At 49.3% G+C, this 279,405-nt stretch overlaps 2 protein-coding genes and 2 long non-coding RNA genes across 5 annotated transcripts; all 4 read left to right on the top strand.

Moving 5' to 3' along the window:
- Positions 1-633: 633 nt before the first annotated feature.
- On the top strand, positions 634-6,272 carry LOC132206694 (uncharacterized). Its single transcript, XR_009443099.1, has 2 exons — positions 634-732; positions 2,111-6,272. It is a non-coding gene; the product is annotated as an uncharacterized LOC132206694 (long non-coding RNA).
- Positions 6,273-35,841: 29,569 nt separating this feature from the next.
- Positions 35,842-154,258, top strand: LOC125448406 (phospholipase A2 inhibitor and Ly6/PLAUR domain-containing protein-like). Of its 2 annotated transcripts, XM_059641402.1 has the most exons (12): positions 35,842-35,920; positions 38,311-38,433; positions 42,356-42,493; positions 100,238-100,378; positions 143,216-143,332; positions 146,315-146,452; positions 147,661-147,804; positions 149,521-149,688; positions 150,812-150,874; positions 151,811-151,873; positions 152,505-152,659; positions 153,366-154,258. In XM_059641402.1, the coding sequence occupies exons 1-12, from the start codon at positions 35,872-35,874 to the stop codon at positions 153,501-153,503; spliced, it is 1,437 nt and encodes a 478-aa protein (XP_059497385.1). In that variant the 5' UTR covers positions 35,842-35,871; the 3' UTR covers positions 153,504-154,258. The 2 variants fall into 2 exon arrangements, with proteins under 2 accessions (XP_059497385.1, XP_048379668.2); XM_048523711.2 differs by lacking the exons at positions 35,842-35,920; positions 38,311-38,433; positions 42,356-42,493; positions 100,238-100,378 and adding an exon at positions 137,792-138,085 and having other exon boundaries at positions 152,505-152,591; positions 153,366-153,499.
- Positions 154,259-173,475: 19,217 nt separating this feature from the next.
- LOC125448407 (uncharacterized) lies at positions 173,476-202,203 on the top strand. The gene is made up of 9 exons (XM_059641306.1): positions 173,476-173,939; positions 185,078-185,194; positions 185,851-185,988; positions 190,683-190,811; positions 190,912-191,217; positions 194,943-195,059; positions 195,783-195,920; positions 198,543-198,677; positions 200,999-202,203. Exons 1-9 carry the CDS (start codon positions 173,885-173,887, stop codon positions 201,256-201,258), a joined length of 1,395 nt encoding a protein of 464 aa, XP_059497289.1. The 5' UTR covers positions 173,476-173,884; the 3' UTR covers positions 201,259-202,203.
- A 19,838-nt stretch (positions 202,204-222,041) lies between these two features.
- LOC125448414 (uncharacterized) lies at positions 222,042-230,150 on the top strand. Its single transcript, XR_007246713.1, has 3 exons — positions 222,042-222,143; positions 227,650-227,673; positions 230,045-230,150. It is a non-coding gene; the product is annotated as an uncharacterized LOC125448414 (long non-coding RNA).
- Positions 230,151-279,405: the final 49,255 nt, after the last annotated feature.

Genomic DNA, 279,405 nt, shown 5'->3' with positions numbered 1-279,405 from the left:
ACAGAGAGAGGAGAGAGAGGAGGCACAGAGAGAGAGAGAGGCACAGAGAGAGAGAGAGAGAGAGAGAGGCACAGAGAGAGAGAGAGAGAGAGGCACAGAGAGAGAGAGAGAGAGAGAGAGAGGCACAGAGAGAGAGAGAGAGAGAGAGAGAGGCAGAGAGAGAGAGAGTGGCACAGAGAGAGAGAGAGGCACAGAGAGAGAGAGAGAGAGAGAGAGAGAGAGGCACAGAGAGAGAGAGAGGCACAGAGAGAGAGAGAGAGGCACGCACGCACACAGAGACATGCACACACCCACACATGCACACGCCGACACACGGCGAATGAGAAGGGGAGAGAGAGACGGAGACGGAGAAATGTTGGGCCAGGGTTCCCAGGAAGGTCCTTTTCCTGCTCCCTTCCGCATCCTGGGTGGTGAGGGTCTGTTCCATCCGGACCGGTTTAATGTCCGAGTCAGTTGTCTGGCAGGGCGGCCCTCCCTCACCACTGACCATGTTTGTGTGTGCTTGTGTTCTGATCGATGTCCTGGGGTTTGGCAGACACCGAGCGAGGAGTGAGAATGCGCTGACCATGGGGGCTGAGATCTGTGGTGCCTCCCGGCAATATGACCACGTTCCCTTCTCGATTTCCAGTTTGTGTTCCTGTCTAGGTTCTGAAAACAGAAGACAAAGAGATGGAAAGCATTCCTATTCACACAACCTACTTTGAGACTGGCACAGAGGATGATAATCGAATGGTAAGTATGATGAAGAGGGACTCTGTTTGGCCAGCTTTTAGTACAGAGATAGTGAAAGAACTCACTTTGATCATGACAGTGAAGAACGTTGATAGAGGTTAAATGTGGCAGTTTTAACCAGGGATCTGCAGGCGAGGGGAGATTTAGATGAATCTGTGAAGTCCGATGGTGGTGGGGTTGGAGAGGATTAGGAGTGATTCTGAAATGGCACATTTTACTGTCATTCCGTTAAATGCAGATACTTGCTCTGTCCCTGATAGTGAATGGTTGATCGCAGGTTGTAGGGCTTCCAGAGGCAGGGGATGTAGGGGCTGGAGGAGGTGACAGAGACAGGGAAGAGGGGATGGAGGAGGTGATGGAGACAGGGAGGGGTGTTGTAGTGTCTGTCGGAGGTGACAGAGACAGGGAGCGGGGGGATGGAGGTTCTGGAGGAGGTGACGGAGACAGGGAGGTGTGTGGAGGAGGTGACGGCGACGGGGAGGGGGTGGATTTACGTTCTGGAGGAGGTGACGGAGACGGGGGAGGGGGGATATAGGGGATGGAGGAGGTGACAGAGACATGGAGGGGGGGTGTAGGGTCTGTAGGAGGTGATGGAGACAGGGAGCGGGGGGATGGAGAAGGTGACGGAGACGAGGGAGGGGTGATGTAGGGGATGGAGGAGGTGACGGAGACGGGGGAGGGGGTGATGTAGGGGATGGAGGAGGTAATGGAGACAGGGAGGGGTGGATGGAGGGCCAGGTGGCGGTGATGGAGACAGGGAGGGGGGCGATGGAGGGGGATGGACGAGGTGATGGAGACAGGGATGGGTGGTGGAGGGAGGTGCCTGAGACAAGGAGGGGGGATGTAGGGGCCGGTGGAGTTGACGGAGATAGGGGAGAGGGGGATGTAGGGCCAGGGCGGAGGTGACGGAGACAGGGAGGGGAGATGTAGGGAATGGAAGAGGTGACGGAGACAGGGAGTGGGGGGGGATGTAGGGAACGGAGGAGGTGACGGATATAGGGAGGGGGGATAGAGGAGATGTCGGAGACGGGGAGGCGGGTGGAGGAGGTGATGGAGACGGGGAGGGGGTGGATTTAGGTTCTGGAGGAGGGTGACAGAGACGGGGAGGGGGGATGTAGGGAACGGAGGAGGTGACTGATATAGGGAGGGGGGATAGAGGACGGTGACGGAGACGGGGGTGGGGGGGGGTGAGCTTACAGCCGTTCTGATGACGATGCTGTGGTGATGAGAGGAAGCTGCTTTGGAATGGGGTGAGGGGCGGAGGTGGTAAGGGAGGATGGTGAGGAATTGGGTATTGCCTGTCTTCATCTCGAGAGTTATCCCCAATCCATCCCTTTTCTCTCGCCCCCCCCCTACCCCACCCCCACCCCCTGCGTAGACCCTGTCCCAGTATTACGACGAGCCAGAAATGATCACCAACCTGAAGTCTGCTAATGTCGCTGTGCCCCCCTGGGGACTACCTGGAGCAGGAGAACCCCATTTACAACGACTTCGCGTACCCCGAGCCTGAGGAGCATCGCAAGAGCCAGGAGTTTGTGTCGAAGGGAATGTATGTGTAGGCCGCAGGCCTCTCCAGGCCAAGACCACTCCACTTCCCCCCACTGCTCCCATCAACAACCGCACCCCCCCCCCTGCCAATCCATTCCAACCTCGCTATTTGCCTTAACACTAACAGTCTCTATTCCTGAATAAAATTAACCTGTTCTGGGGGCTGGTAGGGTTAATTAATCCCTGCCATTTTTTTTAGGAACTTGTCACACTCGCCTCGGGGCATGCATAGTTGGTGGGCAACTGCTAAACTGAGATTAAACATTATGTTTTTTATGCCCTTCGGCAAAATACTACACCGCAACCTCCACCCCTTTCAAACCCATACCCTGCCCCCTCCCCTCGGGTGCCCCCACCCAATCGCAGACACTGAGCCTCAGGCCCTAATTTACGGCCTAATGGTCGCACTGTACACTACTGAGCCCGAGTCTGGGCTATGGGGGTGGGCTCTGTGCTTGTGGGGTTTTGGTGTGGAAATAAACGGGGGGATGGTTTTGTGTCAGGGCTAAACCCCTCTCAGTCCCTGTTCTCCCCCCAACTCCTGTACTGCTTATTTCTCCCAGGAAGGCTGGTCATATCAGATCTTGCCCAAAACACATTACTTCAGGAAGCTCAATAGCTGGTCAACACTATGGGTGACTCCAGTTCGCTTAACCTTCGCCGTAACCTCACAGCTGCTCCCAGTCTCCTTAATCGCTCTTCCAATGTCTCTCAATCCCTCTCTGAGCCTACCTTCCCTCACTCTCAGCTCATACGCTCAGCCCCACCTTTGATTGAGGAGGTGGGGTTTGGAAGAGAGAGGCTACACTTTGACTCCTGCCCTCTCTGAAGCTACAGCTGACTTATAGGCCAACAGGGTGACAACGGGCTATTGCGAGGGTCCTCGGGGTGGGCTGAGGGCAGAATGGGGCATTGGTGAGGTCAGAGGGCATGTGGATAGGGTGGGGGGTGGAATTGAGTTGCAGGGAGGAGGATGCGAGCGATTGTGGGGCACTGATGGGGCCTAGCAATTGGGAAGACAACCAACAGCCCCCCCTACTCCCATACCCAAGGGGTGAGGGGAACCCGTTAGCTGGAAGTGCCAGTGGGCTCTCCAACCGTGATATGCATCACAGGGCAGCCCTGTCTGGTCGTTTCTCTCCCTCTCGCTCTCTCTCCCCCTCCCTCCCTCGCACTCCCGTGCTCTCTCTCTTTCTCTCTGTTCACCTCAACTGAGCTCTGGGGATTTGTAAAGGAAATGGAATTGATATCTGACTCTTTAACACTGTCTGAGCTCAGAGGAGCCCTCAGTTTTAATGAGAACTGACAGTTTAATTTTCCTGAAGTCTGATACTGTTTAAGTGCCACCAGGATAGGCTTCAAGTATATTTAAGATCCGGAAGCGATTTTTAAACATCTGGGACAGAAACTCCCTCATTTTCTTATGTGGAATTTAAACTTAATCCAATTTAAATTTCATTATCATCCTGCAGAATGATTTTTTTTCGTTGTTTAATTTAAAATCTGCTTTGCATTTTTAAAATCCACTTTTGTGAGGAGACCCTGGAACTGATGTCCTTTCGTTCAGAGCTCCTCATTCATCCAAAATCTCCCTGTTCTTTTTTTCCCTGTTAAAATGTAATTACAAGAGAAACTTAAAAGATCACGGGCCTCATGAAACATGAACGGGTTATATCAGAAACAACAGGACAAGAACATGAATGGGGGACAGAAATCTGTGTTTAAATTCTCTTTTGGATATCCAGCGGAGAAATCCGCATTAGAACTAATGCAGGGGGAAAGCAGCTAGCCTGTTTGTCATCTGTGCAGGGTCTTTTTTGAGAGACGTCTCCTGTTAGTCTCTCGTTTTACCCCCCACTCTGCTTTTTTTAAACCCCCCACATCCCTACAATTATTTCCCCCTTTTTTTTAAACTGAAAAGTTCCTGTTGACTCCGTTCCCTGTCAGTCCCAGATCACAACACGCTTCATCGACAATATAAGTGTTCCTCCTCTTCTTTTTCCTTGGCTCCTTGGTCTTTTCCTGATTCTCTCTAAACCATGTCCCTCTAGTGAGTAACCCCTCCCAGCCCTGGGAGCAGTGTCTCCCTCATCGACTTGAGAGAACCCCCTCCCCTGCCCCCACCACTGTGATTCGGTCTTCCTCCTTCCAAAGGGGAATGATCTCAGTTTCCCTGTGCATGAGCCCTGCTCCCTCAGCGCTGGGACTATTCTAATAAATTTCTGAAGCTTCCCCGAGTGCTTGATCTCCTTCCTAATGAGTCTGGGCTGCCTCTCTGAGTGTTGCAAGGAAATCCTGTTTTTCAACCCTGCTCTAGGTTTCCTGATTGCTTGTAAATATTCTCTCTTCAGTTTAGCAGGCAGAAACAATAACTGCTGAGGCAAACGAGACACTGCTGCATTACTACGGCGTTAACTTCACTACAGTGTTAGCAATTTTTTCTGTTTGTATACAAACTGACTGATTTAATACAGAAGGTTTGAGGATGATGGCAATTCCTTGGACTGTACTTTCGAAACCTCGGGAGCTTGTGGCCATCTGAGGCTAGAATCTTGTTCGTAGACTGTGAGTGGTTGCAGGTTTGTGGTGCGAGGCTAAATTTACTGCCCACAAAGTATTTCTGAACAAAACTGGTTTTGGGAGTTCCTGGTTTGGCTTTCTGAATGTGAAAAAGCACTGTTTCTTTTCTTCCCCCCACTTTCTCTTGGTGAGAAAGCCGCACACTTTTTTAAAGGCCAGGCCTCCTCACTCACTGTTACCAATTTGCACACAGCGAGATCCCATGTGCAGCAGATTGCTGGCAACTCACTCCACTAACACAAAGAACAGAAGTTGACCCCTGGAGAGTGGGACGAACTACATCTTCCCCACCCCAGCTTCTGACCCTCTGACAGTGTGGCGCTCCCTCAGCACTGACCCTCTGACAGTGCCCACTCCCTCGGCACTGACCCTCCGACAGTGCACGCTCCCTCAGCATTGACCCTCCGACAATGCCCACTCCCTCAGCACTGACCCTCTGACAGTGCCCACTCCCTCAGCACTGACCCTCCAACAGTGCCCACTCCCTCAGCCTGAGCTCTGCTTCCAAGCATTTGAGAAGATATTCCCATTGTCTCTCTGAAATCTATGAAGCCCTTGAGCCTGATGGTTAATATTTTGCAAGGAAATAACACTAACTGATTGACGTATTGGTCAATGACTCATATTTCTAAACATTGTCCTTTGTGGAAAATAAAATGAACCTTGGAGCTGATTTGACCCAGTCACACTCCTCAATGCCAGTAGAGTAATGCTGCCATCTGGTGGTGACCGCTATGGACACCATTCCCCTTTGGAGTGAATTCGTGAATTCCTTTTGTCGTACTGTGTAGCAGTCAAATGTACAAAGCTGCTTTACAGGAGTGTTCTTAAGGCATCACTTGGGAATGAAACTCGTAAGGAGAATGTCAGATGGATGACTTGGTGAGAGATGCAAGCTGTAGGAGCAGCTTTGACAGTGAAGTGGATATGGGGTCGTGCTGAATGCTGCCCAGTGAGTTGCACAGAGACCTGTAATTTTCCATACAGCCGCTTCATGAAATCCAGAAATGTCACTGCTGCTTTTTATAGTTTTTACTCTGGCACATTTAACTGAATTACGATCCTGCCAGAGACACTACAACATGTGAATACTTCACGTTCTGTGATGCAGTTTATTGTGATTTCTGTAATTAATCAAAGTGAAACACTATGTGGGATTAAAATGCCTTTGAATTCTGCTGCTGATTGTCATCCTAACAAAATATGTGTGTGTGCGCGCGCAAACTGTGATGAAATTCAAGATTTAACACTATTGCTGTAAAGATGTGCCAGGATTAATGGCGGTAGTTCTGAATAAAATTACTAACACTGTCAAAGTCCCGGTCCGGCTAACTCTGCAGGAAATGTTTTGTATATCTTGGCTGAGTTTTAAGTTATCTTTTTGTATGCAATAAACTTTTTTTGTATTTGTAGGAAGTGTGGGGTTTTACTTGGGAATTGCAGTGCATGACATGGCCAGCTGGGGACAGGAGGAGACCATGCCAAATGATTGTAAAATACACAATGCCTTTCCTAGACTTGGCAAGAATTTGCCAGATTCCAGTTGAATCACACCCATCCTCTCATAGTGTGCCAAATCACTTTTTTAAAACCATGATTCATCATTTACTTTGCAGCAACAAGACTGTAGCCACTTTGAGACAGCAAGATGTCCCAAGTCTTGTGGAACACAATTTGACGCTGTGCTGTGTGACAAAGAAAGGTTTCAGGCAAAGAGGCCACACAGAGAGAGAGAGAGAGAGATGTGATGGAGTTTCGGGAGGGAATGCCAGAGCTCAGGACCCTGGCGAGCTGAAGATATGGGCCCCAAGATATGGGAACCGTTGGGGGTGGGTGATGCTCAAGCTGCTGAGAGTAGAGGAGGTTAGGGAGACAGGGAGGGTGTGTAGGGTTTGCAGGAGATGGTGAAAATTCCTGAGGTTACAGAGCTGGTGAGTTCGGAGGCAGTGGGAGGGGTGTGGATTTGGACAGAAGGTTGTGAATTCTGAAATAGAGGTGACCCTGAACAGGGAGCTTGGTGTCTGAGAACAGAGCAGTCATGAGTAAATGGGCCTTTGATAGGTGTTTGAATCTAGGATGCTGACTGGGAAAAGGGATCTCTTTGACCTTGCGTGGACTGATCAGTTTGGAATAGATTTTGCTCTCCTAGTTTTGAGCAAAGAAAATGATTCTTTTTCAGAGACAGCTTACCCTTCAGCTGGTGAATATCGCCTTGCACGCTGCAGGGGATGGTTAGGAGAAAGTGTGAGGAAGGTTGACCAGAATGATCCTAGGCATCAGGATTTTTAATTCATCAGGAGAATCACATGAGCCATAACAGCACAAACGGATCCATTTCCCCAACTTGCCCATGCCGACCAGGTACCCTAAATTAATTTAGTCCCATTTGCTAGCGTTTGGCACACATCCTTCTCAACCCTTTAAATACCCATCCAGAAGCCTTTTAAATGCTGTAACTGTACCAGCCCCCACCACTTCCTCTGGCAGCTCATTCCATACACGCACCACCCTCTGTGTGAAAAAGTTACCCCTCAGGTCCCTTTTCAATCTCTCCCCTCTCACCTTTAACCTATGCCCCTCTAGTTTTGGGCTCCCCTACCCTGGGGGAAAAGACCTTGTCTATTCACCCTATCCATGCCCCTCATGGTTTTATAAACCTGTATAAGGTCACCCCTCAGCCCCCGACACTCCAGGGAAAATAGCCCCAGCCTATCCAGCCCCTCCCTGTAGCTCAAACCCTCTGACCCTGGCAACATCCCTGTAAATCTTTTCTGAACCCTTTCAAGTTTCACACCATCCTTCCTGTAGCAGGGAGACCGGGATTGAACGCAGTATTCCAAAAGTGGCCCTAACCAATGTCCTGTACAGCCCCAACATGACCCTCCCAACTCCCTATACTCAATGCACTGACCAATAAAGGTGAGCGTACCGAACACCTTCCTCACCGCCCTGTCTACCTGCGACTCCACTTTCAAGGAACTGGTCTGGGATTGTTTTCCCTTAAAGCAGGGAAGGTTCGGGGGGGGCGGGGGTGTGGTTTGAGACGGGGCGTTTAGAGTGCCCAGGACGGTATCAATCAAGTCGATGAGAGAAACACTTCCCAGGGGCAGGAGTGTCAGTGACCAAAGGGGCATGGATTGAAGGGAATCGGGTAAAGGGCATGAGGGTGGGGGTGTTGGGGGGGGGAGGTGGTTTGCTGGTGGTAATGTGCGCTCTGACCCAGCGACTGGGGAAATATTTACGGTGCCACGCGGCTGGGTGGAACCTGGGGGTGGCCGAGGGACGTCTGTCCAATGGGATTGGTCCGTCAAACAGGCTAGCACAAACTCAATGGGCTGAATGTCAGACCCATGTGCTGGCTGATTGATTGACGGGAGGGTACTCCCTCAGCTGGGGGACTTGCGATGACAAGCCGTGCCCAGCAGAGGTCGGTAGTGAAGCCGTGTCTTGTGGCGCCCTCTGCAGAACAGGAGGAGTCATCAGAACCAAATTGTTTGGAGTTTGGGAGCATTAATTCCTGGGTTTGGGGTCCGTGGTCCCCTATATGAAGGGTTTGACTTGGTGAGCCCTGAGATATCTGGAGGGTGCCCCATGGAATGGCTAGGGGTGGAGGTGCACAAGATGGGACACAGATAACCTTCAGAGGATGCTCCTGAGATGCTGCTTGGCCTGCTGTGTTCATCCAGCCTCACATTTTATTATCTTGGATTCTCCAGCATCTGCAGTTCCCATTATCTCTGCTACAGGGCTGGCCTTGTTTTGACTCCAGGCCCACAGCAACGTGGTTGTCTCACAGGTTGGCCTCTGAAATGGCCCAGCAAGCCACTCAGCTGTACCAGTCGCCACAAAGTCTCATCAAAGAAATGAAACTGGATGGTTCACCTGGCACCAAACAGACAACGGCAGAAACAAACCTGTTGACCCTCCTTAACACCTGGGGGTTCGTGCCGGCGTCGGGAGAGCCGTCTCACAGATGAGTCAAGCAACAGCCTGATGCAGTCATACTCACAGAATCATACCTTCCAGACAATGTCCCAGACGCCACCATCACCATCCCTGGGTATGTCCTGTCCCAGTGGCAGGGCAGGCCCAGTAGAGGGGGTGGGGGGCACAGTAGGATAACAGTCTGGAGAGAATTGCTCTTGGAGACTTCAACAATGAATCCACAGCATCTCATGGCATCAAGTCAAACATGAGCAAGGAAGCGTCCTGCTGGTCGCAATATATTAGCCCACAGCTGATGAATCAGAGCTTCTTCATGTTTAACACCATTTAGACGAAGTGCTGAGGGTGGTTAAGGGTGTGGACTGAACTTCACATTGAGAACACCCTCCTTGGTGTTTGGCACTATTGCTGTGCCCAATGGGACAGGCTTCACATAGATCTAGCAACTCAATGCTGGGTAACAATGAGGCGCTGTGGGCCATCGACAGCAGCAGGATTGTACTCCAGCACAACCCGTAACCCCATGGCCCAGCATATCCCCCACTCAACCATTGCCATCAGGCCAGGGGATCAGCCCTGGTTCAATGGAGAGTGCAGGAGGGTATGCCAGGAGCAGCACCAGGCGAACCTGAGATTGAGATATCAGCCTGGTGAAGCCACCAAACAGCGAAAGCAGCAGGTGGTAGACAGAGCTAAGTGATCTCGCACCAACAGATCAGAGCTAAGCCCCACAGTCCTGCCACATCTAGTCGTGAACGGTGATGGATGATTAAACAACTCACTGGAGGGGGACGCTCCACAAATATCCTCATCCTCAGTGATGGAAGAGCCCAGCACATCAGTGCAAAAGATAAGGCTGAAACGATCTTCAGCCAGAAGTGCCGAGTGGATGATCCATCTCAGCCCCCTCCAGTGGTCCCCAGCGTCACCAGTCTTCAGACAATTCGATTCACTCCATGTGATAATGATTGGAGACACTGGATACTGCAAAGGCTATGGGCCCCGACAATGTTCCGGCAATAGTACTGAAGACTTGTTCTCCAGAACTTGCTGCTTCCCGTGCCAAGCTGTTCAACACTGGTATCTACCCGACAATGTGCAAAATTTCCCAGGTTTAACAGTAGAACAGCGGATACATGGGAGCATCATTCCCTGCAACTCCTCCTCCAAACCACTCACCTTCCTGACTTGGAATTGCTGTTCCTTCATTTTTCTGGGTCAAAATCTTGGAATTCCCTCCCCGGAGGGTCTACCCACAGCACATGGACTACAGCAGTTCAAAAAGGCAGCTCACCCCCACCCTCTCAAGCGGCAGTTAGAGAGGAGCAACTAACGCTGGGCCTGGCCACAGGAGCGATGTCAGCCAGATGGACCTCAAAGAATACGCGTTCCCTGATTGGGGCTGTTAACCTGGTCCAATCAGGGAGCCCTGGCTGACAGAGAGAAACAGGAGGGTCAGGGGCTCTGTTTACTTTGAGAGCTGGCTCTGAGGGAGCCGGGTCATTATAATGTACGGTGCATGTGCAAATAAAAGGGTGACTTGGTGAGAGGGCACCAGCCTTTGTGGAGCAACACACACAGACACACACACACAGACACACACACACAGACACAGACACACACACACACGCACACAGACAGACACACACACACGCACAGACACAGACACACACACACACACACACACACAGACACACACAGGGACACACACATAGACACACACACACAGGGACACACACACACAGACACAGACACAGACACACACACACACACACACAGACACACACACACACACACAGACACAGACACACACACAGACACACACACACACACACAGACACAGACACACACACAGACACAGACACACACACACACACACAACGTGGTCCTCGAAAGCCTTTGCTCTGATAGAGATGATAGGAACTGCAGATCCTGCACCTGAGATGCTGCTGGGCCTGCTGTGTTTCTCCAGCTCAACACTGTGAACCTCCAGCCCCACACTGTGTTCCTTCAGCCCCACACTGTGTTCCTCCAGCTCCACACTATGTTCCTCCAGCCCCACACTGTGTTCCTCCAGCCCCACACTGTGTTCCTCCAGCTCCACACTGTGTTCCTCCAGCTCCACACTGTGTTCCTCCAGCTCCACACTGTGTCCCTCCAGCCCCACACTGTGTCCCTCCAGCTCCACACTGTGTTCCTCCAGCTCCACACTGTGTCCCTCCAGCTCCACACTGTGTTCCTCCAGCCCCACACTGTGTTCCTCCAGCTCCACACTGTGTTCCTCCAGCCCCACACTGTGTTCCTCCAGCCCCACACTGTGTCCCTCCAGCTCCACACTGTGTTCCTCCAGCCCCATGCTATGTTCCTCCAGCTCCACACTGTGTTCCTCCAGCTCCACACTGTGTTCCTCCAGCCTCACACTGTGTTCCTCCTGTTCCCCACTGTGTTCCTCCAGCCTCACACTGTGTTCCTCCTGTTCCCCACTGTGTTCCTCCAGCCCCACACTGTGTTCCTCCAGCTCCACACCGTGTTCCCCCAGCCCCACACTGTGTTCTTCCAGCCCCACTGTGTTCCTCCAGCCGCACACTGTGTTCCTCCAGCTCCACACTGTGTTCCCCCAGCTCCACACTGTGTTCCTCCAGCCCCACACTGTGTTCCTCCAGCTCCATACTGTGTTCCTCCAGCTCCACACTGTGTTCCTCCAGCCCCACTCTGTGTTCCTCCAGCCCCACACTGTGTTCCTCCAGCCCCACACTGTGTTCCTCCAGCTCCGCACAGTGTTATCTCCGATTCTCCAGCATCCGCTGTCCCTCCTACCTGTTGTGAGTTTTTGACCACTCCTGACGCAGGTTGACTGCCCTGAAGTGAGGGAAGTGCCGTCTTTCAGATGAGTAATGCATTCTTAAGCACATCTTAAGTGTTAATCAGAAAGGTTACGTTTTTTATAAGAGACAAAGATGGTGGCTATTAATTGTCTGAGCACTAGCCAATAGGTGCTTCTGGGATACAAGGAAAGGGAATGAGAAGGGATAAGACTGAGACAGTCAATAAACTCTTGTCACAGGAAAGAAGAAAACGGTGTGTATCTTGATTTCAAACTCACTCATAGAACATAGAACATAGAACAGTACAGCACAGAACAGGCCCTTCAGCCCACAATGTTGTGCCGACCATTGATCCTCATGTATGCACCCTCGAATTTCTGTGACCATATGCATGTCCAGCAGTCTCTTAAATGACCCCAATGACCTTGCTTCCACAACTGCTGCTGGCAACGCATTCCATGCTCTCACAGCTCTCTGTGTAAAGAACCCGCCTCTGACATCCCCTCTATACTTTCCACCAGCCAGCTTAAAACTATGACCCCTCGTGCTAGCCATTTCTGCCCTGGGAAATAGTCTCTGGCTATCAACTCTATCTATGCCTCTCACCAACTTGTTGCCATGAAGATTGATAACAGTAGATGGCCATGTAACAGTGGAAATTGGAAGCAGAGCTTTTATCGACCATAATATAGTATTTAGAGTTACTTTGACGAACTGGCATTGGGGATACACCTTCTCGTTCATTCTTCGTGAGGCTGAATTTTATGAAGTGATATCTGGTCACCAATTACGATAGGGTGAGAAAAATAAGTTATGATCCTTGCACTGTCACTTCCTTCGAAAAACAAATTGAGGCCGTTCACTTGATTGGAAACAGAAAGCAAATACTTAAATGGAGAATGATTGAAGAATGTGAGGCTTGTGAACACATCAGGGCACTATGGGTAATTTAGCATGGCCAATCCACCCTTACCTGCACATCCCTGGGCACTATGGGTAATTTAGCATGGCCAATCCACCCTAACCTGCACATCCCTGGGCACTATGGGTAATTTAGCATGGCGAATCCACCCTAACCTGCACATCCCTGGGCACTATGGGTAATTTAGCACGGCCAATCCACCCTAACCTGCACATCCCTGGGCACTATGGGTAATTTAGCACGGTCAATCCACCCTAACCCGCACATCCCTGGGCACTATGGGTAATTTAGCACGGCCAATCCACCCTAACCTGCACATCCCTGGGCACTATGGGTAATTTAGCATGGCCAATCCACCCTAACCTGCACATCCCTGGGCACTATGGGTGCATTGGGGAAAGACCACTGTCTGAGGTCTGACTGCTGAAGGTCACTGGGGATCCATTCAGTTATCGGACCCTCCTAGTGCCTGTAAATATAGTCTTGTTGGTGGGAGAGGTATCTCTGGTTTGTCGGATAGAGTCAAAATCCAAAGTTTGTTTAAATAAAAGAGCTGTAAATCGGGAACAAAAACAGAAGTTGCAGTTTTTGGAAGGGTCACCAGGCCCGAAACGTTGACCCTGATTTCTCTCCACAGATGCTGCTGCCAGACCTGCTCAGCTTTTCCAGCAATTTCTGTTTTTGTTCCAATGTTTGTTTCTTTCCTTGATATAGAACATAGAACATAGAACAGTAATGCTGCTGTGCAGAACCCAGGCTGCATTTGTGACCATGTACATAAATAAAGAATTTTTTGTTATGAATAAAGTATATTTTGAAATGCATAAACATGAAGTAGCAGTTGAGATTTCACAGTCGCAAGGTTCTGATGAATACTGATTCCCAAATCTGGGGTCCTCTATGTTTACATGTCTCTGCACAAGACAGCAGCTTGCAGAATCAGAGGCCGATGTATCCTGACAATGTTTGACTGCCTGACCATAAGGCCTAGCGAGGGCCATTACCCCCGATAACGGATTTCCCCACATTGGTTTCTTCCGGGTGCTCCGGTTTCCTCCCACAGTCCAAAAATGTGCAGGTTCGTGTGGATTGGCCGTGCTAAATTACCCATAGTGCCCAGGGATGTGCAGGTTTGGGTCGATTGGCCGTGTTAAATTACCCATAGTGCCCAGGGATATGCAGGCCAGGGTGGATTGGCCAAGCTAAATTACCCATAGTGCCCAGGGAAGTGCAGGTTAGGTTGGATTGGCCTTGATAAATTACCCATAGTGCCCAGGAAAGTGCAGGTTCGGATCGATTGGCCGTGCTAAATTACCCATAGTGCCCAGGGATGTACAGGTTAGGGTGGATTGGCCATGCTAAATTACCCATAGTGCCCAGGGGTATGCAGGTTAGGGTGGGATTGGCCTTGCTAAATTACCCATAGTGCCCAGGGATGTACAGGTTAGGGTGGATTGGCCATGCCAAATTACCCATAGTGCCCAGGGGTATGCAGGTTAGGGTGGGATTGGCCTTGCTAAATTACCCATAGTGCCCAGGGATGTGCAGGTTAGGGTGGATTGGCCCCTGAGTTTCAGTGAGTCCCTCAGTACATAAGTCCTGGACCTTGGAATGTGCCAGTCTGCAACACTCAGTCGAGGTCAGCTCCTTATTTGAACATAGAACAGTACAGCACAGTACAGGCCCTTTGACCCACAATGTTGCGCTGACCTATTATCCTGCTAAGATCAATCTACCCTGCATACCCTACATTTTACTATCCTCCATGTGCCTATCTGAGAGCCACTTAAATGTCTCTAATGTATCTGACTCCACTACCACTGCTGGCAGCACATTTCACACACCCACCACTCTCTGTGTGAAGAAGGCCAACAATTTTCTGGCAGACCCAAGAACATCTTTCACCGAGTTTATGGTCCTCCAGGAGCAGTTGATGTTGGTCTCGGTGGGCATCCCGGGGAACGAGACGTAGAGAACTGAGTCTTGCATCGCAGAGCTGCTCGGGACGAGCCCTGACACAAACCATTGTGTCTTACTCCAGATTTCCTTTGCAAAGGCACATCCCAGCAGGAGATGTGAGACTGTCTCTGCATCCCCTTGCAGCCACATCGAGGGCAGCGAGCGGTGGTATAGATTGACCGGGTTATACTTGAATTATCTCACCACCACCACCACCAAACAAGCGATATCTCGGTGTTTGTTGGAATGTTTTGGTGAGGAGGCTTTCTGCTATATTACTTTGACAGTCTCCTCAGGGAACCATGCAACAGTATCAACCCTCACCTTTTCCCAAAGAGTCTTGAGGACGGTCCCACTCCCCGATGGACTTGAAGTCAAAGGTGTTTCTTTTTGGCAAGTTTCTCCATGAGGGTTGAGTGGCAGGGAATGGCGTAACTACTTGGAGCATTCCGCGGCAACCAGACGAGTCCCATCTTTCGCAGCATCGAGGACAGGTAGAAACATCTCCTCCAATTCAAAGACATTGCGGTACCTGACTTGCTATCTGAGGGGCAGCACGGTGGCTCAGTGGTTAGCACTGCAGCCTCAAGGCGCCAGGGACCCAGGCTCAATTCCAGCCTCAGGCGACTGTCTGTGCAGAGTTTGCACGTTCTCCCCGTGTCTGCGTGGGTTTCCTCTAGATGCTCTGGTTTCTCTCACGGTCCAAAGATGTGCATGTAGGGCCGTGCTAAATAGCCCGTAGTGTTCAGGGGCGTGTGGGCTATAGAGGGATGGGTCTGGGTGGGATTCTCCGAGGTGCGGTGTGGACTTGTTGGGCCGAAGGGCCTGCTTCCACACTGTAGGGAATCTAATCTAATCTCCGCTGAAACCTAGTCTGAAGATTTTTCATCTTTTCCTGGCAGTCAACATTTTTAATCTTGCTGACGGAAAACTCAGGGAACTGTGGAAAATTTGGGCCCTTGGGGGTACTGGGTGATTTTATTTTGCCTGTTTGCCTTTTCGTTCAAATATTTTTCTACTTGTTTCTAAGAGTAAACTTTGATAATAGCAGATGAGATTTGTGTTGAGTTCTTGATGAAAAGCCTCTTTTGTTCTGGAAAACTGTAATAAAGAAAGTGGTTTAATCATTTTGGTGATTGAATGAAAACATTTATGTTACTTGCATCCTCCATGTTTTACTATCCTCCATGTGCCTATCCGAGAGCCACTTAAATGTCTCTAATGTATCTGACTCCACTACCACTGCTGGCAGCACGTTTCACACACCCACCACTTGCTATTCTGATATATTACTTTGACAGTCTCCTCAGGGAACCATGCAACAGTATCAACCCTCACCTTTTCCCAAAGAGTCTTGAGGACGGTCCCACTCCCTGATGGACTTGAAGTCAAAGGTGTTTCTTTTTGGCAAGTTTCTCCATGAGGGTTGAGTGGCAGGGAATGGCGTAACTACTTGGAGCATTCCGCGGCAACCAGACGAGTCCCATCTTTCGCAGCATCGAGGACAGGTAGACACATCTCCTCCAGGGAGTAAAAATAAAGTCAGGATTGTCCTAATAGACTACTGGGCTGCTGTGTCATTAGAGAGAGAGAGAGAGTGTGAGAGAGACAATCGGTGGTAGGTTAACCTGCCTTATATGTTAGCTCACATGACATCTACTGCAAAAATGGCTTCTTATTGAGACTGAGAGAGATAGTAGGAACTGCAGATGCTGGAGAATCTGAAATAACAAGGCGTAGAGCTGGATGAACACAACAGGTTGTACAGGACGTTGGCGAGACCTCTTCTGGAATACTGTGTCCAGTTCTGGTCACCCAGTTACAGGAAGGATGTTATTCAATTGGAGAAGGTTTGGAAAAGATTTAGCGGGATGTTGCCGGGAATGGAAAGTTTGAGTCATAGGGATAGGCTGGGACTTTTTTCACTCAAGTGTGGGGGATCGAGTGGCGACTTTATAGAGGTTTATAAAAATCATGAGGGGCCACGTGTAGACAGGGTGAGTGATATGTGTCTTTTCCTTGGGATGGGGGAGTTCAACCTTGGGGGCGCATTTTTAAGGTAAGAAGAGAAACATTTATGAACGACATGAGGGACAGCCTTTTTACACCGCGGGTGGTTCGCATGTGGAATAAACTGCCAAAGAAAATGGTGGGTGTGCGTACAGTTACAACGTGTAAAAGACATTTGGATGAGGACAGAAATAGGAAAGGTTTGGAGGGATATGGGCCAGGAGCAGGCAGGTGGGACTAGTTTAGTTTGGGACATGGTCAGCATGGACTGGTTGGACCGAAGGGTCTGCTTCCATACTGCATGATTCTGCTTGGCTGTACGAAACATCTACAAGGCATTGTGTAAATATGTAGTGGTAACGAATCCTTGCTTATGTGCCTGGAAAAAGGTTTCCATTCTTTACAGGGAAAGATTTCCCTTCCTGAAGGGCATTAGTGAACCAGATGGATTTTTTACAGCAGGTCTGGCAGCATCTGCGGAGGAGAAAACAGAGTTAACATTTTGGGTCCAGTGACCCTTCCTCAGAACTGGTGTTGGCTGGGAAAATGTCAGTTTATATGCAGAAAATAGCGAGGTGGGTGGGGTAGGGAGTAAATGATAGGATAGAGCCCAAAGAGAGAGAAAGACAGTTGGACAGACAAAGGAATTGCTAACGTCCAACTGGCTTTCTTTCTCTTTGGGCTCGACGCTATCGTTTACTCCCTACCCCAAACACCTCGCTATTTTCTGCGTATAAACTGACATTTTCCCAGCCACCATTAGTTCTGAGGAAGGGTCACCGGACCCAAAATGTTAACTCTGTTTTCTCCTCCGCAGATGCTGCCAGACCTGCTGAGCTTTTCCAGCAACTTCTGTTTTTGTTCCTGATTTACAGCATCAGGAGTTCTTTTGGTTCTTATTTAGGATTTTTTTTACAGCAATCGTATTAGACTGTTAAATTCAAGATTTTTTCCCAGGCCCCCGGCATGACCCGAGTTTCTATATTAATAGTCTAGTGTTACGATACTGTGCCTAGTCATTTTCTGAGGATATGCCAATAGGAAATAACTGCGGCACTGGATGTGAGATGAGAGCAACAAGACTGATGGAATCAATAAACTGTCTCAAAGCAATTATAGCAAAGAAATCTGGTTTGATTAAAAAAAACATTGCTACTTGCTGGAGATTGCTGAGGCACTGGGCGTGCTGTGATGAAACAGTGAGTAAATCCGCAAGATAGGACTCTGGTGACTCACTGAGTGATCACCCATTCCTCTCCCAACCGGTAGGGCAAGGGAAAGCCCCCAACAGTATTACTACAATTCCACAGAGGACCATGAAGCACAATGAGATGTCCTGAGGCCACGAAAGGTTCACTAGAAAGACGAAACTTACCTTTTCACATGGAACAATATTGTTTTACATCACTGAAACTGGCCATTCAGCCCCACTGCCCTCTGGAAGTATTGTTGGTCCACCTGAACCTCATTCCACGCTGAAAAACACCTTCCCACTCCTTTGCTTCCATCCCCTGATAATCTGAATGAAACTGCTTTCAAACTGTCTGCCTTACCCTTGTGTGGTTACACGGTATTGTAACACTAGGCTATTAATATAGAAACTCGGGTCGTGTTCGGGGGCCTGTGAAAAAAATCAAGAAGGTTTATAGAGCCCACAATCATTGACGTGCTTCAGAATCCAACGCTGCTATCTAATGGTTGACTTGGAGTGCCATCTTCAATTAGACATTTTCTAACTAACCTGTCCAGAGACGTTATTACAAACCTTGGATGCAGGTTAGACTGGAACCCAGGCCTCCTGCCTCAGAGGTAGAAGCACTATCGCAATGCCTTCTTCATTTTTATCCTGTGTCTAAAAGCCTGTTTCGTCATCAGTGATGAAGCACCTGGTCACTTAAGCGTCTGAAGGAGAAGTGGCATTTATTACACCAACAAGACATAATTTATTGAACGTTAGCAATAGATACAAAGCATACTGGATAAGGATACATAACAACCATCGGGAGCCATAGATTCATGTGAATGACCCCATGAACTGCCTTTATGTTGTCCTTCTAAATGATTGGGGGTTTGGAAGGGGCTGCCTGAGGGGCCTTGGTGAACCTCTGCAGAGCATCTTGTAGATGGTACACACTGATGCGACTGAGCATCGGTGGGGGGGAGGGAGTGGGATGTTTGTGGATGTGGGGCCAATCGAGTCGGGGGCTGCTCTGTCCTGGATGGTGTCGAGCTTCTTGAGTGTTGTTGGAGCTGCCCCCATCCAGGGCAAGTGGGGGGTATTCCATCCCACTCCTGACTTGTGCCTTGTCGACGGTGGGACAGGATTTGCAGAGGGAGTCAGGATGGGAGTTACTCGCTGCAGGATTCCCAGACTCTCACCTGATCTTGTAGCTGCTGTGTTTATGAGGTGGGTCCCAGTTGAATTTCTGATCGATAGTTATCACAAGAATGTTGATAGTGGGTGGATCCGGTGATGGTAATACTGGAGGGGAATGGAGTTCTGAAATTAAATTGATTTGGATTGATTTTGGAAGGTTCTGTGAAGAATATTGACAGCTGTGGTCACATATTCCAACAAAGATTCCACACTCCTGCTTCCTGGGGACAGCACCTGGCTTAGAAATCCATCAATCCCTTTCGTCATTGGGGAGTTCCCTTCCTAGTCACTATCCAGGGACTCTCCACTTATTGCTTCAGACAAAACAAAACAATTATTGACATGACCAGGCAAGAAGTTCAACTCTCATCAGAACTGTTCTGCTCCTCATGCCCATCTGTTTCGGAGAGAGCCCCAAAAGAGCGTAGATGCATCAAAGTGTTGGCGTTCCAACTGGCTCTGGGTTTTCAGCCCAATTTGGGTGACGTGGCAAATTGATTCAAAATGCCCAGCATGCCCCCTGATGTGTCTTCTTGATTTCGTTGCACTGGAGCAGAACGCACAGAGCGGGTGATTTGGGCGTGAGCCAGTAAAAACAAAGATGAAGGGTGGAGAGTCTGGAGGGGGCTACAGAGATAGGGAGGGGGTGTAGGGGCTGGAGGGGGCTACAGAGATAGGGAGGGGGTGTAGGGGCTGGAGGGGGCTACAGAGATAGGGAGGGGGTGTAGGGGCTGGAGGCGGTTACAGAGATAGGGAGGGGGTGTAGGGGCTGGAGGCGGTTACAGAGATAGGGAGGGGGTGTAGGGGCTGGAGGGGGTTACAGAGATAGGGAGGGGGTGTAGGGGCTGGAGGGGGTTACAGAGATAGGGAGGGGGTGTAGGGGCTGGAGGCGGTTACAGAGATAGGGAGGGGGTGTAGCGGCTGGAGGGGGTTACAGAGATAGGGAGGGGGTGTAGGGGCTGGAGGCGGTTACAGAGATAGGGAGTGGGTGTAGGGGCTGGAGGCGGTTACAGAGATAGGGAGGGGGTGTAGCGGCTGGAGGGGGTTACAGAGATAGGGAGGGGGTGTAGGGGCTGGAGGCGGTTACAGAGATAGGGAGTGGGTGTAGGGGCTGGAGGCGGTTACAGAGATAGGGAGGGGGTGTAGCGGCTGGAGGGGGTTACAGAGATAGGGAGGGGGTGTAGGGGCTGGAGGCGGTTACAGAGATTGGTGGCTGATATTTCAAGAGCAACGACAGAAAGAGATAGAATATAAATAGTGAGCTGAAATGGGAGGGAGGGCTGAAGGATCATGGAGAGTGACGAGATGCTGTGGTGCTGCTGACTCCTGTGTAATGAATGTCAATCTCTGAGCTGCACCTTGCGAATTTACGATTGTCTGAGCAGTCACTTCCACAGAACCAAGAGAACTGAAAGATCAACTTGAGGACGACCCTGTGAGTGTGCGTGTGCGTGCGTGTGTGCGTGCGTGCGCGCGCGTGCGTGTGTGTGTGAGTGTGCGTGTGCGCGTGCGTGTGTGTGTGTGTGTGCATGTGCGTGTGTGTGCGTGTGCGCGTGCGCGCGCGCGTGCGCGCGTGCGTGTGTGTGCGCATGTGTGCGCGCGTGCGTGTGTGTGTGCGTGTGCGCGTGCGTGTGTGTGTGTGCATGTGCGTGTGTGTGCGTGCGTGTGAGTGTGCGTGTGTGTGCGTGCGTGTGTGTGTGTGTGTGCGTGTGCGTGCGTGTGCGTGTGTGTGAGTGTGTGTACGTGTGCGTGCGTGCGTGTGCATGCGTGTGTGCGTGCGTATGTGCGCGTGCGCGCGTGCGTGCGCGTGCGTGCGTGTGTGTGCGTGTGCGTGTGTGTGCGTGCGTGTGCGTGCGTGCGTGTGCATGCGTGCGTGTGCGTGTGTGTGTGTGTGTGTGCGTGTGTGCGTGTGCGTGCACGCGTGCGTGTGCGTGTGTGTGTGTGCACGCGCGCACAAGGAGAGCTTATGAACTCTTGGCAAGTAACACTGATTGTACTGCTGACCTGAAATCCATTAAGTAGGCATGGCACTCATGACCCAGTTGAACCCGTTCAGCCTGTACACAACAGTGCGAGGCTTTGTTGAAATTTCCATGTAATTGTTGGTGTATGAGCAACACACCAGGTTCTGGAAAGTCCCACAACCATTTAGCATCCCCCATTCCGCCTCCGCCACCATAAACTGTTTAAGGAAGGAATGTAGAAAGAGCAGGCCATTCAGCCCATTGGGCCCTCACATGCTCATTAGGGAAAGGAATTAATCCGATTTCGCTGTTTGTATCTTAAGGCCTCAGGAGACTTATTCCCTGCTAGTAATGTAGGGAAAGAGACAGTCATTGATAGACATGTTTAGGGATGCGATACTAGAGCTCCCGTGAACATTTGCACGGTCCACCACCGACGCTCAGTCGCAGCAGTGTGTACCATCTACAAGATGCTTGGCAGAGATTCACCAAAGATCCTCAGGCAGCACCTTCCAAACCCACGACCACTTCCATCGGGAAGGACAAGGGGCAGCAGATACATGGGAACACCAGCCCCCTGCAAGTTCCCCTCCACTGCCCATCCTGACTTGGTAACGTATCGCTGTTCCTTCAGTGTCCCTGGGTCAGAATCCTGGAATTCCCTCTCTAAGCACCTTGTGGGTCAGCCCACAGCACATGGTGGTTGAAAAAGGCAGCTCACCTTCTCAAGGCGGCAACTAGGGATGAGAAATAAATGCTGGACCCAGCCCGAAACACCCATGCCCCACAATGAATAAAAGATTGAAAAACTTCAGAGCACAAGCAGCTGGCCTAGTCGCACCTGCCGGTGGTGGGGTAATGGGGATTGAGGGATACTCAAAGGATAAAATTGGAGGAGCGCAGAGAACTTAGAGGGTTGTCGAAGCTAGAAGAGGTTACAGAGATAGGGAGGGGGTGTAGGGGCTGGAGGAGGTTACAGAGATAGGGAGGGGGTGTAGGGGCTGGAGGGGGTTACAGAGATAGGGAGGGGGTGTAGGGGCCGGAGGGGGTTACAGAGATAGGGAGGGGGTGTAGGGGCCGGAGGGGGTTACAGAGATAGGGAGGGGGTGTGGGGGCTGGAGGAGGTTACAGAGATAGGGAGGGTGTGTAGGGGCTGGAGGAGGTTACAGAGATGGGGGGGGTGTAGGGGCTGGAGGGGGTTACAGAGATAGGGAGGGTGTGTAGGGGCTGGAGGGGGTTACAGAGATAGGGAGGGGGTGTAGGGTCTGGAGGGGGTTACAGAGATAGGGAGGGGTGTAGGGGCTGGAGGGGGTTACAGAGATAGGGAGGGGGTGTAGGGGCTGGAGGGGGTTACAGAGATAGGGAGGGTGTGTAGGGGCTGGAGTGGGTTACAGAGATAGGGAGGAGGTGTAGAGGCTGGAGGGGGTTACAGAGATCACGATACCAATGGAAAATTTTGAACATATTTGATTGGGTGCAATGAAGGTGAGAACAGCCAGGGGGTGAGGAATTGCGCTAACAAGGATAGATCAGAGAGTTTGCAACTCTTCGTGGGAAATGAGCCTAAAAGGAGCTCTGATTCAAAGCTTTCAAAGATATCATTGAATTAGGTAGGTCAGGAAATCTTGTTTTTGCTCATAAAAGAATCGAGAACTGACACATTCAGAGCTTTGCAAAAGATGCAATTGTTTACCTGGTGAGGGTAATGGTGTGCACTTCCTGGAAATGTGGTGGAGGCAGGTTTCGTTGAGGAAAAAGCGAACCAACCCAAAACGTCAACTTTCCTGCTCCTCTGATTCTGTGTTCCCCCAGCTCCACTGTGTTCCTCCAGCTCCACTGTGTTCCTCCAGCTCCACACTGTGTTCCTCCAGCTCCCACACTGTGTTCCTCCAGCTCCGCACTGTGTTCCTCCAGCTCCACACTGTGTTTCTCCAGCTCCTCACTGTGTTCCCCCAGCCCCACGCTGTGTTCCTCCAGCTCCCCACTGTGTTCCTCCAGCTCCTCACTGTGTTCCTTCAGCTCCTCACTGTGTTCCTCCAGCTCCTCACTGGGTTCCCCCAGCTCCAGGCTGTGTTCCCCCATCTCCACACTGTGTTCCTCCAGCCCCACACTGTGTTCCTCCAGCCCCACACTGTGTTCCTCCAGCTCCAGACTGTGTCCGCACTCTAGTCACTGAAGTGTAGAGGAATGAGAGGCGATCTTATTGGGGCATATTGGATTCTTAAGGGATTTGACAGGATACTTCCCCTTGAGGGGGAGCCGAGGACCAGAGGGCATAGCCTCAGAATAAAAGGAAGCCAATTTAAGACTGAGAGGAGGAGGAATTTCTTCTCTCAGAGTTGTGTGTCTTTGGAACACCATGTCACAGACAGCTGTGGGGGTAGAGTTGTTGTACGTATTTAAGGTTGAAATAGATACATTCTTGATCACTCAGGGAATCAGGCGTTAGAGGGAAAGACTGCCTTTCTGTTTTACTTTAAACATGCTGCCCATTCTGCTCACCTCTACCATCTCAAAAATTTCCGTACATTTCTCACTGTTAGCAGGAGGGAGTTAGCTGGGTCTTTGGTGAGTTGCAACCTTTTGGCTGTGAGGCAGTGGGTTGTGTGTTATTAATCTATAAACATTGCTGGGGGATGGAGTTTAAAAAGAAGGAGGCTCTGCTGTAGCTGTATAGGGTCCTGGTGAGGCCACCCCTGGAGTACTGTGTGCAGTTTTGGTCTCCTGACTTGAAAAGAGATATACAAACACTGGAGGGGGTGCAGAGTGGGTTCACTCGGTTGATTCCAGAGTTGAGAGGGTTGGATTATGAGGAGAGACTGAGCAGGCTGGGATTATTCTCATTGGAATTCAGAAGAATGAGGGGAGATCTTATAGAAACATATAAGATTATGAAGGGAATAGATAAGGTGGAGGCAAGGAGGTTGTTTCTGCTAACAGGTGAGGCTAGGACTAGAGGGCATTGCCTCAAAATAAAGGGAAGCAGATGTAGGACTGAGGTCAGGAGGAACTTCTTCACCCAAAGGGTTGTGAATCTGTGGAATTCCCTGCCCAGTGAAGCGGTTGAAGCTACCTCACTGAACGTTTTTAAGGCAAGGCTAGATAAATTTTTGAACAGTAGAGGAATTAGGGATTATGGTGAGTGGGCAGGTGAGTGGAGCTGAGTCTCACAAAGATCAGCCATGATCTTATTAAATGGCAGGACAGGCTCGAGGGGCCGGATGGCCTACTCTTGCTCCTAGTTCTTATGTAATGTTCTTATATCATTCTCATTTCTTCTTCAGCGTAGGTCTGTAGCTTGGGTTGTAGCTGAGGTTGTAGGTTGGTTAGGTGAGCTGACTGATTTTCGTGCAAACATTTTGTCTCTCTTCTAGATGATATCTTCAGTGCTTCCTAGCCTCCGTTGACGCGGAACAGCATACCAGTGCTTCAACTAGACAGCTAGACAGCACCGACATTGTCACCTAGAAGGGGAACAAAAGGATCGCGCAAGCACAGGTCGGCTTGGCTAACCAACCAGAAGGGTCTAGGTCCAAAACGTCAGTCCTCCTGCTCCTCTAATGCTGCTTGGCCTGCTGTGCTCATCCAGCTCCACACCTTGTTACCTCAGATTCTCCAGCATCTGCAGTTCCTACTATTTCTGAAACAATCCCCAGTTCTGTGAAGGAGGCAACGCAGCTGTGTGTGCAGCTAAACTGAGATCCCTTCCTCCTATCCCCAGCTGGTGTGTTAAGATCCCATGCCCACTGTTGTAAGGAGAGCAAGGGTCTGTGGTGGGGCACTGAGTTCTCCCTGAAGTCCTGGGCCAATAATTAGCCCTCAACATTAAAATCTCAGCCGAGCTTGCTTTGATGGAGGGGCCATAGCTCATAAGAGCAGGAGGAGGCCGTTCGGCCTGTCCTGTCTCTGCTGGCCTTCATAGTTCTTTACGGAGTGCGAGAAACAGAGGGCCTGAAACAGTGTCACAGGTAGACATGATGGTGAAGAGGCACACTTGCCTTCTTCAGTTTGTGTATTTGAGTGCAGGAGGTGGGACGTCATGTTGTGGCTGTGCAGAACATTGGTGAGACCACCTTTGGGGTTTGTTGTAACCATTCTGGATGTCCCTACTGGAGGAAGGATGTTATTAAATTGGAAAGTATGCAAAAAAGATTTACAAGGATTTTGGAGGGGCTGGAGGGTTTGAGTTATAAGGAGAGGCTGGAAAGGCCGGGACTTTTTTTCTCTGGAGTGCAGGAGTAGATTAGGTGACTAGCACAGGTCTTTTCCTTAGGGTAGGACAATTCAAAACGAGATGGTATAGTTTGAAGGTGAGAGGAGAGAGATTTAAAAGGGACCTGAGGGGCAAATTTTTCACACAGTGGGTGGTGCATATATGAAATGGACTGCTTGAGGAAGTGGTAGATGGGGGTACAGTTCTAACATTTAAAAGACATTGGACTGGACCAGGAATAGCAAAGGTTCAGAAGGACATGGGCCAAACACAGGTAAATGGGATTTGTATAGTTTGGGAAATCTGGTCAGTATAGACGAACATAGAACATACAACATTACAACACAGTAAAGGCCCTTCGGCCCTCGATGTTGTGCCGACCTGTCATACAGATCTCAAGCCCATCTAACCTACACTATTCCATGTACGTCCATATGCTTATCCAATGACGACTTAAATGTACCTAAAGTTGGCGAATCTACTACCGTTGCAGGCAAAGCGTTCCATTCCCTTACTACTCTCTGAGTAAAGAAACTACTTCTGACATCTGTCCTATATCTTTCACCCCTCAATTTAAAGCTATGCCCCCTCGTGCTCGCCATCACCATCCTAGGAAAAAGGCTCTCCCTATCCACCCTATCTAACCCTCTGATTATTTTATATGTTTCAATTAAGTCACCTCTCAACCTTCTTCTCTCTAATGAAAACAGCCTCAAGTCCCTCAGCCTTTCCTCATAAGACCTTCCCTCCATAACAGGCAACATCCTGGTAAATCTCCTCTGCACCCTTTCCAAAGCTTCCACATCCTTCTTATAATGCAGTGACCAGAACTGTACGCAATACTCCAAGTGCGGCCACACCAGAGTTAGGATAAACACTCTGTTTCCATGCTGTATGACTGTATGACCATCTATTCACAGCATGTTCTTGCTCCAGTTCCTCTTTCTGATCACAGGAGCAGAATTAGGCCATTCGGCCCATCGAGTCAACTCAACCACGATCATGGCTTATCAACCCCATTTTCCTGCCTTCTCCCTGTAACCTTTGACCCCTAACTGGTCAAGCACTTATCCATTTCTATCTTAAATACACTCAATGACTTGGCAACCACAGTCCCCTGCGATAACGAGTTCCGCAGATTCACCACCCTCTGGCTGAAGAAATTCCTCCTCATCTCAGTTCGAAAGCATTGTCCATTCACTCTGAAGCTATGCTGTTAGGTCCTAGTCTCTGCTACAAATGGAAACATCTTCTCCACATCCAGTCTATCTCAGTATTCTGTAAGTTTCATTCAGATCTCCCCTCCCTATCCTGCAAAAATCCATCGCCCCAGGGTCCTTAACCATCCTCATATGACAAGCCCTTAATCCCGGGATTGTTCTTTTGTAAACATCCTCTGACCACCTCCAATACCTTCACATTGTTCCTTAGAAATGGGACCCAAAACTGCTCACAATAAGAGCTTAAGAATTTTCATGCCAGATCCTCACTACACAGAAATACTTTTCCTCATGTCTCTGGTCCCTTCATTTAACAATTGCCTTTGACCGGGGGACTGTATTGTAATGTTAATCTCACTTACTTAGCCAAACCAAACCAGGTTAAAGCGCTGGTTAGAATGGGTTCGATTCTCACTGTGACTAGTGGAGAAATCTGAATTCAATGGTTTCTAGAATTAGAATCCAATCTGATGGTCACTGTTGTTGAAATCCCACCTGATGCCCATCTCTGGGAGGAAATTTAGCATCCATGTGACTCCAGGCTCCTAGCTTTTGCATTAGCAAGGCCCTTGGTCTGATGGCTGTCAAATGCTGCTCCCGCATCTCATTGTAGACACGCCAGTGAAAGAGGGGCCAGGAGAGATTTACCAGGATGTTGCCAGGTATGGAAGATTTAGGACTTTATTCGCTGGAGCGTCAGAGGTTGGGAGGTGACTTTATGGAGGGCTATAAAATCATGAGAGATATAGATAAGATTAACAATATAGATAAGGTTAATGACCATTACCATGTTGCAATTTGTGGGAGCTAGCTGTGCCTTGACACTGAACTTTTCCCTTGGTTAAGGAGATTTCAAGACTAGGGGGCATATTTTTGAGGTCAGAGTAGAGAAATTTTATGAGGGGCAAATTTTTTTACCCAGAGGGTGGTTCGCATGTGGAATGAGCTTCCAGAAGAAGTGTTTTTTTGCGGGTACAGTTACAACATTTAAAAGACTCTCAGATAAGGACATGAATAGGAAAGGTTTGGAGGGATATGGGCCAGGAGCAGGCAGGTGGGATGAGTTTAACATGTTTGGCATGGACTGGTTGGACCGAAGGGTCTGTTTCCATGCTGTATGACTCTATGGATATGACCATTGCCATGTTGCAATTTATGGGAGCTCGCTGTGCCTTCATTAACTTTGAACGCTCCTACACACTGCAATGCTTCTGTAAGAGAGGGTGTAAAATTTGCCAGGTTGAACGAGGGGTCATGAAGGTGCTATGCAGCTCCAATCCTCTTCTTTTCCTGCAACACCTGCTTTCAGCTGATGCATCCTTGAGAATCTTTGCAACTTACCCTGATGTGCAGCATTCCAGAATAATTTTCTTCCTTCTCTCTGCTGTCAGAAGAAGTTGGTGAGTGAGTCAGTAAATGAATCTTTCTGGAGACAGATCAGACTGTTAGTGTTCACATAATGCAGTGCAGGCTTGTTTAACCTGTCCTTCTGGAATTGCTAATTTACAATCAATGGGGAAGTGTATAATTTATCTCTCACACAAGCCGTGGGGAAATTTCAACACAGGTTTCTTTCCCTGGTGAATGACACACTTTATGGTTGATGCAGTGTGTGAACTTGAAGCTATGGGCTAGATTTCAGAGCAAAAAGGGATCTTGGGCAATCAGATCTTTAGGCATCCCTTAACCTCCACCACATACAAATTCCTACTTGATCCCAGCTTGATCCTGCACACTCAATGGTCAACTCAGCAGAGTGATCTAGTCATCAGTTGGACCACATCTGGACAAGTTACAGCTAACAAATGGGAAAGATTTGCAAAGCAATATAACAGATGCAACTCCCTTGTCCCAGAGTTGATCTAAATGCACATCCCCTGACTCAGAAACTGTACCACAAAACCTCGCATGACAACATTTCAATTTCATGTATGGTGTGTATGTGCCAACAGAGAAAAGAAATCTCTTGAAGATGTAAATAACTCTTTGATGTCCTGTGCAGCTGTTTGTAGTAGTTGAACACAGAGGATGAGGCTCAACAAATATACAACAGCAAAGAAATCAATGTTGCAATTCAGGTCTGAATCCAGCAGTATAATTAAGGAGGTAAATTGTTGATGCTTCACACTGACACTCTGGGACCCTGCAGCGATCAGCTTCCCCTGTGCCTTTTAGGAAGATAGACTGGAAATAAATGAACAAAAAGCATCTTGTCAGTTCAATCAGACAACAGTTCACTCATGATATAACGCTGAAAACCCCAGGGCCAGGACAATGAGATATATGAGGCTCTTAAGAGTTTGATGTTTTTGTCTGAGATTATTTGTTTCTCATTTTACTGAATATAGACAGAAACACAGAGTTTTTTTCATTTATTCACAGCATGTGAGTGTTGCTGGCTAGACTAGCATTTATTGCCCTTCCCCAATTACCCAGAGGGCAGTTAAGAGTCAACCACATTGCTGTGGGTGTGGAGTCACACATGGGCCAGGCTGGGTAAGGATGGGAGATTTCCCTTGCGAAAGGAACATTAGTGAATCAGATGGGTTTTTCAAAGATTGGCATCATGAAGTTCTCACTTTGATATTTTTGCTGAATTCAAATTACACCATTGGTGGGATTTGAACCCAGATCTCCAGAACATTCCTTGGGCCTCTGGGCCTCTATAAAGTGTAGAGTCCATGACTGGGAACCATGGTCCCACTCAAAAGCGTTTGGTGGTGTATGGTCAGAACGCCTTTGCATTTGAGTGCTATCCATCAATTTTTAAAGCCAAGATGCTGAGAGAGGGATGTAGAAGATAGGAACAGAAGCGCTGTTCTGTTCCGCTTCAATGGAGGGGGTGTAGGGGCTGGAGGGGGTTACAGAGATAGGGAGGGGGTGTAGGGGCTGGAGGGGGTTACAGAGATAGGGAGGGGCTGGAGGGGGTTACAGAGATTGGGTGGGGGGGTGTAGTGGCTGGAGGGGGTTACAGAGATAGGGAGGGTGTGTAGGGGCTGGAGGAGGTTACAGAGATAGGGAGGGGGTATAGGGGCTTGAGTAGATTACAGAGATAGGGAGGGGGTGTAGGGGCTGGAGGGGGTTACAGAGATGGGGGGGCGCAAGGGCTGGAGGGGGTTACAGAGATAGGGAGTGGGTGGAAGGTCTGGAGGAGGTTACAGCGAAATGGAAGGGGAATGGAGTCTGGATGAGATTGCAGATATGGGGAGGTATTTTGGGGCTGGGGCCGTTACAGAGATAGGGAGGGGTGTAGGGGTTGAAGGAAGTTACATACCGAGGTCTCAATGGGCTGAATGGCCTCCTCTGCACTGTTGGGATTTTATAATCCTCGGAAATTAGTTCAGGCACAGTCATATTTGAAGTGTCTGCCAGAGTAGACCCAGGTAAAAGTGGTTCCCTGCAAAAGTGGAATCAATGCGTGTGAGGCCAAATTCCTTGCTGTTTGGGGTCAGACCTGGCACTTTGGAAGACGGTCATAGTTGTTGGAAGTCAGCTCCAGGGCATCTGTACAGTAGTTCCTCAGCGTAGTGTCCTTGGCCCAACCATCTTCAGCTCCTTCTTCAATGAGCTTCTGTCCATCAGAAATCAGGGCTGGGCATATTCATCAATGGTTGTGTCGTGTTCAGCACCATTCATGACCCCTCAGATACTGAAGCAACCCACGTTCACATGCAACAAGAAGTGAACAATATCCAGGTTTGTGCTGACATGTGGCAAGTAACATTAGCGCCAAACAAATGCCAGGCTATGGCTGTCATCAATAAGGCACACTGTTCCTTGGACAAAAACAAAGTCGCTGGAAAAGCTCAGCAGGTCTGGCAGCATCTGTGGAAGAGAAAAACGAGTTAATGTTTCAGGTCCTGTGACCCTTCCTCAGAACTGGACCTGAAACGTTAACTCTGTTTGCTCCTTCACAGATGCTGCCAGACCTGCTGAGCTTTTCCAGCGACTTTGTTTTTGTTCCTGATTTACAGCGTCCGCAGTTCTTTTGGTTCTGTGGTGTTACCATCACTGAATTTCCATGGCTGGGGCTACCATCGACCAGAAACTAAACTGGGCTCAGCACATTAACTCAATGGGTACAAGAATGGGTCAGAAACATTGGTTCGAACAGTTGTGGAATACTGTGTGCAGTTCTGGTCTCCCCGCTATAGGAAGGATGTGAAACTTGAAAGTGTTCAGAGAAAATTTACAAGGCTGTTGTTAGGGTTCGAGGGTTTGAGTCTCTCAGGAGAGGGTGAAAGGCGCTGGGCCTATTATCCCTGGAGGCTGAGGGGTGACCTTATCGAAATTTATACAATAATGAGGGGCATGGATAGGGTAAAGAGGAAAGATCTTTTCTCTGGGGTGAGGGAGCCCAAAACTAGAGGGGCATACGTTTAAGGTGAGAGGGGAAAGATTTAAAAGGGACCTGAGGGGTAACTTTTTCACACAGAGGGTGGTGCGTGTATGGAATGAGCTGCCAGAGGAAGTGGTGGGGGCTGGTACAGTTACAGCATTTAAAAGGCATCTGGATGGGGACATGGATTGGAAGGGTTTAGAAGGATATGGACCAAATGCTGGCAAATGGGATTGGATTTATCCAGAAGTTGGACCAAAAGTTCTGTTTCCGTGTGGTACAGCTCTATGATTCTAAGATGAAGCTGGGAATCCTGCAGTGAGTAACTCACCTCCTGCCTCCATTCAATAGCAGCAGTGTGTACCATCTACAAGATCCTCTGCAGAGATCCACCAAAGATCCTCAGGCAGCTCCTTCCAAATCCACGACCACTCTCACCTAGAAGGACAAGGGGCAGCAGATACATGGGAACACCACCCCCCTGCAAGTTCCCCTCCAAACCACTCATCATGCTGACTTAGAGATATATTGCTGTTCCTTTAGTTCGCTGGTTCAAAATCCTGGAAATCCCTCCCTTAGAATATTGAGGTCAAACCACAGCAGATGGGCTGCAGCGGTTCAAGAAGGCAGCTCACCATCACATTCTGAAGGGATCGGCTCAGGCTGGGCAGTACATGTTGAGGCCAGCACCGTCACGTCCCAAAACAAAATGAATGAAAACAAAGTCTGTGGTTTTGGGACTCAGTTTGGGCGGCTTCTATACTCTGTCAATAGGGTTATCCAAAGTCCCTCCTCAATGATATTTACTCTGCAAAGATGCACTATACATTTGGCAGGAGGACCAGCACTGCAACTTTCAATCACACAGAAATGCTTCATCATTCCAGGAAATGTTCCTTCCAAACTTAGCTCTTTAGAGGTAGATAAAATAATCCTCTGTCAATTGTTCAATAGTTACCTACTGGCAGTGCAGTATTCCTTCAAAATTGGACCTCTAACAGGACAGCACTTCATCAGCACTGACCCTCCGACAGTGCCCGCTCCCTCAGCATTGACCCTCTGACAGTGCGGCGCTCCCTCAGCACTGACCCTCCAACAGTGCCCGCTGCCTCGGAACTGACCATCCGACAGTGCAGCACTGCCTCAGAACTGACCCTCCGACAGTGCAGCGGTCCCTCAGCACTGACCCTCCAACAGTGCCCACTCCCTCACAACTGACCCTCCAACAGTGCCCGCTCCCTCAGCACTGACCCGCCAAGATTGCGGCGCTCCCTCAGCACTGACCATCTGACAGTGCCCACTCTCTCAGCACTGACCCTCCGACAATGCCCACTCCCTCAGCACTGATCTTCCGACAGTGCCCGCTCCCTCAGCTCTGACTCTCCGACAGTGCAGTCTCTGGGGGAAATAGATTTCTTTTGTTTGGCTTTTTTGTTGTTCAGACCAGCTGCCAGCTATGTGCAGTAACCAGCAACCTGCCTCAGATGAAATTTGGAAATCCCCATCCACCGTTGCTATTTTCTTGATCTCAATGTTGCAAGGAAGTTTTCTGCTGAAGAGAATGAGGAAATTGGAAGTCGTTAATTGTTCCTCTTAATTCATGTCTTTTACCGTATGTTGTCAAATTCTCCCTCTTGCAGGTCCAAATATTAATCATTACTGCTTTGCTTAACCCCTTTCCCCCACAGAAAGGCTTTGAAACAGCCTGCACACCTTCACAGGAAGAAACCACCTCCCTTGATGTAGGGATCAATGGCCAGGCTTTGGGGTGGTCGGGTGTTGTAGTCGGGATAGCTTTAAGGTAAAGTTTCGGGGTGGGGGGTGCGGTTTAGAGGAGACGTGAGGAAAAGTATTTTCACCCAGAGGCTGGTGGGAATCCAGAACTCACTGCCTCCCAGGGTAAGGGAGGCAAACAAACCCCTCTTTGAAGGCGGGTACATAGAACATAGAACATACAACATTATAGCACAGTACAGGCCCTTCGGCCCTCGATGTTGTGCCGACCTGTCATACCGATCTCAAGCCCATCTAACCTACACTATTCCATGTACGTCCATATGCTTATCCAATGACGACTTCAATGTACCTAAAGTTGGCGAATCTACTACCGTTGCAGGAAAAGCGTTCAATTCCCTTACTGCTCTCTGAGTAAAGAAACTACCTCTGACATCTGTCCTATATCTTTCACCCCTCAATTTAAAGCTCTTCCCCCTCATGCTGCCGTCACCATCCTAGGAAAAAGGCTCTCCCTATCCACCCTATCTAACCCTCTGATTATTTTATATGTTTCAATTAAGTCACCTCTCAACCTTCTTCTCTCTAATGAAAACAGCCTCAAGTCCCTCAGCCTTTCCTCATAAGACCTTCCCTCCATACCAGGCAACATCCTAGTAAATCTCCTCTGCACCCTTACCAAAGCTTCCACATCCTTCTTATAATGCGGTGACCAGAACTGTACGCAATACTCCAAGTGCGGCCGCACCAGAGTTTTGTACAGCTTCACCATAACCTCTTGGTTCCGGAACTCGATCCCTCTATTAATAAAAGCTAAAACACTGTATGCCTGTGTACTTGAGAAGCCAAGGTTTGCAAGGTCAACTGCTGGAAAATGGAAATAGATTAGCTCGGTGCTTGCATTTGAAGTGACGGACTGAGGGGCCGCTCATGTGCAGGAGACCTCTGTGACTGTATTGTGTACAGTTCTGATCACCGCATTATAAATTGTGTACAGTTCTGGTCACCGCATTATAAGAAGGATGTGGAAGCTTTGGAAAGGGTGCAGAGGAGATTTACTAGGATGTTGCCTGGTATGGAGGGAAGGTCTTATGAGGAAAGGCTGAGGGACTTGAGGCTGTTTTCATTAGAGAAGAAGGTTGAAAGGTGACTTAACTGAAACATATAAAATAATCAGAGGGTTAGATAGGGTGGATAGGGAGAGCCTTTTTCCTAGGATGGTGATGGCGAGCACGAGGGGGCATAGCTTTAAATTGAGGGGTGAAAGATATAGGACAGATGTCAGAGGTAGTTTCTTTACTCAGAGAGTAGTAAGGGAATGGAACGCTTTGCCTGCAACGGTAGTAGATTCGCCAACTTTAGGTATATTTAAGTCGTCATTGGATAAGCATATGGGCGTACATGGAATAGCGTAGGTTAGATGGGCTTCAGATCGGTATGACAGGTCGGCACAACATCGAGGGCCGAAGGGCCTGTACTGTGCTGTAATGTTCTATGTTCTATGACTCTCTGAATCCAGCCATCGCAGCCGCAAAGCAATGAAAATGATTTGCATTTGCGTGGCGCCTTTCAATGCCACACAAGATTCCAGGGCAATTCGCAGAAGGGTCTCTCTGAGGGCTAGATGACTAAAGAATTATTCAAAACAACTTCTTAAAATTAAAGTCCGTCAAGGAGAGGTTTAAGAAGGGGATTAGAAGCTGAAGGCATGGCCTGCAATGGTTGGACCGGAATGAGGCCAGGAAGACCAGAAGCAGCCAGCCCTGAAAAGGATCAATCAGGTCACTGGTCAATCCTCAGCAAATTCCTTTGGGAAGACGAGTGGAGGAGGGGAATGGGCCGTTTGAGTGATGGAGTGTGACGAGAGCAGATCAGAAAGGGGAAGGGGTTGGAATTATTGCCCTGTCCAAGCTAACAGGGGAACTGATGGGAAAAGAGGCTGGAGGGGTGGAGTGAACGAAGTAGGAGGTGAGGCTGAGGGGTACTGCGCCGCGAGAGGGCACGGCATGTGGGAGAGAAAGGTGAGGGTAGAGGGGTTGTTTTCGAAATGAGATTGGGGAAGGGAGGTGGTGGAGGTTGGATGGAGAGGGAGGGTGGAATACACCAGAGGACTGGGCAGCCTTGGGAAGGTGACGGCGAGCATGAGGGGGCATAGCTTTAAATTGAGGGGTGAAAGATATAGACAGATGTCAGAGGTGGTTTCTTTACTCAGAGAGTAGTAAGGGAATTGAACGCTTTGCCTGCAACGGTAGTAGATTCGCCAACTTTAGGTACATTCAAGACGTCATTGGATAAGCATATGGACGTACATGGAATAGTGTAGGTTAGATGGGCTTCAGATCGGTATGACAGGTCGGCACCGAACCCAGATGGGTCAGCCCTCCATCAGCATCCATGTTACTTTCCCCATTCCTTTCATTGCTATGCCTTAGAGTGTAGACCTAGTTTTGAGTGAGCTGCGTGCTGTATAGTAGGAACTAGGGCAAGTCTGTCCCCTACTTAGAGAGTGGGGGAGGGGGGGGGTGCAAAGAAAGAAGCACAGAGAGAGAGAGAGAGAGAGAGACACCCATGGCCATAATCAGTTGCTGAGGGGTAAAGCGATTGGGGTGATATATCTTGACAAGTCTCTAACCTCGGTAAAATGCTTCCATCCGCCATCATTTGGGATCTCTCTGTGCCAGCTGGGATATTTCTACACATCGGCCAGGCATGGCTAATGCAGTGGCTAGCATTGCTGCTTCACAGCACCAGGGACCCAGGTTCAATTCAACCTTCAAGTGACTTTCTGTGTGGATTTTGCATTCTCGGCTTGGGTTTCTTCCCACAGCCCAAAGATGCGCAGTTTAGGTGGATTGGCTGTGCTAAACTGTCCCATAGAGTGCAGGGAAATGAGAGTTAGGTGGATTAGTCATGAGAAATGCAGGGATATGGGGATTAGGTGGGACTTCTTTGGAGGTTCGGTACAAATTGGGTGGGCCGAACGGCCTGCTTCCACACTGCAGGGATCCCATGTCAGGTCTGACAGTCAATTGCTCCCTGAGGGATATTTCCTGATTTAATACCACCCCTGCCAAGCCTGCGATCAGAGAGTCACCTTACTTCACAGTTTGTTCAAATTGTTGGGAACTAAATGGCTAAAGAGTTGATAAATGCTGAAGGGGGATCTCTGCAACTGCTTGGGGCGGGGAGATGTCTGGTGTAACCCCACTTCTCATTCTCTGAATCCTCACTTTTCAGGGTGAAGGCCAGCTCCATTTTCCATTGCCCCAGGTGCCACCTGTGCCTGGGGTTTTACAGGGGAACCGCACCAGAATGTCACATCAACAGCAGCAGCCTGTTTGATTAAAGGGCGGGTCCTGCTCTAGTTATTTGGCTCATGTTCTGTTTGGTTGTTTTTTCATTCCATCTTCCTCTGATGTCATGAAGCCTATAAAAGTAATAACGTTTCTCTATTCCCAATAGATTCAGCAGATCCTGAAGTCCAGAGGGAGACAGTCAGCAAGATGAAGATCCTACTTGGAGCAGTGCTACTCACCATATTGGTCACACAAGGTAAACGCTGCATGCAGTCCCTGTCTGTTCTCTATATCTGTCAAATCTCTCACTGAGAGCTTTTCACATGGAAATATCCATTTCAGAGACAGTAGACTGACTGAAACAGGGAATTGGTTTCTCTGGTCGAGTTAGATCCAGTGTTTGAGCCAAGGAAAGAGAGTATTGTTACTTTTTACTTGCAGTTTCCAAATTTTCTAATGTGCAAGACTACCATGTGTTATTGCAGAGTGATATTCAGCCCCAGAACCCACACATCCCATGTGGGGATTGAGTGTCAGTGTGTGTCATTGCAGAGTGATATCCCCCGCTGTGGGGATTGTGTGTCAGTGTGTGTTATTGCAGAGTGATATCCCGCAGTGTGGGGATTGAGTGTGAGTGTGTGTTATTGCAGGGTGCGTGAGTCCATGGAGAGTTTAGCATTGCTGTATACAATTACACTGCGATGAGCCCTTTGAGATTATGTGTTTAGGTATATTATTTCTGTGGGTGTCTTTCACCAAGTGTTGAGAAATTCACTCCTGCCTCACTAGATTTGCAGATGAGTTGCATGGTTGTTTTGGGAAATGGTCTGGACGTGGTTTGATGCAGCATTAGAGTGACTGTCATGAATTTGGAAGGACAGCCAATTGATTAAAATTATTTATCTGCAGCAACCCACATTTATGTGCGTGTATGTGCAATAATCATTTGTTTTGTTGGTGGGAATGTGGATAGAGTGTACTATGTCATTCTGTGATCATCATTGATTGAACAAACATTTATTGCCTATCTGTAATTGCACCTGATGTCTAATTGAAGCTACTTTGGTGGGCAGTTAATATTCACCAATTTAAGGCCAACTAATTCAATTAATTTTGACTGTCGAACACCATGCGCAGTAACAATGTTATCGGGTAGCTCCTGGTGTTATGTTGCTCAGTCTGCACTGCGAGATGCTTTATTCTATAGCTTGTGAAAACATTGTAGGTAAATTTTGCCAAGCAGCATCAGAAGAGCAAGAAAGTTTGATCTTTCGGGTCGAGAACCTTCTTAGTCTGAAGAAGAAGGGTCACAACCCAAAACGTCAAACTTTCCTGCTCCTCTGAAGCTGCTTGGCCTGCTGCATTCATCCAGCTTCACTCCGTGTTAGGATAACAAAGCGTGGGGCTAGATGATCGCAGCAGGCCAAGCAGGATTTTAGGAGGACATGAAGGGTCTCGGCCCGAAACATCAGCTTTTGTGCTCCTGAGATACTGCTTGGCCTGCTGTGTTCATCCAGCCCCACACTTTCTTATCTTGGGTTCTCCAGCACCTGCAGTTCCCATTATCTCTGATCACACCATGTTATCTCAGATTCTCCAGCATCGGCAGTTCCTACTATCGAGGTAAATTTTGCCCCTTTTTTATGTGTTAAGAAGATGAATTACAATTGATCTGATCTCACACTGAATCCAAAACTTTGATGAAGAATTTCAAATTGCACATTTTCATTCGTTCATTTAGATCCTCGTCTTGGTCACTTTCAAATGTTTGTCTCCATTAATTCATGTGTTATTTTTGTTGGAGATCTATTTTCTTGCATTGAAAGACATCATTAGCCTCAGTTTATTGTTATTGCATCTAACTTATCTGGATGAGTGCAGTTCCAACAGCAGGCAATCAACTCAACAGTATCTTGGACAGAGCAGCCCCCGCTCGATTGGCCCCAAATCCACAAACATCCCACTCCCTCCCCCACCGACGCTCAGTCCCAGCAGTGAGCAACATCTACAAGATTAGATTAGATTCCCTACAGTGTGGAAACAGGCCTACGGCCCAACAAGTCCACACCACCCCTTGAAGCATCTCACCCAGACCCATCCCCCTATAACCCACACACCCCTGAACACTACAGGCAATTTAGCATGCCCGATCCACCGAGCCTGCACATCTTTGGACTGTGGGAGGAAACCAGAGCACCCGGAGGAAACCCACGCAGACACAGGGAGAACGTGCAAACTCCACACAGACAGTCGCCTGAGGGTGGGATCGAACCCGGGTCCCTGGTGCTGGGAGGCTGCAGTGCCAGCCGCTGAGCCACCGTGCCACCCCACAGATGCACTGCACAAACTAATCAAATATCCTTAGATCGCACCTTCCAAACCCGCGGCCACTTCCATCTAGAAGGACAAGGGCAGCCACCACTTGCGAGTTCCCCTCCGAGCCACTGAGTTTCTTGACTCAGAAATATACTGCCTTTCTGCCAGTGTCACTGTCTTTCCTTTAGTGGCGTTGTGGGTCTACCTGTAGCAGCAGTTCAAGAAGGCAGCTCATCAACACCTTTTCAAGGGGCAACTAGGGACTGGGTCTTTAGAGGCGCCCACTTCCCAGATTTGAGTTAAAATATACATTTTCATTGCTTGTTGCAGGTTACTCACTGACATGTCACAGCTGTAATAGCCTGAGAGGCAACTGTGCATTGAACACGACGATAGAGTGTAACAGGACAACCCACTCCACTTGCAGATCAATCAGTGTCAACACTTTAATTGGTAAGTACAGAGCAATCTCGAATGCTTTTCTTTCATTAGGATGACTCAGTAACAGCAACACCCATTAATCGAGCGTCTTTAATGTAAAAGAAAAGCTCAAACTGTTTTATATGATTGCAATTAACCTTATCGGTGATTTCATTCGCTATTCGTCACTAATGGCTTGGATGAGGAAAGTGAATGTACAGTGTAAATGGGAAGGAAAGTGCTGAGGACAACACAAAAAAATCTGCAAGGAGTTACAGACAAGTGAGGGGAAGTGGGCAAAATCTCGGAAGATGGAATATAATGTGGGGAAATGTGAGCTTATGCTCTTGGGCAGGAAGGATAGAGGAGCTGAATATTATTTAAATGGAGAAAGACTGTAGAAAGCTACAGAACAGAGGGACTTGGGAGTTCATGTCCATGAATTACTAAAATCTAGCTTGTAGGTTCAGCAGGTAATAAGGAAGGCAAATGGAATTACTAGTCTTTAAAGAGCATGGACCTAGGGAGGCTTTGCTGAAATGATACAACACATTTGCAGTCCACATAAAGTTTCTAGGCTAATACCAGATAGGGAAGGACTGTCTCACAAGGAGAGGTTGAGCAGGGGGGGTGACGGCCTAGCGGTATTACCGCTGGACTGTTAATACAGAGACCCAGATAACGTTCTGGGGACCTGGGTTCGAATCCTGCCACGGCAGATGGTGGAATTTGCATTCAATAAATATCTGGAATTAACATTGTAAAGATGACCACGAATCCCTTGTCAATTGTCAGGAAAAACCCATCTGGTTCACTAATGCCCTTTAGGGAAGGAAACTGCAATCTTTACCTGGTCCGGCCTACATGTGACTCCAGACCCACAGCAATGTTCGTTGACTCTTAACTCCCTAGGGGCAATAAATGCTGCTCGCCAGCGATGCCCTCATCCCATGAATGAATAAAATGTTGAGCTTGTTCTCACTAGAATTTAATAAGAATGAGGGGAAGCCTTATTGAAACAAATAAGATTCTCGAGGGGCCCTGACAGGGCAGATGCAGAGATGTTTCCCCTTGTGGGAGAGTCCAGAAGCAGAGGGCATTACCTCAGAGTAAGAGATCACACATTGAAGACAGAGATGAGGTGGAAATGCTTCTCTCAAAATGCAGTGAATCTGTGGATTTCTCTACCACAGAGGGTTGTTGAGGCTGGATCATTAAGCCTAGACAAGGGTGAGAAATATTCTTAATCGTTGAGGGAATCAAGGATTGGGGAGGAAAGGCAGGAATCGAAGTGAGCATTAGAGCAGACTTAATGGCCTGATTGTCCTAACTCTGCTCCTACAGCTTAGACAGAATTCTGACGTTGAGTCATGTGCAAAGATACATAGCAGATATCTAAGTCTCAGTAATGAGGTCATGTTTTAAGAGGCACCTCAAAAGAATGGAGAGAAGGACATTCAGAGGTGCTCAGGGAGGGGATTCCAGAGCTCAGGGCCTGGGGCAGTTGAAAGCTCAGCTGTCAGCTGGAGACCAGTGAGATTCGTAGAATGTACTAGCGAACGTATGAACAGGGAACAAGAGTAGACCACCGGCACTTCGAGCCTGCTCGGCCATTCATTAAGATCATGGCTGATCTGATTTTAAACTCAACTCTACATCTCTACATCTCCCCAATAACCTTTCACCCGCTTGGTCAGGAAGATTCCATCTACTTCTGCCTTAAGAAAGGTTAAAACATTCTTCATTCAATGCCTTTTGAAGAAGGAAAATCCAAATGCTCTGAGAGAAAGAGCGAGGGAATGGACAAGAGGTCAGAAATGCAGGGAAACACAGATCTTGGAACTTGTAAGCCTTGTAGGAGGGACAGGAATTGGGAATGTTGTAGGTACCAGAGCAGGCTGCAGAGATAGGGAGGGGGTGTAGGGGCTGGAGGAAGTTACAGAGATAGGGAAGGGGTGTAGGGGCTGGAGGAGGTTACAGAGATATGGAGGGGGTGTAGGGGCTGGAGGGGGTTACAGAGATAGGGGGGGTGTCATTGCTGGAGGAGGTTACAGAGATAGGGAAGGGGTGTAGGGGCTGGAGGAGGTTACAGAGATATGGAGGGCGTGTAAGGGCTGGAGGAGGTTACAGAGATAGGGAGGGGGTGTTGGGGCTGGAGGAGGTTACAGAGATAGGGAGGGGGTGCTGGGGCTGGAGCGAGTTACAGATATAGGAAGGGGTGTAGGAGCTGGAAGGGCTGACAGATATAGGGAACGACTTACAGTGTTACAGAGATAATGAGGGTCATAAGGGCTGGAGGTGCTGGCAGAGGTAGGGAGGGATGTGTGGTCTGGAGAAGTTCAGAATGGGGGTTTTAGGGGCTGGAGGGCTGTTTCTAAGCTGAGAGTGTTATCGGGCTGATGGAGTGTGCAGGGATATCTGATGGGAAGGTTACAGAGATAGCTGCTACGGGAGCTAACAGATAATGGGCAGTGGAGGGGGGTGGTGGGGGGAGGGTGCAGAGGTTTGTCCGGACTGGAAGGATTTTTCTTCAGACTACAATGAGTGTTGACCCATTATAGGTCTGTTGGCACACTCACAGTTCCATTCAGGATTTTGACTCAGCGAAAATGGCAGAAGGGTGGTATACTTCCAAGTCAGGATGTCGCATGGCCTCAAGGGGAATGCAGTGGGTGGCATTCCCATGCATATGCTTCCCTGCTCTTCTTGAGGTTTGATGGGTGCTGTTTGAGGGGCCCTCGTGAATTTCTGTAGCATGTCATGCCGATGGTACACACTGCTGCTACTGAGCATCGGTAGTGGAGGAAGTGGGATGTTTGTAGGTGTGGTGCCAATCAAGCGGGCGCTGCATTGTCCTGAACTTCCTGAGCGTTGTTGGAGCTGCCCCCATCCAGGGCAAGTTTGGCAGCTCCATCACGCTCCTGACCTGTCTCTTGTTGATGGCGGGACAGGCTTTGGGGAGCCAGGGGGTGAGTTCTTCCCAGCCTCTGACCTGCTCTTGTAACCACTTTATTTCTACGGCTGCTCATGTCAGTTTCTGAGCTACATTAGTTCCAAGATGTTGATATGATAAGAGTGGCATTGAATGTCAAGGGTCGATGGTTAGGCTATCTTGTTGGAGGCGAACAGTTTTCAGAGATCGGATGCATTATAGGAGCTGATGAAGGATGTAGAGATAGATTTATGTTTTTTAAATTGTGCAAAGCATAGAAACAGACCTTACAGGCATATTTGTCCATGGCAACCAGATGTCCTAAATTAATCCTGTCCCATTTCCCAGCATTTGGCCCACATCCCTCTAAACCCTTTCTATCCATGTCCCCATCCAGATGCCTTTTAAATGCTGTAACTGTACCAGCCCCCACCACTTCCTCTGGCAGCTCGTTCCACACACGCACCACCCTCTGTGTGAAAACGTTGCCCCTTTTAAATCTTACCCCTCTCACCTTAAACCTACACCCTCTGGTTTTAGATGCTCCCCACCCCAGGGAAAAGATCTTGGTTAATCACCCTCTCTGTGGCCCTGATGATTTGATGAACTTCTGTATGGTCACCCCTCTGTGCCCCTGATGATTTGATGAACTTCTGGATGGTCACCCCTCAACCTTGTGGGTGGTGCAGAGATTGTAGAATCCCCACAGTGTGGAAGCAGGCCCTTTGGCCCAACAAACCCACCCAGATCCATCCCCTCATAAACCTGCACACCCCTGAACACTACGGGACAGTTTGGCACGGCCAATACACCCTAACCTGCACGTCTGTTGGGCTGTGGGAGGAAACACGCAGACACGGGGAGAATGCGCAAACTCCACACAGACAGTCGCCCGAGTGTGGGATCGAACCTGGGTCCCTGCGGTGCTAAGCATTGTGCCACTGTGCCTCCCATAGGCTGAAGCTGTGTTTATTGACTCTGAGTGACATTGTGGCTGTAACATGATACGATTTGCTCCGTTAGGTAATGAAAACAGCACGTACCTTGTGAGTGGCTGCGGAGGGTGTTTTGGCCTTGTTACTTTCAACAGTGGACTGATCTCCCACTATGTGCACACGACCTGCTGCAGCTCCAGCCTCTGCAACAACGATGTCAAACCAGGTAGGGCACACGGACATGATGCAAGACGTCAGGAGGTGGGCTGCTGTGGAGGAGCGTGTTTACCACCACAAAACTTTGCAGGCCAAAAGCAGAAGTCAGACCCTCAAACATAACAGAAGGAGTTAATTTTTCACAGATACTCGGGTCATGAATTCGGGACGTTCCACAAATTACCACAATGGATTTTATGGAACACCAGGCAGTTTGTCTCAGTCCCTTCCGAGGTGCAGTGAATCACTCATAACATTCTTGAGTTTGGCTTTGATGAGGAACGAAAACTGGCTCCTGTTGTCGGGAAGTACCTGACAGATGAAGGTCCTGCCCACTCTGTCATATCAATGCATCGTGAACTTGCTCTGTGCACGTTCAGTTGCATTCTATCGCTTCTCACGACCACTCCCCACAAACCTCATTGAGAAGCCTGCGCCCTTATTTTATCTCTTCGGAACTTGGGGCGGCGCGGTGGCTCAGTGGTTAGCACTGCAGCCTCACAGAACCAGGGACCCAGGTTCAATTCCAGCCTCGGGCAACTGTCTGTGTGGAGTTTGCACGTTCTCCCCGTGTCTGCGTGGGTTTCCTCCGGGTGCTCCGGTTTCCTCCCACAGTCCAAAGATGTGCTGGCTAGGGTGGATCGGCCATGCTACATTGCCCGTTGTGTTCAGGGGTGTGTGGGTTACAGGGGAATGGGTCTGGGTGGGATGCTGCAAGGGGTGGTGTGGACTTGTTGGGCCGAAGGGCCTGTTTCCACACTGTAGGGGATCTAATTTAATCTGGTCAGTAATGTCCTTCTGTGTTTGCTATGATTACCTGGTCTCACCCTGCTGCAAATGGTATTGTCTCTTAACCACACTCTGGTCAATTCAAAATGGGCAATGAATGCTGGCCCAGACAGTGACACCCACTTCTGAAAATTGAGCATGTTGCCTCTTTCGCCAATCACTTTAAGCCATTTGGTTCTTGACCCTTCCACTAATTGGTTCGGTTTCTCTCGATCCATTCTGCATTATTATCAGCACCTCTCTACGAATATACAAATATGAAAATCAGGAGCAGAGCCTGGCCATTCGGCCCATTGATTCTGCCCACCATTCAATGGGAGCTTCGCTGTTTTCTCCTTCCCCACCGTTCACCCTGATAACCCACGATTCCCTTTGTCTCTGTCTCAAAAATATTCAAAGCCTACATTTCTTTCTGAGGCAGAGTTCCAACTGGTCACACAATTTCTCTATCAAACCTCTTGAACTTCTCTTTCCAAGAGAGAACAATCCCAACTTTTCCAATCCACGTGACTTTTAGTGGGCACAGTTCTGAGATCCTGCCTGTAGAGTCCAATGCTTTGTAACGTTCCGAAGTGCGGGACTGGTTCACGTTGCTGCCTGTTTGCGTTTCAGACATCGAGAACAGCACGCTGAACGGGTTGGAATGCCACGCGTGTTATGCTGTTACCGAGATCGGGTGCAATAACACAAGGGAGACAGAGAAATGCAAAGGACAACAGGACCGCTGTATCCACACATCGGGCCACAGTAGAGGGCGTAAGTTCGGGTTTTTAGTCGCCACCTCACCTCTCTTGCAGAAACAACATTATGCGGTGAATTTTATGGGACAGAAAGAGGCTGCTCAGCCCTTCCTCCATTGAAATTGACAGGTGTAGACTGATATAGATAGGTTTGGTGAGCGGGCAAAAATCTGGCAGGCAGAATGTAATGTAGATAATTCAGAAGTTGTTCTGGGGAAAATGAAGAGAAATGTAGAGTACTGTTTAAATGGAGAATGACCGTGCAATTCCAAAGTGCAGAGGGACCCATGTGTTGGAGCACCTGTGTCTCTATAGGTACAGGTAAGGCATGTAATCCAGAAGACCATGGGATGCTGTCCTTCATTGCACGAGGAACTGAACCGAATAGGAATGCCATGGTTCATTTCTGCAGGGTGATACTATGTATAGTATAACCCAGTTAGCCTCCTCTGAACCAGCCCCAATCCAGTCATATCCTTCCATCAATAAGGAGACCAACTGGGTTGTTACCTGGAATGAGGGTGTGTGCTGTTGGGAAAATGTCGGACAGACTGGGCTTGTTTCCCCTTGGGGTTAGAGCTGAATGGCCTCCTCCTGTTCCCGGGCAGTGATTGGTCATTCAGCAGTTGAGGAAGGTGATGGGGTACTTGGGTGAGATGATCTCTCTCTCTCTCTCTCTCTCCATCTCTTGGTATCAAATTGATGGCTCTTCCTTTACTCCAAACAGTGGACCCAAGGACTTTCGTGATGAAAGGCTGTGCTTCTGACTTCCTCTGTCGAAATCCTACCGCTCTTGGACTTTTCAACTACGTGCCGTCCACGGCTTTCTACTGCTGCAAGGACGGCATGTGTAACTTCGAATCACGGAACTTCACCCGATCTACCACTCCTGGCCCCACAACCACTTCCACCTCTGGCCCAACCCAAGTCAGTGCCTCCCTCAGCATTGCTCTACCCCTGGTCTTCCTCCGTCTGATGCTCTGAAACACAACCCTTCACTCTTCACCTCTCCTCGGCTGGGTAGCAGGGGTCTGTGGGTGGAACCAGGGTTCCCTAGAGGGAGGGCCATTCCCAACATGCTCAGTGCGGTCAAACCCTCTTGTCAAAAGATTTACAGTCCCCTTCGATCTCCTGCTGGGAGACCTTTCCCAGCTCATTCCCTCCCACAGCTCATTGTACAGTATCTATTCTATTGCGGTACTTGCTCTGTGGCAGTTATGCCTACGTCATGTTTGATCCCAGTGTGTGTATAGGCCATTCAGCCCATTGTATTTATGAAAGATGTTATTTAGATCAATATTATTTTGATCCTACTCTCTTCCCTCACCCTGTGCTAATCCCAAATTAATCACACTGCCCTGCATTCTCCCAATGACCATATATCAATCCCCAAACTAATCCCACTGCCCCGCTCTCTTCTCATAGCCCTGTATCAATCCCCAAACTAGTCCCACTGCCCCATGCTCTCCCCATAGCCCTGTATCAATCCCCAAACTAATCCACTGCCCCTCTCTCTCCCCATAGCCCTGTATCAATCCCCAAACTAATCCCACTGCCCCACACTCTCTCCCCATAGCCCTGTATCAATCTCCAAACTAATCCCACTGCCCCACTCTCTTCCCATAGCCCTGTATCAATCTCCAAACTAGTCCCACTGCCCCACTCTCTCCCCGTAGCCCTGTATCAATCCCCAAACTAATCCCACTGCCCCACTCTCTCCCCATAGCCCTGTATCAATCCCCAAACTAATCCCCCTACCCCACTCTCTCCCCATAGCCCTGTATCAATCCCCAAACTAATCCCACTGCCCCACTCTCTCCCCATAGCCCTGTATCAATCCCCAAACTAATCCCACTGCCCCACACTCTCCCCATAGCCCTGTATTAATCCCCAAACTAATCCCACTGCCCCACTCTCTCCATAGCACGGCATCAATCCCCAAACTAATTCCACTGCTCCACTCTCTCCCCATAGCCCTGTATCAATCCCCAAACTAATCCCACTGCCCCACTCTCTCCCCATAGCCCTGTATCAATCTCCAAACTAATCCTCCTGCCCTGTTCTCTTCCAAAGTCCTGTATCAATCTTAAACTAATCCCAACGTCCCGCTCTCTTCCCATGATCTTGTATCAATCCCAAATTTATGTTAATGCCACAGTGCATTTTACAAGTGATAATGGGAACTGCAGATGCTGGAGAATCCAAGATAATGAAATGTGGGGCTGGATGAACACAGCAGGCCCAGCAGCATCTCAGGAGCACAGTGCTCCTGAGATGCTGCTGGGCCTGCTGTGTTCATCCAGCCTCACAGTGCATTTTACAATGCAGGTTTGAAGGAAATCACAGTTGACAAATTAATTTCTCTGATATTCCCCACAGCAAATGTGGAATGGCAATTGCTGGGGTTGGGGGTGGGCGGGGGTGTACGCGTAATAGCTTTACTGTTTAATTAAACCAACCTCTGGTCACTTTCTCCCACAGCAGATAAGAATGTGGAATTGAACAGAGTTATTCACAACTCTGTAGCTCTGTCATCAGTCACTGCGTCTCTGTATCTCCCCTGTGTCACTGGGCCAACACATCCGGTTTAAATATCTGTTACACATCCAGGCAAGTGATGTCAACAAGCTCTGTTTCAATGTGTAATTCAGGGGAAGTGTTCATTCACCTGTTTTACCCAGTGGGGTGTTGGTGGGCACAGAATGGCTTTGGCCAGGGAGGCGTGACTCTCGGATATCATTGGGGATGGCTAACAGGTTATAATGTGGGTGTATACTGGGTGGGTGCATTCTAATGGGCCGTTTCCTACTTTTGTGACATCCCTCAGTGCCAGAGCCAACAACTGCCCTTTCCCTGAGATCTTTCCTGCTCTTCCTAAGAACCTCAGCCATACAGTCCACCTCTGGGGGCAATTCAGAAATGATCTAGAGGGGACACTGGCTTAATTCAGCCACACAATGGTGTTTGAGGTGAGAATGGGCCTTTGAAGAAGAACGGGAGCAGATTCACTCTGAGTGCGGGATGCGAAGGAGTAACGTAAGGGGCAGCTGAGTTCAGGGTACGCCTTTGAGGTTAAAGTGTGCGAGACAGAGATGGCAGTCTGATCGCACTGAGACATCCTCCAGAGATCTCTGCAAAGGTTCACACTCCAATTGAAAGGGATACAGGCTTTTGGTGATGGAAATGCAAGCGTTTGTAAATGCCCGATGGTCTGTAATAAATTGTGACAATAAATTTGTAAGATCTTAAACAGAGGAGTCCTTTCTGCTGATCTCATGTCTCGGGTGACCACTCCTAACCTGTTTCCCAGAAACAAATGAAACACTTTCACCAGACCAGAACCGGGATCAATCAATATAACTTCATGACAAACACATCCGATTGGGATCTCGGGGGGAGTCTGCAGAAAGTGCACAGCACTGGGAGCCTCTACAGCACTGCAATGGATGAAGTGCATAGTAAAGAGACGTTCAAAGATAAACTGGATAAACATATGAGGGGGAAGGATATGGTGATGGGGGTGGACAGTGTGGTACTCCCTCAGGATGACCCACTGACAGTGCGGCACTGATGGTCCAAGGATGTGCACATTAAGTGGATTGGCTGTGCTAAATTGCCTGTAGTATTAGCCATAGGGAATGCAGGGTTACAGGGGTAGGGTGGGCCTGGGTGGGATGCCCTTCAAAGGATCGGTGTGGACTTGATGGGCCGAATAGCCTTCTTTCACACTATAGAGTTTCTATGATTCTATTTGAATATAAATTTCTTCCCACAACCCATGGCGTGAATGAACCATTATGCTTGAATATTAAAGACTATGCTTCTGACAGGGGTCATCCCTGGGAACCCCTGCACATCTTACCCTTCGCCTCAGAATCTAGGCTATCGAATGGACAAGAATGGGACACAAAACAACTACAATGACTTGCATTTATGTAGTGCCTTGATTGTAGGACAATGCCCTGTGGCAATTCACAAGACGGATTTTTAACTTGTTTGGCCTAATCCCACTGCTGGTTTGAGAAAGCCCAGACAGAAAGGAGCTGATCGTGACTGGCAGAAGGATAACCATTTGTTGAGGGGTCGAGGTCCAACCAGATTTCAAATGCATTGATTCTTCCTCGTGCTTCCTCACATGCTGTGAGACCCAAAGCAACACCCCGACATCCACTTTGTTGTGAGAAAGGCACCCCACTCAGAGAATCCTTCAACAACGGAGGCTATTTGGCCCGTGTTGTCCCGTGCTGGCTCTTCGCCTGATTCATTCCACTTCACTGCTCTCTCTCTCTGCTTGGCCCTTAAATTGATTTCCTCCCAAGCATTTACTGATTTCCTTGTTCAAAAGCTGTCCCGCTACCGGGAAGTGCATTCCAAATCCAAGCTGTCCATTCCATGCCCTGTTCCCTCAGATCAGTTTGCCAAAGATGCCAGATTCAAGCTTCATGTAAGGAGAACAGCCTCCTTTGCAGCCCAGGTGGATTGGTCATGCTAAATTGTCCAGGGATTTGCAGGTGGGACCTGCAAGAATGGCTCCAGGGGATGAAAAATTACAGGTTTTTTTTCTTTATTGATTCACGGGACGAGGGTGTCGCTGGCCAGGCAGCATTTATTGCCCTTTCCTAATTGGCCAGCGTCAACCCCATTGCTGTGGGTCTGGAGTCACATGTAGGCCAGACCAGGTAAGGATGGCAGTTTCCGTCCCTAAAGGACATTAGTGAACCAGATGCTTTTCTCCAACAATCAGCAATGGTTTCATGGTCATCACTAAGCTCTGGATTTCAGATGTGAGTTGTGAGGTTGGAGTGGAGAAATTGGCATTGCTCCTCTTGGAGAGGAGACAACAAACCGTACAGCATGGAGGTAGGCCGTTCAGCCCATACCGACCCTCCAAACAGCTCCCCTACCCTGTCCCTGCAATTCTGCATTTCCCATGGCTATCCCACCGTAACCTGCACATCCTTGGGCACTATGGGTAATTTAGCACGGCCAATCCACCCTAACCTGCACATCCCTGGGCATTATGGGTAAGTTAGCATGGCCAATCCACCCTAACCTGCAATCCCTGGGCACTATGGGTAATTTAGAACGGCCAATCCACCCTAACCTGCACATCCCTGGGCACTATGGGTAATTTAGCACAGCCAATCCACCCTAACCTGCACATCCCTGGGCACTATGGGTAATTTAGCATGGCCAATCCACCCTTCCCTGCACATCCCTGGGCACTATGGGTAGTTTAGCACGACCAATCCACCCTAACCCGCACATCCCTGGGCACTATGGGTAATTTAGCATGGCCTATCCACCCTAACCTGCACATCCCTGGGCACTATGGGTAATTTAGCATGGCCTATCCACCCTAACCTGCATATCCCTGGGCACTATGGGTAATATACCATGGCCAATCCACCATAACGTGCACGTCCCTGGGCACTATGGGTAATTTAGCATGGCCAATCCACCCTAACCCGCACATCTTTGGACTGTGGGAGGAAACCGGAGCACCCGGAGGAAACCCACACGGACAGTCGCCTGAGGGTGGGGTCACCATGTCACTAGAGTAAGAGACCTGACAGACGCTCTCAAAACCTTCAGGGAGCTGGTTGGAGCAGGTAGGGACAAACTGCCCCCACTTGTAAAAGCATTGAAAACGAGACTTAAAAGGATTTGCAGCAGAAGTAAATGAGCCGTGAGGAAAAAGCTTTTTCATACGTGTGGTTTTGGTCTGGAATACATTGGCAATAAATGTAGAGGAGCATGTTCCAGTCGGGTATTTGACAGCGCACTGTGTAACTACTTAAATAGAAACAATGGGCAAGGTTATGCGGAAGTGCCAGAGGGTGTCATGATATTCATTTGGAGAGCCAGTGCAGATACGAAGGGCTGAGCGGCCTACTTATGATTCCTCAGAAAACAATTTTCCTGATGTCATCAATGTTTTCTTATCAAAACATCTCAAACCTGCACTGAACCTTCAACCAACAGTTACAGATTCATACAACATGGAAACAGACCCTTTGGCCCAACGCGTCCGTGCTGACCAGGTATCCTAAACTGAGCTAGTCCTGTTTGCCTGCATTTGGCCCATATCACTCTAAACCTCTCCTATTTATATACCTGTCCAGATGCCTTTTAAACATTGCAATGGTGCCAGCCTCTATCTTTTCCACACACGCGCCATCCTCTGCATGAAAATGTTACCCCTCAGATCCCTTTTCAAATCTTTCCCCTCTCACCTTAAATCTATGCCGTCTATTATGGACTTTGCCCATCCAGGGAAAAGACCTTAAGTATTCAACCTATCCATGCCCCTCATGATGTTGTAAACCTCTATAAGATCACCCCTCAGCCCCCTGTGCTCCAGGGAAAATTACCCTGGTCTATTCAGCCTCTCCCTATAGCTCAAACACTCCAGTCCTGGCAACATCTTTGCAAAAATTTTCTGAATCCTTTCAAGTTTAACAACATCCTTCCTTAGCAGGGTAACCAGGATTGAGTGCAGTATTCTAAAAGTAGTCTCATCAATGTCCTGAGATAACAAGGCGTAGCGCTGGATGAACGCAGCAGGCCAAGCAGCATCAGAGGAGCGAGCCGACTAGACCTGAAACATCAGCCTTCCAGCTCCTCTGGTGCTGCTGGCCCTGCTGTGTCCATCCAGCTCTACACCTTGTTATCTCAGATACTCCAGCATCTGCAGTTCCTACTATCTCATCAAAGTCCTGACCAGCTGCAACATGACCCTCCCAACTCCTATACTCGATGCACTGACCAATCAAGGCAAGTGTCCCAAACACCTTCCTCACCGCCCTGTCTACCTGCGACTCCACTTTCAAAGAACTATGTACCTGCCCCCTGCAAGGTCTCTTTGTTCAGCAATGGGCCAAACTGGAACCATATTCCATTACGTCACTTTGTTTCTCCCTTAGGCTGATCTGAAGCAACTGTATTCAGCCCCAAGTCGTGTTCTCTGCTCTGCCAGGGTCTCCCACCTCCCGCTTCTCCCTGGAGTTGTGCCAGTGAATCTACAGCAAAAGTTTGTTTTAACCAGCATCTTACGAACAGACGCCCTTGATAAACGGCAAATAAAAAAATTATATATATTGTACATATACCTCAAGTACCGTGAAGTTTACTGCATTGTTCTGTCCAGTTATTACAGTTCTTTAATGTATTTCCCTCAATGTAAGCACACCGGTTGTTCAATCGAATGGTCCCACAAAATATCAACAATTGATTCAATTTTAAGTCAATTTTAGCTCTAATACCGTATGGTCAGTTGAAGGTGCAAGTGAAATGTTTCGCTGCCAGAAAATTTTGTGAAAGCAAAGTTGCATTATAATTAAAGTGATTTAAGCTGTGAATAAACTATAACAGCAATGTGTCTCCACCCTGCATTGTGTTTCTTTTACTTATTGTGTGTAGTTAGATGGATAATGTGGGCCTCTTGCTCAACTGGAACCTGCTGTGCTCATCCAGCTCTACACCTTGTTATCTCAGATTCTTCAGCTTTCTCGACCCACAAATTGATGCAAGATGTTTGCGGTATCTCATGTTCTGCAAAGCAATCATGCTCTTTTTGACTCGGGGTTCATGATGAGCAACATCCTTATCAGCAACTGTTCCAGCAGGGTTACAGGAGAGACTGGGGATAATGGGAACTGCAGATGCTGGAGAATCCAAGATAACAAAATATGGAGCTGGATGAACACAGCAGGCCAAGCAGCATCTTAGGACCACAAAAGCTGACGTTTCGGGCCTAGACCCTTCATCAGAGAGGGAGATTGGGTGAGGATTCTGAAATAAATAGGGAGCGAGGGGGAGGCGGATTGAAGATGGAGAGAAAAGAAGATAGGTGGAGAGGAGAGTATAGGTGGGGAGGTAGGGAAGGGATAGGTCAATCCAGGCAGGACGGACAGGTCAAGGGAGCGGGATGAGGTTAGTAGGTAGGAAATGGAGGTGTGGCTTGAGGTGGGAAGAGGGGATAGGTGAGAGGAAGAACAGGTTAGGGAAGCGGGGATGAGCTGGGCTGGTTTTGGGATGCAGTGGGGGAAGTGGAGATTTTGAAGCTTGCGAAGCCCACATTGATACCATTGGGTTGCAGGGTTCCCAAGCGGAATATGAGTTGCTGTTCCTGCAACCTTCGGGTGGCATCATTGTGGCACTGCAGGAGGACCATGATGGGCATGTCGTCTAAGGAATGGGAGGGGTAGTTAAAATGGTTTGCGACTGGGAGGTGCAGTTGTTTATTGCGAACCGAGCAGAGGTGTTCTGCAAAGCGGTCCCCAAGCCTCCGCTTGGTTTCTCCAATGTAGAGGAAGGCGCACCGGGTACAGTGGATGCAGTATACCACATTGGCAGATGTGCAGGTGAACATCTGTTTAATATGAAAAGTCATCTTGGGGCCTGGGATGGGGGTGAGGGAGGAGGTGTGGGGGCAGGTGTAGCACTTCCTGCGGTTGCAGGGGAAGGTCCCGGGTGTGGTGGGGTTGGAGGGGAGTGTGGAGTGAACAAGGGAGTCGCGGAGAGAGTGGTCTCTCCAGAAAGCAGACAAGGGTGGGGATGGAAAAATGTCTTGGGTGGTGGGGTCGGATTGTAGATGGCGGAAGTATCAGAGGATGATGCGTTGTATCCGGAGGTTGGTGGGGTGGTATGTGATGACAAGGGGGATCCTCTTGGGGCGGTTATTGCGGGGGCGGGGTGTGAGGAATGTGTTGCGGGAAATGCTGGAGACACGGTCAAGGGCATTCTCGACCACTGTTGGGGGGGGTGGTGGGGGGGATGTTGCAGTCCTTGAAGAACGTGGACATCTGGGATGTGCGGGAGTGGAATGCTTCTTCCTGGGAGCAGGTGCGGCGGAGGCGAAGGAATTGGGAATAGGGGATGGAATTTTTGCAGCAAGGTGGGTGGGAGGAGGTGTATTCTGGGTAGCTGTGGGAGTCGGTGGGCTTGAAATGGACATCAGTTTCTAGCTGGTTGCCTGAGCTGGAGACAGAGAGGTCCAGGAAGGTGAGGGATGTGTTGGAGATGGCCCAGGTGAACTTGAGGTTGGGGTGGAAGGTGTTGGTGAAGTGGAGAGACTTTACAGGAGAGACTGCTGGTTAGTGAAGATAGCAGGTTTCTCTGTTCCCCGCATCTGTCCATAACCCAGCAGCATCGAGCTCAATGAGGCTGCAATGACAGGAGATCTTCAAATGCTGTTTCAATGGGAACAGGCCATTCCTGTAATCAGTACTATCCCTGAATTCTCAGATGCCGAGATAGACAAACATAGACCTCATCCAGAGACAGTAGTAACTGCAGATGCTGGGGAATCCGAGATAACAAAGTGTGGAGCTGGATGAACACAGCAGGCCAAGCAGCATCTTAGGAGCAGGAAAGCTAACATTCCGGGCCTAGACTCTTCATCAGAAATGGTGGAGGGGAAGGGGGGTCTGAAATGAATAGGGAGAGAGGGGGAGGCGGTTAGAAGATAGAGGGAGGAGAAGATTGGTGGAGAGCAGACAGACAGGTCAAAGAGGCGGGGTTGGAGATCCGCTGAGGTTTTTCTGGAGGGAGGGGGGGTAACTTCTTCAAGGTAGGAATCCTTAGAAGATGCTTAGCAGTGCGGTTAAAATTGTTTCAGCGATAGTAGGAACTGCCGATGCTGGAGAATCTGAGATAACAAGGTGTAGAGCTGGATGAACACAGTTGGCCAAGCAGCATCAGAGGAGCAGGAAGGCTGACTTTTCGGGCCTAGACCCCGAAATGTCAGTTTTTCTGGTCCTCTGATCCTGCTTGGCCTGCTGTGTTCATCCAGCTCCACACCTTGTTATCTTAGACAGCATCCAGATTTGGCTGAATGAACGGTAAGTAACATTCTCACATCATACATGTGCCAGACAGTGCCAGTACTCCTGATTTTTTTTAAAAAGTCATTACAGGATGAGGGCCTTGCTGGCCGGGCAGCATTCATTACCCATCCCTCATTGCCCAGAGGGCAGTTAAGGGCCAACCACATTGCTGTGGGTCTGGAGTCACATGTAGGCCCAGACCAGGTAAGGATGGCAGTTTCCTTCCTTCAAGGACATGAGTGAACCAGATGGGTTTTTCCTGACAATCGACAATGGATTCATGGTCATCGTTAGGCTCTTAATTCCAAATTATTTTTTGCACTGAATTCTAATTGCACCACCTCCTATGGCAGGATTCGAACCCAGGTCCTCAGAACTTTACCTGGGCCTCTGGCAAAGGCAGAGGGTAGGTCAGAGGCTGGGACCTCTTCGGTGAGTAACGTACCTCCTGCTTTGGCTTTCGCTCTGCAATTGGCACGAGGTTGACTGATCGCTTCCTCCAGTTGGCAATCCTTCCATCTCCTGGGGCTCCCAATGATCATGAACTAACTGTCTACTGGCTAGTTGGAATTTGCTTCCCTTCTTTGATGCTGTCCCCGAGGGGGAGAGACTAGAATTAAGGCGTTACAATATGAAAAGATGAGGCTCTTCCATTTATGATGGAAACGTGGAAGATATCTTTCTCTGGGACGTTGGTCAATCCTTGGAGCCCCGCCCCCCCGTGTTTAGATGGTGCAAAGGGAAGTTAGATTCTTGACGACCGGTGTGGGGTCGGTAGGAAAGGCAGAAGTTATCAGGTACGTGGAGCCGGGGCCAAAACCAGCCGCGACCTTATTGAGTGGTTGAACAGTACATGAAGTTGTTTAATACGCCTGCCTTCATCGCTCAGACCTTTGAGTGTAGGAGTTGGACGTCATGTTGAGGTTCTACAGGACGTTGGTGAGGCCTCTTCTGGAGCACTGTGTCCAGTTCTGGTCACCCTGTTACAGGAAGGGATATTATTGAGCTGAAGAGGGTTCAGAAAAGATTTACCAGGATGCTGGCAAGAATGGAAGGTTTGAGTTGTGAAAAAATGGCTGGACAGGCTGGGACCTTTCTCAGCGGAGTGTAAGAGCTGGGAGGGATGGCCTTATTGAGATTTATAAAATCATGAGGGGCACAGATGAAGCCAATGACATGCGTCTTTTGCCTAGGGTGGGGGAGCTCAAGAGTAAGGGCATATTGTTAAGAAGAGAGAAGAAAGATTTTAAATGGGCATGTGAGGCAACTTTTTTGCACAGAGAGTTGTTCATGTGAGATATGAATTTCCAGAGGAAGGGGTGAATGTGGGTACAGTTACAACGTTTAAAAGACATTTGGATAAGTACATGAATAGGAAATGTTTTAGAGGGATATGGGCCAGGAGCAGGCAGATGGGACTAGTTTAGTTTGGGGAAACATGGGTCTGAAGGCTAAATTTCTGTGCTGTATGAGTCTATGACTTGAAAGACTTCGGGACTTTAATAACGGTTTGTGGATTGAATGAATGAACAAAAGATAAACTGTCACCTACAGGAAGAAGCAGCTTTCTGGAATAAACTTTTCTGGAATCCGGTGCCCAGCTGTGGTCACCCTGTTATAAAGGGGGGGATGTTATGAAGCTGGAGAGGTCAGGGATAAATGTCTAACGGACAAAGACAAATGTGTTTGGAAATTGAGAGCAACGTGCCATGCCCGGGAGTCGAAACAACACGAACAAAAACTATTTGCTTGATAAACTGGTTGCTTCTTTACCACAAAGAGCAAGGAACACCCTGCGGAAGGATTTAAGGAGATAATGGGAACTGCAGATGCTGGAGAATCCGAGATAACAAAGTGTGGGGCTGGATGAACACAGCAGGACAAGCAGCATCTCAGGAGCACTAAAGCTGACGTTTCGGGCTGAGAGCCTTTTCTGATGAAGGGGCTTTTGTGCTCCTCTGATGCTGCTAGGAAGGATTTAAGGAATTGGTACCAGGAAGGCAGTGATTTTAAATGCACTGTCAATGCCAAATATAGCAATGAACAAGACTTTTGATAAGGAAGCCAGCTGCAATCTTAATTGGTCCAGGAGAATAAGCAATATTTTGGGCTGAGGGTCTCTAAAGAATCATCAATGATTGCCCTGTGGGACAGAAATTTGTGGAAGGATTGAAAACCAGAACTTCCCTTTTTACAGAGCTTTGAAAAAGAGCACTGCACAAGGATCCAGCCCTGGTCACTTCCAGAGACAGACAATCATGGCCAGATTTCTGCATGCAACAGGGAATAGCCAGTTGGTTTGTGAGGTTTAACTCGCTGATTTGAAAGGTCTTATTTGTGTTGTTACATGCAATAACGTTGAAACCATTATCTTCGTACTTGATTGTCTGTGATACTTCTTAATAAGAAGCTGAATTAAGCGTGGTGATTTACCCACAACAGAACCACCTAGAGGGGCCGAATGGTGTACTCCTGTTTCTAATGTGTATGTTCCCAAAGCCTACCTATTGTTGACAAGGCATAAACCAGGAGCGCGAGGGGACTGTGCCTGTGTCAGGTCTCGCACAAGTCTATCCAGTTGCTCCCACTCTTTCTCCCATTTTCCCACAGCAAGGATTGACCCAAATCTCCTTTTGAATGTCAATATCTGAGTCCACAGCCCCTTTCAGATAGCACTATTACAATCAAAAGTCTCAGTGTGTGAAATAAACATTCACCACATTTCATCCACTGCCTTTTCATTAATTATTTTATTGCTAATGATACTATTTCCTCCCTCACTTCAACAGTCCTTTTATTCAGGGATAAGGTTCTGAAATCTCTCCAAATTATAATTATCTCTGAAATTCACTCTCCACCCTGTCCTTAGCTTTACCAACAAATTCTTCTGAAATTTGCCCTCCAGCAAGTGTGACGCTGACTGAGTCAAAAATAACAGAACACAGTGAGACGTACAGACAATAAGTGATACAAATAGAGAGGGACAGGCAGATACTGAGATTGACGGAAATAAAGGGGAAGTGAGAGAAAGACAGATGAAGTGTGTTAGAAGCCAGATAGAGAGGTAGGGGAGACATCCAGAGATAAATGTAAATAGACAGATACATTAAGACAGGAAAGGACAGTCAGAGTGAGTGAGAGTGTGTGAGCGAGAGAGAGAGAGAGACAAAGCAAGAGAGAATTTGAGACAAGTGTGTTGAGAGTAAGACAAAGATGGATAAAAAGAATTCTGGGCAGAGACCGAGTAAGGATAAAAATGTGAAAAGACACTAAGATGGGTCATGAGAGAAGACAGAAAGGACCTGTTTAATTGGTGGATGGGAGAGGAGGATTGGTTCACTTTGGCCTGCTGTGTCCATCCAGCTCTACACCTTGTTATCTCAGATTCTCCAGCATCTGCAGTTCCTACTATCTCTGAAACAATTTTAACCGCACTGCGAAGCCCTCTGATGCTGCTTGGCCTGCTGGGTTTATCCAGCTCTGTACCTTGTTGTCTCACCTTGTTCATTGTTTGTGATGCAGTGTGAGTCCAACAGCTTTGTTGTGACTCCTGCACCAGTTGAAATTGACCACAATATCCCAGCCGGCTCAACATTGCCCCTTGCCTAGTGTGGTCACCTCTTTGAACAAACTCAGCACCAATCACATATCTGTAATGAGACCGTAGGATTTTAGTAACTTTATTGAGGGAGATCAATGGTAGAGAGAGAGAGGGAGAGAGGAACACACACACACACACACACACACAAACACACACACACACACACACAGACACAGAGGCACACACACACACACACACACACACACACACACTCACACACAGAGGCACACACACACACAGAGGCACACACACACATACACACACACACACACACACACACACACACACACACACACACAGAGGCACACACACAGAGGCACACACACACAGAGGCACACACACACACACATACACACACAGGCGCACACACACACACACACACACACACACACACACACACACACAGACACAGAGGCACACACACACACACACACACACACACACACACACACTCACACACAGAGGCACACACACACACAGAGGCACACACACACACACACACACACACACACACACACACACACACACACAGAGGCACACACACAGAGGCACACACACACAGAGGCACACACACACACATACACACACAGGCGCACACACACACACACACACACACACACACACACACAGACACAGAGGCACACACACACACACACACACACACACACACACACACACTCACACACAGAGGCACACACACACACAGAGGCACACACACACACACACACACACACTCACACACACACACACACACACACACAGACACACACACAGACACACACACACACACACACACACACACACACACACACAGTGACTAATGTGCAAAAGAGAAGGATTTTTAGGATTTCCTGGCCCAGTGATACAGAGACACCAACAGAGTTGAGAGAGAGAGAGGTTTAACAAATTACAGAGGTACAGAATGAAAGTGACTGATTGCAGGAGAGATGGCACCCCGGCAATGGCAGTTCCCGATTCGCTATTGGGAATATCTGAAACATTAATTTTTGGACTATGGCGTCCTCCAGGCCTGCCTTAAAAAATGTGGGGTACCAAGATTGGTTTGGGATTGATACAGGGCCACGGGGAGAGCATGGGACAGTGGGATTAGTTTGAGATGAATACAAGACTATGAGTACAGAGCAGGGAAGTGGGATTTGTTTGGGGTTAATGTAGGGCTATGTGGAAAGTGCAGGGCAATGGGAATAGTAGATTAATACAGGTAAATGGGGAGAGCATGAGGCAGCATGGTTCGTGTGGAATGACAGAGAGTGATGGGGAGAGACTGAGGCAATACAATTGCTCCCGGTAGAACAGGGTATGGGGAGAGAATGAGTCAGTGGGATTGATTCAGAGCAATGTGGAGAGAGCAGGACAGCGGGATCAATTCAGATTGACATAAGGCTATGGAGAGAGAGTGGCTCCGGGCAATTTGTGTGAGGTTGATCTAAAAAAAACCTGCCACAGATTCAATGGGCTGAATGGCCTCTTGCACATGCTGGGATCGAACTAATACAATCACACTGGGTGAATACCACGATAGAATAATTGCCGTCCCACTGGGTGTGGGAGGGAATGTGCTGAGAAAACAGGAGATCTGGTGGGGAATTGTAAATCTGCAAGGACCCAATCCCATTCTCCGAGTTCCTTTTCCTACATCGCATCTGTTTGGATGATGCCACCTTCCAGACCAACAATGCTGACATATCTTCCTTCACCCATAACTGCTGTTTCCCACCCATTGTGATTGACAGGGGTCTCAACCACTTTCGACCAATCACCAGTCCTTCCACCCTTGCCCATTCCCATCATCCACAGCAGTGCGACCTGTTTCCCCTTGTCCAGACTTTCCATCCCACCAGCCTCCCCATTCAAATAATCATTCTTTGCCATTTCAGGCAACTCTCGCAGAACAACACCACCGAACATATCATCCCCTCACTCGCCATCTGCATTTCGCAGGGACCGTTCCCTCCGGGACACCCTAGTCTGTTCCTTGAGCACCGACAAACACACACACACACACACACACACACACACACACACCCCGCTTACCAACAACACCTTCCCACGTAAACGCAGAAGGAGCAACACCTGCCCCTTCGCCCCCTCCCAGCTCACCATCCGAGGGCCGAAACTGTCTTTCCAGGTGAAGGTGCATTTCACGTGAACCTCCTCCAGCCTTGTGTACTGTATTTCCTACACCCAATGTGACCTACTCTATATTGGAGAAACCAAACGCAGACTGGGTGACTGCTTTGTGGAACATCTCTGGTCTGTGAGCAAGCAGGTTCCTGACCTTCCTGTAGCTGGTCATTTTAACACAGCATCCTGCTGACAGGCCCACTTCTCTACCCATGACTTGTAGCCATATTCCAGGAAGTCACAGCGAAAACTGGAGGGCAGTGTCTCACCTTCAGGCTGGGCTCTTTGCAACTTTCTGGACTTAATACTGAGTATGACACCTTCAGATTGTGAACCCACTCCCACTCCTTCCCTTTCTTTTAGCTTCACTTGTTACATTCCCTGTCACCATGTCCTCTCTCCCCTTCCCTGCTCCCCCCTCAGTGGGACTGTCTGTTCTTTTCGATCTTCCACTGAGACACACCATTGTTTTGCCGTTTTCACATTCTGATCACTTAATCTGAACTATCCCCCAGCACTCCAACCCTGCACTGCAGCATAAATGCTGCTCACTCCCAATTTCACATCAGCTCTGACCAAGACTCATCTAGACTCAAAAGGAAGGGTTCTGAGGAAGGGTCACCGGGCCCGAAACATTAACTCCCTTTGCTCCTCCACAGATGCTGCCAGACCCGCAGAGCTTTTCCAGCAACTTTTGTTTTTGTTCCTGATTTACAGCATCCGCAGTTCTTTTGGTTTTTATCTAGACTCAAAATGTTGGCTTGCTGTCTCTTCATGGATGGTGACCGACCCTCTGGGATCTCCAGTATGTTTTGTTTTCAGAAGCTAGGGAGGGCCACAGTTTTGCAGAGGTGTTTGAAATTTGCATGTTTGAGTTTGGCTTTTTTGGAATAGAAGATGGTTCAGATTCAGTGCAGAGTTATGTTTGCTCTTTTCACTGCTCCGACTCTTCCTTCCCCTTCAAAGTTAATCTAACTGCTTTGTGACTGATCAGATTTCAATCCTCATGCAGAACGTCAGTATGTTACCTTTAGATCTACAAGCGTATCTCTTGTAGATACCTCAGATCAGGGTGTTAGAGGTCCCTTGATGTTGTTTTACAAAATCTCTGGAGTATTTCCCTCCAAAATCCTTGACAATTATTATATCTGAAAGACTCTAAGGTCTATGTCAGTGTCACATCAAACAGTTTCGGAGATAGTAGGAATTGCAGATGCTGGAGAATCTGAGATAACAAGGTGTGGAACTGGATGAACACAGCAGGTCAAACAGCATCAGAGGAGCAGGAAGGCTGACATTTCTGAAGAAGGGTCTAGGCCCGAAATGTCAGCCTTCCTGTTCCTCTGATGCTGCTTGGCCTGCTGTGTTCATCCAGCTCCACACCTTGTTATCTCAGATTCTCCAGCATCTGCAGTTCCTGCTATCTCTGAAACAATTTTAACCCCATTGCGAAGCATCTTCTAAGGATTCCTACCTTGAAGAAGTTACCCTCCTCCGTCCGGAAAAACCTTAGTGGATCTCCATCCCCGCCTCTTTGACCCGTCCGTCTCCTCTCCACCTATCTTCTACTCTTTCTATCTGCCTCCCCCTCTCTCCCTATTTATTTCAGAACCCCCTTCCCCTCCCCCATTTCTGAAGAAGGGTCTAGGCCCAAAACGTCAGCTTTCCTGCTCCTCTGATGCTGCTGGGCCTGCTGTGTTCATCCAGCTCCACACCTTGTTATCTCATATCAAACAGTGTTGTTTTGGGGAGATTTCTGTGCGTGAATTTGTGATCACATTTCCTACATTATAGCGGTTATAAACCTTTGAAAAAATTCACTTTGTTGTCTCTCAAAGTTTCTGGGATGGACTACAGCTACAAACATGCTGTAGACAGAAATGACAACCTTGTTGAGCGTCAGGTCCGACCAACAGAGCTCAAGACCGTGTCGAGGCTCACCAAAGCAACAGTCAGAAAGATGAGTGAGAACTGAAAGAACTGCGAATGCTGTAAATCAGAAACGGAGACAGAAATTGCTGGAAATGCTCAGCAGGTCTGGCTGCATCTCCTAGTTCTGAGAAGGGTCACTCAACCCGAAACGCTAATTCTGATTTATCTCTGCAGATGCTGCCAGACCTGCTGAACTTTCCCAGCAATTTCTGTTTTCATACCAGGACAATGAGTTTGTTTTGTGTCCAATCATTTAATCTAAGCATTTACTTTGCTATATTTTGTCATTGAGCAGATGCCACCTATTTTCCGAAAGCAGCTACATGCATACACTCAGGTTTGGAAATCCCCAAGCATCTTTTGAGAATTTCAATCTTTCGGGAACAATTAACAGGAAGAATGAGGAAATTAAAAGTAGCTCATTGTTCATCTTGACTCACATACACCGCATCAGGTTTAAAATCAATTCCCTTGTGAAAATATTGCTTGCACATTGGCCCCTTGGCATCTGACAAGAGTTCATTGTGGATCTCAGATGTAACATTCCTGACTATTTGGTCATATGTAAAAGCATACTTACCATTTCTGAAGAGTGCTCTGACATTCCGCCAAAGGTTTCATCTGGGCATCCTTCCCCACTTGGCACCAATAATACTTACAGGAAGGATCGGTGGGGTTGACACTACCCAAGATATCTCAGTTGTCTACAGGGAGAAACAATACGTAGAAAAAAGGTGAAGGACGGGGATTCCAGAGTGATACAGGGCTCTAGGCAGTTACAGAGATAGGAAAGGTTTCAGGGGTGATGCTGAGTTGTAGATAGGGAGAAGGTTGCAGAAATTAGAGGATGTTAAGAGCGAGGGAGCGGGGGTAGGGGCTGGAGGGGGTGACAGAGATAGGGAGGGGGTGACAGAGATAGGGAGGGGTTGTAGAGGCTGGAGGGGGTTACAGAGATAGGGAGGGGGTGTAGGGGCTGGAGGAGGTTACAGAGATAGGGAGGGGGTGTAGGGGCTGGAGGGGGTTACAGAGATAGGGAGGGGGTGTAGGGGCCGGAGGGGATTACAGAGATAGGGAGGGGGTGTAGGGGCTGGAGGGGGTTACAGAGATAGGGAGGGGGTGTAGGGGCTGGAGGAGGTTACAGAGATAGGGAGGGGGTGTAGGGGCTGGAGGGGGTTACAGAGATAGGGAGGGGGTGTAAGGGCTGGAGGAGGTTACAGAGATAGGGAGGGGGTGTAGGGGCTGGAGGGGGTTACAGAGATAGGGAGGGGGTGTAGGGGCTGGAGGGAGTTACAGAGATAGGGAGGGGGTGTAGGGGCTGGAGGAGGTTACAGAGATAGGGAGGGGGTGTAGGGGCTGGAGGAGGTTACAGAGATAGGGAGGGGGTGTAGGGGCTGGAGGGGGTTACAGAGATAGGGAGGGGGTATAGATGCAGGAGGAGGCTACAGAGATAGGGAGGGATGTAGGAGCTGAAGGAGGTTACAGAGATAGGGAGGGAGTGTAGGGGCTGTAGGGGGTTACTGAGATAGGGAGGGGGTGTAGGAGCTGAAGGAGGTTACAGGGATAGGGAGGGGGTGTAGGGGCTGGAGGAGGTTACAGAGATAGGGAGGGGTGTGGGTGGTGGAGGAGGCCACAGAGATAAGGAGGGGTGTAGGGGCTGGAGGGGGTTACAGAGATAGGGAGGGGGTTAGGAGCTGGAGGGGGTTACAGAGATGGGGAGGGGGTATAGGGGCTGGAGGGGGTTACAGAGACAGGGAGGGGGTTAGGAGCTGGAGGGGTTACAGAGATATGGAGGGGGTTAGGAGCTGGAGGGGGTTGCAGAGATAGGGAGGGGGTGTAGGGGCTGGAGGGGGTTACAGAGATAGGGAGGGGGTGTAGGGGCTGGAGCGGATTAAGGAGATAGGGAGGGGGTGTAGGGGCTGGAGGGGTTTACAGAGATCGGGAGAAATTTTGGGGCTTGTCAATGTTACAGACGTAGGGAGGCTAGCGGAATGTTATGTAAGTAGTTTATATGAAACCTGTAAATGTTGTGAACTGTGAGGGAGATAGTGATATACATTAATGGACATAGACAGGCTGCACTAGGGCTGGGCCCACATCAAATTTTGCAGAAAGTAGATAAATGAGAAATTGTTCAATTTGGTTTGTAGTATAAAATAAACCATTTAATTGTACAATAGGGTTCAGGATGAGAGGGAACTTGACGTATATATCACTGAAGGAGACGGGGCAATTTGACATTGCGGATCCAAGAATCATAGAATCACAGAATTCCTACAGTGTGGAAACAGGCCCTTTGCCCCAACATGTCCACACTGACTCTCAGAGCATCCCACCCAGACCCATTCCCCTATAACTCACCTAATCTACACATCCCTGATCACTATGGGCAATTTAGCACGGCCAATCCACCCAACCCTGCACATCTTTTGACTGTGATGTACAGCATCCTGTGCTGTACAAATAGGAAATAAAATCAGGGGACCTCTCGATCTCTATGTCAACTACAGTATTCTGCCCATTCCATGTGCTGCATTTTCAGACCGATCTGTAACCAGTAAGAAGCTGCTGGAAAAATTTCAAGAATGTTTCCAGGTTGGAGTGACTTCAGTTCTCTGGGAGGGTTGGAGTTGGTGGGGCAGTTTCCGATGGAGAAGGGAAGTTGGGTAGCGCAGTTGCCCAATATCAGTCGAAGGTGAGGCTGGGTGAGTAGGAGTAAAGAAAGCAAGTCAAGAGGTGGGCAGTTGCAACTGAAGGTGAAGGGAAGGAGGGCAACCAGCATAAGGAGCATCTTTATGTTTATAAATCATCAGGATTTTTCACGATCTGGCTGTGGCAGTGGAACATAGAACACTAGAGTGCAGTACAGGCCCTTCGGCCCTCAATGTTGCGCCAACCTGTGAAATCAATCTGAAGCCCATCTAACCTATACTATTCCATTATCATCCGTGTGCTTATCCAATGACCATTTAAATGCCCTTAAAGTTGGTGAGTCTACTACTGTTGCAGGCGGGGCATTCCACGCCCTTACTACTCTCTGAGTACAGAGAGTTAGAGTCAACTGTGGCTTTCAAAAAGTATTGGATAACCACCTGAAGTGGTCAGGATTTAGAGGCCAGGAAAAAAGGGGTGAAGAAATACAGGTTAGTTTCTCAGAGACAGCATTTTGGGCTGAATGTCCTCCATCCATAATGTCACCATTCTGTGATACTACGATTTGAAAATTAAGAGCGTTTTAGGCCCAGAAACATATGAAATCAAGACCAAGGGTGATAAAATCACGGCATTGCCTGAATTGGCTTAATGTAGACCCAACACCTTGGTGGTTGATATGGGTGGTATTAAGGTTATATGGTGAAACAGCGGTTAGCACTGCTGCCTCACCAGGGGCCTGGTTTAGGTTCCACCCTTAGGCAACTGTCTGTATGGAGTTTGCACTTTCTCCCTGCGTCTGTGTGGGTTTCTTCCAAATATTCCAGTTTCCTCCCACAGCCCAAAGAGGTGCAGGTGAGGGTGGATTGGCCATGCTAAATAGCCCACAGTGTCCAGGGATGTGCAGGCTAGGTGGGTTAGCCATGCAGGATTGGGATGGGATGCTCTTTTGAGGCTCTGTGTATACTCAATGGGCTGAATGGCCTGTTTCCATACTGAAAGGGATTCTATGATTCTAATCAGCACTGATGGGTGAATGAGAAAGGTTATGATATCAGGCACCAGCGATTGTGTTGAATTCAAGTTGATGAGAGGTAGAAAGTGGGACTCTGGGAGGCCTTTGGACTCAAGTTCTCATGCACCACAATTTCCTGGATGTGTTTTTGCTCAATGATAGGAAGGGAAAGCTCCATTTATTTATGAAAAGAATAAGACCGGTGATCCCTGCCATGAAATGACTGAAACATACACACACCTCTGACACAGTTCTTGTTTCAGTACTGGTCAGTGAAGGAAATGAGCTAAAAGGACTGGCAAGCAGCATATGAAAATCCTACAAGAACTGTTTAGATATACTTATCAAGATAGGCTGAACAGTCTTGATAAGGTGGTTACAAAGAATTGCTTTCGAGTATCTGTAAGACCAAAATGATGGAGCGTCAGCATGAGTCAGTCACAAATAAATCTAATTGGGAATTAAGGGTGGCCTCTTAAACACTGAGAATTGAGATAATGTGGAACTCACTCCTGTAAGGATTGGTTCATGGGGAATAGTACTGATATATTGAAGGGAGATACATGAGGGAGGAAAAGAGTGAGTTGAAAACATTGTGAGAAAAGGCTTGTGCTGAGCAGAAATACCTTCACAGGGCAGATGGGCCAAATGGCCTGTTTCTGTGTTGTAATTCAGCATAGTTATCAAAAACAGGTTTGTCTGCAGATCGATCTTCTGCTTCAATTTCTGTAAACAGAATGTTGACATGATACCCAATTCCAACCCTCATCACCAGGAATAGATCACCCATTTGGCACACCAGCGTTATAGATTACAACATCTAAAATTTACCAAGTCACCTGGCTTGGTATCAACTGAAGCATTGTTTTCATTATAGAGAAGGGCTCGGTGGATGATGAGTCTGGAGAAAGGTGTGTAGATCGTTTGGTCATGTTGAGATCAAAAGGAAGGAGGTATTGGGGGTCTTGAAAAACATTAAGGTAGACAGGTCCCCAGGGCCTGATGGGACATATGCTAGAATACTAAGAGTGGCAAGGGAAGAAATTGTTGGGGCCTTGGGAGAAATCTTTGTATCCTCACTGGCTACCCTAGGACAGGTCCCAGAGGATCGGAGAATATCCAATGTTGCTCCTTTGCTTAAGAAGGGTGGCAAGGAAAATCTAGCTAATTGCAGGCATGTGAGTCAGTGTTAAAGAAATTATTGGAGAGGGTTCTTTGAGACAGCACTTACTCCCACTTGTGAATAAGTGGGCGTATTAGCAAGAGGCAACATGGTTTTGTGAAGGGGAGGTCATGTCTCACTAACTTAATTGAGTTTTTTGAGAAAGTGGGGAAGATGATTGATGAGGTTAGGGCAGTGGAAGTTGTCTACATAGACTTCAATAAGGCCTTTGCTAAGGCCCCTCATGGCTGCCTGATACAGAAGTTAAAGTTGTATGAGGTCAGGGGTGAGCTTGCAAGATGAATAAAAAACTGGCTCAGTCATAGAAGTTAGAAGGTAACAGTGGAAAGGTACATTTCTGAATGGAGGGCTGTACCTAGTGGCGTTCCACAGAGATCAGTGTTGGGACATTTGCTATTTGTAATATATATGCATGATTTGGAGGAAAATGTAAATGGTTTGATTAGTAAGTTTGCAGATGACACAAAGGTTGGTGGAATTGCGGATAGCGATTAGGACCATCAGAGGATATAATTATCAATTGGTGGCTTGGGCAGAGAGATGGCAGATGGAGTTTAGCGTGGCAAAATGTCAGGTAATGTATTTTGGAAAGTCTAATTCAGATGGAAAATACACAGTAAATGGCAGAGCCCTTAAGAGAACTGATAAGCAGAGGGATCTGGGTGTACAGGTACACAGGTCACTGAAAGTGGCAACGCAGGTGGAAAAGGTAGTTAACAAGGCAGATGGCACGCCTGCCTTCCTTGCTGAGGCATTGAGTTTAAAAATTGGCAGGTAATGTTGTAGCTTTATAAAACCTTAATTAGGCTGCATTTGGAATATTAATTTCAATTCTGGTTGCCAGAAGGATGAAGGGTCGAGGCCCAAAACGTCAGCTTTAGTGCTCCTGAGATGCTGCTTGGCCTGCTGTGCTCATCCAGCTCCACATTTTGTTATCTCGGATTCTCCAGCATCTGCAGTTCCCATTATCTCTCTACCAGAAGGATGTGGTAGCTTTGCAGAGGATACAGAAACAAAAAAATTACCAGGATGCTGCCTGATATAGAGGGCATTAGTTATGAAGCGATTTGGAGAAACTTGGGTTGTTCTCACTGGAACGATGGAGGTTGAGGGGTTACTTGATCGAGGTCTCCAAGATTGTGAAGGGCATGGAAACAGTGGACAGTCAGGAACTTTTTCCCAGGGTGGAAGAGTCAGTTCCAGGGAGACGTAGGTTTAAGGTGCAATGGGGCAAGGTTTAAAGGTGATGTACGAGACAAATTTTTTACACAGAGGGTGGTGGGTGCCTGGAACTCACTGCCGGGGGGAGGTATGGAAGCAGATACTATGGTGACTTTTAAACAAATACATGAATAGGATGGGAATAGAGGGATGTGGTCCCCGGAAGGGTAGGGGGATTTCGTTGTGACAGGCAGCATGTTGGTGCAGGCTTAAGGGCCGAAGGGCCTGTTCCTGTGCTGTAATTTTCTTCGTTCTTTGCTCAATTCTAGACGGCACAGCTGGGAAGAAAGCGAAGATGTTGGAAAGGCAGGGGAGGATGTTGACTGGAATCGCAGCAGGGCTGAGAGTCCTCAGTTATTACAAAGTGCAAAGAACAAAGAAACTTACAGCACAGGAACAGGCCCTTCGGCCCTCCGAGCCTGCGCTGATCGAGATCCTCTGTCCAAACCTGTCATCTATTTTCTAAGGTCTATGAAGGGTCTAGGCCCGAAACGTCAGCTTTTGTGCTCCTGAGATGCTGCTGGGTCTGCTGTGTTCATCCAGCCTCACATTTTATTATCTTAGATTCTCCAGCATCTGCAGTTCCCATTATCTCTGATCTATTTTCTAAGGGTCTGTGTCCATTTGCTCCCCGCCCATCCATGTATCTGTCCAGATACATCTTAAAAGACGCTAACGTGTCTGCGTCTACCACCTCCGTTGGCAACGCGTTCCAGGCACCCACCACCCTCTGTGTAAAGAACTTCCCATGCATATCACCCTTAAACTTGCCTCCTGCCTACTAGGGGTTATGAGTAACCCCGAGTAATTGAGTCCCCCACTCATTGTGGAGAGACTGGGGAGAAACTGAGATTGTTTTTCTCGGAACGAAGAAAGTGAAGGAGGAGATTGAATAAGGTGTTCAAAATGTTGAAGGGCTTTGACTGGGTCAATGAGGGGCAAATCTTCCCAATGGTAGCAGAGTTGGTCTCCAGAGATTGAGGCAAATTGGGGAAAGATCCAGAGAAGGGAAACGGTCAGAAATGTTGTTTCAGACACAATGGGTGTGAAGATTTGGAACACAAAGGGCATTGAATTGAAATTCCAAAGGAGTTTTTGGGGCTGGTATGTGGGAAGAAAATGCTGAGTGGGAGAATTTGGGAGCCCTTTTAAACAGACAGCACAGTCAGGATGGGCTGCCCTCTTAAGATATAAATGTATGATTCCACAGATTGGTACGCTTTACCGGACTGTTCCCATTCCGTTACAAGATTACTGAATGAATTGGGATCACCTATAAGTAGTCTTAACCCTAAAACTCCTGAACACAAACTACGCCCCCTCCCAAACCCCACTCACCCACACCTGAGATAGATCGAGGAAGAATTGCGTTCATAAAGAACTTCAGAGTATCTCAAACAGCTTTGTAGTCATTGATGTACTTGTGAAGGGTTTTCAACGTTGCATTTCAGAGAAATTAGCAGCCAGTTGGAGCTCAGCAAGATCCCACGTGCAACAATCTGCATTTAATTTAAGTATTCAATAGGCTTCAGTATTCGTTCAGGGATGAGTGTTGACCGCGGGCATTGTGGAGAAACTTGCATCAGATGTGATTCGTGCAGAAACTGACACTTCTGCTCTGTACTTTTGTTGCTAAGGGGGTTTTGATTGAAACTAGGAACCAAAATCCTGACTGCCACCCAGCCAGGATGTGAAAGATCGGTCTAGGCCCGAGACGTCAGCTTTTGTGCTCCTGAGATGCTGCTTGGCCTGCTGTGTTCATCCAGCCTCACATTTTATTAACCTGTGAAAGATCCCAATGCTTTTTAAGAGCAATCGGGCTAGTTGTCCCCAACATACCTGCCAGCAGATAGCCCTCCACCAACGTCCCTAAGCAGCCAATCTGAATCATTGTCACCTTGTCGTCTGCAAAATCCTGAGCCTATTTGCGATGATTTCATTGTGATTCAGAATGCAAAGATGGAGACAGTGAATCACTGCACGGTGTCAAAGAAAATCACAGCATTATTTGGAGGGGACAGTGAACAAATGCATTTGCCAAATGGACAGGCATGGCTCAACTATCCCAAAAAGGCCAGATCCTCTTCCTGTTTATCCCAAAATTCTGCCATTCCTTTGTAGGGCTGCCTTTCAGAGGGCTATCCTGTTTCAAAGTCTTGCCCTCGCCTGCAGAAAGCAAACTTTCTAAGCAGGGAGGAGGAGGGAAGCCTGATTTTATTTTCAATAAAATATGGCATTCATGCAATTTGCAAAAGTGCATGACTGCGTAATTTGTTATGAAAATTCACCTTGCCTCTGGTGCAGAGTGCCCCGATCAGAGGTGCCTCAATATGACTGCAATAGACCCAACGTTTGCAACAGACAGAAAACTGCTCTGTAATAGACAATAGACAATAGACAATAGGTGCTGGAGTAGGCCATTCGGCCCTTCGAGCCAGCACCACCATTCATTATGATCATGGCTCATCATCCACAATCATTATCCTGTTCCTGCCTTATCCCCATAACCCTTGATTCCACTATCTTTAAGAGCTCTATCCATCTCTTGCTTGAAAGTAGCCAGAGAGTTGGCCTCCACTGCCTTCTGGGGCAGAGCATTCTATATATCCACCACTCTCTGGGTGAAGAAGTTTTTCCTCAACTCTGTTCTAAATGGCCTACCCCCTATTTTTAAACTGTGTCCTCTGGTTCTCTCACACACACACACACACACACACACACACACACACACACACACACACACACACACACACACACACACACACACACACACACACACACACACACACACACACACACACACACACACACACTCTCTCTCTCTCTCTCACACACACACCTATCAGCGGAAACATGCTTCCTGCCTCCAGAGTGTCCAATCCCTTAATAATCTTATACGTCTCAATCAGACCCCCTCTCATCCTTCTAAACTCAAGTGTATACAAGCCCAGTCGCTCCAATCTTTCAACGTATGATAGTCCCGCCATTCCGGGAATTGATCTTGTGAACCTACACTGCACTCCCTCAATGTCCTTCCTCAAATTTGGGGACCAAAACTGCACACAATACTCCAGGTGCGGTCTCACCAGGGCCCTGTACAGCTGCAGAAGGACCTCTTTGCTCCTATACTCAATTCCTCTTGTTATGAAGGCCAGCATGCCATTAGCTTTCTTCACTGCCTGCTGTACCTGCATGCTTGCTTTCATTGACTGATGTACAAGAACACCTAGATCTCATTGTGCTTCCCCTTTACCTAACTTGACTCCGTTTAGATAGTAGTCTGCCTTCCTGTTCTTGCCACCAAAGTGTATAACCGCACATTTATCCACATTAAACTGCATCTGCCATGCATCCGTCCACTCACCTAGCCTGTCCACTAGTAATTCCACAGCGGCACTTCACCATTAATTCCAACAAGGCTGGCGTGTGCCACTAGAGATAAAGACAAGCTCTCTATTGCTTAAAGAGATCTTGACGAAAGTAAGTGGTAAGGTGGGTTGCGAGAGGGTTACACAGAGATAGTTTGGCAAGCGGGTAAAAAGTTGGCAAATGGAGTATGATGTGGGAACCTATGAAGTTTTTCATTTTGGAAGGGAGAACACCGTGTATTATTTAAATGGAAAAAAAACTGCAGAAAGCTGCAACTCAAAGCCACTTGGATCCTATGCATAAGAAACAGAAAGCTAGCACACAGCTATCAGGAAGGCTCATGGAATGTTGGCCCTTATTTCAAGGGGGTTGAACCTTGAAATAAGGGCCAACATTCCATGAGCCTTCCTGATTCCCTGCTGCCCCTGTGTGCGGGAAGCCTTACTGCAATCGTACAAGGTGCTGGTGAGAACGTATCTGGAGCACCGTAAACAGTTTCGGTCCCCTAATTAAGGAAAATCATTGTTACATTGGTAGCAGTTCATAGGAGGTTGACTAAGGTGATCTCTGGTATAGAGCAAGGGTTAAACAGGTTGGGGCTTTGCTCAATGGAATTTAGATGGATAAGAGGTGATGTTATTGAAACATATCGGATCCTTAAGGGGCCTGAGGGGGGATATGCTGAGAGGATGTGTCCCCTCATGGGAGAGGCTAGGACCAGGTGGTGTAATCTCAAACTTAAAAAGGTGCCAATTTAGGATGAGATGAGGAGGAATTTCTTCTCTCAGATGGCTGTGAGTCTTTGGGATCCTTGCCACAGAGAGCTGTGGGGGCACAGTCCTTGTGTGTATTTAAAGAGAACAACAAAGAACAAAGAAATTTACAGCACAGCAACAGGCCCTTCGGCCCTTCAAGCCTGCATCGACATGCTGCCCATCACAACTAAAACCCCCTACCCTTCCGGGACGATATCTCCACATTCCCATCCTACTTGTGTATTTGTCAACACGCGCTTGAAAAGTCACTGTTTCCGCTACCTCCCCCCGCAGCGAGTCCCACCACCACCCTCTGTGTAAAAAAAGTGCCCCGCGTGTCACCTTTAAATCTTGCCCCTCACAACTTAAACCCTTGGAACCTGGCAACTGACTCCCCCACCCTGGAAAAAATCTTCTGGCTCTCCACTCTGTCCATGCCCTTCAGCATCTTGTAGACCTCTACCAGCTTGCCCCTCAACCTCGGTCATTCCATGAAGATCAAAACAAGTTTCTCCAACCCCTCCTCATAAGCTAATGCCCTCCAGACCAGGCAACATCCTGGTAAACCTTTTCTGTACCCTCTCCAAGGCTACCACATCCTTCTGATAACGTGGCAATCAGAATTGAACACAATATTCCAAATGCAGCTTAAATAAAGTTCTGTAAAGCTGCAAGGCAGAAGTAGATTCTTGACCACTCAGGGAATTAAGAGCTACAGGGAAAGCACAGGAAAGTGGATATGAATAATGTTGGATCAACCATGATGTTACTGAATGGTACAGCTGTATTGAAGGGCTGAATGGCCTATTCCTGTTCCTCCTATTCCTTATTATCTTAAACATAGTCCAGTTTGCTCTCCTTTCAGCGGTTTGTCTCTCTCTCTGTAGCTTTGTTCCTTAACTCAAAAGATAATAAAGATTTTATTAGAGATAATGGGAACTGCAGATGCTGGAGAATTCCAAGATAATAAAATGTGAGGCTGGATGAACACAGCAGGCCAAGCAGCATCTCAGGAGCACAAAAGCTGACGTTTCGGGCCTAGACCCTTCAGATTTTATTAGTTAGCTTAATAGCTTGAGCATTTTGGTCACATTTATGAATTGTTTTAATTATCAACCTATTGATTTGATATGCTTTTTGGCATCATTTGTTGAGGGGGAAACAAGAGTTAACATTTCGAGCCCAGTGTGACTCTTGTCACAGTTCTCACTTCTCAGATGGTGCCAGACCCATTGAGTGTCTCCAGCATTCGCGCCATAGCCCTACATTCAAGGCATTACATAAATGCCACTTGTTGTTGTTTATTTCTGTTCCATCCTCGCTGAACGAAAGCCTAGATTCTGCGTTGGAGGATAATGTGGTCAGCTTGTTCCAGTTCATACCTGCGAGAGAGAGAGGAATATTTAATATTCAGGCAGAATGGTTCATTCAGGTGAAACCTGGGAGAAATAATTTGTATTCAAATGAAATATGCATCAGTTATGCACAGTCAATAAAGTGTTCCAGCATGTTGCTTCTGACTGGAAGAATCTTGATAGACAAGGATGTAAAGTCTCAGAAAGTGTCTGGGGGAATTCAAAATGTGATTGTACGTAGGTAGCTGGAATCAGGAAATAGCTGATGATAAAATAAAATGTGGGCAGACCTTTTATATTTTTGGACACAGTGGAATCTGCACCGACAAACTCTTCAGTTAAGGTGACCTTGTTGTGACGTGAAAATTTCCCATGGATTTCTTAACTCCCAAGTATGACAGGCATTCCAAAATATCTTCATGACTGTACAACTTCCCTTTCTCCCTCTAATGTTACTCAGACAATTCCACATGGGTAGAGTCAAAGAAACTGCAGATGCTGGAATCCAAGGTGGACAGACAGGAAGCTGGAAGAACACAGCGGCATCTGGAGGGAAAGAGCAGTCAATGTTTCAAGTAATGCCCTTCTTCAGGGCTGGATGACTGGGTAGGGGAAGCTGTAGATAAAGAGAGTTGGGGGAGGTGTGGGGTGGTTGCAGAATGGAGGTGATTGGCAGGCACTGGTAGTATGTACCACTTGGTTGGTCAATAGCAAGGATGAATCCTATTGGTAACGAAGTGTGAAGCTGGGTGAACACAGCAGGCCAAGCAGCATCTCAGGAGCACAAAAGCTGATGTTTCCGGCCTAGACTCTTCACCAGAGAAGGCCCGAGACGTCAGCTTTTGTGCTCCTGAGATGCTGTTTGGCCTGCTGTGTTCATCCAGCTCCACACTTTGTCATCTTGGATTCTCCAGCATCTGCAGTTCCCATTATTTCTGAATCCTATTGGTGGCTAGTAGGGGGGGTCAGAAGGTGGAATGGAATGGAGGAGGTGGGGCTGGAGAGGGAAAGGTATTAAATATTAAATATGAATAACAATAACAGCGATTTAACGAAGAGACTTGATCATTGCAATCTAATTTTAATTAAAATATGCATTTAAACTTCCAGGATAAAGAGAATAATCAATTCAAGCAAAAATTTTAATCCTCAATGTTACTAAGTTTTTGTACCTAGGTACCTTTGTATGCAAATGGTGCGGTGTATAGTGACACTGTACATTTTTCACTGTGCTCCTGTACTTGAGTGCACACAATAATAAAGCTTAAATCTAAATTTAAAGCACAGAATTTATGGAGCCACTCAGCAGCTCTGGTAACATCTGAGAAGGGAGAATTGTGAAAACAGTCGCATTGGGCTTGCCACATTCCTCTCTTACTGATAATTATTGACAATTTATTCAAAGGCATTCACAAAAATGGTCAAGCTGCAAAGTTAACTAGTAAATTCTGGATTGTCTTTTGAATTAACAAACAGGTCCACAGAGAGATAGACAGTCCGAAGCTCCAAGAGCTGGTCACCATCGAAGGGAGAGTGAACTGGAGCTGAGTTAAAGTGTTGTCTTGAACCAACAGTGACCTGGCTTTCACGCTTGGTGGCTTCACCCATCGCGCTGGCCTTGCTGGAATTTATGGAGAATTGGGGGCTGGGAATGTTTTGTCTTTCACCCAGAGGTTTGCTGGCAGCCTGGCCCCTTGTGTAGGTTGGGTTTTGGGACCAGAGAGGAACATAGGAAGTGCCTCAATGTGTCTGTTCCCACACCAAGCGGTCTCTGCCTGTACGTGTGTCTAGCTCAGCCCCAGAGTCAAAGATCTCTCACTCACTCACACTCACACTCTCTCACTCTTACTCACACGGTCACACTTTCTCGGTCTCAATCACTTACACAAACTCTCACGCACACTATCTCTCTCTTATTCACCATCTCTCTCACATTCGTCCTCTCTCTCACACTCACCCCCACTCTCTCTGTCACCTACACTTTCTCTCACATTCACCCTCTCTCACACTTGCTCCATCTCTCACACTCATCCTGTTTCACACACTTACCCTCTCTTTTAGACTCACTTTGACTCTGCAACACCCACCCTCTCTCTGACACCCATTTTCACTCTCTTTTCTCTCACACATTCACTATCTCTGTCTCACACCCACCTTCTCACACTCACTTTCTCTTGCTCACTCACTCTCACATTCACCATCTCTGTCTTACACTCAGCTGCCCTCACATTCACTCTCTTTCAAGCTCACAGTCCCTCTTATACTCAGCTTCTCTCTCGCTCACCTGGTCTGTCGAAAGTTCAAACTCTCTCGTTCTCACCTGCTCTGTCTAGCATCTATTCTGTTCAGTTTTGCCTGTCTTTGCTATGCTCTAACTTCCATTATCGCGGTGGCATTCACTCCCAACCCACATTCAGGAGATTTGGAGATGAATATTGTTGAGGGTAGATTGGGATGACTGTGAATTTGATAGGATTTGTCTCCTCATGGCTGTGTAGAACACTACAATCGTCTTGATCCTCTCTGTCACGTCTGTTTTCCCATTTTGTTGTTGAGTGATCAACAAGGGTCAAAATATCCTTTTTTGGGAGGGGGGCCCATCTTAAACATTTCTAAAAGACTTTCCTTTTGGTTTTCAAGGGCTACTTTGTCATTCCCAAAACCTTATTCATTAGATTGTGTAGTTACATACTGATTATATCTTTGATGTTTGAGTTCATGTATGGAGCATTTGAAAACAACAGAACTTGAAGAATTAATCAATGTTCTTAATAATTATTGACCCTCCATTAAGAAATGCCACAATGCACAAGGAATATGTTAAATTCCTAGGCTCTGCAGTATTTTCACTGCTTTTAAAGACTGTCTAATTTTATTTTATCTCTGCTTTTGATTGAGAACTGGAGCGGGTGAAAGGACTTTGAGAAAAGCAATGATAGTGGAGAGGGTCACTGCACTTTTAAAAAGCAGGCGCGCCGATACTCGTAATATTTTCTACACTGCTGTTTTGTTCAAGTGAGGGTGCAAGGGGAATAGGTTATTTCAGATATGCTGATCTTCTCTGACCCTTGTAAGTCCTTGTTGATATATCGCATGCACACCAGAAGTGTGTCCAATGAAGGTGAGCAATGCTTTCTCAAGGGCGATCGGACTTCCTGCTTGGAGTAAATAATGGACGTTGTCTCTTCATCAGTTCATTGAGAAAGCAACTTGATGCCTCGGAAGTGATAGTGCAAGAGCTGTACCTTAAATTCCCCGTCGTCCAGTGTTCATAAACTTGAACTCATCCAAATCTCCGTTCCCATGTATCCTAATGAGAGCCATTCACTCATTACTGCCATAGGTGCCTATTAACACTAATTTCCAGAGTAGAATTGCATTGATTCTGAGCCTGTTTCTTGTTTCCACATTGCCTGCCCTCACCCCTACTGTGGCTTCACCACTTTCAGACTTCAAACCATTGAATCGGCGAATGTTTATTGTACATACAGAGACCACTGGACTCTTTTGAAGCCTGTCTATCTCTCCCATTTCCTCCACCAATCCTGATTCCACATCTTTCTCCTCTTCTTCTATCTCCCTTATGTTCTCTCGCAGTTCAGATTGTCCCTCACTCACACCCCCTGCTCCTCTGACTCCACATCGCAGCACAGAAACAGACCCTTCGGTCCAACCTGTCCATGCTGACCATAATCTCAAACTAAGTCTCAACTAAGGCTCAGTTCTGAGGAAGGGTCACCGGACCCGAAACTTTAACTCTGTTTTCTCCTCCACAGATGCTGCCAGACCTGCTGAGCTTTTCCAGCGACTTTGTTTTTGTTTCTCAAACTAAACTAGTTCAACCTGCCTGTGCTTGGACCATATCCTTCCAAACACTTCTTATGCATGGACTTATCCAAATGTCTTTTAAACATCATAACTGTGCCCGCATCCACCACTTCCTCTGGAAGTTCATTCCCGACGCAAGCCACATTCTGTGGAAAAAAGTTGCCTCTCATTTCTTCTTTAAGTCTTTCTGCTCTCACCTTAAAAATACATCCCCTGGTCTTGAAATTCCCGCCATTGTGAAAAGACGCCTCCCATTCACCTTCATCTATGCCCCTCATGATTTTATAAACCTCTGTAAGGTCATCCCTCAACCTCCTACACTCCGGTGAAAAAAGTCCCAGCCTATCCAGTCTCTTTCTATAACTCAAACTCTCCATTCCCGGCAACATTTCTGGTAAATCTCTTCTGAACGCTCTCCAGTTTAATAATATCCTTCCAATAACAGGGAGACCAGAGCTGGACACAATATTCCAGAAGAGGCCTCACCAACACCCTGTACAATCTCAACATGACGTCCCAACTCCTAAACTCAAATGTCCAAGCGATGAAGGCAAGCGTGCTAAATGCCATCTTGGCCAGTCTGTCTACTGGTGATGCAAACTTCAAAGGATTATATACCTGAACCCCTATGTCTCTCTTTTCTACAACACCACCCAAATCCCTAAAATACATAAAACTCACTCCATCTTTCTTCCCTGTCAGCTTCCATAGCTGAATTATTTCCCTATTCTGCCCCTTCCTAATCTGCCCCCTCTGCGCTCCATTCCTCAAAAGGCTTCTCTCTCCTGGAGCTCTCTAAGTCTTGTTGCAAACATGTCTGAGGACTCTTCAGGGACTGATACCTTTTGCGATGGTCTGTGTCTGGCCTCTTCCACAGGCCTGGCCATTCATCCCATCCACTGGCGGCCATTCATCAGCTGCTGGGGTTTCTCACTCTGGGTCCCCTTCCTCGACATCTCCTTAAAAACCCCCGGCAAAACATTCCCTTTGACCAAGGGTTTAGCCATCTGTCCCTAAAATCCCCAGTGGCTTAATGTCTCATTTGGCTTTAAAGTTCCTCTTGTGTAATCGCTGTTGTCCGACACTGAAGTCGCTATAGAAATGCAAATCACTTTATTTGCTTCATGGCCCAAATCTTGTCCAGTGAATAACTCTGGGATGGATGTAAAGACATGCGGGTCGCTTCTGGAACATTCCTCGCCTCCCTCAGGCTTGCAATCGTTGGCAAGACAGAGTTTGTAAAAATGCAGTGGGATGTGAAATAATTAAAAGGATCAATTGCCAATTTCAATTTCCTCATTCTCTCCAGGAGAAAAACATTCTCACTGATGATAGATCGGCAAACTACAAAGGTAACTGGGGATTTCCAACATTATTGCCGGCAATAAAACAAAAACAAAGTTGCTGGAAAAGCTCAGCAGGTCTGGCAGCATCTGTGGAGGAGAAAACAGAGTTAATGTTTCGGATCCGGTGACACTTCCTTGGAACTGAAGGTGGCTGGGAAAACGTCGGTTTATATGCAGAGAAATAGGACGGTGTGTGGGGTAGGGAGTAAACGATAGGATAGAGCCCAAAGAGAGAGAAAGCCAGTTGGACAGACAAAGGAGTTGATCAGGCTGGGAGGGTGAATAGTTGTTAATGGGGACTGTTAGTGACTAACAATGGGGCGGGGGGTTTGTCGACAGGGCCCTCAATCGGGCCCAACCCATCTCCTGCACTTCTGCCCTCCTTCTCTTCCCTCCCGCAACAGCGATAGGGTCCCCCTTATCCTCACCGACCATCCCACCAGCATCCACAGCCAGAAGATCATCAGATGCCATTTCCGCCACCTCCAGCAAGATGCCACCACCAGACACCTATTCCCCTCCCCTCCCTTGTCCGCCTTCCGCAGGGACCGTTCCCTCTGGGGCATCCTGGTCCATACTTCCTTCACTCCCAACACCTCTCCACAGCCCCACAGCGCGTTCCCCTATAATCCACGAAGGTGCAACACCTGGCCATTTACCTCCTCCCTCCCCAGTATCCAAGGGCCCAAACATACCTTCCAGGTGAAGCAACATTTCACTTGCACTTCCAAGAATCTAGTCTCCTGCATTCGCTGCTCACAGTGTGGTCTCCTCTACACTGGGGAAACGAAGCGTAGACTTGGTGACTGCTTCGCAGAACATCTACGTTCTGCTCGCAAAAAAGACCCTGAACTACCCATTGCCTGCCGCTTCAATGCCCCACCTTGCTCCCTGGCCAGTATCTCTGTCTCTGGCTTGCTACAGTGTTCCAGTGAAGCCCAGTGCAGGCTGGAGGAACAACACCTCATTTTCCGCTTGGGGGCCCTACATCCCTCCGGACTCAATATCGAGTTCAATAATTTTAGGGCCTAAACTCCCCCATGTCCCAGCCCCCCGCCCCACACACCAGGCCTTGTTACCACATAGTCTGCCACTACACCCCCCCCCCCCCCCGTTGTTAGTCACTAACAGCCCCCGTTAACAACTATTCACCCTCCCAGCCTGATCATCCTTTGTCTGTCCAACTGTCTTTCTCTCTCTCTTTGGGCTCTATCCTATCGTTTACACCCTACCCCACCCATCTCCCTATTTTCTGCGTATAAGCTGATGTTTTCCCAGCCACCATCAGTTGTGAGGAAGGGTCTCCAGACCAGAAACGTTAACTCTGTTTTCTCCTCCGCAGATGCTATCAGACCTGCTGAGCTTTTCCAGCAACTTCTGTTTTTGTTCCCTGCCCCCTCAGCCGAGGTGGAACGCAGTGGTACACAGGCGGAAAGGTGTTGCTCCAGGAGTCCTTGACGCTGACTCTGGACCACATGAAGTCTCGTGGCTTCAGGTTAAACATGGGCACGGAATCCTCCTGCTGATGGCCACGAACCATCCTCCAACAGCTGATGAATCAGTCTCTCCTCCACGTTGAACAACACCTAGAGGAAACACTGAGGAGGGCACAAAATATACTCTGGGTGGGGGATTTCAATGCCCGCCACCAAAGTGGCTCAGCAGCATTACCACTGACTGAGCTGGTTGGGTCCTAAAGGATATAGAATGCCACAATGGCACAGTACTTAGCACTGTAGCCTCACAGCACCAGGGACCCAGGGTCAATTCCACCTTCGGGCGCCTTGTCTGTGTGGAGTTTGCACATTCTCCCCGTGTCTGCGTGGGTTTCCTCCCACAGTCCAAAGATGTGCAGGTTAAGGTGGATTGGCCATGCTTAAATTGCCCGTAGTGTTCAGGGAGTTGTAGATTGGGGGGATGGGTCTTGGTGGGATGGTCCGAGGGTCAGTGTGGACTTGTTGGGCTGAAGGGCCCGTTTCCACACTGTAGGGATTCTATGATTTTGATTCTATAACATAGCTGCTAGGCTGGGTCTGAAGGTGAGGGAACTAACAAGCGGGAAAAACATATTTGTCCTCACTCTTGTCAAACAGCTGACTGCAGGTGCAAATGTCCATGACAGTATCGGCAAGAGTGATCACTGCACATTCCTTGTGGAGATGAAGTCCTGCCTTCATATTGAGAATGAACTCAGCTGTGTTGTGTGGCACTATCGCTGTGCTCAATGGTAGAAACTCGAGCCTGGGTAACAATGAGGCGCTGTGGGCCATCGACAGCAGCAGGATTGTACTCCAGCAGAATCTGTAACCCCATGGCCCAGCATATCCCCCACTCAACCATTGCCATCAGGCCAGGGGATCAGCCCTGGTTCAATGGAGAGTGCAGGAGGGTATGCCAGGAGCAGCACCAGGCAAACCTGAGATTGAGATATCAGCCTGGTGAAGCCACCAAACAGCGAAAGCAGCAGGTGGTAGACAGAGCTAAGTGATCTCGCACCAACAGATCAGAGCTAAGCCCCACAGTCCTGCCACATCTAGTCGTGAACGGTGATGGATGATTAAACAACTCACTGGAGGGGGACACTCCACAAATATCCTCATCCTCAGTGATGGAAGAGCCCAGCACATCAGTGCAAAAGATAAGGCTGAAGCGATTTTCAGCCAGAAGTGCCGAGTGGATGATCCATCTCAGCCCCCTCCTGTGGCTCCCCAGCGTCACAAATACCAGTGTTCGGCCAATTCGATTCACTCCACGTGAGATCTAGAAACAGTCGGAGACACTGGACACTGCAAAGGCTGTGGGCCCTGACAATGTTCCGGCTACAGTACTGAAGACTTGTTCTCCAGAACTTGCTGCTCCCCTTGTCAAGCTGTTTCAGTACAGTTAAAACACTGGCATCTACCCAACAACGTGGAAAATTGTCCAACTATTTCCTGTACATAATAAGCAGGACAAATCCAACCCAGCCCATTACCGCCCCCTCAGTCTCCACTCGATCATCAGTAAAGTGATGGAAGGTGTCAGTAACAGTGATATCAAGCAGCTCCTGCTCAGCAATAACTGCTCAGAGACGCCCAGTTTGGGTTCCGCCAGGGCCACTCAGCTCCTGACCCCATTACAGCCTCGGTTCAAACATGGACAAATAGAGCTGAATTCCAGAGGTGAGGTGAGAGTGACAGCCTTCTCATCAGGCCTGCATTTGACCAAGTGAGGCATCAAGGAGCCCCAGCAAATCTGGAATCAATGGGTAGTGGGGGCTAAACTCCAGGGCTTAGAGTCATACCTGACACATAGGAAGCTGGTCATGGCTATTGTAGGCCAGTCATCTCAGCTCCAGGACATGTCTGCAGGAGTCCCTCAGGATAGTGTCCTCGGCCCAACCATCTTCAGCTGCTTCATCAATGACCTTCCCTCCGCCATAAGGTCAGAAATGGGGATGTTCCCCCATGATTGCACAATGTTCAGCCCTATTTGAGACTCCTCAGACACTGAAGCAGTCTGTGTTCAAAAACATCAAGATCTGCACACACAAATGCCAGGCTATGGCCATCGTTAGTAAGAGACAATCTAACCATTGCTTCTTGACCTTCCATTTTGTTGCCATCACTGAATCCTCCACTATCAACATCCTCGGGGTTATCATTGACCAGAAACTGAACGGCACTCGACACATAAAATAGCCACAAGAGCAGGTCAGAGGCTGGGATGCGCTGCAGAATCTCACCAGGTCTCCTCAGGCAGCACCTTCCAAACCCACCTCCACCCAGAAGGACAAGGGGCAGCAGGCACATGGGAACACCAGGCCCCTGCAAGTTCCCCTCCGAGCCACTCCCCATCCTGACTTGTTACTCCTTCAGTGTTGTTCATCCAAAATCCGGGAATTCTCTCCCTAAGGGACATTGTGGGTCTACCCTACGGCACATGGGAACAGCAGTGGTTCAAGAAGGCAGCTCACCCCCACCTTCTCAAGGGGGCAACTAGGAAAGGGGCAATAAATGCTGGATGAGCCATAAACGCCCAGATCCCATGAACGAATGTCAAAACATTGACTTTGATTCTCTCTCCATAGATGCTGCCAAACCCTGTTTGATTTTCTCCAGCATCCCCTGAGTTTTTTCCTTCTTCTGTATAGCCTCTTTGTTTTTGATGATTAGAATCTTTTGTTGAACATAAAGATTTCTCTTTCGGCAGCGGGCTTGTCACCTCAGGCCATCAGAGATGTCATCTGAGAAGACGAATTGCTTTCCCCAAATTGTTGGAACTGCAGCCATGCGGGAAATTCAACAAACAATGCAACCTGCTTGAAAAGGTGAAGGTGAAACTGACCCAGATTTTTGCTCTCAGAGGCATTGTTCACTGTGAATAATTACCCAGATGATCGGGAGTAGATTCCTCACAGTTTCTAAAGGGAGCTAAAGTTCCCTCTCATGCCCCTGATCAGCAGACAGCCTGAGATACTGCTCTGGGTTGGAGGTGGAAACACACATCTTCTGCATATGGATAAAAGCCTGCCAATCAAATATCAGGTCAATGAATGCCAGAAGGGAAAGAAGAGAGAAATGAACAGGACACAGACCGCCTGGTGTTCCATTTCAACAACTTCAATTCCAAAAGAAAAAAACTGCAGCTTTCCCATGCTAAATCTCTGTAGCAACGTGACACTCCCTCAGCACTGACACTCCCACAGTGCCCGCTCCCTCAGCACTGACCCTCCGATAGTGCCCACTCCCTCAGCACTGACCCTCTAACAGCGCCCACTCCCTCAGCACTGACCCTCCGACAGTGCGGCGCTCCCTCAGCACTGACCCTCCGACAGTGCCCACTCCCTCAGCACTGACCCTCTGACAGTGCCCACTCCCTCAGCACTGACCCTCCGACAGTGCAGCACTCCCTCAGCACTGACCCTCCGACAGTGTCCACTCCCTCAACACTGAGCCTCTGACAGTGCCCACTCCCTCAGCACTGACCCTCCGACAGTGTCCACTCCCTCAACACTGAGCCTCTGACAGTGTGGCGCTCCCACAGCACTGAACCTCTGGCAGTGTGGCGCTCGTTCAGAATTGACCCTCAGCACTGACCCTCTGATAAGTGCTAAAGGGGGATTCTACAAATGGTTGGTGGGGGCAGGGCTTCTCTGGTGTAACCCCACTTCTCATTCTCTGAATCCTCACTTTTCAGGGTGAAGGCCAGCTCCATTTTCCATTGCCCCCTCAGGTGCCACCTGTGCCTGGGGTTTTACAGGGGAACTGCACCAGAATGTCACATCAACAGCAGCAGCCTGTTTGATTAAAGGGCGGGTCCTGCTCTAGTTATTTGGCTCATGTTCTGTTTGGGTGTTTTTTCACTCCATCTTCCTCTGATGTCATGAAGCCTATAAAAGTAATAACGTTTCTCTATTCCCAATAGATTCAGCAGATCCTGAAGTCCAGAGGGAGACAGTCAGCAAGATGAAGATCCTACTTGGAGCAGTGCTACTCACCATATTGGTCACACAAGGTAAACGCTGCATGCAGTCCCTGTCTGTTCTCTATATCTGTCAAATCTCTCACTGAGAGCTTTTCACATGGAAATATCCATTTCAGAGACAGTAGACTGAATGAAACAGGGAATTGGTTTCTCTGGTCGAGTTAGATCCAGTGTTTGAGCCAAGGAAAGAGAGTATTGTTACTTTTTACTTGCAGTTTCCAAATTTTCTAATGTGCAAGACTACCATGTGTTATTGCAGAGTGATATTCACCCCCAGAACCCACACATCCCATGTGGGGATTGAGTGTCAGTGTGTGTCATTGCAGAGTGATATCCCCTAGTGTGGGGATTGAGTGTCAGTGTGTGTTATTGCAGAGTGATATCCCGCAGTGTGGGGATTGAGTGTCAATGTGTGTTATTGCAGAGTGATATCCCCCAGTGTGGGGATTGAGTGTCAGTGTGTGTTATTGCAGAGTGATATCCCCCAGTGTGGGGATTGAGTGTGAGTGTGTGTTATTGCAGAGTGATATCCCGCCCCCCGTTGGGGATTGAGTGTCAGTGTGTGTTAATACAGAGTGATATCCCCCCATTGGGGATTAAGTGTCTGTCTGTGTTATTGCAGAGTGATATCCCCCCGTTGGGAATTGAGTGTCAATGTGTGTTATTGCAGAGTGATAACCCACCCCCCAACTGGGGATTGAATGAATGTGTGTGTTATTGCAGCGTGATATCCCCCACATTGAGGATTAACTGTCTGTGTGTGTTATTACAGCGTGATATCCCCACCCATTGGGGATTGAGTGTCTGTGTGTGTTATTGCAGAGTGATATCCCCCATTTATTGGGGGTTGTGTGCCAGTGTGTGCTATTGCAGAGTGATATGCCCCACATTGCGGATTGAGTGTCAGTGTGTGTTATTACAGAGTGATATCCTCCCCATTGGGGATTGACTGTCAGTGTGTGTTATTGCAGAGTGAAATCCCCACCCATTGGGGATTGAGTGTCTGTGTGTGTTATTGCAGAGTGATATCCACCCCCACTGGGGATTGAGTGTCTGTGTGTTTTATTACAGAGTGATATCCTCCCCATTGGGGATTGACTGTCAGTGTGTGTTATTGCAGAGTGATATCCTCCCCATTGGGGATTGAGTGTCTGTGTGTGTTTTTGCAGAGTGATATCCACCCCCACTGGGGATTGAGTGTCTGTGTGTGTTATTACAGAGTGATATCCTCCCCATTGGGGATTGACTGTCAGTGTGTGTTATTGCAGAGTGATATCCTCCCCATTGGGGATTGAGTGTCTGTGTGTGTTATTGCAGAGTGATATCCACCCCCACTGGGGATTGAGTGTCTGTGTGTGTTCTTGCAGAGTGATATCCTCCCCACTGGGGATTGAGTGTCTGTGTGTGTTCTTGCAGACTGATATCCCAACCCATTGGGAATTGAGTGTCAGTGTGTGTTATTTTGGGGTCAGAATCTCGGAACTCACTTTGCATCTGATTTATCTGCACCAATAGGCCACATAGGGAGAAGCTTATCTCCACTCTGTGAAAGGAATCCTTGAATGAGGGATTGGCATTAAATGGTAGCATATGTGACAATTCGGCAAAAATGAAACTTTCAATTTTTGTTTTTGCAGTTTACTCACTGAGATGCCACAGCTGTAATACTCTGACAGGCAACTGTACATTACAAAGGACGATAGAGTGTAACAGGACAATCCACTCGACTTGCAGATCAATCAGTTTTAATGAAGCCATTGGTAAGTGCAGTCCAACTATTGGGATTCTTCTTTAAGCATCAGACAACAATATGCATATTGACTGTTCCCAGTTACTTCATGGCTGTGTGATCAAATAAACATGGACATTGCGAGAATGATCACTGACCGGACACAGCTCCATTAATGAAAGTATAGGCCAACAAAAATTATTGCATGAAACCTTCCAAAGGACGGGTGATTGAGCAAAAGGGTGGGGAAGACAGACAGAAAGAGAGAGAGAGAGAGAGAGACGGTCAAGGAGAGAAAAGAAGTGGACAGAGCACCAGAGAACAGAAAGCTTGGTTTCCAATAATGGGGAACGGAAATGGGAAGTAAAAAAGGAATGGTCAGTACAGAACACAGGCTTCATGGTTTTGGAAGTTCTGAAGGAGATTACAGAGATAGGGAGGGGGTGTAGGGGTTGGAGGGGGTTACAGAAATAGGGAGGGGGTGTAGGGGTTGGAGGGGGTTACAGAGATGGGGAGGGGGTGTAGGGGCTGGAGGGGGTTACAGAGATAGGGAGGGGATGTAGGGCTGGAGGGGGTTACAGAGATAGGGAGGGGGTGTAGGGGCTGGAGGGGGTTACAGAGATAGGGAGAGGGTGTAGGGGCTGGAGGGGGTTACAGAGATAGGGAGGGGGTGTAGGGGCTGGAGGGGGTTACAGAGATAGGGAGGGGGTGTAGGGGCTGGAGGCGGTTACAGAGATAGGGAGGGGGTGTAGGGGCTGGAGGGGCTTACAGAGATAGGGAGGGGGTGTAGTGGCTGGAGGGGGGTAACAGAGATAGGGAGGGGTGTAGGGGCTGGATAGGGTTACAGAGATACGGAGGCGGTGTTTGGGCTGGCGGGGGTTACAGAGAAAGGGAGGGGGTGTAGGGGCTGGAGGGGGTTGCAGAGATAGGGAGGCGGTGTTTGGGCTGGCGGGGGTTACAGAGAAAGGGAGGGGGTGTAGGGGCTGGAGGGGGATATAGAAATAGGGCAGGGGTGTAGGTGCTGGAGGGGGGGTTACAGAGATAGGGAGGGGGTGTAGGGGCTGGAGGGGGTTACAGAGATAGGGAGGGGGTGTAGGGGCTGGAGGAGGTTATTGAGATAGGGAGGTGGTGCATGGGCTGGAGAGGGTTACCGAGATAGGGAGGGGTGGTCGGGGCTGGAGGGGGTTACAGAGATGGTGAGGGGTCTAGGGACTGGAGGGGGTTACAGAGATAGGGAGGGGGTGTAGTGGCTGGAGGGGATTACTGAGATAACGAGGGGGTCTAGGTGCTGGAGGGGGATTCAGAGATAGGGAGGGTGTGTACGGGCTGGAGGGGGTAACAGAGATCGGGAGGGGGTGTCGGGGCTGGATAGGATTACAGAGACAGGTAGTGGGCATAGGGGCTGGAGGGGGTTACAGAGATAGGGAGGGAATGTCGGGTTTGGAGCGGGTTATGGAGATAGGGAGTGGGTGTCTGGGCGTGGAGGGGGTTTCAGAAATAGGGAGGGTGTGCAGGGGCCGGAAGGGTTTACAGAGAAAGGGAGAGGGTGTCGGGGCTGGATAGGATTACAGAGACAGGTAGTGGGCATAGGGTCTGGAGGGGTTTCCAGAGATAGAGAGGGTGTGTAGGGGCTGGAGGGGTATACAGATTTAGGGTGGGGATGTAGGGGCTGGAGGGGGATACAGAGATAGGGAGGGGGTGTAGGGGCTGGAGGGGGATACAGAGATAGGGAGGGTGTGTAGGGGCTGGAGGGGTATACAGAGTTAGGGTGGGGATGTAGGGGCTGGAGGGGGATACAGAGACAGGGAGGGGGTGTAGGGGCTGGAGGGGTTTCCAGAGATAGGGAGGTGTAGGGGCTGGAGGGGGTTACAGAGATAGGAAGTGGTTGTAGGGTCTGGACGGGGTTACAGATATAGGGAGGGGGTGTAGGGGCTGGAGGGGGTCACAGAGATAGGGAGGGGTTGGGGGGGCTGGAGAGGGTTAAAGAGATAGGGAGGGGGTTAGGGTCTGGAGGAGGTTACAGAGGTAGGGAGGAAGTGTCGGGGCTGGAGAGGGTTAACCAGATAGGGAGATGGTGTAGATGCGGAGGGGGTTACAGAGTTAGGGTTGGGGTGTAGGGGCTGGAGTAGGGAACAGAGATAAGGAGGGGGTTTAGGGGCTGGAGGGGTTTACAGAGATAGGGAGTAGCTGTAGGGGCCGGAGGAGTTTATAGAGATAGGGAGGGGCTGTAGCGGCTGGAGGAGGTTACAGAGATAGGGAGGGGATGTTGGTGCGGTGAAGGGGATGGAGATAGGTAGCGGGTGTTGGTGCTGGAGAGGGTTACAGAGATGGCGAGTGGGTGTAGGGACTGGAGGGAGTTACAGAGATGGGGAGGGTTGTTGGGGCCGGAGGAGGTTACAGAGATAGGGAGGGGGTGTAAGGGCTGGAGCAGGGTAACAGAAATGGGGAGGGGGTTTAGTGGTTGGAGGGGGTTACAGAGATAGGGAGGGGTGTGGGGCAGGATAGGGTTACAGAGATAGGGAGGGGGTGTCGGGGCTGAAGGGGGTTACAGAGGCATGGAGAGGGTGTAGGGGCCGGAGGAGGTTACAGAGATTGGGAGCGGGTGTCGGGGCTGGTGGGCATTATAGCGATAGGGAGGGGGTGTCGGGGCTGGTGGAGGTTACAGAGATAGGGAGGGGGTGTAGGGGCTGGAGGAGGTTACAGAGATAGGAAGGGGGTGTAGGGGCTGGAGGAGGTTACAGAGAAAGGGAGGGGGTGTAGGGGCTAGAGGAGGTGACAGAGATAAGGAGGGGTGTAGGGGCTGGAGGGGGTTACAGAGATAGGGAGGGCGTGTAGGGGCTAGAGGGGGTTAAAGAGATAGGGAGGCGGTGTACGGGCTGGAGGGGGTTACAGAGATAGGGAGCGGGTGTTTGGGCTGGAGGGGGCTACAGAGACAGGGAGAGGGTGTAGGGGCAGAAGGGGGTTACAGAGGTATGGAGACGGTGTAGGGGCCGGAGGAGGTTACAGAGATAGGGAGGGAATGTCGGGGTTGCAGTGGGTATCGGGGCTGTAGGGGGTTTGAGAGATCGGGAGGTTCGCAGGGGCCGGACGGGGTTACAGAGAAAGGGAGGGGCTGCAGGGGCAGGAGGGGATTAAAGAGATAGGGAGGGGGTGTAGAGGGTGGAGGAGGTTACAGAGATAGGGAGGGGGTGTAAGGCCTGGAGGGGGTGTAGGGGCTGGAGGGGGTTACAGGGATAGTGAGGGGGTGTAGGGGCTGGAGGGGGTTTCAGAGATAGCGAGGGGTGATAGGGGCTGCAGGAGGTTACAGAGTTGTGGGGGTTGGGGCTAGAGGGGGTTAAAGAGATGGGTAGGAGGTGTAGGGGCTGGAGGGGTCTACAGAGATAGGGAGGGGGTGGCGGGGCTGGAGGGGGGTTACAGAGCTAGGGAGGGGTTGTAGGGGTTTGAGGGGGTTACAGAGATAGGAAGTGGGTGTAGGGGCAGGAGTGGGTTACAGAGATAGGGAGGGGGTGTAGGGGCTGGAGGAGGGATCAGAGATAGGTAGGGGGTATAGTGGCTGATGTGGGTTACAGAGATAAGGAGTGGGTGTAGGGGCTGGAAGGGGCTACAGAGATACGGAGGGGTTGTCAGGGCTGGAGAGGGTTACAGAGATAGGGAGGGTCTGTCGAGACTAGGGGCGGTCACACAGATAGGGAGTGGGTGTAGGGGCTGGAGGGGTTTACAGAGATAGGGAGGGGGTTTCGGGGCTGGAGGGGTTTACAAAGATATGGAGGGGCTGGAGGGGCTGGAAGTGGTTACAGAGATAGGGAGGGGGTGTAGCGGCTGGAGGGGGTTACAGAGATAGGGAGGGAGTGTAGGAGCTGGAGGGGGTTGCAGAGATAAGGGGCGGGTGTAGGGGCTGGAGGGAGTTACAGTCATTGGGAGGGGATGTAGGGGCTGGAGGATGTTGCAGAGATGGGGACTGTGTGTTGGGGCTGGAGGAGGTTACAGAGATAGGGAGGGGGTGTAGCGGCTGGAGGGGGTTACAGAGATAGGGTGGGGGTGTAGGGGCTGGTGGGGGTTACAGAGATAGGGACGGGGTGTAGGGGCTGGTGGGGGTTACAGAGATAGGGACGGGGTGTCGTGTCTGGAGGAGGTCACAGAGTTTCCCCTGAATGAAAGCAGGGGCCTAATAGAATGCATTGAAGGGGATCACTTAGTTACAGTGAAAGCCATGGTGTCACATGATGCTCTCCATTCTTTTAGGTCAACAACGTGCCAATTACCTCGTGAGTGGCTGTGGAAGCTGTTTTGGCCTCATCTCATTTAATAGTGGGCTCCTCTCCAACTATGTGCACAGTAGCTGTTGCAGTTCGAGCCTGTGTAATGATGCTGTTGAACCGGGTAAGTCCTTCTTAGAACCCCATGTCTGCAAGAGGTTGGGGCAGGATCAGAGCGAGTCTTGTGTCCTGCTCTCTGTTTCACTTGTGTCATCTTTTGTCACCTGCGGAAGACACAGCCACGAGCATCGAGAAAGTGTTGGCATTTTTCACCGTTACTGTCACCACCTCACACCATCCCACAAATGTTCTCCCAATGCGGTGCATTGTTGCGGATAGTTGGCTGTATGTCCTGTGCAGAGTTATGAAGATGATGTCTGGGGATTGTTGTTCAAAGTTACTTTGGAGAAAATATTGCAGCCGGACTTTCGTGTTGACTTAAAAGGGTAGACAGGTCCCTCAGGTTATGTCTCACCTGAAAGATAGACCTCATCAGGCCTGTCTTGTTGGGTGACACCCTTGTCTTTCAATTGAGCTTTCAGTTGGAGCAAACTGTTAACTCAGCACCTTATAATTTCAAGGCAGCATTGCTCCTCACTCAGCCACTGTTAACTGTGTTTTGACTTTATTTATTTCACCATCGTACACTTTCTTTCCCTACTAATATTTGCCATGCGCCCTTTCAATGCGTTTCGTTGGCTTTCACCTTCCCAATTCCCTCTCTCTTGTTTGGCTTCTGAAGAGACCCATTCATTTCTCGAGTAAGTTTAAATAACAGTCCTCGTCTTTCCCCCTTTGTTGCTTCAAAGTCATTGCAGCAAATATTTTGTCCCAGGATGGTTTGGGCCCAGACAGAGGTCACTGCACAGTAACTAGCTTGTCACAATTGAAGGTTCCCTGTTGAAAGTCATCATTCAAATGCCTCCACTGCACTCCCAGATGTAACCAGGCAGACTAGGACCAGCTAGCGAAGTGGGTAAAGAAATGGCAAATGGAACACCATGTGGGAAAGTGTAAGGTTCATGTACTTTGATAGGAAGAATAGAGGCGTAGACTGTTTTCAAAGTGGGGAGAGGCTTTGGAAATCTGAAGCACAAAGAAACTCAGGAGTCATAGATAACAAGGTGTGGAGCTGGATGGACACAGCATCAGAGGAGCAGGAAAGCTGACGTTTCGGGCCTAGACCCTTCTTCGGAAATGGGGGAGGGGAAGGGGGATCTGAAATAAGTCGGGAGGGGGGGAGGCGGATAGAACATGGATAGAGGAGAAAATAGGTGGAGAGGAGACAGACAAGTTAAAGAGGCGGGGATGGAGCCATTAAAGGTGAGTGTAGGTGGGGAGGTAGGGAGGGTATAGGTCAGTCCAGGGAGGATGGACAGGTCAAGGGGGCGGGATGAGGTTAGTAGGTTGGAAATGGGGATGGGGCTTGAGGTGGGATGCTCTGTGGGTCAGTGTGCACTTTTTGGGCCAAAGGGCACTGTAGAAATTCTGTTGATGAAGGCCAGTATCTGTGATGCTGGGGACAACAGGAAGAGGCTGAGCAGGATCATTGACTTGGCACTTCTGGCTGAAGATTGCTGCAAATGCTTCAGCCTTATCATTTGCATGAGAGTTTCATGTTCCTTACAGTAAATGGCTGAACCCTTGGGAGCCCTAACATTCTGATGGATCTGGGCGCACAAGTCCATAGTTCCCTGAAAATGGCAACACAGGTAGCCAAGGTGATTAAGAAGGCATATGGCATGCTAGCCTTCATCGCCTGGGGTGTCTCTAAATATTTTATAAAACCCTTGTTCAGCCGCATTTGGAGTATTGGATGCAGTTTTGCTCACCACACTACTAGAAACACGTGGGAGCTTTGGACAGAGTACATAGAAGGTTCACTAGGATGTTGCCTGGTCTCCAGGGCATTGACTATGAGGAAAAGTTAAAAAGACTTGGATTGTTTTCACTGGAATGATGGCGACTGAGAGGAGACCTGATAGAGGTCTACAAACTTATGAGAGGCATAGATAGGCTGTATAGTCAGTGGATTTTTCCTAGGGTTGAAGCTTCAATTAATTGGGGACACAGCTTCAAAGTCAGAGGGGGAAAGTTTAAGGGAGACGTGTGAGGAAATTTTTCACGCAGACAGCGGTAGCAGCCTGGAATGCTCTTCTAGAAAGTGGGCACCTTGAAGACATTTAAGAGGCACCCAGATAGGTACATGATTAGGGAGGAAATAGAGGGAGATAGATTGAAAAATGGGCAGGTTAACAAAGTGAGGAGCTGGATGAACACAGCAGGCCAAGCTGCATCTCAGGAGCACAAAAGCTGACGTTTCGGGCCTAGACCCCATGGTCGGCACAGGCTTGGAGGGCCAAAGGGCCTGTCCCTGTGCTGTACTTTTTCATTTGCTCATTTCATTTATTCTTGCTGACAGAAGACCACAGTCTCATGGACGACTATATTTCAATATCATTCCACTTTATCTAATTGGACTGTCTCATGGACGACAGTCCAATTAGATAAAGTGGAATGATATTGAAATATAGTTTGTTGGGCTCAAGTTTGAGGCTGTCACCTGAACACTGTACCGTTGTCTGGGCCCTCGAGGTCAATTTTCCTCACCTTCTTGCCCTGAAACTTCCCCTTTTTGAAAATAGCGCTGAATATGGACTATCCCGCAGTCAAAGTGATGACTGGGATAGGGTTAGGGTTATGAACTGTGACGCTGTTCTCTGCACTGATGAGCTGAGCTGTGAGTTAAACCAAGTCTCAAAGCATCAGGTTCAGTGAAGTGAGTGAGAGCGGTGAGCCACTGCTACTATTGTACTGAGAGCTGAGCTAAGTTCAGAGCTCCTTTAGAAAGGGAGGGACGTCTGTCTCCATCAGATAATAAAGTGTGAGGCTGGATGAACACAGCAGGCCAAGCAGCATCTCAGGAGCACAAAAGCTGACGTTTCGGGCCTAGACCCTTCATCAGAGAGGTCCTGAGATGCTGCTTGGCCTGCTGTGTTCATCCAGCTTCACACTTTATTATCTTGAATTCTCCAGCATCTGCAGTTCCCATTATCTCTGTCTCCATCAGATGCTTGGTTTCCAACCTTGTACTGCTTCTCTTTTGCCAAGGTCACTGCCCAAACCGGGAACATGACCCTACTCTTTTAACTGATGATGTAAAAGGAAAAAAAATCCCCTCAACATTTTCCCAACAGACACTCCCAGGATAGGGGCAGCACTGGGTAAAATGCAGAGTAACACTCTCTCTTCTCTTTCTAAACAGAAAATTAAAGTTCCTTTGACTCTTTTGAGCTCAAAATAAAGCTCCTTTGACTCTGAAAGATGAGAGTCCCTCAACGCAGCAAGAGGTTAAAATACAAACTAGACTTTCCTCTGCTCATCTGAACTCAAAGTAAACCTAAAGCATAAGTCCCCTCAGCTCTGTTCCCCACGAACATCTGAAGAAGGAGCAAGGCTCCGAAAGCCTGTGTTTTCAAATAAACGCCATTGCTGTGGACCTGGAGTCACATAGAGGAAGGAAACAGACCCTTGGGTCTATTCAGTCCATGCCGAACATAACCCCAAGCTAAACTAGTCCCACCTGCCTGCTCCTGGCCCATATCCCTCCAAACCTTTCCTAGTCATAGAACATAGAACATAGAACATTACAGCACAGTACAGGCCCTTCGGCCCTCGATGTTGTGCCGATCCGTCATACCAATCTCAAGCCCATCTAACCTACACTATTCCATGTACGTCCATATGCTTGTCCAATGACAACTTAAATGTACCTAAAGTTGGCGAATCTACTACCGTTGCAGGCAAAGCGTTCCATTCCCTTACTACTCTCTGAGTGAAGAAACTACCTCTGACATCTGTCCTATATCTTTCACCCCTCAGTTTAAAGCTATGCCCCCTCGTGCTCGCCGTCACCATCCTAGGAAAAAGGCTCTCCCTATCCACCCTATCTAACCCTCTGATTATTTTACATGTTTCAATTAAGTCACCTCTCAACCTTCTTCTCTCTAATGAAAACAGCCTCAAGTCCCTCAGCCTTTCCTCGTAAGACCTTCCCTCCATACCAGGCAACATCCTAGTAAATCTCCTCTGCACCCTTTCCAAAGCTTCCACATCTTTCTTATAATGCAGTGACCAGAACTGTATGCAATACTCCAAGTGCGGCCGCACCAGAGTTTTGTACAGCTTCACCATAACCTCTTGGTTCCGGAACTCGATCCCTCTATTAATAAAAGCTAAAACACTGTATGCCTTCTTAACAGCCCTGTCAACCTGGGTGGCAACTTTCAAGGATCTGTGTACATGGACACCGAGATCTTTCTGCTCATCTACACTACTAAGAATCTTACCATTAATATTCACATTCTTATCTCAGTGTCTTTTAAATGCTGTAACTGTACCCACATCCACCACTTCTTCAGAAAGCTCATTTCACTCGTGAACCACCCTCTATTTAAAAAAAAGGTCCCTCTTATGTCCTTTTTAAATCTATCTCCTCTCACCTTAAAAATGTGCCCACTAGTCTTGAAATCCTCCATCCTAGAAAAAAGGCACCCACCATTAACCCCATTTACCAGGATGCTGCCTGGACTGGAGGGCTTATCTTATGAAGAGAGGTTGACTGAGCTCGGTCTCTTTTCCTTGGAGAAAAGGAGGAGGAGAGGGGACCTAATTGAGGTATACAAGATAATGAGAGGCATAGATAGAGTTGATAGCCAGAGACTATTTCCCAGGGCAGAAATGGCTAACATGAGGGGTCATAGTTTTAAGCTGGTTGGAGGAAAGTATAGAGGGGATGTCAGAGGCGGGTTCTTTACACAGAGAGTTGTGAGAGCATGGAATGTGTTGCCAGCAGCAGTTGTGGAAGCAAGGTCATTGGGGTCATTTAAGAGACTGCTGGACATGCATATGGTCACAGAAATTTGAGGGTGCATACATGAGGATCAATGGTCGGCACAACATTGTTGGCTGAAGGGCCTGTTCTGTGCTGTACTGTTCTATGTTCTATGTTCTCTGCTGTACTGTTCTATGTTCTATGTTCTCTCTGTACACCTCATTACTTTAGAAACTTCTGTAAAGTCATCTCTCAAACTCTTATGTTCAAGTGAAAAAAGTCCCAGCCTTTCCTTACAGCACAAACCTTCCACTTCTGGTAACATGCTGGTAAATCTCTGCCGAGCCTTCGCCAGATTAATGATACCCTTCCCATAACTGGGAGACTGGAACTGGGCACAGCACTCCTGTCAAAGCAGACCAGGTAAGAATTGAAGTATGCTCCCCGAAGTGTCCCTGGTGAACCAGATGGGTTTTTCCTTTGGCAATAATTTCATAGTCACCTTTCGACTCTTAATTTAAGGGTTTTTTTTAAATTGAATTCAAATTCCAGCCTCTGCGTAACCCAGGAAATTGCTTAGGTGTCTGGGATTAATAACTGAGCAATAATGCCTTCACTTCCCCAAGGTGAAGGGAAATTAGTTATCATTGGCTTAGAGAACGCTAGAGAGAGTCAGCAGCTCTGGTGGCATTTGTGGAGAGAGAAAAAGAGTCAACATCTTACATCCAGAGACCTTTCTTCAGTTGTTACCTGAGGCTGAACTCGGCATAGCATTGTCCTGCCCCTTATTTTTACATTTCTGACACAGACACAATGGCTTCTGACTTCAGTGACAATCCTGTGCTGATCTTCCAATGAATAGATTGCTTCCCCTATTCCCAGGCGGTTCCATTTCATAGAATCTCTGCCATTCAGCCCATCAAGTCATCACCAGCCCTTCAAAGAGCATTCCACCCTATCCATGCATTGCCCATGGCTAATTCACCTAAGCTGCACCACTTTGGACAGTGGGTGCATACTGGAGCACCCGAACGCACAGGGAGAATGTGCAAACTCCACGCAGACTGTGTCTGTGGCTGGGATTGAACCCTGGCCCCTGTCTCTGTGAGGCAGCTGTGCTAACCACTGAGCCATCACACTGCTCAAATAATTATGCGCAGGTAGGGGGTTGGGGTGGCTCAGGGTGGGATGCTGTTTGGAGGGTGGCCACGACATGATGAGTTGAATAGCCTGCTTCTGCACAGCAGGGATCCTATGATTTAAAAATTCAGTTGCGGGACGTCCCTGTCTCGGCCAACATTTATCTGTGTTCAATTTTGGGCCCCACACCTCAGGAAGGACATACTAGCCCTGGAGCGTGTCCAGTGGAGATTCACACGGATGATCCCTGGAATGGTAGGTTTAATGTATGAGGATCCTGGGATTGTACTCATGAGAGTTTAGAAGGTTGAGGGGAGACCCAGTAGAAACTTACAAGATAAAGTATGGCTGAGAAGGGGTGGACGCTAGGAAGTTGTTTCCGTTAGACAGGGAGACTAGGACCCGTGGGCACAGCCTTAGAATTAGAGGGGGTACATTTAAAACTGAAATGAGGAGACATTTCTTCAGCCAGAGAGTGATAGGCTTGTGGAATTCATTGCCATGGAGTGCAGTGGAGTCCGGGACGTTGGATGCCTTCAAGGCAGAGATCGACAAATTCTTGATCTCACAAGGAATCAAGGGCTACGGGGAGAGTGCAGGGAAGTGTTGTTGAAATGCCCGTCAGCCATGATTTAAATGGTGGAGTGGACTTGATGGGCTGAATGGCCTTACTCCTACTCCTATGTCTTATGGTCTTATGGGCTATCCCTCATCCCTAATTATCCAGGCGACAATGAAGTATTATCTCTATGGCTGTGGATCTGGAGTTATCTGCAGGTCCAGTCTGGGTAAGGATGGCAGTTTCCTTCCCTAAAGGGCATCAGTGAACCAGATGGGTTTTTCTGACAATGCATTCATGGTCACCATTAGACTTGTTCCCCTATGCCACCTGGGTTTGAATCTGGACCATTAACTGGGTCTCTGGTTTAATTGTATCTCCCTTGTGTCTCTTGCTGTACAGAAGAAAAGGGACCCACTGTTATATTTTCCTTAGTAGCCTAGTATTTTTTTAAAATTTAGCATGTTCAGATATGTTATGGTACACCTCAGGAGCAGCTAGAACTTGAACCCAGGCCGCCCTGGCTCAGAAGCAGAACTCTACCAGCCCACCACAGGCGCCCCTAAAATAATTGAACTCTAGTGCCCCCCAGGACATTAGCTGAGCTTCAAGATTAATATCTAGTCATAAAAACCACCAGGCCATCACTTCCCCGCTCAGTTCGCAATAAACAACTGCACCTCCCAGTCGCAAACCATTTCCACTCCCCCTCCCATTCTTTAGATGACATGTCCATCCTGGGCCTCCTGCAGTGCCACAATGATGCCACCCGAAAGTTGCAGGAACAGCAACTCATATTCCGCTTTGGAACCCTGCAGCCCAATGGTATCAATGTGGACTTCACCAGCTTCAAAATCTCCCCTTCCCCCACCGCATCCCTAAACCAGCCCAGTTCGTCCCCTCCCCCCACTGCACCACACAACCAGCCCAGCTCTTCCCCCCCACCCACTGCATCCCAAAACCAGCCCAGTTCGCCCCCTCCCCCAACTGCACCACACAACCAGCCCAGCTCTTCCCCTCCACCCACTGCATCCCAAAACCAGTCCAACCTGTCTCTGCCTCCCTAACCTGTTCTTCCTCTCACCCATCCCTTCCTCCCAGCCCAAGCCGCACCTCCATCTCCTACCTACTAACCTCATCCCACCTCCTTGACCTGTCCGTCTTCCCTGGACTGACCTACCCCCTCCCTACCTCCCCAACTATACTCTCTCCACCTATCTTCTTTTCTCTCCATCTTTGGTCCGCCTCCCCCTCTCTCCCTATTTATTCCAGAACCCTCACCCCATCCCCCTCTCTGATGAAGGGTCTAGGCCCGAAACGTCAGCTTTTGTGCTCCTGAGATGCTGCTGGGCCTGCTGTGTTCATCCAGCCTCACATTTTATTAACTTCCTCTTGTGTCTCTGCTCTACAGAAATGAAAAGGGGGCCCAGTGTAGTATTTATCCTCAATAGTTTTAAATTGACTCATGTAAAACCAACTTAATTTCAATTGTTCCAATTTTTCCTGGGGAAACTGTTCGCTTCCTTTAATTTATTTGAGTCTATATGACGTCTTTTCTTCAAGGGTTGTTTTTCTTCCCCCCCCCCCACCATGCCGTATTTAGAACCAAATCTTTATCAATGTATTTTAAAAAAAACTTTCTCTGTCAAATAGGTCTTTGTCTGAAGTTGGGATTTCCCCAAGTTCTGATTACTGTCTATTACCATTCTCGATTGCGCAAATATTGTTGTTTGTCGCTGATTTCCCCTTTTGACAATGATTATCGAAACCTATCTCTGCCACAGGAATGAGAAGCTGCTCCCATTTTGGCTAAATAACTTGATTTAGTTTCCTCAATCCTACTGTATAGATTACTTGATAAAAACGAAAAAGTGAGAGTTTGAGGAAGGAAAATAGTCACCCACTCAGCAGGCACAGAGACTTCTGAAATGTCACCCAACATTGCTTGTCACTCACCCATTCATCTTTCAGAAGTTTGAATTTCCACCAGTGGTGCTGAAGCAGTTTCTGATGATGCTAACACATGTCCCCAAGCTGAACTCAAGCTGTGGTTACAACAAACCCTCTAGCTCTGAGAATTTATGAATGCATTCCCCTTGGTTCTTCAAAGCTTCTTTGATGTTAATAATTTCATAGTTGATCTCATAGAATCCCAACAGTTGGACAACAGGTCCTTTGGCCCAACAAGTCCACACCGACCCTCAGAGCATCCCACCCAGACCTCCCTATAACCCACCTAAGCCACACATTCCAGAACACTATGTAGCATGACCAACTCACCCAGCCGTTGGACTGTGGGAGGAAACCCACGTAGAATGTGCAAACTCTACATGGACAGTCATCCGAGGGTGGAATCGCACCCAGGTCCCTGGCGCTGTGAGACAGCAGTGCTAACCCACTGAGCCACCGTGCACCCGTGCTATCTGTTTTGCTTTCAAATTCCAGTCTTGTCCAAGCTATCCTCAGAAGACAGAAATGCACTCTTTGTATCAATCTAGTTACTCTCCTCTGAACGGTGTCTAACACACTCACCTCCTTCCTTAAATAAGGAAAGCAAAACTGCATGCAGTATTAGAGATGCGGTCTCACTAATAACTGAAACACAACATCTTTACTTCCACGTTCAATTTCTCTCACTGCAGTGGTTTGCATCTCATTAGCTCTTGCATAGAGATTTTTGAAAAAAAAACCTCCATGCCTCCAGAAATGCTTAAGACTTAATCATTATATCACTTGAGATGTGGACCAAAACCCACATGCCACTAATTCAAAACTCCAACTCAAAAGAAATGATATTAAAAATATAGATAAATCACATGCTTCAAATCACACCACTCTCTCAACCAAGACTGCAGCTTCCTTATGTCTCCTCCACAACAGGCCTTCCTGTCTATCTTGATGGTATCTGAATTTAGCTACAAGGCTTTCACATCTCTCATCTAAGTCAACGATTTACATTGTAAAAGATTAAGAATGCCACTCATCATATCCTTCCAATTCTACAAAGATCTATACATGTGCATGCTGTTTTCTCCGCCAGCCAGGCAATCTCCTATCCGTGATCCTATTTTATTTTGTGTATCATGAGCTTTTATTTCCTATAATAGCCTTTAATGTGGCTATTTCTGGACATCGAAGTATGGTTCCCATTTATCCACAGTGCATGTTATTCCTTCAAGGAATTCCAGAGAGCTGATTAAAAATGATACCCCCTCCATGAAACCACGCTGATACTTTCTGATTATCTTGGATTTTACTGAATGTGTATCTTATTAATGATTGATTTTCACACTTTCCCCATGTCAAATGCCATTCTAACTGGCCTATATTTTTTCTGTTTCTGTCTGCCTCCCTTCTTAAACAAAGGGATTATAATTGCTAGTTCCCAATCCTATGGAACCTTTTCCTGCATCATAGAATCCCTACAGTGTGGAAACAGACCCTTCACCCAACTAGCCCACATTGATCCTCAGTGCATCCTACTCAGCCCCATCCCCTTATAACCCACCTAATCTACACATCCCTGAGCACTACGGGCAATTTAGCACAGCCAATCCACCTAACCCTGCACATCTTTGGACTGTGGGAGGAAGCCCACGCAGACACGGGGAGAATGTGCAAACTCCACACAGGCAGTTGCCCGAGGGTGGGATCAAACCCGGGTTTCTGGCGTTATAGGTCAGCAATGCTAACCACTGAGCCACTGTGCCTTCAATCAAGAAAACTTTAGATAATTAACCTCAACTACCTCGTTAGCCACCTCGACTAAAATCCCAAGGATGAAATCCATCTGGACCTGGAGGCATTCCAGATTTCCCACAAGCAGTAAGAGATGGTCCTTGATGGGTAAGTCAGACATTGATGTGGGACATGCTGGACTTTTCTAAAGTATCCTACTGCCTGAACCCTCAGCGGGATGAGCTGCGATATCTTACTGGGTAGGGTTTAGTGCTTTGAAAAATTCGAAGAGCAGATCGGGACTGGTTCACGTTGCTGCCTGTTCACATTTCAGACATCGAGAACAGCACGCTGAATGGACTGGAATGCCACGCATGCCTTGCTTTTGCAGACGAGTGCAGAAATTTGACAACCCCAGTGAAATGTAGAGGACAGCAAGATCATTGTCTGCACACTTCAGGGTTTCTGACAGGGTGTAAGTCCTAGTCTTTTCCTGATCACTTTACTGAGCGATATAAAATTACTGGCAGAGCTTGTGTACAATGTTTACAGCACAGAGTCATCTGCTTCACGCGGGGTTTATGCATCATATCAGTCTCTCCCACCCTCTCGTCATCTCAATCTACAGGAATAGCCTCACATTTCTCTCAGAAACCTCTCCTGATTTTAACCCCACTCATATCCTCCTGTTCCTTTCTTCCTTCTGTCTTTTGTTTTCACTTGTCGCACATGGTTCTTGCTGGCTGGGTCCAGCATTTAATGCCCCGTCCCTAGTTGCCTCCTTGAGAAGGTGGGGGTGAGCTGCCTTCTCGAACCGCAGCAGTCTATGAGCTGTAGGAAGACACACAATGCCCCCTTCAGGAGGCAATTCCAGGATTTTGACCCAGCGACGCTGAAGGAACGGCCAATATGTTTCCAAGTCAGGATGGTGAATGTCTCAGAGGGGAACTTGCAGGGGGCTGGTGTTCCCATGTATCTGCTGCCCCTTGTCCTTCTGGATGGAAGCGGTCGTGGGTTTGGAAGGTGTTGCCTGAGGATCTTTGGTCAGTTTCTGCAGAGCACCTTGTAGATGGTACACACTGCTGCGACTGAGCGTCAGTGAGGGGAGGGAGTGGGATGTTTGTGGATGTGGTCCCAATAGAGTGGGGGGCTGCTTTGTCCTGGATGGTATCGAGCTTCTTGAGTGTTTTTGGGGATGCCCCCATCCACCGACAAATGGGGCGTATTCCATGACACTCCTGGCTTGTGTTTTGTAGATGGTGGGACAGGTTTTGGGGGGAGTCAGGAGGGGAGTTACTTGATGCAGGATTCCCAGCCTCTGAGCTGCTCCTGTAGCCGCTGTGTTTCTGTGGCAAGTCCAGTTGAGTTTCTGATCTTTATCCAGCGACTCCCTTAAACACGCCTGTACAGCTCAGATTGACCACTACCTGAGCGTGTGAGTTCCACATTCTTACAGTTCAATAACTGAGGAGGATTTACAACAAAAAAAATTCAGAAATATTCCAGCACTCCACGAAGAAATTGTTTTCAGGGAAGAGAGAACTTACTGGGGTCACTGAGCTAACTCGCTGTAGAGCTGGATAAACACAGCAGGCCAAGCGTGAGCTTTCCTGCTCCTCCGATGCTGCTTGGCCTGCTGTGTTCATCCAGCTCTGCACCTTGCTGTCTCTCGGCAAAAAGAATTTCCCTGGACTAACCGTTTTAGTTTGTTTTCGATTCTGTGACATAGAGCAAGTCAACATGAAAACAAAGATCATTGTAACCATCCCCAAGCACCAACTGTGGCTTTCCTCACTTCAGTCTTAAAGCCCTACAGCACTACTGCATGCAAATGTTGTTCCCTTAAATCTCTCTCTGGAGCCATAGATGGGCCCCACCGCAGCTAAAGCAAGGTAGGGTTAGGGTGGGGTGGGGGACCTGCCTGGGTTTTAACCCTCACCCGTGCTCCCTGAGAGGGGCAGGAGGAATGGATCATCCACTCCCGGCTGCAGCTGGGATCCTTCTGTGCGCCAACCAGCCGCCACATTTCCGACACTACAGCAAAAAAAAAATGCAGTCCCAGCTGAGTAATTGTTTGGCTGTGAAGGGGCACTGGGAGATGACATCGCTGAAACTATTCATTTTATTTCTTCAGAGATAATGGGAACTGCAAATGTTGGAGAATCCAAGATAATAAAGTGTGAAGCTGGATGAACACAGCAGGCCAAGCAGCATCTCAGGAGCACAAAAGCTGACGTTTCGGGCCTAGACCCTTCATCCAGATGAAGGGTCTAGGCCCAAAATGTCAGCTTTTGTGCTCCTGAGATGCTGCTTGGCCCGCTGTGTTCATCCAGCTTCACACTTTATTATCATTTTATTTCTTGATGGGTTTCTGTTGACTTTGGAATTTAAGGACTATTGTTCTGAGGTGGAGCTAAGGCCCAGATTGGCCCTGATCTGTTTCAAGGATACAAGGGGCTGAATGGCCTCCTCCTGCGGGAATCAGAGAGGGAGAGGGGTGGAACTGTGCAGGTAATCTGATGGTCGATGATGGAGATTTTGAATCCAAAGGGAAGATATCAAACTAAATGGCTCTCTTTTTTCTCCCAAACAGCCAACTCAACGATTTTCGTGATGAAGGGCTGTGCTTCCCATTTCCTCTGTCGAAATCCTGGTGGCCTCCATTTGAACGGCCTCGATCCGACCTATGGATTCTACTGCTGCAACAGCAGTCTATGTAATCTTGAGTCACGGAATTTCACCCAGACCACTACTCCCACCACTAATCTAACCCAACCCAATGCCTCCACGCCTCTCCCTACCAGTCTATCGGACATGGCTCCAACCCAACTCAATGTCTCCTCTACTGTTCCCGATTCCGGACCAACCGTGCTCAATGTTTCTGCCACCATTCCCACAACCACTTCCACCTCTGGCCCAGTCCCACTAGGCACCTCCCTCAGCATTGCTCTCCCTCTGATCTTCCTCAGACTGGTACTCTGAAGCACAACGCTTCGCTCTTCACCTCTCCTCGGCTGGGTAGCAGGAGTCTGTGGAGGGAAAGAGGGTTCCCTAGAGGGAGGGTCATTCCCAAGATGCTCAGTGTGGTCAAACCCTCTTGTCAACAGATTTACAGACCCCTCAATCTCCGGCTGGGAGACCTTTCTCAGCTCATTCCCTCCCACATCTGGCTCTTCTGCAGGTATTCTATGGTGGCATTTGCTCACTAATAGTTGTAAATGTGCAGTGTTTGATCCCAGAATGAGCAAGAAGCCATTCAGCCCATGATGTCAATAGCAGCTGTTTCTTAAATCAGTATCAAACCTGCTCCACTTCCAGCTCTCTCACCATATCCCCATATCATTCCCAAACTGATCCCACTGCCCAACTTTCACCCCATATTCCTTTAGCATTCTGAAACTAATCCCAAACCACTCTCCCCACGCACCTATTACTGGAAAACCAGAAACCAGTGACACCTGCCTCTGTAACTCTGTAAATAGTTACACTTCTCTAGGTATCTCTAATTAGTGAACATGGTGCAGAGCTGGGTGAACGCAGCTGGCCAAGCAGCATCAGAGCTGACGTTTCGGGCCTGGACCCTTCTTCAGTAAATTTGTTATCTCAGATTCTCCAGCATCTGCAGTTCCTACTATCTCTGTAATTAGTCACACTGCCCTCTGTCTCCCTCTGTTGGTGTATCACTGTATTAGCAATTTCCTTTCCTCACCACCATGGAAATGACATGAAGGAACGACATTCCAAGGTACGACGCTGGAGCAGGGATCCTTTACATATTTACTTTCATGGAAGCATATCTGGAAAAATTCTTTGGTCAATGTGGCCATGGTGTGAAGTGACTGGTGTGCGAGTCAGAATGGACGTGAATGAGTGTATGAATCTCAGAGCTGATCTGGGGAACTGACAGCGTCTGGGGGGCATTCTAATGGGAGCAGAAAGTGGTAGCACCCATTTTCGTGATATCTCCCCAGATCCCATGATTATATTGTCCTGTTGTGTTTAAAACTTGAGTTCCTGAGCTGTATGTGCCACTTCTGGTGGCCAGCCAGATACTAGCGACAACCTAAAGGAGGCGCTGTTTTAAGACAACAAGGTGTAGAGTTGGGATAATGGGATCTGCAGATGCTGGAGAATCCGAGACAACAAGGTGTAGAGCTGGATGAACACAGCAGGCCAAGCAGCATCTCAGGAGCACAAAAGCTGGTGCTTCGGGCCTAGACCCTTCTTCAGAAATGAAGGGTCCTTGCTCCTCTGATACTGCTCGGCCTGCTGTGCTCTTCCAGCTCTACACCTTGTTATCTCAGATTCTCCAGCATCGGCAGTTCCTATTATCGCTGTTTAAAGACACCCATACGAGGATGTTTGATCAAAGCTCAGGTGCCCTTCTGAAGAAGAACGCACGTTTCTGAGTGCAGGATGCGAAGGAGTAACGTAAGGGGCAGCTGAGTTTAGGGTACGTCTTTGAGATTAAAGTGTGCGAGACAGAGATGGCAGTCTGATCGCACTGAGACATCCTGCAGAGATCTCTGCAAAGGTTCACACTCCAACTGAAAGGGGTACAGGCTTTTGGTGATGGAAATGCAAGCATTTGTAAATGCCCGATGGTCTGTAATAAATTGTGACAATAAATTTGTAAGATCTTAAACAGAGGAGTCCTTTCTGCTGATCTTGTGTCTCGGGTGACCGCTCCTAACCTGTTTCCCAGAAACAAATGAAACACTTTCACCAGACCAGAACCGGGATGAATCAATATAACTTCATGACAAACACGTCCGATTGGGATCTCGGGGGGAGTCTGCAGACAGTAGTGAGCATGTGGAACTCTGAGCAACAGGGTGAATAGAGGGACAGTCAAAGAGAAGATGGATAAACACATGAGGGAGAAAGAAGTCGAAGGTTGTGGTGCTGGGGTGAGGTGAAGCTGGGGCAGAAGGAGCTTCACAAGTAGCATGAGCACTGGCGCAGAGTAGATGGGCCAAATGACCTACTTCTGCAAGACAAGTTATTTGATATGGATCAGAACGTGGGTGAGCAGGGTGCGTGCAATTTATTTTGTAGGCGTTACCAGCAAGTGAGAGCTCGAATGGTACATTGGCCTTCAGTGCAAAGAAATACAATTAGACGTGGCTTACTGTATTTGTATAGAGCCTTACTGAGACCTCTACTGTGGACCAGTTCGGGTCTCTTTATCGAAGCAAGCACATAGATGGAGTGCAACAGAATTTTCTCAAACCTAATCCTGGGGATGGTGGATACAGAAAACAGGAACGGCTGGGAAAACTCGGCATCTGTGGAGAGAAAGCACGAGTTAACGTTTCAGGTCTGGCGACCCTTCTTCAGAACTGTCACCTGATCCCTGCGATGGTGGGATTGGTTTATGATGAGAGACTGAGAATATTCCGAGGTGGGCCGGTTTGGGGATGCAGTAGGGGGAGTGGAGATTTTGAAGCTGTGAAGTCCTCTCAGTCGCGAACCATTTCAACTCCCCCTCTCATTCCTCAGACGACATGTCCATCATGGGTCTCCTGCAGTGCCACAATGATGCCACCCGAAGGTTGCAGGAACAGCAACTCATATTCCGCTTGGGAACCCTGCAGCCCAATGGTATCAATGTGGACTTCACCAGCTTCAAAATCTCCCCTTCCCCCACCGCATCCCTAAACCAAGCCAGTTCGTCCCCGCCTCCCTAATCTGTCCTTCCTCTCACCTATCCCCTCCTCCCACCTCAAGCCGCACCTCCATCTCCTACATACTAACCTCATCCCACCCCCTTGACCTGTCCATGCTCCCTGGACTGACCTATCCCCTCCCTACCTCCCCACCAACACTCACGTTTACTGGCTCCATCCCCGCCCCTTTGACCTGTCTGTCTCCTCTCCACCTGTCTTGTCCTCTATCCATCTTCTATCTGCTTACACCTCCCTCCCTATATATTTCAGATCCCCCATCCCCTCCCCAATTTCTGAAGAAGGGCCGAGGCCCGAAACGGCAGCCTTCCTGCCCCTCTGATGCTGCTTGCCTGCTGTGTTCATCCAGCTCTACCCCTTATTATCTCAGGTTCTCCAGCACCTGCAGTTCCTACGATCTCAGTCGATGAGAGTTATTTGCTGACGCTCAGGATTGAGAAATGGGATAGCAGCAGGTGCATGATGCACCTGAGCAGGTTGAGGCACGAATACAGGATGGCAAATTCACTGTGAAATTGAGAAGGAGTCCCAGGTCAAGTGAAGAGGAAAGAAACTCTGGAGATGTTGTCCCCAAGGGCAGGAAGTGACTCATGCAGGGCCAGCAGCCTGGAAGCTGTTGAACATACAAACTTCCAACTGATGCATTCAGACTCGGTTCCTCGATAATGTAGTTCAGAGAATTAGGACCTTAGCCATGAACAAAAGTTTACAAAATGAATGACAGCGAATTATTCCTGAACCACAATCTGCACACATTGTAAAAAAGGCAGCAATTCCGACAATGCCTGCTCCCTCAGCACTGAAACACCATCAGTGCCCACTCCCTCAGCACTGACCCTCCGACAGTGCCCACTCCCTCAGCACTGACGCTCCGACAGTGCCCACTCCCTCAGCACTGACCCTCCGTCAGTGCCCACTCCCTCAGCACTGACTCTCCCACAGAGCACCCTCCCTCAGCACTGACCCTTCGACAGTTCGCATTACCTCAGCTCTGACCCTCCGACAGTGCCTGCCCCCTCAGCACTGACCCTCCGAGAGTGCCCACTCCCTCAGCACTAACCCTACGACAGTGCCCGCTACATCAGCACTGACCCTCCGACAGTGCCCACTCCGTAAGCACTGGCCCTCTGACAGTGCACACTCCCTCAGCATTGACCCTCCGACAGTGCCCACTCCGTAAGCACTGACCGTCCGACAGTGCCCACTCCCTCAGCACTGACCCTACGACAGTGTCCGTAACTTCAGCACTGACCCTCCGACAGTGCCTGCTCCCTTAGCACTGACCATCCGACAGTGCCCGCGACATCAGCACTGACCCTCCGACAGTGCCCGCTCCCTCAGCACTGACCCTCCGACAGTGCCCACTCCCTCAGCACTGACCCTCCGACAGTGCCCACTCCTTCACCACTGACCCTCCGACAGTGCACACTCCCTCAGCACTGACCCTCCGACAGTGCCCACTCCCGAAGCACTGACCCCTCGACAGTTCGATTAACTCAGCACTGGCCCTCTGACAGTGCACACTCCATCAGCATTGACCCTCCGACAGTGCCTGGTCCCTCAGCACTGACCATCCGACAGTGCCCGCGACATCAGCACTGACCCTCCAACAGTGCCCACTCCTTCACCACTGACCCTCCAACAGTGCCCACTCCCTCAGCACTGACCCTCCGACAGTGCCCACTCCCTCAGCACTGACCCTCCAACAGTGCCCACTCCTTCACCACTGACCCTCTGACAGTGCCCACTCCCTCAGCACTGACCCTCCGACAGTGCCCACTCCCTCAGCACTGACCCTCCAACAGTGCCCACTCCTTCACCACTGACCCTCTGACAGTGCACACTCCCTCAGCATTGACCCTCCGACAGTGCCTGGTCCCTCAGCCCTGATCCTCTGACAGTGCCAGTTCCCTCAGCACTGACCCTACGACAGTGCCCACTCCCTCAGCACTGACCCTCCGACAGTGCACTCTCCCTCAGCACTGACCCTCCGACAGTGCCCACTCCCTCAGCACTGACCATCCGACAGTGCCCGCTCCCTCAGCACTGACCCTCCAACAGTGCGGCGCTCCCTCAGCACTGACCCTCCGAGAGTGCCCACTCCCTCAGCACTGACCCTCCGACAGTGCCCGCTCCCTGAGCACTGATCGTCCGACAGGGCCCGCACCCTCAGCACTGACCCTCCGACAGTGCCCGCTCCCTCAGCACTGACCCTCCGAGAGTGCCCACTCCCTCAGCACTGACCCTCCGACAGTGCCCGCTCCCTGAGCACTGATCGTCCGACAGGGCCCGCACCCTCAGCACTGACCCTCCGACAGTGCCCGCTCCCTCAGCACTGACCCTCCGAGAGTGCCCACTCCCTCAGCACTGACCCTACGACAGTGCCCGCTACATCAGCACTGACCCTCCGACAGTGCCCACTCCGTAAGCACTGGCCCTCTGACAGTGCACACTCCCTCAGCATTGACCCTCCGACAGTGCCCACTCCCTCAGCACTGACCCTCCGACAGTGCCTGCCCCCTCAGCACTGACCCTCCGACAGTGCCCGCTCCCTCAGCACTGACCCTCCGACAGTGCCCGCTCCCTCAGCACTGACCCTCCGAGAGTGCCCACTCCCTCAGCACTGACCCTACGACAGTGCCCGCTACATCAGCACTGACCCTCCGACAGTGCCCACTCCGTAAGCACTGGCCCTCTGACAGTGCACACTCCCTCAGCATTGACCCTCCGACAGTGCCCACTCCCTCAGCACTGACCCTCCGACAGTGCCTGCCCCCTCAGCACTGACCCTCCTACAGTTCCCGCTCCCTCAGCACTGTCCGTCCGACAGTGCCCACTCCCCAGGCACTGACCCTACGACAGTGTCCGCTACTTCAGCACTGACCCTCCGACAGTGCCTGCTCCCTCAGCACTGACCATCCGACAGTGCCCGCGACATCAGCACTGACCCTCCGACAGTGCCCGCTCCCTCAGCACTGACCCTCCGACAGTGCCCACTCCCTCAGCACTGACCCTCCGACAGTGCCCACTCCCTCAGCACTGACCCTCCAACAGTGCCCACACCTTCACCACTGACCCTCCGACAGTGCACACTCCCTCAGCACAGACCCTCCGACAGTGCCCACTCCCGAAGCACTGACCCCTCGACAGTTCCCATTAACTCAGCCCTGAGCCTCTGACAGTGCCAGTTCCCTCAGCACTGACCGTCCGACAGTGCCCACTCCCTCAGCACTGACCCTCCGACATGCCCACTCCCTCAGCACTGACCCTCCGACAGTGCCTGCTCCCTCAGCCCTGATCCTCTGACAGTGCCAGTTCCCTCAGCACTGACTGTCCGACAGTGCCCACTCCCTCAGCACTGACCCTCCGACAGTGCCTGCTCCATCAGCCCTGATCCTCCGACAGTGCCCACTCGCTCAGCACTGACCCTCCGACAGTGCCCACTCGCTCAGCACTGACCCTCCGACAGTGCCCACTCCCTCAGCACTGACTCTACCACAGAGCACCCTCCCTCAGCACTGACCCTTCGACAGTTCGCATTACCTCAGCACTGACCCTCCGACAGTGCCCGCTCCCTCAGCACTGACCGTCCGACAGTGCCTGCTCCCTCAACACTGACTCTCCGACAGTGCCCGCTCCCTCAGCACTGACCCTACGACAGTGCCCGCGACATCAGCACTGACCCTCCGACAGTGCCCACTCCGTAAACACTGACCCTACGACAGTGTCCGCTACTTCAGCACTGACCCTCCGACAGTGCCTGCTCCCTCAGCACTGACCATCCGACAGTGTCCGCTACTTCAGCACTGACCCTCCGACAGTGCCTGCTCCCTCAGCACTGACCATCCGACAGTGCCCGTGACATCAGCACTGACCCTCCGACAGTGCCCGCTCCCTCAGCACTGACCCTCCGACAGTGCCCACTCCCTCAGCACTGACCCTCCGACAGTGCCCACTCCCTCAGCACTGACCCTCCAACAGTGCCCACTCCTTCACCACTGACCCTACAACAGTGCACACTCCCTCAGCACTGACCGTCCGACAGTGCCCACTCCCGAAGCACTGACCCCTCGACAGTTCCCATTAACTCAGCACTGAGCCTCAGACAGTGCCAGTTCCCTCAGCACTGACCGTCCGACAGTGCCCACTCCCTCAGCACTGACCCTCCGACAGTGCCCGCTCCCTCAGCACTGATCCTCCGACAGGGCCGGCACCCTCAGCACTGACCCTCCGACAGTGCCCACTCCCTCAGCACTGACACTACGACAGTGCCAGCTACATCAGCACTGACCCTCCGACAGTGCCCACTCCCTCAGCACTGACACTACGACAGTGCCAGCTACATCAGCACTGACCCTCCGACAGTGCCCACTCGCTCAGCACTGACCCTGCTAAAGTGCCCACTCCTTCAGCACTGACCCTCCGACAGTGCCCACTGCCTCAGCACTGAACCTCCGACAGTGCCCACTGCCTCAGCACTGACACTACGACAGTGCCAGCTACATCAGCACTGACCCTCCGAAAGTGCCCACTCGCTCAGCACTGACCCTCCGACAGTGCCCACTCCCTCAGCACTGACTCTCCCACAGAGCACCCTCCCTCAGCACTGACCCTCCGACAGTGCCCACTGCCTCAGCACTTAACCTCCGACAGTGCCCACTGCCTCAGCACTGACCCTCCGACAGGGCGCAATCCCTCAGCACTGACCCTCCGACAGTGCCCACTCCCTCAGCACTGAACCTCCGACAGTGCCCACTCCCTCAGCACTGACCCTCCGACAGTGCCCACTCCGTAAGCACTGACCCTCCGACAGTGCACACTCCCTCAGCATTGACGCTCCGACAGTGCCCACTCCCTCAGCACTGACCCTCCCACAGTTCCCGCTCCCTCAGCACTGACTGTCCGACAGTGCCCACTCCCTCAGCACTGACCCTACGACAGTGTCCGCTACTTCAGTACTGACCCTCCGACAGTGCCTGCTCCCTCAGCACTGACCATCCGACAGTGCCTGCGACATCAGCACTGACCCTCCGACAGTGCCCGCTCCGTCAGCACAGATCCTCTGACAGGGCCCTCTCCCTCAGCACTGACCCTCCGAAAGTGCCCACTCCCTCAGCACTGACCCTCCGACAGTGCCCACTCCCTCAGCACTGATCCTCCGACAGAGCCCACTCCCTCAGCACTGACCATCCGATAGTGCCCGCACCCACAGCGCTGACCATCCGACAGTGCCCGCTCCCTCAGCACTGACCCTCCGACAGTGCCCACTCCTTCACCACTGACCCTCCGACAGTGCCTGCTCCCTCAACACTGACCCTCCGACAGTGCCCACTCCCTCAGCACTGACCCTCAGACAGTGCCCGCTCCCTCAGCACTGATCCTCCGACAGGGCCCAATCCCTCAGCACTGACCCTCCAACAGTGCCCTCTCCCTCAGCACTGACCCTACGACAGTGCCCGCTACATCAGCACTGACTCTCCCACAATGCCCACTCCCTCAGCACTGACCCTCCGAAAGTGCCCAATCCCTCAGCACTGACCCTCCGACAGTGCCCACTCCCTCAGCACTGACCCTACGACAGTGCCCGCTCCCTCAGCACTGACCATCCCACAATGCCCACTCCCTCAGCACTGACCCTCCGACAGTGCCCTCTCCGTAAGCACTGACCCTCCGACAGCGCACACTCCCTCAGCACTGACCCTCCGACAGCGCCCACTCCCTAAGCACAGACCCCTCGACAGTTCCCATTACCTCAGCACTGGCCCTCCGACAGTGCCCACTCCCTCAGCACTGACCCTCCGACAGTGCCCGCTCCCTCAGCACTGCTCCTCCGACAGGGCCCACTCCCTCAGCACTGACCCTACGACAGTGCCCGCTACATCACCACTGACCCTCCGACTGTGCCTGTTCCCTCAGCACTGACCATCCGACAGTGCCCACTCCCTCAGCACTGACCCTCCGACAGTGCCCGCTCCCTCAGCACTGACCCTCCGAGAGTGCCCACTCCCTCAGCACTGACCCTACGACAGTGCCCGCTACATCAGCACTGACCCTCCGACAGTGCCCACTCCGTAAGCACTGGCCCTCTGACAGTGCACACTCCCTCAGCATTGACCCTCCGACAGTGCCCACTCCCTCAGCACTGACCCTCCGACAGTGCCTGCCCCCTCAGCACTGACCCTCCTACAGTTCCCGCTCCCTCAGCACTGTCCGTCCGACAGTGCCCACTCCCCAGGCACTGACCCTACGACAGTGTCCGCTACTTCAGCACTGACCCTCCGACAGTGCCTGCTCCCTCAGCACTGACCATCCGACAGTGCCCGCGACATCAGCACTGACCCTCCGACAGTGCCCGCTCCCTCAGCACTGACCCTCCGACAGTGCCCACTCCCTCAGCACTGACCCTCCGACAGTGCCCACTCCCTCAGCACTGACCCTCCAACAGTGCCCACACCTTCACCACTGACCCTCCGACAGTGCACACTCCCTCAGCACAGACCCTCCGACAGTGCCCACTCCCGAAGCACTGACCCCTCGACAGTTCCCATTAACTCAGCCCTGAGCCTCTGACAGTGCCAGTTCCCTCAGCACTGACCGTCCGACAGTGCCCACTCCCTCAGCACTGACCCTCCGACATGCCCACTCCCTCAGCACTGACCCTCCGACAGTGCCTGCTCCCTCAGCCCTGATCCTCTGACAGTGCCAGTTCCCTCAGCACTGACTGTCCGACAGTGCCCACTCCCTCAGCACTGACCCTCCGACAGTGCCTGCTCCATCAGCCCTGATCCTCCGACAGTGCCCACTCGCTCAGCACTGACCCTCCGACAGTGCCCACTCGCTCAGCACTGACCCTCCGACAGTGCCCACTCCCTCAGCACTGACTCTCCCACAGAGCACCCTCCCTCAGCACTGACCCTTCGACAGTTCGCATTACCTCAGCACTGACCCTCCGACAGTGCCCGCTCCCTCAGCACTGACCGTCCGACAGTGCCTGCTCCCTCAACACTGACTCTCCGACAGTGCCCGCTCCCTCAGCACTGACCCTACGACAGTGCCCGCGACATCAGCACTGACCCTCCGACAGTGCCCACTCCGTAAACACTGACCCTACGACAGTGTCCGCTACTTCAGCACTGACCCTCCGACAGTGCCTGCTCCCTCAGCACTGACCATCCGACAGTGTCCGCTACTTCAGCACTGACCCTCCGACAGTGCCTGCTCCCTCAGCACTGACCATCCGACAGTGCCCGTGACATCAGCACTGACCCTCCGACAGTGCCCGCTCCCTCAGCACTGACCCTCCGACAGTGCCCACTCCCTCAGCACTGACCCTCCGACAGTGCCCACTCCCTCAGCACTGACCCTCCAACAGTGCCCACTCCTTCACCACTGACCCTACAACAGTGCACACTCCCTCAGCACTGACCGTCCGACAGTGCCCACTCCCGAAGCACTGACCCCTCGACAGTTCCCATTAACTCAGCACTGAGCCTCAGACAGTGCCAGTTCCCTCAGCACTGACCGTCCGACAGTGCCCACTCCCTCAGCACTGACCCTCCGACAGTGCCCGCTCCCTCAGCACTGATCCTCCGACAGGGCCGGCACCCTCAGCACTGACCCTCCGACAGTGCCCACTCCCTCAGCACTGACACTACGACAGTGCCAGCTACATCAGCACTGACCCTCCGACAGTGCCCACTCGCTCAGCACTGACCCTGCTAAAGTGCCCACTCCTTCAGCACTGACCCTCCGACAGTGCCCACTGCCTCAGCACTGAACCTCCGACAGTGCCCACTGCCTCAGCACTGACACTACGACAGTGCCAGCTACATCAGCACTGACCCTCCGACAGTGCCTGGTCCCTCAGCACTGACCATCCGACAGTGCCCGCGACATCAGCACTGACCCTCCAACAGTGCCCACTCCTTCACCACTGACCCTCCAACAGTGCCCACTCCCTCAGCACTGACCCTCCGACAGTGCCCACTCCCTCAGCACTGACCCTCCAACAGTGCCCACTCCTTCACCACTGACCCTCCGACAGTGCACACTCCCTCAGCACTGACCCGCCGACAGTGCCCACTCCCGAAGCACTGACCCCTTGACAGTTCCCATTAACTCAGCACTGGCCCTCTGACAGTGCACACTCCCTCAGCATTGACCCTCCGACAGTGCCTGGTCCCTCAGCCCTGATCCTCTGACAGTGCCCACTCCCTCAGCACTGACCCTACGACAGTGCCCGCTACATCACCACTGACCCTCCGACTGTGCCTGTTCCCTCAGCACTGACCATCCGACAGTGCCCACTCCCTCAGCACTGACCCTCCGACAGTGCCCGCTCCCTCAGCACTGACCCTCCGAGAGTGCCCACTCCCTCAGCACTGACCCTACGACAGTGCCCGCTACATCAGCACTGACCCTCCGACAGTGCCCACTCCGTAAGCACTGGCCCTCTGACAGTGCACACTCCCTCAGCATTGACCCTCCGACAGTGCCCACTCCCTCAGCACTGACCCTCCGACAGTGCCTGCCCCCTCAGCACTGACCCTCCTACAGTTCCCGCTCCCTCAGCACTGTCCGTCCGACAGTGCCCACTCCCCAGGCACTGACCCTACGACAGTGTCCGCTACTTCAGCACTGACCCTCCGACAGTGCCTGCTCCCTCAGCACTGACCATCCGACAGTGCCCGCGACATCAGCACTGACCCTCCGACAGTGCCCGCTCCCTCAGCACTGACCCTCCGACAGTGCCCACTCCCTCAGCACTGACCCTCCGACAGTGCCCACTCCCTCAGCACTGACCCTCCAACAGTGCCCACACCTTCACCACTGACCCTCCGACAGTGCACACTCCCTCAGCACAGACCCTCCGACAGTGCCCACTCCCGAAGCACTGACCCCTCGACAGTTCCCATTAACTCAGCCCTGAGCCTCTGACAGTGCCAGTTCCCTCAGCACTGACCGTCCGACAGTGCCCACTCCCTCAGCACTGACCCTCCGACATGCCCACTCCCTCAGCACTGACCCTCCGACAGTGCCTGCTCCCTCAGCCCTGATCCTCTGACAGTGCCAGTTCCCTCAGCACTGACTGTCCGACAGTGCCCACTCCCTCAGCACTGACCCTCCGACAGTGCCTGCTCCATCAGCCCTGATCCTCCGACAGTGCCCACTCGCTCAGCACTGACCCTCCGACAGTGCCCACTCGCTCAGCACTGACCCTCCGACAGTGCCCACTCCCTCAGCACTGACTCTCCCACAGAGCACCCTCCCTCAGCACTGACCCTTCGACAGTTCGCATTACCTCAGCACTGACCCTCCGACAGTGCCCGCTCCCTCAGCACTGACCGTCCGACAGTGCCTGCTCCCTCAACACTGACTCTCCGACAGTGCCCGCTCCCTCAGCACTGACCCTACGACAGTGCCCGCGACATCAGCACTGACCCTCCGACAGTGCCCACTCCGTAAACACTGACCCTACGACAGTGTCCGCTACTTCAGCACTGACCCTCCGACAGTGCCTGCTCCCTCAGCACTGACCATCCGACAGTGTCCGCTACTTCAGCACTGACCCTCCGACAGTGCCTGCTCCCTCAGCACTGACCATCCGACAGTGCCCGTGACATCAGCACTGACCCTCCGACAGTGCCCGCTCCCTCAGCACTGACCCTCCGACAGTGCCCACTCCCTCAGCACTGACCCTCCGACAGTGCCCACTCCCTCAGCACTGACCCTCCAACAGTGCCCACTCCTTCACCACTGACCCTACAACAGTGCACACTCCCTCAGCACTGACCGTCCGACAGTGCCCACTCCCGAAGCACTGACCCCTCGACAGTTCCCATTAACTCAGCACTGAGCCTCAGACAGTGCCAGTTCCCTCAGCACTGACCGTCCGACAGTGCCCACTCCCTCAGCACTGACCCTCCGACAGTGCCCGCTCCCTCAGCACTGATCCTCCGACAGGGCCGGCACCCTCAGCACTGACCCTCCGACAGTGCCCACTCCCTCAGCACTGACACTACGACAGTGCCAGCTACATCAGCACTGACCCTCCGACAGTGCCCACTCCCTCAGCACTGACACTACGACAGTGCCAGCTACATCAGCACTGACCCTCCGACAGTGCCCACTCGCTCAGCACTGACCCTGCTAAAGTGCCCACTCCTTCAGCACTGACCCTCCGACAGTGCCCACTGCCTCAGCACTGAACCTCCGACAGTGCCCACTGCCTCAGTACTGACACTACGACAGTGCCAGCTACATCAGCACTGACCCTCCGAAAGTGCCCACTCGCTCAGCACTGACCCTCCGACAGTGCCCACTCCCTCAGCACTGACTCTCCCACAGAGCACCCTCCCTCAGCACTGACCCTCCGACAGTGCCCACTGCCTCAGCACTTAACCTCCGACAGTGCCCACTGCCTCAGCACTGACCCTCCGACAGGGCGCAATCCCTCAGCACTGACCCTCCGACAGTGCCCACTCCCTCAGCACTGAACCTCCGACAGTGCCCACTCCCTCAGCACTGACCCTCCGACAGTGCCCACTCCGTAAGCACTGACCCTCCGACAGTGCACACTCCCTCAGCATTGACGCTCCGACAGTGCCCACTCCCTCAGCACTGACCCTCCCACAGTTCCCGCTCCCTCAGCACTGACCCTCCGACAGTGCCTGCTCCCTCAGCACTGACCATCCGACAGTGCCTGCGACATCAGCACTGACCCTCCGACAGTGCCCGCTCCGTCAGCACAGATCCTCTGACAGGGCCCTCTCCCTCAGCACTGACCCTCCGAAAGTGCCCACTCCCTCAGCACTGACCCTCCGACAGTGCCCACTCCCTCAGCACTGATCCTCCGACAGAGCCCACTCCCTCAGCACTGACCATCCGATAGTGCCCGCACCCACAGCGCTGACCATCCGACAGTGCCCGCTCCCTCAGCACTGACCCTCCGACAGTGCCCACTCCTTCACCACTGACCCTCCGACAGTGCCTGCTCCCTCAACACTGACCCTCCGACAGTGCCCACTCCCTCAGCACTGACCCTCAGACAGTGCCCGCTCCCTCAGCACTGATCCTCCGACAGGGCCCAATCCCTCAGCACTGACCCTCCAACAGTGCCCTCTCCCTCAGCACTGACCCTACGACAGTGCCCGCTACATCAGCACTGACTCTCCCACAATGCCCACTCCCTCAGCACTGACCCTCCGAAAGTGCCCAATCCCTCAGCACTGACCCTCCGACAGTGCCCACTCCCTCAGCACTGACCCTACGACAGTGCCCGCTCCCTCAGCACTGACCATCCCACAATGCCCACTCCCTCAGCACTGACCCTCCGACAGTGCCCTCTCCGTAAGCACTGACCCTCCGACAGCGCACACTCCCTCAGCACTGACCCTCCGACAGCGCCCACTCCCTAAGCACAGACCCCTCGACAGTTCCCATTACCTCAGCACTGGCCCTCCGACAGTGCCCACTCCCTCAGCACTGACCCTCCGACAGTGCCCGCTCCCTCAGCACTGCTCCTCCGACAGGGCCCACTCCCTCAGCACTGACCCTCCGACAGTGCCCACTCCCTCAGCACTGACACTACGACAGTGCCAGCTACATCAGTACTGACCCTCCGAAGGTGCCCACTCCCTCATTACTGACCCTCCGACAATGCCCACACCCTCAGCACTGACCCTCCGAAAGTGCCCGCTCCCTCAGCACTGACCCTATGACAGTGCCTGCTCCCTCAGCACTGACCCTACGACAGTGCCCGCTCCCTCAGCACTGACCCTCTGACAGTGCCCACTCCCTCAACACTGACCCTCCGACAGTGCCCGCTCCCTCAGCACTGACCCTCTGATAGTGCCCGCTCCCTCAGCGCTGACCCTCCGTAGGTGCCCACTTCCTCAGCACTGACCCTCCGACAGTGCCCACGCCCTCAGCACTGACCCTCCGACAGTGCCCGCTCCCTCAGCACTGACCGTCCGACAGTGCCCACTCCCTCAGCACTGACCCTACGACAGTGCCCGCACCCTCAGCACTGACCCTCCGACAGGGCCCACTCCCTCAGCATTGACCCTCCGACAGTGCCCACTCCCTCAGCACTGACCCTCCGACAGTGCCCGCTCCCACAGCACTGACCCTACGACAGTGCCCACTCCCTCAGCACTGACCCTCCGACAGTGCCCGCTCTCTCAGCACTGATCCTCCGGCAGGGCCCAATCCCTCAGCACTGACCCTCCGACAGTGCCCACTCCCTCAGCACTGACCCTACGACAGTGCCCGCTACATCAGCACTGACCATCCCACAATGCCCACTCCCTCAGCACTGACCCTCCGAAAGTGCCCAATCCCTCAGCACTGACCCTCCGAAAGTGCCCACTCCCTCAGCACTGACCCTACGACAGTGCCCGCTCCCTCAGCACTGACCATCCCACAATGCCCACTCCCTCAGCACTGACCCTCCGACAGTGCCCGTTCCCTCAGCACTGACCCTCAAACAGTGCCCACTCCCTCAGCACTGACCCTCCGACAGTGCCCACTCCGTAAGCACTGACCCTCCGACAGTGAACACTCCCTCAGCACTGACCCTCCGACAGCGCCCACTCCCTCAGCACTGACCCTCCGACAGTGCCCGCTCCCTCAGCACTGATCCTCCGACAGGGCCCACTCCCTCAGCACTGACCCTCCGACAGTGCCCACTCCCTCAGCACTGACACTACGACAGTGCCAGCTACATCAGTACTGACCCTCCGAAGGTGCCCACTCCCTCATTACTGACCCTCCGACAATGCCCACGCCCTCAGCACTGACCCTCCGAAAGTGCCCGCTCCCTCAGCACTGACCCTATGACAGTGCCTGCTCCCTCAGCACTGACCCTACGACAGTGCCCGCTCCCTCAGCACTGACCCTCTGACAGTGCCCACTCCCTCAGCACTGACCCTCCAACAGTGCCCACTCCTTCACCACTGACCCTCCGACAGTGCACACTCCCTCAGCACTGACCCTCCGACAGTGACCACTCCCGAAGCACTGACCCCTCGACTGTTCCCATTAACTCAGCACTGGCCCTCTGACAGTGCACACTCCCTCAGCATTGACCCTCCGACAGTGCCTGGTCCCTTAGCCCTGATCCTCTGACAGTACCAGTTCCCTCAGCACTGACCGTCCGACAGTGCCCACTCCCTCAGCACTGACCCTCCGACATGCCCACTCCCTCAGCACTGACCCTCCAACAGTGCCTGCTCCCTCAGCCCTGATCCTCTGACAGTGCCAGTTCCCTCAGCACTGACTGTCCGGCAGTGCCCGCTCCCTCAGCCCTGACCCTCCGACAGTGCCTGCTCCATCAGCCCTGATCCTCTGACAGTGCCTGTTCCATCAGCACTGACCATCCCACAATGCCCACTCCCTCAGCACTGACCCTACGACAGTGCCCGCTACATCACGACTGACCCTCCGACAGTGCCCGCTCCCTCAGCACTGACCCTCCGACAGTGCCCACTCCCTCAGCACTGGCCCTCCGACAGTGCCCGCTCCCTCAGCACTGACCAGCTGACAGTGCCCACTCCCTCAGCACTGACCCTCCGACAGTGCCTGCTCCCTCAGCACTGCCCCTCCGACAGTGCCCGCTCCCTCAGCACTGACCATCCGACAGTGCCCGCTGCATCAGCACTGACCGTCCGACAGTGCCCGCTCCCTCAGCACAGATCCTCTGACAGGGCCCACTCCCTCAGCACTGACCCTCCGACAGTGCCTGCTCCCTCAGCACTGCCCCTCCGACAGTGCCCGCTCCCTCAGCACTGACCCTCCGACAGTGCCCGCTCCCTCAGCACTGATCCTCCGACAGGGCCCGCACCCTCAGCACTGACCCTCCGACAGTGCCAACTCCCTCAGCACTGACCCTCCGACAGTGCCCACTCCGTAAGCACTGACCCTCCGACAGTGCCCACTCCCTCAGCACTGACCCTCCGACAGTGCCCACTCCGTAAGCACTGACCCTCCGACAGTGCACACTCCCTCAGCATTGACGCTCCGACAGTGCCCACTCCCTCAGCACTGACCCTCCGACAGTGCCCACTCCGTAAGCACTGACCCTCCGACAGTGCACACTCCCTCAGCATTGACTCTCCGACAGTGCCCACTCTCTCAGCACTGACCCTCCGACAGTGCCTGCTCCCTCAGCACTGACCATCCGACAGTGCCCGCTGCATCAGCACTGATCCTCCGACAGGGCCCACACCCTCAGCACTGACCGTCCGACAGTGCCCGCTCCCTCAGCACAGATCCTCTGACAGGGCCCACTCCCTCAGCACTGACCCTCCGAAAATGCCCGCTCCCTCAGCACTGACCCTCCGACAGTGCCCACTCCTTCACCACTGACCCTCCGACAGTGCCTGTTCCCTCAACACTGACCCTCCGACAGTGCACACTCCCTCAGCACTGACCCTCCGACAGCGCCCGCTCCCTCAGCACTGATCCTCCGACAGGGCCCAATCCCTCAGCACTGACCCTCCGACAGTGCCCACTCCCTCAGCCCTGACCCTCCGACAGTGCCCGCTCCCTCAGCACTGACCCTCCAACAGTGCCCACTCCCTCAGCCCTGACCCTCCGACAGTGCCTGCTCCATCAGCACTGACCCTCTGACAGTGCCCACTCCCTCAGCACTGACCCTCCGACAGTGCCTGCTCCCTCAGCACTGACCAGCTGACAGTGCCCACTCCCTCAGCACTGACCGTCCGACAGTGCCCGCTACATCACGACTGACCCTCCGACAGTGCCCGCTCCCTCAGCACTGACCCTCTGACAGTGCCCACTCCCTCAGCACTGACCGTCCGACAGTGCCCGCTACATCACGACTGACCCTCCGACAGTGCCCGCTCCCTCAGCACTGACCCTCCGACAGTGCCCGCTCCCTCAGCACTGATCCTCCGACAGGGCCCACACCCTCAGCACTGACCCTCCGACAGTGCCTGCTCCCTCAGCACTGCCCCTCCGACAGTGCCCGCTCCCTCAGCACTGACCATCCGACAGTGCCCGCTCCCTCAGCACTGACCCTCCGACAGTGCCCGCTCCCTCAGCACTGATCCTCCGACAGGGCCCACACCCTCAGCACTGACCCTCCGACAGTGCCTGTTCCCTCAACACTGACCCTCCGACAGTGCCCGCTCCCTCAGCACTGACCCTCCGACAGTGCCCGCTCCCTCAGCACTGATCCTCCGACAGGGCCCGCACCCTCAGCACTGACCCTCCGACAGGGCCCGCTCCCTCAGCACTGATCCTCTGACAGTGCCCACTCCCTCAGCACTGACCCTCCGACAGTGCCAACTCCCTCAGCACTGACCCTCCGACAGTGCCCACTCCGTAAGCACTGACCCTCCGACAGTGCCCACTCCCTCAGCACTGACCCTCCGACAGTGCCCACTCCGTAAGCACTGACCCTCCGACAGTGCACACTCCCTCAGCATTGACGCTCCGACAGTGCCCACTCCCTCAGCACTGACCCTCCGACAGTGCCCACTCTCTCAGCACTGACCCTACGACAGTGTCCGCTACTTCAGCACTGACCCTCCGACAGTGCCTGCTCCCTCAGCACTGACCATCCGACAGTGCCCGCTGCATCAGCACTGACCGTCCGACAGTGCCCGCTCCCTCAGCACAGATCCTCTGACAGGGCCCACTCCCTCAGCACTGCCCCTCCGACAGTGCCCGCTCCCTCAGCACTGACCCTCCGACAGTGCCCGCTCCCTCAGCACTGATCCTCCGACAGGGCCCGCACCCTCAGCACTGACCCTCCGACAGTGCCAACTCCCTCAGCACTGACCCTCCGACAGTGCCCACTCCGTAAGCACTGACCCTCCGACAGTGCCCACTCCCTCAGCACTGACCCTCCGACAGGGCCCACTCCCTCAGCACTGACCCTCCGAAAATGCCCGCTCCCTCAGCACTGACCCTCCGACAGTGCCCACTCCTTCACCACTGACCCTCCGACAGTGCCTGTTCCCTCAACACTGACCCTCCGACAGCGCCCGCTCCCTCAGCACTGATCCTCCGACAGGGCCCAATCCCTCAGCACTGACCCTCCAACAGTGCCCACTCCCTCAGCACTGACCCTACGACAGTGCCCGCTACATCAGCACTGACCATCCCACAATGCCCACTCCCTCAGCACTGACCCTCCGAAACTGCCCAATCCCTCAGCACTGACCCTCCGACAGTGCCCACTCCCTCAGCACTGACCCTACGATAGTGCCCGCTCCCTCAGCACTGACCATCCCACAATGCCCACTCCCTCAGCACTGACCCTCCGACAGTGCCCGTTCCCTCAGCACTGACCCTCAAACAGTGCCCACTCCCTCAGCACTGACCCTCCGACAGTGCCCACTCCGTAAGCACTGACCCTCCGACAGTGCCCGCTCCCTCAGCACTGACCATCCCACAATGCCCACTCCCTCAGCACTGACCCTCCGACAGTGCCCGTTCCCTCAGCACTGACCCTCAAACAGTGCCCACTCCCTCAGCACTGACCCTCCGACAGTGCCCACTCCGTAAGCACTGACCCTCCGACAGTGCACACTCCCTCAGCACTGACCCTCCGACAGTGCCTGCTCCCTCAACACTGACCCTCCGACAGTGCCCGCTCCCTCAGCACTGACCCTCTGATAGTGCCCGCTCCCTCAGCACTGACCCTCCGTAGGTGCCCACTTCCTCAGCACTGACCCTCCGACAGTGCCCGCTCCCTCAGCACTGACCCTACGACAGTGCCCGCTACATCAGCACTGACCATCCGACAGTTCCTGCTCCCTCAGTACTGACCACCCAACAGTGCCCACGCCCTCAGCACTGGCCCTCCGACAGTGCCCGCTCCCTCAGCACTGACCGTCCGACAGTGCCCACTCCCTCAGCACTGACCCTACGACAGTGCCCGCACCCTCAGCACTGACCCTCCGACAGGGCCCACTCCCTCAGCATTGACCCTCCGACAGTGCCCACTCCCTCAGCACTGACCCTCCGACAGTGCCCGCTCCCACAGCACTGACCCTACGACAGTGCCCACTCCCTCAGCACTGACCCTCCGACAGTGCCCGCTCCCTCAGCACTGATCCTCCGACAGGGCCCGCACCCTCAGCACTGACCCTCCGACAGTGCCCACTCCCTCAGCACTGACCCTACGACAGTGCCCGCTACATCAGCACTGACCATCCCACAATGCCCACTCCCTCAGCACTGACCCTCCGAAAGTGCCCAATCCCTCAGCACTGACCCTCCGACAGTGCCCACTCCCTCAGCACTGACCCTACGACAGTGCCCGCTCCCTCAGCACTGACCATCCCACAATGCCCACTCCCTCAGCACTGACCCTCCGACAGTGCCCGTTCCCTCAGCACTGACCCTCAAACAGTGCCCACTCCCTCAGCACTGACCCTCCGACAGTGCCCCCTCCGTAAGCACTGACCCTCTGACAGTGCCCACTCCCTCAGCACTGACCCTCCGACAGCGCCCACTCCCTAAGCACAGACCCCTCGACAGTTCCCATTACCTCAGCACTGGCCCTCCGACAGTGCCCACTCCCTCAGCACTGACCCTCCGACAGTGCCCACTCCCTCAGCACTGACCCTCCGACAGTGCCCGCTCCCTCAGCACTGACCCTCCGACAGTGCCCACTCCCTCAGCACTGACCCTCCGACAGTGCCCGCTCCCTCAGCACTGACCCTCCGACAGTGCACACTCCCTCAGCACTGGCCCTCCGACAGGGCCCGCTCCCTCAGCACTGACCCTCCGACAGTGCCCACTCCCTCAGCACTGACCCTCCGACAGTGCCCACTCCCTCAGCACTGACACTATGACAGTGCCAGCTACATCAGTACTGACCCTCCGAAGGTGCCCACTCCCTCATTACTGACCCTCTGACAATGCCCACGCCCTCAGCACTGACCCTCCGACAGTGCCTGCTCCCTCAGCACTGACCCTCCGACAGTGCCCGTGACATCAGCACTGACCCTCCGACAGTGCCCGCTCCCTCAGCACTGACCCTACGACAGTGCCCGCGACATCAGCACTGACCGTCCGACAGTGCCCGCTCCCTCAGCACAGATCCTCTGATAGGGCCCACTCCCTCAGCACTGACCCTCCGAAAATGCCCGCTCCCTCAGCACTGACCCTCCGACAGTGCCCACTCCTTCACCACTGACCCTCCGACAGTGCCTGTTCCCTCAACACTGACCCTCCGACAGTGCACACTCCCTCAGCACTGACCCTCCGACAGTGCCCACTCCGTAAGCACTGACCCTCCGACAGTGCCCACTCCCTCAGCACTGACCCTCCGACAGTGCCCACTCCGTAAGCACTGACCCTCCGACAGTGCACACTCCCACAGCATTGACGCTCCGACAGTGTCCGCTCCCTCAGCACTGACCCTCCAACAGTGCCCGCTCCCTCAGCACTGACCCTACGACAGTGTCCGCTACTTCAGCACTGACCCTCCGACAGTGCCTGCTCCCTCAGCACTGACCATCCGACAGTGCCCGTGACATCAGCACTGACCCTCCGACAGTGCCCGCTCCCTCAGCACTGACCCTACGACAGTGCCCGCGACATCAGCACTGACCCTACGACAGTGCCCGCTCCCTCAGCACTGACCATCCCACAATGCCCACTCCCTCAGCACTGACCCTCCGACAGTGCCCGTTCCCTCAGCACTGACCCTCAAACAGTGCCCACTCCCTCAGCACTGACCCTCCGAAAATGCCCGCTCCCTCAGCACTGACCCTCCGACAGTGCCCACTCCTTCACCACTGACCCTACAACAGTGCACACTCCCTCAACACTGACCCTCCGACAGTGCACACTCCCTCAGCACTGACCCTCCGACAGCGCCCGCTCCCTCAGCACTGATCCTCCGACAGGGCCCAATCCCTCAGCACTGACCCTCCAACAGTGCCCACTCCCTCAGCACTGACCCTACGACAGTGCCCGCTACATCAGCACTGACCATCCCACAATGCCCAGTCCCTCAGCACTGACCCTCCGACAGTGCCCACTCCCTCAGCACTGACCCTACGACAGTGCCCGCTACATCAGCACTGACCATCCCACAATGCCCACTCCCTCAGCACTGACCCTCCGAAACTGCCCAATCCCTCAGCACTGACCCTCCGACAGTGCCCACTCCCTCAGCACTGACCCTACGATAGTGCCCGCTCCCTCAGCACTGACCATCCCACAATGCCCACTCCCTCAGCACTGACCCTCCGACAGTGCCCGTTCCCTCAGCACTGACCCTCAAACAGTGCCCACTCCCTCAGCACTGACCCTCCGACAGTGCCCACTCCGTAAGCACTGACCCTCCGACAGTGCCCGCTCCCTCAGCACTGACCATCCCACAATGCCCACTCCCTCAGCACTGACACTCCGACAGTGCCCGTTCCCTCAGCACTGACCCTCAAACAGTGCCCACTCCCTCAGCACTGACCCTCCGACAGTGCCCACTCCGTAAGCACTGACCCTCCGACAGTGCACACTCCCTCAGCACTGACCCTCCGACAGCGCCCACTCCCTAAGCACAGACCCCTCGACAGTTCCCATTACCTCAGCACTGGCCCTCCGACAGTGCCCACTCCCTCAGCACTGACCCTCCGACAGTGCCCGCTCCCTCAGCACTGATCCTCCGACAGGGCCCACTCCCTCAGCACACACCCTCCGACAGTGCCCACTCCCTCAGCACTGACACTACGACAGTGCCAGCTACATCAGTACTGACCCTCCGAAGGTGCCCACTCCCTCATTACTGACCCTCCGACAATGCCCACACCCTCAGCACTGACACTCCGAAAGTGCCCGCTCCCTCAGCACTGACCCTCCGACAGTGCCCCCTCCGTAAGCACTGACCCTCTGACAGTGCCCGCTCCCTCAGCACTGACCCCCCACAGTGCCCACTCCCTCAGCACTGACCCTCTGACAGTGCCTGCTCCCTCAGCACTGACCCTACGACAGTGCCCGCTCCCTCAGCACTGACCCTCTGACAGTGCCCACTCCCTCAGCACTGACCCTCCGACAGTGCCTGCTCCCTCAACACTGACCCTCCGACAGTGCCCGCTCCCTCAGCACTGACCCTCTGATAGTGCCCGCTCCCTCAGCACTGACCCTCCGTAGGTGCCCACTTCCTCAGCACTGACCCTCCGACAGTGCCCACGCCCTCAGCACTGACCCTCCGACAGTGCCCGCTCCCTCAGCACTGACCCTACGACAGTGCCCGCTACATCAGCACTGACCATCCGACAGTTCCTGCTCCCTCAGTACTGACCACCCAACAGTGCCCACGCCCTCAGCACTGGCCCTCCGACAGGGCCCACTCCCTCAGCATTGACCCTCCGACAGTGCCCACTCCCTCAGCACTGACCCTCCGACAGTGCCCGCTCCCACAGCACTGACCCTACGACAGTGCCCACTCCCTCAGCACTGATCCTCCGACAGGGCCCGCACCCTCAGCACTGACCCTCCGACAGTGCCCACTCCCTCAGCACTGACCCTACGACAGTGCCCGCTACATCAGCACTGACCATCCCACAATGCCCACTCCCTCAGCACTGACCCTGCTAAAGTGCCCACTCACTCAGCACTGACCCTGCTAAAGTGCCCACTCCCTCAGCACTGACTCTCCCACAGAGCACATTCCCTCAGCACTGACCCTCCGACAGTGCCCACTGCCTCAGCACTTAACCTCCGACATTGCCCACTGCCTCAGCACTGACCCTCCGACAGGGCCCAATCCCTCAGCAATGACACTACGACAGTGCCAGCTACATCAGCACTGACCCTCCGACAGTGCCCACTCACTCAGCACTGACCCTGCTAAAGTGCCCATTCCCTCAGCACTGACTCTCCCACAGAGCACACTCCCTCAGCACTGACCATCCGACAGTGCCCACTGCCTCAGCACTTAACCTCCGACAGTGCCCACTGCCTCAGCACTGACCCTCCAACAGGGCCCAATCCCTCAGCACTGACCCTCCGACAGTGCCCGCTCCCTCAGCACTGACCCTCCGATAGTGCCCACTCCCTCAGCACTGACCCTACGACAGTGCCCGCTACATCAGCACTGACCCTCTGACAGTGCCCACTCCGTAAGCACTGACCCTCCGACAGTGCACACTCCCTCAGCACTGACCCTCCGACAGGGCCCACTCCCTCAGCACTGACCCTACGACAGTGCCCGCTACATCAGCACTGACCATCCGACAGTTCCTGCTCCCTCAGTACTGACCATCCAACAGTGCCCACGCCCTCAGCACTGGCCCTCCGACAGTGCCCGCTCCCTCAGCACTGACCCTCCGACAGTGCCCACTCCCTCAGCACTGACCGTCTGACAGTGCCTGCTCCCTCAACACTGACCCTCCGACAGTGCCCGCTACATCAGCACTGACCCTCCGACAGTGCCCACTCCGTAAGCACTGACCCTCCGACAGTGCACACTCCCTCAGCACTGACCCTCCGACAGGGCCCACTCCCTCAGCACTGACCCTACGACAGTGCCCACGCCCTCAGCACTGGCCCTCCGACAGTGCCCGCTCCCTCAGCACTGACCCTCCGACAGTGCCCACTCCCTCAGCACTGACCGTCCGAATGTGCCTGCTCCCTCAACACTGACCCTCCGACAGTGCCCGCTCTCTCAGCACTGACCCTCCGACAGTGCCCACTCGCTCAGCACTGACCCTGCTAAAGTGCCCGCTCCCTCAGCACTGACCCTCCGACAGGGCCCGCACCCTCAGCACTGACCCTCCGACAGTGCCCAATCCCTCAGCACTGACACTACGACAGTGCCAGCTACATCAGCGCTGACCCTCCGACAGTGCCCACTGCCTCAGCACTTAACCTCCGACAGTGCCCACTGCCTCAGCACTGACCCTCCGACAGGGCCCAATCCCTCAGCACTGACACTACGACAGTGCCAGCTACATCAGCACTGACCCTCCGACAGTGCCCACTCGCTCAGCACTGACCCTCCGACAGTGCCCACTCGCTCAGCACTGACCCTGCTAAAGTGCCCAATCCCTCAGCACTGACCCTCCGACAGTGCCCGTTCCCTCAGCACTGACCCTCCGACAGTGCCCACTCCCTCAGCACTGACCCTCCGACAGTGCCCACTCCGTAAGCACTGACCCTCCGACAGTGCACACTCCCTCAGCACTGACCCTCCGACAGCGCCCACTCCCTAAGCACAGACCCCTCGACAGTTCCCATTACCTCAGCACTGGCCCTCCGACAGTGCCCGCTCCCTCAGCACTGATCCTCCGACAGGGCCCACTCCCTCAGCACTGACCTTCCGACAGTGCCCACTCCCTCAGCACTGACACTACGACAGTGCCAGCTACATCAGTACTGACCCTCCGAAGGTGCCCACTCCCTCATTACTGACCCTCCGACAATGCCCACACCCTCAGCACTGACCCTCCGAAAGTGCCCGCTCCCTCAGCACTGACCCTATGACAGTGCCTGCTCCCTCAGCACTGACCCTACGACAGTGCCCGCTCCCTCAGCACTGACCCTCTGACAGTGCCCACTCCCTCAGCACTGACCCTCCGACAGTGCCTGTTCCCTCAACACTGACCCTCCGACAGTGCCCGCTCCCTCAGCACTGACCCTCTGATAGTGCCCGCTCCCTCAGCACTGACACTCCGTAGGTGCCCACTTCCTCAGCACTGACCCTCCGACAGTGCCCACCCCCTCAGCACTGACCCTCCGACAGTGCCCGCTCCCTCAGCACTGACCCTACGACAGTGCCCGCTACATCAGCACTGACCTTCCGACAGTTCCTGCTCCCTCAGTACTGACCATCCAACAGTGCCCACGCCCTCAGCACTGACCCTCCGACAGTGCCCGCTCCCTCAGCACTGACCCTCCGACAGTGCCCACTCCCTCAGCACTGACCGTCCGACAGTGCCCACTCCCTCAGCACTGACCCTACGACAGTGCCCACGCCCTCAGCACTGACCCTCCGACAGTGCCCACTCCCCCTGCACTGACCCTACGACAGTGCCCGCTCCCTCAGCACTGACCCTCTGATAGTGCCCGCTCCCTCAGCACTGACACTCCGTAGGTGCCCACTTCCTCAGCACTGACCCTCCGACAGTGCCCACCCCCTCAGCACTGACCCTCCGACAGTGCCCGCTCCCTCAGCACTGACCCTACGACAGTGCCCGCTACATCAGCACTGACCTTCCGACAGTTCCTGCTCCCTCAGTACTGACCATCCAACAGTGCCCACGCCCTCAGCACTGACCCTCCGACAGTGCCCGCTCCCTCAGCACTGACCCTCCGACAGTGCCCACTCCCTCAGCACTGACCGTCCGACAGTGCCCACTCCCTCAGCACTGACCCTCCGAAACTGCCCAATCCCTCAGCACTGAACCTCCGACAGTGCCCACTCCCTCAGCACTGACCCTACGACAGTGCCCGCTACATCAGCACTGACCATCCCACAATGCCCACTCCCTCAGCACTGACCCTCCGAAACTGCCCAATCCCTCAGCACTGACCCTCCGACAGTGCCCACTCCCTCAGCACTGACCCTACGATAGTGCCCGCTCCCTCAGCACTGACCATCCCACAATGCCCACTCCCTCAGCACTGACCCTCCGACAGTGCCCGTTCCCTCAGCACTGACCCTCAAACAGTGCCCACTCCCTCAGCACTGACCCTCCGACAGTGCCCACTCCGTAAGCACTGACCCTCCGACAGTGCCCGCTCCCTCAGCACTGACCATCCCACAATGCCCACTCCCTCAGCACTGACACTCCGACAGTGCCCGTTCCCTCAGCACTGACCCTCAAACAGTGCCCACTCCCTCAGCACTGACCCTCCGACAGTGCCCACTCCGTAAGCACTGACCCTCCGACAGTGCACACTCCCTCAGCACTGACCCTCCGACAGCGCCCACTCCCTAAGCACAGACCCCTCGACAGTTCCCATTACCTCAGCACTGGCCCTCCGACAGTGCCCACTCCCTCAGCACTGACCCTCCGACAGTGCCCGCTCCCTCAGCACTGATCCTCCGACAGGGCCCACTCCCTCAGCACACACCCTCCGACAGTGCCCACTCCCTCAGCACTGACACTACGACAGTGCCAGCTACATCAGTACTGACCCTCCGAAGGTGCCCACTCCCTCATTACTGACCCTCCGACAATGCCCACACCCTCAGCACTGACACTCCGAAAGTGCCCGCTCCCTCAGCACTGACCCTCCGACAGTGCCCCCTCCGTAAGCACTGACCCTCTGACAGTGCCCGCTCCCTCAGCACTGACCCCCCACAGTGCCCACTCCCTCAGCACTGACCCTCTGACAGTGCCTGCTCCCTCAGCACTGACCCTACGACAGTGCCCGCTCCCTCAGCACTGACCCTCTGACAGTGCCCACTCCCTCAGCACTGACCCTCCGACAGTGCCTGCTCCCTCAACACTGACCCTCCGACAGTGCCCGCTCCCTCAGCACTGACCCTCTGATAGTGCCCGCTCCCTCAGCACTGACCCTCCGTAGGTGCCCACTTCCTCAGCACTGACCCTCCGACAGTGCCCACGCCCTCAGCACTGACCCTCCGACAGTGCCCGCTCCCTCAGCACTGACCCTACGACAGTGCCCGCTACATCAGCACTGACCATCCGACAGTTCCTGCTCCCTCAGTACTGACCACCCAACAGTGCCCACGCCCTCAGCACTGGCCCTCCGACAGGGCCCACTCCCTCAGCATTGACCCTCCGACAGTGCCCACTCCCTCAGCACTGACCCTCCGACAGTGCCCGCTCCCACAGCACTGACCCTACGACAGTGCCCACTCCCTCAGCACTGATCCTCCGACAGGGCCCGCACCCTCAGCACTGACCCTCCGACAGTGCCCACTCCCTCAGCACTGACCCTACGACAGTGCCCGCTACATCAGCACTGACCATCCCACAATGCCCACTCCCTCAGCACTGACCCTCCGAAAGTGCCCAATCCCTCAGCACTGACCCTCCGACAGTGCCCACTCCCTCAGCACTGACCCTACGACAGTGCCCGCTCCCTCAGCACTGACCATCCGACAGTGCCCGTTCCCTCAGCACTGACCCTCAAACAGTGCCCACTCCCTCAGCACTGACCCTCCGACAGTGCCCCCTCCGTAAGCACTGACCCTCCGACAGTGCCCACTCGCTCAGCACTGACCCTGCTAAAGTGCCCACTCCCTCAGCACTGACTCTCCCACAGAGCACATTCCCTCAGCACTGACCCTCCGACAGTGCCCACTGCCTCAGCACTTAACCTCCGACATTGCCCACTGCCTCAGCACTGACCCTCCGACAGGGCCCAATCCCTCAGCACTGACACTACGACAGTGCCAGCTACATCAGCACTGACCCTCCGACAGTGCCCACTCACTCAGCACTGACCCTGCTAAAGTGCCCATTCCCTCAGCACTGACTCTCCCACAGAGCACACTCCCTCAGCACTGACCCTCCGACAGTGCCCACTCCCTCAGCACTGACCGTCTGACAGTGCCTGCTCCCTCAACACTGACCCTCCGACAGTGCCCGCTACATCAGCACTGACCCTCCGACAGTGCCCACTCCGTAAGCACTGACCCTCCGACAGTGCACACTCCCTCAGCACTGACCCTCCGACAGGGCCCACTCCCTCAGCACTGACCCTACGACAGTGCCCACGCCCTCAGCACTGGCCCTCCGACAGTGCCCGCTCCCTCAGCACTGACCCTCCGACAGTGCCCACTCCCTCAGCACTGACCGTCCGAATGTGCCTGCTCCCTCAACACTGACCCTCCGACAGTGCCCGCTCTCTCAGCACTGACCCTCCGACAGTGCCCACTCGCTCAGCACTGACCCTGCTAAAGTGCCCGCTCCCTCAGCACTGACCCTCCGACAGGGCCCGCACCCTCAGCACTGACCCTCCGACAGTGCCCACTCCCTCAGCACTGACACTACGACAGTGCCAGCTACATCAGCGCTGACCCTCCGACAGTGCCCACTGCCTCAGCACTTAACCTCCGACAGTGCCCACTGCCTCAGCACTGACCCTCCGACAGGGCCCAATCCCTCAGCACTGACACTACGACAGTGCCAGCTACATCAGCACTGACCCTCCGACAGTGCCCACTCGCTCAGCACTGACCCTGCTAAAGTGCCCAATCCCTCAGCACTGACCCTCCGACAGTGCCCGTTCCCTCAGCACTGACCCTCAGACAGTGCCCACTCCCTCAGCACTGACCCTCCGACAGTGCCCACTCCGTAAGCACTGACCCTCCGACAGTGCACACTCCCTCAGCACTGACCCTCCGACAGCGCCCACTCCCTAAGCACAGACCCCTCGACAGTTCCCATTACCTCAGCACTGGCCCTCCGACAGTGCCCGCTCCCTCAGCACTGATCCTCCGACAGGGCCCACTCCCTCAGCACTGACCTTCCGACAGTGCCCACTCCCTCAGCACTGACACTACGACAGTGCCAGCTACATCAGTACTGACCCTCCGAAGGTGCCCACTCCCTCATTACTGACCCTCCGACAATGCCCACACCCTCAGCACTGACCCTCCGAAAGTGCCCGCTCCCTCAGCACTGACCCTATGACAGTGCCTGCTCCCTCAGCACTGACCCTACGACAGTGCCCGCTCCCTCAGCACTGACCCTCTGACAGTGCCCACTCCCTCAGCACTGACCCTCCGACAGTGCCTGTTCCCTCAACACTGACCCTCCGACAGTGCCCGCTCCCTCAGCACTGACCCTCTGATAGTGCCCGCTCCCTCAGCACTGACACTCCGTAGGTGCCCACTTCCTCAGCACTGACCCTCCGACAGTGCCCACCCCCTCAGCACTGACCCTCCGACAGTGCCCGCTCCCTCAGCACTGACCCTACGACAGTGCCCGCTACATCAGCACTGACCTTCCGACAGTTCCTGCTCCCTCAGTACTGACCATCCAACAGTGCCCACGCCCTCAGCACTGACCCTCCGACAGTGCCCGCTCCCTCAGCACTGACCCTCCGACAGTGCCCACTCCCTCAGCACTGACCGTCCGACAGTGCCCACTCCCTCAGCACTGACCCTACGACAGTGCCCACGCCCTCAGCACTGACCCTCCGACAGTGCCCACTCCCCCTGCACTGACCCTACGACAGTGCCCGCTCCCTCAGCAATGACCCTCCGATAGTGCCCGCTCCCTCAGCACTGATCCTCCGACAGGGCCCGCACCCTCAGCACTGACCCTCCGACAGTGCCCACTCCCTCAGCACTGACCCTACGACAGTGCCCACTCCCTCAGCACTGACCCTACGACAGTGCCCGCTCCCTCAGCACTGACCATCCGACAGTGCCCGTTCCCTCAGCACTGACCCTCAAACAGTGCCCACTCCCTCAGCACTGACCCTCCGACAGTGCCCCCTCCGTAAGCACTGACCCTCCGACAGTGCCCACTCGCTCAGCACTGACCCTGCTAAAGTGCCCACTCCCTCAGCACTGACTCTCCCACAGAGCACATTCCCTCAGCACTGACCCTCCGACAGTGCCCACTGCCTCAGCACTTAACCTCCGACATTGCCCACTGCCTCAGCACTGACCCTCCGACAGGGCCCAATCCCTCAGCACTGACACTACGACAGTGCCAGCTACATCAGCACTGACCCTCCGACAGTGCCCACTCACTCAGCACTGACCCTGCTAAAGTGCCCATTCCCTCAGCACTGACTCTCCCACAGAGCACACTCCCTCAGCACTGACCATCCGACAGTGCCCACTGCCTCAGCACTTAACCTCCGACAGTGCCCACTGCCTCAGCACTGACCCTCCAACAGGGCCCAATCCCTCAGCACTGACCCTCCGACAGTGCCCGCTCCCTCAGCACTGACCCTCCGATAGTGCCCACTCCCTCAGCACTGACCCTACGACAGTGCCCGCTACATCAGCACTGACCCTCTGACAGTGCCCACTCCGTAAGCACTGACCCTCCGACAGTGCACACTCCCTCAGCACTGACCCTCCGACAGGGCCCACTCCCTCAGCACTGACCCTACGACAGTGCCCGCTACATCAGCACTGACCATCCGACAGTTCCTGCTCCCTCAGTACTGACCATCCAACAGTGCCCACGCCCTCAGCACTGGCCCTCCGACAGTGCCCGCTCCCTCAGCACTGACCCTCCGACAGTGCCCACTCCCTCAGCACTGACCGTCTGACAGTGCCTGCTCCCTCAACACTGACCCTCCGACAGTGCCCGCTACATCAGCACTGACCCTCCGACAGTGCCCACTCCGTAAGCACTGACCCTCCGACAGTGCACACTCCCTCAGCACTGACCCTCCGACAGGGCCCACTCCCTCAGCACTGACCCTACGACAGTGCCCACGCCCTCAGCACTGGCCCTCCGACAGTGCCCGCTCCCTCAGCACTGACCCTCCGACAGTGCCCACTCCCTCAGCACTGACCGTCCGAATGTGCCTGCTCCCTCAACACTGACCCTCCGACAGTGCCCGCTCTCTCAGCACTGACCCTCCGACAGTGCCCACTCGCTCAGCACTGACCCTGCTAAAGTGCCCGCTCCCTCAGCACTGACCCTCCGACAGGGCCCGCACCCTCAGCACTGACCCTCCGACAGTGCCCACTCCCTCAGCACTGACACTACGACAGTGCCAGCTACATCAGCGCTGACCCTCCGACAGTGCCCACTGCCTCAGCACTTAACCTCCGACAGTGCCCACTGCCTCAGCACTGACCCTCCGACAGGGCCCAATCCCTCAGCACTGACACTACGACAGTGCCAGCTACATCAGCACTGACCCTCCGACAGTGCCCACTCGCTCAGCACTGACCCTGCTAAAGTGCCCAATCCCTCAGCACTGACCCTCCGACAGTGCCCGTTCCCTCAGCACTGACCCTCAGACAGTGCCCACTCCCTCAGCACTGACCCTCCGACAGTGCCCACTCCGTAAGCACTGACCCTCCGACAGTGCACACTCCCTCAGCACTGACCCTCCGACAGCGCCCACTCCCTAAGCACAGACCCCTCGACAGTTCCCATTACCTCAGCACTGGCCCTCCGACAGTGCCCGCTCCCTCAGCACTGATCCTCCGACAGGGCCCACTCCCTCAGCACTGACCTTCCGACAGTGCCCACTCCCTCAGCACTGACACTACGACAGTGCCAGCTACATCAGTACTGACCCTCCGAAGGTGCCCACTCCCTCATTACTGACCCTCCGACAATGCCCACACCCTCAGCACTGACCCTCCGAAAGTGCCCGCTCCCTCAGCACTGACCCTATGACAGTGCCTGCTCCCTCAGCACTGACCCTACGACAGTGCCCGCTCCCTCAGCACTGACCCTCTGACAGTGCCCACTCCCTCAGCACTGACCCTCCGACAGTGCCTGTTCCCTCAACACTGACCCTCCGACAGTGCCCGCTCCCTCAGCACTGACCCTCTGATAGTGCCCGCTCCCTCAGCACTGACACTCCGTAGGTGCCCACTTCCTCAGCACTGACCCTCCGACAGTGCCCACCCCCTCAGCACTGACCCTCCGACAGTGCCCGCTCCCTCAGCACTGACCCTACGACAGTGCCCGCTACATCAGCACTGACCTTCCGACAGTTCCTGCTCCCTCAGTACTGACCATCCAACAGTGCCCACGCCCTCAGCACTGACCCTCCGACAGTGCCCGCTCCCTCAGCACTGACCCTCCGACAGTGCCCACTCCCTCAGCACTGACCGTCCGACAGTGCCCACTCCCTCAGCACTGACCCTACGACAGTGCCCACGCCCTCAGCACTGACCCTCCGACAGTGCCCACTCCCCCTGCACTGACCCTACGACAGTGCCCGCTCCCTCAGCAATGACCCTCCGATAGTGCCCGCTCCCTCAGCACTGATCCTCCGACAGGGCCCGCACCCTCAGCACTGACCCTCCGACAGTGCCAACTCCCTCAGCACTGACACTACGACAGTGCCCACTCGCTCAGCACTGACCCTGTTAAAGTGCCCACTCCCTCAGCACTGACTCTCCCACAGTGCCCACTGCCGCAGCACTTAACCTCCGACAGTGCCCACTGCCTCAGCACAGACCCTCCGACAGGGCCCAATCCCTCAGCACTGACCTTCCGACAGTGCCCGCTCCCTCAGCACTGACCCTCCGATAGTGCCCACTCCCTCAGCACTGACCCTCAAACAGTGCCCGCTACATCAGCACTGACCCTCCGACAGTGCCCACTCCGTAAGCACTGACCCTCCGACAGTGCACACTCCCTCAGCACTGACCCTCCGACAGGGCCCACTCCCTCAGCACTGACCCTCCGACAGTGCACACTCCCTCAGCACTGACCATCCAACAGTGCCCACGCCCTCAGCACTGGCCCTCCGACAGTGCCCGCTCCCTCAGCACTGACCCTCCGACAGTGCCCACTCCCTCAGCACTGACCCTCTGACAGTGCCCACTCCGTCAGCACTGACACTGCTAAAGTGCCCAATCCCTCAGCACTGACTCACCCACAGAGCACACTCCCTCAGCACTGACCATCCGACAGTGCCCACTTCCTCAGCACTTAACCTCCGACAGTGCCCACTGCCTCAGCACTGACCCTCCGACAGGGCCCAATCCCTCAGCACTGACCCTCCGACAGTGCCCGCTCCCTCAGCACTGACCCTCCGATAGTGCCCACTCCCTCAGCACTGACCCTACGAAAGTGCCCGCTACATCAGCACTGACCCTCCGACAGTGCCCGCTCCGTAAGCACTGACCCTCCGACAGTGCACACTCCCTCAGCACTGACCCTCTGACAGTGCCCACTCCCTCAGCACTGATCCTCCGACAGGGCCCACTCCCTCTGCACTGACCCTCCGACAGTGCCCGCTCCCTCAGCACTGACCCTATGACAGTGCCTGCTCCCTCAGCACTGACCCTACAACAGTGCCCGCTCCCTCAGCATTGACCCTCTGACAGTGCCCACTCCCTCAGCACTGATCCTCCGACAGGGCCCACTCCCTCAGCACTGACCCTCCGACAGTGCCCGCTCCCTCAGCACTGACCCTATGACAGTGCCTGCTCCCTCAGCACTGACCCTACGACAGTGCCCGCTCCCTCAGCATTGACCCTCTGACAGTGCCCACTCCCTCAGCACTGACCCTCCGACAGTGCCTGCTCCCTCAGCACTGACACTACGACAGTGCCAGCTACATCAGCACTGACCCTCCGAAAGTGCCCACGCGCTCAGCACTGACCCTGCTAAAGTGCCCACTCCCTCAGCACTGGCTCTCCCACAGAGCAACTCCCTCAGCACTGACCCTCCAACAGTGCCCGCTCCCTCAGCACTGACCCTCCGACAGTGCCCACTCCCTCATCACTGACCCTCAAACTGTGCCTGTTCCCTCAGCACTGACCCTACCACAGTGCTCGCTCCCTCAGCACTGACCCTATGACAGTGCCTGCTCCCTCAGCACTGACCCTCCGACAGTGCCCGCTCCCTCAGCATTGACCCTCTGACAGTGCCCACTCCCTCAGCACTTACCCTCCAACAGTGCCCACTCCCTCAGCACTGACCCTCCGACAGTGCCTGCTCCCTCAGCACTGACCCTCCTACAACGCCTCTCCCTCAGCACTGACGCTCCGACAGTGCCTGCTCCCTCAGCACTGACCCTCTGACAGTGCCCACTCCCTCAGCACTGACCCTCCGCCAGTGCCCACTCCTTCAGCACTGACCCTCCCACAGTGCCCACTCCCTTGACACTGACCCTCTGACAGTGCACACACCCTCAGCACTGACCCTCTGACAGTGCCCACTCCCTCAGCACTGACCCTCCGCCAGTGCCCACTCCTTCAACACTGACCCTCCGGCAGTGCCCACTCCCTCAGCACTGACCCTCCGACAGTGCCCACTCCCTCAGCACTGACCCTGGTCGCCTCACCCTGACAATGTCCCTGACGCTTTTGATCTGGAATTTTTACCCTGAGCCTGCAGATTTTGACAGGAGGTATTTTCTGTTGACGTTAGAAATCTCTGTGTTTGAACATAAATGGTTAAGCTGCGGCCCGAACTCAAGCCAGCCTGGCTGGGCCCTTTTCGGACGCGCTCAGTTTCCCTTGTTCAGTGAGGTGCGGGCTCCTGCATGGTTTGGGTGAGATCTGGGGGTCAGTGTGTTTTATTTTCCCTTCAGCCCTGTCTGCTTGAGGGCAGCTGGGAGATCAACATGAGCAAAGGTCCTCCCCTTTTGCTGCCTTCCTTCCGTGCGTGTGTGAAGACTCGCAGATTCATGTCCTGAAACCATCAATGAGCATTGAGACATTCTGAACAGGAGACATTCGCAAGAGAGAGTGAAAGCAAAAACGGAAGCTTCATAGTTTTCTGGCAAACTGGAGGCATTCCCTTATTATCAGGAAGTTGTCTGAAGCACGCACCAAGAACGGGCCTGATCCATTCTGATTATGTTGCAGAGAAGCCAGACTATGTTATCCCCGACCGTTCTCCTCTGCTCGTTGCTTGCGGAAGGTATGTGTGCATTTGTGTGTTTGGATCAGGAGGAGTTCCCCTCACCCTCCACAGACAGAAGTCGCTGGAAAAGCTCAGCAGCATCTGTGAAGCAAATAAAGCATCAAAAATAACTTTTCCGAGGGGGTACGCTGACCCTTACTCAGACTCTACTTCTGGGGAAGGGTTCACTGGGCCCGAAACGTCAACTGATTTTGTTTTCTTCACAGATGCTGCCAGGCCTGCTGAGGTTTTCCAGCAACTTCTGTTTCCGTCCCTGGTCCCTTCGCTCTTCACCTCCCCTTGGTTGGGAAGCAGAGGTCTGTGGGTGGAACCAGGAGAGCTCCTAAGAGGGAGGGCCATTCCCAACCTGCTCAGTGCGGTCAAACCCTCTCGCCAACAGATTTACAGCGCTTCTCGGCCTATCGGCTCAGACCAGGTGTTGGCATCGATCACCTGCTGGGGCTTTTGCCTCAGTGACGGGACCATCTGTGAGGCATCAACAACTTAAATACCGCCCCCCCCCTCTACTCACCAAGTTGGGAAATGATATCAAAGTGGGAGTGGAAGACATGTCCTGGAGACAGTCACACTAGGTCAGACATCATTAGAAAGTGATAAAGTCTTGGACGAGACTCCTTCAGAAAAAATTCTTCCCACTGCCAGCACTAACCTCTATTATACCCTTTCCTGACCAATGTGTGTATGTTACATGTCCTTATTGAAAATGAAAATTAACATTTTGCCAACGCTCCCCACATCATCGCTATTGGTGAAATATCATTTCTGACCCAGACCCTTCTCTCACTTCACCCTGGTGCATTCTGTGTGGTTACAGCAGAGGCAGGCAGGCTGCTCATTTCTCTGCTCCCACTGCTCTAGGTCTCTGTGTTGTACGGTTACCAAATACTGCTTTATCTTTAGCAAAGTAGAAGGAACCTGATGGTTCACTTCCATCAGGAACAGATCATTGATTCATGCTGATCTCTGATTTGAAGCACATTTCCAGCGTGCACCGTTGTTCTTCCCCTGACTCTCAACCCAGTTGGAAACGAGATTCTGTTTCGTGTCTGGGAGCTGTGAGCCATGGGAGACAGCCGCTGGGACACATTTCTTACGCACAGCAGCATTAACCCACACCATGGTTTGGCCGTCAGTGGAGAGAGACGTGAAAGAGTAAAATGCCATCTGACCCCCTCAGTGTGACCCTGAAGGATGTGTTCAGCTCAAGTTCCGTTTCTGTGTACGATCCCCCCTACTCCCCATTCCGAGATTGCCCTTTCTGAGCTCCAGGTGCTGCTGTTCACCCCTCAGGACAAATACAATAATCTACAGTGATGTGTTTGAAGCAAAGCTGGCTTAATTTACAGATCTCTAGTATATTAAACTCTGGTTCAATTTTTGAGGTTATAACCATCATCAGAAACAATCTGTCAATGTCAGAACAAAAGTATCAGAAAATTACAGCGCAGATCAAGGCATTTTTTAAAATTCATTTGTGTGATGTGCGTACTGTTGGCTGGCCAGCAGTATTCACCCTTGGCCCATCATGAAATAGAACGACCCAGCCTTTGCAGCTATCCGGACTCAACAATTTCAGACTGTCAACTCTGCCACAATTTGCTTACATTTCTTGTTTCAATATGTTTCTGGGTCCGCTGCACACCTGGCTCCAGCCTCATCTTTTGTTTATTCGTTTCTTTTCCAGCCCTAACTCCATTCCCTGCAGCTTTGAAGGACTAATAGCATTTCTGCAATTGAATCTCTCCCGCCTTCCCCCCCAAGACATCTGCCTTTTTGCACTCATCTCACCCCCCCAACCTTGCTCAGAATCTGGTCCCAGGCCTGTGTCAACTCACCGCGCAACCCCACCCCCGGGTCAGAGTTTCGAACTCTCTTCCTCCAGAGAGAATCTGAAACCGTCGTGGCTGCAGCTTTCGCCAGATTTTAATGTTGGAAACAAAAACCATGAAACTGTTTCAGGGTTGAGGCTTTTTTTTCAGCCTTAATCCACAATTTTGCCTCTTTAGAGCTAAGCTGTGATCCTCCCACAGTCCCAAAGTGCAAGATGGGTGAATTGGCCACGCTAAATTGTCCCCGAGTGTGCAGGTTCGGTGGTTGGGCTATCTGCGGTAAATGTGGGGTTTATGGGAGTAGGGTGGGATAGAGAGCTAGTGCAGACTAGATGCACTGAATGGCCTCTTTCTGCACTGTAGGGAACTCTGTGATCTTAACCATTTGTGATCACGGTCACATCTTCCTCATGACGGCCCACACATCACCATGTTCATTCAGGTCAAGCTTTCATGCTGCCTTTAGAGAAGCCCTGTTGTTGGAATGGGAGCTTTCTTTGACGTGGCCTCCCCTCATACTTCCGCCCACTTCCCAGTTCCCTGCGTTAATTCCAGCTATCTCTCGTTTGCTCAAGTGGGGTTGTTGAAGAGCTCAAAGGGCGAGTGGACTGCAATTGAGAAATTAAAGGGTCAGAATGAAAGAACAAGTGGGAAAAATAAACAGGTTTGGCGGATCCCAGGGTGGTGAGGAAGGGCCACAGATGCTTCCAGACCTGCTGAGCTTTTCCAGCAACTTTGTTTTTGTTCCAGGAGAATGAGACTCCAGGATCCTTCTGGTGTGACCGTTCACACGGGATTTTTTTATATTAATTTGTGGGATGTGGGCGTTCTTGTCAGTCTGTAGTTGCCCCTTGAGAAGGTGGTCAGCTGCCTTCTTGAGCCGCTGCAGTCCTCCTGCTGTGGGTTGACCCACAATTCCCCTCAGGGAGGGAATTCCAGGATTTTGACCCAGCGACACTGAAGGAACGGCGATATATTTCCAAGTCAGGATGGGGTGTGACTTGGAGGGGAACGTGGAGGTGGTGATCTTCCAATATATCTGCTGCCCTCGGTCTTCCGAGGATGGAAGTGGTCATGGGGTTTGGAAGGTGCTGCCTGAGGATCTTTGCTGAATTTCTGCAGTAGAGACAACATTCTCTGACGAGACCCAACGCCGGGCAGGCGAAGATGGAGCACAGAATAGTAACACACTTAGTTCAAACACAGGAGATTTGTTCAGCTAGTAATAGTGTATAGTGTAATAGTCACGGATGTGAAGTGAATAGTGAGGGGAGATATCGCCACGGGGGCAGATGGAAAACTTTTATCGGAATTGGAGTAGACCATTCAGCCCTCCAAGCGTGTTCAGTCATCCAATGAGGTCATTGCCTGATCTGGGGGAAGGATCAAGAATCCTTGACATCTTGTGTAAATGCAACGAAGCGGTGAGGGATTTTAGCTGCAAGGACAATTTGGGGAAATCATGCCTTGTTCAGCTTGAGGAAGAGGTCATTTCTAGATGCACAAGATCATGACGGGCTTAGATCCTGGAATCCGAGAATCCCTACAGTGTGGAAACAGGCCCTTTGGCCCGATAAATCCATACTGACACCCAGGGCATTGCCCCCCACCCCCCCAGAGCCATCCCCCTCTAACCCACCTCATCTGCACATCCCAGGGCACTATGGGTAATTTAGCACGGCCAATCCACTCTAACCTGCACATCCCTGGGCACTATGGGTAATTTAGCACGGCCAATCCACTCTAACCTGCACATCCCAGGGCACTATGGGTAATTTAGCACGGCCAATCCACCCTAACCTGCACATCCCCGAGCTCTATGGGTAATTTATCATGGCCAATCCATTCTGACCTGCACATCCCTGGGCACTATGGGTAATTTAGCACGGCCAATCCACCCTAACCTGCACATCCCTGGGCACTATGGGTAATTTAGCATGGCCAATCCACCCTAACCTGCACATCCCTGGGCACTATGGGTAATTTATCATGGCCGATCCACCCTAAACTGCACATCTTTGGACTGTGGGAGGAAACTGGAGCAAACCCACGCAGACACGGGGAGAATGAGCAAACTCTACACGGACAGTCGTCCGAAGGTGGAATTGTATCTGGGTCCCTGGCGCCGTGAGGCAGCAGTGCTAACCATTGAGCCACCGTGCCGCCCAACTGAGATAAGGTAGATGGAAAGGTAACTGTTTTTATTCGCTGATGGAATCGGGACGAGCGACACAGATTTAACATTTTGTGCATGAGATACATAGACGATTGTGAGAGGGGGACATTTTCAGCGGCAACAACTTGGAACTCACTGGAGTGGTGTAGGAGTAGCATCTGTCAGAGCGTTCTGAGATTTGATTAGAAACTTGACGGTAACAAACCATGAGGCTACAATTAAAGAACAGCTGTTCAAATCGCCCCACAGTGGGAACCCGCATGGACCCAATGGGAGGAATGGCCTCTCTCAGTGTGCTGTGGAAACTCTTCCCCATGGCTACAATGAGTGCAGTTGGACTCAAATTCTCAGGGGCTCACTGCCAATGGTCTGTTATCAGACTTGCAAATGGATCGCTCGCACATTGACATATATATTAAAACTGGAGGACATAGGTTTAAGGTGAGAGGGGAAAGATTTAAAAGCGATATGGGCGGCAACTTTTTCATGCAGTGGGCTGTGCGTGTATGGAGCGAGTTGCGAGACGAAGCAAGGGAGGCTGATACAATTATAACATTTAAAAGGAGATAGTGAGAACTGCAGATGCTGCAGTCAGAGACAACACAATGTCCATCTGAAGGAACACAGCAGGCCAGGCAGTATCAGGAGAAGAAAAGCAGGAAAGTTGATGCTTTGGGTAAGATCGCTTCTTCAGACTTCTCTACTCCTTTGATGCTGCCTGGCCTGCTGTGTTTCTCCAATATTTAAAAAGCATCTGGTTGATTACATGAATAGAAAGGATTTAAAGGGATTTGGCCAAGTGCTGGAGATTGGCGGTGGGGGATATCAGTTTATCATATTTGGTCAGCATAGGCAAATTGGACTGAATGTTTCTGTTTCTGCGCTGTACAGCCATATTAGAGCTGAACTTTCTATGTGGCTGTGACACTATACTCTGCATATTACCCTGACATACTCATGTAATGTCTGTTTGATCTGGTTAACACGCAAAGAATATTTTTCGCTGTCCATGCGATGATAATAAATCAAATCACATCGAAGGAGGGTTGCTCCGAGTTCTGGATTCGAGCTCGGAATTGTTGATTTGGCTCATTTTAACATGTTGCTTCTTTTGTCCCTCAGTGTGGCCTTTGACCTGTCATCAGTGCTCCTCCATCTCTGGTGGATGCGATCAGCAACAAGTGACCTGCCTTTCAGGAATTAATACCTGCCTAACCAAGTCGATCAGCATAATTTTGGGTGATACTTCCTTTTGAATTTTAGTGTCAAAGAGTTGTAGAGATCTGCAGCGCGAAAACGAAACAAGGCCCTTCGGCCCGTTGGGTCTGGTACCAGCCGAAAGCAACCACCTGATTATTTCTGATCCCATTTTCCAGCATTTGACCCACAGCCTTGACATTGTAGATCTGAATGCTTCTTCAATGTATTGAGGTTTTCTGTCTCTCCCACGCTTACAGGCCATGAGTTTCAGATTTCTACCACTCTCTGGGTGAGAAGTTGTTCCTCGCACCCCCTCTGAACCTACAGCCCCTTCCTTTCAATCTACTCCCACTCCCCCCACCCCCAGTCATTGATCCCTCCATCTACAGGAGGCCATTCTTCCATATAATTTTATATGTCTGATCATGCCTCCCATCAGTCTTGTATGCTCCAAGGAAAATAACCCCAATCTGTCCATTCTCTTTGTATCTGAAACTCTCCATCCCAGGCAACATCCTTTGTACCTTCTCTAGTGCCGTTACCTCCCTCCTGGAACGTGGACTCCAGAACTGCACACAAAACTCTAGCTACGGCCTAACCAACTTTCCATACTAAAGAATTCAATCAAAGCTGGTATCCCTCACCAAATTATCCTTTCTTTACGCATGTGTTACATTTGACACTGACCCAGCTCCCTCAGAGCCAGTTCCCAGGGAGAACAGAACCTCTGATCCTCCGGTTACTATCCGTCAGCCAGGGCTCCCTGATTGGACCGGATTAACAACCCGATTTAGAGAACTCATATGCTATGAGGTCCACCTGGTTTACTTCATTAAGTTGCTACATTTACAGTTCCAGCATCATCTCCCTGGTCTTAAACTCAGTTAGCTTTGATAAAGAAAGTTAACTGTCCCATTTCTCCTGTGTATCTCTAACTCTTCAATCCTCTTCTCATTTTTTTCTCTCTCTATTATGTTCATTTTTTTCTCCTTTAACCTTCTGTTCTTACTCTCTTGTTCCATGTTATTTCTCTCTCTCTCTTGTCTTTCTGACATTCTCTTGCTTGCTTTCACTCTCACCTTTGATCTCCTTGCCATGTTTTCTCTGTCCCGGCAATGAGATTTTTCTATGTTGAGATGAAAAATGAAGGTCTTTGTGTGTTTCATTTTGAACTCTGACTAACAGCAAGCAGTCTGGTTCAATGATTTGTGATTAAAGGAGGAAGAATGGACAAGGTTGTGACATTAGCTTGTTTCCTGACAGTGAATAGATTGTGTCTCAAAACTCCTTTCAAAGCTCTGTGAAGTTCAAGTTATAACCAGTACCTTTAAGCTGCCTACTTAGATCCAGGATGAAAGAGAATTGGGCTTACAATGAAGGGCAATGACTTTTCTACCTGGATATATGACCCATGTGATTCACATTGTAGTAGAATTGGCCTTTGAGAGTGGAAGTGCTTGTGATATACTCCAACAAACTCAGCAACACAATTAGTTTCTCAAGATCTGGGAGAGAGAGAGCAAATGTAGGCAGCAACAAGTTACAGCTCACCACGCAGCTATGAGAATTGGAGCTTGTATTGAGAAAAAAATCAAATTCACAAGGAATTAATACAAGCCTGGAGAATCTGAGATAACAAGGTGCACAGGCGGATGAACGCAGCAGGCCAAGCAGCATCAGAGGAGCAGGAAAGCTGACGTTTCGGGCCTCGTCCCTTCTTCAGAAATGGCTTCTCAGTGGGCTTAAAATTGTATCAGAGACAGTAGGAACTGCCGATGCTGGAGAACCTGGGATAACAAGGTGTGGAGCTGGATGAACACAGCAGGCCAAGCAGCATCAGAGGAGCAGGAAAGCAGCCATTTCGGGCCTGGATCCTTTATCAGAAACGCTGATGATTTCTGATCATCTGAATAATTTCTGAAGAAGGGTCCAGGCCTTTTCAGGGGGTCAGCCTTCCTGCTCCTCTGATGCTGCTGGGCCTGCTGTTTTCATCCAGCTCCACACCTTGTTATCTCAGATTCTCCAGCACCTGCAGTTCCCATTATCTCTAAGCCTGGAAGATTTGCCTAGTTTTATGTGGAGGGAGAAATTTCCAGGGAAACTTGCATCCCGGAAGGCATTTCGGAAGTTCAACCATTCCAAGATGGAAAACACAATGAATGGAAGTAATACTGAGGGAGCTAGGACTTATTTTGAATTGAGTGACTGCTGTAACAGCACTATACATAGCTAGTTGGTGGCAAAATTGGTTTGTAGTGGAGAGTGATGTCAACATTATGGGCCAAATTCTCACACCAGCTGAGGTTACCATGAACGTTTCTCCTTTTCCGCCTCTCCCCTTCCTGGACCCATGGTGACCCTCAGGTTAAACCACTGCCAGTCACCTCTCTCCTACGAGAGATAATGGGAACTGCAGATGCTGGGGAATCCGAGACAACAAAGTGTAGAGCTGGATGAACACAGCAGGCCAAGCAGCATCAGAGGAGCACGTAAGCTCCTAAGATGCTGCTTGGCCTGCTGTGTTCGTCCAGCTCGACACTTTGTTATCTCTCTCCTATGGTCTGGTAAAATTATGCAGACTTTAACATTTGCTGTACTTTCAGTCATTATATTTCTTAGCTTGATGAGAAGTGTCACAGTTTGACATATAAATGCCAAATGAAAGACATTGTTTAATCAATGGTGATTTTAGTTTGTTTGTTGCAGTAAGATTCTGAAAGTGAAGTCTTGACAAGTAAACCATTTAGGTATTAATTGAAAGCTACAGAGGGTTTAAACCGTTTTGAACTCTGTGGGAAATGTTGTCTCCTTTCCCCCTCTTTTTCTCTCCTTCTTTCCTTCTCTCTTGCCCTAACCTTCCACATCTCTTCTTCACTTTTACTCATACTCCTCCGTCTCTCATTGGGAGCCTTTTGCTTCATCTCTCTCTCTTTCTTCTCCTTCATCCCCGGTCTGTCTATCTTACTATTGGTGACGAGCAGCCTATGTGAAATCGCTAATGTGATCTTTGCTTGTTTTCAGCCGGAAAGCCCAACCAAGTGATCAGAAATTCCTGTGGATCATGTTCGGATCCTGTTTCCTTGAACACTGGATCTGTGATCCTGTCAGAGAGCAGCAGATGCTGTGACTTCAATCTCTGTAATGACCAGACAGTTGTGGGTAAGGTTACAAAGCGTCAGAATCCGATCCAGATCCAATTAGACTCATTCCATCATCGGTTTCATAACATCGTGACCGAGACACATCAATCCCACAAACCTCCCATCAAGTTCCATCAGAGACTGCCAGGGATAGAGACAGAGGAATTCCCCCTTTACAGTGTCCCATTCAAATACTCCCAGGACAGGGACAGCGCAGGGTTAGATGGAGAGTAAACCTCTCTCTACACTGTCCCCCCCATCGAACACTCCCAGGGCAGAGACAGCACGGGGTTAGATACAGAGTAAAGCTCCCTCTACACTTTCCCCCCCATCGAACACTCCCAGGACAAGGACAGCACAGGTTAGATACAGAGTAAAGCTCCCTCTGCACTGTCCCCCCATCGGCCACTCACAGGACAGGGACAGCACTGGGTTAGGTAGAGAGTAAAGCCTCCTCTACACTGTCCCCCAACAAACACTCCCAGGACAGGGACAGCACGGGGTTAGATACAGAGTAAAGCTCCCTCTACACTTTCTCCCCATCGGCCACTCCCAGGACAGGGACAGCACTGGGTTAGGTAGAGAGTAAAGCCTCCTCTACGCTGTCCCCATCAAACACTCCCAGGGACAGGGACAGCACGGGGTTAGATACAGAGTAAAGCTCCCTCTACACTGTCCCCCCGGATCAAACACTCCCAGGGACAGGGACAGCCGGGGTTAGATACAGAGTAAAGATATCCATTTCTGTTTGCTCTCTGGGACACTGAGCAGCTGCAGTTGAAGAATAGAGAGGAACGGCCTCGAGGGGCTGAGTGGCCTCTTTCCGTTGTCATGCAACACTTTCACAACGGTGTGACAGATTTCGAGGCGTATTTCTATTGGAAGCAACGGGGCTGTTCAGTAAACTGCGAACTCCTGTTTGTCTCAGAGATAGAGGGAACTGCAGATGCTGGAAAATCCGAGATAACAAAGTGTGGAGCTGGATGAACACAGCAGGCCAAGCAGCATCTCAGGAGCACAAAAGCTGACCTTTCGGGCCTCAACCCTTCATCAGAAATGGGGGAGGGTTAGGGTTAGCATTTCTGAAGAAGGGTTTAGGCCCGAAACGTCAGCCTTCCTGCTCCTCTGACGCTGCCTGGCCTGTTGTGTTCACTCAGCTCTACACCTTGTTATCTCCTGTTTGTTTGTCATCAATGATAGTGTTTGTGTTTTGGGTTTGTCTTCCAGAGGCTCGGAACAGCACACCGAACGGACTGGAATGTCGAGGGTGTTTCAACAACTCACGGGAATCCTGCAGTCTGTCCGAGCAGACGGTGCAATGTGCTGGATCAGAGACTCGCTGCGTGAATGTGTCAGGCATTGAAGCTCTGGGTACGTCTGGGATACCCCATCAGCGGAGGACATCTCGGTCCAGTTGGGCCTGGGGGTGGGGTGTGCAGGAGAACCCACCGTCACGTCCGCACTTGGGAGGGTGCACTGGCCCCACTGGACCCAACGTTAAAATTGCACCTGGTGTCACTGATGATGGAAAAACGCTGGAGGTGCTGGAAATCTGTGATAAAATTACTGAGGTCCTGCAGCGATAATGGGAACTGCAAATGCTGGAGAATCCGAGATAACAAGGTGTGGAGCTGGATGAGCACAGCAGGCCAAGCAGCATCTTAGGAGCAGGAAAGCTGACGTTTCGGGCCCGGACCCATCATCAGAAAAGGGTCAAAAGACCCGAAATGTCAGCTTTCCTGCTCCCCTGATGCTGCTTGGCCTGCCGTTTTCATCCAGCTGCACACCTTGTTATCAAGGTCTGGTAGCGTCCATGCATCGCCCTCCACCCCATCCCATCTCTATTCCTGTAAACCTGCATTTTCCCATTACTGATCCACCCTAGCCCACACATCCCTGGACACGGCCAATCCAAAGTAACCCGCACATCTGTTGGACTGTGGGGGGAAACCGGAGCACCCGGAGGAAACCCTCTCAGACACGGCAGAATGTGCAAATGTCACAGGGAAAGCTGCAGGGAAATCAGACCCATGTCCCTAGAGCTGTGAGGCAGCATTGCTAACCACTGAACCACCGTGCCATTGGACGGCCCACTGTTAAGGAGACGGCATTATGAGCAGGCGGGTGCAGTTGATTAGATTCAATGCTGAGATGTTTGCTCTTGGTGCCTTGGACAGTCAGAGAGCCGGATGTGAATGAGTAAGTGTTATCTGCTGTGATCTTGTGTTTGGAGCGAGGGAGGAGGGTGCGTTTATGTATCTGTTGGCAAGGTGGCTGGGTCAGTATTTAATGCCTTTCCCTATTTGGTGTTTAGAATCAGCCACATTCGCTGTGGGTCTGGAGTCACATGTAGTCCAGACCGGGTAAGGATGGCAGTTTCCTTCCTTAAAGAATTCCACCATCTGCAGTAGTGGGATTCAAGCCCAGGTCCCCAGAAACATTACCTGGGTGTCTGGATTAACATAGAACATAGAACATTACAGCACAGTACAGGCCCTTCGGCCCACGATGTTGTACTTTTACCCTAAACCTAAGGTCTATCTAACCTCCACCCCTACCTTATACTGTCATCCATTTGCCTGTCTAATAGCTGCTTATATGCCCCTAATGAGGCTGACTCCTCTCCCCTCTCCGGCAATGCATTCCACCCCCCTGACCACTCTCTGAGTAAAGAACCTCTTCTATATCTACCTCCACTCACTTTAAAAACTATGCCCCCTCATAATAGCTACCCCCACCCGAGGAAGAAGTCTCTGGCTGTCCACTCTATCCATACCTCTGATCATTTCAAGTCCCCTCTCATCCTTATAAAGAGGAAAGCCCTAGCTCTCTCAAACTTTCCTCGTAAGACCTTCCCTCCATTCCAGGCAATCTCCTCTGCGCCTTTTCCAGTGCTTCCATGTCCTTCCTGTACTGAGGCGACCAGAACGGGACAAACAGCCCTGTGATGGCACCGTTAGGCCATCGCACTGTGTAATGGCCCTGTGTCCGCTCCCCCACCCCGTCACAGACCTGCCTGTTATAACCAGCACTGACAGTAACACCATTCCCCTGGCCCTTTCTAACATGTATCCCATCTGTCTGCAGCCTCGGCTGGGGGGCAGTTCTTTGCCAGAGGCTGCGCTTCCGAGACAGTCTGCCAATCTGCTGGCAGGCTGTCGGAATTCCGGATCCAGTTTGATGGCTCTCCCAAGTGTTGCTCTGTTGACCTCTGCAATGGTGACGTGGGTGGGGGAGCATCCACCAGGAAGCCAGGTAATGTTGTGGGGGCGGTTGAGACTGGTGGGGTTAGAGGGAGGGAGGGGGTGCTCGTGTTGATGGAGACGTGGAGCGCGAGCCCAGGCTTGTGCTTGAAATATGTAAGGCCTGGAGAGAAAGAAAGTGAAGAGGAAGTGAGGTGGGGAGGCAAAAGATTGATGGAGGACAGAAGGAGGAAAAGGAGAAGGGAAGGAGACAGGAGAGAAGGGATGCAGGAGTAGTTTGGAAATTAGATAAATAAAATAGACCAGAGGATATGGAGATTGGAACACAATAATGATAGACTCAACACGAGAGCGGTTTTAAGATAACAAGGTGTAGAGCTGGATGAACACAGCAGGCCAAGCAACATCAGAGGAGCAGGAAGGCTGACGTTTCGGGCCTAGACCCTGTTTTAACTGTTTGTCGTCCCCAGGCACAGGAGGGCTGGTCACCAGCGGACCACTGCACTCAGAGGCTCAATAGGGAACATCAGAGCCAATCGTTAACATGACATCTCTTTACAATGGCAGTACGGTCAGGCCCCAGAAGGACACAAATGAAGTCAAATGGGAAAAGAACACGGCGGGAGGTGTGGGACAAAAGAGGACAATTTGATTTTTGACACAAAACGTCATTGTCATCTGGGACACAGAGCCTGAAAGGCAGCCGATTCAAAAGGTTCGATGAGGGGCGTACTGAACAGCTGCCTCCTGTTCCTGTGTGACAGGCTCAAGCAGGGGGCTGAATGGCCTCCGCCTGTTCCTGGGTCACAGGCTCAAGCAGGGGGCTGAATGGCCTCCACCTGTTCCTGGGTAACAGGCTCAAGCAGGGGGCTGAATGGTCTCTGCCTGTTCCTGTGTGACAGGCTCAAGCAGGGGGCTGAATGGCCTCCACCTGTTCCTGGGTAACAGGCTCAAGCAGGGGGCTGAATGGCCTCCGCCTGTGCTGTACAATTCTCGGATTCTGACCTGAGTTACAATTGAATGTGTGCTGACCCTGTGCCTGGGCGTTGAACGTTACAAACTGACAGTGTGTGGGGGGTTAATCCTGAGAGGGTCAGTAACACGTCTGTGTCATTTCTACCCTTTCTGTGACTGATCTGTCGATTTCTCTTCCCATTCCCTGATTGGGGGAGCAGCTGTCACACTGAGCAGTCCAGTAACATCAGTGACCAGAGGCCGAGAGACCACGGCGGGCAAAGGTTAGCAATTCATATCGTCCGTTATTCCTGGAATCAATCCACCAACCCCCCTCAAACCCAGGGAATGGGATCTGTGTCCCTGAACCAGGCCTCCTCCTGTTCCTGGGTTACAGGCTCAAGCAGCTGGCTGAATGGCCTCCTCCTGTTCCTGAGTAACAGGGTCAAGCAGGGGCCTGAATGGCCCTCTCCTGTTCCTGGGTTACAGGCTCAAGCAGGGGCTTAATGGCCTCCTCCTGTTCCTGGGTAACAGGGCCAAGCAGCGGGCTGAATGGCCTCCTCCTTTTCCTGAGTAACAGGGTCAAGCAGGGGGCTGAATGGCCTCCTCCTGTTGCTGTGTGACAGGCTCAAGCAGGGGGCTGAATAGCCTCTGCCTGTTCCTGGGTAACAGGCTCAAGCAGGGGCTTAATGGCCTCCTCCTGTTCCTGGGTAACAGGGCCAAGCAGCGGGCTGAATGGCCTCCTCCTGTTCCTGGGTTACAGGCTCAAGCAAGGGGCTGAATGGCCTCCTCCTGTTCCTGTGTAACAGGCTCAAGCAGGGGGCTGAATGGCCTCTGCCTGTTCCTGTGTGACAGGCTCAAGCAGGGGGCTGAATGGCCTCCTCCTGTTGCTGTGTGACAGGCTCAAGCAGGGGGCTGAATGGTCTCTGCCTGTTCCTGTGTGACAGGCTCAAGCAGGGGGCTGAATGGCCTCCGCCTGTTCCTGGGTAACAGGCTCAAGCAGGGGGCTGAATGGCCTCCGCCTGTGCTGTACAATTCTCGGATTCTGACCTGAGTTACAACTGAATGTGTGCTGACCCTGTGCCTGGGCGTTGAACGTTACAAACTGACAGTGTGTGGGGGGTTAATCCTGAGAGGGTCAGTAACACGTCTGTGTCATTTCTACCCTTTCTGTGACTGATCTGTCGATTTCTCTTCCCATTCCCTGATTGGGGGAGCAGCTGTCACACTGAGCAGTCCAGTAACATCAGTGACCAGAGGCCGAGAGACCACGGCGGGCAAAGGTTAGGAATTCACATCGTCCGTTATTCCTGGAATCAATCCACCAACCCTCGCCAAACCCAGGGAATGGGATCTGTGTCCCTGAGCCAGGCCTCCTCCTGTTCCTGGGTTACAGGCTCAAGCAGCTGGCTGAATGGCCTCCTCTTGTTCCTGAGTAACAGGGTCAAGCAGGGGGCTGACATGCTCTTGTGGTTCCTGAGCAACAGGCTTGAAGAGGGGCTGAATGGCCTCCTCCTGTTCCTGAGTAACAGGGTCAAGCAGGGGGCTGAATGGCCTCTTGCATTTCCTCTGTAACAGGCTCAAACTGGAGGCTGAAACGCCTCCCCCTGTTCCTCTGTCACAGGCTCAAATTCAGGGCTGAGTGGCCTCCTCCTGTTCCTGTGTAACAGGCTCAACATGGGGACTGTATGACCACTTCCTGTTCCTGTGCAACAGACCTGAAGTGGGGGGCTGAATGGCCTCGTCCTGTTCAGATATAAGCTGGAGGCCGGAGGCTGAATGCAGTGACACACCAGAGTTGGAGCAGTCATCCTCAGTCCCCTGCTTTCCTTGACACCCTTTCAGCTTTGCTTCATGAACAGCCCTGCTCTCATTTCTCCGTTATTTATTCGGTCTTTCTAATTGCTGCTGTAGGGTGTGTGATCGGGGTAACTGTGGCAGTCGTCGCTGGAGTCCTCATCCTGTTGCTGATATGTTATTTTCACTGCAGAAAGAAACACGGTCAGTGCCTGCCATGGAACGATCCTTTCACCTCTGACTCAGACGCCTACACAGGAAAGCATCCCTTTGTAAGCTCATATCCAGTTAGTCCTGGGTGTGCTGGCTGTGTCCAGACGAGGTTCATGAGAATGATCCCAGGGATGAAAGGCTTAACATGTGTTTGAGGGCATTGGGAGACTATACCTCATGGAGTTTAGAAGGATGAGGAGGGGTCTAATTGAAACTTCCTGAATATTGAATGGCCTGGACAGAGTGGCTGTTGGGAAGATGCTTCCATTGGCAGGAGAGACCAGGACCTGAGGGCACAGCCTTCGAGTAACAGGGAGACTGTTTAGAATGGAGACCAAGAGAGTGGTGAATCTATGGAATTCATTGCCACAGGAGGCTGGGTCATTGAGTATCTTTAAGTCAGAGATAGATAAGTTCTTGATTGTCAAGGGGATCAAAGGTTACGGGGAGAAGGCGGGAGAATGGGGTTGAGAAATGTATCATCCATGATGGGCCGAATGGCCTAATTTCTGCTCCAATGTCTTATGGCTTACAGCTCCCGTGCCTGCTGATCTTCATTGCTGTAAATGTGTAAGGCTTTCAGTAAAATAGGGGCTGCATTGATCAAGAATTTGGGAGACTCAGGAAACTCCCTGTGGCCCCTAGTGTCCAAATTTGCATTGTCGTGATGGTGTGAAATGCTTTTGCAAGTTGTCATCTCGCGAGATGATACTAGTCCAAGCTGTTTTGTTGTCTGAATTCCTCCTTTGCTTCCTCTAAATCCAGATTCTGGTCCCGTGTGATGTATTCAAGGAAAATCCCAGATTTCTTGAGATTCTGGTTTTGTGGACCCTTGCATTGTTGGTGATTCTGTGTGGACAGTCTCTCTCTCTCTCTCTCGCTGTGATCACTTGGTTTCACTGAAGAAGGATTCATCTTAGAGAGGATGATCGATTACTCCGCTCCTCGAAAACGATGTGAGAAGACAATTTTCATGGGGCACGCTGTTGCTCCTTGTTTACTGGCAGTCCATGAGTCCTTTTATAGAAACAGAAAGCAGGGGTGGGACCAGGTCATTCGGCCCTTCTATCCTGCTCTGCTGTTCAGGTTGACTCAGTCCCTGTTCTCGCATCTTACCAACATCAGTTCTATCCCTTTATACCTAAGAAAACATTCAATGTTTTGGCCTGAACTGTTTTTGTTGTCGAAAATTCCACAGGCTCCCCACTATCTGGGGTAAAGATATTTCTCCTGATCTGACTCCCCACACCCGCTGGATCCTTTGCCTGTAACCCCCTGGTTCTGGACTCACTGGTCATTAGAAACATCCTGCATTTGTCCTGTTAGAATTTTATACATTTCTATGCGATCGCCCCTCATTCTTCTAAACGCCAGTGGTTTTATTCCTAACCAATCCGGCCTGTCTTCACCCATCAGTTCTACCGTCCCAGGAATCACACTGAGAAGCCTTCGCTGCACTCCCTCCATCGCCAGAGCCTCCCACCTCAGATAAGGAGACCCCCAAACTTTAGACTCAGTACTCCAGGGTGGTCTCACCAAGGCCCCTGTACAATTGCAGCGAGACATCCTTGTTCCTGGCATGAGAATGACAAATTCAAACCAGTGTTTGCTTATCTGTTGTGTGTCCACACTTTGTAACCAAAGATGTAATGTAATAAAAAGGAAAGATGTGAACATTCCAGACTTCCCTCGTCATATCAGGATGTCTGAGGATGCCCGACGCACAGTAAGGTTCGTGGCTCGAAGCACTGTTGCCATTAAAATATAAGAAGCAGCATGGCAATTTTATCCACAGCAATGTGAGACCATCAGATCATAGGGAGTAGGAACAGGGCAAGGCCATTCAGCCCTCTGAGGCAGCTCGGCTATTCAAAAGGATCATGGCTGGCCCAGCATTCCCCGCAGCTACTTTCCTGCCCTTTCTGCTTAACATTTTGAACAAATGGCCAGTGTCTCATCAACACATCTCCCTTTCTTTCCTTGTGCACAGACCACTGGCTGGAGTAATCGAGCTCTGAGTCTGCCACTCTGCGATTTTGAATCCCCAGCTTATTTTGGTCAGCCAGGGCTCCCTTATTGGCTCAGGTGAACGACCGCAATTGGGGATCTCGTGGTCAACGAGAATCTCCTGGTCCCAATCGCTACACTTTTGATTCCCCAGCCTGATCTGGGATCGACCAGTCTCAGCTGTAAATGAACGCAAGGACTCTGCCCACACCACAGCTCTCTGTGGCAAAGACTCACGGCCCTCTGAGAGAAGAAATTCCGACTCATCTCAGTTCTAAATTGGTGCCCCTCTGATCCTAGGCTGTCCCATGAAGAGAAACGTCCCCGCAGCATTTACCGTTTCAAGCCCCTTTAGGAAGCCTAAATGTCTCAATGGCAGCACCTCCCATTCTTCTAACTTTCAGTGCGTAGACTTCCAACCTGCTTAACCTTAGCTAATAAGATAACCCTTTCCTCACCCGGGATTATCTTCATTGACTTTCTGAGCTACCTCCATTGAAATCATTCCTTAAGTAAAGTGACCAAGACGTTCACAGTCTCGTGCGTCCTGACCCATACCAATGAGACTGACTATTCGCTACACCCTGGGTAATTGCAGATGGAAAGTAAAAGCTGTGTTAGACCGTGATGCCCACGTCCTGTGAATAAAGATATCTACCCTTAACCTTTTGGCAGCTTACAGCACTTTGGTCAACTTGTAAGTCATGATCTCCAGTGGCCATTTTGAAATAGTCCAGCGGGGTCAATACTATTTTAGGCCAAAGGATAACTTGACGATGTTCTTCAAGCCTCTTTGGATAGTGCATTGGTGATCAAGGTGCGCATCCTTTCCTACTAATAAAGTTACCGATAAGGAAGGGAAAGAGCTTGTTAGCAATTGCCCCAGAGTCAAAATGCAACAGGCTTTGGAGAGCATGTTGGGAGCGATTGATGGGAATAGGCGTAGGGATAAGGAGGCAATGGAAAAACGGGTGACATTCCGCTTAGCACGAAATTATACCGACACAAAGTGTTTCCACCGTTTGATGCATCGATAACAAGAGGGCAAAATGACCAGCTAATTGCGATAAAGGATGATGGCAGGGTAAACTGATGAAGGCTCAGATTTTGGAATGCATCTCCCGATATGGTTGAGGAAACGGAATTCCTTGGCAGCTTTGAAGACAGAACTGAGAGGGCAGGTGCGTTTATGGAAATGGGCTCCTATTCTGCAGAAAATGTCATTCCAATTTTTAAAGGTAATTTTTTTACATTTCAGTGAATTTCTGGTGCGGTCAGCATTTCTTACCCACAGGGCAGTTCAGGGTCAACTGTATTGCTGTGTGTCTGGAGTCACATAGTACAATATAGCACAGTACAGGCCCTTCAGCCCACAATGACATGCTGACCTATTATCCTACGCACATCAACCTACCCTGCATACCCAACATTTTACTATCCTCCATGCGCCTATGCAAGAGTCGCTAAAAAGCCTCTAAAGTATCTGACTCCAATACCACTGCCGGCCGCACATTCCACACACCCAGCACTCTGTCAACTGTAGGCCCAGACTGAGATAAGGACTTCCTTTGAGGATGTTGGTGAACAGAAGGACAATCAACAATCATAGAAACCTGCAGAACAGAGAGAGGCCATTCAGCCCATTGAGACTGCGCCAACCCTCTAAAGAGCATCCGAGACAGACTAACCCACCTAGCTTGCACACACTATGGGTAATTTAGCACGGCCAATCCGCCCTAACGCACACATCCCTGTGCACTATGGGTAATTTAGCATGGCCAATCCACCCTAACCCGCACATCCCTGGGCACTGTGGGTAATTTAGCCTGGCCAATCCACCCTAACCTGCACATCCCTGGGCACTATGGGTAATTTAGCATGGCCAATCCACCCTAACCCGCACATCCCTGGGCACTATGGGTAATATAACATGGCCAATCCACCCTAACCTGCACATCCCTGGGCACTATGGGTAATTTAGCCTGGCCAATCCACCCTAACCTGCACATCCCTGGGTACTATGGGTAATTTAGCACGGCCAATCCACCCTAACCTGCACATCCCTGGGCACTATGGGTAATTTAGCACGGCCAATCCACCCTAACCTGCACATCCCTGGGCACTATGGGTAATTTAGCACGGCCAATCCACCCTAACCTGCACATCCCTGGGCACTATGGGTAATTTAGTATGGCCAACCCACCCTAACCTGCACATCCCTGGGCACTATGGGTAATTTAGCACAGCCAATCCACCCTAACCCGCACATCCCTGGGCACTATGGGTAATTTAGCATGGCCAATCCACCCTAACCTGCACATCCCTGGGCACTATGGGTAATTTAGCATGACCAATCCACCCTAAGCTGCACATCTTTCCGACTGTGGGAGGAAACCCACACAGATACAAGGAGAACATGCAAATTTCACACAGTCACCCAGTGACAGTCTCTGTCCGAATGTGTGTCTATCTCTATGACTCTGTTTGTGTGTGTGTGTCATTGTTTGCCAAAATATGTGTGTCTCTCTGTGACTGTCTATGTGTTTGTGTGTGTCTGTATTTCTCAGTGACTGGACATGTGTGTGTGATTTTCTGTGACCATCTGACTGTGTACATGTCTGTCACTGCTTGTTAGAATGCGTGTGTGTCTCTCTGAGACTGTGTGTGTGTTTGTGTGCATCTTTGGTTCTCTGTGGCTGTGTGTGTGTATGTATGTGTGTCTGTCTGTGACTGCATCTGTGTGTGTGAGTGTGTGCGTGAGCGTGTATGTATGAGCGCGTGTATGAGCGCATGTCTGAGTGTGTGTGTGTGTGTGTGTGTGTGTGTGTGTGTGTGTGTGTGTGTCTGTGTTTCCCTGTGACTGTGCAGATATACATGTCTTCCTGCCTGAATGTGTGCTGCGAATGTCCCTCTCTCTCTGCCTCTCAAAGTCCCGTCTTTTCTCTGTGACTGCGTGTTAGAAAGTGTTTGAAAATAATGGGATCCAGTGACAAAACATATTTCAATTTCAAACATTCTTTGAGGTTGAGAAGCAACAAATGCTTCATCGACTGAATTCCTGCTGTTTTTACCTTCCTCCTGTGCTTGCGCAGTAGCTTGGCCTTGAGATGCCAATACATACATAACAGATTGGGTTAAGTCAAAAGAATTGCAGTTTAATTTACTTCAGATTGGGGAAGGTTAGAGAAATATTGAGGTCAGGCTAGCTGCCTGTCTTTCACAATATACAGCAATCGCACGGTTTGATTACATTCTTTCCCTTCACATACAGGAAGCAAAAAAGTCCATGTCCTCTGAACAGTGCTCAACACCATACCCAAGCAGCCATAGCAGAATCTAGAGCAAAAACAAAGTTGCTGGAAAAGCTCAACAGGCCTGGCAGCAGTTAACGTTTCGGGTCCGGTGACCTTTCCTCAGAACTCTGTTGCCAGACCTGCTGAGCTTTTCCAGCAACATTGTTTTTGTTCTTGATTTGCAGCATCTGCAGTTCTTTTGGCTTCTATTAGCAGAATGTAGCTCTGAAATGTGATGTGGCGTGATATAAAGGTGAGCTGTCACTGTAACGCTGTGAAAATTATGTTAGCTCCCACAACATAAGGATGAAATGCTGGTCATGTGGCGCTGAGGAATTCAATGGACTTTAATGGGAGCTCCTAATATTTACATGTGTACACTACAATCATAGACACTTATGTGCCCGGGCATTGTTACATCCTTCTCTCAGCATGCCATGCTCCAAGGGGACAGAGCTCAGTAAGATGGAGTAAGGCCATTTGGTCAGATGCTCTGACTACTTTTTCCCCTTATTCATTCATGGGACGAGGGCGTCGCTGGCCAGGCAGCATTTATTGCCCATCCCTTACTGGCAGGGGGCAGTTAAGAGTCAACCACATTGCTGTGGGTCTGGAGTCACGTGTAGGCCAGACTAGGTAAGGATGGCTGTTTCCTTTCCTAAAGGACATGAGTGATCTGGATGGGTTTTTCCAACAATCGACAATGGATTCACAGTCATTGTTAGAGTCTTAATTCCAGATATTTTATTGAATTCAAATTCTACCAGCTGCCGTGGCAGGATTCAAACCCAGGTCCCCCCGAACATTATCTGAGTTTCTGGATCGACAGAACAGCAATGATACCACTAGGCCATCACCTCTCTGGCGTACAGTATTTACATTCTGAGCCTGTCACTTAAAGATATACTGCACATCCATCCGTAAGACGGGTCGGTTATTTTCACAGAGAACGTCTTCCTATCACTATGTAATGAAATGCCAGTTGGGTCAGCTGACCCTCGCTGCAAAATTGGGTGACGTGAGATTTTCCAGGCCTTTGGATTTGGCTATGATGGAATCATTTGATGACAAGCCCTGAGCGGATTCCTCAATTAGATGGAAACTGCCAAACTTTGGAAAACGCTGCTTAGGCATCAACTACAGTATAGTGCCCACACTTCAGGACAGAGTGGAGTGCTATTATCATGGCTGCCAATGAGATTGACCAGAATTGTTCTGGGGGTGCCTGAGAAATTTGAGCAACAAGCTAATTCTGAAATGTTCCCTGACACCCGCAGTGCTTTGTTTTTATCTTCGGTGAGAGATAATTCAGCTGTTGTTCCTGACGAGAGTTTGTTGTCTATCAGATGTAAAAGCAGCTACCAGGAAGGAGTTCATGAAGAAATTGGTTCAGGGCTAGAGCACAGATTAAAATCACTTCACACAGAACCAGCTTGGACTCAATGAGAGGAAAGGCCCCTCTCTGGGCGCTGTAGAAGTCGATCCCCATGGCAACCCTGAGTGAAGTTTGGGCCCAAGTTTTCTGTGGCCTGTGCTGATGGACTAGAAAGGGCTGCACTGGGTTCCTGGCTTGAGCTGAAATTATTAAAGATAAATAAAGAACTGTGGCTGCTGGAAATCAGAAACGCAAACAGTAATTTCTAGAAAAAACTCAACAGGCCTGACAGCATCTGTGGAGAGAGATAGATTAATAAACAGATTTGGCACGTCTTCAGAACTCAATTACGGGACCCAAAACGTTAACTCTGCTTTTCTCTCCACGAAATCTGCTGAGTTTCTCCAGCAGTTTTGGATTTTTGTTTTGTTGTTTCTGGGAATTGTTGACTTGACTCATTCTGATCCATTGCTTCTCTCTCCTCAGTGTGACCTTTGACCTGCCACAAATGTGCTGCCATTTCTGGGAAGTGCATTCTCCAACCAACGATTTGCCAATCAGGAAGAAATTCCTGCCGCATTACATCAATCATCACAGTTTTGGGTAATGGTGCCTTCTTCAATTTTCTGCAACATCCTTTATCCTTCTCTGTTTTCTCCTCTCCCTTCCCTATCTCTGTCACTTTGTCTTTCTTTCATTTTTATTTCTCTCTAACTTCCATCTCTCACAGTGTCTTTTCTTTCTGTTTTTTTCTTTTTGCTTTTTTTTTCATTTACTCACTCACTTTCCACTCTTACCGTCAGGTTATTGTCATATATTGGGACAGTGTCTTCAATTTAAAAATAATATTTAAATATAATTAAAATACAATTGAAGGTAAACTGAAACATGTCAACTGACCTACTCTGAAGTCTGACTGAGATCTCAGCTGACTGGTTTAGTTGTTATAGAGTAAAAGGAGCTCAGAGCTTGTTATATTGAGGAGAAAGTACCAACTGATAACAATCTGGAGTCCTAGAAAATGTTGAGAACATCAGGTTATAAATAGTTGTGTTACATATTGTCCATTCAATTCCAGGATGAAGGAAAATGGAGTTCTCGATAATAGCTAATGAGTGGTTCTACTTGGATACAAGGTCCATGCAATTCACATTGTTATGAAAATGGACTTTAAGAGAGCTTGCAATTTGTCTTTTGGGATCCCTGAAAATAAGAGCATCGATAAGCAGCAAGTTGCAACAGATCACATGGAATATGAGTCACTCCTCATGGTAGGAATGAAAATATCAAGCTTGTGAGGAGTGAGGCTGGAGGATTTGCCAAACTTTTGCTTAGAGGGAGATTTCTCGGGGAAAATGTTCACCATGGAACACAGTCCCGCAGTTAAAGATTTCCAAGCTGTCGAAGGAAAAGATCAGAAATGAACAACAGGATTCCTGTCCTCTGGGCATTCACTCTCCTAATTACAAAATATCCATATCTACTTCCGCTAGAATTGCACAAACCTGGGATTGACGTCCTTGAAACAGAGAATGTTTAGGAGATACTCGATTGAGGCATAAAAGTTGTGAAGGACTGGGATAGACATGAACTATTCAACTCAGCAGATCAATGACTGGGGTGGAGGGGCCTAGATTTAAAATGGTTAATGAAAAGGTTAGAAAGGAGTTGAAGAAAATGTGTTCCAAGCAGAGTTTGGTAGGTCCAGAACTCACAGACTGACAGGTAGGAAAAGAAAAAACCCTCAAACAAAAAAATTTTTCGAGATGTTTATCTATAGTTCAATCACCTCTAGAGATACCAGTCCAATGTTAGAAAATCAGATGACTTGAATGGCTGAGCAAGGTAAGGTCTTCACACATCGTAGATTTTTGCACAATTTCTACATTTCTGAAGAGGAGGGATGGGCAGGGGTGTTTGGGAGAGGTAGTAGTCAATTTACTGCTTAAGAGGGCCAGAGTGGCCATGGTGGATCAAATGGTTTGGCAGCATCTGTGGAGGAGAAAACAGAGTTAATGTTTTGGGTCCAGTGACTCTTCCTCAGAACCGTCAGAGGACCCGAAACGTTAACTCTGTTTTCTCCTCCACAGACGCTGCCAGACCTGCTGAGCTTTTCCAGCAACTTTGCTTTTGTTACTCATTTACAGCATCCGCAGTTCTGTTGGTTTTTACGATGGATCAGACGGCTTCTTCTGCGCTGTGGTGATTTAATGTTTCAAAAAACAGTGTAATGTCCCTGCGCTCACCAATCACCATCCCACCTACCTTCCCCACCCCTACCACCACCGCTCCTCCTCTCCATTCATTTCTGAGCACCTTCCCCTCTCCCCTCCTCCACCATTTCAGAAGAAGGGTCCAGACCCGAAACATCAGCTTTTCTGCTCCCCTGATGCTGCCTGGCCTGCTGTGTTCCTCCAGCTCCACACACCTGGTAATCTCCGACTCCAGCATCTGCAGTTCTTACCATCTCTGAGTAAGGTAACCGCAGCTGTGTTTCTTTTGGTTGAGTTAAACATTCTGCTCTGCAACATAAAGCATAAATTGCCTGCTAAATAATATCAAGTCAATAGCCCTTTACATTTGCTACGATAAATGTTCCCAAATTGATTTCAGTTGCGCGATGTGTCCTGTTTTTCTGTGGAATTTCTGTTTAAAATTAGCCATCTTTTAAGTGATCTAATGTCCTCTTACCATCTCTCTGTTTTCTCATTTCTCAACCCTCCCTCCTGTTTTAAACCTACCTCAGCATTTATGTCTCCTTCCCACTTTATCTTATTAAGATTTCTTGTGCTCCCTGTTCCTTCGCTCTTTTTCTCTCCCTGCCTCTTTGAACCTCATCCCCGGTCTGTCTATCTTACTATCGGTGACGAGCAGCCTATGTGAAATCGCTAATGTGATCTTTGCTTGTTTTCAGCCGGAAAGCCCAACCAAGTGATCAGAAATTCCTGTGGATCATGTTCGGATCCTGTTTCCTTGAACACTGGATCTGTGATCCTGTCAGAGAGCAGCAGATGCTGTGACTTCAATCTCTGTAATGACCAGACAGTTGTGGGTAAGGTTACAAAGCACCACAATCCAATCCAGATCCAATTAGACTCATTCCATCATCGGTTTCATAACATCGTGACCGAGACACATCAATCCCACAAACCTCCCATCAAGTTCCATCAGAGACTGCCAGGGATAGAGACAGAGGAATTCCCCCTTTACAGTGTCCCATTCAAATACTCCCAGGGCAGGGACAGCACAGGGTTAGATACAGAGTAAAGCTCCCTCTACACTGTCCCCCCATCGAACACTCCCAGGGCAGAGACAGCACGGGGTTAGATACAGAGTAAAGCTCCCTCTACACTGTCTCCCAACAAACACTCCCAGGACAAGGACAGCACAGGTTAGACACAGAGTAAAGCCCCCTCTACACTGTCCCCCATCAAACACTGCCAGGACAGGGACAGCACGGTGTTAGATACAGGGTAAAGCTCCCTCTGCACTGTCCCCATCAAACACTCCCAGGGACAGGGACAGCCGGGGTTAGATACAGAGTAAAGATATCCATTTCTGTTTGCTCTCTGGGACACTGAGCAGCTGCAGTTGAAGAATAGAGAGGAACGGCCTCGAGGGGCTGAGTGGCCTCTTTCCGTTGCTATGTGACACTTTCACGACCGTGTGATAGATTTCGAGGGGTATTTCATTTGAAAGCAATGGGGCTGTTCAATAAACTGCGAACCTCGCTTCTGAGGCTTTATAAAGCTCTAGTTAGGCCCCATTTAGAATACTGTGTCCAATTTTGGGCCCCACACCTCAGGAAGGACATACTGGCACTGGAGCGTGTCCAGCGGAGATTCACACGGATGATCCCTGGAATGGTAGGTTTAACATGTGATATACGGCTGAGGATCCCGGGATTGTATTCATTAGAGCTTAGAAGGCTGAGGGGAGATCTAATAGAAACTTACAAGATAATGTATGGCTTAGAAGGGGTGGACGCTAGGAAGTTGTTTCTGTTAGGCGGGGAGACTAGGACCCGTGGGCACAGCCTTAGAATTAGAGGGGGTACATTTAAAACTGAAATGAGACGACATTTCTTCAGCCAGAGTGGTGGGCTTGTGGAATTCATTGCCATGGAGTGCAGTGGAGGCCGGGACGTTAGATGCCTTGAAGGCAGAGATCGACAAATTCTTGATCTCACAAGGAATCAAGGGAGTGTGCAGGGAAGTGGAGTTGAAATGCCCATCAGCCATGATTTAAATGGCGGAATGGACTCGATGGGCCAAATGGCCTTACTTCCACTCCTATGTCTTATGGTCTTATGGTCTTAACTCCTGTTTGTCATCAGTGATGGTGTTTATGTTTTGGGTTTGCCTTCTAGAGACTCGGAGCAGCACACCGAATGGACTGGAATGTCGACGGTGTTTCAGCAACTCATGGGAATCCTGCAGTCTGTCTGAGCAGACGGTGCAATGTGCTGGAGCAGAGACTCGCTGCATGATTTAATTGAAGATCCGGGTACATTTCTCCCCCTGAGTGTGTATCCTGAATGAATATCTTTCCCCTGCTATTCATTCTGCAGTTGGTCCTCACCTTGGACCCTCAGCTCTGGGCTTTGGAGTGGTTCCATGTCCCTTAAGACCATAAGACCATAAGATATAGGAGTGGAAGTAAGGCCATTCGCCCCATTGAGTCCACTCCGCCATTTAAATCATGGCTGATGGGCATTTCAACTCCACTTCCCTGCACTCTCCCCGTAGCCCTTGATTCCTTGTGAGAGCAAGAATGTGTCGATCTCTACCTTCAAGGCATCTAACGTCCCGGCCTCCACTGCACTCTGTGGTAATGAATTCCACAGGCCCACCACTCTCTGGCTGAAGAAATGTCTCCTCATTTCCGTTTTAAATTTACCCCCTCTAATTCTAAACCTACCATTCCAGGGATCATCCGTGTGAATCTCCGCTGGACACGCTCCAGGGCCAGTATGTCCTTCCTGAGGTGTGGGGCCCAAAATTGGACACAGTATTCTAAATGGGGCCTAACTAGAGTTTTATAAAGTCTCAATGATGAGTCTTAAAGTCTTAATGATGTATCTTTGCACAGTCTTAGGAAGTGGCTGGGTTCAAGTTTCCTTCCTGAGCACCACACACTGGCACTCTCTGGTGCCTGCAGGAAGGATGACCACCTTATCAGAGGTGCCACCTTGCAGTGGCTTCTCTGCCTGCGTGATGTGTTTATCATCCACATATTGCTACACCCCAGGCTCGCTGTTCCATTAAAAATACAACATTGGCATCTCCTGGACAATGTGGAAAATTGCCCAGGTATGCCCTGTTCATAATAAAAACAGAACAAATCCAATCCGATCAATTACCTCCCCATCCATCCGATCTTGGCCAGCAGTAAAGTGATGGAAGGTGTCAGTAACAGTGCTATCAAGCAGCACCCGCTCAGCAATGACCTGCTCAGTGATGCCCAGTTTGGGTTCCGCCAGGGCCACTCAGCTCCCAACCTCATTGTAGCCTTAATAAAAGCTGAAAGAACTGTGGATGCTGCAAATCAGGAACAAAAACAAAGTTGCTGGAAAAGCCCAGGAGTCCTGGCAGCATCTGTGAAGGATAAAAACAGAGTTAATGTTTTGGGTCTGGTGACCCTTCCTCAATATAGCTTTGGTTCAAACATGGACAAAAGAGCAGATTTCCAGGAGCAAGGTGAGAGTGATTTGACCAAATGGGGTGTCAAAGAAAATTGGAACCAATGGGAATTGGGAATGGGAAAGCTATATCCTGATTGGCTATGTAACTGACACATAGGAAGATGGCTGTGGTTGTCAGTCATCTCAGCTCCAGGACATCCCTGCAGGACTTCCTTATAGTTATGCCCTGTGCCAACCATCTTCAACTGCTTCATTAATGACCTTCCCTCCATAATAGGGTAAGAATTGGGGATGTTTCCGATGATTTCACAATGTTCAGAATCATTAACAGCTCCTCAGATCCTGAAGAAGTCTGAAATACTGCAAGAACTTCAGAAATAGGAGCAGGTGTAGGCCATCTGGCCCGTTGAGACTGATCCGCCATTCAACATGATCATGGGTGATCTTCTCGTGGATTCAGCTTCACTTACCTCACCATAACCCTTTATTCCCTTACTGTTCAAACTTTTATCTTTGCCTCAAAAACATTCAGTGAGGTCGCCTCAACTACTACACTGGGCAGGGAATTCCATAGATTCATAACCCTTTGGGTGAAGAAGTTTCTTCTCAACTCAGTCTGAAACATGCTCCCCCTTATTTTGAGGCTACGCCCCCCTTGCTCTAACTTTACCCACCAATGGAAACAACCTCCTGCTTCTATCTTATCTACTCCTTTCATAATTTTATACGTTTCTATATGATCCCACCCTCATTTTTCTAAATTCCAATGAGTGTAGTCCCAGTCTGCTCAATCTCTCCTCATAAGCCAACCCTTTCATCTCCAGAATCAATCAAATGAACCAGCTCTGCACCCCCTCCAGTACCAGGACATCCCTCTACTAGAGGAAATCAAATCTTATGTTAGCAGTGTAATTTGGCCCCTTATTTCTGTTCCACCATTTGATCATGGCTGACATGTTTCTCTAACCCATTCTCCTGCTTTATCCATTTAAGCCTGCATCCCCTTATTAATTAATAACCTATCTATCTCTGTCTTAAATATACTCAATGACTTAGCCCTCTCTGCAGCAATGAGTTCCACAGATTCACCATCATCTGGCTGAAGAACTTCCTCCTCATCTCAGTTTGAAAGGGTCAGTCTTTCACTCTCAGGCTATGGCCTTGGGTCCCAGTCTGCTGGTCAAAATGTCATCTTCATGCTCATTCTATCCAGACCTCTCAGTATTTTGTAAGCTTCAATCAGGTCATCCCTCATCCGACTCAGCTCCACCTCTCCTCATATGACAAATGATTCATTGTTGGGATCATTCTTGTCCATGTTCAAATGCAGATATTCCTGGACAATATCCAGGAATGGCTGAGTTGTGACAAGTAACATTTGTGCCATGCAAATGCCAGGCTATGCCCATCTCCAAGAAGATACAATCTAACTGCTGCCCCTTGACGGTGAATGGCATTACCCTTACTGAAGCACCCGCTATCTACATCCTTGGGGTAATTGTTGACAAGAAACTCAACTGAACCTGCCACATAAACACAGTGACTAAAGGAGCAGGTCAGAGGCTGGGAATCCTGCAGTCGCCTCCTGACTCCCCAAAGCCTGTCCACCATCTACAAGGCGCAAGTCAGGAATGTGATGGAATACTCCCCACTTGCCTGGATGGGGGCAGCTCCAACAATACCATCCAGGACCCTGCTCGCTTTGCACCACACCCACAAACATCCCGCTCCCTCCCACACCGACGCTCAGTCGCAGCAGTGTGTACCATCTACAGGATGCACTGCAAAGATTCACCAAAGATCCTCAGGCAGCACCAAAAAACACACAACAACCTCCATGTAGAAGGACAAAGGAAGCAGATTTGTGGGAGCACCACCACCTTCAAGTTCCCCGACAAGCCACTTGGAAATATATCCCCGTTTCTTCAGTGTCACTGGGTCAAAATCCTGGAATTCCCTCCCTAAGGGACTCTGTGGGCCAACCCACAGCACATGGAGACTGCAGCGCTTCAAGAAAGCAGCTCACCCCCACCCTCTCAAGGGGGGCAACTATGGACGGGGCAATAAATGCTGGATCCAGCCAAGGATGACCGCATCCCAAGGCTAATAAATAAAAGCCCTATGACAGATGCCAAACAGGGCTTCCCAATATGACACATAAAAATTCCCGGCTCAGGGACATCAAGGAGTTAGGTGCAGAGTAAGGATCCCTCTACACTGCCTCCATAAAATGCTTCTAGGACAGAGACAGCACGGGGTTAGATACAGAGTAAAGCTCCCTCTACACTGTCCCCCCCATCAAACATTCCCAGGACAGGTACAGCATGGGGTTAGATACAGGGTAAAGCTCCTCTACACTGTCCCCCATCAAACGCTCCTAGGACAGGGATAGCACGGGGTTAGATCTCGAGGGAAGGTGCCTATCCAACTTTCTCAGGTTGCATCAGGACTCAATCTCAGCACCACCCAGGGTCTCTCAGCACCCCCAACTGCTCCCAAAAGCTACCACGGGCCCCTCCCAGTGTCATCCAGTGGTAATGATCACTTTGAAACCTGACGGTAGTGTCCCGGCAGGAAGGAGACACCGATGCCAATAACCTTCCAGTGACATCTGCTCAAATGGATGGAAATCTGTCTCAAGAACTACTCTCCCCTCAAGCCATCCTCTCAACCAATCACAAAACGACTGTTTGACTGATGCACGGAGAGGAGTTGCAGATCCACGGACATGAGTTAGACCCAGTCACACTGGTCCTTTCCCATGTTACTCCCCACCATGAGTATCCTGTCACATATAACCAGCAACAAAATTCGTACCACCTCCCCGCTTCTCTCCAATGTTTGTCCCTTCCATTTCTAGCATTGGGCGAGAAACTGCTCTTTGTCAAAGACTACTGAGCGGCTCTGCCAAAACTCCAGCCAATTGACAGAATCCCGCGCCCAGTTTGACAACTCTCCCTCATGTTGTGTGACAGACCTCTGCGCCAATGAATCATGGAGTCAGACCCCCACATGCATGCTGGTAACGTTGCGGGGTAATTGAGGCTGCTGGGGTTTTGGGGGTGGTGGGCCAAAGTTGATGACGGGGTGGGTTGGAAAATGGCCCCAAGCGTTGACTTAAGAAAAAGTTAAAAATTCAGAGAGAAAACAAAGGAAGAGTTACGGATAAGAGAGGGAGTGAACATGAGATTGGAAGCAAAGAAAATTAAGAACACAGGGAAGGAGCATAAGGAAGGGAGAGAAGCAGAAAAGGGATGGTGGAGTGGTTTGGAAGAGATGTAAAGAACGTTCAGAGGTATAGAGATTGAAACACAGCATTGACAGATCCGAAATGTGAACGTCGTTGGATGGAATTCCCAGGGGGTCACAGATTGAAGACAAGTGGAGAATGATCCAAAGAAAGGGGTAAGGGAGGGGGAGGATGAGGAGAATTTGTTTATGGGCGGGGACGTGCTGCCTGAAAGGGAACACATTCAACAGGAAATAGTAAGAAGTGCCGAAGCTGGAGTCAGAGATAACACAGTGTGGGGCTGGAGGAACACAGTGGGGCTGGAGGAACACAGTGTGGAGCTGGAGGAACACAGTGTGGAGCTGGAGGAACACAGTGTGGAGCTGGGGGAACACAGTGTGGAGCTGGAGGAACACAGTGTGGAGCTGGAGGAACACAGTGTGGAGCTGGAGGAACACAGTGGGGAACAGGAGGAACACAGTGTAAAGCTGGAGGAACACATTGGGGAGCTGGAGGAACACAGTGTGGAGCTGGAGGAACACAATGCGGAGCTGGAGGAACACAGTGTGGGGCTGGAGGAACACAGTGTGGGGAGCTGGAGGAACACAGTGTGGGGCTGGAGGAACACAGTGGGGAGCCGGCAGAACACAGCAGGCCAGGCAGCATCAGAGAAGCAGGAAATCTGACATTTGGAGTCATGAACCATCTTCAGAAATGGGGGAGGGGGAAGGGAGCTCACAACCTGTCCATCTTCTCTCTCACACGTACCTAGCCCTCCCACCTCAGTGACAAATCCTCACCACTCCCTACCTGCACTCACCTAACACCATCCCACCTACTTTCCCCAGCCCCACTCCCCCTCTCCCTATTTATTCCTGAGCTCCCTTCCCCCTCCCCCATTTCTGAAGAAGGGTCCTGACCTGAAGTGTCAACTTTCCTGCTCCTCTGATGCTGCCTGGCCGACTCTGTTCCGCCAGCTCTACACTATGTTATCCCCCCCATTCGACATTAACTTTGAAAGAGGTGGGGTCAGAAAGAGGAGGCGTACTGGAAAGGGAATTTTGTGAGAGGAGAGAACTGAGGCAAACCTGTTCTGGGCGAGAAATGGTGCTGGAGCAATTGCTGGGACTGAAGGCTGATAAATCCCTAGGACTTGACAATCTGCGCCCTAGAGTATGTCAGGACTTGACCTTTGAAATTGTGGGGGCACTGGTAGCTTTCTTTGTGAAGAAATTCCACTGCAACAACAAGGATGTCTTGCCGAAAATAAACAGGGTGTTGTTGTGGCCGAACCTGGAATATTGTGTACGGTTTGAATCTCCTTTTCTGGGAAAGCACAGTCTTGCTATACACAGAGTGCAGCGAAGGGGAACCAGACTGATTCCTGGGATGGCAGGGCTGATGTATGAGGAGAGAATGACTTGATTACAATTGTATTCACTGGTATTTCGAAGAATGAGGTGGAGTGTCTCAACAGAAACCTGTAAAATTCTGACAAGACGAGGGAGGATCGATGTGGTAAGGATGTTCCTGATGTTGGGAGATCCTAGAACCTGGGGCCACAGTCCAATGAGGCATTAAGACATAAATAAGCAAAAATGTTTCCACCCAGGGAGTGGTGAGCCTGTGAGGGCGTGGGCTTCCTCCGGGTGCCCCGGTTTCCTCCCTCAGTCCAGAGATGCTTGGGTGGATTGGCCGTGCTAAATCGTCACTGTATTGAGCAGGGATGTGCGGGTTAGGGTGGGTTAGCCATGTTATATTACCCCTAGTGCCCAGGGATGTGCAACCTTAGGGTGGATTGGCTGTGCTAAATTACCCATAGTGCCCAGGGATGTGCGGGTTAGGGTGGATTGGCTGTGCTAAATTACCCATAGTGCCCAGGGATGTGCAGGTTAGGGTGGATTGGCTGTGCTAAATTACCCATAGTGCCCAGGGACGTGCAGGTTAGGGTGGATTGGCCGTGCTAAATTACCCATAGTGCCCAGGGATGTGCAGGTTAGGGTGGATTGGCTGTGCTAAATTACCCATAGTGCCCAGGGACGTGCAGGTTAGGGTGGATTGGCCATGCTAAATTACCCATAGTGCCCAGGGATGTGCAGGTTAGGGTGGATTGGCTGTGCTAAATTACCCATAGTGCCCAGGGACGTGCAGGTTAGGGTGGATTGGCCATGCTAAATTACCCATAGTGCCCAGGGATGTGCAGGTTAGGGTGGATTGGCCGTGCTAAATTACCCATAGTGCCCAGGGACGTGCAGGTTAGGGTGGATTGGCCGTGCTAAATTACCCATAGTGCCCAGGGATGTGCAGGTTAGGGTGGATTGGCCATGCTAAATTACCCATAGTGCCCAGGGATGTGCAGGTTAGGGTGGATTGGCCGTGCTAAATTACCCATAGTGCCCAGGGATGTGCGGGTTAGGGTGGATTGGCCATGCTAAATTACCCATAGTGCCCAGGGATGTGCAGGTTAGGGTGGATTGGCCATGCTAAATTACCCATAGTGCCCATGGTTGTGCGGGTTAAGGTGGATTGGCCATGCTAAATTGTCACCGTAGTGAGCAGGGATGTGCAGGTTAGGGTGGGTTAGCCGTGGAAAATCCAGGGTGACAGGGATTGGGCAGCGAGACAGTTTAAGGTTGGATGCCCTTCTGAGTGTCAGTGCAAACGGTGGCGGGGGGGGGGGGGTTGGGGGGCGCGAATGGCCTGCTTCCGCACTGTTGGGGGATTCAGTGCTTCTATGAGGCTTCACTCCCACAAAGTGGTTGAGGCCGAAACATTATGTGTACTGGAGAAACAGACTGATAAATCCCTTGTGACCACAGGGATCAAAGGACGTGGAGAGAGGGCAGGCTATTGGCACGGAATGCAATGACCAGCCATGATTATTTTGACCAGCAAAGTAGGCCCCAGGGCCAAATGGCCTTCCCCTGCTCCTGTCTTCTTTGTTCCTGTGCTTCTGTGTACCAGGCCGAAGGGGATAATGGACCTTATCCTATCCCTGGGAAACGTGATCTTGGGGGTCGAATAGCCATCCACCTGCTCCTTGTAACAGGGAAGTAATCCCATCGTTTTGAAAAAGAAGCCTCCATAGGTACGATGGTGAAATGACAGGAGATTGACTCAACATCAAAATGGTCCGAGAACCAGTATGAAATGATGGGCTGAATAGCCTTCTCCTCTTCCTGCATGATTGGTTCAGTAGGGGGCTGAACGGCCTTCTGTTGTTCCTCTGTAACAGGCTCAAAGCAGGGCTGACTGCTGAATGACCTCCTCCTGTTCCTGTGTAACAGGAGAATGCTACTGCCCGCTGTTGTCGATGCTGTTGCTACTGGGAGTTTGTGGACTGCTGCCCGAGCACTGCTCTGTGGGAAAGTTCAGTCAAATTTCAGTGTGTGTGTCAATGGATGATCCTCAATAGCCTACGCAGGTTGATGATACAGCCTCCACCATCCTTGGTCAAACCATTGACCCCACCTTCAAGGGAGGCACGTTGGAACCTTTGGCCCATAACCAGGTTTATTAATTTCCCTTCATACGTTGACAAAGTCTAGAGCCTGGAAGTCTGCAATCACGCTGTTCTTAACAACTGGGGGCTAATTCCAAAGAGTGAAGGCCCAGAGCCTTCAGCTGTCATCCATTTTTTGAAGCTTCCGGAAGCTTCGCCAACCTGCACTGCCTGAAGTCATGTGACCTCTGGTGGCCATCTTAAACACCCCATCCAAATCATCTTTTAACAGAACCTGCGTGATTTATCAAGGAGATAACACGGTGTAGAGCTGGATGAACACAGCAGGCCAAGCAGCATCAGAGGGGCAGGAAGGCTGATGTTTCGGGCCTTGACCCTTCATCAGAAATCCTGACTGGAAGGGTTAAAATTGTTTCAGAGATAGTAGGAACTGCAGATGCTGGAGAATCTGAGATAACAAGGTGCAGAGCTGGATGAACACAGCAGGCCAAGCAGCATCAGAGGAGCAGGAAGGCTGACGTTTCGGGCCTAGACCCTTCTTCAGAAAACTACTTCTTGTTATCTCAGGTTCTGCAGCATCTGCAATTCCTACTATCTCAGATTTACCAAGGGCTTGAAAATCCCAGCCAAGATTAAAATCAACACCTTGGCTTGAAGGTGGAGGAGAGATATTTTTCGCTCTGGAGGCCTGTGACCAGCGGTGTGCCAGAAGGAGTGATGTTGGGTCCACTGCTTGTTGACATTTGTATAAATGATTTGGATGTGAACACAGGAGATATGGTCAGTCAGTTTCCAGATGACACCGAACTTGGAGGTTGGAGTGGACAGCGAAGAAGGTTACCTCAGAGTACAAGTCTCTGATCAGATGGGCCAATGGGCCGAGGAGTGTCAGATGGAGTTCAGTTTAGATAAATATGAGGTGCTGCATTTTGGAAAGGCACATCAGGGCAGGACTTACACACTTCATGGTAAGGTCCTGGGGAGTGTTGCTGAGCAAATGGAGGGCGGGTTCATAGTTCCTTGAAAGTGGAGTTGCAGGTAGACAGGGCGGTGAGGAAGGTGTTTGGTACGCTCGCCTTTATTGGTCAGTGCGTTGAGTATAGGGAGTTGGGAGGCCATGCTATGGCTGTACAGGACATTGGTTAGGGCCACTTTTGGAATACTGTGTTCAATCCCGGTCTCCCTGCTACAGGAAGGATGTTGTGAAACTTGAAAGGGCTCAGAAAAGATTTACAGGGATGTTGCCAGGGTTGGAGGGTTTGAGCTACAGGGAGGGGCTGAATAGGTTGGGGCTGTTTTCCCTGGAGCGTCGGGGGCTGAGGGGTGACCTTATAGAGGTTTATAAAATCATGAGGGGCATGGATAGGGTGAATAGACAAGCTCTTTTTCCCAGGATAGGGGGGAATCCAAAACTAGAGGGACATAGGTTTAAGGTGAGAGGGGAAAGATTTAAAAGGGACCTGAGGGGCAACTTTTTCACACAGAGGGTGGTGCGTGTATGGAATGAGCTGCCAGAGGAAGTGGTGGGGGCTGGTACAGTTACAGCATTTAAAAGGCATCTGGATGGGGACATGGATAGGAAGGGTTTAGAGGGACATGGGCCAAATGCTGGCAAATGGGACTGGATTAATTTAGGATATCAGGTGGGCCTGGACAAATTAGATTGAAGGGTCTGTTTCCATGCTGTGCAGCTCTATGGTTATCCAGTTGACAAACAAATGTAAAATATGCCTGCAGGGAGGCACATTCTTTACTGATGAATCAAGACACTCGGAACTGAGCAGGAATGTGATTATTTTCATTGGTTCATTCCTCTTTCTTTCTAAAAACCAGTTACCCCACCCATTCCCAATCCAATTACCAGCCTCAGCATCTGGGGTCGGAAAGCTTTCCGAGATAACAAGGTGCAGAGCTGGATGAACGCAGCAGGCCAAGCAGCATCAGAGGAGCAGGAAGGCTGATGTTTCGGGCCTGGACCCTTCTTCAAACTTTCCAATGTTTTGAGAGGCATGTCCAGTCCAGTCATTCTCATCCCTGCAGCCACCATCTTGAGACCAAATTGTTTCAGATGGCAGTATGCCAGCGAAGGCTTTGAGAGAGCACGGGCACAGGGCAACACGCATTGAAGCAGGATTGCAAGGGAACTCACTCGGCAATGACGAAAGGAAGCAGATTCTGAATATTCTGAGTAACTGACAGACAGAGTTCACACAGCACTGAGGTGGTTAGGTGTGTGACTGTACAAGGACTGTACGAGGAACACGGAAGATTAAATGAAGATGAAGTTGTTTGCTAGCATTTTCGTCACCTGTACTCTGTTTTTGAGAGGTTTGTCATAAATGGGTCAATTATTAATCTCAGCTAATCATCTGATCTTGTGCTGTCATGAGCTTGTTTTCCTGGATGTTTCTGTGGTTTCTGGTTTAACACTGTTTCCTCACCTTTTCGGCAGTACATAACACTCGAACGCTCCAGGCCCGACACCCCCTCCCTGTCACGGTAACACCCTCCAGCCCCCATAGACGCCCCTATCTCTGTAACCCCCTCCAGCCCCTACACCCCTCCCTATCTCTGTGACCCCCCCCAGCCCCTACACCCCTCCCTATCTCTGTAACCTCCTCCAGCCCCTACACCCCCTCCCTATCTCTGTAACACCCTCTATCCCCTCCACCCCTCCCTATCTCTGTATCCCCCTCCAGCCTCTACACTCCCTCCCTATCTCTGTAACCCCCTCCAGCTCCTACACCCACTCCCTACCACTGTGACCCCCTCCAGCCCCTACACCCCCTCCCTATCTCTGTATCCCCCTCCAGCCCCTACACCCCCTCCCTATCTGTGTAAACCCCTCCAGCCCCTACACCCCCTTCCTATCTCTGTAACCCCCTCCAGCCCCTACACCCCCTCCCTATCTCTGTAAGCCCCTCAATCCCCTACACCCCTCCCTATCTCTGTAACCCCCTCCAACCCCTACACCCTCTCCCTATCTCTGTAACCCCCTCCAGCCACTGCACCCCCTCTGTATCTCTGTCACCCCCTCCAGCCCCTATCTCTGTCACCCCTTCCAGCCCTTACACCCCCTCCCTATCTCTGTAACCTTCTCCAGCTCCTACACCCCCTCCCTATCTCTGTAACCCCCTCTATCCCCTACACCCCTCTCTATCTCTGTGACCCCCTCCAGCCCCTACACCCGTCCTATCTCTCTGATCCCCTCCAGCCCCTACACCCCTGTAACCCCTTCCAGCCACTGCACCCCCTCCCTATCTCTGTCACCCCCTCCAGCCCCTATCTCTGTCACCCCCTCCAGCCCCTATGCCCCGTCCCTATCTCTGTCACCCCCTCCAGCCCCTAAACCCCCTCCCTATCTCTGTAAACTCCTCCAGCCCCTACACCCCCTCCCTATCTCTGTAACCCCCTCTATCCCCTACACCCCTCCCTCTCTGTGACCCCCTCCAGCCCCTACACCCCCTCCCTATCTCTGTAACCCCCTCCAGTCCCTACACCCCTTCCCTATCTCTGTAACCCCCTCCAGCCCCTACACCCCCTCCCTATCTCTGTAACCCCCTCCAGCCCCTACACCCCCTCCCTATCTCTGTAACCCCCTCCAGTCCCTATATCCCCTCCCTATCTCTGTAACCCCCTCCAGCCCCTACACCCCCTCCCTATCTCTGTAACCCCCTCCAGCCCCTACACAACCCTCCCTATCTCTGTAACCCCCTCCAGCCACTGCACCCCCTCCCTATCTCTGTCACCCCCTCCAGTCCCTATCTCTGTCACCCCCTCCAGCCCCTATGACCCGTCCCTATCTCTGTCACCCCCTCCAGCCTCTATGCCCCTTCCTTATCTCTGTAACCCGCTCCAGCCCCTACACCCTCTCCCTATCTCTCTAACCCCCTCTATCCCCTACACCCCTCCCTATCTCTGTAACCCCCTCCAGCCTCTACACCCCGTCCCTATCTCTGTAGCCCCCTCCAGCCCCTACAGCCCCTCCCTATCTCTGTAACCCCGACCAGCCCCTACACTCCCTCCCTATCTCTGTCACCCCTTCCAGCCCTTACACTCCCTCCCTATCTCTGTAACCTCCTCCAGCCCCTACACCCCCTCCCTATCTCTGTAACCCCCTCTATCCCCTACACCCCCCTCTACCTCTGTGACCCCCTCCAGCCCCTACACCCGTCCTATCTCTCTGACCCCCTCCAGCCCCTACACCCCCTCCCTATCTCTGTAACCCCCTCCAGCCACTGCACCCCCTCCCTATCTCTGTCACCCCCTCCAGCCCCTATCTCTGTCAACCCCGCCAGCCCCTATGCCCCGTCCTTATCTCTGTAACCCCCTCTATCCCCTACACCCCTCTCTACCTCTGTGACCCCCTCCAGCCCCTACACCCCCTCCCTATCTCTGTAACCCCCTCCAGCCCCTACACACCCTCCCTATCTCTGTAACCCCCTCCAGCCACTGCACCCCCTCCCTATCTCTGTCAACCCCTCCAGCCCCTATCTCTGTCACCCCCTCCAGCCCCTACACCCCCTCCCTATCTCTGTCACCCCCTCCAGCCCCTATACCCCCTCCCTATCTCTGTAACCTCCTCCAGCCCCTACACACCCTCCCTATCTCTGTAACCCCCTCTATCCCATACACCCCTCCCTCTCTGTGACCCCCTCCCTATCTCTGTCACCCCCTCCAGCACCTACAACCCCTCCCTATCTCTGTAACCCCCTCCAGCCTCAACACCCCCTCCCTATCTCTGTAACCTCCTCCAGCCACTGCACCCCCTCCCTATCTCTGTAACCCCCTCCAGCCCGTACACCCCCTCCTTATCTCTGTAACCCCCTTCAGCCCCTACACCCCCTCCAGCCCCTATCTCTGTCACCCCCTCCAGCCCCTACACCCCCTCCCTATCTCTGTCACCCCCTCCAGCCCCTAAACCCCCTCCCTATCTCTGTAACCTCCTCCAGCCCCTACACACCCTCCCTATCTCTGTAACCCCCTCTATCCCATACACCCCTCCCTCTCTGTGACCCCCTCCAGCCCCTACACCCGTCCTATCTCTCTGACCCCCTCCAGCCCCTAAACGGCCTCCCTATCTCTGTAACCCCCTCTATCCCATACACCCCTCCCTCTCTGTAACCCCCTCCAGCCCGTACACCCCCTCCTTATCTCTGTAACCCCCTTCAGCCCCTACATCCCCTCCAGCCCCTATCTCTGTCACCCCCTCCAGCCACTGCACCCCCTCCCTATCTCTGTCACCCCCTCCAGCCCCTACACCCCCTCCAGCCCCTATCTCTGTCACCCCCTCCAGCCCCTACACCCCCTCCCTATCTCTGTCACCCCCTCTATCCCCTCCACCCCTCCCTATCTCTGTATCCCCCTCCAGCCTCTACACTCCCTCCCTATCACTGTAACCCCCTCCAGCTCCTACACCCCCTCCCTACCACTGTGACCCCCTCCAGCCCCTACACCCCCTTCCTATCTTTGTAACCCCCTCCAGCCCCTACATCCCCTCCCTATCTCTGTAATCCCCTCCAGCCCCTACACACCCTCCCTATCTGTGTAAACCCCTCCAGCCCCTACACCCCCTTCCTATCTCTGTAACCCCCTCCAGCCCCTACACCCCCTCCCTATCTCTGTAAGCCCCTCAATCCCCTACACCCCTCCCTATCTCTGTAACCCCCTCCAACCCCTACACCCTCTCCCTATCTCTGTAACCCCCTCCAGCCACTGCACCCCCTCTGTATCTCTGTCACCCCCTCCAGCCCCTATCTCTGTCACCCCTTCCAGCCCTTACACCCCCTCCCTATCTCTGTAACCTGCTCCAGCTCCGACACCCCCTCCCTATCTCTGTAACCCCCTCTATCCCCTACACCCCTCTCTATCTCTGTGACCCCCTCCAGCCCCTACACCCGTCCTATCTCTCTGACCCCCTCCAGCCCCTACACCCCCTCCCTATCTCTGTAACCCCTTCCAGCCACTGCACCCCCTCCCTATCTCTGTCACCCCCTCCAGCCCCTATCTCTGTCTCCCCCTCCAGCCCCTATGCCCCGTCCCTATCTCTGTCACCCCCTCCAGCCCCTACACCCCCTCCCTATCTCTGTAACCTCCTCCAGCCCCTACACCCCCTCCCTATCTCTGTAACCCCCTCTATCCCCGACACCCCTTCCCTATCTCTGTAACCCCCTCCAGCCCCTACACCCCCTCCCTATCTCTGTCACCCCTTCCAGCCCTTACACCCCCTCCCTATCTCTGTAACCTCCTCCAGCCCCTACACCCCCTCCCTATCTCTGTAACCCCCTCTATCCCCGACACCCCCCTCTACCTCTGTGACCCCCTCCAGCCCCTACACCCGTCCTATCTCTCTGACCCCCTCCAGCCCCTACACCCCCTCCCTATCTCTGTAACCCCCTCCAGCCACTGCACCCCCTCCCTATCTCTGTCACCCCCTCCAGCCCCAATCTCTGTCAACCCCGCCAGCCCCTATGCCCCGTCCTTATCTCTGCAACCCCCTCTATCCCCTACACCCCTCTCTACCTCTGTGACCCCCTCCAGCCCCTACACCCCCTCCCTATCTCTGTAACCCCCTCCAGCCCCTACACACCCTCCCTATCTCTGTAACCCCCTCCAGCCACTGCACCCCCTCCCTATCTCTGTCACCCCCTCCAGCCCCTATCTCTGTCACCCTCTCCAGCCCCTACATCCCCTCCCTATCTCTGTCACCCCCTCCAGCCCCTATACCCCCTCCCTATCTCTGTAACCTCCTCCAGCCCCTACACACCCTCCCTATCTCTGTAACCCCCTCTATCCCATACACCCCTCCCTCTCTGTGACCCCCTCCCTATCTCTGTAACCCCGTCCAGCCCCTACAACCCCTCCCTATCTCTGTAACCCCCTCCAGCCTCAACACCCCCTCCCTATCTCTGTAACCTCCTCCAGCCCCTACACTCCCTCCCTATCTCTGTAACCCCCTCCAGCCCGTACAGCCCCTCCTTATCTCTGTAACCCCCTTCAGCCCCTACACCCCCTCCAGCCCCTATCTCTGTCTCCCCCTCCAGCCCCTACACCCCCTCCCTATCTCTGTCACCCCCTCTATCCCCTCCACCCCTCCCTATCTCTGTATCCCCCTCCAGCCTCTACACTCCCTCGCTATCTCTGTAACCCCCTCCAGCTCCTACACCCCCTCCCTACCACTGTGACCCCCTCCAGCCCTTACACCCCCTTCCTATCTTTGTAACCCCCTCCAGCCCCTACATCCCCTCCCTATCTCTGTAATCCCCTCCAGCCCCTACACCCCCTCCCTATCTGTGTAAACCCCTCCAGCCCCTAAACCCCTTCCTATCTCTGTAACCCCCTCCAGCCCCTACATCCCCTCCCTATCTCTGTAAGCTCCTCAATCCCCTACACCCCTCCCTATCTCTGTAACCCCCTCCAGCCCCTACACCCTCTCCCTATCTCTGTAACCCCCACCAGCCACTGCACCCCCTCTGTATCTCTGTCAACCCCTCCAGCCCCTATCTCTGTCACCCCTTCCAGCCCTTACACCCCCTCCCTATCTCTGTAACCTCCTCCAGCTCCTACACCCCCTCCCTATCTCTGTAACCCCCTCTATCCCCTACACCCCTCTCTATCTCTGTGACCCCCTCCAGCCCCTACACCCGTCCAATCTCTCTGACCCCCTCCAGCCCCTACACCCCCTCCCTATCTCTGTAACCCCTTCCAGCCACTGCACCCCCTCCCTATCTCTGTCACCCCCTCCAGCCCCTATCTCTATCACCCCCTCCAGCCCCTATGCCCCGTCCCTATCTCTGTCACCCCCTCCAGCCCCTACACCCCCTCCCTATCTCTGTAACCTCCTCCAGCCCCTACACCCCCTCCCTATCTCTGTAACCCCCTCTATCCCCTACACCCCTCCCTCTCTGTGACCCCCTCCAGCCCCTACACCCCCTCCCTATCTCTGTAACCCCCTCCAGTCCCTACACCCCCTCCCTATCTCTGTAACCCCCTCCAGCCCCTACACCCCCTCCCTATCTCTGTAACCCGCTCCAGCCCCTCCACCCTCTCCCTATCTCTCTAACCCCCTCTATCCCCTACACCCCTCCCTATCTCTGTAACCCCCTCCAGCCTCTACACCCCGTCCCTATCTCTGTAGCCCCTTCCAGCCCCTACACCCCCTCCCTATCTCTGTAACCCCGAACAGCCCCTACACCCCCTCCCTATCTCTGTCACCCTTTCCAGCCCTTACACCCCCTCCCTATCTCTGTAACCTCCTCCAGCCCCTACACCCCCTCCCTATCTCTGTAACTCCCTCTATCCCCTACACCCCTCTCTACCTCTGTGACCCCCTCCAGCCCCTACACCCGTCCTATCTCTCTGACCCCCTCCAGCCCCTACACCCCCTCCCTATCTCTGTAACCCCCTCCAGCCACTGCACCCCCTCCCTATCTCTGTCACCCCCTCCAGCCCCTATCTCTGTCAACCCCGCCAGCCCCTATGCCCCGTCCTTATCTCTGTAACCCCCTCCAGCCCCTACACCCCCTCCCTATCTCTGTAACCCCCTCCAGCCCCTACACACCCCTCCCTATCTCTGTAACCCCCTCCACCCACTGCACCCCCTCCCTATCTCTGTAACCCCCTCCAGCCCCTATCTCTGTCACCCCCTCCAGCCCCTACATCCCCTCCCTATCTCTGTCACCCCCTCCAGCCCCTACACACCCTCCCTATCTCTGTAACCCCCTCTATCCCATACACCCCTCCCTCTCTGTGAACCCCTCCCTATCTCTGTAACCTCCTCCAGCCCCTACACACCCTCCCTATCTCTGTAACCCCCTCTATCCCATACACCCCTCCGTCTCTGTGAACCCCTCCCTATCTCTGTAACCCCGTCCAGCCCCTACAACCCTTCCCTATCTCTGTAACCCCCTCCAGCCTCAACACCCCCTCCCTATCTCTGTAACCTCCTCCAGCCCCTACACTCCCTCCCTATCTCTGTAACCCCCTCCTGCCCGTACACCCCCTCCAGCCCCTACACCCCCTCCCTATCTCTGTAACCTCCTCCAGCCCCTACACCCCCTCCCTATCTCTGTAATCTTCTCCAGCCCCTACACCCCCTCCCTATCTCTGTAACCTCCTCCAGCCCCTACACTCCCTCCCTATCTCTGTAACCCCCTCCAGCCCCTACACCCCCTCCCTATCTCTGTAACCCCCTCCAGCCCCTACACTCCCTCCCTATCTCTGTAACCCCCTCCAGCCCCTACACCCCCTCCCTATCTCTGTAACCCCCTCCAGCCCCTACACCCCCTCCCTATCTCTGTAACCTCCTCCAGCCCCTACACCCCCTCCCTATCTCTGTAACCCCCTCCAGCCCCTACACCCCCTCCCTAACTCTGTAACCTCCTCCAGCCCCTACACCCCCTCCCTATCTCTGTAACCTCCTCCAGCCCCTACACCCCCTCCCTATCTCTGTAACCCCCTCCAGCCCCTACACTCCCTCCCTATCTCTGTAACCCCCTCCAGCCCCTACACCCCCTCCCTATCTCTGTAACCTCCTCCAGCCCCTACACCCCCTCCCTATCTCTGTAACCCCCTCTAGCCCCTACACCCCCTCCCTATCTCTGTAACCCCCTCCAGCCCCTACACCCCCTCCCTATCTCTGTAACCCCCTCCAGGCCCTACACCCCCTCCCTGTCTCTGTCACCCCCTCCAGCCCCTACACCCCCTCCCTATCTCTGTAACCCCCTCTAGCCCCTACACCCCCTCCCTATCTCTCTAACCCCCTCCAGCCCCTACACCCCCTCCCTATCTCTGTAGCCCCCTCCAGCCCCTACACCCCCTCCCTATCTCTGTAACCCCCTCCAGCCCCTACACCCCCTCCCTATCTCTGTAACCCCCTCCAGCCCCTACACCCCCTCCCTATCTCTGTAACCCCCTCCAGCCCCTACACCCCCTCCCTATCTCTGTAACCCCCTCCAGCCCCTACACCCCCTCCCTATCTCTGTAACCCCCTCCAGCCCCTACACCCCCTCCCTATCTCTGTAACCCCCTCCAGCCCCTACACCCCCTCCCTATCTCTGTAACCCCCTCCATCCCCTACACCCCCTCCCTATCTCTGTAACCCCCTCCAGCCCCTACACCCCCTCCCTATCTCTGTAGCCCCCTCCAGCCCCTACACCCCCTCCCTATCTCTGTAACCCCCTCCAGCCCCTACACCCCCTCCCTATCTCTGTAACCCCCTCCAGCCCCTACACCCCCTCCCTATCTCTGTAACCCCCTCCAGCCCCTACACCCCCTCCCTATCTCTGTCACCCCCTCCAGCCCCTACACCCCCTCCCCATCTCTGTAACCCCATCCAGCCCCTACACCCCCTCCCTATCTCTGTATCTCCTCCAGCCCCTACACCCCCTCCCTATCTCTGTAACCCCCTCCAGCCCCTACACCCCCTCCCTATCTCTGTAACCCCCTCCATCCCCTACACCTCCTCCCTATCTCTGTAACCCCCTCCAGCCCCTACACCCCCTCCCTATCTCTGTAACCCCCTCCAGCCCCTACACCCCCTCCCTATCTCTGTAACCCCCTCCAGCCCCTACACCCCCTCCCTATCTCTGTAACCCCCTCCAGCCCCTACACCCCCTCCCTATCTCTGTAACCCCGTCCAGCCCCTACACCCCCTCCCCATCTCTGTAACCCCATCCAGCCCCTACACCCCCTCCCTATCTCTGTATCTCCTCCAGCCCCTACACCCCCTCCCTATCTCTGTAACCCCCTCCAGCCCCTACACCCCCTCCCTATCTCTGTAACCCCCTCCAGCCCCTACACCCCCTCCCTATCTCTGTAACCCCCTCCAGCCCCTACACCCCCTCCCCATCTCTGTAACCCCATCCAGCCCCTACACCCCCTCCCTATCTCTGTATCTCCTCCAGCCCCTACACCCCCTCCCTATCTCTGTAACCCCCTCCAGCCCCTACACCCCCTCCCTATCTCTGTAACCGCCTCCAGCCCCTACACCCCCTCCCTATCTCTGTAACCCCCTCCAGCCCCTACACCCCCTCCCCATCTCTGTAACCCCATCCAGCCCCTACACCCCCTCCCTATCTCTGTAACCCCCTCCAGCCCCTACACCCCCTCCCTATCTCTGTAACCCCCTCCAGCCCCTACACCCCCTCCCTATCTCTGTAACCTCCTCCAGCCCCTACACCCCCTCCCTATCTCTGTCACCCCCTCCAGCCCCTACACCCCCTCCCCATCTCTGTATCTCCTCCAGCCCCTACACCCCCTCCCTATCTCTGTATCTCCTCCAGCCCCTACACCCCCTCCCTATCTCTGTAACCCCCTCCAGCCCCTACACCCCCTCCCTATCTCTGTAACCCCCTCCAGCCCCTACACCCCCTCCCTATCTCTGTAACCCCCTCCAGCCCCTACACCCCCTCCCTATCTCTGTAACCCCCTCCATCCCCTACACCCCCTCCCTATCTCTGTAACCCCCTCCATCCCCTACACCCCCTCCCTATCTCTGTAACCTCCTCCAGCCCCTACACCCCCTCCCTATCTCTGTAACCTCCTCCAGCCTCTACACCCCCTTCCTGTTACTAAGTTGGATTTGTTGGATCTCACTGTAAGTTAGCTCCGCGCTGAGATGGCCCAGTGTTGAACAGTGGGTGTCTGAGGATGGTGTTGTTTGTTAACACTTGGTGGGTCTGTTGTTTGGGGTCGGTCAGCATTGGTTGGAGACGGCTGTGAGGATCGTTCTCTATGTAGCGGGGCGTGGTGTTGGTGAGGGGATAGCTTGGTTCTTCTCCTGTTCTGGTCTTGTCTTCTTCTTTTGAACACCATGGAGGAACTTTCTCCAGGGCAGAGCTCGCTGTTCTCCAGAATTCCAGGTCCTTCGTCAGCCCACCCGATCTGATTTTTGGCTACGGTCTTTGTAGTTCCTTTCAGAGACGAATTGGTCTCCCTGATTAATAGAAGAGGTGCAAATGTCTTTTCCATTGGTGATGAATTGGTTTGTTCATTATCGCAGTCATGGCTGTGGAGATAACACAGCGTAGAGCTGGATGGACACAGCAGGGCCAAGCAGCATCAGAGGAGCAGGAAGGCTGACGTTTCGGGTTGGGACTCTTCTTCAGCAACAGGGGAGGGGGAAGGGAGCTCTGAGATAGATAGAGAGGAGGGGTGGAGCTGGGGAAACTAGGTGGGATGGAGATACGCAGCGCCGGCAGTTCTTACCATGTCTCAGTCTGTAGAGCTGCATTGGTCTTCATTCCCAGAGTGGGCGCTAATGTCATTCCATCAGAGGCGAATGGGTCTCCCGGATCGCACGGGACGACCAGTGTTTCATGCGACTGAATTTTAATTGAAGTTAGATGTCCAGTGTTGGAGTCGGTCTGAGATTTTGTTCACTGGTTGATGTGCTCAATCTGGCGGATTGTTTTCTCAGAGTTGAGGTGCGAATCCCATTGTCAGTTTAACACTAGTTCCAGACAGCTCTCTCTCTCTCTCTCTGAGCCTGTACGCGCTCTCCCAGACTCCAGTTTAGCTGCCCCCTTTAAAGTATTTTATTTCTAAGCCCGAGGTCTGGCCCAGTGGTTTTAAATGATAGGGTATTTTTAAAGTCCAGTATTTTAACAATGATAGGAATTTTGCCACAAACGTATCAAATAATTTATTATGATTATGCAAGAAATATGTCTTGTTTAAGAACAGAGGCTGTTCCTGTTGGACTAAATGACAAAGTATCTTTACCACACTTGATAATGCAGGCTCTATAGAACTCAATTATAAAGGAAAATGTGGCCAGAAGGTCTACCTTATGGTGACGAAATAGCTCTTTGCAACATAAACAGAAATTGCCTGGAAAAGTTAAGCAGGTCTGGCAGCGCCTGTGGTGGGAAATCAGAGATAGTCTCAGGCCCAGTGGCTATTGCTCAGAACTGGAACATGGTGAGCAGCAGTGGGTACGTGCAGATCTAACCTGCCTGCACTCTTCGTGATCACAAGAACATCAATGACACTGCATGTTACAGGCTGGGGAGCTGCATCTCCTCGCTGCCTGAGACTTTAGAGTCCAAAGCTGCCCGTTCTCCAGGGAATTGAGTGATAATCAAGGCTGACAACCACGGAGATCAGCTGTACTGTCAAAGGCGCAGTGTTGGAACTGAGATTGTCAATTGAGTTCCTGACTGTCCTTTAAGATTAATGGGAAAGATTTTTATGCCATTATTTCATTAAAAAAAAGCAGATGAGGTCCCTTCGGTGTCCTGACCCAATATTTATCTGTCAATAGTGTCAATTCATTGTACTTTTTTAAAGGGATTTTTACAAACATCATTGGATTGTTACAATTTTCTTATACTACATCAGTGTCTGTCTTGAGGGGCATCAGGACTCCAGGACATTCTGGACACTCCTTACATGTCAGAGTCCCACAGTCAAGTTCTGGTCAATGCAACACACGCTGACAGTGTCTCTTTATTGTTTCATTACAGCCTTGTCTCTCAGATGTTTCTCCTGTAAAGATCCGACTGGGAATTGTACAGAGGAGCAAGCCTGCAATTCAACTCAGAATTTGAGCTGCAGAACCATCCTGGGCACACTGAATTCCTGTGAGAATACCCCTCAATGACTTCCATTCTTTATCACATTGTACACAGCACAGGGGTGGGCAGATGGGTGGTGAAATCATAGATAGCCAGGTGGATGAAAATCAAAGGCAGTCACATGAAAGAATTGGAGAAGTGCAGAGATGCTGGAGGGGGTTGCAGAGATGGGAAGGGTTATAAGGACTGGAGCAGGTTCAGAGATAGGGAGGGGTTTAGGAGATGGAGGAGGTTACAGAGATAAGGGAGGGGGTGCAGGGGCTGGAGAGGGTTACAGAGATAGGGAGGGGGTGTAGGGGCTGGAGCGGGTTACAGAGATAGGGAGGGGGTGTAGGAGATGGAGGGGGTTACAGAGATAGGGAGGGGGTGTAGGGGTTGGAGGGGGTTACAGAGATAGGGAGGGGGTGTAGGGGCTGGAGGGGGTTACAGAGATAGGGAGGGGGTGTAGGGGCTGGAGGATGTTACAGAGATAGGGAGGGGTGTAGGGGCTGGAGGGGGTTACAGAGATAGGAAGGGATATAGGGGTATGACTAATGCAGGGGGGGCGTTCTGGAGGGATATCTTAATGTCCTGCATACAATAAGGGGGATAGGGGACTGGTAACTCACTGCTTGCTGCTGAATCTCTCCATCTGACAATAAATCTGGGTTCTGTGTTCTCAGTTTTCAGCTCGGACGAGTCAGTCATTTACGAATGTGGGAGCTGCATTGGAAATCTGTCCCTCAATTTGGGTACACTTTCAGCCTCCACAACTGAGAGCTGCTGTCAGTCCGATCTGTGCAACAACCAAAACATCACAGGTAGGGCACGCACCGACCCATGAGGCTGTAGATCTTCATCGGCAACGAAAATCCTGAGCCCATGACAGCTGTTGCTAAAGGGAGTTGCTGACAGAGGTCTATGAAGCATGAGCAGGCCATTCAGCCCTTGTGTTATATTCATTCACAGGATGCGGGCGTTTCTGGCTGGTCCAGCATTTATTGCTTGAGCCTAGTTACCCCCTTGAGAAGACAGTGATGGAGTGCCTTCTTGAATTACTGCTATCGGGACGTTAGATGCCTTCAGGGCAGAGATCGACAAATTCTTGATCTCACAAGGAATCAAGGGCTACGGGGGGAGTGCAGGGAAGTGGAGTTGAAATGCCCATCAGCCATGATTTAAATGGCGGAGTGGACTTGATGGGCCGAATGGCCTTACTTCCATTCTATGTCTTATGGTCTTATGGTCTTTAGGTTGACCAAAATAGTGTGAGGGTGAGAATTGCAGCATTTGCCCCAGCGAAGCTGAAGGAATTGTAATATATTTCCAAGTCAGGATGGGGAGTGGAGGGGAACTTGCAGGGGGCTGGTGTTCCCATGTATCTGCTGCCCTTATCCTTCCCGAATGAAGTGGCCGTGGGTTTGGAAGGTGCTGCCTGAGGATTTTTAGTGAATCTCTGCAGAGCATCTTGTAGACGGTACACACTGCTGCGACTGAGTGTTGGTTGGGGGAGGGAATGGGATGTTTGTGGATGTGGGGCTAATCGAGCGGGGGCTGCTCTGTCCTGGATGGTGTCGAGCTTCTTGAGTGTTGCTGGGGCTGCCCCCATCCAGGGGCACGTGGGGAGTATTCCTTTGCACCCCTTAGAGATAGTAAGGACGGCTGATGCAGGAGTCAGAGATAACACAGTGTGGAGCTGGAGGAACACAGCAGGCCAGGCAGCGTCAGAAGAGCAGGAAAGTTGACATTTTGGGTTGGGACCCTGAGAAGGGTCCAGACCTGAAACGTCAAATTTCCTGCTCTTCTGGCGCGGCCTGGCCTGCGGTGTTCCCCCAGCTCCACACTGTGTTATTTCCATCACATTCCTGACATGTGCCTTGTTGATAATGGACAGAAATGCAGGATTCTCACCCTCGGACCTGCTCTTGTAGCCACTGCATTTAAATGTGATCCCAGTTCAGCATCTGGTCAATAGTAACCCTCCCCAAGATGTTGAAACTGGGGATTCAGTGATGGGGATGTATTTGAATATTAGATGGCAATTGTTACATTCTCTCTTGTTGGAGATGGCCATTGCCTGACAATTGTGCGGCACGAATGTTACTTGCCATAAATCAGTTCAATTGGTGACCATCCCCACTTCTGACCTTATGGTAAAGGAAAGGTCACTGATGAAGCAGCTGAAGATGGTTGGGCCGAGGACACTACCCTGAGGCACTCCTACAGAGACGTCCTGGAACTGAGATGACTTCCAACAACCATGACCAGCTTCCTACGTGTCAACTATGATGCCAACCAACAGAGAGTTTGCCCTCGATACCCATTGATTCCAGTTTTGCCAGGGCTCCCTGATGCCACTCTCGGTCGAATGTAGCCTCGATATCAAGGGCTGTCACTCTCATCCTCACCCTCTGGAATTCAGCTTTTTTGTCCATGTTTGAACCGAGGCTGTAATGAGGTCAGGAGCTGAGTGGCCCTGGCAGAACCCAAACTGGGCGTCTCTGAGCAGGTTATTGCTGAGCAGGTGCTGCTTGACAGCTCTTGTTGCAGACACCTTCCATCATTTCACTGATGATTGACCATCAGGCCGTAAGGAATATGAACACAGGCCATTCAGCCCCTCGATCCTTCTCCCTCATTCAATGCAACATGGCTGAACTGATACTCCTCCTCATGTCTATTTTCCTGCCCTTTCCCTGTGACCCGTGATTGACCTTCTGATCAAGGAACGATCTATCTTAGCCTTAGGTAAGTACAAGCTCTCGGCCCACCCCACAGCTCTCTGTGGCAAGGAGTTCCAAAGACTCACAACCATCCGAGAGAAGAAATTCCTTCTCATCGCAGTCTTAAATTGACACCTCTCTGTTCTGAGACTGTGCACTCTGGTCCTGCCATGAGGGGATACGTCCTCTCAGCACTTAACCTGTCAAGCTCCTTAAGAATCCTCCATGTTAAGATCACCTCTCATTCTTCTAAACTCCAGCGAGTGGACTCCCAACCTGTGTAACCGTCCCTATTAGACAACCCCTCCATACCGGGATCATCTAAGTGAACCATCTCTGACCAATCTCCAATGGAATAATATCTTTCCTTAAATAAGGGGACCAAAACTGCTCACAGAATTCCAGATGCGGTCTCATCAGCACCTTATACAGTTGCACTAAGACTTCCCGACTCTCGTAATCTAACCCCCTTGAAATAAGGGCCAACATTTTATTAGCCTTCCTGATTCCCTGCTGCCCCTGTGTGCTAGCTCTCTGTTTCTCATGCATAGGATCCAATGTTGCACCTTTCTGTGCTGTCCCTCAGTTTAAATAATACTCAGTTCTTTTATTCTCCATTTGCAAATGAGCAACTTCACATTTTCCCACGTTATACTTCATATTCCAGCATTTTTCCCACTTCCTTAACCTATCAGTACTTGCCTGTAAACTGTTTGAATCCCTCTTGCAATCAGCCTTTCCACCTATTTCAGTGTGGACAGGGAGAAGGCAGATGATGTGTAAATTGACAGAATTGAGTTTGGACCTGCTTTTTATGTGCAGGGCATACCTGGGTAATTTTTTATTTTGTCAGTGTTGTAACTATACTGGAACATAGAGGTCCAGGCCACTAACAGACGGTCATCTGTCCCAGTTTCACACTCCCACGCTGTCTCCATATCCCTGGATGTTATATATTACTTGAAATCTACTAACCTCTGCCTGGTTCTTACTGAATAATTAAATTTCTATGATGCACTGAACTGGAGAGATTTCCTAGGATTCACTACCACCTCAATGATGGAGTTCCTTCCTACCTTGGGCCTTGGACCATGGCTGTGAGGCAGCATAGTATTTCAGGGGTTAGCACTGTTGCTTCACAGCACGAGGGACCTGGGTTCAATCCCGCCCTCGGCTGACTGTCTGTGTGGAGTTTGCATATTCTCCCTGTGTCTGCGTGGGTTTCTTCTGGGGCCTCCAGTTTCCTCCCACAGCCCAAAGATGTGCAGGTTGGATGGGTTGGCCATGCTAAATTGCCCGTAGTACCCAGGGATGTGTGGGTTAGCCATCGGAAATGTGGGATTACAGGGTAGGAGGTGGGTAGGAATTGAATGCTCTTCAGAGTGTTGGTATGAATCCGATGGGCCGAACGGCCCGCTTCCGCACTGTAGGGATTCTAGATTGCTTTGCTTTGATCCTGAGTCGCTGGGTCTGTCTGAGACTCTGTCAAACAGCCTGTCTGCATCTGCTCTGTTGGCCCTGTTAAAGATGTTGGAAGTTTCTGTGAGATCCCCTCTCAATCTTCCAGACTCCAGCGAATACAGTCTCTACTTCTTCGCTCTCTGCTCAGCGGAGAGTCTCACCATCCCTGGAGCCAGTCTGTTAAATCTTTTCTTCTTCTCCCTCTGTATCATGGACGTGAGAGGGGGGATCAGAACTGCCAGCACACTGCAGTTCGAGAGCAGTCTCCCGAGACTCTAATACGACTCAATCAAGGCTTCTTCGCACCTGCTCTCAAATCCTACTGCGATGAAGAGTAAATATCCCATTTGTGTATCTATAAATTAATCTCTTCTGAATGAGGACGCCTTGGTCATCTGTACTTTCCAATCTCTAGGCCTGCCTCTTAGTCCTCCTACCAAATCTCTCACTTGTCCCCATTATAACAGAGTCGTACAGTATAGGAACAGACCCTTCAGGCCAATCACTCCATGTTGGACATAATCCCAAACTAAACTAGACCCACCATCCTGTGTTGGCTCATATCCTTCCAAACCTTTCCTCTTCATACATTTTTCCAAATGTCTTTTAAATGTTGTAACTGTACCCACATCCACCGTTTCCTCACAAAGTTCACTCCACACACGAATCACAAAAAAATTTGACCCTTATGCCTTTTTTGAAATCTCTCTCCTCTCACCTTAAAAATGCATCCTTGAAATCTGGAAATCCCCCACCCGAGGGAAAAAACACCTACCATTAACCCTATCTATACCCCTCACGATTGTATATAAACTTCTATAAGGTCACCCCTCAGCCTCCTGCACTCCAGTGAACAAAGTCCCAGCCTTCCTTTAAAACTCAAAGCCTCATTCCTTACAAGACCCTGGTAAATCTCTTCTGAAACCTCACCAGTTTAATAACATCCTTCGTTTAGCAGGGGAGGCCACAAATGGACACAGCACTCCAGAAGATGCCTGTGCAACCTTGACATGGCTTCGCATCTTCAATACTCAAAGGACTGAGCAATGAAGGATGTAGGATGCCTCCGATGAAGGGGGATTACAAAACCAGAGGTCACAGCTTGTGATGCTGACATGGTGCAGATGAAACCATGTGGCCCATCGCAATTGCACCGATTCTATGACATTTTCAATCAGATCTCCTCTGAGCCTTTAACTCTAGGGAGAGGAGAGTTACTGTCTTCAATCTATCCCCATAACTGAAGTTTTTCATCCCTGTGACCATTCTTATTCATCGAATCTGTACTCTTCGTGTGTCTGATGGGTGCCCTTCTCATTTTTATCACTCAGAAGAGGCTAACACCACTTTGAACGGTCTCAAATGTTTCATGTGCTCGTTGTTCGATACATGTGAAAATCCAGCGACAATGGTGAAATGCATGGGTTCACAGACACGGTGCCTCCACTCCTCCGTCACAGGTAAGTCTCAGCGCTCACTCTGTCAATTACGTCCCAATTGAAACACCAAGAAAGAACTGACTAATCATTCATATTGCGCTCATGTTCTTTTCTTTTACAGTAAATTCATTTCCTATGACTGTTAAAGGCTGCGCCTCTGAGACTACGTGTCAAAACCCAGAGGTGTTAAAGGATTACGGGGTCCAGACACAGCAAGACTTCTACTGCTGCCGGGGGAGTGGCTGTAATCGCGGGAGTTCAGACATCAGCTCAGTGCAGATAACAACACCGTTAAATATTGTGACAGCAAATAACTATACCTCACCTGTACTGAGTTTGCCTGTCAATATTACAAACACTGCGGCCGTCAATGACTCCACCTCGACTGTACGGATGGCAGCTGCGACACCCACTAACCTTGTAACAAGTAAGACCAAGAAAACATAGGATTTAGGGATAGGATTAGGCCATTCGGGCCTGTTCTACCATTCAATACAGTCATGGCTGATTAACCAGTCCCCTTTCTCCCCTACAACCATTGATCCCTTTAGCCTTCAAAACTATATCACGCTCCTTCTTGTAAACATTCAATGTTTTGTCCTCAGGTGCCATGTTTTGTCTTTGCTAGTAGGAACTGCCGATGCTGGAGAATCTGAGATAACAAGGTGCAGAGCTGGATGAACACAGCAGGCCCAGCAGCATTTGAGGAGCAGGAAGGCTGACGTTTCGGCTCTGGACCCTCCTTCAGACATGGGGGGGTGGGCAAGGGAGCTCCGAAATAAAGAGAGAGGGCCGGGGAGGGCAGGTGGGATGGTGGTAGGTGAACTCAGGCAGACAGAGGTGGGGATGGGTCAGCAAGGTGGGAGGAGCGGATAGGCGGGACAGAAGATGGACAGGTTGTTTCAGGTCAAGGAGACAGGGATGAGAGGGAGGTTTGGTCATGGGATGAGGCTGGGGGGGTGCGGTGGGGGCGGGAGGTGGGGAGATTTTGAAACTAGTAAAGTCCATGTTGAGACCATTGGGTTGTAGACTCCTGAGGTGGAATATGTGGTGTTGCTCCTCCTGTTTCGGGGTGGTGTCACTGTGACACTGAAGGAGGCCCAGGATGGACAAGTTGCCCAGGGAGTGGGAGTGGGGAAGATGAAATGGTTCGCGACCGGAAGGTGTTGTTTGTCACCTCCATTTGTTTTCGACTATTTTCTGTGGCGGAGAATTCTAGAGACTCCCTGGTCTCTAGGTGAAGACACTTCGTCCCATCTCAGTCCTACCCTGTATCTTTTAGACTGTGAACCACCCACCAACCACCACAAGATCTGAACTCTCTCTGGTCATTGAGCACATCTTTCCTGCATTTACACTGTCTTAGTTCTGTGAAAGAGTTTCGACGAGATTCCCCTTCATTTTCCTAAACTCCTCTGTCCCAACCAAACAAAGTCTCTCTTCATACATCAGTATGTTCCAGGATGGGAAAACCTCTCTGCACTCCCTCCATCACCAGAACCTCCATCCTCTGGTACAGAGAGCAAAACTAAACACAATACGCCTCACCAAGCCCCTGCACAATTGCAGGAAGACACCCCTGCTCTCATACTCCAATTCAGGCCAACAGCCACTTTTTGCCCTGTTATTTATCGCCTGGACACTGTCTCTGTTTTTAGCAGGGCCCAATGTGAAAACCATTTTCATTCTGTCATCTCGGAGACTAGTTGAAATTTTCTCAACAGAGCGAGTGGTTGTGATCTGAATGGATGATGGGAGCAGATTCAATGGGAACATTCAGAAAGAGGGCTATCATTGAATACACACATAGGGCTGTAGGATATTTTACGCAGGGTCAGGGTTGGGGGAAATGGGGCAAAAATGGGGCCAGTTAGGGTCTGCTCAAGGTAGAGACCTGGACACACTTGATAGGCCGAATGGCATTATGCAAGTCAAGGATATGCATGTGGAAATTTTTCTCAACTGCATGGGCAGCATGGTGGGTCAGTGGGAGCACTGCTGTCTCGCAGCACCAGGGACTGGGTTCGATTCCAGCTTTGGGCAACTGTCTGTGTGGAGTTTGCACATTCTTCCCGTCTCTGTGTGACTGTCCTTTAGTTTCCTTCCACAGGCCAAACATGTGCAGGTTAGGTGGATGGGCTCTAATAAACTAACATGAGGTTGGATTGGGTTATGGGATTTGGGTGGGCTGCTCATTGAAGGGTTTGCACAGACTCCTTGGGCCAAATGGCCTCTTTCTGCACTGCAAGTATGCTATGGTCCCATTCCAATCTCACATATAGGGATCCCTCAATGGGATAACACAAACTTACGGTTTCACCTTGCTGTTTTTTGTGACAGGCCAGTATCCCAGATGTTTCGCCTGTGAGGATCCAACTGGAATCTGTACTGAGCAGCAAATCTGTTACCCAGCTTGGAACTTAAGCTGCAGAACCATCTCGGGCAAATTGGCTATCAGTGAGAATACAGTGATGAACTTTAATTCGTTTTCTGATTGCAAAGATACCAAAATGAGCAGATAAACACAGAAATTACAGATAGACAGACAGATGAAAATCAAGGGCAGTCAGGACGAATGAACAGGGATATGCAGAGATGCTGGAGCAGGTTACTGAGATGGAGACGGGTATGGGGGCTAAGGCTGTTACAGAGACAGGGAGGGATATAGGGGCTGGAGGAGGTTACAGAGATTGGGAGGGGGTGTAGGGGCTGGAGGGGGTTACAGAGATAGGGAGGGGGTGTAGGGGCTGGAGGGGGTTACAGAGATAGGGAGGGGGTGTGTGTTCCTCCATTCAATATGGTCATGGTTGATCATCCAACTCAGAGTCCCAGTCCCCAGCTTGATCCTGCCATCACCATTGATCCCTTTAGGCCCAAAAACTATAACTATCATCTTCTTGAAAACATTCAATGTTTTGTCCTCTTAAAAAGACTGCCTCAGCAGCTATAATGGGCTGAATAGCCTCCACCTGCCTTGTGCAAGCCCATGATTAATTTGTGAAATGTTTCCAGTAGAGACTCGATGGGCCGAATGTCCTCATTCACTGTAACCCCCCTCCAGCCCCTACACCTCCTCCCTATCTCTGTAACCCCCTCCAGCCTCTACGCCCCCTTCCTATCTCTGTAACCCCCTCCAGCCCCCACGCCCCTCCCTATCTCTGTGACCCCCTCCAGCCCCTACACCCCCTCCCTATCTCTGTAACCCCCTCCAGCCCCTACACCCCCTCCCTATCTCTGTAACCCCCTCCATCCCCTACACCCCCTCCCTATCTCTGTAACCCCCTCCAGCCCCTACACCCCCTCCATATCTCTGTAACCCCCTCCAGCCCCTACACCCCCTCCCTATCTCTGTAACCCCCTCCAGCCCCTACACCGTCTCCCTATCTCTGTAACCCCCTCCAGCCCCTATCACCCCCTCCCTATCTCTGTAGCGTCCCCCATCCCAAATCCATTAAATTTCCATGATTCGACGTTTCTCCAGTAGCATGGAGCGACTATACTATTTGTTCTGAAAGACATTTTATTGTTTGGCCTCCATTGTCAAGTTACTTGGATCCCTGCGCGGGATTGAACTTAGCTCATCAACAAATCTTTGATTGCAGAGTTTCCTCAGCGAATTCAGATTTCAATCTCAGTCACAAGATGAATGTTGAAGGCGTTGGGTGTGGTGCCGATCGAGCAGGGGCTGCTCGGTCCTGGATGGTGTCGAGCTTCTCGAGTGTTGTTGGAGCTGCCCCAATCCAGGGGCATGTGGGGAGTATTCCATCCCACTCCTGCCTTTATATTGTCGATGGTGGGACAGGCTTTGGGGGGGGAGTCAGGAGGGGAGTTGACCAGCAGAACTGGGCTCCTGCTTCCCCTTTAAAGATAGATATGAGAGACCCTGTGCCCACTGACTCAATATTTATCTCTCAGTAGTTTCACTTCATTGGGTGTCCATCTCATTACACTTGTTAGAGAACTTTCTGTGCATCATTGGATAGCCACAATTCTCTGTATATGTCCTTGACTGCACCACAGACCTGTCCCGCAGTCGATGAATTCCGCCAAGCCATCCTGCATTCTGCCAAGCTTTCTGAGCCCCAGACCCGAGATCTGGACAATGTGACGACAACAGTGACTGATGGTTTCTCCTTGTGATTCTTGTGACAGATTCGCCTCTCAGATGTTTTGCCTGTGAGGATGAAACTGGAGTCTGTACAGATCAGCATGCCTGTGACCCAGCTGAGAACCTGCACTGCAGAACCATCTTGGGCAAACTGACTATTGGTGAGAATACTTCTCAAAAACTTTAAATCATCGTCACATTGCAAAGGTACCACGATGGCCAGAGAGACAGAGAAATTATTGATACACAGGATGAAAACATTGGAGGTGGGCAGAGATGCTGGAGGATGTTACAGAGATCGCAAGTGTTGTAAGGGCTGGAGAGGTTTACAGAGATAGGGAGGGGGTGTAGGGGCTGGAGGAGGTTACAGAGATAGTGAGGGGGTGTAGGGGCTGGAGGGGGTTACAGAGATAGGGAGGGGGTGTAGGGGTTGGAGAGGTTTACAGAGATAGGGAGGGGGGGGGTTACAGAGATTGGGAGGGGGTGTAGGGGCTGGAGGAGGTTACAGAGATAGTGAGGGGGTGTAGGGGCTGGAGGGGGTTACAGAGATAGGGAGGGGGTGTAGGGGTTGGAGAGGTTTACAGAGATAGGGAGGGGGTGTAGGGGCTGGAGGGGGTTACAGAGATTGGGAGGGGGTGTAGGGGCTGGAGGAGGTTACAGAGAATAGGGAGGGGGTGTAGGGGCTGGCGGGGGTTACAGAGAGAGGGAGGGGGTGTAGGGGCGGGAGGGGGTTACAGAGACAGGGAGGGGGTGTAGGGGCTGGAGGAGGTTACAGAGACAGAGAGGGGTGTAGGGGCTTGAGGGGGCTACTGAGATAGGGAGGGGGTGTAGGGGCTGGAGAAGGTTAGAGAGAGAGAGCCAAAGCCCTGCCTCTCTGTTTGTAGGTCGGATCACCCAAACATCTGTCGTCCGTGACTGTGGGGCCTGCATTGGAAACCTGTCCTTTGACGGTGGCACATTCTCAGCCTCAACAATCGAGAGCTGCTGTCAGACCGACCTCTGCAACAACAGGACCATCACAGGTAGGGCACTGAGCTGATGTAACCGTGACAGTGCTCACTTTGTTTTTTTCGAGACCCATTCCTCACTGCACCATTGACTCCAGTCCCCGTGGAGGGAACCAGCCAGTCTCATTTCCCTGCAGCCCTGTAAGGTCATCCCCCTTCAATTGCCCTGTCCAATTTCCTTCAAAATCTTTGAGTCCTTGCCATGCCCTCCTCCGCGCCCCCCAGCGTCGGGCAGTGCCTTTCCTGGCATTATTGCTGACCCATGAGAAGAAGGCATCTACTTTCCAAAGGATGTCGCAAATCCCTCATTCTTCCAAGCAAACATCGTAGCTCGGTCACACCCACATTGCAATTTGGATTGTCCATTCAAAGGTCAAATCTGAACTCACTGATCTGGCTATTGATATTAGTAACAGCCAGATGACTGAAAATCTCTGAACTCTTCCATGAGATACGACACCACACAGATGATTATTATATTGGTGTTTGGGTGCCATCCAACTGATGTTTATGATCAGTGCCATCAATTTGCATTCATGTAGGACCTTTACATTTGAACGCAAGGCATTGTGGATCAGTGGTTAGCACTGCTGCTTCACAATGCCGGAGACCTGGGCTCTATTCCAGCCTTAGGCCACTGCCTGTTTGGAGTTTGCACCTTCTCCCTGTGTCTGTGTACATAGAATATTGAACATTACAGCACAGTACAGGCCCTTCGGCCCTCGATGTTGCGCCGACCTGTGAAACCAATCTGAAGCCCATCTAACCTACACTGTTCCATTATCATCCATATGTTTATCCAATGACCATCTAAATGCCCTTAAACTTGGTGAGTCTACTACTGTTACAGGCAGGGCATTCCACGCCCTTACTACTCTCTGGGTAAAGAACCTACCCCTGACATCTGTCCTAGATCTATCACCCCTCAATTTAAAGCTATGCCCCCTCGTGCTCGCCATCACCATATGAGGAAAAAGGCTCTCACTGTCCACCCTATCTAATCCTCCGATCATCTTGTATCTCTCTCTTAAGTTGCCACTTAACCTTCTTCACTCTAACGATAACAGCCTCAAGTCCCTCAGCCTTTCCTCGTAAGACCTACCCTCCATACCAGGCAACATCCTGGTAAATCTCCTCTGCATCCTTTCCAAAGCTTCCACATCCTTCCTATAATGTGGCGACCAGAACTGTATGCAATACTCCAAGTGCGGCTGCACCAGAGTTTTGGACAGCTGCAAGATGCAATGTGTAGATTTCTGTCAGATGCTCTGGCTTCCTCCCACATCCAAGGATGTGCATTCTCCATAATGAAGCCTCTACCAATTACAGCCTACCTTCAACCAATCAGTTGGCACCCTCCTCTCATACAGTATGCATTTTGCTACCTGTATCCGACACACCACACCACCACCCCCCCAACCTTGGATTGTTACTCTTGGAAAGTGTCCTGATGAGTGTCAGAAGAAAAACCCTCAACATTGACTCTCGATCCTCATGAAGTCTGATGGTTTCAGGTCAAACATGGAAAAGGAAATCTCCTGCTTATTACAACTGACCACACCTCCACCTTCCTGCTGAGTCAGAACTCCTCCATATTTGCCAGAGAAACTCATAGAATCTTAGAACATGGAAGCAGACCCTTTGGCCCACCCAGTCCATGACAACCATGTTCCCAAGCTAAACTAGTCCCATTAGCTGTGTTTGGCCTATATCCCTCCAAACCTTTCCTATTCACGCACTTATCCAAATGTCTTTTAAACGTTGTAGCTGTCCCTCCATCCACCACTTTTCTGGCAGTTCATTCCACACACGAACCACTCTCTGTGTCAAAGCGTTGCCCCTCAGGTCCCTTTTAAAGCTTTCTCGTCTTACCTTAAAAATGTGCCCTCTACTTTCAAGCTTCGCCACCCTTCGGGACACGACCCATGCTACGCCCCTCATGACCTTATAAACTCTTACAAGGCCACCCTTTGTGGTACATGCAGGTGCAGTTATAACATCTAAAAGGCATCTGGATGGGTGCATGAATACGTCTGGGCCAGTTGCAAAATATACAATTGTGGATAACACAGTGTGGAGCTGGATGAACACAGCAGCATCTTAGGAGCACAAAAGCTGACGTTCCAGGCCTAGACCCTTCATCGTGTTTAGTTTGGGAAATCGAGAGAACATGGACGAGTTGGGCCGAATGGCCTGTTTCCGTGCTATGTGGCTCTGTGTGCAGGCTGAGTGAATTTAGCCTCGGTAAATATGGGGTTACAGGAATGGAGCAGTGGGTAGAGTGGGTCTCGGTTGTTTGCTCTTCAAAGGTTTGTGCTGGCTCAATGGGACGGAATGACTGTATCTGCACAGCAGGGTTGCTTTGACCCCACCTGAGACTATGTGGTCTTCTGGAAGACATGAGGAATTGCATTCAACTCCCACAAAGGTTCAGCTGAATGGTGAACTTAAGGGGCAGCCTGATAGGAGCCCACCATATTCAGTCTAAGTGGGGTCAATGGACTCAAGGGGTGCCTAGGGGGAATGGAATGTCGTCAATGCCGTCGCCCTGGACAGGCTACCCAGGGTCACTGTCTGCCTCAGGGTGTCTGATGTGACAAGGTGACTGTGAATTGTGTTTTTTTCCCTATTGATCAGAAGAAGCAAACACCACATTAAATGGCCTCCAGTGCTATGTGTGCCCATCGATTTTGAGCAGAACATGCGATAATCCCCTGGAAATGGTGAAATGTGCCGGGACACAGACGCGGTGCCTCCACTCCTCAATCAGATGTAAGTCTGACATTTCATTCCAAGAATTATGGCCCAACGTACCATCAAAACATAGAAAGTAGGAGAAGGAGAGGCTGTTCAGCCCTTCAAGACAGCTCTACCATTCAACTTGATTCTGGCTCAGCGCCCTGCTCCTGCTTTCTCCCATTGATCTCTTTAGCCCTAAAGATTACATTTACCTCCTTCTTGTAAACATTCAATGTTTTGGCTTAAACCACTTCCTGTGGCAGAGAATTTGACAGGCTCCCCACCTTTCTCCCCATCTCAGCCCTAAATGGCCTACCTGCTATTGTTAAACTATTGTCCCCCGGTTCTGGAATCCCCGGTCATTGGGAATATCCTTCCTGTGTTCACCCTGCCTCGTCCTGTTGGAATTTTATGAGTTTCAATACCTCGTAATATTGTTGGAAATGTTGATTTTACGAAGTTTCAGAGTTAAGGAGAGAGCAAAGTATGTTTCAAATTTCAACATGCAACGGAATTGGAGTTGTATTTTCCAAAGCCAAACCCATGACCACTTCCATCCAGAAGGACAAGGGGCAGCAGATACATGGGAACGCCAGCCCCTGCAATTTCCCCTCCATTCCGCTCACCACCCTGCCTCGGAAATGTCAGTGTATCTGGGTCAAGCGCCTGGAATTCCCACCCTAAGGGCATTATGAGCCTATCTACAGCACATGGACTGTAGTGGCTCAGGAAGGGAGCTCACCATTACCCTCTCGAAGGGGGTAATTAGAGACAGGGGTAATAATAGCTATATTGAGGCAGTTTAGTAACCCTAATGTAGAGCAGGAAAATTACACTTAAAGAGAAAGGAGAGAACATCTTGATATTTGCACAGCAAAGCTGCTTTTCAGTCATTATGTCTCTAGCTCAACAAAGTTGAAGGCAGCACTGAACCTGGTTTGGGGAAATACAGTAAATGTAGTGACTGATTTTTAAGAGCAGCCGGTTAATACTGAGCACAACACAATGTGGTTCAGAATAATGATGGAAAGATACCAAAAAAACTTTACAAGTGAAAATACTCAACAGGGGAAAAGCTCTATTCAACAACTTGTAAAAAGGCATATGAACTTGATTAGAAAAACTTTTGATACTCGTGGAAATGGAAAGACAAATGAGCAGCTTGTTTTAAGAAATGGCGGAAAGAAAGGACAGAAAATAATGACGTGTGGTACGTAATTCTCTTACGGACTGGGAATGCAGGCGGGTTTCAGTGCCCATTCTTTCTTCTTTGATATGTGAATACAAAACAAACTTTTCAAAATTTGCTGACGGCACTTTTGCAGCGATTGTAACAAAGTCAGCCAGGTGCGCCTCATAGAATATGAGTCCCCTGAGTGGGGCTGTTAATCTGGTCCAGTCAGGGACCCCTGGCTGACAGATAGGAACAGGAGTGATACGGGTTCTGCTCACTCTAAGAGCTGGCTCTGAGGGAGCTGGGTCAGTGTCAGGGATTTTCCACAGATAAGTAAAGGGTGATTCTGCGATGGGATACCTGCCTCTGTGGACTTATTTTGACTTTAAACCTGGAGGTCAGGCAGCAAGCAGGAATGATGCCCTGGACTACAACAGGGCATGGGTAGGCTGGCAGAAAAGTGCCAGAACAAATTTCAGACAGAGAAATGTAGGGGGACGCATTTAGAGAGTCAAAAGAGCCCAGGGAAATTGATGGGAAAGCAAGTTGCAGCAAAGAAATATGAAATTTACAAATGGGTAGGCGAGGTGAATGGGCCAAAATGTGGTAGACGGAGTTTAACGTGGATATCTGTGAGGTGATTCATTTTGCTGAGAGGAATAGAAAGGCAGGAGGCAAACTTCAGAGTGTTTCAATGCAGAGGGATCTGGGTGTCCTTGTGCATGAGTCACAGAAAGCTAGCATTCAGCTATCGCAGGTACTAAGGAAGCTAAATGGAATTTATTGCTAAAGGAATCAAATATAAAAATATGCGAGTGTTGCTGTGATTGTATAAAACATTAACGAGCCCACACCGGGAGTGTAGCTTACAATTTTGGTCTTGAGGAGGGATGGAGTTACATTGGAGGAAATTCAGACGAGGCTCCCGAGATTGATTCCAGAGAGGAGAGACTTTGTTTTGTGTTATTGACATGACAAGTCTTGATGGATCAAAGGGCCTCTTCTGTACTTCATGACTCTGAAGTCCAACAATTCGGGGTTGAATACAAAGAGGCAGACATGGCCTCTTCTGTACTTCATGACTCTGAAGTCCAACAATTCGGGGTTAAATACAAAGAGGCAGACATCGTGGTCTAATCTGTGCTGAGTCTAACTCCTGAACCGACCCTCTGTGTTTCAGACAGCGGACAGCACAACGTCACTATTAAAGGCTGTGCTTCCGAGAGGATGTGTGCACTCTCCGATTTGCCGAAGGTCTACGGCATCACATTGGGCCCTGATTTCTTCTGCTGCGCAGAGAACGGCTGCAATGGCGAGCGAACGGTAGTGGAGCAGTCCACGGTGCAGTCAACGACGAACGGCAAACCGGCCCTTCGACCGCGCGTGGCGCTGCTGGCCGCGCCTCTGCTCGCAGCAGCAATGCGCCTGCTCCCACCCTGAGGGCAAAATGACGCTTACTTTCTGGGGCCGCTAGCTTTGCGCGGACGGCAATCCCTCGTGGATGGGGAACTCGGGTGATGGCCGTTTCACCTTTCAATTGTGAAAATCGCTGAATTTTACCCAGAGTAAGCGAGCATCCAGCAATAACGAGAATGGACCAACTGGCACCTACGAAACCTCAACCCATTCATCCGTGAATGTTTTATGAATCAACAAACAATAAGCGACAACAATAGACCACTCCTCCATTCAATAAAATCACAGCTGACCTGATTTTGCCCTCAACTCTCACATTCCTATATATCCCACTAACCTTACACCCCTCCTTGGGAATCAAGGATCTACCTACCACTGCTGTCCAAATATTTAAGGGCTCTACATCCACTGCTTTTTGAGGAAGAGAATTCCAAAAACTTCGGAGAGAGAAGAAAATGTTTCCCCACCTCTGTTTCTAACTGTCGACAGCTTGCCTTTGGAGTGGGAGCCCTCCTGATTCTAGATTCTTCCACAAGAGGACATATCCTCTCAATATCCAAGTCCCCTCAGGATCTGAAATGCTCCACTTAAGTCACCTTTGACTTTTCTCAGCTCCAGAGAGCATAGGCCTAGACAGCCCAAACCTTTCCTGATAAAGGAATTAATGATAATTTATGGCACGTCTCTTTCATGCATCTTCACACAGTCACTTGTGTTAGCTACGAGTCACTGTGTTGCAATGATGCAGTCTTCTGAACACCACTCAACTCCCTCTCCATCCCCTAATGTCCCCTGAAATTCCCCTCCCATCTTCTGAGTTGATTATTTCTTCCGAACTTTGCTGCACTCCCAAGCTCGATACTTTCACGTCAGTCATTTGAACTGATTCCTTTGTCATTCATTGAATTCTTCTTCATGCCTTGCCACTTTATCAGTGTAAACTCCTCAGCTGTCAATGCTGGGCACACCTTCCAGCTGGTGCATAAAACAATAAACTGGTTTATCAAGAACTCATCTCTATTTGCCTTCCAGGAAATGCCAATACACTAATTGCAAAAGCAAACCTACCGAGATAACAAGGTGTAGAGCTGGATGAACACAGGAGGCCAAGCAGCACCTGGGGACCAAGAAAGCTGACATTTTGGGCCTTCTAGCATTGTACAGAGGCTTATGTTCCAGCCTTTGGACGGAGATATCAGTAGCTGTGGACGCCATGCTAACCCTCTGACAGTGCCCACTTCCTCAGCACTGACCCTCCGACAGTGCCCACTCCCTCAGCACTGACCCTCTGACAGTGTGTTCTCCCTCAGCACTGACCTTCTGACGGTGCCCGCTCCCTCAGCACTGACCCTCCGACAGTGCCCACTCCCTCAGCACTAACCCTCCGACAGTGCCCACTCCCTCAGCACTGACCCTCCGACAGTGCCCGCTCCCTCAGCACTGACCCTCCAACAGTGCCCACTCCCTCAGCACTGACCCTCCGACAGTGCCCACTCCCTCAGCATTAACTCTCTGACAGTTCCCACTCCCTCAGCACTGACCCTCTGACAGTGCAGCTCTGTCTCAGTCCTAAGCATTACAAAATCTTTTTTGTCTTTCATTTTGTTCTCTGAAGTAGGTTTTGTTTGTTTTTACACCAATGAATCTTTTGGCTTTATTTTCTTTTGTATTTTAAAGAAAATGTAATTGATCGCTAAATGCATTACAGAAGGTTTTTAAAAGAGAAAAACAGAAATTGCTGTGAAAGCACATCAGGCCTGTGAGGATCTGTGCAGAAAAATCAGTTATCCCACTGTGTCCAGTGACCCTTTTCAGGACTCATCTGTCTCCAAATGCGGCCAGACCTGCAGAGATTTACCCGCAATTTCTGTCCTTTATTGTGATTTCCAGCATCTGCAGATCTTGCAGTATTTAAGCTGGTATGTAAATATACCACTGACAATGGGATCAGTGAGTGAGGGTCCCCAGTGAGGGTCAGTGCTGGGATCAGTGAGTGGGGGTCCCCAGTGAGGGTCAGTGCTGGGATCAGTGAGTGGGGGTCCTCAGTGAGGGTCAGTGCTGGGATCAATGAGTGAGGGTCCCCAGTGAGGGTCAGCGCTGGGATCAATGAGTGAGGGTCCCCAGTGAGGGTCAGCGCTGGGATTAGAGAGTGAGGGTCCCCAGTGAGGGTCAGTGCTGTGATCAGTGAGTGAGGGTCCCCAGTGAGGGTCAGCGCTGGGATCAGTGAGTGAGGGTCCCCAGTGAGGGTCAGCGCTGGAATCAGTGAGTGAGGGTCCCCAGTGAGGGTCAGCGCTGGGATCAGTGAGTGAGGGTCCCGAGTGAGGGTCAGCGCTGGGATCAGTGAGTGAGGGTCCCCAGTGAGGGTCAGCGCTGGGATCAGTGAGTGAGGGTCCCCAGTGAGGGTCAGCGCTGGGATCAGTGAGTGAGGGTCCCCAGTGAGCTTCAGCGCTGGGATCAGTGAGTGAGGGTCCCCAGTGAGGGTAACTGCTGGGATCAGTGAGTGAGGGTCCCCAGTGAGGGTCAGCGCTGGGATCAGTGAGTGAGGGTCCCCAGTGAGGGTCAGCGCTGGGATCAGTGAGTGAGGGTCCCCAGTGAGGGTCAGCACTGGGATCAGTGAGTGAGGGTCCCCAGTGAGGGTAAGCACTGGGATCAGTGAGTGAGGGTCCCCAGTGAGGGTCAGCGCTGGGATCAGTGAGTGAGGGTCCCCAGTGAGGGTCAGCGCTGGGATCAGTGAGTGAGGGTCCCCAGTGAGGGTCAGCGCTGGGATCAGTGAGTGAGGGTCCCCAGTTAGGGTCAGCGCTGGGGTCAGTGAGTGAGGGTCCCCAGTGAGGGTAAGTGCTGGGATCAGTGAGTGAGGGTCCCCAGTGAGCGTCAGTGCTGGGATCAGTGAATGAGGGTCCCCAGTGAGGGTCAGCGCTGGGATCAGTGAGTGAGGGTCCCCAGTGAGGGTCAGCGCTGGGATCAGTGAGTGAGGGTCCCCAGTGAGGGTCAGCGCTGGGATCAGTGAGTGAGGGTCCCCAGTGAGGGTCAGTGCTGGGATCAGTGAGTGAGGGTCCCCAGTTAGGGTCAGCGCTGGGGTCAGTGAGTGAGGGTCCCCAGTGAGGGTAAGTGCTGGGATCAGTGAGTGAGGGTCCCCAGTGAGGGTCAGCGCTGGGATCAGTGAGTGAGGGTCCCCAGTGAGGGTCAGCGCTGGGGTCAGTGAGTGAGGGTCCCCAGTGAGCGTCAGTGCTGGGATCAGTGAGTGAGGGTCCCCAGTGAGGGTAAGTGCCGGGATCAGTGAGTGAGGGTCCCCAGTGCGGGTCAGCACTGGGATCAGTGAGTGAGGGTCCCCAGTGAGGGTCAGCGCTGGGATCAGTGAGTGAGGGTCCCCAGTGAGGGTAAGTGCCGGGATCAGTGAGTGAGGATCCCCAGTGAGGGTCAGCGCCGGGATCAGTGAGTGAGGGTCCCCAGTGAGGGTAAGTGCTGGGATCAGTGAGTGAGGGTCCCCAGTGAGGGTCAGCGCTGGGATCAGTGAGTGAGGGTCCCCAGTGCGGGTCAGCACTGGGATCAGTGAGTGAGGGTCCCCAGTGCGGGTCAGCGCTGGGATCAGTGAGTGAGGGTCCCCAGTGAGGGTAAGTGCCGGGATCAGTGAGTGAGGGTCCCCAGTGAGGGTCAGCACTGGGATCAGTGAGTGAGGGTCCCCAGTGAGGGTCAGCGCTGGGATCAGTGAGTGAGTTTCCCCAGTGAGGGTCAGCACTGGGATCAGTGAGTGAGGGTCCCCAGTGAGGATCAGCGCTGGGATCAGTGAGTGAGGGTCCCCAGTGAGGGTCAGCGCTGGGATCAATGAGTGAGGGTCCCGAGTGAGGGTCAGCGCTGGGATCAGTGAATGACGGTCCCCAGTGAGGATCAGACCGGGATCAGTGAGTGAGGGTCAGCGCTGGGATCAGTGATTGATCAGCGAAACACCTCTTCAACAGCCTAGGCCCGAAACGTCAGCTTTCCTGTCCCTCTGATGCTGCTTGGCCTGTTGTATTCATCCAGCTCCACACCTTGTTATCTCGGATTCTCCAGCATCTGCAGTTCCTATTATCACTGACACATTTTAGTTCTGTTTGTGACTTCCTCGTTTGACTTTCCACCCACTCTGTGTCTGGTAACCGTTTATGATTCAGACAGAATTACAAATGCTGCAAGATTCAGTCTCAGAGCAATGTCTTTGCAAAGCGTTTCTGCATGTATGAACTGACTGCTGACCCCACACGATCGATCATCATGCCTCTGCTTGCTCTGTGAGGTAGCTATCCAGTTGGCCCCCTTCCCCCCATTCTCTTTGTCCAAGGAAAGGAATGTGAAATTGTAGTCAGTCACAACTATTGCTGATTCGTTCTGATTAGATTTACTTCCTCATTTATAGATCTTGCAACATTCCTGCAAACTTCCTTTTAATCATAGCTTTGCAGGATTGAAGTGTGTCCTGCAAGATTAGCTGTAATTACACAACCCAAATTGTTACAGCTTCATGTATGCATGCACACAGACTAACACAGAGAGATATATGCGCACATATACAGGCACACAGACTGCCTGGCACACACATGTGCTAAAAGTCACACACATGCAAACACACACATAGACGGTTATATACAGGCAGACGTGCACACGCGCACACAAACACACACACACACACACACACACACACACACACACACACACACAGACAGTCCTGTACAAACCCACAAATGATGATAGTTCTATACAGGCACATAGGCATGTTCTCTCTCTCTCTCTCTCTCTCTCTCTCTCTCTCTCTCTCTCTCTCACACACACACACACACACACACACACACACACACACACACACACAGAGTCAGTCCTATACAAACCCACACGTGCTGATAGTCTGAGACAGGCACAAGGGCATGTTCTCTCTCTCTCTCTCTCTCTCTCTCACATACACACAAACGCGCGCACACACACACACACACACACACACACACACACCCCTGTAGGAACCCACACAGGCTGACAATCATTTATAGCTGCATGCACACAGTGATAGTCATGTACACTCATACTGACAGAGAACCACGACAACACATTGAGTTCCGGGCACCCAGACGAACCTGACATACACATACACTATTTACAGACAGGCAGAAGAACACACACGTACAGGCACAGATGGCTGCACACACCTACACATGAACATGACAAGACAAGCATTTGCTAAACTGACATACAAACAAGTGAGACGGAAATGGATGCGATCATGAAATTGGCCCCAAATAGGCAAGTTGCGGCCAGACTCTGCAAGAAAACCCTGTCAGTGGCACTGAATGGAAAATGCAGGCATGTTTCATGATGTTTAACAATGATAACAGTGAAGAAAAAGAAGCGACGAGAATATTAAAGTGAGGGTTATGAAGGACATATCTGCACAAATTCACTGAATAATCAATGGATTCACATTCAGATTCATATCAACTCCTTTAGATAGACACTGCCCCTTGGCCATACATAGAACATAGAACATAGAACAGTACAGCACAGAACAGGCCCTTCAGCCCAGCCAGTGAGTAAGGTGCCACTTACTTTTATCCGGTCTGTCCCCTGTCTTTACGGATGCCCTTACGTCTGGTAATTTCACGTTGAAGTGCCCAGCCTCCAAGTGGTGTCACAAAATTGGGACTCTCTAGAGATCCAGCCCTGTCAGAAGCAAAACTGCCCACCTCACTGACGAGCACTGGTCTGAGCTGGCGAAAGCTGCTTGCAGTGTGATAGCTCTTCCTCGGAGCGCGAGATAATCTCAGAAAAGCCTTCAGTCACCTCCTGCAGGGATGGGCCCTCGAAAGGCCCATGAGGGGTGACAAGCTTAGGGCTTGCATGTGGTCCTGAAGGTTGGCTGAGGAAGACGGATCGTCAGAAAAAAAATAGCTCTTAGCCATTTCTTAAGCCATGGGCCGGTATAAAGTCTGAGTATTGTAACATTCGCCCATGTAACATACACTGGAAAGACTGTGTTCTTGTTGGATCAGATATCTAGAAGTTAATTAGCAAAGCTGCTTTAAGATTTTAAGATTTCAGACTTACGTGTAGTCTGGGCTGTACTCTTTTGAAGAAAACTTTAATGCAGTTATCGAACAGTTGCAGCAAAAGCCTGACAAAATGATGAATGGAAAGTTGCAAAACCAAAACAATATCATCTAGAGAAATGGTGCACTCCCGTTCCTGTGATGCCCATGGTCGCTCCTTATAACGTTACGGCTATTTTACACTATGTATCCCTTGCACTGTGACTGCTGAGGCTAAGACCCTTATACTTGAACATCACATGATGCCATTTTAAGGGTACACTGCCTTTCTGGAATTTTACCACATGGGGTATGAGAGAATGCCCATGGCAGAAAACCCGGCCACCCCTTCTCAAAAGGCCGCGGGGTTACATTGTCACACCGGGCATGGAAAATCGTCCTTTAATCCGACTCATCCATGCCAACCAAGTTTCCCAAAACTAAACCAATCCCTCTTGCCTGTGCTTGTCCCACACCTGCTAAACCTTTCCTTATCATGTACCTATCCAATGTCTTTTAAATGTTGTAACAGACCCGTACACAGCACTTCCTCTGGAAGCTCATTCCAATGTAAGCCATCCTCTTTGTGAGAAGTTGCCTCTCAGGTCCCTTTTCAATCTTTCCCCTCTGACCTGAAAAATATGTCCCCTAGTTTTGAACTCTCTAATCCTAAAAAAAAGACCTTTGTTATTCACCTTATCTATGCTCATCATAGTTTTATAAACATCTGTTAGGTCACCCTTTAATCTCCTATGCTCCAGGGGAATGAAGTTCCAGTCCTTGTCGAGATAACAAGATGCAGACCTGGATGAACACAACAGGCCAAGCAGCATCAGAGGAGCAGGAAAGCTGATGTTTCGGGCCGAGACCCTTCTTCAGAAATGGGGGAGGGGAAGGGGTATCTGAAATAAATAGGGAGAGAGGGAGAGGCGGATAGAAGATGGATACAGGAGAAGATAGGTGGAGAGGAGACAGACAGGTCAAAGAGGTGGGGATGTAGCCAGTAAAGGTGAGTGTAGGTGAGGAGGTAGGGAGGGGATAGGCCAGTCTGGGGAGGGCAGACAGGTCAAGGGAGCAGGATGATGTTAGTAGGTAGGGAATGGGGGTGCGGCTTGAGGTGGGAGTAGGGGATAGGTGAGAGGAAGAACAGGTTAGGGAGGCGGGGACGAGCTGGACTGGTTTTGGGATGCAATAGGGGGTGGGGAGATTTTGAAGCTTGTGAAGTCCACATTGATACCATTGGGCTGCAGGGTTCCCAAGCGGAATATGAGTTGCTGTTCCTGCAACCTTCTTTATCTCTGATACAATGTTAACTCCAGTCCTTACCTATCTTTATAACCCAAACCTTCCAGCACCAGGAGTGTCCTGGTAAACCTTTTCTGAACCCTGTCTAATTTAACATCCTTCCCATAGAAGGTTGACCAGAACTGTACATAATTCTCCAAAAAATGGCCCCATCAATGTCCTGTACAACCTCAACATGACGTCCCAACTCCTACACACAAATGTCTGAGCAATGAAGGCAAGCGCGCTAAACGTCTTCTTCACCACCCAGTGCGCCTGCAATGTAACTTCCAAGGAACTATCTACCTGAGCCCCAGGTCTCTGTTCTACAGCATTACCCAGAGCCCGACCATTAACTGTATCAGCCCTACCCTTGTGTGTTTTGCCAAAATGCAATACCTTGCATTGATCCAAATTAAACTACATCTGCCTCTCCTCAGCCCATTGGCCCAACTGATCAAGATCCCTTTGCAATCTTGGGATAATCTTTTTCACTGTCCACGATACCACCAACTTTGATGTCATCTGCAAACTTATTCAACATTCCTCCTATAATCTCATCCGAATCATCCAAATACTTATCCAATAAGTATCAATATTTATTGATAATGCTTATCCCTGCGGAACATCGCTGGTCACAGGCTTCCAGTTCAAAAACCAAGCCTCCACCAGTACCCTCTGTCTCCTACCTTCAAGCCAATTTTGTATTCGATCGGCTAGCCATCCTGAATCCCATGTAATCGAACTTTACTCATTAATCTACCAATCGGAACATTGTCAAAGACATTACTAAAATATAAGTAAGCAATGTGTATTACTCTGCCTTCATCAATCTTTTTGGTCATGTACTCAAAAAACTGAGTCAAGTTATGAGACACGATTTCTCTCACACACAAAACCATGCTGATTGTCCCAAATCAGACGTTGCCTTTTGCATTAAGTGGGGTTTTATGACTATAGGAACTGAAGAACATGAGTAGACCATTCAGACCCTCAAGCCTATTCTATCATTCAATCAGATCATGGGTGATCTAACACCATATACCTGCCTTTGGTCCATATCCCTTAACACTTTTGCTCAACAGAAAAAGTATCTAACTCAGATTTATAGCCAACAAGCAACAACCAAACCAGGATCTGCTACCATTTGCCGAAGAGAGTTCCAAACCTTTCCCACCCTTTCTGCGTAGAAGTGCTTCCTAATCTCTCTTTTGAACACGAGGGGTCATAGTTTTAAGCTGGTTGGAGGAAAGTATAGAGGGGATGTCAGAGGCGGGTTCTTTACACAGAGAGTTGTGAGAGCATGGAATGTGTTGCCAGCAGCAGTTGTGGAAGCAAGGTCATTGGGGACATTTAAGAGACTGCTGGACATGCATATAGTCTCAGAAATTCGAGGGTGCATACATGAGGATCAATGGTCGGCACAACATTGTGGGCTGAAGGGCCTGTTCTGTGCTGTACTGTTCTAAGTTCTATGTTCTATGTTCTATGAATTGTATCAGAGATAATGGGAACTGCAGATGCTGGAGGATCCGAGATAACAAAGTGTGGGGCTGGATGCTGCAAGCAGCATCTTAGGAACAGGAAAGCTGATGTTCCAAGCCGAGAGCCAAAGGGGTCAGGTCGCCTCTTTGACCTGTCTGTCTCCACACCGTACCTTCTCCTCTATTCATCTTCTATCCGCGTACCCCTCTCTCTTTTTCTGATGAAGGGTCTCGGCCCGAAACGTCAGCTTTCGTGCTCCTAAGATGCTGCTTGGCCTGTTGTGTTCATCCAGCTCCACACCTTGTTATCTCAGATTCTCCAGCATCTGCAGTTCCCATTATCTCTGATACCAGGTCATAACCCAACAGGTTTGTTTGAAATCACAAGCTTTCTGAGCACTGTCCCTTCATCAGGTGAAGTTTTTGAACATTACAGGAAACAAGGGTTATGGGGAAAGGGCAGGAAAGTGAATCTGAGGATAGTTAGATCGCCAATGATGGTACTGAATAGCAGGGTACAGGACCAAATGGCTTATTCCTGTTCTTATTTCTTATTTTCCTATGGAAAGAAAAAAGAAAGGGCATGCTGAAGAGAAAATGAGGAGAAAGAGAGAGAGAGAGGAAAGAAAAGGAAAAGAAAAGACGGGACATTGTAAAGGGAAAGAGGGATGGCGAGGCGATTTAGTGGAAGGCGATGGCTCAGTGGCATTATCGTCAGACTGTTAATCTAGACATCCAGATAAACAGAACACTGATTAGTGATAATCAGAAACTACATCGATGCACAGAAGCGCCAGAAATCAGGAGAGAGACAGATTGATAGTGCTCTCACTTTCCCTGCTCTATTGGCTGTACAATGGATATCCATTACCCAACACTGTTTCAACAATGACATATTCCCGAGTAAGCGAACTACTCGGCAAAAGGCTGCAACCGCTCTATCTGCACAATGCCTTCAATCACAAGTTCGAAGTTTACATGGACTTGTTCAGAGATCAGACCAGAGCAAGTCATCAACCTGTTCTGTACCAACCTCCAACCGCCAATCCTTCCTGATTTCGCTAACCGCGCTCTGAGGCAGGGTTTCTTTGCAGTGTTTCTATACAGACAGCCTGTGCGCTCAAATGTCTCCACAGTACTGTCTCCAGCAAATGACCAGCTTGGCAACTGGCAAGAATCACAAGCCCATTGTCCGATTATTGATCAACTGGCCCACACCTACATCGTGTCATTGAGCCACAGAGTCAAGCAGCGTGGCAACAGACCCTTCTGTCCAACCAGGCCACACTGACCATGCTCCCATCTAGACTAGTCCCAGCTGCCTGCGTTTGGCCCATGTAGCTCCAAACCTTTCCGATCATGAGCTTATTCAAATGTCTTTTCAATGTTGCAACGGTAGTTGCATCCATCGCTTTCCCTGGCAGTGAATTCCGCACACACCGACCGCTCAGTGTTTAAAAATTCGTCCCTCATGTCCACTCTCACCCTAAAAATATGCCCCTGGCTTTGAGCTCAACCACCCAAGGAAAAAGACCCCTGTCATGCACATTATCCATGCCCCCTCAGGATTTTATAAACATCAACAAGATCACCTCTCGGCCTCCTCCTCCTCCTCTTCAGCGAAAAAAGTCTCAACCTTTCCAGTCTATTTTTATATCTCGAACCCTCCATTCCTGGCAACTTCCTGGTAAATCTTTCCTGAACCCTCTCCAACTTAGTAATATCCTTCCTATAGCAGGGAGACCAGAATTGCACACAGTGCTCCAGAATGTTCTGTATAGCTTCAACATGATGCCCTAACTCCTGCACTCAAAGGTCTGAGCAATGAAGGCAAGCATGCCAAATGCTTTCTGAGCCACCCTACCTACTGGTGATGCAAATTTCGAAGAATTATGTAACTGATTCCTAGGTCTAGCTGTTTGACAACACCCTCCAGGGACCTACCATTAATTGTATAGGCCTATCCCCTGTTTGATGCACCAAAACGCAATGCCTTGCATTTATCCAAAATAAACTCTATCTGGCTCTCCTCAGCCAATGACCAACTGATCTCTTTGTAATCGTAGATAACCTTCTTCACTGACCACTAAGCCATCAATTTTGCTGTCATCTGCAAATGTACTAACCATGTCTCTTACATTCACATCTAAATCATTTATATAAATGACGAAAAGCAGTGGACCCAGCCCTGATCCTAATGGCACACCGCTGGTCACAGGCCTCCATTCCAAAAAACGACCGTCCATCACCACCCTATAGCCTATTTTGTTTCCAATTTGTTTCTCTCGCTGCTTTCCCTGCAAAAGACTTAACTCATGACTTTAACGACCTTCGACCACAGCCTTAGCCTGGTCAAATAAGCCTGAATTCTGCACAGCTCTTGTGTTGCCTGATAAACTATCTAATATTTGCACAGCATAACTCTGTGACCCAGAACATCCTGTTAAAACCCAATAAATACCCCTCACTCTCATATCTGATTCAGGGCTTCTGTTTCACAATAAGATCTCAGCCTTTCAGAGCAATGGTAACTGTTCAGTTCATGGCTGCTGAGTTTTTGATTTAAATCTGATATGTTTTGCCAAAGGCTCATTAACGCATTTCTAATATTTGAGTCATCACCAGCTTCATTTTCACCCCTTGTTTAATTTAAATTTCACTTAATTTTGGCTAATCCAGCAGTTTTTAGGGTGATAACAAAGAGCCGCAGAGAGATAGGGAGACCTCTTGAGATTGAAAAGGTCAACGTGATCTGGAAAGTGTAGCCTAGAATCACTACAGTGAGGAAGCAGACCATTCAGCCCATTAACCCTCCAAAGAGCATCGGCTCCCATGGCAAATCCACCTAGCCTGCACATCTTTAGACTGTGGGAGGGAGTACAGACATGGGGAGAGTGTGCAGATGCACATACAGACAGGTGCCAAAGGTAGGATTCGAACCCGGGACCCTGGCACTTTGGGGCTGTAGCGCTAACCACTGAGCCGTTGTATCACCTGAAGGGGCAGTGCCAGCAGGTCCAAATGGAAATTTCAGGAAAAGGGAGAATTGGATAAACACTGAAAGGTGTAACATTTTGAGGGAAAGAAGAAGTGTGGGGCTAATGGGAGATTTCTTTCACTGATCCAGCTCAGGTACCAGACCAAATGTCAATCAAATACAAAGACATGAGATAAAGTAAATCTCTAATGGGAATTGTAGGTACGAGGCCACTGTTTGATTGCTGCCATGTGATACATTCAATCACCCCTTCCCACTGTGCCAGGGCACAGCGGGCACTCTCTACTTGCCAGGATAATTGATTGACCTTGGCATGCAAAAAAAAGGTGAATGCTGCAAGGCACTGTGTACCTTGTTGCTATCTGAGAGATTATCAGAGGACAATGTGCTCCATTCCCTCATGTTCTCAGAATATTGAGTTTGATTGTCATTGAATGTTCCATATGTGTCCTGGGAGTGGCTGATGGGGGACAATGTTGAGGGAGCTTTGCTCTGTGTCTAACCCTGAGCTGTCCCTGTCCTGGGACTGGCCAATAGGGACAGTGTAGAGGAATTTTTACTCGGTATCTAACCCCGTGCTCTCCCTGTCCTGGGAGTGTTTGCTGGGCACAGTGCAAAGGGAGCTTTACTCTGTATCTAACCCCGTGCTGACCCTGTCCTCGAAGTGGCTGATAGAGGAAGCTTTTCTCTGTATCTAACCCCAAGCAGTCCCTATCCTGGGAGAAACGGATAGGGACAATGTAGAGGGAGTTTTATTTGGTATCTAACCCTACGCTCACCCAGTCCTGGCAATGTTTGTTGGGAGACAGTGTAAAGGGAGCTTTACTCTGTATCTAACCCCGTGCTGTCCCTGTCCTGGCAGTGTTTGTTGGGAGACAGTCTAAAGGGAGCTTTACCCTGTATCTAACTCCATGTTGTCCCTATCCTGAGACGATCCATGGCGATAATGTACAGGCAACTATATTCTACATATAATACCACGCACTACCTATCCTGTTTGATGGGGAAAATGCAGGGGGAGTTGGGCCTACACCCAACACTTGATATGCCCTGAAGACATGTGTAATATGCAAATCCATAGCAGCCTAACGAGCAGATAGACAATAAGCAGCAGACAATAGATAGGCTGCCAACAATGCATACATCAGAACATAACTTCTTCATGGAAAGGAGAGGCCAATCCTGTACTGCTATATCCCTGAGGATATGGGACATACCGGTCAATGTACAGATATCTCCCTGGGAGAGAGAAAGGACTGAGAGACACCAGTCTGTGTACAGATATCTCCCTGAGAGAGAGAGAGAGAGGGGACTGAGAGACACCAGTCAGTGTACAGATATCTCCCTGAGAGAGAGGGGGGACTGAGAGACACCAGCCAGTGTACAGATATCTCCCTGCGACAGGGGTCTGAGAGGCATCAGCTGATGTACAGATATTGCCCAGAAAGACAGAAGACTGAGACACGCCCACCAGTGAACTGATATCGCTCTGAGACACAGAGTGAGAGATAAAACCTGCAGTGTGCACATGTTTCCCTGAGAGAGAGAGAGAGAGGACTGAGAGAAATGTGTCAGTGTACAGATATCTCCCTGAGAGAGAGAGAGGCAGAGAGAGAGAGAGAGGACTGAGAGACATGTGTCAGTGTACAGATATCTCCCTGAGAGAGAGAGAGGCAGAGAGAGATAGAGAGAGAGAACAAGAGAGACGGTATTTGCAGTGTACAGATATTTCCCTGAAAAGGAATAGCTGAACAAGCCAGTCAGCATATGAGCGGGACTGTGAGAGGTACACCATTCTGGGTCATTGTCAGCTATCTCCCAGAGAGGAAGAGAATGAAAAGGTGGCACTCAGTACAGCTGTTTCTGGGCGACAGAGAGGGAGAGAAGGTCAGGGAGAGACAGAGAGAGAGAGAGAGACAGAGAGAGACTCAGGGAGAGAGAGAGAGAGAGAGAGAGTCAGGGAGGGAGTCAGGGAGGGACAGAGAGAGAGAGTGTGTGAGAGAGAGAGGCAGAGACAGAGACAGTCAGGGAGAGACACACAGAGACAGAGAGAGTCAGGAGAGAGAGAGAGAGAGAGCCAGGGAAGGACAGAGAGAGAGAGAGCCAGGGAGGGACAGGAGAGAGAGAGAGAGAGAGACACTGGGAGTCACAAGTCTCTGTGCAGATTTCTTTCTGAAAGAGAGAGGCCTGAGGGTTATCGCTGAATGCACTGATATCTATCTCCCTGAATGGCAGGGGACAGAGAAAGACGAATCATTACACAGATATCACTTGGAGAGAGAGAGACAGGATTGAGAGACAAAGTGTACAGAGCCTGAGAGATGTCATTCAGTGAGAACAAATGTTTCCCAGTGAGTGAGAGAGACTGAGATGCAGAAGCCTGTGTGAAGACTTCGCCTTGAGCCAGAGAGCACTGAAAGAAAGGGATATTTGTGCAGAGATAGTGGGAACTGCGGATGGTGGAGAATCCAAGATAACAAGGTGTGGAGCTGGATGAACACAGCAGGCCAAGCAGCATCAGAGGAGCAGGAAAGCTGACTTTTCAGGCCTAGACCCTTCGTCTCCCAGTGAGAGAGGAGACACAATTCAGTGCACAGATATTTCATTGAACGGGCAGGACTGAGAGACCACAATATTCTGTATGGATTTCTCCCAGAGTGATAGATGTCCACACAGCTCCATTCAGGGCTCTCCACAAAAATACAACTTCGGTGAAAAATCTCACAAGCCACAAATTTTTTTTTGCAAATTCATCACTTGTTTTTCATGAACATTGGTACTCATTTGAGCTTGGAAACAGATTACGTATCAATTAGATAACAAAGTGTGGAGCTGGATGAACACAGCTGGCCAAGCAGCATCTCAGGAGCACAAAAGCTGACGTTTCGGGCCTAGACCCTTCATCAGAGATGGGGATGGGGAGAGGGTTCTGGAATAAATAGGGAGACAGGGGGAGGTGGACTGAAGATTGATAAAGGAGAAGATAGGTGGAGAGAAGAGTGTAGGTAGGGAGGGCATAGGTCAGTCCGGGGAGGACGGACAAATCAAGTGGGCGGGCTGAGGTTGGCAGGTGGGAAATGGAGGTACAGCTTGAGGTGGGAGGAGGGGATAGGTGAGAGTAAGAACAGGTCAGGGAGGCAGGTTCAAGCTGGGCTTGTTTTGTGGTGCAGTGGAGGAAGGGGAGATTTTGAAGCTGGTGAAGTCCACATTGATACCATTGGGCTGCAGGGTTCCCAGGCGGAATATGAGTTGCTGTTCCTGTAACCTTCGGGTGGCATCATTGTGGCACTGCAGGAAGCCCAGGATGGACGTGTCGTCAAAGGAATGGGAGGGGGAGTTAAAATGGTTCGCGACTGGGAGGTGCGGTTGTTTATTACGAACCGAGCGGAGGTGTTCTGCAAAGCGATCCCCAAGCCTCCGCTTGGTTTCCCCAATGTAGAGGGAGCCACACCGGGTGCAATGGATACAGTATATCACATTGGCAGATGTGCAGGCACATTAACCTCTGCTTAATATGGAAATTCATCTTGGGGCCTGGGATGGGGGTGAGGGAGGAGGTGTGGGGTCAAGTGTAGCTCTTCCTGCATTTGCAGGGGAAGGTGCCGGGTGTGGTGGGGCTGGAGGGGAGTGTGAAGCGGACAAGGGAGTCCTGGAGAGAGTGGTCTCTCTGGAAGGCAGACAAATGTGGGGATGGAAAAATGTCTTGGGTGGTGGGGTCAGATTGTGGATGGCGGAAGTGTCGAAGGATGATGTGTTGTATCCGGAGGTTGGTGGGGTGGTATGTGAGGACGTGGGCGATCCTCTTGGGGTGGTTATTGCGGGGGCGGGATGTGAGGGATGTGCTGCGGGAAATGCGGGAGACACGGTCAAGGGCGTTCTCGACCACTGTGGGGGGAAGTTGCAGTCCTTGAAGAACGCGGACATCTGGCATGTGTGGGAGTGGAATGTCTTATCGTGGGAGCAGATGCGGCGGAGGCGGAGGAATTGGGAATAGGGGATGGAATTTATGCAGGAGGGTGGGTGGGAGGAGGTGTATTCTAGGTAGCTGTGGGAGTTGGTGGGCTTGAAATGGACAGCAGTTTCTAACTGATTGCCTGAGTTGGAGACAGAGAGGTCCAGGAAGGTGAGGGATGTGTTGGAGATGGCCCAGGTGAACATGAGGTTGGGGTGGAAGGTGTTGGTGAAGCGGATGAACTGTTCGAGCTCCTATTGGGAGCACGAGGCGGTGCCGATACAGTCATCAATGTAAGGGAGGAAGAGGTGGGGTTTGGGGCCTGTGTAGGTGCGGAAGAGGGACTTTTCCACGTAACCTACAAAGAGGCAGGCATAGCTTGGGCCCATGAGGGTACCCATCGCCACCCCCCTTTGTCTGTAGGAAGTGGGAGGAATCGAAAGAGAAGTTGTTGAGGGTGAGGACGAGTTTGGCGAGGCGGATGAGGGTGTCGGTGGAGTGGGACTGATCGGGCCTGCTGGACAGGAAGAAGTGGAGGGCCTTGAGGCCATCTGCGTGAGGGATGCAGCCGACCCCACCACCCAAGACATTTTTCCATCCCCACCCCTGTCTGCTTTCCGGAGAGACCACTCTCTCCGTGACTCCCTTGTTCGCTCCACACTGCCCTCCAACCCCACCACACCCAGCACCTTCCCTTGCAACCGCAGGAAGTGCTACACTTGCCCCCACACCTCCTCCCTCACCCCCATCCCAGGCCCCAAGATGACTTTCCATATTAAGCAGATGTTCACCTGCACATCTGTCAATGTGGTATACTGTATCCATTGCACCCGTTGTGGCTTCCTCTACATTGGGGAAACCAAGCGGAGGCTTGGGGACCGCTTTGCAGAACACCTCCGCTCGGTTCGTAATAAACAACTGCACCTCCCAGTCGCGAACCATTTTAACTCCCCCTCCCATTCCTTTGACGACACGTCCATCCTGGGCCTCCTGCGGTGCCACAATGATGCCACCTGAAGGTTACAGGAACGGCAACTCATATTCCGCTTGGGAACCCTGCAGCCCAATGGTATCAATGTGGACTTCACCAGCTTGAAAATCTCCCCTCCCCCACTGCATCCCAAAACCAGCCCAGTTCGTCCCCTCCCCCCACTGCATCCCAAAACCAGCCCAGCTTGTCCCCGCCTCCCTAACCTGTTCTTCCTCTCACCCATCCCCTCCTCCCACCCCAAGCCGCACCTCCATTTCCCACCTACCAACCTCATCCCGCCCCGTGGATTTGTCCGTTCTCCCCGGACTGACCTATCCCCTCCCTACCTCCCCACCTACACTCTCCTCTCCACCTATCTTCTTTTCTCTCCATCTTCGGTCTGCCTCCCCTTCTCTCCCTATTTATTCCAGTTCCCTCTCCCCATCCCCCTCTCTGATGAAGGGTCTAGGCCCGAAACGTCAGCTTTTGTGCTCCTGAGATGCTGCTTGACCTGCTGTGTTCGTCCAGCTTCACACTTTGTTATCTTGCAAATAAATTAGGTCGAGTTTATTGGGTGGATCAGAAACCAGCTGCTGAAATTGATGATCATTTGTGTCTTTTCACTAGGCCATTCGGCCCTCACCCCAAGACTGTCCAACCATTCATTTGAATCATTTCGGAGCTGAATCTTATTTTGATTTGTCTACTTGAATCCCACAACTGTTAATCCTTCACTAAAGATCTATTAAATTCTGTTTTGAAATTTTAAATTGAACCCACCCCTTGCTCCACTCCTGTCAGTAGCTTTCCTTGTGAAGATGGAGCAAAGAGAGAGTCAGATTTCCACTTTACTTTGTGTGAGTGTTTCTAAGGTTCGGTTCTAATTTGAAGATTCTGTTGTGAAGTTGGCTATTCGGCCCATCTACTTTGCTATGCTATTCAGTGAGGTCGTGGCTGGTCTGCTAACCCTCAACATCACCCTTTATTCCCCTTACCAATTAAAAATCCAGCTTTCTCAGCTTTGAATATAGTTAACGACGCAGCCTCGACATCCCTCCGCAGGAAGAATTCACTCCCCTCCCTGAGAAGAAATTCCTCCTCATCTCTGCCTTAAATGTGTTACTCCTTAATCTGGAATTCCCTCCCTCAGGGCATTGGGGGTCTGCCTACAGCACATGAAGCGTGGAAGTTTAAGGAGGCAGCTCACCACCTGCCTCTCGAGGAACAACTAGGGACAGGCAATAAGTGCTGGGCCCTGCCAGTGATCCCATGCCCCAGCAAGTGGATAAATAAAAATTATGCCATCTGGGCGGCACAGTGGCTCAGCGGTTAACACTGCTGCCTCACAGCACCAGAGACCTGCGTTCGATTCCACCCTCGGGCGACTGTCTGTGTGGAGTTTGCACATTGGGTTTCCTCTGGACGCTCCGGTTTCCTCCCACAGTCCAAAGATCGGCAGGCTAGGGTGGGTTGGCCGTGATAAAATTGCCCCATCGTGTTCAGGGATGTGTAGATTAGGTGGGTTATATAGGGACAGGTCTGGGTAGGATGCTCCGTGGGTTGGTAGGAACTTGTTGGGCAGAAGGGCCTGTCTCCTCACTGTAGGGATTCCATGGTCTGAGATTCTCCCACAAGCTGAAACAAATTCCCCACATCTTCCCTGTCAAGCCCCCTCTTGTATGTTTCAATAACATTCTCTCTTAATCTTCTAAACTCCAACAAGTACAGGCCTAATCTAGTCAAACTCTCCTTATAAGACAGACCATACCTGGTATCAACCTCCCCTGGATTGCTTCCAGTGCTAGGATATCTTTCCTAACAAGGTGTTTCAAACTGTTCACAGTATTCCAACTGTGGTCGGACTGGTGCCTTGGATAGACGAAGGAAAATGTGTCAGAGATAATAGGAGCTACAAAAGCTGGAGAATCTGAGATAACAAAGTGTAGACCTGCTGTGTTCATCCAGCTCTACATTTGTTATCTTAGAAGGAAAATGCCCCTTCTTTCATAATTCATTCCCTCAGAAATGAAGGCCAACATTCTATTTGCCTTCCCTATTACCTGTTGAACTCTATGTAGCTATAGCGTTTTACGATTCATGTACAAGACTCCAACACAGAAAACAAGGCAGTATAACACTGAGCCATTCGGCCCACAATGTTGTGTTACGATGCCAAATTAAACCAATCCCTTCTACCTGCTATTGGTCCATATCCCTTCATTCCTTGCATATTCATGTGCTTATCTTAAAGTCCCTTAAACGCCTGTATTATATCTCTCTTCACCTCCACACTGGCAGCGTGTTCTAGACTCCCACCACACACTGTGTAAAAAACTTGCCCCTTACTTCTCATTTGAACTTACCCCCCTCTCTCCTTAAATGCAATCCCCCGTAGTTTTAGACATTTCGACTCTGAGAGAAAGAATCTGACTGTCAATCCTATGTGTACATCTCATCATTTTATAGACTTCGATCCAGTCTCCCCTCAGCATCATCCACTCCAGAGAAAACAACCCAAGTTTTTCTAGCCTCTCCTTATAGCTCATACCCTCTAATCCCAGGCAACATCCTGATAAACCTCTTCTGCACCCTCTCCAAAGCCTCCACCTCCTTCCTGTAATGTGGCGACCAGAATTGAACACAGTACTCCAAGTGTAGCTGAACCAAAGTCTTGTAAACCTGCAACATGACATCCTGACTCAATTCCATAAGCAAGAAAGGCAAACATGCCATACGCCGTCTCTATCACCCCATTTACTTGTGTAGACACTTTTAGGGAGAAATTCCTCTATTCCTGCAGTTTTTCTTAAGATAAGCACATGAATAATATTGAATTCTTATTTCTTCCTACCAAAGTGCATGACCTCACATTTTCCCTCATTATTTTCTAACTGACAAGTTTTGCCCATTCCCCTTACTTGTCCATGTCATTTCTGAAGAAGGGTCCCATCCCGAAATGCCTACTTGCCTGCTCCCCTGATGCTGAATGGCCTGCTGTGTTCCTCCAGCTCCACACTGTGATTGTTGGAAACACCCCATCTGGTTCACTAATGTCCTTTAGGGAAGGAAACTGCCATACTTACCCGGTCTGGCCTACATGTGACTCCAGACCCACAGCAATGAGTTTGGGTCTTAACTGCCTTCTGGGCAAGGGGCAATTAATTCTGCCTAGCCAGCAGGCCCTCATCCTGTGAATGAATTCAATCATGTGATTATCTTCGGAGCCTCAATTTGATCACTTTTAGATCTTTCTTACTAGAGTAATCCAAGCCTGGATAAGACTATTGTACTTGGATAAGCATATGGATGATGATGGGATAGTGTACGGGGATGGGCTTAGATTAGTTCACAGGTCGGCGCAACATTGAGGGCCGAAGAGCCTGTTCTGCGCTGTATTGTTCTATGTTCCATGTTCTATGTTCTAAGCCTTGCCCGTTCTCACAATTTAACGCTTTCAGTCCTTGGAGTATTCTAGTGGACTTTCGGAGTAATATTTTCAGGGGCTGATCTGTCCTTTCTGAGATGCCGGATTGAATAAGTTCAGTTTCTCGACACAGGGTCCAAGCTGTACAACTGTAAACTAACTCCTATGACTGTGTGTTCCCATTGACTCGAATTAAGGGCCAGCATTTCTTCAGGGCTTCTGATCGACCTTCACACATTTGAGTGACTCCTGCATTGAACATTGATTTCAATCTTTTACCTTCACCAACATGTAGATAAGAAAGAATGATCGAAACGTTTTCTGAGTTCCTGCATGCCTGCTTTCCACCCGGAATGTGCTGCACTTCGTGAACAAAGGAATATCTGATCGATATAAGCAGAGTTCTGATTAACCAAATGCAAAAGGGTTAATGATTTAAGACATGAACCTATTCTCAACCACAGCATGACCCAGGTTCCAAATGTGTTCTTTTCACATCTTATCAGTTTGGCAGCAATATGCTCACATGTTTATTGATTCAGATCATAATTGTCAGAAAGTTGATTTATCACTGAAAAATATACTACCAGCTCTGAAAATCCAACAGGCAGACAGTGATTCCAAAATATATAAAGCCCGCTCTGCAGAGTGAACAAGCAATATTACAGATAGCCAGGCAGCTCATGGTGGCAATGAGGTTGCAAGTCTTCATTCTCCTCCTCGACCTGCTGGCCTCGATCACAACAGGTAAGGACAGCTGTACAGTCCTGTCGCCTCAGTCATGTTGTTCAAACAGGATGCGTTCCCAGAGTGTTTGGTGGGAACAGCATAGAGGATGCTTTAGCCTGTAACTGACCCCGTGCTGTCCAAGTTCTGGGAATGTTTTGCGGGAACAGTGCAGAGGGAACTTTAATCTTTTCCTAAACTCGTGCTGTCCCTGTCCTGGGAGTGGTTGATGGGGGATTGTGTAGAGAGAGCTTTACTCTGTATCTAACCCCGTGCTGTCCCTGTCCTGGGAGTGTTTGATGGGCGGGACAGTGTAGAGAGAGCTTTACTCTGTATCTAACCCTGTGCCGGGTGTGTTTGATGGGGGACTGTGTAGAGAGAGCTTTACTCAGTATCTAACCCCGTGCTGAGGGTGTTTGAGGGGGAACTGTGTAGAGAGAGCTTTACTCTGTATCTAACCCCGTGCTGTGGGTGTTTGAGGGGGGACAGTGTAGAGAGAGCTTTACTCTGTATCTAACCCTGTGCTGTCCCTGTCCCGGGAGTGTTTGATGGGGGAAAGTGTAGAGGGAGCTTTACTCTGTAGCTAACCCCGTGCTGTCCCTGTCCCTGGGAGTGTTCGCAGGAGACAGTGTTGAGTGAGTTTTTCACTTTTTATAAGCTGCACAGTAATACTTCCACCTCTGCGCAGTGATTCTTGTCAACGATTTAAAAACCATCATTCTGAATTTCCGTTAGACCGGTTGAAGGGTTTCTTTTTAACGTGAAAGTGGCTCTAAATGTTTCCTGTTGACTGGCACTTAATCATTTCTAAATTATTTCAAAAGCCTCTGATTGGGTTTCCATCTTTTGGACGTTAAACTGGGATGTGTGATTTTTAAATTTCACAGCATCATCAAACCATTACACTGCAGGGGGACATTTGCCTCATCAAAGTCTGCTCTGTACCCTGAATGAGTTCCTCACTTTTTGCCATTCCTGAGCCTTCTTCCTGTGACGTAAACCCAAACACTTTCTGAGCAGGTTCCACACTTTGGTTTACCCGAAGAATGCAACCTTTGACTGTCCATCACCCTCCCCATTCAAGCTTTGTCCTGATTCAATTTATTATTGTCGCATGTTCAGTTTTGTGTGCCGTGCAGGCAGACAATACTGTACAAAGTGCATTAGGGTAATAGAACAGGGTGAAGGATACAATGTTATGGCTGGAGAGAAGGTGCACAAAGACTGAGGTTCACACTCAACGTGAAATTTGAGAGCCCCATGCAGAAGTCTAATAACAGCGTAGGCAAAACTGTTCTTGAATCAATTAGTACATATATTTAAGGCTTTGTATCTTCTGCCTTATGGAAGAGGTTGGAAGAGATTATAACCAGGATGGGAGGTTTTAAAATCCCTTATAACCACTCCTGTCAGGCCAAGATACAAAAGTTTAAACATATATTTCAGCACTGGGGAACATAGAGCTATCAGGAATTGAAGTTTAGTTAATCTGTGAGTCCCTGGCTAATCTGCCCCATTCTTCAATTTCTCATTTGTGTCTGATCCTCTTTCAAAAATCTCATGCTTTCAGTGGTCTCGTCTTCACAATCCTCTGGGGTAGAGAATTCTAGATATTCGTTACTCTCTGTGAAAAGGAATTCCTCCATCTTCAAGTGCACGCTCAAATCTCTGAAGTGGGATATAAACCCAAAAACTTTGACCTGGGACGTTTGTGCACACCACTGCCTGGGTCATCTAGACAGACCAGGGGACACACCGATTGGCACAGCTGCCTCACAACACCAGAGACTAGGGTGTGACTCAACCCACGGGCGACTGTATCTGTGTGGAGTTTGCACATTCTCCCCGTGTCTGAGTGGGTTTGCTCCGGGTGCTCCTATTTCCTCCACACAGTCCAAAGATGTGCAGGTTAGGGTGGATTGGCCATGCTAAATTACCCATAGTGTCCATGGATGTGCAGGTTAGGGTGGGTAGGCCATGCTAAATTGTCCCATAGTGTCCAGGGATATGCAGGCTAGGTGGATTGGCCGTGGGAAATCGCCCATGATGTGCAAGGTTACAGGGATGGGGTGGATTTGAGTGGGATGCCATTTAGAGGGTTGGTGTAGACTCGATGGACCGAATAGCCTGCCTCCACACTATAAGGATTCTATGAAGGTCACCCCTCAACCTCCTGTGTTCGAGTTCAAAAGGTCCAGGTGTATTTCGAACCCTCTAGTCCAGGTAACATCCTTGCAAAGCCTTTCTGTACCTTCTGCAATTTAATAACACCCTTCTTGTAGCAGGGTGACCAGAACTGTATACAATACTCTCAATGCCCTGTAGAAGCTCAACATGATGTCCCAACTGCACTGTTTTCATCCCACAGTCCAAAGATGTGCAGATCAGGTCAATTGGTCATGCTAAATTGCCCTGCCATGTTCACGACATGCCAGTTGGGTAAATTATCTAGTGGTAAATTCTGGATCATGGGGTTTTGGGTGGGCAGGGTTAAAGGGAAATGAGTTTAGCTGACATGTTCTTCAGAGTGTCAGTGCATACTGGATGGGTCGAATGGCCTCTTTCCTCACAGAGGGGATTCTTCAAGTCAATTATAAGTCGATGATTTTTAGCCATTTTCAGATGGTTTATTGAGTTTGTTAAGAAGCGCAATTTAGATATCATGCATTTGTAAATTAGATATTAAAAGTACACAGCAGGGACAACTAGAGATTGTTCATTGATGCTAAAGGACACACAGGCTGCTGGAGCAGAGCGTTTCGGTCTCATTAAAATTGTGAGGATTGCATTCATGTTCTCTAGCTAAGGTGTGAGGGAACTCTTCCCTGGGTCTTCCTGTTCGTCTTCTGGAGATCTTCCATTTGGAGATGAGGAGGAAGACCCAGGGAAGAATTCCTTCACATCTTAGCTAGAGATCACACAAAAGGGGTGTCCCCAATGAGAGCTCCCCTCTACCTGACCACTTATAGTCATTATCGTATTTCTAGGGGCAAGTAGCATGCGTTGTATCCATCTATTGAACTCTCTTGTCCCCAGAGCATGGGATGGCCAGTCATAGAGCCCTGCAGCACAGAAACAGCCCCTTCAGTCCAACTAATCCATGCTGACCGTAATCCCAAACTAAACCAGCCCCACCTGCCTGCTCCTGGCCCATATCCCTCCAAACCTTTCTATTCATGTCCTTATCCAAATGCCTTTTAACTGTACCAACACCCACCACATCCTCTGGAAGGTCATTCCACATGTGAGCTACCCTCTGTGTAAAAAAAAATTCCCCTTAAATCTCTCTCCTCTCAACTTAAAAAAATGCTCTTGTATTGAAATCCCCCATCATAGGGGAAAGTCACCTACCAGTCTCCTTATCTATGCCCCTCATGATTTTATAAACCTCTAACAGGTCACCACCTGCGTTCCAGATAAGTCCCAGCCTTTCTTTACAGCTCAAGCTTCCATACTCGACAACATCCTGGTAAATCTCTTCTGAATCCTCTCTGGACTAATAATATCCTTCCGATAAAAGGGTAACCAGACTGGACATAATCCAAGATATTAAAATGTGAGGCTGGATGAACACAGCAGGCCAAGCAGCATCTCAGGAGCACAAAAGCTGACGTTTCGGGCCTTGACCCTTCATCAGAGAGGGGAATGGGGAGACGGTTCTGGAATAAATAGGGAGAGAGGGGGACCCCAATTTCCTCCTCTTCACGACTTAAATTTCCTAACGTCGAATTTTGAGGAGCCCTTTGAGACAGACTGAAGCCCACAGAAGCTCAAAATTAAGAAAAAACAATTTTCAAATGAGCTAAGTAAAAACCAAACGAAGTGCCGAAGCTATAAATCAGGAACAAAAACAGAAGTTGCTGGGAATATTCAACAAGTCTGGCAGCATCTGTGAAGAGAAAGTCAGAGTTAACTTTTCAGATGCTAAGGAAGGGTCACCGGCCCCGAAGCGTTAACTCTGGTTTTCTCTTCACAGATGCTGCCGGACCTGCTGAGCTTTTCCAGCAACTTCCATTTTTGTTTTAAATGCACTGCGCTGACAACTCACTCAGAGACAGTCGGAACTGCCGATGCTGGAGTCAGAGATAATGCAGCGTGGGCCCAGAGGAACACAGCAGGCCAGGCAGCATTTCTGAAGATGGGTCCCGACCCGAAACGCCAATTTTCCGGCTCCTCTGATGCTGCCTGGCCTGCTGTGTTCCTCCAGCTCCACACACTGTGTTCTCTCTGACTCCAGTATCGACAAGTCTTACTATCTCTGTGTGAGTTGTCAGTGTAGCTCGTTTGAATCAAAAACAAAAGTTGCTGGAAAAGCTCACCTTCCCCAAGGGCAAACAGTGCTGTTTCAGGTGGTGTGGCTATTAACTGTTATGAGTCTTTGAGAAGTAATGATCATCTAGGTCTTTACCCCCAACACCCCCAAAGCAACATAGTACAGGCGGGCTGGGTTAAAGCCCAGGCTCTACAATAATGGGACAACAAGGTGTGGGGCTGGATGAACACAGCAGGCCAAGCAGCATCAGAGGAGCAGGAAAGCTGACCTTTTGGGCCTTGACCCTTCTTCAGAAATGGGGGAGGGGAAGGGGGTTCTGAAATAAATAGGGAGAGAGGGGGAGGCGGATAGAAGATGGACAGAGGAGAAGATATGTGGAGAGGAGACAGACAGGTCAAAGAGGTGGGGATGGAGCCAGTAAAGGTGAGTGTAGGTGGGGAGGTAGGGAAGGGATAGGTCAGTCCAGGGAGGTCGGACAGGTCAAGGGGACAGGATGAGGCTGGTAGGTAGGAAATGGGGGTGTGGCTTGAGGTGGGAGGGGGGGATAGGTGGGAGAAAGGACAGGTTAGGGATGCGGGGACGAGCTGGGCTGGTTTTTGGATGCAGTAGGGGGAGGGGGGATTTTGAAGCCTGTGAAGCCCCACGCCTCTGCAATAACGGGCTCCAGGCAGTCAGACACTTTGTTATGGGTCACTTTTATTCTCTCATAGGATGTGGGTATCACTGGCTAGACCAGCATTTGTTGCCCCTCCCTAATTCTTACGAGGGCAATTATGCGTCAACCACATTGCCGTGTGTTTGGAGTTACATGTAGGCCAGACCAGATAAAGAACGCAGTTTCTCTCCCTGAAGTGGTAGTGGGGCCGGGGGGGGGGTGGGGGGGGGGGGGGGTTGCAGTGGTGGGTGGTGGTCACTGGTGATCTTTGGGGGTCATTTGATTCACAGTCATTGCTGGACTGTAAACTCCAGATTTCTCCCCACCATCTGCCAAGGCAGGATTTGAGCCCGGCATAGTATCTGGGTCTCTGTGTTAAGAAGCCAGCGATAATACTACTAGACCACTGCACCCCCCCTACTGTTGAGGTTGTGCTACTAATGTGCAATTTTCCTGCTTTCAGAAGGAAGGATTTCTGAACTGACTTGACTGACAAACAACAGCCAACATGCGAAAATTGGGATTTTGTTTTTTTTTCATTTTCTTTTCCTCCCTGATTTTCTGTAAAGGATATTAACGTACCTCTGTTTCTTTCACAGCACCTTCTAAGAAATTCCATCACGGTAATTACATAAGTTTATTCTCTTCAACTTCAAACAGCTGAATTTACTTGGCACTAGTGAAAATGCAGCTGGGGTATTGTGTACAATTTGGGATATTGTTTTATTGGAGACAGTTCAGTGGAGTTTCTTTCGATTGATTCCTGAGACGGGAGCTTAGTGTTATGAAGAGAGATTGAGCAGTTTAGAGCTATGCTGTCTGGAGTTCAGAAGAATGAGAAATGTTTGAGGTCTAGAAGATGCTAAATGGGATTGATAGAATAGATATAGAAAGGCTCTGTCTTCATTTAAGGCAACCAAGAATGAGAGGTAAAAACCGAAAGAACTGCGGATGCTGTAAATCAGGAACAAAAACAAAGTTGCTGGAAAAGCTCAGCAGGTCTGGCTGCATCTGTAGAGGAGAAAACAGAGTTAGCGTTTAGGGTCTGGTGACCCTTCCTGAGAACTAGATGAAAGATCATAGTCTTAGGCTTAAGATTTAGCAGATTTAAAACAGAGAAAAGGAGGGGTTACTTCTCTCAAAGGGTAGTGAATTTGTGTAATCCACTATCTCGGAGTATAGTCGTTGCTGGGGCACGGAGTAAATTTCAGTAGATATTTTTAATCAGTAATGGGTTGAAGGGTTATGTGAAGCAGGCAGGAAAGTGGAGATGAGGCCAAGGTGGGATCAGCCATCAGCAGACATAATGATGAGCAGGCTCATGGGGCTGAATAGCCTCATTCAGATCCTAATCCTTATATTCGTATCAGCATGGCACACCGGCCTTCACTAGGTGATGGTTCACATTTTAATCCCATTGCAATCAAGCCCAGTGAAAGCAGGGAAAATTTGCATAGGATTTAAAATGAGTTTTAAAATCAGACTTTCCTTTGGCATCGCACTGAGAGGAAGCTTGGGTATTGCTGAATGACTGGCATGATGTAGAATGGGCGGGACGTAATGGAATGGGCAGACAATGGGTACTGTGTAAAAGCCAAGTATCTACTGGACGGTCAAGGAATGGGCTGGTGTGATGCAAAATCATTGTCCATCCAGATCACAAGAATACAGTCACAAAGCAATGACACCACATGAAAAGGAGAGATCCTGCTTCTCAAACAGCAAAGAATTCTTTGAGGATAGACCAGTTGTGACAGCTTGGGGGAATGCAATAGATACCTTCTACAGAAACAGTGGAAAAAGTCATGACTGAATCCCATGTAAGAGAGAATCAGAGGGAGAGAATTCAGCAGAGAACAATGAACTGGACTAAACTAGCCAACAACAGAGGATTTGGGGTTTCTCAGATTGTTTGGAAAATATAGCCTCAAAACTTTGTTTCAGATTTTGATCTGTCCTATAATTTTAATCCCCAATTTGGGACATCGATTCGCCTGCATTAATGTGTTGCAATCGAGCTTAATTTCTACCGTTATCAATTTGTACAACGTTTTGATGCATATAAGCATGCGTCAATCATGTCTCAGCTCACCTGCCATTGCCCATCCATCCAATGGCAAGCCTGGCCATCTTTTGTAAGGCTACACATTCTTTCGAAAGCAGGAGATCCGTGTCAAGTCTGGTGCTAGAGGGTTAGCCATTGATCTGAGTTGGAGGAGATACGGCTTTTTAAAATCATTCACGGTACGTGGGTGTTGCTGGCTGGGCCCAGTATTTATTGTCCTGTCCCTAGTTGCCCCCTTGAGAAGGTGGAGGTGAGCTGCTTTCTTGAACCGCTGCAGTCCACACACTGTAGGTTGACCCACAATGCCCTCAGGGAAGGAGTTCTAAGATTTTGACCCAGCGACACTGAAGGAACGGCGATATATTTCCATTTCAGGATGGCAAGGGGCTCGGAGGGGACCTTGCAGGGGGAGGCGTTCCCATGTATCTGCTGCCCCTTGTCCTTCTAGATGGCCAAGATTGAAGACTTGAAATATGCTGTTGGCGGGTCCTTGGTGAGTTGCTGCAGTGCATCTTGTAGAGGGTACACACTGCTGCGACTGAGCCCTTTGTGGTGAAGGGAGTGATGGTTTAAGATGGTGAATGAGGTGCCAGCAAAGTGTTATTTTCTATGGATGATGTCAAGATCCTTGACTGTTTTGGGGTTGTGGGGACTATATCCTTTCAGGAAAATGGAATGTATTCCATCACATTCCTGACTTGTATCTTGCAGATGGTAGACAGGGTTTAGGGAGATAGCTGATGTGTTACTCTTTGCAGCCTCTGTCCTGAAGCCATGGTGTACATATGTATGCTGATGTAGCTCAGCTTATTGGATGTTTCTAAAATGCTTTTAAGTGGCTATGTCTATTACAATTGAAAAAAAAACATGCATTTCTGATTGACTATATGCTGTTGACACTTAACAAAAATCCGCATTTTTTTCCACAGGGCACATTGTGATTTCTCCTGATGGTAAATACTTTCGTGCAGAGGCTTTTTTTGCATGATTATATGGAAACAGAATGGAGCTGTTCACAAGACCTCACCACAAGTCCCTTAAAAATGCTATCACATCACGTGGAATCAACACACCGAGTCCCTAATGTGTGGAAGCAGCCCATTCGGCCCATCAAGCCCACACTGATCCTCTGAAGAGCATCTCACTCAGACCCATCCCCCCCACCCTATAACCTGCATTTCCCATGGCTAACTCTCCTAGCCCTCACATCCCTTGACACTATGGGCAATTTAGCATGGTTAATTCACCTAATAGATACGTCTTTGGACTGTAGGAAGAAACAGGAGCACCCAGAAGAAACCCATGCAGACATGGGGAGAACATACAAACTCCACACAGGCAGTCACTCAAGGCTGGAATCAAACCCAGGCCACAGGTGCTGAGCCACCATTCTGCTTCGATGTTATGTATTGAGATACAATCATTGACCAGACTGAAACGCAAATTTATCCACTGGATAACGCACGTTCTTTAATTCTTCAAAACCAAATTAAAGTTGCTCGCTTAACACAAAAGTTACTAGTTGTAGAAGGGTGTCTCAAAAGTTCATCAATGCCACAATATTGCATGTTTCTGCCTCAGCAGTTTGGTGCCAGGCTTGAGTAAGTGTCTGTTTGGGGATGGCACATATTCCCTGTGTCTGTGTGGGTATCCTCCGGGTACTCCAGGTTCCCCGCACAGTCCAAAGATGTGCAGGTTATGTGGATTGGCTGTGGGCAATGCAAGATTACAGGGATTGGATGAGGAGAAGGGAGTGTGTGTTAATCTGCGTGGGGTGCTCTTCAGAGAGTCGGTGCGGACTTCTTGGGCTGAATGGCCTGTTTCAACACTATACGGATTCTATTCCATCCAACTAGCTCCACTGACCAAGATCAGCAGATGTGAAGGAGGCATTATGAGCATATGCATTTCGTAATTTTGATGTGAAACTGAGATATTTCCAATTCCGAGCCAATGCTGGGAGTTACAAAACGTAACTGGAAAGAAAGTTCACACCAACAAGATTTTGAAATGTAGAATAATCTCAGATTTAGACTTGCACTTACGAGCATTTTCAATCCAGTATGGACAACCCTGAAGGTCACATATTCAAGTTTGCGACGGATAAATATTGCTAGCACCGTAAGTAACAAAATACAATAGATAAAGTGAATGGGAAGGAGAAAACAAAAGCTCAATTTCAAGGTTTTGGACCTAAACTGGGGAAAAAGAGAATGGCGGAAAGGGCGATACAGTAGAAGTCAAACGAGATTTGGAAATCCAGGTCCACAAAACTCCAAATGCTCAGGATAGCTGCAGATGATAATCAAAAACCCCACTGGACTGGCCATTCCAAAATCGCCCCTTGTGTCCAGGCGTGCAGGTTAAGTGGATGACCTGTGGGAAATGCAGAGCTACAGGGATTGGGTAGGGGTGTTGAATCTGGGTGGGATGCGCTTCAGAGAGTTGGCGTGGACTTGTTGGGGTGAATGGCTTGTTTCCACGCAGTGGGGATTTATAACTTACTGAATCAAAGACGAGGAAAAGCTGTTATGTCAGAGTCTTGCAAAGTCCATTGGTTAATGCTAACCTAGAGAGCTTTGTACAGGTTTGGGCAGTATACCTTTAGGAAGGAAATGTTGGCCTCGGACACTATTAAGAGAATGACATCTACAATGTAAAAGTTAAGTAATGAAAAGGGGAACACAATTTGAGATTTTATTCAATGAATTTTGAAAGGTGATGACCCAAGCGTTCATGAAATTACACAAGAGCTGATTGTACCTTAGAAAACTTTCCTTAGAAAAATAAGCTCTAATCCGTAAAATTTGTACAGGTTTGATAAAGTCCAACCCAGTTCAATTTCTTCCACCTTACTTCCAGATTGTTGTTACAAAGTTGGCAGATCAGGCCAGTTGATGCCAACAGTGCGGAGGCAACTCTTACACCAGCTGGAGTTACCATGAAGGTTCAGCCTTGCCCCTTGGTTGGGTGAGCTACAGGGACCCTGTCAACTTAAGCTCATCTGTTTTAAATGGCAGAGTGGGTCTATGGTGACTTTATATTTACTTTTCATCTCAGACATTCTCGGGTGAACATAGCCCACGAGGCTTTGCACAGGTTCAAGTGAGTCCGTCTGATATTGCCCCTAAGGCTTAGCTTGTTACGTTAACCCAGCCAAAAATACATTCACCACCTGGGGTGGTTAGTTACTGGAGATGGAGCTTTCAGGAGCAAACTTAAGAAACACTTACTTAGACTAATTCAATCCTTAATTGTAAATCTGAATTTGGTACGTTTTTGTCTGAAAGCATGAAGGGCAAACATTAGCTACAGTTCCATTCAATCGTGGAACAGATTCTAGGGGCGAAATGTTCCTCCTGTTTTAATGCCTTATATTTTAATGTTCATTCTACCTCCAGAGACTCTGCATCAATCTGCAGCCTGTGAAACTTTGAATTTGTCATGCAGTTGTGTTGAAAATGTGATTTCCCACTTGATTTTTTTGAACACAAATGCTAACACAGATTTCCATTCCGCAGGTCAAATGATATTTAAGAATGATGGTAAATATTTCAGTTCATTAACTTTGCTTTTGTCTCAATATTCACCTTTTAAAACATACCAAGACTAAATAGTGGCACAGTGGCTCAGCAGTTAGCACTGCAGCCTCACAGCACTAGAGACCCGGGTTCGATCCCAGCCTCGGGTGTCTGTCTGTGTGGAGTTTGTACATTCTCCCCGTGTCTGCGTGGGTTCCCTCTGGGTGCTCCGGTTTCCACCCACAGTCCAAAGACGTGCAGGTTAGAGTGGATTGGCCGTGCTAAACTTCTGATAGTGTCGATGGATGTGTTGGTTAGCTGAATTAGCCATCGGAAACACAGTGTTGCGGGGATGGGCTGGATCTGGGTAGGATGTCCCCCCACTTCCAAAAAAAGTCAGAATATCATACTTAACAATCGAATTGCCTCTCATTCTTCTGTATTCCAATGCAGCTCGGCCTCAATATTCACCTTCTTCAGAATACACACCCCCTCTAACCTGGAAGCAGACTAATGAACCTTCAGTGAACTGCTACTGTCACTGGATCAGCATTTCATAAATACATCAAATGAGCTCAATCCCTGACTTTGGGCTAGGCATGTTAGGGGCAGAGGAGTGCGAAAGGTGAAGCTATTGGGATAAGGAGTGGAAGAATCCACTCAGTTCATGAAGAAACTCTCAGTAATTCAGTCACTGTTCCAAACATCATTAGGTAAGTAGGCTTCCCTGCAGATAACACAAACTTGTTTCCTCTACAGGCAATGATCAAGCTTGTAGTTCTCTGTGTAAAAACGCTACACTTCATGTCTATTTTAAATCTTTCCCCTCTTATATTAAAAATATGCCCCTTGGTCTCAAAAGCCCCCACCCTAGGGAAAAGAAACATACCATTCACTTTATCCATACCCTTCATGATTTTACAAACTTCTATAAGGTCACCTCTCAACTTCCTGTGCTCCAGTGAGAAAAGTCCCAGTTCTTCCAGCTTCTCCTCATAATTCAACCCTCCAGTCCTGGCAACATCCTGGTAAATCTCTTCTGAACCCTCTCCAGCTTAATAACATTCTTCCTATACCAGGGTGACCAGGCTTGGAGACATTATACCAGAAGACGCCTCACCAACATCCTGTACAACCTCAACATGACGTCCCAACTCCTAAAAGCAACATTCTGAGCGATGAAGGCAAGTGTGTCAAATGATTTCTGAATCACCCTGTCTATATGTGACACAAATTTCAAAGAATTATGGGCTTGAACCCATAGCTCCCTCTAACCTACAGCACTACCCAAGGCCATATTTTAATTAGGTACAATATTGCCCTTGTTTATTTTACCAAAATGCAATATCTCACATTTATCCAAATTAAACTCCATCTGCCACTCCTCAGCCCATTGGCTATCTGGTCAGCATGGACAAGTTTGACCAAAGGGTTTTTTTCCGCATTGGGCAGCTCTATGGCTCCGTGACATTATAAGAACGAGTCACTTGGTTATACAGAATATTGACTGAACCTACATAGAGTCATAGAGTCATACAGCACACAAATAGACCCTTCGGTCCAACGAGTCCGCGCCGACCATAATCCCAAACTAAACTCGTTCCACCTGCCTGCACTTGGCCAATATCCCTCCAAACACTTCTTATTCACGGACTTTTCAAATGTCTTTTACAAACTGTAACTGTACAGCAATTGATTAAGACCCCTTTGTAACCTAATGGCTCAAGATGGCAGTTCACCACTGTCTTCCCAAGGGGCAACTAGGGATGGGCAATAAATGCTGGGCCTGGCCACTAATGCCAAATTCACCTGAGCGAACAAATAAAACACAGGTAGGCAGCTCACGAGCACTTTCTCCAAAGAAACTCAGATGGACAATCATCAGCAATGCCTACGTCCCATGAGCAAGTTACAATCTAAAAAAATACAGATGTCTCACAGTGTTCAAATGATTTCACTTGGTAACTGCCGAATAATAGCCTCATGCAAAATAATGGCTACACATTCCCTCACTGATCTTACAGTCGTTGATTTAAATATTTACCTTGTAGCAGAATATCAGATGATTAAACATAAGTATGATGGCTGTGATTATTGGTACTGATTTGTACTTTGTAAAAGGTTCATTATTAAATTTGAATGTTTAAATTTAATTTATAGCCCATGCACTGCATCATGGGTTAGTCACTTTACTACCCATTTTACAACTGTATGTTAAATTGATTTTCTTCAGTCGATCCCAACACAAATGTAGAAACGACAGTGATTAGGGGAGGAGAAATCCCATGCTCGCCAAATTAATTCTCTGCTGTGAATGGTAAGAGACATTTTGAGTGTGAGATTCATAACCACCAGCCATTAATCTGCTCACAAAATTATATGGCAATCAAATTAGCCTCTCCTGTTCGAAGATGTCATGTTGAAGACCATAAGGTCACATGAGATAATAACAGGAGTAGGCCATTCAGCCCCTCAGGCCTGAACTGCCGTTCAATCGGATCATGGCTGATCTAACACTCCTTGTATCCGCCTCTCTGCCCGTTCTCTGAAACCCTCGTTTGCCCCACTGCTCATTCATTTTTGGTTTACACGAGAACGTAAGAAATAGGAGCAACAGGAGGCCATCTGGCCCATTGACCCTGCTCTGCCATTCAATAAGATCGTGGGTGATCTTTTCATGGACTCAGCTCCATTTACCCACCTGCTCACCATAACCCTTAATTCCCTTACTACTCTATCTTTGCCTTAAAAACATTCAACAAGGTAGCCTCAACGGCTTCACTGGGCAGGGAATTCCACAGATTCACAACCCTTTGGATGATAAAGTTCCTCCTGAACTCAGTCCTAAAACTGCACCCCCACCCCCTTATTTTGAGGCTAAGCCCCCAAATTCTAGTTTCACCCTCCTGCGGAAATGACCTCCTCGCTTCTAGCTTACCTATTCCCTTCATAATTTTATATGTTGCTACAAGATCCCCCACTCATTCTTCTAAATTCTGTGTTATGATTAGATTAGATTAGATTCCCTACAGTGTGGAAACAGGCCCTTCGGCCCAACAGGTCCACACCGTCCCTTGAAACACCCCACCCAGACCCATCCCCTATAACCCTCACATCCCTGGGCACTATGGGCAATTTATCATGGCCCATCCACCTAGCCTGCACATCTCTGGGCACTATGGGTAATTTAGCACGGCCAATCCACCGTAACCCGCACATCCCTGGGCACTATGGGTAACTTATCATGGCCGATCCACCCTAACCTGCACATCCCTGGGCACTATGGGTAATTTAGCACGGCCAATCCACCCTAACCTGCACATCCCTGGGCACTATGGGTAATTTAGCATGGCCAATCCACCCTAACCTGCACATCCCTGGGCACTATGGGTAATTTAGCACGGTCAATCCACCCTAACCTGCACATCCCTGGGCACTATGGGTAATTTAGCACGGTCAATCCACCCTAACCTGCACATCCCTGGGCACTATGGGTAATTTAGCACGGTCAATCCACCCTAACCTGCCCATCCCTGGGCACTATGGGTAATTTAGCACGGCCAATCCACCCTAACCTGCACATCCCTGGACTGTGGGAGGAAACCGGAGCACCCGGAGGAAACCCACGCAGACACGGGGAGAATGAGCGAACTGCACACAGACAGTCGCCCGAGGCTGGAATCGAACCCGGGTCCCTGGCGCCGTGAGGCTGCAGTATAGTCCCAGAAACAGAAACAGAAATTGCTGGGAAAGCTCAGCAGGTGGCAGGGAATCAGTGACCTTTCCTCAGAACTTGGGTTTTTATTTCACATAATCCCAGTCTACTCAGTTGCACGATTTGTCTCTCTGAACATATTTCAGCATCACCGTGCTAATTGCGTCAAAATGTGAATTTCCAATTGATCCTGTTACTTGGCGAGTGTTAATAGAGAACTTTCTCTTTGCAGGAGACGGTAAATCTACTGGCCATGGTAATTATTTCAGTTTGGGAATCGTGTTTGGTTTCTATCTCCTTGTGAAGAGCAATGATAGGAAATCCAGAGGAAACAAAATTCCACAAAGAAACCCAAGGAACAGTGCTTGCTCTCCATCATCACATGGCTCATTTATATTGGATCACTTGTGGGAAGATAATCAATCGAGTGAAATCAGTTTTGTTCACAAGCTAAGCAAAAGAGAAAGCTTAGTGAGATAGTTTTCTCAAATATGTTCGACAATGTGCGCAGTACTGATTCTGAATGAGGATAACACTTGGTCAGAACGAATGAGTGAGGTCTTGTAACATGGAAGAACATTGCAGCTATTTCATGGTTTAGGTTAACAGGACACTATCTTTCTCCTCTTGCTGACTGCAACAGGAAAGATTGCAGATTCGCCATCAACTTGTTGGGGATAAGGGGTCTTTCTCACGATGACAGCCAATGACAAGCGGTGTTCCACGAGGGTCAGTGTTGCAGCCGCAAATTTTCTCCTCATACATTAATGATCTAGATGAAAGAACTGTGGGCATTCTGGCTAAGTTTGCAGGCAATACAAAGATAAGTGGAGGGGTGGGTGGTATTGAGGAGGTGGGGAGGCTGCAGAAGGATTTGGACAGGTTAGGAGAGTGGGTAAAGAAGTGGCAGATGGAGTACAACGTGGGTAAGTGTGAGGTCATGCACTTTGGTAAGAAAAATAAAAGCATGGACTACTTTCTAAAAGGGGAGAAAATTCAGAAGTCTGAAGCGCAAGGAGGCTTGGGAGTTCTAGTCCAGGATTCTCTCATGGTAAACTCGCAGGTTGAGTCAGTAGTCTGGAAGGCAAATGTAATGGTGACATTTATTTTGAGATGTCTTGAAGATAAAAACACGGATGTACTGCTGAGGCTTTATAAGGCTCTGGTCAGGCCACGTTTGGAGTACTGGGTGCAGTTTTGAGCCCCATATCTCAGGAAGGATGCATTGGCCTTGGAGCGGGTTCAGAGGACGTTCATGAGAATAGTCCCAGGAATGAAAAGCTTAACATAGGAGGAACGTTTGAGGACTCTGGGTCTACACTCATTGGAGATGAACGGAGATCTAATTGAAACTTACTGAATGGCCTGGACAAAGTGGATGTTGGGAAGATGCTTCCATTGTTAGGACAGACTAGGACACGAGGGCACAGCCTTAGAGTAAAGGGAAGACCTTTTAGAATGGAGATAAGAAGAAACTTCTTAAGCTAGAGAGTGGTGAATCTATGAAATTCCTCCCATAGCCAAATGGCCTGAGTTCTGCTCCTTTATCGCATGGTCTTATGGTCATGTGGACTTGCCATAACACGAGGTTTGATCTGATTTGAGTTATTGTCTTATGCACTGACGTACAGTGAAAAGAGACAGCAAGAACTGCTGATGCTGGAGTCAGAGATAACACGATGTGGAACTGGAGGAACGCAGCAGGCCAGGCAGCATCAGAGGAGCAGGAAAGTTGACGCTTCGGGTCAGGGCCCTCCTAGGCAACTTTCCTTCTCCTCTGATGCTGCCTGGCCTGCTGTGTTCCTCCGGCTCCACACTGTGTTATCCAGATAGGATGCTTTCTACTATGCATCTGTAAAAGTTGGTGGGGGTCCTTATGAACCGTGCCGAGCTCTGAGGTAGAGTTTGAACTTGGAACCCAGAGGTAGGGATAATTGAATTAAATTGGCTCTGGTAAAGCATGTAACCAAATGAGTACAGGGAAAAGCTCACAGACGCTGCATTACCGCGCAATTTTAGGTGCAAAGGTACCCAGGGACAGATACTTAAGGCCAAACTATTAGCAAACAAAACAAGACAGAAAAGTAAGGAGATAAACAGTCCAGCATTATAGGGCACAGGAATAAATTAGAAAAAAAGGAAGTAAGGAGTTCAGAATATTAATCGTTCCAACACAGTCCATCTAGCCTCAAGGGAGACCTACACTGCCTCTTGCACTATTTATATCCTTATTTTTCTGTCATGTTTTGTTTCCTAATAGTTTGACCTTAAGTATCAGTCCCTGGGTACCTTCGCACCTAAGATGGTGCTGTAATGCAGCGTCTGTGAACGTTTCCCCCATACTCATTTGAGTACATGCTTTACCAACATAGGAGTTGACCCAGTTTAGGTGGTGTCTCTTCGCTGCTGGGTCGTCTTCACTGAAGCCGCTGCGCCCACGCTCGCCCCTCAGCCGAAAGCCTCCTGGCTCCGCTGCCGCCAGGCCAGGCCGCTACCGGGCCACAAGCCTCGCTTCAGCTGCACCTGTCGCCTTGCTGACAGCGCCATCTTGAAGAGCGCTCTGCCGCTGGGCCCCGATCGCTGGGAAAAGGTACGGCCGTCACTCCGCGTGCCGCCCGCTCTCACTGCCCCAGCGGTGCTGACAACCAACCTGCCACAGGTAAATAGGAGAAGAAGAAACAGAGCCAAAAGGAAAAGAAAGTAAAGCGAGAAAAAAGAGCAGAAGGAAAGGGAAAACAAAGAAAGAAAGCAGATAGGCTCCAGACAAGAGACTGCACGCAGGCCTGTTGCTGCGCTATGATCTTGATAAGCACTGTACCTTAATACATCCTCTTTAATATCACCAATATCAATAAAAACAATTTAGTAGAAGCATCAGATAATGCTTAGGGATGCTTACTGTGCCAGATATCTGGAACTCTCTTCTAAATACGGCGCAGGATGCAGTACTAGTTGTTAAGTTTAAATCTGAGACAGATAAATTTTTGCGAAGCATTCACTTTTGTTAAGGAATATAGGCTGAAAGCCAAATATTTATTTATTAATGTCATTAACCAGACCTCATTCAAGATTTAGTAAATAGATAACATGGGTGCTATTCTATCCCCTCCTGTTCTAAATTTGAAAATTGGTCAGCCTCGCAGTTCTGTCCTGAGCAAGTGTCGGCTCAGTAATAATTTTGTGTCATGTTAGCATGAATGTTACAGTTTTCCCCTGCTGACTATTTGCTCAGCACATTGACTGTACCTGATTTTATTTTGACAGCGATGATCATTCATATGTTAATGATGGTGCACCTGATAGAAAGTGGGGCGGCACAGTGGCTGAGAGGTTGGAACCGCTGCATACCAGCACCCAGGGTTCAGATTTGATTCCACCCCTGGGCGACTGTCTGTGCGGAGTTTGCACATTCTCCCTGTTTCTGTAGGCTGCTCCGGTTTCCTCCCGAAGATGCGCAAATTATGCGGATTGGCCAAGTTCAATTGCTTGTAGGATCTAGGGGTGTGTGGGTTAGCAGAGTTAAGGGGAAAGGGTGGGAGTTGGGGCCAATCCAGGTGGGATGCTCTTCAGAGTTGTGTTGTGGGCCTGTTGGGCTCATTGACCTGTTTTCATTCTACTCTATGTGAACTGTTTAATGCTAAGGCCAAAGTGGCTGATGTTCAACAGAATAAGGAGAACTAGCAACTTATTTGGAGCTTTTCAACTGTAACAACTTACTCTGAGTATCAGGAATTATGCTGCTACATGATTTGGTCATGTATTATATCTTAGACGGAGAAGGTGACTGATATGTACATTTGCTAGATGTTTTGCTCTGAGACTATGAGATAGAATTCACATAATGAATGACACAGTATTATGATGAAGTGGTATGTTATGTTGTTAAATTACTTGTTGTACAGGCCCTTCACCCAGTAATGATGCAGTAGTGGTGTCACTAGCTCTGGCCATACAAGCCCTCAGTGCAAATCCTCCCTCCCCAAAGGAAGCATCAATGTATCTGGACTGATCCATTAAAAATGCCCACAGTCCCATCAGTCCTCAATGTGTAGCACTGATTGCATTAAATTCCAACTGATCTGCTGTAGAGGAAGTTAACATAAGTCTGTGTCTTCCACACGAAGTGAAAAATCTTCTGGCCATGATAATTATTTTCCTTAATTTAGTTCTGTTCAATTTTGACCAATCCGGTTCGGCGTTAATGTGAGATGGCAGCAATTCTGAGAGTCAGAAATACTCAAAATTGCCGAGCAGAAGCCACCTCTCTACATTGTCCACATTGTCTTATTTATTCTAATGTGCAAAAATGAGCATACCTGGGCTCCGAATACGGACAAAATATTGTTGGTTAGGCACTATTCCCCAACCACTACAAAACTCATCATTTGTTCATTGCCTTAAGTTTGAACTTAATGCTTATCCACAATCCAACATGCTTCACTCGGAATAGACCTGCTCTTGAAATATGTAGTTCTTCAGTTTGAAGACATAATAGATTTGATTAGACCCCCTACAGTGTGGAAACAGGCCCTTCGGTCAAACAAGTCCACACTGCACCTTGAAACATCCCAGCCAGATCCATCCCCCTATAACCCACACACCCCTGAACACTACCGACAATTTAGCATGGCTGATCCACCTAACCTGCACATCTTTGGGCTGTGGGAGGAAACTGGAGCACCCAGAGGAAACCCACGCAGACACGGGGAGAATGTGCAAACTCCACACAGACGAGGCTGGAATTGAACATGCGTCCCTAGCGCTGTGATGTTCAGTGCTAATCACTGAGCCACCGTCCTGCCCCAATATAGTCAGCACAATCTGTAACACGTACCCCTTCGCTACATCATTCAAATGCTCATTGCCGTTCATTCCTGGGTTAGGACAATGTTAACCCAGCAAAGCTCAGGCTGTTCATTGTTGCAAATTGTCTATTTTAGAGAATTTACTGCTCTGCATATTTGCATAATTCATTGCCCAGTGTGAATTATGAGTAACATTCTGAATGCAATCATTTTTAAGAAACAAAAGTGAAAGAGCCCATAAAAATTTATGTTCCTCCCTTATCCTGAGGTGAGATCCTTATAGAGTCATAGAGCCATATAGTACAGAAACAGACCCTTCAGTCCAAACAGTCCACACCGACCGTAATCCCAAACTAAACTAGTCCCACCTGTCTGTGCTTGGCCCATATCCCTCAAACATTTTTTGTTCATGTACTTATCCAAATGTCTTTTAAATATTGTAATTGTACCCACACCCACCGCTTCCTCTGGAAGTTCATTCCATACACGAACCACCCACGGTGTAAAAAATATTTGCCCCCCATGTCCTTTTTAAATCTCCCTCCTCTCACCTTATAAATGTGCCCCCTAGTCTTAAAATCCCCCATCCGAGGGAAAAAGCACCGACCATTAACCCTATTTATACCCCTCATGATTCCTTAAAACTTGATCAGGTCACCCCTCAACCTTATACACTCTGGTGGAAAATATTCCCAGCCTACCCAGCCTCTCCTTATAACTCAATAACATCATCTCCGGCAGCATCCTGATAAATCTTTTCCGAACCCTCTCCAGTTTAATAATAGCTTTCCATTGACTGGACCCCAACTGAGATTCATGGATTGTCAACTTGAAAGCACTTTTTTCCCCATTGCCTTCAAACATTTAACATTCGGAAGTTGTGACTCATGATACTGTGAAGGTAGAGACATGACACCTGAGCTCCTTATTCACTTATCTCTTAGTACACTAATATTTCTTCTGTGCTTTAATAACTGTGCCTGGAACACGTGGAGTATGACAGATTCTAATTCTGTTCTTACTATTGTTCTTACATCTAGTGCTTCCTTTTCTCAGTCAATAGGAAGTGTTGAACACAGACAGAGATTCAGCTAGTTCTTCAGACTGAAAGAGTTGGATGCATTTAGGGCAAAGTTCAAAGTGGTTGGAACAGGTTTTGCTCAGACCTTTGAGCAGAGGAGTCGGGACGCCATGCTGAGTTTGTATGGGACGTTGGTGAGGCCTCTTCTGGAGTCCTGTGTGCAGTTCTGGTCACCTTGCTTTAGGAAGGCCATAGGCTCAGTAAAGATTTAACAGGATGTTGTCAAGTATATAGTGTGAACCTGGATGAACACAGCAGGCCAAGCAGCATCTCAGGAGCACAAAAGCTGACCTTTCGGGTCTAGGCCCTTCATCTCCTAAGATGCTGCTTGACCTGCTGTGTTCATCCAGCTTCACACTTTATTATCTTGGATTCTCCAGCATCTGCAGTTCCCATTATCTCTGTTGCCAAGTATGGCAGGTTTGAATTATAGGGAGAGGCTGGAGAGGATGGGACTTTTTGAGGCTGATAAAATCATGAGGACCATCGATGATGTGAAAAGCACGGGCCTTTTCCCAAGGGTGGGAAAATAAAACTAGGGGGCAATTTTTTTGAGAGGAGAAAGATTTAAAAAGGGCACAAGGACAACATTTTTACACAAACAGTGGTTTGTATATGGAATGAACTTCCAGAGGAAGTGGTGCCGCAGCTGTAGTTACAACATTTAAAAGACACCTTTGCAGAAATAAGATCATTGGAGCATAAATTAGGCCATTCAGCCCATTGAGTCTGCTCTACCATTCAACCATTACTGATAAGTTTCTCAACCCCATTCTCCTGCTTTCTCCCCGTAACCCTTGATCCCCTTGATAATCAAGAAACTATCTATCTCAGTCTTAAATGTAGTCAATGACCTGGCCTCCACAGCCTTCTGTGGCAGTGAATTACATAGATTCACCGCTCTATGGCTTAAGAAGTTGCTCCTTATCTCCATTCTAAACGGTCTTCCCTTTACTCTAAGGCTGTGCCCTCAAGTCCTCGTCTCTCTTACCAATGGGAGCATCGTTCCAACATCCACTCTGTTCAGGCCATTCAATATTCTGTAAGTTTCAATTAGATCCCCCCCTCATCCTTCTAAACTGCATTGAGTACAGACCCAGAGTCATCAAACATTCAAATAGGAAAGTTTTTGAGGAATATGAGCCAAACACAGGCAGGTCAGACTAGTTTAATTTGGCAACATGCACAGCAAGAACTAGTTGGGCTGAAAAGTCTGTTTCCAGAGCTGTATGGCTCCATGAGTCTATGTTACTTGTGTATTTCTGCTAGCCCCACTTAATTAAATGCTGCGTGTTTAAAAGAGAAAATGAGTAATAAAGATTTACTGACTTGGTTTCATTTTAAAATCAGAAGAAGTAACCCAGGTAATGAATGATGGATGAACACTGTATAGTAACATGTGTGGCAGTTAAAATGGTGGATTAGTGAGTTACACAAATAGTCCAATGAGTGCTCAATATGTTAGATTTAGCACCGATCCTGCTAACTTGTACAATTCTATCTATTCCACAGGAGGTGCGAAAAACTCTGGCCAAGGTATGTATTTACAAAAGAAAGTCAATTTTGTTCCATTTTGTCACATATGGTTCATTCTAAAGAATTCTAGCACCAATTTTGTGACAGAAATTCTCTCAGCTCTCGAGCATCACACGCCTCATTCGCTCTTCAGAATAATATTAAGCACATAGCATAGAACATAACAGCACAGGAACGGGCCTTTCGGCCCACAATGTTGTGCCAGACATGACGCCAAATAAAACTAACCCCTTCTGCCTGCTGTCAATCTGTATTCGTCCATTCATTGTATATTCATATGCTGAAATCTGAAAGCCCCTATCTTATCTGCCTCCACCACCACCCTGGCAGGGCATTCTAGTCTCCTCCCACTCTCTGTGCAAAAACCTTATATCTCCTTTGAGCTTTCCCTCTCTCACCTTAAATGCATGCCCCCTAGTTTTAGACATTTCAACTCCAGGAAAGATTCTGACTGTCAACCCTATCGATGCATCTCCTAACTTTACCCACTTCTATCAAATCTCCCCTCAGCCTGTGTTGCTCCAGAGAAAACAGCCTGAGTTTTTCTAGCCCCTTCTTATAGCTCATAGCCTCTAACCCAGGCAGCATCCTGGTAAACTCCTTCTGCACCCTCTCCAAAGCCTCCACATCCTTCCTGTGATGCGGTGACCAGGATTGAGCACAATAGTCTAAGTGTGGCCTAACAAACTCCAAGCCAACATAAGTTTGTCCTTGCTGTGAATGAGCAATGATGAACATTAGCAACATTAGTTTGATCTGAAAGAGGAATTCAAATCTCTACTTCTTGGAAAGATGAGAATTCCATGAATTTATTAAGCAATATTTTCAAGTAATTGAATCTGTGGAATCAATCATGTAGTCTGAAAGGTAGAATTTAATCCAATCAAGTTACCATAATATATGTTTCTATCGTGGCCTGAAGTGTGATTATCAATCATAATGCACCCTAGCTTGGCATCATAATAAAGCAAAATGACTTCTTATCCGAAGGATAGTCTCCCATACGGTTTTATTTTAAAACTGAAATGGGAGGCAACTTCTACAGCATCTTATTAATCTCTCTTTCCCTAGAAAGTTTATAAGCAACTTTAGCCTTCAAGGCAACATCATAGAAACAACAAGTATGCCTGATGACGCTACCAACTTCAACCATTGGAAAACAGACATTGAGCATTTTCACTGTAAGGAGAAACTGGAAAATGACAAGGGAGGTTTTATCTGTAAAGCGGAAGTTTTAAAAGGATAATGGGGAGCATTTTTTAGAACTTGAAAGCGTTAGCTGCAACTGTATCTCTGAATGATCAATCGATCTCACCCATGATGTGCAGATGCCAGTGTTGGACTGGGATGGACAAAGTCAGAAGTCACACATCACAGGTTATAGCCCAACAAATCACAAGCTTTTGGGGTGCAGCCCCTTCATCAGGTGAATAAAGCTTGTGATTTCAAATAAACCTGTTGGACTATAACCTGGCATCATGTGACTTCTGAATCACCCATTCACTGGTGATTTATAATCTCAGGAAAGGAAAAGTAATCTAAAAGTATAATTTACGGCATTGAATTGTTTATGTATCTGCTTGCAAATATGAGACCAATAAACTGAAATAACGTTTGATATTTCTATTGCTTATGATTATTTTACAAATGGAGGAATTGAATTTGTAATCCATTGAGTGTTGATGGTGTCAATTGATGCAACTGTAGATGTTGGAAGTTCTATTTTCAATTAATTCTCTGCAGACATTAACTCAAATCTCTCTCTTCTACACTAGTGGTATTACCTCCTGGCTTAGGCAAGTACATTGACTCAATTTAATCAGTCCTACTGTTTGCAGTTCTTCAATTTAAACACGATGCGGTAGTCATAAGCTGAAATACTTACTCCTTCGCTACCTCATTCAAACACGCGGTGCTATTCAATCCTGTGTTAGGATATTGTTGGCTGTTTGCATTTTAGATGATCAATATTGGTGAAGAACGATTCAAATTTTGCACACTCTCCAAACACAAATCTGTTTATTCCGACCAGCAAAGCTCAAACCATTCATTATGGTCAATATATGGGAGGCAACGGCCGACTGATACCATTGCTGCTATTAATTCAGAAACTCAGCTAATGTTCTTGGGACCTGAGTTCAAATCTTGCCTTGGTAGGTGGTGGAATTTGAATTCAGTCGAAAGAAATATGGCATTAAGAGTCTAATGTTGACCAAGAAACCATTGACGATTGTTGGAAAAGCCTATCTGTTCACTAAAGTCCTTTAGGGAAGGAAACTGTCATCAGATCACAGCAATGTAGTTGACTCCTAACAGCTTCTCTGGACAGATAGGAGTAGGCAATAAATGCTGGCCTAATTAGTGATGCCCAAACCCATGAGTGAATTAAAAGAACCCATTTAATTCAGAGATATAATTACCCTAAATAATTATAAATATATTCCCCAGTATGAATGGTTACATGTATCCTAAATGGAAGTGTCTTTATGAACTTATGTTGAAATGCCTGTATAATTTGGAATGATATGTTATTCTTTCAGAAGTCTGATTATTAAGCAGGCAACCAATCAAGTTTACAAATTAACATGGTCACTCTTCCTTCGCATTGTCCTCAAATATTTGAAGTTGAGAGGCCATGCCATACATTACTGATTAGATAGAGAATTGTAACCTGAAAATTTAAATCTATAATTTCCCAACCAGAGTCATCCATATTCTATTTGATGAAAATCTCGAGGGCAGCAGATTTGAATGGAACAGCCAGTATCATTCTCACATTAGCAATAACATTTCCCTCTTTCACTAACAACAGGAAGTTTTTTCACAGAAAACAGAAAAGTTGAATGCAATAAGGAGAAACTTTAAGTTTAAGTGCAAAGTAGCCGGGTCATTTTAGCTGCCTATGTTGGTCTGTGCATCAGAAATTATGCTGCTCACCCCTTTTAATCAGATTTCATAATTTTGAAAGAAAACTTGATGGATAAACATTTGCTGAAGGGCTTTAATTTGAGTTTGTGGGGTATTTCTTAACTACTGAATGAAAGGTGAATAAAGTGAAGTGACATGTATAATGATTCTATTACATACACAATCCAATCAATTTTTTGTGCATTTCTGAATCACCCACATTCTGCATTAATGGTGTTAAAACATCCAATTTCAGAGAACATTAACACAAATCTTTCTCTTCCACAGGAGGTGAGACAATTTCTGCCCATGGTAATTATTTTAATTCGGCAGTGTAATTTTGTTCAATGTTGACCCATATGGTTCATTAACTTATAGAATTATGGGAAGTAGACCATTGAGTCCACATCAATCCCCCTGAACAGTGTCCCAACCAGACCCATCTTATCCCTGTGATGTTGCATTTCCCATGGCTAATCTACCTAACCTGCATATTTTTGCACCGTGGGAGGAAACCAGAGCAAGCTGACAAGGAGGGAGAACGTCCAAATGCGAGACAGTCACCCAAGGCTGGGAACAAACCCAAGTTCTTGGTGCTGAAAGACAGCAGTTCCAATCACTGATGGATTTGGAGCCAGAAATTCTGAGAGACAGAAATGACCACAATCCCAAAGAACAAGTCAATTGCCTGCACTGTTACATAGGTTATTGACGCTGTTTCACATGTTAGTAATGTACAGAGTGCATGATATTCTATGCTATAAATTAACGCACAGAAGTGAATATATTCTGGACAGTCAATGTTGATAGAAATGCCTTTGTTACACAAGAGATTGACCACCAAACACTGAATGGACGGGGAGGCTCGAGGCACTGAATGGCCGACTACAGTTCCTATAAGTTTAAACTTTTGAGTTGTTGCAAATCTATTAAGTCAACAAGATTATCGTCCCATATGAATGTTATTGATTCACTGGAATGACCTCTCTGAATGACCTTGCTGTGAGTAGGTTTTTAATTTAATTGTAGAGAGCAATGCTTTTCAAACAGTGAGCCACAGCACACTTGGGAACAGTCCAAGTGTAAAATTTTGGACAAAGCTCATGAAAGTCAACGAGAAACAGACTTAAACAACATTTTGTATTTAGGAGAGGCAATGACTTTGTGGTGTCATCACTAGACTATGAATCTGGAGACCCAGTTACTGTGCTTGGTTGGAATCCCATCATAGCAGACTTCAGTAATAAACCAGTAATTAATAGTGTAATAGTGACATTAAGCAATTGTAAAAACCCATCTGGTTCCCTAATGTCCTTTAGGGAGGCAAGTCTACCATTCTTAACTGGGTCTGGCCTGCATGTGACTCCAGGCCCACAGCAATGTGGTTGACTCTTCACTGCCATCTGGGCCATGAGGGATGGGCAATGAATTCTGACCCATCCAGCGATACCCACATCCTATGAATGAATAAAGGGGAGTTTGCACATTCTCCCCGTGTCTGCGTGGGGTTCCCTCCGGGTGATCTGGTTTCCTCCCACAGCCCGCAGATGTGCAGGCTAGGTGGATTGGTCATGTTAAATTGCCCATAGTAGCCAGGGATATGTAGATTAGGTAGGTTGTAGGGGAATGGGTCTGGGTGGGGTGCTTTGAGAGTTGGTGTGGATTTGTTGTGCCGAAGGGCCTGTTTCCACACTGTAGGGATTCTATGATGATCTATGAAAAAACCCAAGCACAATTACAACTCGTAAAACAAATGATCAGCTTAAAACCTCAATATTGCTCGAGTGATTCGACAACATGAAGAGTCTAAATGTACGTGTGGAGGGGGAGAATTTGAGATGATGTGAAAAAAAAATTAGGTGTGCATGTGAGATTGTTTGCAGCAAATTTAATTAAAAGTTTGGGAACCACTATCATGCAATCTCATGATCTATCATTTACAATATGCCCTGGGGTGTTATTGTTAACAGACCATACTCACACTTCATTGGGGGTAATAAGCAATCATATTTTCATACTTTAATGAAAGCCTCCAAAATATTTTATAAAAAAGGCAAAGTCATTGAGCAGAGGCAGTATACTTTTAGGAGTTTTTTTCCAAACATTTCCCTGATATGTTTATGTGCATCTTTAGCCTTGAATTCAACCCGGTTTAAATGTCAGGTGTGAGTGATTATATCTATAGGCCCTCCAATCATTCTTCAACAGATATTGGAAATTTCCTTAAACAGTGTGAAAGAGTCTGGTGAAACAGTGAGGTGCTACCTCTGAAGGTGAAGAGTCAAAAATATAAAAACAAGAGCTTGCAGAATTTGAGAGGATTAAATGTGAATGTTCATCCAAATGTTCAAAGATCCCGCTTGTTCACTTTTGATGAATTATAATCTCCCAGAAGGCAAAGAAGTATTAAAATGTGGTTCAGACAGACTACGGAGGATTTGCATGTGGTGCAGAATGTGGGATAGATAATTCAAAATAACACGATCATGATTGTTGGTTTTCCATTACTTTGTAAATGACATAACTCATTTTCTAATCCTTGGAATGCGGATTGCACCGAATATGTTGAAATAGCCGTTTCCAATCGATTTTCTGCACACAATAATAATGTAAATCTATCCCTTTCCCAGGAGGGGGATTATTTCCTCCTGTGAGTTCATATATCCAATCTATTTCAACAATTGTGCTGTATGAAGTTCAGTTTTGACATTTGTTATACTTACCCTTTCAAAGTAATCATTACCATTTAATTTTGTGTTTGAACAATGTTAACAGTGTGAGTTTTACCTGATCACTATTGGTAAGCTATTCAACCTTTTGTTTAGGTAGAAACACCAAAAGTAAACCTCTTTATTCCCCTGATAAAGCTCAAGCTATTTATTACAGTCAATTGCCCAATTCAGACAATTTACTGCCCTATATTTTGCCAATTTTGTTTTCCAGTGTAATTTGTCAGAAACACTCTGACTGGACGTATTTGCATGAAGTCAAGTTGGAAAGCTTCAATTGCCAGTTGTAGGTTACTTTGAGTTCTGATCATTAACTAGAGACTAATCAAGGTTTTCAGAGATAGAGGGAACTGTTGATGCTGGAAAATCTGATGTAGAGCTGGATGAACACAGCACGCCAAGCAGCATCAGAGGAGCAGGAAGGCTGATGTTTCGGGTCTAGACCCTTCATCAGAAAAGGAGGAGGGGAAGAGGGTTCTGAAATAAATAGGGAGAGAGGGGGAGCTGGACAGAAGACGGATAGAGGAGAAAATAGGTGGAGAGGAAACAGACAGGTCAAAGAGGCGGGGGTGGAGCCAGTAAAGGTGAGTGTAGGTGGGGAGGTAGGGAGGAGATAGGTCAGTCCAGGGAGGACGGACAGGTCAAGGGGGAGGGATGAGGCTATTAGGTAGGAGATGGGGTTGCGGCTTGAGGCAGGAGGAAGGGATAGGTGGAAGGAAGGACAGGTTGGGGAGTTGGGGATGGGCTGGGCTGGTTTTGGGATGTGGTGGGGGTTTAGGTTTTGAAGCTTGTGAAATCCACATTGATACCATTGGGCTTAAAATAGTATCAGAGATAATGGGAACTGCAGATGCTGGAGATTCCAAGATAATAAAATGTGAGGCTGGATGAACACAGCAGGCCAAGCAGCATCTCAGGAGCACAAAAGCTGACGTTTCGGGCCTAGACCCTTCAGGGTCTAGGCCCGAAACGTCAGCTTTTGTGCTCCTGAGATGCTGCTTGGCCTGCTGTGTTCATCCAGCCTCACATTTTATTATCTTGATACCATTGGGCTGCAGGATTCCCAAGCGGAATATGAGTTGCTGTTCCTGCAACCTTCGGGTGGCATCATTGTGGCACTGCAGGAGGCCCATGATGGACGTGTTGCTTGAGGAATAGGAGGGGGAATTGAAATGGTTCGCGACTGGGAGGTGCAGTAGTTTTTTTCAGTCTTTTCAAATGGCAGAAGGCAATTAAAAATGTCTTGCTTATGATTCAGGCCACCGAGCAGAAAGAACATTGCCACACGAGCTAATTGTCCTCATCTCTTTTGATATGTTTGATATGCTTTCCACTTAATTACCAGTCAGCCCGCTAAATCCTATCTGCAGAGTTAGTAATATTATTAAACATTCATCAAGTTCTCTGTCAGGTGAATGTCAACTATCATGAAACATGATCTCTGAAGATGAGAAGTAAATAAAATAAAGACAAAAGTTGGCAGAATTTGAGAGTATTAACTCAGGGTGCAAATCATCTTGCCTTTTTAAGTTAATGCATTACAATCTCTGAGAAGATAAAGTAATGAGTTACAGTGACTTCCAGCACAGAGAAAGGCCCTTCGGCCCATTGCATCTGCACTGGCCAAAAGCAACCACCCATCTGTTCTAACCTGGCTTCCAGCCCTTGACTCAAAGCTTCATCCAACTTGGCATCACAAGTGCCCATCCAAATCCTTTTTCAACATGATGAGGGTTTCTGCCTCTCCCACCCTTCTAAGCAGTGAGTTTCACATTCCCCATTATTCTCTGGGGGGAAAGGTTTTTCCTCACGTCTCCTTTCAAACTGCTGCCACTTGCTTTAAATCTATGCCGCGCCCCCCCCGTCATTGATTCCCCCCAACCAAGGGGAAAAGTTTCTCCCTGTGTAGCCTATCACTGCTCCTCATCATTTATGTACATCTCAGTCATGTTCCCCCCTCAATCTACTTTGCTCCAAGGCAAACTATCCCAGTCTATCTAATCCTACTGAACCTCATAGAATTCCTACAGTGTGGAAACGGGCCACTTGGCCCATCAAGTTGACCCACCACTCCGAAGAGCATCTCATTCAGACTCTCACCCCCCCATTACCCTATCCCTGTAACCCTGCATTTCCCACGGTTAATACACCTATTCTGCACATCACTGGACACTGTGGCCAATTTTATCATGGCCGGTCTACCTAACCTGTACCTCTTTGGATGAAATCTCTTTCTATAATTGAAGCAGTCCATGGAACATCGTGGTAAATCTCCACCGCAAGCCTTCCAGTGCTATCATGTCCCTCCTGTAATGTGGATTCCAGAACTGTGCACAATCTTCCATCTGTGGTCTAATGTTTTATACAATTCCAGTATAATGTCCCTGCTCTTAAACTCCAAGCCTTGACTAATACAGGCAAGTACCTCAAATGCCTTCTTAACCACTTTATCCACTTCTTCCGATTCCTTAAGGAACTGATGGAAATGTCGCACCAAGTTCCTTCCAATCCTCAAGGCTTCCCAAGGTCCGAGACTTTATTATATATTCCCTCATCGGTATAAAATAGATTGCACTGACAGAGTAACTCATTTGTTAGCAATTGTGAGTGTGACAGGTTGTAATAATTATTGGTGTGATCGTTGGTATTCCATGAGTTTACAAATGGAGTGACCCAAGTTTTAATGTATAGAGTGCATTGTGTTGAAATGTTTATTTTGAAACTAAAACAGATCTATCTCTTCCATAGGGATGGGGATACCTCCTGGCTTGGGTAAGTATCATTGCACGATTTCACCAACCCTGCTCTAATCTTTCATGTGAAAGCAGTGTCTAATTGGCATTCTCACTCGATTATTAATCCAGAGATCCAGGTTATGTTCACAGAATTCCCTACACAGTGCAGAAGCAGCGAATTCAGCCCACACCAGCCCTACCGTCCCTTCCAAAGAGAATCCCACCTGGACCCATCCCTGCATTTCCTGTGGCTAACCACTTAACCTGTACATGTCTGACAATTGAGCTTCTTTGGACTGTGGGGGCGGGTAACTAGAGCACCCAGAGGAAACCCACACAGATGCAGGGAGAATGTGTAAATTCCACACAGAGTCACCCAAGGTTGGGATTGAACCCAGGTCCCTGGTGCTCTGAGTCAGCAGTGTTACCCACTGAGCCACAATGCCACCCCAAAATTCTTCTGCTGGATTCTCAGTTCAGATCCTTCCATCTTTACCTTGTCTGGGCTAAGTGAGTGACTCCAGACCCACAGCAACCTTACTGGTCCTTAACTGCCCACTGGGCAATAAATGCTGGCCTAGTGGTGCTCACAATAAATAAGTATTTTAGAATAATTATATATACATAGTTCTTCACTGACCCTTTGACCACGTTTTTTCAAATTTACTGCCTTTCAACTGTGTTTCAATGATGGTCAGAAAAGGAGGGAGAGAGAAAGCAGAAAGATGCTTGGCAATCTAGCTTAAAATTTAATACCAGTGAAGCATCTGAGTGCATTATTAAAGGAATTATGGAGGGCTGCTTGGATTACTTTTTTTGAATGGAAAATCAAAATTGTCTTGATATTAGATGACAGAAGGTGATGGTAGAGGGTTGTTTCTTAGACTGGAGACCTGTGAACAGTATTGTGTCATAGGGATTGGTGTCGGATCGACTGTTATTCATAATTTATATAAATGAGTAGTGTGAGGATTTCAGAGGCATAGTTAGTAAGTTCGCAGATGACACCAAAATTGCTTATATAATGGACAGTGAAGAAGGTTGTCTGGGAATGCAGTGAGATCTTGATCAACTGGGCTAGTGGGCTGAGGAAGGGCAGATGGAATTTCATTTAGAGAAGTGTAAAGTGTGCATTTTGGTGAAGCAAACCAGGGCAGGAATTACACAGTCAGGGGTAGGGCCTTGGAGAATGTTACAGAACAAAGAGATCTAGGGGTGCGAGTTCATAGCACCTTGAAAGTGGAGTCACAAGTAGACAGGGGGGTGAAGAAGGCTTTTGGCATGCTGGCCTTCAGTGATTAGAGCATTGAGTTATAAGAGTTGGGATATCTTGTTGCAGCTGTGTAACATATCGGTGAGACCTCATAGGGTGTTGCAAGAAGTTCTGGTTGCCCTACATAGAAAGGATATTGTTAAACTTGAAAGAGTGCAAAAAGATTTACTAGGATGCTACTAGGGCTGGGAAGTTTGAGTTACAAAGATAGGCTGGGACTTTTTTCCCTGGAGCGTTGGAGGCTGAGAGTTAATCTTATAGAGGTCTATGAAATCATGAGAGTCACAGATAATGAAGCTAGCAGCCAGCTGCTCTCTATGGTTGGGGAGTCTAAAACTATATGGAATAGATTGAAGATGAGAGGGGAGAAATACAAAAGGGTCCAGAGGGGCAATATTTTCACACAGAGGGTGGTGAATGTCTGGAACAGGCTGCCAGAGGTAGCGGGGGAAGCAAATACAATTTTGTCATTTAAGAAGCATTTAGGCAGATATATGGGTGGCCCAGGTATGGGGGGAAATGGATCAAATGCAGGCAAATGGGACTAGTTTAATATGTGTGAAAACTGAGCAGCATGGAGAAATTGGGCTGAAGGGCCTGTTTTCATGCTGTAGACCTCTATGACTCTAAGATTTACGCTTGGCCAATCTATAGGAGCTGTTTGAGGAGATAACAGGCGCTGTTGGTAAGGGGGAGCTGGTCAATGTACTATATTTGGACTTCCAGCAAGCATTTGATAAGGTGCCATGTGAAAGATTATTATAGAAGACAAAAGCTCATAGGGGATTGTACATTGGCATGGATAGAAGATTGGCTATTTAACAGGAATTAAAAAAGGAGGCATCAGTGGGTTTTCTTAGTCTGGCAGGAGGTAAGAAAAGGTGCACCACAGGGATAAGTGCTAAGGCCTTAACTGTTTGGTATTTATATAAATGACTTGAATGTACATTAACAAGAGGGAGGCAACGGCCTACTAGAATTATTGCTGGACGATTAATCTAGAGACCCAAGTTGTATTCTGGAGATCTGGGTTCGAATCCTGCCATGGTAGGTGGTGGCTTTCAAATTCTAAGAGTCTAATAATTACCAAGGGAACCATTGTTGGGGGGGGGAGGGAAGCCCACCTGGTTCACTAATGTCCTTTCGGGAAGGAATCTGCCATCCTTACCTGGTCTGGCCTATATGTATCACCAGACCCACAGCAAATGTGGTTGACTCTCAACTGTCCTCTGGGCAAGTAGGGATGGGTAATGAATGCTGGCCTTGTTAAAGATGCCCTAGAAAAAAAATTAAAACGAAAGGGTTTATCTTTGTCTGCTGAAGTGGGAGTTGCATTATTTCTTTGGGCAGATTCTAATTGCAAGGCCAAGTGAGATTTCTCACTACAGCTTATTAAAAACGCCTAAGCAATTTCATAACTAATTCAGCATTCATCTTAAGGTTAACATGCAGGCCCCATTGGCAGTTAGGAAAAGCAATTTCAGCATTCATTTCAAGAGGCCTAGAATACAAAGGCAGAGACGTAGTGCTGAGGCTGTGTGAGGCTCTGGCCAGAGTGCATTTGGAATGTTGGGAGCAGTTTTGGGACTGTCTTTAAGGAAGATCTTGAAGGGGTCCAGAAAAGGTTTACAGGAACGATCCTGGGGAAGAAGGGCGTGTCATACAAAAAGTGGTTGAGGACTCTGGATCTGTATTTGATGGCATTCAGAAGGATGAGGGTTGTATTTCATTGATACATACAGAATAAAATCATAAGACCATAAGACACAGGAGTGGAAATAAGGCCATTCGGCCCATCGAGTCCATCCACCATTTAATCAAGGCTGATGGGCATTTCAATACCACTTCCCTGCACTCTCCCCGTAGCACCTGATTTCTCGTGAGATCAAGAATTCATCAATCTCTGCCTTGAAGACATTTAATGTCCCAGCCTCCACTGCACTCCGTGGCAATGAATTCCACAGGCCCACCACTCTCTGGCTGAAGAAGTGGCTGCTCATTTCCGTTTTAAATTTACCCCCTCTAATTCTAAGGCTGTGCCCACGGGTCCTAGTCTCCGAATACTGCGAGGCCTGGATAGAGTGAATGTGGAGAAGATGTTTCCACCAGTGGGAGAGACTGGGACCCGAGGGCATAGCCTCAGGGTGAAGAGATGACCCTTTAGAGCCGAGAGGAGGAGGAATTTCTTCAGCCAGAAAGTGGTAAAGCTGTGGAACTCATTGCTAGAGAAGGATGTCAAGTCTCTGAATTATTTAATGCAGAAATAGATAATCTTTTGATTAGGATTACAAGGAGAAGGCAGGAGAATGGGGTTGAGAAACAAGCCAACCATGATCGATTGGCGGAACAGACTCGATGGACCAAATGGCCTAACTCTGCTCCTATGTCGTATAGTGCCCAGCTCTATGGCCTCCTCACGTCTGGCCCGGATAACCATGCCTCATTCCCATATTGACCAGTCACTCACTGGATATCCTCTGACTGGCATTCCTCGCCATGCCATCTTTGAGACATCACTGTGCACCCAGGAGAGTGTGGGCAGTCTCCTACCATAGGGAAGGTGAGGGAAGACAATGGATGGTGAGGAAAGGCAAGAGATGGTGATGGAGGACAAGGCGCGATGAGGGAAGGGAAAGCAGGGTGAAGGAAGGGAAAACATGCTGAGGGAAGGAAAGACAGGGTGAGGGATGGTAAGGCACAGTGAAGGATGGGATGCAGCAAGCGTGCATGTGGGTGCTGAGTGAATGAGTGCTAACAGAGAAGATGGTCCAGCCTGTGAGCTGGAATCTATCCCTATGTGGTACACGCCTCTGCTGCAGTCCTTCAATACTAATTACTGGTGGGCCTTGCAATACAGCTCTGTGCTTCCAGAACATTCTGCCCGCGTGGCGGAGAGGTGCCACACAGTCCATGAGCTGTTGGCAATCACCAGATGCTAACGTTGGTGGGTCACCAGTGAGCTGGAGCTGCCAGTCGCCTGCTGGGATTTCCATGCAGATTTCTTGACATCTGGCTGAGATTGGTGAGACAGCGTGTTGAGTGTGCTAATCAGGAGAGTTGTGGCATTGAGAATGCAGTTGACCATACTGCCCACTATGAAGCTTATCCTACTGCCTGATGGGAGATGGCATGAGATGCACCCTCCCACAATGTCACGTTGCTCCTTCCGGGAGCCTCGGCTGATTCTAGCACAGGTCTCTTCACAGCCCACCTTGCACAGACCCCTGTAAGATCTCTCTCCATAGATGCTGTCATAGGTACTGAGCTTCACTAACACTCTCTGTTTTTATTCAGGGAGAAAATTAAATAGTGCACATCTTGCTACCTGGAGAGGGATATAGATAGGTTCAGGGAGGGGCTGCAGACCCGGCAGGAGAAGTATGATGTTGCAAAATGAGAAATTGACAATTTATTACCTAGCATATTTGCCAGCATTGATAATTGATTCATCAGTGTGTGGAAATATCTATTTCTGATTGATTCCCTGCAATATTGACACAAACCTATCTCTTCCACAGGAGCTGGCTTACCTCCTGGATTAAGTAAGTATGTCTGTTAGATTTAATCAGTCCTGCTTAAAGAAAAGTAGCTCTTTAATTTAACATTTTGACTCATCCATAATCTGTAAACATGACTCCCTTCACTATATTCCTCAAATTCCCCCATTTAGTAATCGCTAGCACACTGTTTGCTGATTTTGTCTTTTCGACATTGGCTCTAATTCTTTCTTGTAGACAAATCTCATAAAAATCTTTTCACCCCACTGACAAAGCTCATGCTGTTCTTCAAGAAAAATCCTTTAATGCAGAGATTTTTCTTTCCCACACATTTAGAATATAAGAACTAGAAGCAGGAACATGGCCCCCCGCCCTGCATGTTCCCCTTCAAGTCACTCACCATCCTGAACTGGAAATATGTCACTCTTCCTTCACTGGGTTGGGTCCAAATCCTGGAATTTCACCCTCCCGGGCATTATGGGTCAACCCACAGCACATGGGCTGCAGTGATTCAAGAAGGCAGCTCACCACCAACTTCTCAAGGGACAACTAGGGATGGGCAATAAATGCTGGGTTCAGCCTGTGAGATGACGTCCCACAAGAGAAATAAAACAGAAGGCCATTCAGCCCCTCAAGCATGCTCCACCATTTAATATGATCATGGTCGATCTCATCTCAGCTATAACTTCACTTTCCTGCCCAATCCTCATAACCATCTATCCCATGATTAATTAAAACCTGTCTATCTCCTCCTTAAACTTACTCAGTCAAGCATCTACTGCTCTCCAGGGTAATGGATTCCACAAATTCATGACCCTTTGAGCAACGCCATTCCCCCTCATCTCTGTTTTAAATCTGCTGTCCATTATCCTAAGACAGTGACCTCTTGTTCTAGGTTGCCTCACATTAGGACACATCCTTTCTGCATCTGAGATTACAAGGTGTGGAGCTGGATGAACACAGCAGGCCCAGCAGCATCAGAGGAGCAGGAAAGCTGACGTTTCTGATCTAGGCCTTTATCTCCTTTCTACATCAGTTTGGAAATTAATTCTCCAGTGTGCTTTTTGTCAGAGGTGTCCTGAAATTATTTTATTTGCATGGAATAATGGGAAAAAAACTTCGTATAGTTAGAAATGATATGGTATCTCCTTACCTGAAGTTTGAATATTAGCCAGATCCCAAACGAGGTTTGTGAATTGTTAATTTACTTTCTGTTCTTTATCACTGTCTTCAAACATTGAACATTCTTCGGTCATACCTTACATTACTGAAGCAGTGAAAAAGATTCCCCTGAATTTAACCTACTGTTATCTACCTCTGGTCTTATATTTACATAAAAGCCTTCCTTTTCAATGCCATTAGGTGGATTAGGTGGAACATGAAGCCAGGTCTTCAGACCCAGAGGTAGGGAAACTCTGTCACGAGTTGTAAAGGACAGGCACACCATTAACAGATCTACCCAGGCTCATTTCAGTCAACTCTTTCATTTTGCTGGAGCAGCTGGATCTCTGTTTGCATTAAGCGTCACTTAAAGGGCTACAGTGCAGTTATGGTAGTGTCCCTAACTCTGAGCAAGGTGACCCAGATTCCTGACCCACCTGCCCCATTTGCATGCAACAAGATCCCTGAACAGGTTGATTCGAAAATATAACAGAAGGAGTCGAATGCAACCAGGGGAAAGTTGAAACTAATTTGATTGAGTCAACTTTCAATATTATTTGCACTGACAGAAATTATGAGCAGCTGTTATATTTCAGAAGGTAAACATGACTAATGAGTATTTTCTGAGATAATGGGAACTGCAGATGCTGGAGATTCCAAGATAATAAAATGTGAGGCTGGATGAACACAGCAGGCCAAGCAGCATCTCAGGAGCACAAAAGCTGACGTTTCGGGCCTAGACCCTTCATCAGAGAGGGGGATGGGGGGAGGGAACTGGAATAAATAGGGAGAGAGGGGGAGGCGGACCGAAGATGGAGAGTAAAGAAGATAGGTGGAGAAGGTGTGGGTGGGGAGGTAGGGAGGGGATAGGTCAGTCCAGGGAAGACGGACAGGTCAAGGAGGTGGGATGAGGTTAGTAGGTAGCTGGGGGTGCGGCTTGGGGTGGGAGGAAGGGATGGGTGAGAGGAAGAGCCGGTTAGGGAGGCAGAGACAGGTTGGACTGGTTTTGGGATGCAGTGGGTGGGGGGGAAGAGCTGGGCTGGTTGTGTGGTGCAGTGGGGGGAGGGGATGAACTGGGCTGGTTTAGGGATGCAGTGGGGGAAGTTTCAAAATCTCCCCTTCCCCCACTGCATCCCTAAACCAGCCCAGTTCATCCCCTCCCCCCACTGCACCACACAACCAGCCCAGCTCTTCCCCCCCACCCACTGCATCCCAAAACCAGTCCAACCTGTCTCTGCCTCCCTAACCGGCTCTTCCTCTCACCCATCCCTTCCTCCCACCCCAAGCCGCACCCCCAGCTACCTACTAACCTCATCCCACCTCCTTGACCTGTCCGTCTTCCCTGGACTGACCTATCCCCTCCCTACCTCCCCACCCACACCTTCTCCACCTATCTTCTTTACTCTCCATCTTCGGTCCGCCTCCCCCTCTCTCCCTATTTATTCCAGTTCCCTCCCCCCATCCCCCTCTCTGATGAAGGGTCTAGGCCCGAAACGTCAGCTTTTGTGCTCCTGAGATGCTGCTTGGCCTGCTGTGTTCATCCAGCCTCACATTTTATTATAATGAGTATTTTCTGACTGCTTTTGGTTTGGACTATGAGATATATTCCAGACAATGAAAGAGAGATGCTTAAGATACACCTCTATACATCATGTTGTTTGATCAATCCACAAACGTCCCACTCCCTCCACTCCTGGTGCTCAGTCGCAGCAGTGTGTCCCACCTACAAGATGCACTGCAGAAATTCACCAAGGCCTTTTAGACAGCACCTTCCAAACACGTGATCACTTCCATCTAGAAGGACAAGTGTATCAACTACACAGGAACACAATCCCCTGCAAGTTCCCCTCCGAGACACTCACCATCCTAACTTTGAAATATATCGCTGTTCCTTGAGCATCACTGGGTCAAAATCCTAGAACTCCCTCCCTACTGGCACTGTGGGTTTACCTGAAGCTTGGGGACTGCAGCGATTCAAGAAGGCAGCTCACCGTCACCTTCTCAAAGGGCATCTAGGGATGGGCAACAAATGCTGGGCCAACCAGCAATGCCCACATCCTGTGAGTGAATTTTTTAAAAAAAAATTAACCACGCTTACAGTCCAATTAGTACTTATAGCAGATTTGAATGTCTCAGGCTCCGCACTGACTGTGCTGAAAAATCAATTCTTACTGATTTTGTGTAACAAACATTAACAAAAATTCATCTCTTCCACAGTAGGTGGAAAAATTACCGCCAAAGGTAAATATTCTAAATCGGGGTTTAAGTTTGTTTAATTTTGATATACATACCTCATCAAAAAGAGTAGCTGTTGAACTTTGAAACAAGTTTTATTCGCTGTAACATCTCATGGCTCAATGATATTGGCTTACATGTTGATTTTACATAATAAATGGATGTGATATATTAACATACAGGAAGTAGTATTCTCTGCATTGTCAGTTTTGACAAAGGCTGTTTAATCCCGGTGAAATTCAAAATTATAGCTATTGCAAATCCATTAATTTAGTTAATTTATAGTCCTATGAGTGTAGCTGATGTGTTCTCTAGAATACCACAAAACTAGGAATAGTGTTTGCAAGACTGGTGTTTTCCCAGCTCCCATCAGTTCTAGGGAAGGGTCACCGGACCCGAAACGTGATCTCTGATGTTTTTCTTCACAGATGCTGCCAGATCTGCTGAGCTTTTCCAGCAACTTCTGTTTGTGTTTCTGATTTACAGCATCAGTAGTTCTTTCGGTTTTCACCAGGATGCTGCCTGGATTAGAGAGTATGGGCTGTAAGGACAGGCTAGAAAAACTCAGGTCGCTTTCTCTGAAGTGGCCGGGGCTGAAGGGGGACTTGATAGAAGTCTATAAAATTGTCAGATGCATAGACAGGGTTGACGGTCTGAGAGTTGAAATGTCTAAAAATAGGCAGCATGCATTTAATAAAGGCTGGAAAAGTTCAAAGGAGATGTGAGGGGCAAGTTATTTACACAGAGAGGGGGAGGGCCAGGGGTGGTGCTGGATATGATGGTGGCATTTAAGGGACTTTTAGATAAGCACATGAATATGCATGAAATGTAAGGATACAGGCCGAGAGCAGGCAAAAGGGACTAGGGGTCATGAGTTCAAAGGGAGAGGAGGAAAGTTTAAGGGAGATATGCGTGGAAAGTTCTTTACGCAGAGGGTGGTGGGCGCCTGGAACGTGTTGCCAGCGGAGGTGGTAGATGCAGACACGTTAGCGTCTTTTAAGATATATTTGGACAGGTACATGGATGGGGAGGGAGCAAATGGAGACAGACCCTTAGAAAATAGATGACAGGTTCGACTGAGGGTCTCGATTGGCGCAGGCTTGGCAGGCCGGAGGGCCAAAGTGCCTGTCCCTGTGCTGTAATTTTCTTTGCTCTTTGTTCTTTACAAATTTAATGTCAATATCAGTGCAACATTGTGGGCCGAAGGGCCTGTGCCTGTGCTCTAAAGTTTTATGTTCTGTGGAGTTATTTAATCAATGAATGGTTCTCTCCTGCCCTAAGTGTGATTATTAGTGAGTCCCCACTCGAATGCTAATAAACCAATTATTCTTCTGTATGGTGGGAAAAAACTGAGAATGTTTTGATGATAAGTTAGGCTACAAAACAGAGACAAATGCATGTGACAGGAGCTGTTGCCTTGTTATACTTAACTGGAACTTTTCTGTTCAATTCATTATGGTGGAAGCACAGTGATGCTACATTGCAGGTTTGTGTTGTTCCAAAACTGATGTTGCGGGCAACTCCTGAATGATATGAACCCCCGTGGTGGGAAAATCAGTGGCGAGAGGGTTATCTGCATGCCTTAGTATTTATTGCCATCTCACATCAATGACGATGCGATTTCCCATTCTCCCAGCTGCTAGCTAGAAGCTAGGTGCTGACATGAAAGTCAGAATGGGGTATCTGTTGACTTTACTCACCATGTGCTCCATTGGACCTCTAACTTGGACACCAGGCACTAACGTCTCTGAGTACACTCCATTGGCCACAACTGTACACAGCCAACATCCATGAGAATTGGCATCTTGTCAGTTTGGCCAGATAATGAAATCCCTAAAGTGCTAACTTCTGTGATTAAAATCTACCCAAGATTCTTTTTGGCTTTATTTATTCCCAATTAATTTTAATCACCTATGACCAATTTCAAGAATTGATTTTTACAAAGCTTTAAGATACAGATTCTAGATCAATGATTTGTCTTAGATTTTTGCTTTACACAACCACTGATAGCTTCTTAAAAGGGGCTTACATTAACCATACATCCTCCACACCGAAACAGGCACACAGCACACTTTCAAATCACTGGACATTCTCAAAATGCGAACGAAAACCTCAAAGTAGCCCCAGATCTTGAGCTCCAGGGAACAAAAGACGTGTTGTACAAAACAAAATTTAGCAACCAACAAACAAAATTCAGACGAGATCACAAAAAAATGAATGTGTCTTCTGTATTCTTGGACGTATTCTGAATGACATTTTAAGGTCATTGAGCGATTATTTCCAACATTGCTCATTAGGAAATGTATGGGTTTGAGCACCTGGATTTTTTGTACATTCATTCCATTCATTTGCACTGTGTTTCTTGGAATGGAGACCTTTCTTAAATGAGCTGTGTTGGCGCCAGATTGAATTGCTTCTAATAATGCAGTTTGTGCCTCTTCTACGTTCGCAGTAGATTTGCTAGTGAACATCTCAGTTTTTGAAAAATCTGAGGGAGAAGCACCAGATGAAGTGTCTGGTTGTCTTGTTCGAGAATATTCCCTTATATCCTGTAGCTCTGTAAAAGTTGTCTTTTTTAGTGTTGTAATTCTACTGTGAGCTCCAAAAGTCCAGAGTGTTCATTCTCTGGTGCAATAATTGAATTTTTTTTTAAGGTGACCATTTATCACTGTATCAGAAATATTCCTCAGTCAATCTTTGTTTTGCCCTGATTAGGTAGCTCCCATTAGAGAACTGTGTAAGCACTCACCCTTCCACACAGGCTTCTGAAAGATAAATTTCTTAACAGGCCCAGCCGTGTTGGTATTGGGTTAGATGTTGAAGCAATCTGTGTGAAAGGAAGGTGAAGGTTCGGACTATTGTCACAAATACTGTTGCAGTAACTGGAGGAGGATACAGCAGATACTGGGGCAGGTCTGGGGCACATAAATTATGTGAAATGCAATCGCCTCATTTCATAGCAGTAACATGACTTTTAGCAGAATATGAAAATAAAGGTGAATTTGGATTGATCACAAAGGTCACGATGCATTAATTGACTGGATCACATGGAATACCGAAAATCATGACTTGTTTCATAAAAGGCATTTTACTTTGTGGAATCTGCCTATTTGAAACGAGAAAGTAGGAAAGGCACACACATCTTTAATGAATGAATTCTCACTTGGAACAGCTTTAGCTTCCTTATGCATTATCATGCTTTCAACATTTTCTATGTTGGAGTGGAGTGCAAGCCCTGCCTTCTGTTAGTTTTCCTTTCTTCTTTCTTTTGATTTCTCTTCCTTCCTTATGCTTCGGAGAGCAGTGTGTTCTCCAGATATTGCACTTGGCATTTGTGAGTATTCCGTCTATCTTCCTCCTCTCTATTCCTGCTTTCAGTAACGCTGTGATCATTTCCCTTCTGTCCTCCTTTGTTTAATCTTCGAACCCATCCCAGCTCCAACTTATCCCTGTTTGTCGCTTGCTCGGGAGGACCTTACTCTTCGTTGACCAGCCTTCAAATCCTCTAACTGTCCTCATGACAAACATACCGGTCCCACTGTCCGTGCCTGGACTGGCCCTAATATGGCTAACAGACCACCTGTCATCCAGCCCGGACCACTTTGCATTAGCCGGCTTCTCATTCTGGCTGTGAAAGCTTCCCAGCCTGGACCCTGAAACTGTGGAGAAGACATACCCACTTGCATGGCCCAATCTCATTTTTTAACATCATGTCCCCAAGCTACTGGGGATGGGTTACTGTTTCCTGCTATTAGTGTCAGTGCATTCCGCAATGATCCAGTTCGCTCTGTGGCACTCAGGATAACACGAGCTGCATCCTGGTCCCGTGGCTGTGTAAGCTAAGATGCCGAGAACTTGCCCAACTTTGTCTTAAAGCGTGACCCCAAATTCTGCAATTCAAACATAGTATAATCTCTTTCTGCTGTTGAATATATTGGGCTCTGTCCTCCTGCCTGTTTTTGCCTTATTTGTTATTGGGAGTCATGCTATTGGGCTAGCACTGCAGCCTTGCAGGGCCAGGGACCCAAATTCAATTCCAGCCTCGGGTGACTGCCTGTGTGGAGTTTGCACATTCTCCCCGTGTCTGCGTGGCTTTCCTTCCACAGTCCAAAGATGTGCAGGCTAGGTGGATCGGCCACAATAAATAGCCTGTAGTGTTCAGGGGTGTGTGGGTTGTAGGGGGATGGGTCTGGGTGGGATGCTCCAAGGGGCGGTGTGGACTTGTTGGGCTGAAGGGCCTGTTTCCACACTGTAGGGAATCTAACCTAATCTATTAGTTCCTTCTCTGAGGATGGTTCCGGAGGTGAAGCATTCCCTTCCCCATCCATCAATTCAGACTCTGATCAGATGAATCCCAAATGCCTCCATCCCAACGGACGTGGTCCCATTGTGAGGTTAATAATGTGCATTCATAGACTGGGTCTACTTTCTAATTGTGTCACTTTATTTTTGTAGCATCACCATACAGCATACTATCTGGTTATGTTTCTCCTCTGCATTCTCAGCTCTCTCCTGCGTTGTCTTAACTGCTGCTGTTAGGCTAACGTAGGCTGTTCTACTCCCATCAGTGCGGCCTCAGGCTGGCTTGGCACTCTTCCAATTCCCTGCAACACAAAGCTGTTAACGATATCTATCCCATTTGCAGTACACTGTCCTTGCTTTTGGGGAAACCTGCCTCCTGCCAGCACTTGCGTCTGGCAGCCTGTATGAATAGCCCTTTCCTTTCTCTCTTTTTCCGGTTACAACCATCCCCTGTTCTTGCGGGGGGTCATCATTGTGCTAACAAATTAGCCACGGTACTGAATCTGCAGCCTGCGCATTCCATTCTGGAATAGGGAAGGCCTCCGGAGCATCAGGTTGCCTTTCCCTTCTCTCAAATATTTTCCCAAATCCCATCCCTCATTGCCAAGTGTGTCTTGGATCACAGTGTGTGTCCAAGTATCTCTTTTCAGATTCAGGGGGCCCCTTGATCAATGGCTGATCTGAGGCCCATTTCTCACACCGTTCACAATTGCAAGCCAAGGCAATGTCCTGTGCATTGGAATGAAACGCTCCCTCAGTGAGACAAAGAGTGTAACAAAGAGCTAGCGCAATGAAAGCAGATACAGAAAGACAAAACTGCAGGCTGGTATGGAAAACACAGGATGTGGGAAATGAGCTACAGGCACCATCTTTGCCTTGTTAAAGAATGTTCACAGGACTCATTCAAACTGCCGAGTATCATCAGCAGCTTTAGCTCTTCAGCCCGTCCTGTACAGTCTATTTTCTCATGCAGCTGTCGAATATCATCATTAACTCTTAGCACTTTGGCCCATCCTATACAGTGTGTGAGAAGTGCAGTGAGCGCCAGGTGCCAGAGAATAAACGGGGGCACATAGCCTGACTGATTGGAGAAGGTCGCTGACCTTCTTCCAAAAGTGCCAGCCATTTCTCTGTGCTGTGACTGTTGCACTGACTCAAGTGGACCATATTGGCAGGATCTGCTGACTGAATGGGAAATCTGGAGGTATTGTGGGGGTTGCCCTGTCTACAAAGCAGGGTGCCAAGTTTCCTTTGCCCAGTGACAAATGAAATGAACCATGCAGGGCAGCTCCTGACTGACCGCAGTTGACCTTTTAAATATGGCGCCAGGGATCTTGTGAGATCACCATAGAAGTGAATACCTCTGCCTATAACAAGTGGAAGGGTATGCTGAGTGGGTCGCCATAGGAATGTGGTGCATGGCAACGTTGGGAACTTGGTGGAGAAATCTCATTAGCCCCCATGGAGAGAAGCCCTCTGTGAACCTGAGTGAAAATGGCACCCAGCCAATTTCCAGTAAGGTGCCCTAGTTCCAAAGGGCCATGCAGCTACTCTCTGCGAAGGTAACTGACAATGAGTTAAACCTGAGGGTCAACACAAGGAGATGCCAGGTTAAGAAGATGGGACCTTCATAGTAATCTCAGACAGAATGCAAACTGAACCCATACAGTTTGCAGCACTCTGCTTTATAAACGAGAGAACTGAGCTACCTGATGAAAGAGAAGGCAAAAAAAAACAAATTTCACTCACAGATCTTTTAAATCATTGACTTCAATGCGTATCAATAGTAAACAATTGATGGATAAGGGCACATTAATTAGGATATTCTAATTGGTGGCTGATTTTGAAAATCCATTATGTAATCTATTATTCATTGCAGATACATGATTGTGTTGATGTGTGCTATACTATTCTATGTTCCCTTTTCATTTGATTCTCTTGAGACAGTGTCCACATGTGTTAATCTCTTCTACAGGAAGGCAGTTATGTCCTGGTTTCGGTTAGAATATCCACTCAATCCTGCTTGATACATTTCCTCAATTTGAGCATGATTAGTTTGTCACAGTCCATAATTAAACATTGTTTCTTTAGATCATTGCAGTAATCATAGCCATTCATTTATGTGCTAAAACACTGCTAAGTGTGTGAAGTTTATCTTTTTAACATTGGTGAAGAAGTATTGAATGGCATTTTTCAAACAATCCAGCACAAATCTCTTTAGTATTGGTGAAAAGCCATGCATTTTGTCGAAGCTTTTCATTGTGCACTTATCAGGATATTTAGCAAGGATGTAAATTCAACGGGAGGTTTAGTTGCCAACTCTGATTGATAGAGAGCTCGCCAACCAATCAGCATCCTCTTGCAGTGTAAATATTGGTTTTCCTCTTAAATTTGCATTCTTGCAAAAAGTCCAGATAAGTGCAAGGCAAGAAACCTCAATATGATGCATCTTTTTTCAAGAACATTCAAGTTTCGTACTGTCAAATTACTATTTTCAGATCTCGATGTTGCAGCAGAGAAACTGAAGCTGTTGATTTTAGTAAATCTTTTAGTTCAGTGAATTTATACAATCAAACATGAAACACTTCATAGAATTAGAAATGATAACTTATTCCTCTGCACAATAGTGTGATTGTTGACCAGAGGACAATTAAGTTTTAATGAATGGGTAATGTGATTATTCTTCTTTCTTGTAAAAAGTAATATTTCTAAAAGGATAGAAAAGTTCACGAATCATGCATCCTATAATTGGTACCTCCCAACTTTAATTACAATTTACTGCTGTTACAATCAAAATGTAAGTGGAGCCTGTCTTTCCGTGGTCTCACAATTCCATTGCTTACAAAACAATTAGACTTGTTTTACCTGGTTCCAATTGTAGTCAAATATTATATTTGGGATAAAAAGCCCATTAACCAGATTTCTCTGATATTTACAAAACTATTATGTGATTATAATGTACAATTTCATCAGCAAAGGTGCAAAGTTGCTGAATCCACATAGTCTATAACATAAGAATCTAAATGCTTATTTCTCTAAGTAACATTAAAAGAAACACAACTCTCTCTTACACATACAGTTTCTCCCCCACACATGCACACACTGTTTCTTTATCTATCTCTTTCTCACTCACACATATGGACACCTGCACATACCTATACATACATGCCCACACAAACACCTGGTAATTGAGAAAGAAATACTTTTTCCTGTGCAGATATTCACTGTGAAGAAGAAGCTATTTTGGCCACTAATTATTAGTTTTTGAAGGAATAAAATTAGATAAGGTGCAGAATGTTCAGATAGTTGTCAATCTGGTATTCTTGCACAGACAGATCAGTAGAAATGTACAGCTGTCTCAGGGATCTTGGCAGACAAAGCTTGCTCACAAAGCAATGTAAGAAGAAATCTTACAGAATATCTTCAAGAGAACAGTGAGGTTTACCTATGGATGGAAAGGAAAGATTTATTTTAAAAAAATAGAAGCAGATTGAGGTAGGCAGCTTTTCTTCAGTAGGCTTTTTCTCCAACTGATAACCATATAAACAAAAGCAACTGTAAAATTGAATATTAAATCCAAATAAAAACCTAAAGAACTGCTGATGCTGTGAATCAGGAGCAAAAACAAAGTTGCTGGAAAAGCTCAGCAGATCTGGCAGTATATGTGAAGGAAAAAACAGTAACAAACAATTCCGAGAAAGGATCACTGGACCCAAAACATTAACTCTGATTTTTTTCTTCACATGCGCTTTAGTAAGCAAGTCTGCGCTGTGCTGTGTGTGTTTATGTTTGTTCAATTTTGACAAAAATGGTTCATCAAAATAGAAAATAGAGGAACTTTGAATAACAGAATGACTCGCAATCCCAAGCACAAGCAAATTCTCTATATAATTCCATGACTTGTTTGGATTCATCAATGTGTCAGGCATGCAATTTTGTATTTAATATTATTGTGAATCAGACATTGGGCAGAAATTGTCAGCATGAATTTATTTGTTCCACAGAAAAGTTCACATTTCTGCTTTGCACAAATCTATTCATTCAATTAATTAATCGCCCTACACTTTTTCATATACTTAATTCTCCGGAATTACATGTATCTGAATGAATCTGTTTGCATTCATGAAATTTAATCTCATTGATTCACAAAAGTGTATATGTTTTTGCGTTACCCTAAAATGTAATTATTAATCAGACCAGAAGCCAATATCTACCGGGTATATAATCACCGTCCTTTCATGTTGGTAGGTGTGGGGACATGGGAATTTTGTGTTCATTAGTGAGGGCACAAAGCTGAACGAGAAATGTCTTTGCAATTCACGTGAATGTGAATCAGATTCTTAACGCTCAAGTAATTCAGAAAGGAAGTATTCCCATTTGTAATCTATGCTGTGCTGACTGTGTGAATTGATGCACTACTTCTCTGGCAATATCTTTTCTTTAAATTGAGTTATCAATTTCCAGCACCAACAATGTTAAATGCTGAATGTGTCAGGCACCACACTGATTTTGTTAAAATCTCCAATTCCAATCGATCCCTGCAGAGGATAATAACACCATTCTGTTCATTTCACAGGAGCTGGGAACTTTCCTGGACCTGGTAATTATTTTCATTCATGACCTGAATTTTGCTTAGTTTTGTCTCATGTGCTGCATTCTAAATTATAATGGCAGTAATTCTGAAGGACAGAAATGTTCACAGTTTCTGATGAAGCTGCTCACCAACCCATAAATTCATCTCTTCTACAGGAGGGAGAATACCGTCTGTCTTGGGTAAATGTATTCCGTCAGTTGCTTTGATCATTTGACATATGTATTGATCTTGTTTTGAGTGTGATGGCGTAATCACAATCTGTAGATATGCATCCCTTCACTACATCATTGCAGTTCTTAATGATGTTTATTCATGTGTTCAGATATTGTCAACTGCATTGATGTTGGTGAGGAAATTATTCAATTATTTTCTGTAGCCTATGCCAACACAAATCTCTTCATGTGAAAGGAGCACCCACAGTTATTGGTTTAAACAAATATTTTAATGCATAGTTATTTTAGTAAAGGTTTTTCAGGTAAAATTATGCGGGTTAAATGCTTACAGAGTACATTCTCCAGTGGGAATTTGGAATGATATTCTGAGTGGTGGCATTAAAAGGTGTAAGCCCAGTGGTTTAAACATTAAACACGTCCTAATCAAAATTTAATGAATAGAGAACATCATGTCTTTTGCCTTTTGTTGAAATGTATGATGTTTGTAGTTCATATCACACATTACTGAGCAAGGGCGTTCCTGTGTCTCCTATGCCTGAACAGAAATAAAGGCTTAGTTGGCCATTAATAATACTTGTTGAACTGAGTATGTCAACAAGAATAATATACGTTTTCCATTTCACTGCCATCAGGAAGTGTTTAATGTAGATCGAACTGAATTCTGATGCTTCCCAATGGAACTGTTGATTGCAATGAGGGAGAATTCAAATGAAAAGGATTGTTTTAATCTATCAATATTGTTTGGTGCATTGAAAATTATTCTGTTACTTCCTCAGGGGTTATATGTTAGAATGAAAGTGGAAAATATTGCTGACAACTTTTATTTTGAAACCATGACATGTAATCTAAAAGTTGAATGTGAGATGAATCTGATGAAATGACAAGTGTATCAATTATGTTATTGAATTAAATTATCACACATACAGTCCAGTTTTGCTGAATGGCGTCAGCTCTGCATTAATTCTGTTAAAATCTCCAATTCCGATCAATCCCTGTAGAGGATGTTAACACCAATCTATCTGTTCCACAGGAGCTGGGAAATTCCCTGGAACTGGTAAATACGCTATTTCGTGACATTAACTTTGCTCAATATCGTTACATCATAAATTGTAAACAGCAGTCATTCTGAGGGACAGAAATGTTCACTATTTTTGATGAAGCTACTCATCAAATTTGAGATTATATGTTACTCCCCTGCCCCAAGGTATGCTCATTAACCAGATCACAATCAGAGTTGATGATCTGTTAATATTATTACTATTCTCTCTCACATCTTTAAACATGGAAATTTTTCTTTAGCTCAGATCAAAAGTGACTGAATATGTCCCTTGAGCTCCTTAATCATCTATCCTCAAACAGAACTAATCTCTGACCTGAGCTCATCAGGTACCACTGATGATAATGGTCACTATCATTCCTATATAAACAGCAAGATTTACCCTCTCACAGCCAGTTGGAAGTCTTTAATGTGAACATTAATGAGGCTGTTTCTTCGAAAAGGAACTACTGAATGAAACAAGGAACAATTCAATCCAGCTGATCATTGAAATCTGCCAATATTAGTTGCGTCTGAAGAAGAGTCACTTGACCTGAAATGGTAACTCTGATGTCTTTGCACAGATGCTGTTAGACTTGCTGAGCTTTTCCAGCAATTTCTATTTTTGTCCACTGTTCTATTTTAGTGTCTATAAAGTCATGGAGCTGTACAGCACAGAAACATATCCTTCCGGCCAAGTCACCCATGCTGACTAGATATCCTAAATTAATCTGCCATTTGCCTGCATTTGTCCCATATCCCTCTAAACCCTTCCTATTCATGTCCACATCCAGATGCCTTTTAAATGCTGTAACTGTACCAGCCCCCACCACTTCCTCTGGCAGCTCATCCCAACAAACACGCACCACCCTCTGTGTGAAAAAGTTACCCCTCAGGTCCCTTTTCAATCTGGTCCCTTTCATCTTAAACCTATGCCCCTCTACTCTTGGGCTCCCCTACCCTGGGGAAGGACCCGGACCGTTCACCCCATCCATGCCCCTCATGATTTTATAAACCTCGATAACGCCACCCCTCAGCCTTCGATGTTCCAGGGAAAATAGTCCCAGCTTATTCACCTCTCCCTGCAGCTCGAACCCTGGCAACATCCTTTTAATCTTATCCGAGCACTTTCGATTTTGACAACATCCTTCCTATGTTTGGTGTTTAGGCATCACGCTGGGGGCCAGTCAGATCCCCTGCCTGGATGGTTGCTTTGTGACACAGAGTAATGCTAACAGCACTGTTTCAATTCCTGCCCTCGTTGAGGTCACCACAATGGTCCCCTCTTCTCAAACTGTCCCCGTGTCTGAGACGTTATGAACCTCCAACACTCGTTGTCTTTCTGCCTCTCTCTCTCTCTCTCTCTCTCTCTCTGTCTGACAAAAGAGCAGCCCTAAGACACTGTGGGGCAGGTGTGACTTCACTCCTTTTGATCAGGTGCTGTATTTTAGAAAGAAAAGATGACTGAAACATATTTGCCAGCAGCCTTTGGCTTGAGACTGCGACGTTTAGTCCAGAAAATGAACAAAATATAAAAGTGATGTAGTAACAAGTGCATCAGGTGTATTGTTATCACTCATATGTCCAGCATTGTTGAATGTGTTAGGCTTTGCATTGATTCTGTTAAAGCTCCAATTGATCTGTGTGGGCAATATTACCACCAGTCTATTCATTCTGCAGGGGTTCAGAAGTCTCCTGTTCCCGGTAATTATTTTATTTGCATGACCTTAAATTTGGTCAGATTTGTCACATACGCTTCATTCTAAATTATAAAGGCAGTAATTCTGAGGGATAAATATATTCACAAAACCCCCAGTTCAATTCAATTATCTAGCTCATAGCACAGCTCATTCGTAGCCTTCAGAGAGAGCAAGAACTGCAGATGTTGGAATCAGAGACCACACAGTGTGGAGCTGGAGGAACACAGCTGCTCAGGCAGCCTCAGAGGAAAAAAGATAGAAGTTGCTGGAAAAGCTCAGCAGCTCTGGCAGCATCTGTGAAGAAAAAATCAGAGTCAACGTTTCAGGTCCGGTGACCCTTCCTCGAGCTCTGAGGAAAGGTCATCGGACCCAAACCGTTAACTGTTTTTGTTCCTGATTTACAGCATTCACACTTCTTTCAGTTTTTATTTAGCACCAGTTCTTACTTCGCACCAGATTTTGTAAAACCTCCAAGTCCAGCTGATATCTGTAGAGTATTTTAACACCATTCTGCTCATTTCACAGGAGCTGGGAAATTTCCTGGACCCGGTAATTATTATAATTTATGACTTTGGTTTTGCTTAGCTTTGTTGAATATGCTGCATTCTAAATTATAATTTTCTGAAGAAGGGTCCTGACTGGAAACGTCACCATTTTTGCTCCTCTGATGCTGTCTGGCCTGCTACGTCCTCCAGCTCCACACCGTGTTGTTTCATTCACATCAATTTTTTTGTGTAAGAAATATATAAGTATTGATTTATTATACCCTATACAATAATGGAACAAATTCGTATAGAGTGGACAGTCAAAGTTAACACACATTTGTGGTGTCCGAATTTGTAATTCTAAAACACCTATGCATTCACTGATTTAATTCTATTATGTTTTAATAGATTATTCTGAATTCCATATTTGTTGTAAATGAATCTGCTCACTAAATATTAAATTTAATCCCAAAGGCTGACTTCACATACAAATGTTTCTGTCTTGCCCTGTGGTGTGATTGTTAACCAGACCACAGTTGATGCCTATTGTATAACATAATAATTGCTTATTATTACATGGAGGATAAACAGTAGAAATGTGTGAATCATGATCCAAGCTTTTAGGCAGAGAGACAATTTTTTTTCAGGAGCTGGTTAACCTGCGCTTTCCTGGTTCGAAAGCATTGGACATGTCAGGTACCCCTATGAAACGCCATCTCCAGGCTGCCCTTCATTTGGATCATGTCAATCAATGCACTAATTGCATTGAACACTGTTTTTAAATTAACTTTTCAATTTCCAATGGATTGACAACCTGTTAATATGATTACTGTTCTCTCTCATTGGCTTCAGATATTTACCATCTGTAGACCATATCATACATGACAAATCCTGTACTGAAGTGTTCCTTGAGCTCTTTAAACACGTATTCTCGAACAGACCTAACAGTATCTCTGGGTCTTAATCGCTACTGACCGAAAACATGAAGTGTGGTCAATGTTAATTAAACAGTGACCATCTTTCCAACATTAACAACGAGGGTTTCTCTCTCACAGTTAATAGGAAGTGTTTAATGTGGACAAAAATGGGACAAATTCTTCAAAATAGAACATTAAATACGATGAGGGAGAAATCATTCTGTCAATCAAGTTCAATTAATGATTCAATTTCCAGTGGAGACAGTCTTAATACAAATACTTCTCTCCTCAAAAAGTGATAATACCTCCCGCTGTGGGAAATACAGCCGCTTATTTTCTTCATTCATGAGGTTATTCTACAGTTTGATGATGATAATCTCCTAGTCAAATACGAAATTGTATGCTGCTTGCCTGTCCTAATGTGTGATTATTAACCAGATCCCAATTAGGATTGACAAGCCTGTAAATGTGACTATTGTTCGCTCTCATTGGTGTCAGACATTTTACATTTATGTCATACATGAATAAACGTATACAGAAGTATTCCCTAAGCTCCTAAATTGCCTGCCCTCTGACAGATCTAAAGGCTTCCCTGTCTATATATAACTAGTGGCTAAATACACCAAGTACAGCTAATATTAATTTAACAGTGACCATCCTTCCTGTACGAACGACAAAGGTTTCCCAATCACAGTTAACAAGAAGTGTTAATAAAGGCTGAAATGGGGCTGACCTTTCAAAATGGAACTGTTAAATGCAATGGGGGTGAATCAGTCTGTGCTGGATCATTTTAATCGGCAAGTATCATTTGATGAAGAGGTAGTAGGAATTGTAGATGCTGGAGAATCCGAGATAACAAGGTGTAGAGCTGGACGAACACAGCAGGCCAAGCAGCATCAGAGGATCAGGAAAGCTGATGCTTCGGCCCTTGACTCTTCTTCAGAAATGAACCTTCAGACCCTTCAAATTTCTGAAGAAGGGTCTAGGCCCAAAACATCAGCCTTCCTGCTCCGCTGATGCTGCTTGTCCTGCGGTGTTCATCCAGCTCTACACCTTGTTATCTCAGTATCATTTGATGTATTGGCTATTATTGAGCTCCATTCTTTGATCCAGTGTCATTAGTTAGAAGCAAAAAAATGACTGTGAAATATTTGCTGACAGCTTTTGGTTTGAGACCTTGACTCATATTCCAGAAACTGAATAGAAGATGAATGCAATGAAGTAATAAATGAGTCAGTTCTATTGTTGAATTAAATTATCACACATACAGGCCAGAATTGCTGAATGTGTCAGGTTCTGAATTATTTCTGTTATAAATCTCCGATCGCAAGCGATCCCCGTACAGGATATTAACACCAATTTATTCACTCCACAGAAGCGGGGAAATTTCCTGGTCCAGGTAATTATTTTGCTTCATGACCATAATTTTGCTCAATTTTTCATATATGCTTCATTGTAAATACTAACAGCTGTAATTTCGTGGGACAGAAACATTCACAATTCCTGATGAAGCTACTAATCAAATTTCAAATTAAATGTTACTGCCCTGCCCTGAGGTAAGATTATTAAGCAGATCCCAATCAGGATTGATGATCTGTTAACATGATTACTGTTCTCTCTCATTGTCTTCAAATGTTAAATTATCTGACTCAGATCAAAAGGGATTGAATATGTCACTTGAGCTCCTTAATTGCCTCTCCTCTAACAGAAATAATGTTATCTCCAACCCTTAATAATTATTGGCCGACTGCATCAAGCGCCACACATGTTAATTTTACAGTCGCTATCATTCCTGTATGAACAGCAAAAATTCCCATCTCACAGTGAACTCTCTCACAGCCGACAGGAAGTGTTTGTTGTAGGCATTAATGAGGCTGATTCTTCTAAAAGGAACTATTACATGAAACAAGGGACAATTCAATATAGTTGGATCATTTTAATCAGCCAATATAGCTTGGTGTTTCGACATCGTACTGGGGACCAGTCAGCTCCCTTGCCAGGATGGTTGCTTTGTGACACAGAGCAATGCTAACAGCACTGTTTCAATTCCTACCCTTGTTGAGATCACCACAACGGTTCCCTCTTCTCAACCTCTCCACGTGTCTGAAATATTGTGGCCCCCTCACCACTAATTATCTCTCTGTCTCATGAAAGAGAAGCCCTATGACAACCTGGGACAGCTGTGACTTCACTCTTATTGAACAAGTGCTGTATTTTAGAAAGAAAAAGTTATTGATGAATATTTGCTGACAGACTTTGGCTTGAGACCATGACATATAGTCGAGATATGAATAAAAGATAAATGTGTTGACGTAATAAATGTATCAGTTACATTGTTGTATTAAATTATCACACACACTGTCCAGCATTGATGAATGTTTCAGGCTGTGCATTGAGTCTGTTACAACTCCAGTTGATCCCTGTGGAGGATATTAACACTTGTCTATTCATTCCACAGGAGCTGGGAAGTCCCTTGGACCTGGTAATTATTTTAATTCATGACCTTAATTTTGCTCAATTTTCTCACATATGCTTTATTGTTACTTGTAACAGCAGTAATTCTGAGGGATAGAAATGTTCAGAAACGCCCACCACATTTCAATTTTGTAGATCATTCCACAGCTCATTTATATCCTTTTTGTGTGTCAGAACTATATCAGAGTCAATTGTAAATATTAATGAAACAAATTATGATAGAGTGGACATGGTTGACAAAAAATTGTGGCATGTAAAATTGTAATTCCTAGTGCTCTATTCATTCAATTAATTTTATTATGTTTTAATAAACCATGCAGATTTACCTCATGTATTGTAAATGAATCTGCTCACAAAAGATTAAATTTAATCCCAAAGATGGCCTGTCTTCCCTTGAGGTGTGTTGTTTTCAGACATTTAACATCTGGAGGTCATATCATAATGACTAGACATGTACAGAAATATTCCCTAAGCTGCTTGATCATTTGTCCTCTAATAGATCTCTATCTCTGGCTCTTAATAGCTACTGTCTGAAAACATCAAGTGTGACTGAAGTTAATTTAACTGTGACCATCATTCTGACATGAACAACAGATGTTTCTCGCTCACAGTTAATAGGAAGGGTTAATAAAGACAGAAATGGGGCTGACTTTTCAAAATCGAACATTTAATTGCAATGAGGGAGCATCAATTTATGTTGGATTGTTTTAAACAGTAAGTATCATTTGATGTATTGGCTATTATTGAGCTCCCTTCTTTGACCAGGTATCATAAGTTAGAATGGATAAAAGAAATGACTGTGAAATATTTGCTGACAGCTTTTGGTTTGAGACCTTGATATATATTCTAGAAAATGAATGAAAGATAAATGTGACGAAGTAACAAATGTATCAGTTATGTCATTGGATTACATTACTGTACATTTCGAACAGAGTTGAGGAAAAACTTCTTCACCCAGAGAGTGGTGGGTATATGGAATGCTCTGCCCCAGAAGGCGGTGGAGGCCAACCCTCTGGATACTTTCAAGAAAGAGATGGATAGAGCTCTTAAAGATAGTGGAATCACAGGTTATGGGGATAATTCAAGAACAGGACACTGATTGTGGATGATCAGCCATGATCATAATGAATGGTGGTGCTGGCTCGAAGGGCTGAATGGCCTACTCCTGCACCTATTGTCTATTGTTTATATGGTCCAGTATTGCTGAATGTGTCAGGCTCTGCATTGATTCTGTTAAAATCTCCAATTACAGTTCCTCCCTTTACAGGATATTGACGCAAATCTGTTCAATCCACAGGAGCTGGGAAATCCCTGAGACCTGGTAACTATTTTAATACATGACCTCGATTTTGTTCAATTTTTTTCACATATGCAGTTGTTGGCTTGCTCATGGAGCTGGCTGGTTATCATACAAATGTTTCATCACCATGCCAGGTAACGTCATCAGTGCAGCCTCAGATGAAGTGTTGTTGTTCTACTCTGTTTGGAATTTATATGATCTGGTCTGTTAAGTTGGGTTTGTGTCATTTCCGGTTCTTTTTTGCCTTGGTTTGTGTATGGGTCTAATGGGGTTGATTCTTAACTGCCCTCTGGGAAATTAGGGATGGGCAATAAATGCTGTTCAGCCAGCCACACCCTCATCCCATGAATGAATAAAGAAGAAAAGTTCCACATTTGTTGATTGCATTATGGGTTGAATACAAGCCTTTAGGAATTCCTGTCTGTGTCTGCGGTCGGCTCGAGCTAGGATGATTATGTTGTCACAGTTAAATTGATGGTATGTGTGGCACAATATTTAGGAAGGCAACCCACACTGGCCAAATCCTCAAATTCCACAGCAATGACCCCAACGTCCAAAAACAAAGCTGTGAAAGGGCACTATTTAAACCGGCCACAACACACTGCACACACGCCAGAACTATGCAAGAAGGAGGAAGAGCACCTGTACAAGATGCTATATAAGATATCCCAACAACTTCATCCACAGGTGCCTACTAGATAGACAACATCAAGAGGACACAGTACACCCCAGTATACTGACCACACTACCCTAGGTCAAGAACACATCAGAACTGACAACGAAACTCCTATGACCACTAGGAATCATGGTAGCAGACAAACCTACTGCCACACTGCGACAAACACTCACAAGGACCTAATACCCCATACCCATGACATGTAGGACCAATGTAGTTTACAATGGCTGCAACAAACATTACATTGACCAGACCGGAGGGAAACTAGCCGTTGGGATACATGATCACCAGCTAGCAGGAAAATGACACAATTAGCTTTCCTGCATCTCAGCGCACTCGACAATGAAGGCCATCAATTTAACTGGGACACCGTGCCCATCTAGCTTAAACCAACCACAGACACGCATGGGAATTCCTAAGGCCTGGTTGCCAACCCATAATGCGACCAATAAACGTGTGGAATTAGACCTCATATAAAAAAACCATGCTAAAAAAGAATAGCATCCAACTTAATGGACCGGACCATATAAATTCCAAACGGAGTAGAACAACATCGCTTCATCTGAGGCAGCACTGATGATGTTACCGAGCATGGTGACGAAACATCTGTATGATAACCAGCTTGGCAAGCAAGCCAACAACCTCATTTCACAACGTGAGCTACAAATCTTCATAAGAATCTTTCTCACATATGCTTTATCGTAAATTGTAACAGCAGTAATTCTGAGGGGCAGAAATATTCACAAAACCCTAGCATCATTTCAAATATACAGATCATCTCACAGCCCATTTCCATCATTTTCATGCATCTGAAATATATAAGTATGAGGTTATAATGTCCTAAAATATTAACAAAATAAATTAAGATAGAGTGGAGAGTCAAAGTTGACATAAATGTATGGTATCCATAACTGGAGTTCTAAACAAAACTATTCATTCGATGAATTAATTTTATTATGTTTTAATGGATCATACAGAATTACTGCATGTGTTGCAAATGAATGTGTTAAAAATTTAAATTTAATCACAAAGAATGAGTCAAAACAGAAATTATTTTGTCCTGTCCTGAGGTGTGATTGTTAACCAGACATAACAGTCAAAATTTGTTGTATAACACAATAACTGTTTATTCCTATGGGGGATCAACATCGGAAATGAATTAATTACGATCCAGGCTTTTGGGCAGAGAGGTTTTTTACAGGAGCTGATTAATCTGTATTTTCCTAATTCAAAGGCATTAGAAACATCAGATATCACATATGAAATGCATCTTCCAAGTTTGACTTCGTTCAGATGATACCAATCATTTCAACAGTTGTGATGACATATATATTTTTAATTAATGTTTCAATTTCCAATAGAAATAATGTTAACACACATCTTTCTCCCACGAGTGCATTCATGACAATGTGATTCTTTAATTTGAGCAAAGTAATT

The sequence above is a fragment of the Stegostoma tigrinum genome, chromosome 41 (assembly GCF_030684315.1).
Source record: "Stegostoma tigrinum isolate sSteTig4 chromosome 41, sSteTig4.hap1, whole genome shotgun sequence".
NCBI lineage: Eukaryota > Metazoa > Chordata > Chondrichthyes > Orectolobiformes > Stegostomatidae > Stegostoma > Stegostoma tigrinum.
Note: the sequence above shows the minus strand (reverse complement) of the source record. Positions and strands in the feature narration are given on the sequence as shown.

Excerpts from the sequence above, each read along its gene's own strand:
- LOC125448406 (XM_059641402.1), top strand. The coding sequence starts at position 35,872 with ATGAAGATCCTACTTGGAGCAGTGCTACTCACCATATTGGTCACACAA. Across the intron at positions 42,494-100,237 it reads CAACAACGATGTCAAACCAG|ACATCGAGAACAGCACGCTG; the intron begins GTAGGGCACACG and ends TTCACATTTCAG. Across the intron at positions 149,689-150,811 it reads AGCATCCACCAGGAAGCCAG|CTGTCACACTGAGCAGTCCA; the intron begins GTAATGTTGTGG and ends TTGGGGGAGCAG.
- LOC125448407 (XM_059641306.1), top strand. The coding sequence starts at position 173,885 with ATGAAGATGAAGTTGTTTGCTAGCATTTTCGTCACCTGTACTCTGTTT. Across the intron at positions 185,195-185,850 it reads CCTGGGCACACTGAATTCCT|TTTTCAGCTCGGACGAGTCA; the intron begins GTGAGAATACCC and ends CTGTGTTCTCAG. Across the intron at positions 195,060-195,782 it reads CTTGGGCAAACTGACTATTG|GTCGGATCACCCAAACATCT; the intron begins GTGAGAATACTT and ends CTCTGTTTGTAG.